The sequence below is a fragment of the Narcine bancroftii genome, chromosome 1 (genome assembly GCF_036971445.1).
Source record: "Narcine bancroftii isolate sNarBan1 chromosome 1, sNarBan1.hap1, whole genome shotgun sequence".
Lineage (NCBI taxonomy): Eukaryota > Metazoa > Chordata > Chondrichthyes > Torpediniformes > Narcinidae > Narcine > Narcine bancroftii.
The window spans coordinates 228,418,771-228,673,576 of NC_091469.1; the positions used below are offsets into that span (position 1 = coordinate 228,418,771).

Sequence of the window (254,806 nt, forward strand, 5' to 3'; positions counted from 1 at the left end):
CCATTGAGCTCCGTAAGAATTAGATCCCTCCTCATGTTATCAAAATACTGCCATTCCTGGAATGAATCAAGTGCATTTTCATTACATTCCTTTCAGATTAAAAACATCCTTTTATTTGTAAGGAAATTAAAAAGTACACAACAAACTGGGTGCAGTCTCACCAGCTGTATGTAATTGCAATAAGGCACCTTTACATATGGTCATTTGTCTTCCTAATCACTTGTTATAGCCACATATTGACATTTAGTATCTCTTTGAACATAGACAATCCCCAATTTATCTTAATTGAAAACATACACTGCATTTTTATTTTTTCATGTTATTTTCCATTTGCAAATTTTCATCCATTCATTTATCTTCTTTCTATCCCTTTAAGCCTCCATACATCTTCCTGACTATTCATAATCTCATTTATTGTTATTTCATCAACAAGCTTGGAAATATGTTATCCTCAGACAAATCATTGATATAGATTGTGAGGGGACAGTGCTCAAGCACTATGGTACTTCACTGCTCACAGCCTGCCAATCTGAAAGACATTGATTTATTCCAACACTTTGTTTACTCTCTATTACATTATAACCATTAATATGAGTGAATACATTAGTAATTTATTAGCAAGATACCATAGATACAATATTTTGGCCATGTGGAGAGACTAAGGAACATAGAACAAGGGAAGATTTAATGTTGAGATGTGAGGCTATAGCCCTTTTTATGGAGTGATGACACATTGCAGCCAGCTGAATGAGGAATAAAAAAGCAGACTTACCTTTTATGAAAAAGGCCTAATAAGGCTGATCCAGCATTACTTTTATGGAGAGCAGCATCAGGAGGCATCCTCCAGAGATGAGGGAGGCAGGGCGAGTGATGCAGTAGTGCTGCCCCTCGCCATGAGGTCGAACATACGTGCCAAGGAATGGCTATCTTTGTTACCCATAATCCCTCCTGCAACTGGAACCAGTCTGGGAAATGCAGAGTGGTTCCAGTTGCGTGGGGGATTATGGGTAATGAAGACAGCTATTGGTCCCGCATTAAAACAAAAAGAAGTTCACCCCACTGGGCTCTGCCTTGTCCTTAACTCTTCCTTCCAGCCTGGCTTGGTGAAGGAATGGGAAGAGGACATTTCCAGGTGGCAGGGAAGCCTTAACCCCAGCACCAGTCACCATGGGAGCCCTGGTGGTGGCTCCTGGGTCATGTGCTGAAGACTTCATCACGACATCATTAGCCCACCCCTAAGCAGCCGCCTTCAGCAGCAGAGCCTTTATGGAGCAAAGCAAAGGGACTCGCTCTACCTCTGGGACTACCCTCCTGCAAGGATTGGAGTCTACATCCAGCATCTGCCATCAGCATTTTTATAAAGGTAGTTGCAGCGATGTGGAGGCAGAGAATATCCACCTTTACATTCACTTTTTGTACCACTATAAAAAAGCCTTATGAGTGATTTTTCAGAGTATTTAGTATGGCAGGCAGCATTTATGGAAAGAGAGACAGAGTTAACATTTCACATCAATGATCTTTATTTGAAAGAGAATATTCGGTGACCAAATTAAAGGAACCAAGTATAAGTGGTTAGAGCAAGAAAGCGATGGTGAAATAAAAGATCAGTCATTATCTTATTAAAAGACGGAGCTGGAGCAAGGGACAAATGACCTCCTTCTGCTTCCACTTCTTTCAAATTTGACGAGAGAAATGGGCAAATTATAATTAAATGTGGCCACTCATAATTAAAAAGATAATGGGGACGGACTGTCTTAGAAACATAGAAACATAGAAACATAGAAACATAGAAGATAGGAGCAGGAGTAGGTCATTCGACCCTTCGAGCCTGCTCCGCCATTCAACGAGATCATGGCTGATCTTAAAGTTCAGTGCCCCGTCCCCGCCTTCTCTCCGTAACCTTTAATACCCTTATACTGAAGAAATAGATCTAATTCCCTCTTAAATAGATTTAATGAATCTGCCTCTACTGCCTTCTGTGGCAATGAATTCCACAGATTCACCCCTCTGGGTAAAGAAATTCCTCCTCATCTCAGTCCTAAATGGTTTGCCTATTATCCTCAAACCATGGCCCCGGGTTCTGGATTTTCCCATCATTGGAAACATCCCATCTGCATCCATTCTGTCCAGTCCTGCCAGAATTTTATATGTCTCTATGAGATCCCCTCTCAATCTTCTAAACTCCAGCGAGTACAATCCCAATTTGCGCAATCTTTCCTCATAAGTCATTCCTGCCATTCCAGGTGTCAGCCTGGTGAATCGCCTCTGCACTCCCTCCATTACAAGAACATCCTTCCTTAGATAAGGTGACCAAAACTGCACACAATACTCCAGGTGGCGTCTCACCAAGGCCCTGTACAGCTGCAGTAGGTATCCTTGTTCCTATACTCAAATCCTCTTGATATGAAGGCCAACATACCATTTGCCTTTTTAACCGCCTGCTGTACCTGCATGCTCGCCTTCAGAGACTGGTGTACAAGTACCCCTAGGTCTCTCTGCACTTCCCCATCTCTTAATCTATTGCCATTCAAATAGTAATCTGCCCTCCGGTTTGTATTACCAAAGTGGATAACCTCACATTTATCCACATTGTAGTGCATTTGCCATGTATCTGCCCAGTCCCTCAATTTATCCAAATCACACTGGAGCTTTCTGACCCCCTCTTCCGTGCACACAACCCCTCCTAGCTTAGTGTCATCTGCAAGTTTGGAGATATTACATCCAATCCCCTCATCCAGATCATTAATGTAAATTGTGATCAGCTGGGGTCCCAGTACAGATCCCTGTGGCACCCCATTGGTCACCGCCTGCCACTCAGAAAATTAGCCATTTATCCCAACTCTCTGTCTTCTACCTGCCAGCCAGTTCTCAATCCACATCAATACTTTGCCCCCAATCCCATGAGCCTTGATTTTGTAAGCCAGTCGTTTATGAGGGACCTTACGGAAGGCCTTTTGGAAGTCCAGGTACACCACATCCACTGGCTCTCCCCCATCTATTTTACCTGTCACCATCTCAAAGAATTCCAATAGATTTGGCAAGCACGATTTACCTTTTGTAAATCCATGTTGACTCCGTCCAATCCCTTCTCTGCTAGTCATATGCTCCGCTATTACATCCTTAATAATGGATTCCATCATTTTGCCCACAAGGCTCACTGGCCTATAATTTCCCGCTTTTTCTCTACCTCCCTTTTTAAATAGTGGGGTAACATTAGCTACCCTCCGATCCATGAGTACTGATCCTGAGTCTATCGAGTTCTGGAAAATAATTTTTAAAGTATCAGCTATCTGAATGGCCACTTAAGTACCCTAGGATGTAGATTATCAGGCCCTTGGGATTTATCTGCCTTCAATCCCATGGCTATGGTAAAATTGTTAAGCACTGATTATTTGAACATAGTAGGAATAATTTTCTGTGCTGTAAGATCCTACGAATATGGTAATAAAAATATTGTTACATAATAATGTTACATTCTCTGCAAGTTCTGCAATAAATGTTTATTTTACATATTAGATTTATAAAAGAGAGGAATTTCAGATAATAGACCATAGAACAGAAATCTACAATACTGTACAGGCCCTTCACCACACAGAGTTGTGCCAACCTAATAACCGACTCTAACAACTGCCTAGAGTTTCCAGACTGCATGATCTTCCATTTTCCTCAGTTCCATGCACCTATCTAATAGTCTCTTAATGGATCCTGTTGTACCTGTGGCCAGCACCATTACCGGCAGCACATTCCAGTCACTCTGAAAGAATGCTGCAGAAAAAGGATACCAAAATATATTTTGGTTATATTTATCAATTTATATTCAGTCTGATGCAAGGATCGACAATGAGATAGACAACAGACTCGCCAAGGCAAATAGCGCCTTTGGAAGACTACACAAAAGAGTCTGGAAAAACAACCAACTGAAAAACCTCACAAAGATAAGCGTATACAGAGCCGTTGTCATACCCACACTCCTGTTCGGCTCCGAATCATGGGTCCTCTACCGGCACCACCTACGGCTCCTAGAACGCTTCCACCAGCGTTGTCTCCGCTCCATCCTCAACATCCATTGGAGCGCTTACATCCCTAACGTCGAAGTACTCGAGATGGCAGAGGTCGACAGCATCGAGTCCACGCTGCTGAAGATCCAGCTGCGCTGGATGGGTCACGTCTCCAGAATGGAGGACCATCGCCTTCCCAAGATCGTGTTATATGGCGAGCTCTCCACTGGCCACCGTGACAGAGGTGCACCAAAGAAAAGGTACAAGGACTGCCTAAAGAAATCTCTTGGTGCCTGCCACATTGACCACCGCCAGTGGGCTGATATCGCCTCAAACCGTGCATCTTGGCGCCTCACAGTTTGGCGGGCAGCAACCTCCTTTGAAGAAGACCGCAGAGCCTACCTCACTGACAAAAGGCAAAGGAGGAAAAACCCAACACCCATCCCCAACCAACCAATTTTCCCCTGCAACCGCTGCAATCGTGTCTGCCTGTCCCGCATCGGACTTGTCAGCCACAAACGAGTCTGCAGCTGACGTGGACTTTTTACCCCCTCCATAAATCTTCGTCCGCGAAGCCAAAGATTCAGTCTATTTCAAGCTTGAAGATGTGCTGATATCAAAAATAAATCTATCCTGGAAAATGAATCATGTCAAGAAGAATAAAATGAAAATCTTTTTCTGTAGGATTTAAGATGTCTCCAAATCTCAACTAAATTCAGGTCTCTCATCAAAGACGCCATTTGCACAGCCGCCTACAATTTTTTTATACTTTTCAGAGATTTATCCAATAATGGATCTAAAACACAATTCAAGGCTCCCACAATCAAAATGTTTTCCTTGGCCTGATTTAACGACAAAAAAGCTTCAGATATAAATTGCTCATCATCGACATTAGGAACATACACATTCAACAATGTCCATGATTCTGGAAAAAGTTTACAGTTCACCATTAGAATTCGACCAGCTGTTTCAAGAAATGATTCCAATTCAAACGGTATTTTCTTATGGACCAAAATCACCACTCCTCATGCTTTAGAATTAAAAGAGGATGAAATTACATGTCCAACCCAATCTCTCTTCAGTTTTAAATGTTCTTCTTCAGTTGCCCTTGAGATAATGATTGTGAGCATCTTTTTGAATTGGTGCAGTCCTCCTGGGACCACTAGCAGTGGGCCAGGATCTAGACTGGGTGACAATCAGCCATATATTTCTACATCATGAAAGTGTATGACTTGGTGGCATGGCATGATGGCGCAGGGAGAAGATGTGGGAAGACACCTCCTGGCAGAACTATTCGAAACCTGTTTAAAAGTTTTAAAAAAAATTAAACTGTTGATTACATTCTTGAACTACTCTACAAAGAGCTATGAGGAAGACTAAAACTTAAACAGCAAAGAAAACAGCTAACAATGACTGAAGAAATTCTGCCTACCTCGCAAACAATGCCTCTGGAGTCGATTTTGTTGCAGCCCCAACCACAGAGTCAATTTACTGGTAAAGTTTATATAACACTGGCACCGACTTTGCATACTGCTTGTAAGATGGAGCCGGTGCCCGACGTTGATCTTCATATCAAGATCAACTGCACATGCGCGAAACTCTGCACATGCGCGCTATGTCCGAAACAGCCCAAGCTGCGGGGGTGGGGGGGTCCCGACATCCCTCAGTCCAATGACTCTGAACTGATGGGGGAGGGTCCGCGCCTATAATCAGGTCGAGGCCACCTCCGTATTGATAGAGGATGAGGACATCGCTGGATTGGAAGAAGAGGAACAACTTAAGGAAGAAGAAACAGTGATATTTAAGGGTAGATCTGTGATGAGACAGACTTTTAAGTGAGCCAAGGGTTTTCAGTTGTGAAGGAAAAATTGGCTGACATGAAGGGAGAAATGTCTTCTATTAAAATGGATGTGGCAAAGTGCCTGATAAGGTTCAAGATTGAAGAAGCATTTATTGATTATAATGGTGATGTGGACCAATTTAAGGAAAGGAGGAGACAGATGGAGGATTCTTTTACTGGTTGGGAGATTCAGAAAAGTAATTTGGTAAAGAAGATTGATAGTTTGGAAAATCAGAGTCGGAGGAATAATGTTAAAATTGTTGGTCTTCCAGAAGATTTTGAAGGTCCAGACCCAGTTCAGATTTTTTAGAAGTGAATTCTTGAGGTTTTGGGACAGCATATTTCCCAAATGGTCTGAAAATGGACAGAACCCACCGAGCAATAAGAAGGAAGCCGCTTCCTGGTCAACCTCCATGTTCTGTTTTGATTCGGTGTTTGCACTATCAGGATAGAGAACTGATTCTAAGACTTGCTGTACAGAATGCCAGAAGCAATCAGGGCCCTTTACTTATTAAGAATAATAGAGTATTTTTCTATGCTGATTTGAGTCAAGCTCTAATTACATGTCATGAAGAATTTAATTCAGCTAATGCTGTTCTATGGAAGAAAGGTTATAAGTTTGCTTTTCGTTATCCTGCTGTGCTTAAACTTTTCTATGGGGATTACCAAATGATGATGATGTTGAAGCTCTGACTTTTGATAATTCTTTACCTGATAATATACAGAGGTTAGGTCAAGAAAAGTTCCCTCAACAACTTGTTTTAGTTCCAAAAAGGAAGGATGGAAACTCAACAGTTGATTGATATTGGAATTGATGATGATCAGGTCAATCGAGATTTGGACAAAGTTTACCATACTTGAATTGATTATGTTTTATTTCTGATTGTTCAGTTCAAGGGGGGTTGTTCGACTACCAATCTTTCCGAAGTCATCGGCCACTTTGTGGCATTTATCACTCCCGTACAATTGAGGTGGGGGTAATACTGTTATACTATTGTAGTATTCTTTTAGGTTTTTTTTTCTTTTATGGGTTTTTTTGTTTGTTTCTTTTTTTTAGGAGATCCTTAAATTTGTTCGTAATAGAGCCATGCGGAGGCGCTTCTCCACTTATGTGGGATAAATATGTGATGCTTTATGGATAATTTAAACTTTGCTACTTTTAATGTTAACGGGCTTAATAACCTGATTAAGAGAAAGAGGGTATTAGCATATATTAAAAAGTTGAAAGTTGATATTGCTTTTTTACAAGAGACACATTTGACTGAAAAGGAGCACCAGAAATTAAAAAGAGATTGGCTTGGACAAGTTATAGCATCTTCTTTTTATTCTAAAGCAAGAGGTGTTGCTATTCTAATTCATAAGAAGTTATCTTTTAAATTGGATTCAGTTTTTGATTGTTAATTGTTTTTTTTCTGAATCTTAGACTTTAATGAATGTTTATGTTCCTAACACAGATGATGAGAAATTTATGGTAGATTCTTTTCTTAATTTAAGTCAACCATTGTAATGCACGTCGAAAGAACCAAAGACTTGTTGATCCAAACCAAGGCTTTGGTTCTTTCGACGTGCATTACAATTTTATTAACTAAAAGACTGGAGCATATCACAAGTAGGTCAATGTCGAGGCATCCCAGCCGTAGCATATGCTCCATCTCTTCAAAATTTATTTTGAAGAACAGTCTTTGGTTCTTTCAACGCGTGTTACAATTACATATGTATCTATACACATTGTTGATACAATCTGTACTATCACAACCATATGTTAAAATTTTGGAAGGGGGTGATTTTAATTGTTGTTTAGATCCACTGCTAGATAAATCTCCAAAATCAATAGAAAAAAATGGCTAAACAATTAATGATATTAACGAAAGTTATGAATTTAGTAGAGATTTGGAGGAAACTAAATCCTAAGGAGAAATATTTTTCATTTTATTCATCTTGACATGATTCCTATTCTAGAATAGATTTACTTTTAGTATCAGCATGATTACAAGGGCGAGTTTTTAAAGCTGAATATAAGAGTAGGATTTTGTCTGATCATTCTGTTGTTAATTAATTGTACTGGTTCGGAGAGATTGGAGAATGTTTATCAGTGGAGATTTAATCCTATGTTGTTGAGAAATCCTGCATTTATTAAATTTATGAGGGATCAGGTACAGTTGTTTTTGAAAATAAATGTAGACTCAGTTGATAGTAAATATGTTTTATGGGATGCTTTGAAAGCTTATTTGCGGGGACAGATTATTAGTTACACAGTAAACGGTTAAAATTTTTTTAAAAAACACATATGGATGAGACTAGTAAATTGGAGAAGGAGATAAGAGATTTTGGGAAAATATTTGTGGTGAGATTCTACAGAAGTTAAGAAAGCTCATTTAATTAAATTGAAATTGTAGTATAATTTATTACAAACCTATAAATTTAAGAAATTATTGCTGAGAACTAAACAGCGTTACTATAGTTGGGTGAGAGAGCCCATAAAGTGTTAGCATGGCAGTTAAAAACAGAGCAAGCTTCCAGAACAATAAATGCTATTAGACATGATCCAAAGATTACATATAAACCTCAGGAAATTAAGGATGAATTTCATACATTTTATGAGAAATTGTACACTTCGGAAGAATTGGAAGATAAAGCTAAAATTGATATTTTTTTTGTCCGACTTAGCTTTACCTTCTTTGAAGAATGCAGATATTAAGGATTTAGATGCCTTCTTTATGGTTACAGAAGTGAGGGAAGCATTTTGATCAATGTCTAGCAGGAAGTTTCCAGGAGAGGATGGTTTTACCTTAGAATTTTATAAAGATTTCAGGATTTATTAATTCCCTTATTGATGGATGTATTGAAACAGGCAACGGAGATTGACTCTTTTCTGGATTCTTTTTCTAAAGCAATTATTACAGTTATTCTTAAGAAGAATAGAGATCCATTAAAAGTGGGATCTTATAGACCTATTTCTTTATTAAATGTAGATTATAAAATTGTTGCCAAGGTTTTGGCTAATAGATTAGCTAAATACCTAACAGATTTGATTCATATAGATCAGGCAGGTTTTATTAAAAATTGATATTCAGCAGATAATATTGTGGAGTTGATTTCTTTAATTAGTTTTTCTCGTGAGCGATTCGATGCAGAAAAGGCCTTCGATAGAGTGGAGTGGAATTTTTTGTTTAAAGTTTTGGAGAAGTTTAATTTTGGGCTCTTTTTACTGGTTGGTATTGAAGCATATCAGCTCCTGTATGAGCGGTGACATGGATCTGTTCCAATTTTTCTATCGTACCAACAGATGGATGCCATCTCACTGGCTCTACACCTGGGCAGCAAAGATGCATACAGTAGGATGTTCCTTCTCGACTACAATTAGGCATTTAACACCATCATCCCCTCAAAGTTGATTAGCTAACTCTGAGCCTTGCGACTCAACATGCCATTGTGTAACTGGATCCTGGATTTCCTCGCCTACAGACCACAATCATTGAGTACTGGTAAGAATATCTTGTCGGGTGAATAAAAGCACTCATGACTAGAAGGGGAACATAGGCTTTTATTAGCTTATAACTGAGCATAGGGTCTTACAGTGGTCTACAGAAGGGCTCAGGGTTTAGGTGGGAAACCAGGATTATATATGAGTAGATGGGGGTGGAGCCAGCCATCAGTATAACACACCACCAGTGAATTTCAGTTCCCTGCATTCACCGCTTCCTGCAGAATTTAGAGTCTGTGGATGAAGGCAGAGAATATTGATTCAGAAAAAAAAAATCAAAAAATATACAGTTATTTGCAAATTTAGGCGATCTGGGGGGTCTGAAGATCCTGGTGGAGTACCTAAGTATGGCAGGGCCTTGGGGCTCTTTGGGTCTCCTGGTGCCCTTGTGAGGGAGGAGTGCCGGGCGGGGTCTCTGGCTCTAAGGTGGAGTGGGATGCACTTTCCTCCTGAACTGAATTCCTGAGGCCCTGACTGGGGGTGAAGAGAATGAGCTCTGTGGCTCATAGGGCACTTGAGGCCATGGACCCTCTGTTCTGGCAGGTGCCAGGTCCCTGATGGAGATGGTATCCTCCCTGCCATCTGGGTACTCCACATAGACGTATGCGGGATTGGCATGGAGCAATTTCACCCTTTCCACCAAGGGGTCAGTCTTGCTTCTCCTCATGTGATTCCTGAAAAGGACTGGACCAGGAGTGTAGTTCCCGATGCCGACCTTCTCTCGAAATTGAATAGGAGTAGCGTTGGTCGCGGTACATAGTAACGACAGGATGGAATGGAGCACCATAGGGAGGACCTCCTGCCAGGGTGAGTCTTGAAGGCCCTTTGACTTCAGGGCCAGTTTGACAGCCTTCCAGACTGTGGCATTTTCCTTTCCAACCAGCCCGTTCCCCCAGCGGTTGTAGCTCGTAGTCCTGCTGAATGCAGTGCCCCTTGCCAGTAGGTACTGACGTAGCTCTTCACTCATAAAAGATGAGCCATGGTCACTATTTATATAGCTGGGATACCAGAATAGGACGAAAATGGAATCTAGGGCCTTTATGACTGACGAAGTGGACGTGTCTGGACATGGGATGGTGAATGGGAAGCGGGAGTGCTCATCAATGATAGAGAAGAAGAAAGTGTTCCCGTTTGTGGAAGGGAGAGGTCCCTTAAAATGGACACTGAGCCGTTCGAAGGCCTGGATGACTTGATCAGGTGTGCCCCTTTGCGGGGCGGTAGAAATGCGGCTTACACTCCATGCAGACCTGGCAAGACCTGGTCATTTCTCTGACATTTTTCATGGAGAAGGGCAGATTGTGCATGTTGACAAAATGAGTCACATGGGTAACCCCAGGATGGCAGACCTCATTATACAGAGACCGCAGTTGGCTAGTGTGTACACAGGCACACACCTCTGGATAAGGCATTTGGAGGGTCATTAAGGGGTCCTGGCCGATAGGCAATGTCATAATTGTAGGTGGGGAGCTTGATGCTCCTCCTAGCAATTTTGTCATTTTTGATTTTTCCCCTCTTGACGTTACTAAACATAAATGCAACAGACTGCTGGTCAGTGAGGAATGTAAATTCCTCCAGTGCCACATGGCTTCTACAATGGCTTGAGCTTCCTTTTCCACAGAGGGATTTCGGAGCTCGTGGCCTTGCAATGTCCGAGGGGGAAGGAAATGCAAACAGCCTGTCTGCCTGGTCAAGGGTAGAGGCCAGAGCCATGTCCAAAGCATCGCATTCCATCTGGAAAGTTACATTATCATCCACTGCATGCATGACGGCTTTCGCAATGTGGTTTCAGAGGTAGTTAAAAGCCATTTGGGCTTCGACCAAGAGGGGAAAAGAAATGGCTTTTAAGAGGGGTCAAACCTTATCAGCGTATTGAGGGATCCACTGGGCGAAATATGAGAAAAACCCCAGGCATCTTCTCAAGCCTTCGTGGTTCTAGGAACGGGAAGCTTTAACAGGGGTGCATCCTATTGGGGCCGGGACCAGTGATGCCATTCTCCACCACGCAGCCAAGGATAGCCAGATGTCTAGTGCTGAACACACACTTGCTCGAGTTATAAGTGAGGTTCAGAGCTTTCACTGCGTGGAGAAAACTTTGAAGGTTGGCGTCATGGTCCTCCAGGGTATGTCAACAGATGGTGACCTTATCGAGGTAGGGAAAGGTAGTCTTCAACCCACATTCATCGACCATTCTGTCCATTTAACTTGGAAGATAGAAATCCTGTTAGTAATAGTGAAAGGGACCCTCCGGAATTGATAGAGACGACCGTTAGCGTCAAATGCTGCATATGGATGGTCCTCAGAACAGATCGGCAGCTGGTGATAAGCAGCTTTCAAGCCGATGGTCGAATTGACCCAATACTATGCAATATCATTCACCATGTTTGCAATTCGAGGGAGGGGGTAAGCGTCCTGTCGAGTGTACGGGTTAATAGTTTGGCTATATTCAATTACTAGTCTGGACTTATTTCCCCCTTTTACCACCACCACTTGTGCTCTCCATGGACTCGTGCTAGGTTCGATGATACCTTCAATGAGTAGTCATTGTGTCTCAGACTTTATGAAGTCTCGATCTACTGTGTTATACCTCCTGCTCTTGGTAGCAATAGATTTGCAGTCTGGGGACAAATTTGGGAAGAGAGGTGTGGGGGGTGGGGGGGGTGGTGTCAATATTCAGTGTGGTGAGGCTGCATGTGGGTTCTGATTTTAGGGGCCTTCTGTTCTGAACCGTGACAGGGGGGAGGGGATCAGAATACTCCAAGGTCATGCTTTTAAAGTGACACAGGAAGTCAAGACCCAACAGCACTGGAGCACACAATTCTTTAAGAACATACAAGCATTTTTCACAAAATTCGCCCCCCTACAAACGACAAATGTACTATACAATGCTCTTGCATACACGTAGAGTGCGAATGAGACTCAAGGAATATATGATCATTGGAAGGATGTACCCATAGTTTGTATTCTCGTACACTCCATGAGTCTTTGAAGCTTTCAGTAGAGCATTTAGTGAATGTCCATTTACCTTAACAGTCACTATGGAGTTGCTGAGCTGGTGAGGTCTGTCCTGATCTCGAACCATTGAGGCTAGGGCTCAGGAGACTCTGTACTCTTCACTCGAGTGGGTTGCCTGTGGGTAAGATAGCATCAACCTCGTGTGGTGGTAAAATGGCCGCCCTCCTTCCTCCTCTGACGATGATGGTGCCGAGCTTGAATTTGAGTTGTGTCCTTTTTCTCGCAGCCACCCTCCTTCGGCGTGTAGCGCAGCAATTGGGTCCACTATCATACGTAGTGCAGTCCCTGATGATTGCATACCCTTTTGTTCCTACTCTTGAAATGAGTGCAGACCTCCTGAGTTCATCGGTGTGGAAGACTTCTCTGGTCGCGTTCAGGTAGGCCTGGAAGTAGTCTACCCAGTACATGAACTCCTCAGCCACGATGGGGGACAGAGGCTCTGTCAGCAGCATCCCTGGCTTGAGCAGCACTTCCATCTTCTAGGGAATAAGCTAATAAAATAGTAGTGGGGATAAAAGCTCTCACAACTGGAAAGAGAACATATACTTTTATTAGCATGATTGAGGGTAGGGTCTCACAGTGATCTTCAGAAAGGCTCAGGGTTTAGGCAGGAAACCAGGGTTATATATGGGTAGATGGGGGCAGAACCAGCCATCGGTATAACACACCACCAGTGAATCTCAGTTCACTTCACATGTCCTCCACAATTTCCATCAATACCGGAGCACCTCAGGGCTGCGTTCTTACCCCACAGCTCGATACGACAACAACACCATTTACAAATTCGCTGGACGATATCATAGTAGTAGGTTGTATAAAAAGGAGCTATAAGTCAGCCTACAGGAAGGAGATTGAAAATTTGGATGAATGGTGCACCAGCAACAACTTCACATTCTATAGCCGATTTCAGGTGCTCAGAAGCATAAAATGCACGGGCAGATGCAGCTGGGACGTTCAGGTGGCCGTGGAAAAGACACCGTTCTGTCACCTGAGCGTCCCGGCTGAAGGAGAGCCGCATCCGAGCGATTGCCAGCTCCTGTGGACTGTGGCCGTAGTCCCACTCCTGCTTTCAGGTGCAACAGGGGATTCTCCGAGCCGGAGATTATACCCACAGGAGGAGGGTTAGGTAAGTGCCCCTCCTGGTCGGGTTCTCCCCATTCAGGTGGCCACCGAATGGCCGCATTGGAGTACAATAGATGGCTTTATATTGAGGGTATTTTGGCCACCTGAACGTGCCTTAAAAATCAAGGAGCTGACATTGACTCCAGGAAGGGATAATCAGAAGTGCGTGATCCGGTGATCATTGGAGGATTGGAGGTGGAGAGGGTGAGCAAATTTAATTTCTTGAGAGCCACTATCTCGGAGAATCTTTCCTGGACTCCAGCACCCCAATGGCGTCATGAAGAAAGCGCGTCAATGCCTCGACTTCCACAGGAGTTTGCGGAGCATTGGCATGACACCAGACACCCTGGCAAATTTCTACCCATGTGTGATGGAAAGTGTGCTGACCAGCTGCAGCCCAGGACATCACAGGCCAACCCCTCCCCACTACCTTTTGGAGGGCTTTAAGCTCAGGGCTATTGGTGTTCCCATATTGGACCATGCTGCAGCTGGTCAGCACACTTTCCACCACATCTTATCCCCTCTCCCTCTACACCCTACCTCCCATCTCCCCATGATCGAATCTCAGGGCTGTATGTTATGTCATGCATGTTCTCTGACAATAAATCTGAAATCGCTTTCCAGAATAGCGAAGTGACTTTCGCCTCTCAAAGTCAAACGATCTCCATCTCCATCTACCCAGTAGATGGCGCGCTCGCCGGTAACAAGGCACGGCCCCGCGAACGCTCGCTCGGGCTCCCCACCGTGGCACCAGCCGCCCGCGCCCTTGCGTCACAGGGACTTTGCTCCGCCCCTGTGTGTCGCGAGGTGAGTCCGAGCGACACCAGACTCCGCCCCCCCCCCCCCAATCGCGTGCCCAACGTCACAGGGATCCGTCTCCGCCCGTTTGTCGCTCGGGTTCCCTTGCGTCACTAGCCCCCGCCCCCGTATGTACGTCACAGTTTCCCAGCTCCGCCCCGCGCGTCGATCCGCCCCGCCTCTCCCCGCCCTTCGCAGCGCGTCATTGGGCTCACCCCTCGTCTACGAGAGGGGTTCGGTGGTTAGTCTCGATACTTGTTGGATCAGGTGTGAAGTGGCCGTGATTTCCAGACGACGGAGGTCGAGAATGGGTGAGCCTCGAGGAAGGAAAGTAAGACGACCAGGGCGAGGGCTGGGTGAGAGGGCCTGGGTGGTCTGGCCGTCCGGGGAGTTGCTTCGTTCAATGGACGGCCGTAACTCCGGGGGATCGGGTTGGCCCAACAGCATGGCAACTTGGAACATCCTGGGCCAAGTCCGTCACCAGGGCAAATTGAAAACTTCCATCAGGCGCTGCCGCTCAGGAGGAGGAGGAGGGGGATAAGATAGGGAGAGGAAGGGGGTAAGATCGGAGGTAGGGTGGAGAGGGAGAGATGGGGAAGAGGTAATAAGATAGGAAGTAGGGTGGAGGGAATAAGATAGGGAGAGGAAAGGGGGACAAGATAGGGAGAGGAGGGGGGACAAGATAGGGAGAGGAGGGGGACAAGATGGGGAGAGGAGGGGGACAAGATGGGGAGAGGAGGGGGACAAGATGGGGAGAGGAGGGGGACAAGATGGGGAGAGGAGGGGGACAAGATGGGGAGAGGAGGGGGACAAGATGGGGAGAGAGGAGGGGGACAAGATGGGGGGAGAGGAGGGGGGTAAGATCGGAGGTAGGGTGGAGAGGGAGAGATGGGGAAGAGGTAATAAGATAGGAAGTAGGGTGGAGGGAATAAGATAGGGAGAGGAAAGGGGGACAAGATAGGGAGAGGAGGGGGGACAAGATAGGGAGAGGAGGGGGACAAGATGGGGAGAGGAGGGGGACAAGATGGGGAGAGAAGGGGGACAAGATGGGGAGAGGAGGGGGACAAGATGGGGAGAGGAGGGGGACAAGATGGGGGGAGAGGAGGGGGACAAGATGGGGGGAGAGGAGGGGGACAAGATGGGGGAGAGGAGGGGGACAAGATGGGGGAGAGGAGGGGGACAAGATGGGGGGAGAGGAGGGGGACAAGATGGGGGGAGAGGAGGGGGACAAGATGGGGGGAGAGGAGGGGGACAAGATGGGGGGAGAGGAGGGGGACAAGATGGGGGGAGAGGAGGGGGACAAGATGGGGGGAGAGGAGGGGGACAAGATGGGGGGAGAGGAGGGGACAAGATGGGGGGAGAGGAGGGGGACAAGATGGGGGGAGAGGAGGGGGACAAGATGGGGGGAGAGGAGGGGGACAAGATGGGGGGAGAGGAGGGGGACAAGATGGGGGGAGAGGAGGGGGACAAGATGGGGGGAGAGGAGGGGGACAAGATGGGGGGAGAGGAGGGGGACAAGATGGGGGGAGAGGAGGGGGACAAGATGGGGGGAGAGGAGGGGGACAAGATGGGGGGAGAGGAGGGGGACAAGATGGGGGGAGAGGAGGGGGACAAGATGGGGGGAGAGGAGGGGGACAAGATGGGGGGAGAGGAGGGGGACAAGATGGGGGGAGAGGAGGGGGACAAGATGGGGGGAGAGGAGGGGGACAAGTTGGGGGGAGAGGAGGGGGACAAGATGGGGGGAGAGGAGGGGGACAAGATGGGGGGAGAGGAGGGGGACAAGATGGGGGGAGAGGAGGGGGACAAGATGGGGGGAGAGGAGGGGGACAAGATGGGGGGAGAGGAGGGGGACAAGATGGGGGGAGAGGAGGGGGACAAGATGGGGGGAGAGGAGGGGGACAAGATGGGGGGAGAGGAGGGGGACAAGATGGGGGAGAGGAGGGGGACAAGATGGGGGGAGAGGAGGGGGACAAGATGGGGGGAGAGGAGGGGGACAAGATGGGGGGAGAGGAGGGGGACAAGATGGGGGGAGAGGAGGGGGACAAGATGGGGGGAGAGGAGGGGGACAAGATGGGGGGAGAGGAGGGGGACAAGATGGGGGGAGAGGAGGGGGCAAGATGGGGGGAGAGGAGGGGGCAAGATGGGGGGAGAGGAGGGGACAAGATGGGGGGAGAGGAGGGGACAAGATGGGGGGAGAGGAGGGGACAAGATGGGGGGAGAGGAGGGGACAAGATGGGGGGAGAGGAGGGGACAAGATGGGGGGAGAGGAGGGGACAAGATGGGGGGAGAGGAGGGGACAAGATGGGGGGAGAGGAGGGGACAAGATGGGGGGAGAGGAGGGGACAAGATGGGGGGAGAGGAGGGGACAAGATGGGGGGAGAGGAGGGGACAAGATGGGGGGAGAGGAGGGGGACAAGATGGGGGGAGAGGAGGGGGACAAGATGGGGGGAGAGGAGGGGGACAAGATGGGGGGAGAGGAGGGGGACAAGATGGGGGGAGAGGAGGGGGACAAGATGGGGGGAGAGGAGGGGGACAAGATGGGGGGAGAGGAGGGGGACAAGATGGGGGGAGAGGAGGGGGACAAGATGGGGGGAGAGGAGGGGACAAGATGGGAGGTAGGGAGGGGACAAGATGGGAGGTAGGGAGGAGAGGGAGAGGGGGATAAGATGAGAGGTAGGGTGTAGAGGGAGAGGGGGATAAGATGGGAGGTAGGGTGTAGAGGGAGAGGGGGATAAGATGGGAGGTAGGGTGTAGAGGGAGTGGGGGATAAGATGGGAGGTAGGGTGTAGAGGGGAAGAGGGGGATAAGATAGGAGGTTGGAGAGGAAGAGGGTGTAAGGTAGGAGGGAGAGGGAATAAGATATATAGGGAGGAGGAAGAGGGGGATAAAATACGTAGGGAGAGGAATAGTGGATAAGATAGGAGGTAGGGTGGTGATAGGATAGGAGGTAGAGAGAAGATGGGGCGAGGAGGGGAGGAAGATGGGGCGAGGAGGGGAGGAAGATGGGGCGAGGAGGGGAGGAAGATGGGGCGAGGAGGGGAGGAAGATGGGGCGAGGAGGGGAGAGGAGGTGAATAAGGTAGGGTGGAGAGGGAGAGGAGGAGGGGTATAACATCGGTAGGGAGGAAAGGAAGAGGGATAAGAGGAGGTAGGGTGAAGAGGGAGAGGAGGGGAAGAGGTTGATAAGATAGGTGGGGAGGAGAGGAAGGGGATAAGATAGGTAGGAGGGAGATGGGGATAAGGGTGGAGGATAAAATAAGACGTAGGGAGGAGGAAGAGGGGGATAAAATAAGAGGTAGGGAGGAGAGGAAGAGGCAGATAAGGTGAGGTAGGGAAGAGAGGAATAGTGGATAAGATAGGAGGTAGGGTGGTGATAAGATAGGAGGTAGGGAGGAGAGGGAGAAGGATAAGATAGGGAGGGAGGGGAGAGGAGGTGAATAAGGTTGGGAGGAGAGAGAGGAGGAGGAGGGGGATAACATAGGTAGGGAGGTAGGGTGGAGAGGGAGAGGAAGATGGGGCGAGGAGGGGAGGAAGATGGGGCGAGGAGGGGAGGAAGATGGGGAGAGGAGGGGAGGAAGATGGGGCGAGGAGGGGAGGAAGATGGGGCGAGGAGGGGAGGAAGATGGGGCGAGGAGGGGAGGGAGATGGGGCGAGGAGGGGAGGGAGATGGGGCGAGGAGGGGAGGGAGATGGGGCGAGGAGGGGAGGGAGATGGGGCGAGGAGGGGAGGGAGATGGGGCGAGGAGGGGAGGGAGATGGGGCGAGGAGGGGAGGGAGATGGGGCGAGGAGGGGAGGGAGATGGGGCGAGGAGGGGAGGGAGATGGGGCGAGGAGGGGAGGGAGATGGGGCGAGGAGGGGAGGGAGATGGGGCGAGGAGGGGAGGGAGATGGGGCGAGGAGGGGAGGGAGATGGGGCGAGGAGGGGAGGGAGATGGGGCGAGGAGGGGAGGGAGATGGGGCGAGGAGGGGAGGGAGATGGGGCGAGGAGGGGAGGGAGATGGGGCGAGGAGGGGAGGGAGATGGGGCGAGGAGGGGAGGGAGATGGGGCGAGGAGGGGAGGGAGATGGGGCGAGGAGGGGAGGGGGATGGGGCGAGGAGGGGAGGGGGATGGGGCGAGGAGGGGAGGGGGATGGGGCGAGGAGGGGAGGGGGATGGGGCGAGGAGGGGAGGGGGATGGGGCGAGGAGGGGAGGGGGATGGGGCGAGGAGGGGAGGGGGATGGGGCGAGGAGGGGAGGGGGATGGGGCGAGGAGGGGAGGGGGATGGGGCGAGGAGGGGAGGGGGATGGGGCGAGGAGGGGAGGGGGATGGGGCGAGGAGGGGAGGGGGATGGGGCGAGGAGGGGAGGGGGATGGGGCGAGGAGGGGAGGGGGATGGGGCGAGGAGGGGAGGGGGATGGGGCGAGGAGGGGAGGGGGATGGGGCGAGGAGGGGAGGGGGATGGGGCGAGGAGGGGAGGGGGATGGGGCGAGGAGGGGAGGGGGATGGGGCGAGGAGGGGAGGGGGATGGGGCGAGGAGGGGAGGGGGATGGGGCGAGGAGGGGAGGGGGATGGGGCGAGGAGGGGAGGGGGATGGGGCGAGGAGGGGAGGGGGATGGGGCGAGGAGGGGAGGGGGATGGGGCGAGGAGGGGAGGGGGATGGGGCGAGGAGGGGAGGGGGATGGGGCGAGGAGGGGAGGGGGATGGGGCGAGGAGGGGAGGGGGATGGGGCGAGGAGGGGAGGGGGATGGGGCGAGGAGGGGAGGGGGATGGGGCGAGGAGGGGAGGGGGATGGGGCGAGGAGGGGAGGGGGATGGGGCGAGGAGGGGAGGGGGATGGGGCGAGGAGGGGAGGGGGATGGGGCGAGGAGGGGAGGGGGATGGGGCGAGGAGGGGAGGGGGATGGGGCGAGGAGGGGAGGGGGATGGGGCGAGGAGGGGAGGGGGATGGGGCGAGGAGGGGAGGGGGATGGGGCGAGGAGGGGAGGGGGATGGGGCGAGGAGGGGAGGGGGATGGGGCGAGGAGGGGAGGGGGATGGGGCGAGGAGGGGAGGGGGATGGGGCGAGGAGGGGAGGGGGATGGGGCGAGGAGGGGAGGGGGATGGGGCGAGGAGGGGAGGGGGATGGGGCGAGGAGGGGAGGGGGATGGGGCGAGGAGGGGAGGGGGATGGGGCGAGGAGGGGAGGGGGATGGGGCGAGGAGGGGGATGGGGCGAGGAGGGGGATGGGGCGAGGAGGGGGATGGGGCGAGGAGGGGGATGGGGCGAGGAGGGGGATGGGGCGAGGAGGGGGATGGGGCGAGGAGGGGGATGGGGCGAGGAGGGGGATGGGGCGAGGAGGGGGATGGGGCGAGGAGGGGGATGGGGCGAGGAGGGGGATGGGGCGAGGAGGGGGATGGGGCGAGGAGGGGGATGGGGCGAGGAGGGGGATGGGGCGAGGAGGGGGATGGGGCGAGGAGGGAGATGCTAGATAAGATAAGTAGGGAGGAGAGGGGATATGATAAGTAGGGAGAGGATGGCGATAAGATAGGTAGGGAGGAGAGGGAGAGGAGGTGGGGATAAGTGGTGAGGAGGGGGATAAGATGGAAGGTAGGGAGTAGAGGAATAAGATAGGTAGGGAGGAGGGGGTAAGATAGAAGGTAGGGAGAGGAGGGGGGATAAGAAGGGAGGGAGAGGAGGAGGGTGGAAGGGAGAGGTGAGGGGGAGGGAGGTTGGGGTGGGTATGTGTGGTGGAAGGGTAGGTAGTGGGTGGGGAAAGAAGGGGAGAATAGTTGATGAGAAGGGTGAGGCAGTGGATGAGGGAAAATGGGAGAAGGAGCAAGAGGTGAAGGAGGAGTGGGGAAGGAAATGAGGAGAATGTGAAGTGGCAGAAGAGGAGGAGGATGTGGGACATGGGATGAGGTGTGAGAAGGACAGCAAAGATGGAGGATAGTGAGAATGGGTGCAGAAAGGAGGGAGGCAGAAGCTCCTTTTTCACAGTGCTTGAAAGCTGGGTTTTATCCGCCTTTCAAGCGCTGCTTGAAACTATTGAAGGCAGACGTGGGGGGGGGGGCGGGGGGTCAAAACTTATCCGGCTTTGATCCGCCAAGGTCGGTAGTCTCAGCAATAGAGTTTATTGGACCCATGGAGCCAGCTCTTTTCTGTTCTGTGTGAAGAAGGAAACTCACTTCCAGAGACTGGTCGTCTATACAGCAGTAACACGGATTTCAGTGTAAAAATGGCTGGAGATTGATGAGTGGGAAGAAAGAGGAGGTAGTGAGGGCATGGGCTGAGGAGAGGAGAGCAAAGGGGAGGGTGACAGAGGGAAATGAGAAGGTGGAGAGGGGATAAGAGAGGGGGCATGATGAGAATATTGGGAGGGGTAGAGAGTGAAGGAAAGAGGGAGAGGAGGAAATGGCAGCACAGTGGGAACATAAGGAAAGGAGGTGCGCAGAGGGAGGAGGGAAGAGGCAGAGGATGAGTAAGTGGAGGAAGGGAAAAATTAAGAGTGGAAAGGAGGAGGGGCAAGAGAGTGGAAAGGAGGAGGGGCCAGGGAGTGGAAAGGAGGAGGGGCCAGGGAGTGGAAAGGAGGAGGGGCCAGGGAGTGGAAAGGAGGAGGGGCCAGGGAGTGGAAAGGAGGAGGGGCCAGGGAGTGGAAAGGAGGAGGGGCCAGGGAGTGGAAAGGAGGAGGGGCCAGGGAGTGGAAAGAGGGACCAGGAGGGAGAAGTGGTGAGGAAGAGTGAGCAAGAGAGGGAAGAGTCTGCGAAAGTGAGGAGAATGGTGATGTAAGGAAGATGAAAGGGAGGGGTGAGGAAGAGATGGTTTGAAGGGTAGAAGAGAAAGGAATAGGGAAAGGAGAAGGGGAGACAAGTGGCAGTGGGGGGAGGAGGATGGTGCTGATAGGATGAGGCCGAGGCATTGTTTGAGGAGGTGGGGAATGATTGAACATGCTGTAGTGAGAAGGGGAAAAATCTCAAAGGGTGGGGTACGCTCAGCTTTTACTCCATGCATCAGAATTTTTTCTCCCTCAGATCCACTGTTCTGTAGGAGAAGAAATAATTTTAAAAACAAATATTTGTGTTTTGCATTATTTTGAAGTTGAATGTAATTGATTCTAATGATTGGGTTGCCTGTGCTTTCAGATATAGTCTTACTCTTAGAATAAGAGGACAGACAGCTACATATTTGGAGGAAAAGTTGCTGTTGCATGCCAGCATGAGAATGATTGACTAGTGGATTGAGGATTTGTTTGAGAAAGCACCAGATATATATTTGCATTGGAACGCTCGAGTTTTCTTCCTTCTGACTGTATCTGATGTTGCATTTCTACAAATTTGCTTGGATAACATTGCTCAAAAGATTGATGTACATTGCAGATATATAGAAATTTGTGAATATTTCAATCTGGAATTTGTGTTAATGTTTGGGTTAGTGAAATTACTTACTTTTTGAGTTCTGTTTCCACTGGTATAAAATAAGAATTGCTTTTGGTTTGTGGGAGGCATTAGAATCAGCATCTCTTTTTGTTCTTTGCAGTGTCCCTGTTTAGTCAACCATGTGCACCCCTTAGATTCTCTCTAATGGTTGCCTGGAAACAGGGCATAGTGTTACTTCAGATCGAAGCCCATCTATCTAACCTAGTGGCTTGTTGCACTGTTGTCACTTGTAAACTTGCCATTTGTCATCTACCTAGTTAAATTTTCATTCAGTGCATCAGAAAATGCATCCATATTTTCATTTCTTTTAATCCTCAAATCTGGGAACTTCTGACATTCATTAGGTTTTGATCATTTATGCAGCTTTTCTTAATGAAGAATGCTATATTTTATTGAGGTGGCTAATAGAAGAAATATAAAGAAATTTTGTACAGAATGGAAAATGCATTTGACTATATGATCAGATACACTGTCAGCTATTTAATTTAGTGTACACATGTAGGGTAACAGGCCCTTCTGGGCCCAAGCTCCTGCCGCCCAATTGACCTACAACCCTGATATGTTTTGAAGGGTGGGAGGAAACCTATGCAGACATAGGGCAAACGTACAAACTCTTTACAGACAGTGCCAGATTTGAACCCAGGTCACTGGTGTTGTAATAGCGTTGCGCTAACAGAGTGTAAATTAATGTTAATTGCATAAAAGTCATAGTGTGGTATTGTAGCAGCCCGCAGACCGTACCTCAGACTGACACAGGAAATGGCCACCAATCGCGGCGACCGGCAAAACATCATGCAGGCTGAAACGTCCGTTTCTATAGGCTGCCGGCAGAGCAGTGAAACTGGCCAATCACGGCTGGTGGATCGCAGAGGGCCCAATGGGAGCCCGGACATCCAACGTAACCAATCGACAGCCAGCCTGCTCAAGCCACGCCCTGGTGGTGATGCAGTTGAGCTGACTATAAAAGGCAGAGCTGCCACTGAATAAACTCGGTGTCAAATACACTCTACTGGTGTGTGTGTCTTTCTTCTCCTGTGGATTTGAGCTACAGCCTTAGGGCAATAACCAAGAGCTATAACCTAGCTGTAGCCGTAGCAACCTCACTACGATATACATTTATCAGAGAATGAAGGAGATACCATGGACACATAAATACAAATATAATAAAATAGGAGGAGGTATTGGTTCTTTGAACTTGCTTTGTCTTTCACTATAGTCAATCACAGTACAGTGTTCTCGCACTCCTTAACGCCTTTAATGTTTAGAAATTTGTCAGCCTACTCAAATTTATTCAGTAGTTTGGCTGCCACAATCTTCTATCATGCAGAATGACAAACCTATCACCTGAATGGGAAAAAAAAATGTCCTCCCCTCACTTAATTATTTTTTCATGTAATCTAAATTAGTGACACCCTGGTTTGAGACCAGCCATTCTCAATGCGGGCCCTACAGCATCCCTGGTGGCCACAACACATTTGGCTAAAAGCCTGTTTTCAATTCGTGACATGAATATTTTTTGGGGCTTTTTTAAGCCAATACGAAAACCAGGAAGGGGTCCCAAAAACTTGAAGCAGTGTCCCAAGGGGACAATAGCCAAAAAAAAACATTGAGAATGACTGTTCTTTCAAGGCCTGTTGGAATTTTGCTTTGTGTGCAGTTCTGGTCTCCTTGCTTGTGAAATGGAGGTGGTGCAGAGGAGGCTCACCTGGTTGATCCAGAAATTAAGGGTTGGCCTGTGAGTAGCTCAGGTCTACACTCATTTCAGTTAAGGAGGAGGATGAGGGATCGAATAGAAACATTAAAAAATAATGAAATGAATAAGGTAGAAGCAAGGAAGTTGGTTCCTCTGGCAGATGAGACTAGAATTTGGGGAAATAGCCTCAAGATTTGGGGAGAATATTTATATAATCATATAACCGTTAGCACGGAAATGGGTCATGTCGGCCTTTCGAGTCCGCACCGGTTCACTTGAACAACTCCACCAGATCCCCCCTCCTGCTCTCCGCCCATAACCCTCCAACCCCCTCACCTACACGTACACATCCAACTGTCTCTTAAATGACAGAAGGGAACCTGCCGCAACTCTCTTTTGGAAGATCATTCCATTCTGCCACCACTCGCTGAGTGAAAAAGCATCCTCTAATATTTCTCCTAAAGTTTTGCCTGCCCCCTTATCCTTAACTCATACTCTCTTGTTCCAACCTCCCCTGCCCTCAGGGGAAAGAATCTGTTTATGTCTAGTCTATCTATTCCTTTCATAATTTTAAATACCTCTTTCAAGTCCCCTTTCAGCCGTCTACATTCCAATGAATAAAGTCCCAGCCTCCTTAATCTCTCCCTGTAATTCAGATGCTATAAGCCAGGCAACATCTTTGTAAATCTTCTCTGCACTCCAACATATCGATATCCTTTCTATAATTTGGAGACCAGAACTGAGCACAGTACTCCAAACCTGGCCTCACCAATGTGAGGCAGCATCACTTTCCAGCTCCTATTCTCTACATTATGATTTATGAAGGCCAGCATATCATATGCCTTCGTAATCACCCTGTCTACATGGGAATCCACCTTCAATGAACTCCGTGCCATAACCCCCATGTCCCTCTGCATACCTCAATGCCCTCCCCTTAACTGCATATGTCCTATTCTGGTTATTTTTTCTGAAATGCAGCACCTCACACTTGTCTACATTGAATTCCATCTGCCATCTTTCAGCCCACTCTTCCAAACAAACCAAATCCTTCTGCAATCCAAGAAAACCTTCCTCACAATCCATCGCTCCCCCTATTAAGAAGTGTGTAGTGAATTTGTGGAATTCTCTGCCCAGTTACCTCTTGAATAAATTTGATCTTGAATTTGGTTACATGGATTTAAGACATATTTTTGAACAATATTGAAATTAAGGGACTAGACAGTTATCTGAAGTTAAATCCGTGGCAGATCAACCATGATCTTATTGAGTGCTATTTTGTTGTGTTGGATTCTTATGTTCTTATTGTAAATTATTGTGGTTCTTACATGGAGAGCAGCAATCTATCACACGTCTGTGCATTTTAAAAGTGGTAATCAGTTCTTGATTTATCATAGATTACCAGGACTGTTGTATGGAAATTCTCTTTGAAGACCTCATCACAATACCATTAGCTCCAGGGAGTGATGAGGTTGAGGTGAAGATTCTATTCTGACTTCTGTGGTTTAGCCAAATTTATCATTGTCATATATGAAAATTTGATAACTGCTTCTCTCCATCTTAAGAATACTGGGGAAACTGTATATATTTGAAAAGGAAAAAGTATGTATCATGGTTAATGTGGTTTATGGTGTGAAAAATAAAAAATTAAAAAAAAAGAATACTGGGGAAAATGTGAAGAGGGTCTCAGAGTTGGAAGATTGAGGTGAAAGCTCAGTTATCTTCCCTTCATGTATTTATTTGGACTCGTTTTCCCACTTTGCACTTTAGAGCAAGAATTTCAAGGTCTCTACCAAAAGTGTTGAGAAGAAGACATAGTGCACTGTGCAACTGAAGTGTTTGAACAGGGACAACTATTTCCATGGTCTTTCAAATTGGTGCTGGGAACATGTGCAATGCCTTGCAATTTTTTTGGGCATTGCTCTATTTGGGAAGTCATGATGTTCTCTTAATAAAGAGCCATTAGGCAGTGTCTGCCCTTGTATTTGCTGGGAATGTGCACTTTCTGGTATTGTATGGAGGCGTTGACTGAACTCACATTGATCATCCGGAACAAAATGAGAATTCTGAAATAAATAGCAAGGGGATGAGTCAGCAGGACAGGATGGAGATTGAAAACTTGACTGAATGGTGCAGCAGTAACAACCTTGCTCTCAATGTCATCAAAACTAAGTTGATTGTTGACTTCAGGAAAGGAAACACAGAGGTTTACAATCCAGTGACCATTAGGGGATCAAATTTAAGTTCTTAGGAGTCTCGATCTCAGAGGATCTTTCCAGGACCCAACACCCCAATGGTATTGTGAAGTAGGCAGATCAGCGCCTCTACTTCCTCAGGAGGTTGCGGAGGTTTGGAATGACAGAAAATGCAAATTTCTACAGAGGTGTGGGAGCGCTGCTGTTGGAAAGCAGCAGCAATCATCAAAGACCCTCACCACCCAACACATGCTCTGTTCTCGCTGCTGCCATCAGGAAAGAGATCTAGGTGCCTCAAGACTCGCACCACCGGGTTCAGGAACAACTGCTACCCCTCCACCATCAGACTCCTCAACAACAAACTCAGAGACTGGCTTAAGGACTTCATTGATTTTCTTTTTGTTCTCTCTGTATTGCACAGTTGGGTTGTTTGCATGTTTTGTGCTATGTACAATTATTTTTTGCACTACCAATTAGTGGCAATTCTGCCATGTCCACAGGAAAAAGGAATCGCAGGGTTGTATGTGATGTCATGTATGTACTCTGACAATAAATCTGAAATCTGAATTCACAGCCACAAGATCAAAAGATCAACTGATCTACAATATATTGGCAGATCATCAAACCCAAAAGGCAGTCACGAGTTGATGCCCGTCTGCCGTATCACGCCCTTTGAGCAGTCCTGCCAGACTAGGCTTGCTCTAGTCACGCTGAAGCCTGTACACATTCTGCATTGTCATTAAGCAGACCAATGATATCCTTAAGGCATGTTAATAGGGTTAGATTATCATTTGATTACATTTTGACTACTTGTTTTTTTTTCCAGTTATAATGAACTCTAAAGAATGTTTTCCTGTGTTCCATATTTTAATGCATCCATAAATCCTTTAGTAAAATATTTTTTCCCCATTAAAAGTCAATTACCACCCACACAAAGCATTCTATTTTTTTTACTCTGCAGTGTTTTACCTGCTCTGATGCATGTAAATAGTCATGAGGGAATTGTTCATGCCTTGAAGAGTAATTCCCTGTTGGAATCTTTGAGCTGAACCTAATGTAATTTTTATAGCTTCTCATGTTGTTATTTCTCGTTATTTCTCCTAATATAAAATAGCCTGAATTTAAAGGGGTGAAACAGTAGCAACTGTCAACTTGTTTGCTGTGTACATTCTTTTTAATCACTGCATTGTCTAAGTGGGAAAGTTTGAATGCTGTCAATTTGTAAATTTTCCTCTGAACAATTGTGCATTTTTTAACTAAAACTAATCTTGAAAAATGTTTGGTTTACTTAATCCCTAATCAGCATACTCTAAGACAGGTGAGTGAAACTGAACATTGTAGCGATTTTATGAACTACAGATTTTTTTTGTTTTATTTATATTACAATTGTTTTTTTCCCCAAGGTTGATCAATACTTCATCTAACTTTGTCACTTTTGACTTGTCTTGCAATGCCAGAACTTGTAAAAACATATATACTTTGTTCAGTATTTGAAAAGAAATGGAATTTTGACAATGGGCTATTGTTTAAGTAAACTGCTGAAATTTGATCATTCTTATCAGTCTTCCAGAATTAATTCCAAGTCTGGGTAATATCTGAAATGTATTAAATTTCTGACCAAAGTGATTTTGTCATCGAACCATCGACCATTACAGCACAGAAACAGGCCATTTCGTCTGTGCCAAACCTTTTTTGGCCTAGTCGCACCCATTCCATAGCCCTCCATACCTCTCCCATCTACGTACCTGTCCAAATTCCTCTTAAATGTTAGAATTGAGGCCTTTCACCCTTAACCATGTCCTCTGGTTTGTATCTCACCTACCCTCAGTGGAAAAATTCTATCTACATTTACTCTGTGTCTCCCCCTCATAATTTGAAATACATCTGTCAAATCTCCCCTCCTCCTTCTATGCTCCAGGGAATAAATACCTATCCTGTTTAATCTTTCCCTGTCACTCCATTCCATGACATCATGACCTCTGCAGCAAAAGAATGGGGGTTGAAACCTTTTTTTGTGGATTAGCAGTATAGTATGCTGTCTTCTCTTGGACGTGAAAGCAAGACCTTGGAAAACTCCTAGAAACAGGATCTGGTCATCAATCCCTTGTTTTGCCATTCACCAAGTCCATTGGTTGATCTGTATTTCAAGTCAATTAATCTGAATTTGCTTTGCATCCCTTGACAATCCATTCATCTCAATTTATAACATTTCTGTTGAATTACTTTTAGAGGAGAGCTTCACATTACCTATATTTTGTGTAAATGAATGTTTTATGATTTGACTTTTGACTGTAATTTTAGAGTTCTGTCCGTTCAATTTCTCTCCTGGGGATTTTTTTTAACCTACTCCACTGCTAATCTATACACCTTGATATGGTCAATCAACCCTCAAATTCTATGCATTAAAATGATTTGCCATTGATTGAGCAATCTGTTTAGGAAGTTTTGCCTTTTAACTATTGAGTATCACTTTCATTAATTTTCACTGCTTGCCAAGATTAGTATGTCTTTTTTGAGATAATAGTTCAGAACAGAGATCAGTGCTCAAAATAATGTTGCCAAGTTCCATGTACAATCCAATGGACAATCTCTCTTTCAATTTGGAGTAACATAAGAGTGCTAGATTCTGAAGCAACAATCAAAAGGTAATTGTGGAAGAAATGAATAGTTGATTTTTTTTCAGTCAAGAAAGAGTGGAGGGTAGCTGACCAGAATGAAGGGATGAGAGAGAATGTAAATACTGGCAAATAATGGATTAGGGTAAGAGGGGTGAATTGGCAGATAGAAACAGGTGAAAAGAAGGAAGATGATAATGACAGATACTAGGAGAATAAAGGGGGCAGTTTATGGAATCTGATCAGAAAGGAAGATGAAGAATGGAACCTCATAAGAAAGAGATGGTGGGAAAATAATAACTGTGAGGTAGTAGTAGTCATCTTTATTTGGGGCTTTAAAAGAAGAGCGACAACGATTCCCCGAGACTGTGTGGTACATAAAAAGAACATACAACCACAAGCAGCGTAGGAACAGAAGCATCACGTCCAAAGAGGCTGCTGTGAGCAACTGCTGCGTCATCGTCTTGGGCCTTGGCTGCCACAATATCTCCGCAAGATGATAAAACATCACAAAAATAAGCTGTTTCTCTCACACTCAATTCTAAACAACTCTAATTACACACAAAAAAATTTAAAATATAGAAAAAAAAGTGCCACAATACCTTGGTTGTCAAAGGCTAGGGCATGGTTACAGTAAAGACCGGTTGGAGTATGACTTTGGCTGTTAAAATGCCCGCAAGCTGAAATGAAGAATCCGTTCACCCGATCCAGAAAGGCCGCTGCGAATTACTGCCGTGCCGTCATCTTAGGCCAGGTATATTGGTGTCTGCTGGACTCTGGATTTTCAATGTCCACCAGTTTTAAGGGGAAACCACCTCACAGTTCGCAGTCTCTCAAGGTCGAAGCCATGGCACCGTCCACCATGAGGTGAGGAGTATGTGGGTGATGAGCAAATGGAAGATGTGGAGGGAAAAGAGAAAAAAAGAAAGGGCAAAAGAAACTCAATCATAGGACTGTATTTGAGGATAAGATTGGAAAGAAAGGTGTGTTTGCAATGACCTGGGTAGAATAGGTCGAGAAAAGGATGGGGTGGGGGAAGAGAGAATTGCTTGAAATTGGAAAATTCATTATTTATACTGTTGAGTTTCATTCTGCTCAACCAATTCCTCCACACCCTTCAACCTTTAGTTTCCCAACCCCATTCTACCTGTTTCTATCTTTCACCCAAGATCCATAAACATATCTAAACATGTGTGTGTGTGTATATATATATATATATATATATATATATATATACACATGTTTAGCCTGTTTCTGTGCTGTAATATTCTATAGGTCTACGTAGGTGCAAAGTGACTGGACAAAGGGAAGTAAGATAGAGTTGAAGTATGAGATGAGATTAGTGGACTAAAACCATGGGTCTACCAGGATATATAAAAACATATCCTGGTAGACCCATGGTTTTAGTCCACTGATCTCATCTCATACTTCAACTCTCTCTTACTTCCCTTTGTCCAGTCACTTTGCACCTACGTAGACCTATAGAATATTACAGCACAGAAACAGACCTCTTCGGCCCTTCTAGTCTGTGCCAAAACATTTTTCTGTCCAGTTCTACTGACTTTCGCCCAGTCCATAGGCCTCAATACCTCTCCCATTTGTGTACTTATCCAACTTCTTAAATGTTTAAAAAATAACCTAAATGCACCACTTCAGCTGGCAGCTCATTCCACACTTCCACCACTCTCTGTGTGAAGAAGTTCCCCCTAAATTATTGCCTTTCACTCTTAACCCATGTCTTCTGGTTTGTATCTCACCTTCTTTCTTCTTTGGCTTAGCTTCGCGGACGAAGATTTATGGAGGGGTAATTTCCACATCAGCTTCAGGCTCGTTTGTGGCTGACAAGTCCAATGTGGGACAGGCAGACACGGTTGCAGCGGTTGCAAGGGAAAATTGGTGGGTTGGGTGTTGGGTTTTTCCTCCTTTGTCTTTTGTCAGTGAGGTGGGCTCTGTGGTCTTCTTCAAAGGAGGTTGCTGCCCGCCGAACTGTGAGGCGCCAAGAATCACGGTTTGAGGCGATATCAGCCCACTGGCGGTGGTCAATGTGGCAGGCACCAAGAGATTTCTTTAGGCAATCCTTGTACCTCTTTGGTGCACCTCTGTCTCGGTGGCCAGTGGAGAGCTCGCCATATAACACGATCTTGGAAAGGCGATGGTCCTCCATTCTGGAAACGTGACCTAACCAGCGCAATTGGATCTTCAGCAGCGTGGATTCGATGCTGTCGTCCTCTGTCATCTCGAGTACTTCGATGTTGGTGATGAAGTCACTCCAATGAATGTTGAGAATGGAGCGAAGACAACGCTGGTGGAAGCGTTCTAGGAGCCGTAGGTGATGCCGGTAGAGGACCCATGATTCAGAGCCGAACAGGAGTGTGGGTTTGACAACGGCTCTGTATACGCTAATCTTTGTGAGGTTTTTCAGTTGGTTGTTTTTCCAGACTCTTTTGTGTAGTCTTCCAAAGGTGCTATTTGCCTTGGCGAGTCTGTTGTCTATCTCGTTGTCAATCCTTGCATCCGATGAAATGGTGCAGCCGAGATAGGTAAACTGGTTGACTGTTTTGAGTTTTGTGTCCCCTATGGAGATGTTGGGGGGCTGGTAGTCATGGTGGGGAGCTGGCTGATGGAGGACCTCAGTTTTCTTCAGGCTGACTTCCAGCCCTTAAGGCTAGAGCTGGATGAGGTCCTCACCTGGGAAGAGACATATAAGGCAATTGAACAACTGAAAAGTGGCAAAGTAGCAGGTATGGATGGAATCCCCCAGAGGTCTGGAAGGCTGGCGGCAAAACTCTGCATGCCAAACTGCATGAGTTTTTCAAGCTCTGCTGGGACCAAGGAAACTGCCTCAGGACCTTTGTGATGCCATCATCATCACCCTGTACAAAAACAAAGGCGAGAAATCAGACTGCTCAAACTACAGGGGAATCACGCTCTTTTCCATTGCAGGCAAAATCTTCGCTAGGAAAAAAAAATCTCACCTACCCTCAATGGAAAAAGCCTATCTACATTTACTCTGTCTATCCCCCTCATAATTTTAAATACCTCTATCAATTTTTCCCTCATTCTTCTACACTCCAGGGACTAAATACCTAACCTGTTTAACCTTTCCCTATAACTCAGTTTGTGAACTCCGGGCAGCATCCTGGTAAATCTTCTCTGCACTCTTTCAGTCTTATTGATATCTTTCTTGTAATTAGGTGACCAAAACTGCATACAATACTCCAAATTTGGCCTCACTAAAGCCTTGTACTTGTAATACCCCCACTCCTCCACTCAAAACTTTGATTTATGAAGGCCAAAATGCCAAAAGCTCTTTTTGGATACCTATCTACCTGTGACACCTCTGTCAGGGAATTATGTATCCATATTCTCAGATCCCTCTGTTCAACTGCACTCCTCAGTGCCCTACCATTGACTGTGTGTGTCCTTTTTTGGTTTGTCTGTCCAAAATGCAACATCTCACATTTGTCTGCATGAAATTCCATCTGCCATTTTTTAGCCCATTTTTCTTGCTAGTCCAGATCCTTCTGCAAGCTTTTAAAGCCTTCCTCACTGTCCACAATGCATCCAAACATAGTGTCATTTGCAAACTTGCTAATCCAATTTATCGCATTATCATCCAGATCATTGAAAAAAATGGCAAACAATGGTCCCAGCACTGATCCCACAGGCACACCACTAGTCACAGGCATCCAGTCTGAGAAGCAGTCATCCACTACCACTCTATTACTTTACCAAGAATACTGAGCATCTGAACCTTCCTGACTAATCTCCCATGTGGGACCTTATCAAAAGCCTTACTAGAGTCCAGGTAGATCAGTAGTTCTCAACCTTTTTCCACTCACATACAACTATAAGTAATCCCTATGCTTCTGGTGCTCTGTGATTAGTAAGGTGGTATGTGAGTGGGAGTGGAAGTTTGAGAATCACTGCTCGAGACCCAATTGTTACTGAAATATTTTGCTTGAGAAAAATTGCCATTGGCCAATTTTCTTTGGAATTATGAAACTGCACATAACGAATCAATTAGGTTCGATTAAAACAGTGGTTTTCAAATCTTTTTCTTTCCACCCATGTTTAAGTGTAGCAAGATAATTCTCCTTAAAAAGATATTTATGATTTTTTGTTATCCTGAAAATTGACTAAATTGTGAAAATAATGACATTAGATGGGGGAGGGAGGCAACTGGATCTGAATTGAATATCATCTGCATAAAAGGAGACCTTGTGTTCAATCCCTTTCCTCCGTGTCCCAAAAATGTCCTTGCATTCATGAAATGCAATTGCTAATGGTTCAATTGCCAGATCAAATGATAAGAGACTTAAAGGACATCCTTGATGAGTTCCATGTTACAGATTGAAAGGCTGAGATTGTTGTAAATTAGTAAGAGTTGTGGTGGTTGGACGTGAATACAATAATTTAAACCATGTAATAAAATCAGAACCAAAATTAAATTTTCAAATAATTGTAAACAGATAAGACCATTCTATTCGATCAAAAGTTTTTTTCTGTATCCAATGATAGAATACACTCATGAATTTCCCTGGAGGCCAAATACATAATATTCATTAACTGACATATCGATTTTTAATAAACCCCATCTGATCTTCAGAAATAACTGATAGTAGAATGTTTTCCATCCTATTGCCTAAAATTTTAGTATCAGCATTCAGTAAAGAAATTGATCTATCGGAGGAATATTCAGTTTGTGCCTTTATCTTTTTTTCAATTAAAGATGTGCATGCTTCACTAAACGAATCTGGAAGTTTACCCTGTTTAAATGAATCTGCCAACACCACACTCAAGAGACATTAGTATCAAAAAAGAAAACTATCTTCTTCCATAAATTTAACAAAGTCCTTATCTGATAATAAAACTGAATTAAAGCGCCAATGTCTTTTAATTGAAGGACAATTAGGAAGGGTCCATGATAATGTGACAGGGGTGTGATCAGATATTATATCATGTGTTATTCACAAGAATAGGTTAATGGAATTAATTGATTATGAATTTTAAAAAAGTAGTCTAAATGTGAATAAGTGTGAGTAGGATTTAAAAAAAAAAAATGCCAGACATCTGAAATCCTGTAATCCGATAGAAATAATGTATTAATAAGGCAAGTTTGTTTAATTTGGCAGGGTTAAAAGATGAACAATCTAAGATGGGGTCCAACCAGTAGGCAAAGAACTAAAAAAAAATCCCGGATCATCAACATTAGGAGCATAAACATTTGCAAAAACCACCATTTTATCATGTGATTTCCCTGAAACAATAACAAAATGACCATTAGAATCTGAAACAGCATTATGCATACTAAAAGGAATATTTTGATTAATGAGAATCCAAACCACTCAAATTTAGCTCGAAACAAAGAATGATAGCGCTGCCTCTTCCACCACAAGATCAGACACAAATATGTGTCTCCTGTAAAAATATAATTGCAGCTTTAAGTTGTTTTAAATGTGAAGTCACTTTACTGGATGATTTATTCCTTTTACATTCCATCTAAGAAACATAATAGTTATAAAAAGTAAATACTAATAGTAATACTAATTTCAAAAAATTCCAATGCACGGGTGCAATCAGGCTTATGCAACGTACACAACAACCTCCGTAGAAAGTACAACTCCAAAGCTGGAGGAATCCAAAAACCATAACAATGGCACTCCATGGCAATGCAAAACAGAAACACCCATGAACCCATCTCCCGACCCCCCCCCCCCCCCCCAAGGCTGCCAAATAAGCCAGCAGCATGCTAATTAATAAATCTAGAAGCCCTTTTCAATGAACCACAACTAACCGATAGTGGAGATTAGGTGTTCCTGCTCAAAACCAAAATAATATTACCCCTGTAGCTGTTCATGTTTAGGCGAAATCACAATACATATAAAAAAAATTGAAGACTTCTCAAAGTTTAAAAAAAAATTTCAGAATTTGATAGAAAATTTTAACCGTAAATACAATCAGTGTGTCAAATTCTTTCCCTTCAACCACTCCAAATTAAATCAACTAGCAATAACAATGCTTTCCCTGTGAAAGCCTTAAAACAAATCAATGAACCTCTAGCATATTAAGTTCAATCAGCAGTTCAAAACAGCCATTCAACAAAAAAAGAGAAAATGTTATTCAAGACTTCGAGCGTGAAGTTGGCGAATGTATTCCAAAGCATTATACAAAACCATTTCTTATACTCGCTGGGAAGAGAAATGAAGACTTATACCCATGCTTGTATAGCTCCGACATAACCTCCCTATAGATGGCCTGCTGCTTCATAACTTTGGGAGAGTAATCTCCCCGATTCTAAATTGATTGCCCTTCCCTCTCCCATCTGACTATCTGCCAATTCACCCTGACATACATGAATGCACACATTGTTTCCCCTACCCTTCCCTCGTACCTCTTTTTACTGGCTGTCTTTTTATCCACCTGAAGGAAGATGGAAGGAATGCTGACTGTCCATAGATGCTACCTATACCACTGAAATCCTTTCACAGTTTGTTTTCTGCTCCCTTTTAATTTTACTCATCTTGTGATAAAAGTCAATACAATGTTACCTTTCGAACGTTCATACCTGTCCATTAGTTTTAACAATAGTGGTCCTGGATAATTATAGATCTCCTGAGTCTGCTCTGTCATTCAATGACATCCTTACTAATTTGTAAAGTAATTCAATTTTACCTGCCTTTCCCATGATTTCATAACACCTTTAGCTAATAGAAAGCCGTCAACCTCTGATTCAAAGCAAACATTTGATGTGGCATGAATTACCACTAGACAAGACTTCTAAATTCCAGGGAATTCCCCATAAATTCGTAATCTCTGCATCATTTAATTCATTGAATGCTTTTATCCCCTAGTTCCTGGTTTCTCTCCATTCAGAAGATAGCTTTATATGGATCTAGTGTGTATACTTACAAGTCATTGCGTTGAATAGCATTTACTGAAAACTCTGCTTATCTGATTGTTCAGAAGTCACATTTGGTTCAGTGAGTCCCTGTTTCTAATGCTCCCTTGAAATGAATCAGGCAAACTAGAAAACTGTGCTACTGTGTAATGTCCACTCTAGTGAATTAATAATATGTTGGGTTAGAATCAGAATTTATTGTTATGATCATGTCATGAAATTCATTGTAACAGGTGCAAATATTTCCATAAATTATATTAAAATACATAGATTAGTCCAAAAGGAGAGAGTTAGTTGTGGTTCATTGAGAAATCTGATGGTAGGTGGAAAGAAGCTGTTTTTGTGCTGTTGGGTGTTTGTCTTCAGGGCCCTGTACCTCCTTCCTGATGGTAGTAGTGGGAAAAGGGCATAGCCTACATAGTGAGAGTTTTCTGAAGACACTTGTAGATGTCCTTAATGGAGTGAAGACTAATGCCCATAATGGCGTTGGCTGAGTTTACAATCCTCTGTTGTCTTTCCCTGTCCTGTGCATTGGCACTTTAATACCAGACTGTAATGCAACCAGTCAGACTGCTCTGAATGGTACACCTGTAGAAATTTGCAAGAGTCTTTGGTGTCATACCAAATCTTCTCAAACTCCTCTTGAAGTATAGCCACTAGAGAGCCTTCTTCATGATTGCATCGACATGGAGGCCCCAGTATAGATCTTCAGAGATGGTGACACCCAGGACTTTGAAGTTCTTTACCCTTTCCACTTCTGACCCCTCGATGTGGACTGGTTCATGTTCTCCTGAGATCTACAATCAGTTCCTTAACTGAATGAGTGCAAGGTGGTCATTGTGACACCACTCAACTATCTCATCTATCTCACTCCTCTGCAGTTCTTCTTTGCCAATGACTGTGGTGTCATCGGCAAATTTGTAGATGGCATTTGAATTGTGCCTCGCCACCCAGTCATGGGTGTGGAGTGAATAGAGCAGTGGGCTATGCACACATCCTTGCGGTGCACCTGTGTTGATTGACAGTGAAGAGAAGATGTTGTTTTCGATTTGTACTGATTGTGGTCTTCCGACGAGGAAGTCACGGATCCAGTTGCAGACGGGGGTGGGGGGGGGGGTGCAGAAGCCCAGGTTTTGGGGTTTGTTGAACAGGACTGAGGGGATGACGGTGTAGAAAGCTGAACTGTAGATGATTTAAAGTAGCCTCATTATATGTGTTGCTGCTGTCTAGGTGATCCAAAGCTGAGTGGAGAGCCAGTGAGATTGCATCTGATGTGGAGTGATTGTGATGGTAGGCAAATTGCAGTGGGTTCAGATCTTTACTTGGGTGTGAGTTAATTCTGGCTACGAACAATTTCTCAAAACATTTCATCCAAAAAGATGCAAGTCCTACAGGACAATAGTCCTAGACAGTTCCCTCTGCTCTTCATGGGGCACTGGGATCATTGATGCCTTTTTAACCTGTGACTGAAGCAGTGAGAGATTGAAAGTGTTCAATGAGCTCTCCAGATAATTGATTGGCACAGATTTTAAGTTACCTGCTAGGTACACCATTAGGACCTGACACCTTGCGAGGGTTCACTCTCTTGAAGGATGTCCTGGCATCGGCCTCAGAGGCAGATATCATAGGGTCGTCAAATTCTGTAGCGATTCTCATCGGTGCTGTTGAATTCTCCTTTTCAAACAAGCATGAGGACTTCAGCTCATCATGGAGTGAGGCATCACAGCCATTTATGATATTCAGCTTGGCCTTGTAGGATGCACTCCCTGCCATATCTGGCAAATATTTGACTGTCTCTAGCTTCCCTTGGAATTGCGTCTTTGCTGCTGAGGTGGCCTTTTGTAGGTGGTAGCTGGACTTCCTGTCGAGATCTGGATCACCAGTTTTAAACACATCGACCTTGCCCTCTTTTGTTTTATCCATGGCTTCAGGTTTGGTTACTAACGGTATGTAGGCAGGGGCACACATTCATCCACACATATCTCTCCTCCCTTGACCATCTTGACCACTGGAGCTGTAGTCCTCGGTCTCTGTTTGCACGCTAGGTAATCAGTCTTGTTCAAGTACAGTCATGGAATGGCTTGGTAGCATTCTTCATGGTGGAGTTGCAGTGATCTGGTTTCATAAGTATTGTGTTGGCTATAGTTTGTTAAAGACTTCTTCAGGTTGGCCTGGTTGCATGAGGATGTGCTGTCTCCTGGCTGCTGATCACAGGGCTCAGGCCCTCCAGTGCCAGCCTGTGGCAGAATGTGTCCAGTGATCAAGATAGCGACGATTGGCAGATCAATCAACATCACGAGAGACGATGATTATTGAAATTTTACTGGCCTTTGTAACTTCCCTCTTTTATCTGCAGCATTCATTTCATATATCAATTTAATATCATATGTAAACTTGGGATATACAGTACAACTTTTCAACCAAAATATTGTTAAGTATGGTGAAAATTCATTACCCTGATCTTTGTGGAACAAACATCACTATCACATAAGACTTGCTGAATTTCATCACTGATATCTGCCTTCACTGCGAGGAGGATGATGGATGAAGTAGCTCAGGTTTATTGTCAGAGTACATGCATGACATCCGATACAACCGGGAGATTCTTTTTCCTGTGGGCCAAGCAGAATTACCATTTATTTGTAGTGCAAAAAAACCTCGACACAATGTGTACATGTAAATAAATAAAGAAATGTAAACAAACTGCAATACAGAGAGGAAAACAAATCAATAAAGTGCACAAGAAAGAATCTTTTAACAAATTGAGTTTGTTGTTGAGGAGTCTGATGGTGGAGGGGTAGCAGCTGTTCCTGAACCTGGTGGTGTGAGTCTTGTGCCATCTATACCTCTTTCCTCATGGTAGCTGCGAGAACAGAGCGTGTGCTAAACGGCGTGGATCCTCGATGCTTGGTGCTGCTTTCTGATGGCAGTGTTTCCTGTAGATCAGTGGTTCTCAACCTTTTTCTTTCCACTCACATACCACTTTAAGTAATCCCTCTATCATAAGTGCTCTTAAGGGATTGCTTAAGGTGGTAAGTGAGTGGAAAGAAAAAGGTTGAGAACCACTGCTGTAGATGTTCTATACAGTGGGGAGAGTTTTGCCTGTGATGTCCTGGGCTATGTCCACTACCTTTTGCAGGACTTTATGCTTTAGGTGCATTGGTGTCCCCATACTAGACTGTGATACAGCCGGTCAGCACACTTTCCACCATACATCTGAAGAAATTTTCCAGGGCTTCTGGTGTCATACCAAACCTCTACAGTAGAGGCACTGATGTGCTTTCTTCACAATGCCATTTATGTGTTGAGTCCAAGAAAGATCTTTTGAGATAGTGACTCCCAAAAACTTGTATTTGCTCACCCTCTCCACCTCTGATCCCCCAATGATCACTGGATTGTACACATCTGATTTTCCCTTCCTGAAGTCAACAATCAGCTCCTAGGTTTTGGTGACATTGAGTGCGAGTTTGTTGTTGGTGCACCATTTGGCCAAATTTTCAATCTCTCTCCTGTATGTTGTCTTATGCCCCATTTTAGACAACCCACCACCATGGTATCGTCTGCGAACATGTAGGTGGTGCTACTGTAAATCCGAGCCACAGAGTCTCCAGCCAAATGTCATCAACATTGATCTCTAATTTCCGTCGACCCCATTCCATGGTCTCTTTCTTTTCCATCATCCTTTGGTCATCCTTCCAGCTCATCATCCCCTTCCCTTCCTTCAATCAGAGCTATCATTCTTAGTTCTGCCTTCTCCCCATCACTTTTCAACTTTCCTCTCTCACCTGAATCCTATTGCTTGTCCGTATTTGTCCCCTTCCTCCTTTCCCCGCCCCCCACCCCCCACCCCCCCCCGCACCCCTTTATTCCAGTATCTGCCTGATTTTTGGCGCTCCTGAAAAAGTGCTACGGCCAGAAACATCAACTGCCTTTTTATTACCTTTGAATGCTGCGTAATCTCTGAGTATCTCGAGCATTTGTGTACTGCACTCTATCTTGTTGACCTAACGACATTGCAGTTTTATTTCCAAATAATTATTTTGATGGGTTCCTAGATCTTGTATCTTTATTTGCTGATTTGTAATTATTCTAACAAAGGTTTTCATGGTGTCCTTGTCACAACCTCAGTGGACAGGTAGATCAGTTTTTTTTTGTTCAGTCAAATACATGATGTGGTTGCCATAGCTGCTCCTGCAGCCTACTCAGAAGTGGTTGAGTCAGTGAGAATGTAGGTCTGATGCTGGTGTTCTCAGTACAATGACTCACTCATCTCAAAGGGGGTGACAGTCCCTCACAACCTCTTTCAAACTTAAATGCTCTTGCTTTGAAGATGATGCAACCTTTTCACTGTAAGCGCTTTGCTCACATTTTTAAAAATAAATTGCATATTATTTGCTCTCCTTTTTTATCATACAGCAGATGGATTGAACCCAAGTTTGGTGTTTTATAATCCAAAGACCTCGAATTTATTGAAAAAGTAAGTGAATGTTGTTTAAGATCCGTAGGCCTTCTTTCATTTGGACAGCAAATACATCATGAGTGTGACACATTTTATCTCATGAAAATCCAGCTATTAACCTTAACAGACAGATGAATTGAAGACATTTTAAGCTTTGGTAAAGTCAAGTGCTTTATATGTTCACATATTTTTGATCAAATGTCACATCATGGAGCAGATACTGAACTAAAAGGGGGCAAATATCTTCTATCAGGAAGAATCTGCAGATAGAGAAACAGCACACTTTTCAGGTTGATAATCTTCCATCAGAAGTAAAACATAATAAGTTGAAGAGAGGAAAGCAAACAGAGGTTAAATCCGACTTTTTGTTAGATTCTTTTCCCTCTTCATTCATCTACCTGCATGTCCAGACAAATCAGCTGTGATCAACAAGGCTTCAACCTCTTTCATCCAGCACCACCAAAACATATACCGTACTATTTAGTCTTTCCTGATCTCAGTCCTATCACATTTCATTAATTCTCTCCTTTCTCCCTTCTCTGCAACATGAAGTGCATTTGATTTCTCACTTTTCCTTGTTCTGGTGAAAAGTCATCTGCTGATGCAGTGTGACCTGCTGAGAGTTTCCATGTCTGTTTCTATGTTTCATTTTCATGTCTCCAGTCACTACAGACTTTTGTTAGACCATACCAAGATTCCACAGTAATGCTGGATAAAATTTGAAGCTTTAAAATGGCATTCTGATGCGTGCTGTATTCTATAATAGGACTTTTTTTCCTCTTCTGTGTTTCATCAAGATTTATCAGCCCTGCTTTCAGTAATTTATGAACTTGTAGTTTATGAATTATGAAGGTTTTCATCAGAAAATAGTTTTTCATTGGGGGTATATTATGAGTTAACATATTTGATTTCGGTTTGAGGAACATAGATTTGTGTTTATATAGAATCCTTAAGGCAGCAAACTTTCCCCAAAGTGTTTTGTGACCAGCAGGTACTTTCAAAGCCATTGTTGGGATATTGGAAATGTACTATCCATGCTTTATACCCTAAAGTACTAAAATAACAAAGATGATAAGATTTTTGTGGTGTTGATTGAGGGAATAAATGTTGGCCAGGATACCTGCTCCTGTTCAAAATAGTGCCATCATTTTTTTAGGGTCTAAATTTCATCTGAAAGAAGATATTTCTGCTAGTCTTGCACACACTCAGCATTGTTAAAGCAAATTTTTATCCTCCAGGGTCTTATGTTAGTCTTGAATCTACAACATTCTGAAAATTAGGCATGAACAGTGAAACCATAACTTACACTGTATTCAAGTATAATGTGGGTTGTATTCTCATGAAACTGTATTCTAGTTAAAAAAAAAACAGTAAAACCCCAGTTGTTCAGAATTCAAGCAACCAGCAGCTTCAAGTAACTGGCAAAAAAAAAATACAGACGATCAATAGGTAAAATATACAAAAGTTTAAATGGGTGCGCCTCGCCATTAGTTCACCAATCATGAAACACGCAATCTCAAGCAGCCGGAAAATTCACTTATCTATCAACTACCAATCCCCATTGGTGCTGGATACTAGGGTCTTTACTGTACTAGTAAAATAAACAATGAAATGGACTCATTTTAGAATTGAAGCAACATGGAGATTTGGGTTGTGTGCTTTGGTTGTGCTACCTTGAGGAGTTTGTAGAGTACACAGACCATGGATAGATGGTTTTTGGTTCACAAGGTCATTGGCACATGAAACACAGCAGGCATAGGAACTTAGTAGGTCTGTCTATTTGTGAATGCAGTTTTATTCTTCCTTTTTTCCTCCTGGTTAATTAACATTAGAATTAGTGGATGTTCTTTTTTTTTCAAATTGAGGCGGCTTGTAATTTTAAAGATTTGCCTCCGGTCATTGTTCGTATGATTTGCGAATGTATTCTAATCTCTGCAGGAGAACTCTATTATGCAGCCTTCAAATATTGTTGTGCATTTTTGTTCCACGTTGTGGAAAGCTTAGCTTGTTTCAGTGAGTGTTCTGGCAATCTTCATTTGCTTTTTTTTTTAAAAAGAAGTTTTTTTCTTGAATGATTTTATTCATGTTCCCTGCTTCTACGTAAGAAATTGATTAATACTTTAGAGGGAAGCAAAAAAAAAGAACCCTTGAGCTTTTGTTATTTTTGACTAGCCTGTCATGTGGGAGCTTGTCAGAAGCCTAACAGTAATGCATTTAGCTTGCGTTTATATAAAAAAAAGCACTGCCCTCAATGGTCTTCAAAGAATTCCATCAGGTTTGTCAGGCAGAACCTTCCTGTAACAAATCCATAATGGCTGATCCTGTTCACTTTGTGCCTTTATAAATTCAGGTACATTCTGTTCACTATAGTGGATTTCAGCAGTTATACCACCAATTAATTACTTGGTTTATTTCTTTCTCACTTAACAACAAAATAAAATTAGTCAACACACAATGCTGGAGACACTCAGCAGGTCACACGTCGTACTTTATATGACAAAGATAAAGGTACTTGAACATTTTGGACCTGAGCCCTTTATCAAGATGGGCAGGTGTCTTAATAAAGGTTAGGGGTGGGGGGGAGGACGGGCAAGAGGCAATAGGTGGATAAAAGAGGGAGGGTGGAAGAGAAAATGGGGAGGGGATAGCTCTAAGAATGGAGAGTGAAGGGGGTGGAGAGCTGGAGGAAAGGAGACCAAGGGATAGGGAAAAGAGGGAGAGTGGGGAGTGGTCTAGCTAAATCCTTGAGCTTTTTTTTATGAGCTGTGTTTAGCATTGGTGGCGGGGATCTATCAAAGGATCATTCTCCAAACAGCAAATCAATGGTTCATTTTCAACTTGCAATTTTTAAAAAACCCTGCTGTGATAGTAATTTAGCATTTTATGGAAAAAAATCTATCATTTTTTTTAATTAGAAATCAGAATTTTTTTATTTGATTCGTCACATTTGGTTTGTTCGGGCTATTGGGATTGGTTTAAAGCATGTAGTCCTCTTGACCCAAGACTATTCCCATTGGTAGGTCCTGAGGGCCTACTTCCATTATGAGGTGGGAGAAATAAGAGATTCACTTATTTAAATCCAGTGGGGACATGAGAAAAGTTATTACTGACGTATTCCTAGAGAACTTCACAAATTTTCCATCAGATAACAGTACGCCACTTTTTTTTTTAACCTATTTCTAATGATGGTGAAGGAGAATTGTATTGCATTCACAGCTCTCTTGGTGGAAGCAAATGTCCTGCTTGACTGGTGTTTTTTTAAAGCCATTTAGACATACATACAGCACAGTAACAGGCCATTTTGGCCCACGAGTCCGTACCACCCAATTTACAACCAATTAACCTACAGCCCCCGGTACATTTCAAACAGTGGGATGAAATTGGAGCCAACACAGACACAGAGAATGTACCAACTCCTTACAGACAGCATGGGATTTGAACTCCGGTTCCGATCGCTGGCGCTGTAACAGCGTTGCGCTAACCGCTATAGCAACCATGCTGCCCTTTTTTTTCTAATTTAAAAGAAAACTTGTGTTGCAGGACTTCCACCATTTTTATGTTGTTATCAACTACAACCTATTAAGTTACCTGACAGGCACACATTGAACATTTAAGTTGTCAGAATAACTTTTCAGGTTATTTCAAACACAGAGTTAAAATGTTTCTACTTATTTGAATTGATTTTGTTGTGACATTTTATTGTTGCATCATCCAGCAGATAATTTACAGTGGATGGTTTTAAATACATGAATCAAATTTCTAGTTTTAAGATGCTGTTTAGATTGTATTCAGTCTTGTTTTGAAAATAAGCCTATTTTTGTGGATACAAATTGTTAAGAAATACTTATGCATATTTCGATGATATGAGATTTGCAAATATCAAGTCTGCATCATTTGGACTACAATTGAGCAGAAAGGTTGATCAACCATCATCTGCATTTTCCACGGATGTGATCGAGCAATAGCTCTAAAGTATAAAATTCTTAAATGAATTCATGAAACGGCTTCTTTCAAATACAGCTTTTAAATGAAAGGATGGCATAATGAATGCAGTAAAGATTTGTGGTGATCTGAACCTAATTGTCAAACTTGATAACTTTTGTATCACAAGTTTTTCAAATTAAATTGTTATTACCTTAGAACTTTTCAAGTTGATATCCCTTGGAGTTCTTTGCTCAGAACTTAGTCAACAACAAAGGAATATTGTCATGCCAAATTATTTTGGTGCAGTGTCAAGTATACAAGTACTAGGTTTGGCTCAGGTCATTTGTTTCTTCGTTACTGATTGTATTTTTGTCTTCAGTACAACAATGTTGTCTTATATTATCTCAAGATGAACTTTCATTCATGTCTGCTTCATCACCCATTTTGGCATATCAAGAGTAATATTAGAATATAATTTCATGAAAATATTATATTTAGATAATAGCATTACGGAAGATTCAATGAATTATCTGTGTTCAGTTTGTTCTTAAGTTAGTGTATAATTGAAGCAAGAAGTTGAAATGTGGAGGTTTAAAAAGGATTTTGCATTCCACAAAGATTCTAAGGGATGGATATAAAATAGTGGCCTTGTTGGCGATCTCAAAACTACTTCCTCTGGCAGCCCATTCCACGCATTCATCACCCTCTGTGTAAAACAAAAAAAAAATCCCTTGGGTTCCTGTTGAATCTCTTCCCCTTCACCTTTAACCTTTGTCCTCTGGTTACTGATTCCCCTACTCTGAGCAAAAGGCTCTCTCTGCTCACTTGATCTTATCCTCTCACGATTTTGTGTATGTTATCTGTTTATTTATAATTGCAGTATTGCTGTGGACTACAAGCCCATGGGCCACCAGTGGTCAGAGGACTATGGGCTGAGAAATAATGCTCTTGACATCTTCATCAGTTCAAATATTGATAGTGTGCATACTTCTGTGCAAACCTAATGAAAAAAGAATAATGGCCCAGTATGTCCTGACAATGGTTGTCCATATGCTCACAGCTCACCTATCCACTTGTCATTGAAACTTGGCTCGAGGAAAGATCAGTCAGGCTCAGAACAACACAAGGCTTTCGGGAATCAAACACCATAAAAATCCTCAAAGAGCTGCTGAAGAAACTTAACAGCAAAGAGTGGTCAAAAACATCAATTTCCCAACTCTTAATCCAAACTAATCCATACCCACAATTTTGAAAATGCCAATGCACCTCACTTAAGATTGCATCTCATCTGTTCCACTTGACGCTTCCTCAAATAACTATGAAAAGGTTAAGTGATCTTCATGGATCACTGGAAACTCAATCCTTGATGCCTTTCTGAATGTGTGATATAATCAAACCATTGTTCAATTTTACCTCTCAATACTCATTTACCTTGGTTTTACCACGGTTTTCTTCATTTTTTTCTTCTCTCCTCTTTGACTGTGACCTGCGGAGTCTGACCGTTAGCCTGTAATCGTCCTCCTGCCTTTTCCTTGTTTCTTCCCCAACTGCCTGTTTGCTTTTTTTTTCCTATACTTTGACCAAGGGCTCAGGCCCAAAAGAGTGGATACCCTTTACTTCCTTTAGATGCTGCAAGACCTGCTGAATTTCTCTAGCACTATTTATGTATTGAATTGCAATCTCAGCGTCTGTAGACTTTCCTGCTTAACATCCTGAATTAGATGTGTTTTTAATGACGATCCATCAATTATGCAGTCATGGTGACTTTAAAAAAATTCCTAGCTATTTTTAAATCACAAGAACCAATAAATCTCACTGCACAGACACAGGCCCTTTTGGCCAGACTTGTATAAACTCCAAACATCCATTGACACAAAGCCCATTGTATTCTCTCCAGATTCTACTTGTTACAGCAGACATTTAACCTCTGAACCTCTGCATGTCTTTTGGACATTGGAGAAATCTGGAGCAAGCAGAGGAAATCCAACTGGCCACATAGAGAACTCACAACACTACAGACAACACAGTTGAAATTAAATTCTCCATTTACAACAAAACAATCCAAATTTATTGTTGGATTGCCATTCTGCCATTGTACAATTCTGGTTTACTTTGCATGGTGACAAAGATATTGATGTAGCCCTGCAGTTTTTTGGAACTTAAATAAAAGCTCTCTGTGTACAGGAGCAGAAGCATAAGAATGATCACTGACAACACTTTCTTGCTTCCTTCAAAGTAGCATCAATGTTCAATGTATTTTTTCCTCTCTATCGAAGTTGTGCTTATGAGCTGTTCAACTGAAACCTATAAATTTTTTTGCAACTTTATACAACAGCCATTCATTGATTATTGTGTCATGTTTAAAAATCGCAATTAAGATCTTGAGGAATTCCAATATAGCAGTGTCTTATAAATCAGCTTTAAGTGCAGCAACTAAAAGAGAAAAATAACATTTTATTTAAGGACTAAGTGAATAATCATCAAGGAATCCATGCACAGTCCAAGCCAAAAATATTAATATAGCTCCATGTGTCTTTATTTTCCAGGAATGTGTCTTTATTTTTAAATATTTTAAGTATTTTGATAAGCTTTGTTGTTTAAGGTTGTAGGAAAATTCATTCTAATATTACTGTTTATCAAAATGATTTGAATATTGAGAAAATACAAAAACTGCAGAAGCTGACAACTTTTTGAATATTTGTAGTTTTCAAAATTGAACTCAATTGTTTACACACACTCCATCAACAGTTTTTACAAATCTGTGTCAATTACAACTTACCCTTGTCCCATCTATGGGAATTTTCTGTCAAGTCCAAACCTAACATTCCCTCCCTCGACCTCCAACACTTAACAATTAGACAACCAAAGAAAAAATATTTAATACATTAAAACATGCAAAACACTGGAATAAATGATATCGGGAAGTTGTGGGTCTGGCCTGGACCATCAGTCAGAGATTGGGCCGATTTTCCTTTGTTTTCCTGATTTCTCCTGGCTGGACTGAGGTGGACCCTTTGTCCTTCTCTCCCCCCTCCCCCCCCAAGAGATTGAGGAGGAATCGGAGCAAACCAGGCCCCAACGCAAAGTTACCTCATTCATAACTGTGCTATATGGCTCAGGTATGGTTGCCAAATTTTTTGGAAGGTGCCGTACCTTCCCCTCAGGTTATAGGTAACTTTCTCCAGGGGAACACAGACTTGCATCTCCTTGCTCCATTGCGCAATACTGAGGCAAGAGTCAGATTTCCAGGTAACCGCTATGCATTTCCTGGCCACTGCCAATGCGATCGTTACAAATTGCATTTGGAATTTGGACACCTTCATTTTAAGTCATATGTCCAACATGTTACCCATCAGGAACAACTCAGAATTCCTTACCTATGATTTTCCCAAGGACTTCACCTAGCTCTGCCCAGAAGGGGCTCACCTTGGTACATGTCCAGGTTATGTGCACAAAGGTTCCTGTCTCAATGCCACATCTGAAACACTGATCCGACATTTCCGGCTTGGACCTGCTAATCTTTTGCGGTGTCGGATACAGTTGGTGCAAGAAATTATATTGCACCAGCCTGTACCTCGCAGTGATTACTGCCGTCATACTGATCTGACATAGGTTGGACCAGCACCGCTCATCAATTGTTGCTCCCAAATCCGACTCCTACCTCTGTCTTGATTTGTGAAGACCTCGTTTAAGTCCTTCCGCTTGGAGCAGGAAATACACTGCCAAAATAAATTTCCGTGTGATTCCCCCTTTGAATCATGGTCTCTATGTCACTGCACTTTGGTAGGGCCATAGATGCTGAAACTTAAGACTGACTTCTAATTTTAGCAAGTCATGTTAATTTTGAGTACGTTGTTAAAACTATAGTTTTAAATTAATTTAATAATTTGTCATATTTGTTTCTTTGCCCTCTTTTTAAATCCTGCAGTAATTTACTTGTGTCGATCCTCGTCTGTGCATCAAAATTACTGCGTCAACAATGCCACAACAATATTCTTTACAGTCAAAATATTTCCAATGAGCTTTTAAAAAGAATACTTTCTGATCTGATCAATTAACTGGCATAATTAACCAATTTAGTATTTTAAATTAGTAAAACTGAGTGGATTGGGAATCATCCATTCAAAGAAGCTTTGCCTCTGAGTCGGAAGACTGAGGGTTCAGCCGTCACTTCATATATCTAAATGTACATGTAGTATCAGGCAATGCAGCATTCCCAAAGCCCATGACTTCCAGATGGAGGTTTGAACACTAAAAGTATAAGATTCCATGACAATATTTTGAAAAAGTGTTTTTGTTCAACAGTATTCATTAAGTAGTTGCTTTGGATATGTTCTTCATTTCTGTTGTTTGTCATCAGCCATAAATTTGCCACTAGATTTTCTATGTTCAACATGTTACTGTCAGCTCGTTTGGAACATTTTTTGTTTCTTGAGAGTCAGAGTAATAGGGAGTACAAGTTTTACTCCAGTGAATTGAGCCCAAAAATGTAGTTCTTTTATTGAAACTAACATGTTGGATTGAGAAACAAAATCCCATGGGCCTTTTTGGGGAAAAAAATCAGGATTACAATCTGAAAAGTACATTTTTTGCTCATTGTTGCATGACAGTTGGTGAGATGTTGTTTATCATGTGACACACTTCCTGCATTAACCAGAGACTGAATTTGATAAAGGCTGTAAAGTGCTTTGTTATGATTGAAAGGAATCCAAAAAGGACTCTATGAAAAGAAGGCCTTTCTTTGAGTATAACAATTCTACAACCATTTTCATTTGATGCAACATGTTTCAGATTATTATGAGGTTGTGAAAACGAATTCAAGTCCTTTAAAATAAAATTGAAGGGATAGGATCATTTGGTTTCTGTTGCAATGGCAACATCTCACTCAGGCAGGACGTGGTACTCGCCTGTTTCAAACAGGCCTCAATCATACTGTTGCCCAAGAAGACTGGTAACCTGCCGAAATGGCTATCGACCAATGGCACTCACATCCATAGTGATGAAGTTTTTTGAAAGGCTAGTGTCAAAGCATTTCAGCTCTTTTTTTGTATATTTTATTTAATATTCCATACATAATTATTATAATACCATAGATATCAAAAAAGAACAAGTTAATTACTTACATGATGGTTTTCACCCCACCCCAAAAATCCCTCCCTCCCTCCTATCAACTCTCTTTAAAGAAACAAGATACAAATTGAAAAAAAAACACTTTATAGGTATAAAAAAAAGAAGAGAAAGAAAATAAATCTTTGGATTGCAGAGAGAGATTCATCCAATACAACTTATCTATCCTGACAAACATCCAGAGGAGAATCCTGCAGAGCTAGAGGGACAAGAAGGATATCGTGACGAATTCAATCACATAATTTGAGTGTACGGGCACCAAATTTATAAAAACATAAGAGTATTTTTTCCTAAATTATGTGATTTTATTTTCTTTCTAAAGAAATACAACTTTGAATTTCATCATGCCTCCTTGATATAGTTAAAGCTGTATCTGATTTTCAAGTAATTGCAATACATTTTCTTGCTACTGTAATGCTAATTTAACAAATTTCAATTGATAAGAGTTTCAATTTAGGACTTGTACCTTCAATATTTCCTAATAAAACTACATCAGGACTCAGCAGAAAAGCAATTTCTGTAACTTCTTCCAGAAAGTTTTGTAAAGCGGCCCAAAAGGTCACTCAGCATTTCAGCTTCTGTCTGAGTGGTGACATGGATCTGTTAGAATTTGTCTCCCACAGCTACAGGTCTACAGCGGATGCCATCTCACTGACTCTACATAAAACCCTGAAACACCTGGACAGCAAAGATGCATATATCAGGATGCTCTTTATCAACTACAGTTCAGCATTCAACACTATCATCTCCTCAAAATTGATCAGAAAACTCCAAGACCTGAGACTCAATACCCAACTGTGTAATTGGATCATGAATTTCCTCACTGCCAGACCACAATCAGTGAGGATCGGTAAGGACATCTTCTCCACAGTCTCCATCAGTAATGGAGGACCATCGCCTTCCCAAGATCTACTCACTATACATCGATGACGTGTGGCTTGGTATGACAACAGCACTATTTACAAATTTGCTGACGATACCATGGTAGTAGATTATATAAAAAGACATGATGTCAGCATGCAGGAGGGAGATTGAAAATCTGGCTGAATGGGGCACCAACAACAACCTTGCACTCAATGTCACCAAAGCCAAGGAGCTAATTACACCACATAATGAAAGATTTTTCTTCCTGAACATTTTTGGGTGTACTTCATGGATTTTGGGGTGCTGATCACAAAAATCACCGTAACATTTTGTTATCACGTACCTTTTTTGGATATAACCTGTTTTTGTGATGTCCTGTTATATTTTAAATCTTCAAGCGTGCAAAATCATGAAATGCAGCATGTCATGGAAAATTGATTTTCTGTGTTCACGCTGAGTCTTCTTCCCTAGTGATCTTGGTGCAGTCAGTGTCGAACATGGTGAAAGGTTTCATCAGGGCATTGCGACCATGGAAAAGTGGTATCAGGGCAATTGGTATCCATCAATGCTGGCCGAGTACTGTTAGTCATTTACATGAGAGGCATCAGATGCTGAGTACAAACAAAAATCAGTGGCAAAACATTTTTAGGTCAGTTGATCTAATGCAATGTGTCAGTATCATTATGCGAGTAAACAAGCTAAACTCAATAATAGTTAATTTAGTGTTTCCCCAAAATTTGAAATTATTTTTGTGTTCTGCTTGAAGTTGTCTATCATAATCCTCTTTTTTTCAGGAAACAAACCTTTTGGGGAAAAAAAAATTGTTGTCCAGTGATTGAATTTAGGAAAGTAAAGCCGGAGATATATAATCCAGTGATCCCTGAGGGAATCAGAGGTGGAGAGTTAAGTTCTTTGGAGTAACTATCTCTGAGGATCTTTTCTGAACCCAATGGACCAATGGCATCATGAAGAAAGCACGCCATCACCTCTATTTCCTGAGGAATTTGTGGAGATGTGGTATGACAATGGAAACTCTGGTAAATTTCTACAGAGGTGTGGTGGAAAGTGAGCCGTATGTGCTGATTTACGATGTGTTTCTATAACAGGCCACATTTAAAAAAAAATATGCATACATATTTGTGCATTCGTACTGCAGGGCTTGTGTTTGTGAATGCAGTGAAAGCAGCAATGAGGTAAGGCTACCAAAGTTCAAATTTATTGTCAGAGTACACAAATAATTATTTTTCCTGTGGGTGAGGCAGAATAACCATTTATGGGTTGTGCAAAAAAAAAACTGTAATCCGTAGTAATGTCAACAAATAAAGAAAGGTAAACAACTGTGTGCAATGCAGAGAGAAACAAAATAAAACCATTAAAATGTGATCGTAATAATCTTTAAACAAGTCCCCGATTGAATTTATTGTCGAGGAGTCTGATGGTGGAGGGGTAGCAACTGTTCCTGAGCCTGGTGTGCATTTCTATACCTCTTTCCTGATGGTAGCAGCGAGAACAGAGCTGTGTGGATGCTGATGGTCTTCGATGGAGGCGTTCCCTGGCTCCAGTGGGGACACCAATCCTCCTGAGCAGAAAACCCTGGAAAAGGTAGTGGACACAGCCCAGGACGTCGCAGGCAAAGCCCTCCCCACTACTGAAAACATTTACAGGGAACGCTTCCATCAAAGACCATCAGCATCCACACAGCTCTGTTCTCGCTGCTACCATCAGGAAAGAGGTATAGAAATGCACACCAGGCTCAGAAACAGTTGCTACTCCTCCACCATTAGACTCCTCGACAATAAACTCAATCAGGGACTTGTTTAAGGATTATTACAATCACATTTTAATGGTTTTATTTTATTTCTCTCTGCATTGCACACAGTTGTTTACCTTTCTTTATTTGTTGACATTACTACGGAGTACAGTTTTTTTGCACAACCCATAAATGGTTATACTGCCTCACCCACAGGAAAAATAATTATTTGTGTACTCTGACAATAAATTTGAACTTTGGTAGCCTTACCTCATCGCCGCTTTCACTGCATTCACAAACACAAGCCCTGCAGTACGAATGCACAAATATGTATGCATTCTTTTTAAAATGTGGCCTGTTATCGTATTTGACCGTAAAGGACTTGGGTTAAGCAATATCTCTAGTTTTAGATTCTCAACCTGTTTATCAGAGTCCTCAAAGGTGAAGCCAGTAAAAGAATGATAGGTCAATGGGATTAATGGATGAGAACAAATGATCAGCTCTGGAGAGTTACAGGTGGCTGGAGTAGGTGTGGGAAAAGGATTTCAGGAATTAAGAGTCAGGAGATGGAATAGAAATAATTATTTTTGGTATGGTTCACAGGGAAAATTAAAATGCAAGTTTTTTGGTTTTAAGTTGAATGTATGTGAAGGTGGGTTAAAATGGCAGAATTACAATCAGTCTTGAAGAATTGTTGTTTGTGTTCGAATCAGTGGTTAATGTTGTAGGGAATTCTGCAGGATTTATATGTGAGGAACCGTCAAGTACTTTTCAGGGATGAGTGCTCACCAGAGCATTGACATTCAAACAAGGTTTTAAGATATTGACGTCAGAGGCTGCTAATATTGAAAATAAAATGACAGACTTCAGTTGTTTGCTGTATCTTGTATCTTGTGATAGATGTACAATGTTTCAGCGGAGTGATTATTTTTAGTTGTAAAACCTCTTGTCATTATTAAAGAGATAATTGGAAAGAAACCAAGTGCAACATCAAAGGATGTCTAAATTTCACATGAAGCATTAAATCCAGTTGCCAGTCAAAAAATGTACTTTTTAAAAAAAAACATATTCACTGTAAACCAATTTGATTGTAGAAAAAATGCTGCAGAACTTGAATGTTTTTGTTAAAGTTTTTGAACATTTATGCGAAGCAGTAATGAGAGTGATGCAATTTTACCAGTGGATAATGGTTCCTTGATTAATAATGTATGAAATCAGATCTATTCAGCCAAATTTATTAGTAAAATGTCTTTTGACAGAGCAATAAATTGAACTAATTAATTTTTCTACATTTGCCACCTTTGTACCTCACAGCTGCAAAGTTATGATCAAAGCTACTGATTTCAAAACATTCTTAAGACATCAGTGTTCTCAATTCTCTCATCTCCTTAAATTACACTGATGAACATTCTGTGGATGTTGACAGCTCCAACCTCCTGTTCTAGATGGGGGAAAATTGTCTGGAAACTATTCAGATCCTGCATGTTAATAGGATAATCAAGGATCTCATGACATTCACATTAAAATAGAGGAATTTGCCAAACATACATTATTTATTTTCTTTGTCAAGCTTCCCATGATTTGGGAGACAAATGTTGAAGCAGATATTAGGTAGAATGCAAGTAGGAAATCTTGGTGGAGGAAAGGATTTGGGTCAAAAATGATAGGTTGAAGTTATGAATGACCTGATTCATTTTGAGATGCTGCTCCAGGAATAGATGGGTAAGGATTGGAATTTTTCTGTGGAGGTCAAATTTATCCTTCTTAGTTAGAAAAAGTTGGCTCATTTCGTGTTGAAAGTAAGACAGTCAGACAACACTGGGCTGGTGGTGAGACAAAACCAACATTACTGTTTATGAAACACTGTGTATTTTGAGACTTTTTACAGCAACTTCTTTGAGCTCAGAATATTCCAAAGCATTTATATTAATGAAGTACGATAAAGTTGGAAATGCAACAGCTAATATTTCCTCTGTCATATCCTATGTGGTAATGATCCAACAGTTTGCATTCAATTATATTGATCAAAGGATAATTATTGGCTGGAACAGTTGAAAAAAAAATCTCCCCTGTTTTTCTGTGAAATAGTTTTGAAGAAACTTCTACATCAGGTTTAGACCCTGTGATAGTACAGATCTATCACCAATGTATATAGTTAACAGTATCTAGACTGTGCTTACAGTGATTGGCTGAGAGCTTAGCCACGCCTACTGTCTGGGCCTTAAAAGGTTGTGTCCCTAGCCAGGTCGGATCATTCCGGACTGGTCGGCCACCTGTGAAGAGCTCCGGTCTTTTGCTAATAAAAGCCTTGGTTTGGATCAACAAGTTTTTGATTCTTTCGACGAGCTCTACAGACCCCCAATTTAACAACTTGCCCAAAAGACCATAACTCTGAACATGCCAGTGGGCTTTTTGCACACAAGTCTCCAAAGTGGAGCTCATATGCACTTTCTGACACAGGCACAAGAGTGCTACCAACTATATCACACCCACGGTGTGGTGGGGGGAGGGGTGTGGTGCAAGGATTTGTCCTTCGGAACATTGCATGTTAAATTGTGAGATGGTTTATAGGAAGTTTTATACATGACAAAAAGTTTGTAATATGAGCAGTTTAGCTGGTCGACGCATGCATACATTGTACAGCAGTAAGAACAGTACAGAGCGTAGAGTTACAGAGAAAGGCCCGTTGGAACAGAACAAAGGTACTATCATCTTACTAGCGTGAGGTTCATCCAGGAGTCTGATATCGGTGGGAAAGAAACTGACCTTGAATCTGTACACAATCTCATACTTGTTCATCTTCCCCACAGGAGGGCGAAGAAAGTGTGATGGGGATGAGATGAGTCTTTTAATATGTTAACTGCTTGTCTGAGGCCGTGGGAAGTGTAGGTGGAATTAATGGAGGGTAGGTGGGCTGTGATGGTCTGAGGTGCGTTCACCACTGCAATTTCTTGCATACTTGGGGGAGCAGTTCCCGTACCATGCAGTGATGCACCCTGGCACAATACCTTCAACAGTGCACCTGTAGAAGTTTTTGAGGGATGCAAATGACATGCCAATTTTTTTAAAGTTAGGATTGGATCAGATGAGTGAAATTAAGTTAGGTCTGAGCAGAATAACCGAAGAGAGGCAATGGTACCAACACTGGTATGCAGAATTTGTTTTTTTTTTACAAGATCATTTCAGTGCTGTAGACCTGATGAAAATCAGTTTTCATAAATTTAGACAGGAGGGGAATAACATGTTTGAGAAAAAAGGGAGAGAAGAAACATGGTGGGAGATAGGTGGTTGGTTTTTTTTAGAAAATGTGTGATGTATTGAAAGAGGATAATTTACAATATTGGGAAATTGGTCAAGAATAAAAGCTGGGTGGTTCTGCTATTCAATAAAAAAGTGTTTGCAAATGGGCATTGGAGTTAAAGAAAATGAAGGTTTGAAATTGGCTAAAGCTCAGTAAAGAGGAGTCTTGGACAAGCGAAGGGAAGGGATGCAGTTGATTGGGCAATTTCTCAGATAATCGAATATTCTTTAAGAATTGATAGGATGGATCTGAACTCAAGTTCAGGCTATTCAGCCACAAACGAGCCTGCAGCTGACGTGGACTTTACCCCTCCATAAATCTTTGTCCGCGAAGCAAAGCCAAAGAAAAAAGAAACAGGAACAAATAAGTTTAGTGTCGGGGTGGGGTGCTACTCATTTAGAACAGAGATGAAAATAATTTATTTCCTCAGAATGTTATAAATCTTAGAATTCTCAACTCTGAAACCAGTATATTTCATTTAGTCCAGACAGATTGAAGCTGAATGACTTACACATTGTGCACCAGAACCAATCATATCTGTGTTTAGTGGTCCTAAAGGAAGGTATTATCAGGACTAGACTAGAAAATTATTAGGATGGGAGAAAGTGATGACTTACTGGATATGAGGTAATGAAAAACAATGTGTGGGGTTGTAGGGCACTATCAGTAACCACCAAGACTAGGCTGAGGGAACGATAGGCTTTAATATACAGAAGAATCTTGCTGGCCCGGATCCAGGTATAGGAGTGGAGGGAAGGGAGAGGAGGCTCGACCTTTATGGCCCAAGACCACGGGGGAGGAGTCATAGGGTATGAGTCATCAGTGGACAGGCCAGCTCCATGTATACAGTAGCCAACAATAACTATACACCACATTCACCCCTCCTTTTAAAACAGAAACCCCTGCCCCCCTTCATCTTTGAATACAATAATCAAACAAAAAAACTTTCAAGGCAACCAATTCTGGCACACCGGAGACCTCTTGAGCAGGGATAGAGGTAGCCTGCTGTTCTGCCGGCTGGGTGTCTAGATGAGGGGCCACCAACTGACTACTTGGGGAGGATGTTGTCTATGTTGGGGTGATGTGAAACACAGGGTGATCAGGGGTGTATGGGATATTTCCGGGCTCTCCAGGATGAAAGAGGTGCACCTCAGTCCCGAACGGGCTTAGCCTGGTGTATACCATCCTCTGTGGTAATGGTGAAGGCCTTTGAAACTGAAACAATGACTGCAGCATTTGGTGTAGGCATTTGCTCGAAGGCCAGTCCCAGAGGGGTGATCTACCTGCCTGAAGTAATTGTAAAGACAGGTGCACTTACAACAGGTCATAGAGTGATGTTCTTCAGAGACCCCTTATTCTCTAGAATAGTACATGGTTCAATTTCTGTATTGCATCTTTTGTATGGAATAAAGAGCCTGACAGGTTCAGTCAGGCACATGCCTTCACAACAGGCAGTACAGGTGCAGGACGCTGCGTGCGGATTTAGGATGCCATCTTGTACCAGACCCTGCAAGGGGTGGCCAGCATAACGAATGCTTCTTTTCCAACTTTTTCTACTTGCACGACCCTTCCCCTCAGTGGAAGTGTACCAGCTCTCTCCCTGTTTTATACAACGCCCTCTGCTTTCAGAACCCAACTTGTATTTGAACAAAATACTGCTTGTATTTTGGCAAAGGTCTGGAGGCTCGTCCCCATATGCAGATGGATCCCAGTTGTATTTGGTTCCATCCTTGTCAGGGCCTGGTGTCAGAGGAGGTAATGCTACCCGTGGACCTTGAGTTATAGGTGCATTGGGTGTTTTCAATCCTATTGTTTCTACCATGCTATCATCTGTGTGAACCATAGTCAGTGTGGCTTTGTCTGTGGGGAGACCTCCTCCATTCTGCAGTGTGGTTTTTCTTGACTGTACTTGCTCTGATTTGGAAGCATTTGCAACAGCTGTCACCCAAACATTATCAGCAGCTCCAGTCATAACTCTCTCAGTCTCAGTTGTCACATCTGTGAAGCTGCTTTCTTCCGTGCTCGACAGCTGTTCGGCCATGTCAATCTGCTAGTCCCGTCCCCCATCTCGAACCCTCTCCACCAAGGCTCTGCTCCTGCCAGGGGCTGACGTCCGCTGCTGCCGTCGCGACCGGGGGAGGGGGGACTGAAGTCCGCTGTCACCATTGGGGGTAGTCCCGAAGTACTCTGCCTCTGCCGCCGGGTGGGTCGAGGTCTGCTGCCGAGGAGGCCCAATGGCTGTTGCTGCTGCCGGGTAGTGGGGGCCGGTGGCCGTTGCTGCCGCCACCACCGGGGGAACCAATGTCCACTGCTGCCGTCGCCGCTGGAGGGACCTGATGTCCATTGCTGCCACTGCCACCGTGGGACCAGGGGCCCGATGTCCGCTGCCGCCGTCGCTACCGAGGGATGGACCGAAGTCCACTGCTGTTGCCAGGGGTCCGGTTGGAGGAGTTGTGGAAGGAGCTGAAGATTGTCGAAGATTACAAGAGGATATAGACAGGATGCAGAGTATGGCAGAAAAGTGGCAGATGGATTTCAATCTGGATAAATGTCAAGTGATACATTTGGAAGGACAAACCTGAAGGCTGAGTACAGGATTAATGGTTGGTTACTTAAGTGTGTGGATGAACAGAGGGACCTTGGGGTTCAAATGCATACATCCTTCAAGGTCACCACACAGGTTGATAGGATAGTTAAGAAGACCTATGGGATGCTGGGATTCATTAATAGGGGGATTGAGTTCATGAGTAGAGGAAGGATGTGGAAGCTATGGAGAGAGAGCAGAGGAGATTTACCAGGATGTTGCCTGGTTTGGGGAAACAAGTCTTTTATGAGGCAAGGTTATCAGAGCTGGGACTTTTCTCTTTGGAGTGCAGAAGGATGAGGGGAGACTTGATTGAGGTTTACACGATTATGAGAGGCATAGATAGGGTGGACAGCCAGCACCTGTTTCCCAGGGCAGGATCAGCAAACACCAGAGGACAAATGTACAAAGTTAAAGGAGGTAAGTTTTTACATAGAGATTTATGGGTGCGTGGAATGCCCTCAAAAATATATGCTTTCTGTGTGGACTGGGTATGTAGATGAGGGGCCACTAACTGACTACTTGGAGAGGGCATTGTATGTCTCTGTTTGTGTATCCTTTAGCTGATCTGGCTGTTCACTTACCTGCCTTGTTTTCATAACCCATAATTGCCCTAATGTATTGAATAATCTATGCATCTTAAATATATTTAATGAGGCAGCCTTTACGACTTCATTCGGCAGCAAATGTCACAGATTTCACTGCTTTCTGGGGAAAGCTAGTCCTCCTTATCGCCACGTCCTGATCCTTGAGGCTTTGACCCCTCGTTATAGTATCACTTGCCAGTGGAAACCACTTCTCTGCTTCTAGTGTATCTAACCTATCACTTTCATAATTTGAAATGTTTCTGTAAGTTCCAGGCTACTTGATCTCTCCTTATAAACTTTTGCTGCTGGTTTACTGCCCATTTTTAGAGTCCATTTCCTCTGGAAGACCACACCTATTCTGCTTACTGTGTACCACTTTGAACTCGTCTGTCATATCCAAATTTAGTAAGCTCTCCCATGTCCACTTGTGTCTGAGAGTTAACATCTGATGTATCACAACACTTGGATTCTGTCCTTTAGCCATTTTCTTATCTATGTTGCTACTAACCCATTTATTCTGCATGCTTCAGTTTTGATGACTGGATTTACGAGTCTCAATCAAACACTTTCTGAAAATCCACATGAAAGGCATCTACAATGTTACCTTGCGCTAGCAGAATAATGGTGGTGCTGTAATGAACCCGAGGAGAGCGGGGAGGGGAGACACGGTGCGCGCCTGTGGGGTCCTCTCACCTCGACTGACTGCCAACATCTCTGTACAGGCTTTAAAGGAGCCGGCGGTGTTTTATCTAAAATCCTGTGACCTTGGGGTCTGGGCCCAAGTTGGCGTTGCCTGTGTATTACAGTGGCCATAAAAGGTTGCAGACTCCAGGGGAGCAGTAGACTGGCCCAGGGCACCAGTATTGGGGAGAACACTCCCTATTGAGGAGGAGAAGCACCCTAAGGACAGTGACCACAGTGGCAGACCAGCAAGGTGTTCTGCAACTGAAGGACACACGCAAGCAGTGAGCTGTTGGTGACTTGCGGCAAGGAACCTACACAGGCTGCAGTCTGCTGGTGACTTGAGATCAAAGGACTGACAACAGGCTGTGGGCTGCTGGAGACTGCTTCATGAGAACCAAGTATTGGAATCTGGATTCAAGAGGGTACTGAGGGCAAGAAGGGCTCCCGAAGGGCTCTGGTTGCTGAAGGCTTCTCATCATGTCACAGGTTTGGATCTGGGCTCAGCTTGCGGATGGTTTTTTTGTTTGAACTTGAGTTTTATGCAGCTGCAGAAGTGCTGGAGCCAAATCCACAGACACTCAGTGGCTCTGGAGGGAACTCTTTTTCTTCTCTTTGACTGTAAGGGGTGCTGGACGATACTAGAGGCGAATCTTTGCCCTTATGTTTTATTACATAGTAATAGTACTTGATCCGCTCTGAACCTGCTGTCATCAGGGAGTAACTTGCTCTTTTGCTGTTGAATGTATGTAATCCTTTGAATATTTCAGACTATTTTGCAGTAAATTACATTTGATTGAAGACGTGAGGGTAATAACTTTTAGGGCAAATCAATCTACATTTTCAAGTTTTAAAGAAAAGACCAGAAGAAATAATAGTTTAATTTCTTACAGCAGAAAATAAAACTGGAAATTGGAATAATGTAGATTGTAGGATCGTGGTTTTTAAGGATTTGAAGGGACTGATTTGTAAATGATAGAAATCAATTTTATTAATCATTAACTTGTCCTTTTAAGCCATGCTGGAAGCACAGATCATTCCTTGTGCTTTGAATAATTAATAGCACGGTTTGATTTTTTAAAATGATATTTATCCATGAAACCTATGTGCTTTTGTAAGGTTGTTGATGCACGGAGCTATTAACCCAGGAGCATACTGTCCATAGATTCTCACTCCAAAGGCCCTTGAAATCTTAAAACCATTATGTCAGAAGCTGCATTTCTACATTGTTAACTGAAATCCAGAATTCTGGAAATTAATGGACTTCTTTGTTCTGCAGATGAGGAATCCAGGGATTGAAGCTGAATGACTTCATTCAGGGTGTTTTTGGATAGAATCAAGGTTTGGGGACATGATGATCTTTAGTGGTAATATAAACAAACTCTAGTTTTCTTGACTTTATAGATGGAACTTGATGTTCCATTCATTTCTAACCATCAGTTTGCATTTTTATGAAGGGAGGAGGATATCACTTTTCCTGCCCCCTCACTTCATGAGAAATACTGAGCTTGACCATTTCAGTAGCCGTCAGAGGGTTTCCAATTTGATGCTGTCAGAGGAGGAGTACTTTCTGCTAGATCTGTTGGCAAACGGACTTGGTAATTTGATTAATTGTACAATCATTTCATCTTTACATAGGCCTTAACTTTTTAAAAATAAGGTGGCTTAATTAGCATAATAATAAGATTAGCTGATGTCAAAATAAATTTAGTACAAAGAGAAAAAAAAAGATCTTCAAGGCCAGCACTCAGGATTTGGCAATATTATTTTGGTGGATGAGAATGCCCAGTGCAAATTTTAAGAATTGTGAAGCTGCATTGGTCTTTCTGCTGCATTGTTAAGAGAAAATAAGATCAACAGTACATCAAATAAGTAGATGTAAACCAGCAATTGAGTGAACTCTGTTATTCCCTTGAATGCTCAAGCTTTCATGACATAGAATATTTGTTCTTTGTTGTTCACAGTAAGTTCAAATATACGAATGATGCATTTATAAACGTCTTTCCCCAGAGTGTGAATTTTATAATTCACATGTCATACATGCTGGAGTAACTCAGCATTGTCATGCAGCATCCATAGGAAGCGAAGGATAACCAAAGTTTCAAGCCTGGGCCCTTTGTTAGGTATATAGTGCATCACCTGTTGAGTATTGCATTCAACCCCAGCCTCTGCAGACTTTGTTGTTCAACACATAATACGTATTTGTGGAACTTCATCCGATCAAAAAAAAGCACAGATGCTGGAAATCTGAAATAAAACAAGTAAATACCAGAAGCATTCAGGATGTCAGCAGCACCTTTCAAATGAGGAACTGAGTTAACATTTCACGTCAAGTACAATATTCTTCTTCAGAACAGGAGGAGAGAGATAGATTCCAGAATAGCTCTGATAATCCGGTACCCTTAGGAATTTGATCATACTGACTTGCTTGGCTATTGGATGTTACTCCTTTAACATCCAATTTGTTTAATTTACTTTTAAAAGGTGTTACATAGCAATACCGGGTGTACTGAAAGATAGAGCTGAAAACAGTACCCCAGTGTGTTTGAATGGTGCATGAGAAAGGGAACTTGAATGAGGTGAATGTTGAGCCAGATGCGAGTTGTCAGGATTTCCATTCAATTGGTTATCAGATTATCAGGGTTTTTATTGTAATTTTAAATTGCAGAAAGAATGGGAGGGGAAGGATAGGACAAATATATTCAGAGGAAGTTGGTGAGGTACTAGATGAGTACTTACTAAGGAGAAGGACATGGACTGTGTTGGGGCATTTATAAGATCAAGAAAAGTGGAGTTGGGGCTTCTGAGCAGCATTATTATGCATAAGTCCCTGGACCTGATGGTATATATCCCCAGCTATTGAATGAGGTGAGTGAAGAGATTGCTGGGGCCTTAAAAGATCTTTGCATCTTCACAAGTAACAGGAGAGGTCTTAGAGGACTAGAGAGGAGCTAATGTTACACCTTTGTTCAAGAAAGGATAATCCAGGTGGTTATCAGACAGTAAGCCTCACATAGCGGTTGAGCAACTTTTGCAAAGGATACTTAGAAAGAGGATTTTTCACATTTGGAAAGTAAGTCAGATTCAGGACATTCAGGTTTTGTGAGGAATGAGTGGCATCTTAGCAATTTACAATTTTTGTGGACATGACAAAGATGGCTGATTGGACTAGGATAGTGTATTATTGTTGATGTGTGCTTCAGTAAGGCACTTGACAAGGACCCTCTGGGCAGATTGGGAAGGTGCAGATGCATGGGATACATAGTGAGTTTACATCTTGGATATGAAATTGATTGGTCCACAGAAGACATGGTAATGATAGAAGACCATTATTCAGGCTGGAGGCCTGTGACAGGGATCGATGTTGTTTGTGATGCACAGAAATTGGATGAAAAAGTGGATGGGTTATTATGATTGCAGATGATTCAAAGATTGGTAGAGATGTGGGAAGTGTTGTGAGCTCTCACAGAATACAACAGTTAAAGATGTGGACAAAAAGATGGCAGATGAAGTTTAATGTGAAGATTTTATATTTTATTTGCATCACTGGAGAAGCTGATTCCGGCCACTTAAGCCCCATACGATTTGAAGGGTGGGAGGAAACCTGAGCACCACAGAAAACCCATGCTGACGTGGGAAGAATGTACCAACTCCTTACAAACCCAGGTCGTTAGTGCTGTAGCAGTGTTGCGCTAACCATGTTGGTTTTGGAGGTAAAATGTATACAGTTAGTAATTGGGCTCTTGTAAACATTGATGTATAGAGGGATCTGGTTGTTCAAGTCCATAGCTCATTGAAAGTGGCCACACAAGGAGATAGGGTGGTATAAAGCAGATGGTTTTTCTGCTTGGCTAAGGTTAGGCCACACTTGGATTATTGTGTGCCTTCTGGAGGCTTTAGAAAGGGTGCAAAAGAGGTTTATCAGGATGTTGCCTGGTTTAGAGGGTACAAATTATGAGGAGAGATTGGACAAAATTGGGTTGTTTTCTCTGAAATTTAGGAGGCAGATGGGATAGAGGATTATAAAATCATGGGTGGCATTGACAGTTTGGGCAGACAGGATCTTATTCCCAGGTAGAAGTGTCGCACCGTGGAGGATCCCTGTTTAAAGTGATGAGGAGGAGGAGGAGGAAGTTTAAGTGTCTTGAGTGGGCAGATACTTTACACAGAGCCTGGAATGGACTGCCAGTAGTAGTGGTAGAAGCAGATTACAGAGGCTTCCAGATAGGCACACGAATATGAGGGTAATGGAGGGATAGATATCAAGGGCAACCAGCAGAGCTTTTGTTTGATTTGGGCCTGTTCCTGTGCTATGCTGTTCCTCTGGTGGGATGGCACCAAGTTTGCCTTTGGGATAAGCTGTTCATGGCCATCTGGTTGATATATTAATGAAGAATTTTGGAGAGAAAAAAATGGACCAAGGAATGTAAAAATTAAAGAGGGCACTTAGAGCATGAAGGAAATGCTTCCAACACAAGTCAAAAGACTTGATTGGAAGGAGATTTCATACTTGTTAATTCTCTGGTGTATGAAATGTATTCTTTGCAATCAATTGTTCTGTATGAGTATCAAATGTCAACAATTTAGCCGTGACATCTTACTGTTGGAATAAGTCTGTGTCAGACCCGACCTTCATTTCTGCTCACAAGGTGGAGAGATGTTTTTGTCGTATTCTGAGCTAGTAGCCTCAGTTGTGATTATGTTGTTTACCTGTACTTGAGGATAAACAGTATTTATTATTCAGCATTTCTGCTGGAAATATAGAACAAATCTCCACATTGTTAATCAGTTGCCTGTCTGCATTTCTCTGCTTCAAAATTGTTCTCCTTCAGTTGAACGAAAAATCTTGTTTTCTGGAAATGGGATAGATAAAAGGAGTCGTACTTGCATCACTGATGGCTTGAGGTATACACAATTACCTGGTTGTTAATGAGGGATGTCAGAGAGAGTGCATGGACAGAGGAATATTAAAAAAAAACTATTAAATGGTTTCTGATAGATTTAAGTGTGACAGTATATAGATTTGTTTTTAGGAGATAAATTGGGAAAGGTTTGTTAGAAACACTTTCAAACAGATCTTATTTAAAATACTGGAGCTCTGCCCCATGCTAGACATATTGGCTCCACAGCTTTTGCAAGAGCTTTGAAGAGTGCTCAAGAGACTTCACTAATGGGTTGTTGTTTACAAAAGGCAACAGATGAAAGATCTTGTTGGAGCCGCAGATTGTCTAGAAGAGAACTTGTTGTTCTAAGAGGGTCATGTGGTTTTGCAAGCAGAGAAAGTCAAACAGGCTTTCTCTCAGAGAGGAAGAGACAGTCAGACACAGAGATCACTTGTACAATCTTACAGCCAGCAGAAGCAGCTGGGATTGGAACAGGACAATTGGGAAGACGGTCTGGTCAAAGCCCTTGTGGTTCACGCAAGAGGAGAGGGCTGGCTATCTCATGTTTCACTTGGAATAAGGGAAACAAAAAGGAACTCTGTGGTGACCTGAAAGAAAGAGGTTATCGTCTGGAGAACCCTGAAGGGACAAGTTTCGTCAGCAAGACACTGAAGTGGCTTCCTTGAAAAGGAACAACAAATCTCTCTCTGAAAACTGACAAGAACCTTCCTGAGTAGTGACCATTTACCTTTCAAGCACCAAAGCCTGGTGAACTTTATAAATGTTAAATTCTGTGCAATTCTAAGAATTGCCTGCAACCAGTGAACTTAGAGGAGTGAGACATGAGATGGGACTGTGAACCAAAGAACTTTTCTGAACTTACACACACATTACATACACGTACGCTTTGAATTAGATGGGGGTTAAGTTAGGTTAAGTAAGTCAGTAGAGATAAGTTAAAGTTTGAATCTATTTTCATGTTTAAAGATAATTAAAAGCAACTTTTGTTTAAATAATCATTTGTCTTGGTGAAGGTCTATTGCGGCTGGGTTTTGGAGTCCTCTGGGCTCGCTACATAAGGAAGAAAAGAATACACTAATGATAAACATTTGGTAGTTAGATTATAAATAAGCATGAAATCAAAATATTATACTGTTTAAAAAGGCAAAGTTACCATTGGGTTGAATTGTCTGGTATTACTAGTGAAGTATGTTTTTTTTTAAAAAAAGGCAAGAATCCAATGAGGGGCAGCAGGAAGGGTCACACTCTCTTCTCCCTCCTTCTGTCGGGAAGAGATTAACGAGTGTGAAATCATGCAACTTCGGGTTCAAGAACCGTTTCTTTTCTGTTGTCATCAGATTCATGAATGAGCCTCAATATGTACTGACTGACCTCTCTCAGTAACGCTGCACTGTTTCATTTGCTATAATTATGGGTAAGTTGACTTACTGGATAGAATGCAAAGCAAACCTTTTTCACAAGACTGTAAACCAGGTGACATTGAACCTGAATATAAGTGGCATATTGCTGTGGTTCTTCCTTGGAAAGCTCTGATGACTTTTGTCATCTTGCTTCTGGTCAAAGCCTTTTTTCAATAATCTTTGTCTCTGATAGAGATATTTAAACTGGTCAAATAGATTTAATTAATTTAAAATATTACTTTAAAACTGTCAAATAAAATTTATTGGTCATTCCAGTGTGAATGGCCACTCCCAGCAGGTAGGGAGACACTTCAGAATGGAATAAGCATGTATGTTTTAAAAAAAACATGAGTTAGAGATTTCCTGTCAGATGTAATGATGAGCCCAACAATGGAGCAGTCCGATGGGTTGATCATTAGAATGTCTCAAGTTCCTGCCTTTCACCATGCACACTCAGAAGACTTAAAAAGTCCGACATGTTAACACTTGGTATGACTGCCCTTGATATCAAGCTAGCCTTTGCATGTATTGACTGAATTGAATGGACACAAGTAGCTGTGTTTGTTGGAGGCCTATCACCTCACCCCTTGGATAATGCTTGAGAAATGACCCAGGGTATTGTTCATACTGTAGCAGCTTCATTATTCAATGTGATGAAGGAATTTTTTTAATGATTGTACAATGTTCATTTCAATTTGTTTGTAAGCTTAAGTTTAATTGCCATAAAATAACTCATACAGCGAGAAGAGTTCTTCAGTGAACAGACTGAAAGATAAGCTCCAACATACATATAGCAACATGAGGCCCAGGTGACAAGCGATCAAAATGACAACAGACCGCAAGACAACCTACGAGTCAAAACAACGAAGCCTCCGTTCCGGACAAACTGAACAACTTCTACTTACGGTTCAATGAAAAGAACAGGCTGATGTCAAAGAAAGCTCCATCTTCCCCAATAAATGTTTCCCATCCATTTGCTGCGACTGAGGTGAAGGGAACCATACCAAAAAGAGAACCCACACAAGGCAGCGAGACCAGGCAGCGTACCTGGCCAGGTGCTGCAGGATTGTGCAGACCAACTACTGGAGGTCAGTTGCAGCACGTCATTGCAGTAGGACAGGTGAAGACATATGTAGGGGAACACTTTGGGTCCAGTGATCATAATGACATGAGTTCAAGTTAATGATGGATAAGGGTAGGTCTGGTCCTCAGGTTGAGACTTGAAATTAGAGAAAGACTAACTTTGAGAAAATGAGAAAGGATCTAAAAAAAAGCTTAACTTTTTTCTTCCCAGAGGCAGACAAAGAGTCGTCATTTGTATTGCCTACAATTCCAGAGAAAAAGAAGCCAAAGAGAAACATTTCAGAGACACTGAATGTCCGTAGATTCACCTCCTGTGCTCCCGTAGCTTCTACAGCTGCAGACTCTTGATCGATTCATCAGCATCCTGAGCTCCAGGTCCAAACCTCTGATACGATCAGGAAGCCCTCAGCGCCCGAGGCCCTTCTTGCCCTCAGTACCATCTTGAATCTTGCTTGATACCTGGTCCCCTTGAGACGCTGTCCAGCAGCTCGCAGCCTGTGCATGACTCCTAACCGTAAGTCATATGCATCCTGTCTGGACCCGACAGTCCTGGTCTGGTGCGTGATCACCTTCCCTTTTGAGTCCTTCAGCTGCTGAGCCCCTTGCTGGTCTGCTGCTGTGGACACCATCCTGTCAGGTCATCTCCCCTTCAACACTGAGTGCCCTGTGCTGGGGTTTGCAGAAGACACAAAGATTGGAGGTACGACAGTCAGTGAGGAAAGCTTTCAAAGCTTGCAGAGGGATCTGGACCAGCTAGAAAAGTGGACTGCTAAGTGGCAGCTGGAATTTAATGCAGGTGTTGAGGTTTGGAAGGACAAACCAAGGTCGGACATGCACAGTAAAGAGTAGGGGCACTGAAGAGTGCGATCAAACAAAGGGACTTGGATATACAGATAGGTAATTCCCTGAAAGTGGCGTCTCAGGTAGAGAGCTTTACAAATCAAAATATTATAGGAGTTGGTGGTAAATTCGTATAAGAGATTGGTGAGGCTAAGTTTGGAGTAATGTGGATAGTTTTGATCATCTGACTACAGTAAAGATATCAAAATTGAAAGAATGCTGAGAATATTTACTAAGATGTTGCTGGAACTGAGATGCAGGGTAAGGTTAAACAGGTTAGGACTCTATTCCCTGGAGCGTTGAAGAATGAGGGGAGATTTGATAGAGGTATACAAAATTATGATGTATATAGATAGAGTGAATGTAAGCAGGCTTTTTCCAGAGGTCAGATGAGATACAAACCAGAGGATGTGGGTTATGAGTGAAAGGGGAGAAGTTTAAGGAGAACGTGAGGGGGATTTTTTTTTCACAGAGCATGGTGGAGTATGGAACGCACTGCCAGGTAAAGTGGTGAATTGGGCATAATTTTAACAATTAATGAAAATTTGGTCAGATACATGGTTGGGTAAGATGGAGGAAAATGGAATGGGTGCAGCTCAGTGGATCTAGGCAGAATAATAGTTTGGCCGAGACTAGAAGGACCAAATGGCCTGTTTTCAGTTTTGGACTGTTCTATGGTTCTATGATTGTCTCATTATACTGGCTGCAGGAGCGGTCTTCTGAAAGATGGATTTCAAGGAATGTGTAGGTAGTAACCCTCTCTAACTCTGCCCCTTTAATGCTGACAGGTGTGTGGTTCTTCAGCCTCTCCTTTCCAAATTCACAATAAACTCCTTAGTCTTGGTGATGTTGAGAGCAAGATTGTTGTTCTGGCACCACCCAACCAGATTCTTAATCTCCTTCCTGTACCGTACTCAGATTCATCATTTCCTGTTATTAGGCCAGCGACAGTGGTGTCATCAGATTGTGTTGGGAGTTGTTATGAATGTATTATATGGCGAGCTCTCCACTGGCCACCGTGACAGAGGTGCACCAAAGAAAAGGTACAAGGACTGCCTAAAGAAATCTCTTGGTGCCTGCCACATTGACCACCGCCAGTGGGCTGATAACGCCTCAAACCGTGCATCTTGGCGCCTCACAGTTTGGCGGGCAGCAGCCTCCTTTGAAGAAGACCGCAGAGCCCACCTCACTGACAAAAGGCAAAGGAGGAAAAACCCAACACCCAACCCCAACCAACCAATTTTCCCTTGCAACCGCTGCAATCGTGTCTGCCTGTCCCGCATCGGACTGGTCAGCCACAAACGAGCCTGCAGCTGACGTGGACTTTTTACCCCCTCCATAAATCTTCGTCCGCGAAGCCAAGCCAAAGACAAGATAGGAAATAGAGCACGCAGCCTTCAGATATCCCTGTGTTGATGTACAGCAAGGAGCAGGTGATATTACAGATTGGAGTCTGCTGGTGAGGAAGTTGAGGATGCAGTTTTAGAGGGACAAATAGAGCCTCAGATCCCTGAGTTTGGTCACGTGTTTTGTTGGTGAGGGGGTATTAAATGCTGAACTGTACAGTAGGTGTCCTCGTGGTCCAGGTGATCTGATGTCAAGGACCAGCAAGATGGCATATGCCGTTGACTTGTTATAATGATCCAGGCTCTCGTCCTTCCAGAGATGAGAATTGATTTTCTTCATAACCAAGCTCTTAAAGTACTTCAACACTGTAAATGTGAATGCCACGGCTGATAGTTGTTGAGTCAGGTAACCCTGTTCTTCTTGGGATGCCCTTTTGAAGCAGGTGGGGAACGCTGTGAGGAGAGTTTGCAAAAATTCCTGCCGTTTAGTTGACGCAGTTTTTAAGGACATGGCCAAGCACATCATCTAGACTAGACTTTTTTCGAGGATTGCCCCTCCTGAATATTCTGTAGATGTCAACCTCAGAAAGTGGGAGTATTGAATTGCCAGTGGCTGTGGAGATGCACAATTAAGATAGTAGTATTTCAGGAGTGCCTTCACCAGATGATCTACAGATGGGGAATTTTGTCTATTTTCGAAACAAGATTCAATGAGTTAGCTTCTAAAGAGAACAGAAGGAATGTCAAATCAGCCATGATCTGTCTGGCAAAATGAACATGAGTACCTGAAGTGACATGACAGCATTTGCTCCTGGTGCTTATTTATTAACGGCAATTCTCATCTTTGAGTGTTCTTTGTGTTTAGGAAACAATAAGCCAGTTAATCTATTTCCCATCAGTGAGAGATGATTGAAGTTAGCAACTTGAGGTATTGTAATGAATTGGAAAACTATGATAAATGGCCCATTTATTTTGCCAGGCTGCTTTCAGTAAAAATTATGCCAGTAAGAGCCATTTATCTTTGTCATTAGTACTTTGTCCTTCAACAGATTCCACCTTACGAATTTCAATGGTTTGCAGCACTAATAAACCAGGCAACAATTTGAGAAATTTGGTGGTCGAGGGGGGGTTGTCATGAATCCATCTTTTTCACTGACCTTCTTCAGGAAAGGGAAGTGAGCATAATTCATTTGGCCTTTCCTGTTGTGACACCAAGTCCTTAGCCATCCAGTTTACTGCTAGTAGCCTTCAAATTTGGTTTAGCAGCCCACTCCGTCCCAGAGCAATTAGAGCTGGACAATAAATGCTTGCCCATCAGCAACATCCATGTCCCACAAATGAGTAAATAAAAATAATACATAGTGTGGCGTTTTTCTGCTTGGTTTTGGCAGTTGCATGGAATATCAATGTGCTCCAGAGAATCAATGGCAGGCAATGTAGCATGGACTACTGAACTATAAAAAACTTTGTTTTCAAGTTTTCTTTTTGTTTTTTGCATGGTTTGCCTGAAATGAACTAAATAATTTTTTATGTGTCATTTACAAAGGTAACTTAAAGTCTGACTGATTAATGAGATGTTGCACACGGGCACTGCATAATGGCATAAAATCCTGTTAAAATTTTTGCACAATTCAAGTTATCAATTGTGGGTTTGAGACACTCATACAATTGATTAGGAATCATGAATGCTTTGCATTATGTCTGGCACAGCCAGATATGAATTGCTCACTGTGCCCTTTTGAAAGCAGGTGTAAATATGATAGGTTTTTAATATTGCTACTGGCATAGTGATATTTTAGAGGCTTCCAGTGAGACACATGAATATGTACGGGTTGGAGGGATATAGCTTGTGTCACTGAAGAGATTTAGTTTAATTTGGTGTTGTTCGTGTGCAACGTTGTAGGCTCATGGGCTGTTCCTGTGCTGTGTTTTTCTATAGTCTTCTATTCTGTGTAACCAGTTCCTGAATAATTCTCTGAAAGGGATGCCAATAATGAATTTGGTATTTGTGTCAGTGAGCCATTGTTATTAAACCTACTCCCTTACTATGTTATGGAAAGAGACCATTTACTGTAGCTGTCATAACCTAACATTGTTTCTGAATGCCATCCCATCAGTGCCATCTCTTTGTAACCTATTCTTTCATATTCTCCCAAAATATAATAGGGGTATGGTAATTTACAATTCTCGCGGTGGTGGTTAGGATTGAAGTGGGATGCTGTAGCTGCAGGCAGTATCACTGCCTGATGAGGTGCTGCATTCTGTTCTTCAGCTTTAAAACCTCAAATGTTTAACTTGGGAGAACGTGGATGTGAGATTTCAGATTTATTGTCAGAGTACATACACAACATCACATGCAACCCTGAGATTCTTTTTTTTCTTCATGTGAAGTAAGTTTAAATTAGATGTATTGAGAAAACAGACCCAGAAACAACCCTCTGTGTCTATAACAATAGCCCCTTTTAAATTGCAGCACCCTAGGTAGCCCTCCTGGGACTTGGGTGCGATTACTGGGGATGCCATCCCTCCAATGGCACATCATGCACTCACTGGAAGTACTGTTGGATGTTCAGATTCCGGCTGCCCCACCAGAATAAGTGGGTCGGCCATTTTTCTGTTCATATCGCCCATGGATGTGACCTAAGTAAGTTTAACTGGATTCCCTGACTACCTCTGAGGTAGGTCAGGAGCCCAGTTGGATTCCGACCGGGTTGACTAGGTCAGATCTTTGGCAAATTGCCCGGTTGACTCCATTTTACACGGCAGTTTACACTCTGTCTCCACGTTTCTATCCCAGGGTTTTTTCTCCACTTCATCCTCACAAAAAAACCCTTTCTGTTTTTGGAATTGTCCAAATAAATTCCTTGAAGTATTTTGATCTTGCCTTCTCATTTGCCTCTTTCTCCATCTCGTCTATACTCTCCAACTACCTTGTTTAAAATCTCCTCAGGCTTGTGAATTGTATGGTTACCACATTACTTCCCTTTAATAAACCTGGTACAGTTTACGTGGATTAATGTTGCATATTCAGAACTTGAGATTCCCAAATTAGCTGCCAGAGGCAGCCTGTTACTTGAGGACTTTGCAGTGAATCATGTTGCCTTCTAATTTGCAAACCTGCTTTTATGTATATGGCAGGTTATTTCTTCGTAGACATTTGGGATCCATTTTTAAGCACAATATTTTGCAGTAAGTGGACCCTAGCACTGACATGAAAATAAGTAACATGCATGGTTATTAAAAATTGATTGTTTTTGGTGTAATAGATGACCAAGTTAAAATTGCCTCTGGTTAGATTGCCTACAAGTAGCAGATAACAACATTGACAAATTTTATATTTTTATATATATATATATATATATATATATAGTACTTTGGTATCGCACTGTCAAAATCAAAAAAAGAAATAGGACATGGTTCACTTTATATTTTAGAAACATCTGGAGGGAATGATTTTGCTTTTCCTCCTCCACTATTTGGTAAGGCATGACAGTAGCAAAACTGCATTAATTCTCTGTTGCATATGTGCTAGCCTTGAGCTCTCTTTTACATTTTTATCAGAAAGTGCACTTGGAAAATAGTTTGAGACAATGGAACGCTTTAGAGGCTGATTAATAGCCTAGCTGGATGCAGGCAAACTTTGACGTTAGCTGTCGCCAAACTCCTGCTAATTGAGAGGCTTTTTCTTAAAACCATGTGGGTTCTCAGGAATGCCATGACTCATTCATGGCTACTGGATCCAAATACCATGCTGGATATTGAACATCTGTAGACTCTGGAACTGAAATCTCAACTTGCTTTGGGGTGGGGGGGGAAGAGGTTGGCATACTGAATTGTTTGTTGTCATGTGTTCCAATATTCAGGGAAAAGCTCTGTTTAGCATAATATCCATGCAAATCAACTCGTACTTAAGTACAACAAGTGACGCAAAAGTGTAATAGAATGCCAAGAAGTACAGGGTATAGTGATGCAAAGGGCAGGATATGGAGAAAAGTACCGTTAAACAGTGCATTTTTTTTCCATTAAGAGATCCATTCAAGAGTCTGATAACAGTAAGAAGGAAACTGTCCTTGAATCTGGATGTTCATGTTTTGAAGTTTGTGCTTCGCCCCCCCCCCCCCCCACAACCCAGTGGAAGGTGAGGGGAATAAGTGTGTGTCCAGTGTGAGATAGGTCCGTTAATATATTGGCTGCACTCCTTAGATAGTGCAAGATGTAAATTGAATTGATTGGGCGATAGTTTGCATGATGTCCTGAGTTGCATGCACAATTATTGGTCGTTTCGTGCAGATCAGTTCCCGAACCAATATGTACTGCAATAAGGACAGGATACTTTCTATAGTGCATCTCTAAAAATCGGTAAGAGAATTAGAGACATGCCAAGTTTCCTTTGGCTTCTGAAAAGTAAAGTCGTTGAGGTAATTCCTTGGCCGTGGTATCAATAGGGTTGGGACCCTGAAGGTGTTTACCATTCCCATGTCTACCCTGTTAATGCAGATAGGTGTGTGCCCCTTTCCCCCGCCTCCCTGATTTCCTAATGTTATTGACTAGCTCCTTTGGCTTGTTGACATTGAAAGGGAGGTTTTTGTCATGACACCAGGCTCTTGATCTCCTTCCTGTACTTGGTCTCTTCGTTGCTCGATATCTGATGTATGACAGATGTCATCTGCAAACGTAAATGAAGTTAGAGCAATATTTGGCCACACATTAGCCTGTACAGAGGGTATCGTAGGAGGCAGAGTACATAATCGTGCATGTTAAGGATTATTGCGGAGGAAGTATTGCTGCTAAGCCTTACTGATTGTGGCCTGCAGATTAGGAAATTGAGGATCCAATTCAAAGGTTCATTTTATTGTCACATAATAGTAGATTTAAAATGTAATATTGATTTTAGCTTTTGTCTGCAGAAAGGCAAACAGGAGTTGCCATCAGCATTGCCTGGTACCCCTAACAATTGGAGAAAGAGAAGTAAGAGAGTCCCTTTAGAGACACTAGGCTCTTTCACAATGCCCATGAAAGACGATAATTCTCATATCTTTACTGTTTCACTTACTTGTATGAACACAACCAAAATTGTTTTTTTTTGGGGTCATTTTCCTCCCATGTATTACCCACTAAGGTTGGTAGTATCAGAGCTGATGTGTTTTGCAACAGCTCCAGTGTAAACGGCCTTCCCGCCTTCTCAGGTTCAAGATGGTGATGCATTGATGTGTTCAATGTGTGTGACTTTCCTGCGGTAGTTTCAATCTAGAATCTGCAGCAAGGATATAGCGACAGTTTGTAAACGTCTCAAAGTTGAATAGATCTTGAAATTTAATATGTCAAATTGGGGTGATGAGGAGATGTGGGAGCTCCTTTCCCTCAAAAGGGAAGAGGAGATACAAAAGCATCTGACAAGAACTGTGAAGGGTGGACCATTGTATATGAGGATGGCACAGGTATTGAAGGAGTGTGGCTTTTCAAGGAATAAGGCCCAGATAATTAACAATTACCTTATTAACAATAAGTCAATTATGTATTAACAATAAAATCAATTACATTATTAACAATAAGTCAATTAAGTTATTAACAATAAGTCTCGAAGCAAAAATTTCATGCAGTCAATGACCACAGTTCAAGGATTGACAGAGGACAGTTGGATTGGCTCTATTTTGACCAGTGCTGTGCAATCTGGGCCCATGGCCACTCTGCAGACCCCGTTGCCCTTGTGAGTACAATAGAGGATGCAACCCCTCCTGAGACAGTTCCAGGTGCATCTCCTACCTCCTGCAGCCATTCCAGCTGACCAGGACGTGACCAGCAATGCAGCAGACATGACCAATGCAAATGTTGAATCTGCGCCTCTCGTTCAGCCAGGTAAGATTAGCTTTGCTTGTGAATGCCATTTTCCTTGTATCTTTCTGTAAATGTTTGCCCATTAAGAACCAGCTTGGTAATTTCCCTTGTGTTTCATTTGGTCTCAGAATGCAGAAGAAGAGACAGAAAAGGTGGAAAATGTATGCAGTCGCGACTGAGATAAAGGAGGTGCTGCAGGAGGACCAAGAGAAGGCTCTCCTTGGACAGGAGAGGCAGGCAGACTGTGATGCTCAGATGAGGTGTGACCAGTTGGAGCCAGAGAGGTTGGCGTGCGAAAAGAACAATAGGTGCATGGATGCCTTTGCCAGAATGGTAGACAGCATGCAGCAGGAAATGCATGCACAGACTGCTCTAATGCGGGAACTGGTTGGACACATGGCACCTCCTGCATCCCATAACCCTGCTCCCACTCCGCTGCACAGCAGTCCCACAGGACATCACCAAGCTCCTGCAACCCACGTCAGTATCATTCAATGCCACAAAGTCACACTGACAGCCTCCACTGCACAGACGAGGGATGCACAATTATTGGTCGTTTCATGCAGATCAGTTCCCGAACCAATATGTACTGCACTAAGGACAGGATCCTTTCTATAGTGCATCACTAAAAATCGGTAAGAGAATTAGAGACATGCCAAATTTCCTTTGGCTTCAGAAAAGTAAAGTCGTTGAGGTAATTCCTTGGCCGTGGTATCAATAGGGTTGGGACCCTGAAGATCCTCTTCCTCCTCCTACCTCCAGATGTTCCAAGGATTTAACAGTTGCATTAAGACTTTATTGGTTGGTTCAGGTTTACAGTTGTATATAGTTATTTGCAGTTGGATTCACTGTTTTGATTGTCAAATGTTATTTAAAATTTTTTATTGGCCCTACTTTTTCCTTACTTGTGCAATAAATTTTTATAAAAAATGTTATTTGTTGGCATAATTTGTTTACAGAATTGACATAATTGCTTCACAGATAGCCTGGTGACTCGGTGCTTGTGAATCTTAATAAGCATCTCGATCAGGCTCAGGGATATTGGGTAGCTCAGAGATCCACTCGGGCATGAGGTGCTCCTTATTAATTTCACATATTGTGGGACACAACAGGCAACAACAACTTCTGACATTAAAGTGGAACAAAGATAAAGTTGTTTGGCCATGCACCTCCAGCGACCTTTGAGATGCCCAAAAACATTCTCAACCACCAGGCTTGTTGAGCTCAAACGGTAGTTGATCGAGAGCTTGGTGGTTGGTGAACCCTATCATTAGCCAATTCCTGAGGGGGTAAGCGGGTTCTCCAATTAGATGCACAGGGATTTCCACTCCATTAACAGTTTTGGATTTCTGTGGGCAGAGAAATGTAGATGTTTAAGAACCTTATGCGACCTCTGACAGCGCAGTCATTCAGTTCACCAATGCCTTCTGGTGTCTGTCGCACAACACAAGGATGTAACCTGACCCTCAGTCACCCATTCCTTCAGTTTATAACAATATTAATTTCAATTCGATTGAGCCCTATATGATTGCATGTGCCAAGTAAAATGATTGTTTGCTTGAGCTACACATACGTCACTGTACAATGGGGCATTACACTTACTTCACGTGGGAAGAGATCCCCAGCCTGATCCTCGGCCTTTCTGTAGATGGGCGAATTGGCTAAAACTTGAGCATCAAGCGTGTAACCAGGCCGACCCACATACACATCTGTGAAGTTGGAACAAATGCACAGCATGAAGCACGTTGATTGTTGAAGACAAATAATTGTAGCTCACGCCATGATCCTTACCAGCAGTTGTGGTCAAGAACAGCTTGAAGAACGATGAGTGCCACCCTTTCCGAATGTTGTAGGTTGCTGAGTCGCCATGGGGGTGGGGGGGGGGGCAATGATTAGAATATGTGTATGATTGATGGCACCAGCACACTTTGGGTACCCTCATTCCATAAATCCATCCATTGTTTCCTGAATACATGCACTCCTTGGCAGGTCAACAAAACATCCGAAAAGGGTCCTATTCAACTCTTCTCTAACTTGGCGCACCAACACATACACAGTTGTGACATATACACCAAAAGTACAACTATGTTCATATGGGGTGGTTTACCACCACGGAGCAACAGTGAGTCTGAGCCGAGGTAACAGAGGCCGTCGCAATTTTGTTGACATGCACTTCAATTCTGGCTCGAGGATTTCCAATACAGAGTCAAAAGTGTTCCGAGACATTCGAAAGTGACTCCACCACTCATCTTCATCAAAGTTGTCAAGGACATTAGACCAGAACTCGGGCCTATGTGGTCTCTCTCTCTCCTCCACAAATTTGCGTGCGTTCGAAGAGTGCCATAAATGTACATGGCTAGCATACGCACCTTAAGATCGCCCACCATATTGTGTATTGAAAGCTGTCACTGCCTGGTGCAAATGTTACACATCTCACAGGTCGCTAACACTGTTACTGCAGGTCCCACCTCCTTTTGACCCTGGATGCCAGGTTGCTTTGTAAAAGGTTGCCCTGAACTAGTTTTTCTCGGTTCAGTGTGAAAGTTCCATTCCGACACGACCCGGCTTTAAACACGGGTCATTGACATGCCAATTTACTGAGACCTCAGTGTAAAAGGGGTAATTGAGTGTCCGCGGATTCCTCTCCAGTGCGTTCACATCTGCTGCAGCCACACAGACTCCAATTCGAACCATTGGCAATTCAAGCTCCGTGTTCAAACCTCTGAATTGATCAGGAAGTCTTCATTGCCCAAGGCCCTTTGGGAGCTGCTCTTGCTCTCAGCACCCTCTCAAATCCCAGTTCTGGTTCCACACAGGCTTTGAATGGCCCGTTGACGAAACTGACAGTGATTTTAGTTGAAATCCTGTGACTGTGGGTCTGCCCCCAAGATGGCGGTGCCTATTAATTGGCAGTAGCCACAAGGGGCTGCAGACTGTGGGGAAGCAGAGGACTGGAATAGGGCACCAGAGGATGGGGAGATCACGCACCATCTAAGAAGGAGGAGACAACCCATGGGGATGGTGACCACAGAAGCGGCAATGAGGGGGTTGGTGACTGAGGGACCAGTGCATGTGGCGGGCTACTGGCGACTCGACGTGTTGAACGCGTGGAAGCTGGAGACTGCTGTCAGGAGACTCGTGCCGGGCTGTGGACTGCTGGAGACTGGCTCGAACTAGCTGGAGGGGTACCAGGTATCAGAACCGAGGTGGTGAGGATGCTGAAAGGTTCCTGACCACGTCGGAAGTTTGAATCTGGAACTTGGGTCGCCAACTGTTTGGACTGGACTCTGTGTGGCTGCAGGCGCTATGCATGCGCTGGAGGTGATTCTACGCACACTCGGTGGGGTGTGGTGGGACTCTCTTTTGCTTCTTTCTCTCTGACTGTATGTAAGACTGTTAGGGGTGCTTAGGCAATTCCTGCCGGTGACAAATCTGTCTGCCTTGCAACAGGCAAAAAGAAATTTCATGTAGTATGACACCTTTATAACTATGATAATAAATGAATCTTGAATCTCTCTTAGTTCTCATGGACCGTCGTCCTGTAGCCTATGTAGGCATCAGCATCCACAGCCTGTGTGGGCCCTGCAACTGCTGAGGCCCTCGCAGGTCTGTTGCCGGGGCCACTGACCTGTCGGTTCGTCTCCTGTGTGTCTTTTCAACAGGGGATGTTCTCCCCATTTCTGGTACCCTGAGCCAGTCCACTGCTCCAATGAAGTCTGCAACTGCTTGAGGTACGCCGCCCAGAACAGGTACCATCGTCTTGGGCAGAGACCCCATGGTTGCGGGATTTATATTTTAAAAAAACCATCTGCTCCTTAAACAGGCCATTTAAAGCCTGAACAGAGCTGTTGGCTTAAGGATAAGAAAGTAGGGCCCTGCGGTGCCTCTGCTCCCCACTCTCCTGGGTCCATTATTAGTGGCAGTGCCGCCATTTTTTTTCCAGTTACAGAACAGGCACTGAATCACCATTCTCAAAATTTGAAGATGAGTTTGTTTGGGAGTATGGTTTGAAACCCCTACTTTAGTCAACGAATACAAATATTTTTTGGTCTATGTTATGATTTAAAAGTGGAATGCTGCTATTAAGGCTCATTTAAGAAATATGACCAAAAATTATTAAATAATGTGCTGCAGTTTCCGTGATCTAAATTTTGGTACACTCCCAACGTGTTAAAAAAGAATCCCACAGTAATTACTTTAAATTAATTGGTTGTCGCTCTGTAGGTTACTTGCATTCTATGACAGTATTTATTTAATGCTTATTTCTCAGCAGAAGGAAGATTTAATATTAGAGAAAGGATATAGGTGTCCATGTTGGGGAAAAAAAAACAAAATATATTTTAAAGTCTGCAGTTTATGCATCTGTGTGGTTTTGTACCTGCCAGTACTCAAAAAGTGCTTATAATTTCTGAGAATCAAACTATTTTTAGATTTCTCCAGCACTTTGTCGTCAACATCTGGAACAAACATTTCAGAATACTGCATTAACCTCTTGATTCACTTAATATCTAAAACAAAATGAACTTTACATGGAACAGCACAACTCAGGAGCAGGCCATTTGACCCATGTGACTGTGCTCAGCATGGCCCAAATCAAACTAAAGGCTCTTTCAGGTGGCCAGAATACCCCAATGTAAAGCCGCATATTCTACCCCTATGCGGCTGATGAGTTACCCACCTGAATGCGCAGAATGCGCCTCTGAGGCGTCAACACTGACCTTCCTTCGGGCGGGGGATAATCGGCAGATTGCCGGGCTCTGCCGAGGGACCTGAATGTGCAGCCGTTGTAAGTGGCTGTGTGGGGGCGGGCTGATGACTCTTATCAGCTGATGACCCAACTCCCCGCTGCCTGACAGGCCCCCCTCCCCGCTGCCTGACAGCCTCCCTCCTCGCTGCCCGACGTCCCCTGCCAGGCACCCCACCCTGCTGCCTGACAGGCACCCTGCCCTGCTGCCTGACAGCCTCCCTCCTTGCTGCCCGACGTCTCCTGCCAGCCACCCCTGCCCTGACCTTCCGCCAACCTCCCCTCCCCAGTAGGGCCAGGTCTGTCAGGCAACAGGGAGGGGAGCTGTCGGACAGCGGGGAGGGGGGCTGTTAGGCAGCGGGGTGGGAGTGGCTGGTGGGGGATGTCGGGGCAGGGGCGGCCGGTGCGGGCTGTCACAGCTTGGATGGATGCTTCTGCACCAGGGCTACTCTCTGCTGCTCAAAATGGCGGTCTTCCCTACCCATAAACCCCCCACGCAGCTGGAACTGTGTGGGAAACAAAATGGTTCCACCTGCGTGGGGGGTTTATGGGTAGGGAAGACTGCCATTGCTATGCTGCATATTTATGACGGGTGTCGCTGCAGCACCAGTCTCCCCCCCCCCCCACTCCCCTATCAGATGCGGAGGTGCTATCAATAGGCCCTTTCAGGTGGACCAGGCAACGGTGTAGTAGCCTTTTAGGGCTGCCACCTGAAAGGTGAGTCTTCAAGTTGGGATCCACTCCTGCAGCCGTCCTCAAGGCGGAGGATGCACGTGAAAAGCGGCTTAAGACTCTGCTTGCACATGATAAATCTACTTGCATCTCCTCCATATTCGTGTATTGGATCTCTCCAGAAGCGTCATCAATGCTACAATTGTTTCAACTTCCTGACAGCTTCTTACAGGCATCTACCACTCTCTACATTTAAAAAAAACCCCACATATCTCACTTATTCACCTTCCTACCTCCTTCATCTTAAGTGCATGACCTCCAGTATGTGATGCTTTTATCGTGGGTAAAAAACATTCTATCAGTGATTCCCAAGATTTTATAAACTACTATCAAGTTTCCCCTCAGTGTCCTATACTTGAGAGAAAATAATCCAGGTTAGCCCAACCTCTTTCCATAACTCATACTCTGTAAACCAAGGAATGGGCTGGTAAACCTCTTTGTATCCTTTCTACAGCCTCCACATGGTTCCTGTCATGGGGCAATCAAAATTCAACGTGTATTCCAAATGCAATATACACATTTCGGAGAAACTTAGCCAGTCATGAAGCATCCACAGGAAGTACCAATGAAAAGTTTTGGGCCTGGGTCCTTTGTCAGGAATAAGCCTGAATTAAAAGAGAGGAAGGGTATTTTGGTGAATACCAATGCAAAGTGGGTTAATTGGGTGGCATGAGCTTGTGGGCAGAAATGGCTTGTTACCATGCTATATGCTAATTTTTAAAAAAATTAATCATTTAGTATATTATCCACTTGCTCTGACTCCAAACGTGCTTTCTCCTTTTCTGCTTGAGTGGTTCTATCTTCCCTGAGACATTGTCTTTCTTTTTAATGCAAGAATAAAATTCTTTGGGATTCTCTTTAAAACTGCTCACCAAGGACATTTTATGACCCATTTTGTCCTTTCTCGTGCTCTGCACGAGATGTATTCTTCAATCTTTATATTCCTCCAGGGCCTTGTCTAATTGTAGCTTTGTAAATCTTACATATGCCTTTTTTTTTTGACTAAATTCTCAACCTTTTATCATCCAAAGTTCATTTACAATCCCATCATACTGGACCATGTTGGTCGTGAACTTTAGTTAGCTGATCCTCAAACACCTCCTGCATGTCAGTTGTGGGCCTGCTCAATAAGAGCTGGTTCAAATTCACTCTTCCTAGCTCCTGTCTAATGATGTCATAATTTACCCTCCCCCAATTTAGTATTTTCCCTTGTCCTTATACATAACTATTTTAAAGTTGAAAGAATAGTGATCACTATTCCCAAAATGCTCTCCCTGGCCAGGCAAATTTTGTTTTTCCAACCCAAGATCCAGTATGGTCCACTTGCTGGTTGGACTTCCTACATATTACTTCAAGACACCTTCCTCAATGCACATAACAAATTCTGCCCCATCTTTGCCTCAACACATTCTAAGAAGTCTGAGGAGATTTGGCATGTCCTCTCAATCAAACTTCTACAGGTTCACAGCCTAGCTTGGTAATTCAAGTGCCATGGACTTCTGCACAAGGTGGCAAATATACCTTCAATGGATGACCATCACAAAGTCACCCACTGAAGACATCTACTGTACGTGAGGCATTGTCTCAAGAAGGCAGCCAATGTCATAAAGGACGCCCATCATCCTGGTCTTAAGCTTTTCTTGCTATTATTAACCCAGTCACTATCGGGGAAAGCCACAATATTGTTGCTTTTGATCATTTGTCTACATATCTGTTCCTACCTCCTGGGGGCATTTGAGAGACCCAAATGATAACCCTACCAGACTGATTGCACCTTTGTTATTTCTGATCTCTGCCCACACTGCCTCAATAGATGAGCTCGCCATTATGTCCTCTCTGAGTGCAACTGTGACACTGCCTGATTAGCATGCAGTGCCTCCACCTCTTTAACCCGTCTTCAACACAAAACCCAAGAACATTGAGCTGTCAGTCCTTACAGTTAAGTCAAAATGATGGCCACAACATAATTGCAAGTACTATTCCAGTAAGTTCACTTCCCATAACTCTCCTTGCATTCAAATAAACATACTGCCTCACATGACCATTCACCTGTCTCCCTTTCAAAATTAGCTTGCCATAGTATCTGCCATCTCAGCTCATCCCCTTGTTTCCCTTACCTCTTGAATATGCTTACTCAGCAACTGAGCCTTGGTGACTGTGTGTAGAAAATTTTGAGATTTGATGCTCTTTGAGTGAAGAAGTCAGTTAACAACAATATTTTTCTGAAGAACCTCATTACCTGCTTTTGTTTTTAATATTTATTCACATTTATGTGCTTTACTTTATTCTGTCTTGAGTTGCATGGGTGGGGGGGGGGGTTATGGGTAACGAGGATGACCATTGAGCCGCCATTGTGACGCCCCAAAGCGGCCCCATAACGGCCCGCTGTTGTTAGGTGGCATGATTCTTTATTTTAATTGCCTATGTGACACAGAATGCATGTGTCTTCGCCGACTTGGCCATTTGCCTTTTCACACTGCAGAGAGAGAGAGGATGGTATGGGAAAATTACCCGGAATCCCCATTTTACACAACAGTGTGAAAAGGCCTCCTGATTCAGTTTGTTCTTGAGGGTTTTGATGGTGGAAGGGTAGCAGCTGTTCCTGAATCTGGTGGTGGGAGTCTTTTTCTTGGTGGCAGCAGTGAGAACCGAGCACGTGCTATGTGGTGCAAATCCTTGCTGATTACTGCTGCTCTCCAACGGCAGCGTTCCTGTAGATGTAGGGACTCAATAGTGGGGAGTCACTGATATTACTTCCCTGTATTTTGGATACAATTAATTAGTTTGTATAGCAGCGTGTATTGGTCATTAAAGGCCAAAAATGTATTTCCATCTCCTTGTGTGTATGGCTATGGCTTTTTTTTAAACTGACAACAATAAAATTGCTGGAAAATAATAATTATTTTAATTGGAACCTAACCCTTCAAAGCCTTCGGTCTTGAACGAATTAGTAATTCTTAGATATGACAGCAAACTGCAAGATTTCTTCTCTATTGTGTTTATGGTTTTTTGTTTTCAGACGTACAGCACAGTTACAGGCTCTTTCGGCCCATCAGCCTGTGTCGCTCAATTACACCCAATTGACCTACAATCCAGTATTTTGTTTTGAACGGTAGGAGGAAACCAGAGCACTCAGGCACGGGGAGAACGTTCAGACAGTGCAAAATTCGAATCCCAGTCACTAACTGTGTAATTTTGTGGCATATTGATCTATTTATGTTTCTCGTTATGCACATTGAGTCTCCTTTGCCAGCTCTGCATTGAACAAGGAACTTTCTTAATGTGTTCATATGCTCCAGCACTGGCTTGATGTGCCAAACAGCCTCTGGGTTCTGCTTTCAGCCCAATGGTGTGCACCCACTTGCAGCTGGATGCACCCACGGTCTCTTTGTCGTAATCATCCTAACTGGAGAAGGAGGGGTGATTACTTTTCAGTGTTGTCTTTCTTTTTGCATGATAGGTTCTGAGTGCCAAATATTGTACATTGGAGCTGTATCTAATTGCGCAAGACATTGGCCTGATTAAATTCAGTGTAAAATTGAAACATACGGGAGCAAATCTGTCACGGGAAGAATCTCGCTGATATACATCAGTAAAATTATCTGATGAAATAGTTTTTTAAAAAACAATACATCTTAGCCAAACAGATAACTGCTCCTTGAATATTGATTTACTCTGGAGGGAAAAATCATGTTCATGATGTATCAGAATCTGAAGGACAGTTGTAGGTTGGAAGAATAAGCCAAAAAGAATCAAGTGCTTAACTTCTGATAGGTTCACTGAATGGGAATTTTGATGAGAAGTTGAGGTTGAGACTGTGGCACACCAGCCAGGAAGTGGTTTTCTTGGAGAATGTTAAGAAGCACCAAAGTACTTCTGAGCATTTTTGAGAAGACTTAAATCTTGAATGTTGTGATTTAAATTAGAGAATGAAATAATTGTGAAGAAATAAATGAAGGATTGTAAAATAGGACATTCACGTCATCGAAAGCCTATAACAAGAAATGGATTTCATTTCTGTATTTTTAATTGCATCAATTATCCCATCCTGGTGGTTCTGATGAGGGCCTCACCTTTGTTCCTTGAAGTCTAATAGAGTATAGCCCTTTTCACGCTTGCAAGTGATCCCAGGAATTAACCGCCATTCGGTCTTTAAAGTGCCAAGTGTGAAAGCAAAATCAGCTCAACGCCGACGTCAGATGATGTCATCTCACGCCGGGGATTGACAGCCTAGTCCAATCCCCGGTGTCTGCAGACGCCGATGTTGAAATCAGACAAGTGTGAAATGGGTAATGCATTGTGGGATTGAAATGACCCAGTTTTTGCACGAGTGCAGGAATGTGAAGGAAGAAAAGATTAAAATGAAGGTACAGACTTTGCTGTGGGAAAGTTGCAGCCAGAGAGAGAGAGAGAGAGGAAATAAATAGCAATAGTGGACAATTTTTAAACTGCATGGGAAAATTGGTAGCACTAATGAGCACAATATATAAAGACCATGGGAAAAAGCAATGGTGGACCTCACTTCCCAGAATGCTGTGCAGCATAGAAACCCCTCCATAAATGTCCCATTGCTGCAGCCTGTCATACAGCCCTTTCTCTGCCGCATTGAATACTGGGAGGGCAGGTCCGCCATCGCTTTTTCCCCATGGTATTTATAAATTGTATGTGATAGTGCTACCAACATTCCCGTGCTGTTTAAAAATTGTCCGCTATTGCTATTTATTGCTAGCACTTTCCAACAGTTCCTTATGAAGGTTTATATAATTTGGCATAACAGCAACAGGGTCTGAAGAGCTCATACTGTGCTATGCATAAAGCTTAATTATGTTATAATTATGCCTGATTAATTTTGTTCAAATATAATTTGTACAGGATTTAGGGCAGATCCACCATCACTCAATGCGTCATGACATCGCCAGTAGAAGGTAGAACAGTCCTAACCCTGGGGATGCCTCCTTGTAAGTGTGAAAGTGTTCAGTATCCCAGCTAGGAGGGGTGAAGTGTGAAAAGCCAAACCTCCATTCTCTCCCGGGACACTGAACGGCTAATTTAGTGGGATGCAAGTATGAAAGAGCCTTATGATAGGTTTTGCCATCCATCACCAGATCTGACTTTGTAAAGCACCCTCGAGCCCCTTTCTCTCATCCCTGCCAAAATCAGGTTGAAGTGTAAAAATAATCCCTCGTTTCTATTCACCTTTCTTGATGTTTTCTTTTAAAGTCCAAGCTCTTCTTGATTTATCCTTACCACAGTAAAGTGGCATGTTGATTCCTTTTGTCACTGGACCATTTGAGCAAACTCTCTTGTTGTTTTCCTATCCCAGCTTCTTCCCACAAAAAAATATTTCCACACTAAATAAATCTCCTCATCTTTCACTTCCTCTGCCCAGCTTTGCTCTGTTTGTGTTGTAATATGTGGCTTTCTCTTGTTTCACTCTGTCTTCCATTTGTGTCCTTTTCCAAAAACATCATCTCCTCTATGTTGGCCCTGTTCCAGCTAACATGATAAATGACTCCACAGCCTTGAGCAGTTACCATTTCCTTTCAAAATTGTGCTTTTAACAAAAAGTCCCAAATGAATCAGAATTTAATGTCAAGAAATTTGTTGCTTTGCGGCAGCGTTACTAGTGCAAATTTGCTATAAATTACTTTTTAAATAAATCAATAAAAATTAGTGCAAAAGAAGAGTAAGTGAGGTCATGTCTGTGGTTCATTGTCCGTCCAGAAATCTAATGGCAGAGGGGAAGAAGTTGTGTTTTTGTGCCAGTGGGTGTTGGACCTCAGGCTCCTGTCCCTCTTTCCTGATGGCAGCAATGGGAAGCGGGCATGGCCTGGGTGGAGAGGGTCATTGAAAATAGAGGCTGCTCTCTTGAGACACTGCCTCTTGCAGAGTTCTTTGATGGAGTGAAGCCTAATGCCAAAATGGCGCTGGCTGTTTACAACCCTTTTCCTGTCCTGTGCATTGGCACCTCCATAAACAGACAGTGATGAAACCAGTCAGATCGCTCTCCGTGGTACACTTGTAGAAATTTGTAAGAGTCTTTGGTGACATAATGAACCTCCTCAAACTCCTTGCAAATTAAAGTCCTGTCTCCACTTGCCTCCAAAATCTCTAGCTACTTTGCCTGACATTCCATTTTTTTTTCCTCCCAATGAATCAGGTTCCATTTTTGCCATAACCATGAGAAGTACACAAGCAAAGTCACAAAAAAAACTTTTTGATGACGGTGCATGGTGCTGCAACTTTGTCCTTATCCTCTCTGCAACTGTTGCTGCTGTCATCCACTGCATATGGCCTCCTGGACTGGAAAGGTTTTGGATTAATTCCAGCCTTGCCTATCTAATTGTAGACAGGAATTATCCAGGAATGAATGATCTGCATGGCGAATGGTGATTTTTGTAGTCGCGCTATTAAAAAGTTTGTTTTAGATTTTGGGAAGATGTTATCTAATAAATTGGCAGTTTTATTTGGTATCTAACAGGAATAAAAATGAGAGAAATTTAGAGGTATGAATATCAGACAATAAATAAGGAAAATGTAAATAGAAAAACCTCACAAAGATAAGCGTATACAGAGCCGTTGTCATACCCACACTCCTGTTCGGCTCCGAATCATGGGTCATCTACCGGCACCACCTACGGCTCCTAGAACGCTTCCACCAGCGTTGTCTCCGCTCCATCCTCAACATCCATTGGAGCGCTTACACCCCTAACGTTGAAGTACTCGAGATGGCAGAGGTCGACAGCATCGAGTCCACGCTGCTGAAGATCCAGCTGCGCTGGATGGGTCATGTCTCCAGAATGGAGGACCATCGCCTTCCCAAGATCCTGTTATATGGCGAGCTCTCCACTGGCCACCGTGACAGAGGTGCACCAAAGAAAAGGTACAAGGACTGCCTAAAGAAATCTCTTGGTGCCTGCCACATTGACCACCGCCAGTGGGCTGATAACGCCTCAAACCGTGCATCTTGGCGCCTCACAGTTTGGCGGGCAGCAACCTCCCTTTGAAGAAGACCGCAGAGCCCACCTCACTGACAAAGGCAAAGGAGGAAAAACCCAACCCCAACCAACCAATTTTCCCTTGCAACCGCTGCAATCGTGTCTGCCTGTCCCGCATCGGACTTGTCAGCCACAAACGAGCCTGCAGCTGACGTGGACTTTTTACCCCCTCCATAAATCTTCGTCCGCGAAGCCAAGCCAAAGAAAGAAATAGAAAAAATATGTTTTATGGTCATTGATTGAGAAGGATTACAGTCTGAGAACAAGGAAAAAAAGCAAATGAAAAAACACTTAGTAATATTTGAATTCTTACTTTAAAAGATCACCCAATATCTATGAGATATTGCATTTTTATTTTGTAACCTCTTTTTAGACTAAATGCATTTTTTGGACTGATTTCTTTGATATCTTTTTGGTTTCATTTGGAAAGACTTTCCATATATTTTGGAATGAAATGGCAGTTGTCAGAATGGTATTCCTCTAATCCATTCAAGTTAAAAACAAACAATGATGGTGCTGCAGCTTCTGAAGATACGATAATAAGGAATCTCTGCAGGGATTTGCTGAGGTCTAATGCTGCAATGCTTTAGTCATACGCTGTCTGTTTTTTCTTTTAACAGATTTCATCTGAATGAAGGCTGAACCCAGCTGGCAATTGTAGACCGTGAGCGATGGTCTGAAGTGTGGTGCTTAAGCGAGGCCTGTTCCTCAGGGGAAATCAATTTTGTTTTGTTACCTATTCTTCTGAATGAGGCATCTGGATGAGGATGGTTAAGAATTTTTTTGTTCACTAATAAATGAGACAAAGAAGCTTCATATGCCTGCCTGATTTATAGTGCGTCACCTTCCAGACCAATGGACTGACAGCCGTGATGTCGGGAGTGCTGCTGATGCCCAAGCTCTGAATTCATGCCACTGAAGCATTCACACATTTATTGCACTGCTTTTCGTCCAAGATCTGAACAGAAGCAATAGAGTGGACATGGCTTCTTTCATTAATAAATTACTGTTGGTATTTCTAATCCTTCCAAACAGATGTATGTGTCATGAAAGCACGCTCTCTCTCTTAAAGAGGTAGGTGTGACTGTAAAGCTTTGCTTTGCGATTTAATTTGTATATTCACATTTGTTCAATGTTAGCAAAATAAATACTGCAGCTGTACCAAATAAAGTAACCATTTGAACAACTATTTTAAAATTTACCATGTGAACTATCTTTTGGTGAGAAGGGTGATGTTCATCTTTCAAGTCCAATTTTTCTTGGAAGTTCTCTTATCAGAGATTGGAAAGTGTTTTCTAATTTTAAACCAATTGTTTGACTTTTATATGCTTATTAAGATCTACGCAGACTCAATTTTACATTTTTTTCTGTAAATTATAATTGAATTTAGGAAACTTTTGTTTAAAAGTTATCTTCTTTTTCTCTAGACATCAACATTCAGACTGTCCCAAAAGCAGACTTCTAGATGTATCACCAAATTCTCCGAACTTTAAGCTTGAAGTTAGAATCCCTGGAGTAACACCTGTAATGGTTAGTTTCATATAAATTAATAGGCTGTGTCATTTCACATTATGCCAAATGCTTTACTGTGCTATCATCAGACTGACTTTACATCCATGTTTACAGAATTAAATCCTGTTTCACCAAATTGCAATCATTTATTAACATTTCAATAAGAATAAATGCTAGATTTTAATTAAATTACTAACTGTTTTGATATTATATCTGTTGGTCTATCCTTGGTCTTCAGTTATCAAAAACGTACCGGGGGTGTAGGCTAATGGGGTGTAAATTGGGCGGCACAGACTCATGGGCTGAAATGGCTTGTCACTGTGCTGTATGTCTAAATATATATATTTTTTTGAATCTGCCTTTATTCTACATGTAAGCCAAAGATGCATGTCAGTATAACCTCTTTTGACTCTTCCATGGTCTCTAAATTATCAGCCATTAACTGGCTGTTATTAAAATCATGATCTGGTCACAGACAATCCCTATGCTTGGTTACAATCTGACTGTTCACAATCTTAATGCTGCGATGCAACATATCCACATCTTCATGTAGGAGGAAATGCAGGCTGTCTGGCCCTGTAGTAGTGGAAACAGCAGTCCTAAACTGTAAGTGCATTATACTGTGACTGTCTTAAATCATCTTCTGGTGAAATCCCAATCCATGCTCTTAATGTTTTTGGACTTGATTTCTACAGTCCATTCCTGGTTAATCCCAAACAGTAAACTTGAGGTCATTGTCAGCTCTGCGGCCATGTCGTAGCCATAACAATGCCCTGTTTGCCTATTATTTGTGTAATCTCAAAACCAACCTCTGCGTATTTTTTCAGCATTTTACTATGATATTTTCATTCCACGGTACTAGCCTCCGTAGCATCCTGAACTGTCATTTCTCATCAGTGGCAACTGCTTTGCTGCAATCTCTGATATTATCTCTCTAAATCTCTCCACCCTGTACTAGTCTTTAACTTTGCCCAAGGTTTTGATCATTTGACTTGATTCTCATTAGCCCTTTTTATGGAGCGATGCCACATTGAAGCTGGCTCAATGAGGGGGGGAAAAAATCGTGGACTTACCTTTTATGGAGAAGGCCTATAAGGCTGCTCCATCGTTGCTTTTATGGAGAGCGGCATTGGGAGCCATCCTCCGGAGGTGGGGCAAGTGGTGCAAAGCACCGCCCATCACTGTGAAGTCAAACATGCGTGCCGAGCAGTGGCAGTCTTCATTAACCATTATCCCTCATGCAGTTGGAATCGCTCTGGGAAATGCATGGGGGATTATAGGTTACAAAGACAGCCATTGATCCCTCATTAAAACAAAAGAGGCCTCCCTGCCGCCTCCGCCGCGCCCTTGTCTGCCTCCTTCTGATCCGGTTTGGTGAAGGAGCGAGCGGCGGAAAAGGATGGCAGGAGGGAGCCCTAACCCTAGCACCAATCACTGAGGGAGCCCTGGTGGTGACACCTGGGTCACGGGCTGACGGCATCATTGCAACGTCATAAGCCGCTTGCAATGCCTTTATGGATGAGATGGAGTGGAGTTCTTGTGCTGTATCTGCCCTCGGAGGTTTTATTGAGGTAGGTTTGGCGATGTAAGGACAGAGAAAATCCACTTTTATACGTGCTTATTTCTTCACTATAAAAAGGCCTAGTGTGTACTAGTTTGATAACAATCCAAGCATCTTTGAATGTTTGTGGAGATCTTACTCTAAAATTATTTAGTACTTTTGTTTTAATTTGTATCCCTCTTTGGTTCAATCCATACTTTAAGATCATTTATATATGATATATGGTTAAAAACAGTGAAATATTTATATCAGAAATTGTTATTGAGCTTCTACCATGTGTGTGTGTGTGTGTATATATATATATATATATATATATATATAAAATATATTGTGTGCATATATGTTTGCAGGTTGTACCTCTTTATTCCAGTGACATTGGGACCCGGCCATTGCTGATCACAGAAAATGCCGGAAAATAGAACAAAGCTTAAAACAGGAAATAATATTGTAGGGTGGCATGGTTAATGTAGCGGTTAGCACAACGCATTTACAGTGCCAGCGATCAGGACCAGGGTTCGAATCCCGCACTGTCTGTAAGGAGTTTGTACTGACGGCAGCAGATTCAACCTTTACAGCGCCAGCGATCGGGACTGGGGTTTGAGTCCCATGCTGTCTGTATGCGCTGCTTAACGTCTATGATATGTTCTGTGAAATTGGGCATTATGAGATGTGGATGTTGTGCGAACACCATATTATATACTTAGCAAAGTTATATGGGATAACTATAGTGTACCTGTAAACTTTTTATTTATAAATAGGGATCAGTGTGGGGACTGACATGGGACTGTGGGGAGAGAGCGAGGCAGTGGGATCAGTGTAGGGACTGACATGGCACTGTGGGGAGAGAGTGAGGCAGTGGGATCAGTGTGTGGATAACATGGGGCTGTGGGGAGAACTGGGCAGTCAGATCAATTTGGAGTACACAATACAATTTCTTATAAACCAGAGAAATAAAATTCAATATTTTTAGAATTTAGAGATGTATGTCCCTGTACCATCTAAATACACTCATGTGACCTATTAACCTCATACAGTACATCTATGGAATGTGAGCGGAGTCCATAGCAGCCAGAGGGAAGGACATGGGGAGAACGTGCAAATTCCTTGCAGACAATGCTGATTCTAACCCAGGTCGCTGCCACTGCAATTGCATTGTGTTAGCTACTACATAAACCATGCAGCCCTATACTGAGCTGGCACATGTAAATATAATTTTGTGAAAGCCAAAATTTTGAGTTTGAGGCTCCATCTATCAGCAAGCAATCAGGACCAACATGTTAATGTAGAGATTGGATTGCAAAGTGCTTCAATGTTGCTTTGTTCTTCCTGGCCTCCAATTTTATTTTCTCGACATGAAATGCCCTCTGTTCACTCTTGCATAAACCATAATTGGAAATAACTCGGCTGGTTCTCCATTTCCTAATTGGTGTAATGTTGCATTTATTATGACAATTTGGCAATTAATTTCACATTCTTCTCAATGCCTTCATATCCTTTTCATAATGCTCCACCCAGATGTATACCCAATTGTCCTTTAAATAAAGTTTTTTTTTGTTTTGTCTTTTAAATTTTTCCCTCTGAAAATAAGAAACTGATGTGTTATTTATTTTTGTATTAGCCACATCACCACAAAGATTACTCAGTTTGTCTACTTGGATTCGCATGACTAATTTTTCAAAGTAATCTTATTTGTCTTCGTTGCTTTCATCTGCCATACACAAATTTGGCAGGTTTGTTAATGTCATCTTATAAATTGATGCAGTCCATCTTGGTCATCTCCTCCTCACACAACAGAAAATTTGATGCCATCAACTGATTTAGGATGTAAATAAGGGGTGGGGAACCTTTTTTAAAAATTCACTTTCCATCTTAAGTATTCCCAGTGCCATCAGTGGTCTCTGATTGGTAAGGGATTGCTTAAGGTGGTCTGTGAGTGAGAAGGGAAGGTTGAGAATCTCTGCTCTAGATCAAATTGCTACTGAACTATTTTTCTTGAGAAAAATTGTAATTGGCCCAATTCCTTTGGAGTTATGAAACCGTACACATAACGAGTCAATTAGATAGATTAAAATAGTGGTTTTCAAACTTTTTCTTTCCACTCACATACTAGCTTAAGCAATCCCTAATCACAGAGCACTGTTGGAATAGGGAATACTTATAGTGGAATGTGAGTTTTTTTAAATGTTCCCCACCCCTGTTATAAATTGTGGGCAGCCCATTGCAGGTTGTAGGACTCCAGTTCATGGTTTCTGAACAACTACTGTTCACCCATGTTTCCTGCTTTTACTTTGGAAGCCAGATATTTTGTCCCTTGATTTTGAAAGTCATTTTTCTGTTATTGCTTCTTCATGCTCTTACATCTACTATATTATGCTTATTTTTTATCTGCTACCATTTTAAATAATGCATTGAGGTTTCAACAGCAATCTTTTCCTTTTGAACACCATAGAGGTGCTATGAGTCCAGAGGACCCCAAAACCCAGCAGCAACAAACATGCACCAATACAAAGGGTTTCTTAAACAAAAGTTGCTTTTAATTATCTTTGAACATGAAAAAAGAATCATACTTTAACTTATCTCTAGTGACTCACTTAACACCCCCCCCCCCTCTAATTCTAAGCGCAGGTGTGTATAATGTGTGTGTAAGTTTAGAAAAGTTCTTTGGTTCACAGTCCAATCTCATTGGTTGCAGGCAATTCTTGTGCTGTGCACAGAAGTTAGCATTAATAAAGTTCACCAGGTTTTGGTGCTTAACAGATAAATGGTTACCACTCAGAAGGGTTCTTGTTGGTTTTCAGAGAGGGAGTTTTCTCATTCCAGGACAGCCACTCCAGTGTCTTGCTGACAAGACTTGCCCCTTTCAGAGTTTTCCAGATGATAACCTCTTTCTTTCAGGTCACCACAGAATTCTTTTCTGTTTCCTCCTATTCCAAGGGAAACACCAGACAGCCAGTCCTCTCCTTTGGCCAGGCAGTCTTCCAAAGCTTGCCCCCCCTGTCTATGTCTCTCCTCTCTCTCACTCCCTCCCAGTCTGAGAACAAAGCTATTCTGCCTCTGCCTGCAAAGATCACATGCTCTTCCAGACAGCCAACTGTTTTTCAGACAAACCTGCTGCTGCGTGTTATTACATTGTTGCCTTTTGCAAACAGCAGTCCATCATGAGTCTGTGAGCACTCTGCAAAACTCCTGCAAAAATTCTGTTTTAAAGTGTTTGTGTGTGACCTGCACAAATCATTCCCAATTTTTCTCCCAAACACTATATACTCTGTCACAGAGGGCATTCATTACATTCAGGTCATTAGATACATTCTCCATTGGGGCTTCGTTAATTATATCAGCAATGTGATCAGTCTGTAATTCTGTGTATATGTTGAGTGTTCCTTGTTAAATGCACCCATTGCGTTAGCTGCTGGTAAATTATTTTGCACGATCCCCTTTGTAACAAATGATTTGACTTGCAGAGAGGTAGTTGTCTTATTCCTATATTTTTTTTAAAATGTGTGAGAGTAATTGATGTGATCCTCTTTGCTTAACTATTTTTAGGAACATTTTTCAAGACGTAAAAGGAAGCTAATTGGCAGGTGATGGCAATTTAGTTGGATTTATAGCAGGTCATTAATAAAGTTATTTTAATGCGCATTTAATTATAACAGTTGAGTGGCAAAGCTCCTGGAATTAATAGGTTAGTTAATTGGATGGGAGCTGACTGATGTATATAAGATTTTTAATAAAAGATAATGGGACAAAATGGATAATGAATGATCCATTTTCATTGGAATGTTTATTCTCTTTTAAAATGATAGGTATGGACATTGTCCCATGAATGTACAGAAAATTTGATGTATGATTGGGTATGATTATCATAGAAATTGGTAAGTTTGAGGTCCCTGAATCATTTAAGTTGATAAAGTACATAGTCATTGCTGCATTTAAATAAAGTGAGTCAAATAGGATCAGAAAAAAATTAATGGCGGCACTGCCAGAGCTGCTGTGACGGCAGGTCTGCCACTGGTGCAGACCCACGGAGAGCGGGGAGCAGAGAAACAGCACTCCCACAGTGTCCAACTGCCCGGTCCGAGTGCAGTCGGCTCCGCACAGACTTTGACCGGCCTGCTGAAGGAGCTGACGGTGGTTTTATTTAAAATCCTGCTACCATGAGGTCTGTGCCTACAATTGACAGCAGCCACGAGGGATTGCAGGCTCCAGGGGAAGCAGAGGACTGCTGCAGGGCCCAAAGAACTGGTGAGCCCACCCCCGTCTAATAAGGAGAAGCAAAGGAGACGACCCACAGAATGGTTACCACGATGGAGGACTAGGTGAGAGACTCTGTGGCTGAAGAACTCACAGGCGGCGGGCTGTTGGCAACTCGAGGTGAGGAACCCACGCAGGCTATGGGCTGTTAAGGTTAAATAGTTGCTGTTTCCTCAAAACAATGTCTGATTTCTTGGTGGAAGACTGACTTGTTAGTTGTAGCAGAACGGTGCTTTGTTATCTAATTATGCATCGTTTTTCTGGCTTTGTGCTGTTAATGCAATGACCGCATGTAATCTGTGGTGTTTGGAAGCTCAATTTTGTGGATATTATGACCTGGAATACTCATTTTTAAATGAATCATCGTTATTGTTGGGCTGTCAATTTCAAGCATGTTGTTCTGATATCAGCAATGGTTAGTTGTGATAGGACTTTACACGATGTTGTAATCTTTGGTGCATAATGATAAAGATCATCAGTAATTCTTTTCAATCACAGTTCAGAATAATTCTGAGTCAGTTCTCCAGTAGTTTATCAGCTCGTGTTCTGTAATCAGTTGGACACATAAATCCTAGGTTATCTCTACAAGTCAACTATAACAAGATACCTTGCTCCTCTTCTGAACTCTTCTTGCAGTGAGGCCAACATTCCATATTCTTTCCTGTTTGTTGTCCCTGAACACCTGATCTCACCAATTGCTATACAGGGATGTGAGAAGTGCCTTCGCGTTCACAAAATATGCTCGAGACAAAAGTTGAGAACAAAGAACATTTATTTATATTTACAACATTGCAAGGTTGGGTACTCTCCCCCTACCTCGGGGAAAGTACCCTGAGGGTGGGAAGCCTCTTTGTTTTTATACAATTTTCACTTCACCTCCCCTTACATTTGTCTTACGTTTGTCCTTCTTGGATTAGTTTGGCACTTTTCCCTATTCGTCTGACTCTTGACTGACTCCAACTTTCTCTTATCCCGTGCTCACACCTCCTTTCCCCACCCCCTATTAAACAAGCTCTTTGTGTGTACATGCATATTTCTATGTCTGCTTAAATTCCTCTGTTATCTTGTTTACTTTGTTCTGCTTTTTCATGCGCCATTTTACACAAAGAACATTTTAGCTTTTTCTTTCTACCTTCTATAACTGTTTCAGAACTCCTACCATTAAAATAATAACTGTTTCTAAACTCCTACAATTAAAATAATAACCATTAAAATAATAACTGTTTCTAAACTCCTACAGGGACATCTGGGTCTCATTGCTCCCTTTCCCAATCTATCACCATTCAGGTGATAATTCTGTTGTTAGAACCAAATGAGATAACCTCGTATTTATTCAAGTTAGGTTGCATTTGGCCACTCACCCAACTTGTTGAAATCATTTTGAAGTCTCTTTGCCTCCTCCTTGTATTCGCATTTCTTCCTAGATATGTCATCTGCAAACATGCAGGTCATGTTTAATTCCCTTATCCAAATCATTGGTTGTGAGATTTTAGACCGAAGGTCCCTGTGGCACCTCACGGGAAACCCAGAAAAAGAGCTGCTGATTCTTATTTCCTGTATATCGACCAATTATCAGTCCATGCTACTTTACTACCATTCATTTTGTATTTCAACCTCTCAAGTGGTAACCTTAAAAGCTTATGAAATGCCAACTACCGCCCCATCCACTTGATCTTCATTCCAATCATCACATCCTCAAAAAAAAATCCAGTAGGTTTGTTAAACATTATTTCATATTTGTAAACTCATTCTGACTTTGACCAATCCCATTAATATGTTCTGAGTGTTCGACTATTATGTCTTTTAATCAATTCCCCATGACTGATATTACGCTTACTGGTTTGTAATTCTCTTTTGTTAAGTACCAGTTCTGTGCTGCATCATAAAGGAGTGTAACTTTAAAATGTTTGCAATATTTTGAAGAAATCTGTTACTAACCAGATGTGTCTTTTCTGCAGTTAATAATTGACTTAATTTAAAACTAAGTCTATATTTAAATGTTGCATCTTTTTGAAAAAAAACCTAAATAAATATTTTTCCTTCTTTTACAGTCAGATAGCTACTTTTGCACATATGTTCCAGTGCCATCAGGTCAGAAATCCTACATCGGTGAGTGTTCACTCCAACAAAAGTTATGCTTTGTAGCTCTGTTTTGTGATTGCTGTCATTTCTCAAAGAGAACATGGTGCATTCGAACAAATGGAATTCAGTTTTTGTGCTTAATTGTAAATCTATGCTAAAATGCAGATTATCATGGAGAAATTGGCCTGAAGGTTGACCCATTGCAGAATATGTAAATACAACATTTCCACCAGTAGCCATCCTGTTAAGGTTTTTGCACTGCATTTGGAGTTCTGCATTGCAGGATATAGATTCTAAGTGTTTTTTTTGTCCCAAAAAGCAATAATTCACCAGTTTTGGTGAATTTATCTATGTTCAGTGAAACAACTCGAATGGCTCTTCAACTGTGTGCGGACTCCAAAATGTTTTTTATTTGACAAGTAAATTTGAACATCTCACGAAAGGCTGTTTAAACAATATAATAGATTTCTATATCTTAAAACAGTTTGAACTGTTTTACTAATGTTTTTGGTAGAGCCAGATAAGTATACCTGCATGCTGTGCTGCCTCCCTGGTGCAAGGGTACGGGATATCACAAATCGGGTCCAAAGTATTCTGAGAGGAGAGGGAGAGCAGCCTGATGTCTTGGTACATGTGGGTACAAACGACATTGACAAGAAAATGGAGGAGGTAATGAAAAGGAATTACAGTGAGCTGGGACAAAAGCTGAGACAGGAACTACCTGTTCTAAATGCAAGTGATGAAAAGTATGTAAGGATAAGGAAAATGAACATGTGGCTGAGGGGCTGGTGTACAGGGCAAGGATTTGGCTTCTTGGATCATTGGCATCTCTTTTGGGGAAGGAATGATCTTTACAAGAGGGAGGGGTTGCACCTAAATCCAAAAGGTGTCAACATTCTGGCAAGTAGGTTTGGTACAGCAGTGGGGCCAGGTTTAAACTAATTTGGCAGGGGCATAGGAACCTGAATGATAGGGAAAAGGGTAGGGAAGATAAAGAAATGGCCAGGAAAAGTAAAATAGGAAAAGTAATGTTGGGAGGAGAAAGTTAAAAAAAAAATCAGATGGTGCAGTGAGTTTTTGGGACAATGATAGTGTTAAGAAAATTACAAAGAAAAATAGTGGGCAGAAAAATCAAAAGGAAAGGTTACAGAAGTCACTAGATATTAAAAGGACAAAGAGCATGAGGGCACTTTATCTGAATGCCTGCAGTATTAGAAATAAGGTTCGTGAACTTGAGGCGCAAATCGGTACCCATGCCTATGATTTGGTAGCCATCACGGAAACATGGCTACAAGGTGACCCTAAATGGGAATTAAACTTTCAAGGGTATCAGGTGGTGCAAAGAGATAGACAGGATGGTAAGGGAGGTGGAGTTGCACTCTTAATCAAAGATGAGCTCCAGGCAATAGTGAGGGATGATATAAGATCTAAAGAGCATAATGTGAGTCCATTTGGGTAGAGATAAAGAATAACAAAGGGAAAAAATTATTGGTGGGTGTTATTTATTGCCCACCAAATAACAATAGTTTAGTGGCACAGGAAATAAATAGAGATAAGTGAGGCATGTAATAATGATACGGCAATAATCATGGGGGACTTTAACTTCCACATAGATTGGTAAAATCAAGTTGGTCGTGGGAGTCTGGAAGAGGACTTCATAGAATGCATCCGCGATAGCTTTCTTGAGCAGCATGTTAAGGAACCAACAAGAGAAAATGCTCCTCTGGATCTAGTGTTGTGCAATGAGATAGGTAGAGTAAATGATGTAATAGTCAGAGACCATCTGGGAAATAGCGATCATAGTATGATTGAATTTCTCATTCAGATGGAAGGGGAAATAGTTAGGTCTAAAACTAATATATTATGCTTAAACAGGGGTAATTACCATAGGATGAGGGAGGAATTGGGCAGAGTGGACTGGGAGCACAGGCTAATTGATGAAACAGTTGAGGAACAGTGGAAGATTTTCAAAGAAATATTTTGTAATGCTCAACAAAAATATATTCCGGTCAGGAAAAAGGGCAGCAAGGGAGGGAAAAATCAACCGTGGTTAACAAAGGAAATAAAGGAGAGTATAAAATTGAAGGCGCAGGTGGACAAAGCTGCAAAGAGCAGTGGGAAACTGGAAGATTGGGATAACTTTAAGAGACAACAAGGGGTTACAAAGCGGGTAATAAGCAATGGGAAAAAGGATTATGAAAGTAAATTGGCACAAAATATAAAAACAGAAAGCAAAAAATTTTATAAATATATAAAACGGAAGAGGGTGGCCAGAGTTAACATAGGACCCTTGGAGGATGAGAAAAGAAAACTGGTAGCAAAAAATGAGGAAATGGCCAAGGCGTTGAACAAATATTTTGTGTCAGTCTTCACGGTGGAAGACACGTCCAGCATGCCCAAGTGCGGAGTTAAGGATGCGAATGTTGGGGAGGGCCTTGATAAAATAGTTGTTACAAAGGAAGTAGTGATGGAGAAACTAATGGGACTAAAGCCAGACAAATCACCTGGTCCTGATGATATGCATCCAAGGGTTCTGAAGGAAATGGCAGAAGTTATAGTTGATGCATTGGTGGTCATATACCAAAATTCCTTAGATTCTGGGCAGGCCCCAGCAGACTGGAAGACAGCAAATGTCACGCCACTTTTTAAGAAGGGATGTAGGCAGAAGGCTGGAAATTATCGGCCAATTAGCTTGACGTCTGTAGTTGGAAAAATGCTTGAAGCCGTCATTAAAGATGAAATAGTGAAACTTTTAGAACGTAAGGGTTCAATCAGGCAGACGCAGCATGGTTTTAGAAAGGTAAGATCTTGTTTGACAAACTTGTTAGGATTCTTTGAGGATATAATGGTTGCGGTGGATAGAGGGGAACAGGTTGATGTTGTATATTTGGATTTCCAGAAAGCGTTTGATAAGGTGCCGCACAAGAGACTTATCAGTAAGTTACAGGAAAGTGGAGTCCGGGGAAGTATATTGGCATGGATCGAAAATTGGTTGTCTGACAGGAGGCAGAGAGTCGGGATAAATGGGAGTTTTTCAGGTTGGCAGAGAGTGGTAAGTGGGGTGCCGCAGGGGTCGGTGCTAGGCCCACAACTGGAGGGGACAAAATGTGGTGTAGCCAAGTTTGCAGATGACACCAAATTGAGTGGAAGAGCAAATTGTAATGAGGATGTGGAGAGTCTGCAGAGGGATATAGTTAAGCTGGATGAGTGGGCAAAGGTCTGGCAGATGGAGTACAATGTTAGTAAGTGTGAGGTTATCCACTTTGGCAAGAAAAATAAAAGAGCTGAATATTATTTAAAAAACTACAGCATGCTGTTGTGCAGAGGGACTTGGGAGTGCTTGTGCATGAATCGCAAAAAGTTAGGTTGCAGGCGCAGCAGGTTATTAAGAAGGCAAATGGAATGTTGGCCTTCATCGCTAGAGGAATTGAATTCAGGAGTAGGGAGGTAATGTTGCAACTGTATAAGGTACTGGTGAGACCGCACCTGGAGTACTGTGTCCAGTTCTGGTCTCCATATTTGAGGAAGGATATACTGGCTTTGGAGACAGTCCAGAGGAGGTTTACTAGGATGATCCCTGGGATGAAGGGGTTGACTTATGATGAAAGATTAAATCGTCTAGGATTGTATTCGCTCGAGTTCAGAAGAATGAGAGGAGAACTTATAGAAACATATAGGATTATGAAGGGTATGGATAGGATAGATGTAAGAAGGTTTTTTGAGCTGGCCGGGGAAACTAAAACCAGAGGACACATTCTCAAGATTCGGGGGAGTAGATTTAGGACAGAGATGAGGAAAAATAGTTTTTCCCAGAGAGTAGTGAATGTTTGGAATTCTCTATCCAGGGAAGTGGTTGAGGCTGCTTCATTAAACATATTTAAAATTTGGTTAGATAAATTTTTACATGATAGAGGAATTAGGGGATATGGGGAGAAGGCAGGTAGGTGGAGTTAGGTCATAAATTAGATCAGCCATGATTTTATTGAATGGCGGAGCAGACTTTTTGGCCTACTCCTGTTCCTATTTCCTATGTTCCTATAATATTTTATCTATTTTGTTCATTTCTTGTCTTCCTTTGAAGGTGCTATGACTGTGCTTACAAGGTTTTTGTGAGCTATAACTGGAGTTATTTTTCAAAGTTGCTTTGTACATTCATGAATCCCATACACCGACATGGATGTAAAAATATTGCCATCACAAGTTTAAGGGCCAAATCTTCCTGAAGCAGGAAATTTTGGTACTCTCCTTCTCACTTAATTCAAGAATTTGCTGAAAGTATCAGCTGAAAGTGATACAGGAAATCTGAAATGAAATGGTTAAAATTGGTGAGGAATTGGAGAGTGTTTGTGGATACTTCACGTTTCAGGTCCACGAAGTCCTCAGAATTAGAAACAAAAGAACAATAAACAGATTACTTTGATGCAAAGAACAAATGGCAAGGTCTGTGATTGAATGGAAGGCAGGAGAAATTAAATGACAAAAGTAGTAGAAGTTCAGTAGCAAAAGGGGACAAGGTCTGAAAAGTGCTTGTCTTCTCATTGATCACCTCGATTGGGGTCCTTCTCGCCAAACTGCTTTCTCTGACGCTTGCAGCTGTACATTGCAATGCTGAAGTCTGAGGCAAGCTCCTCCCTCCTTATCCGCAGTCTCTGGGGATCCAGGATGTCCTTCCTCGTCACCTCTCTGGTGGATTCTGAGATGACCTGGGAGGAGGAGGAGAAGGAGGATGAGATCACTGGAGACTGCCACATGCCAGGTTTGAGGTGCCTGACAAATAGTACCTTGTGAAGTAATGTATTCCTTCCACTGTTTGTGCAGAGCAGTCACAGAGTGAGAGACACTAAGGATGTCTATCACTTGACTGGTGCTAATAATTGGACGGTGCCCGAATGGTGCCTTCTTTTTCAGCAACCTGATCCCTTAACAGCAATGGCAATATAAACATGATGACAAGGAAATCAATGGCAAAGGCCTCAATGACCCCCACACAGAAACAGTGCCACAAAGGACAGCTGATGACTTCTAACCAATGCAGTGTGCAGTATGCCTCGGTCCTTGTCCATAGACTCGAGGCTTCTCTTTCTGAAAACAGCAGATTGGTTTGATGAGATTTACCAGGAACATAATCACACAAGATGTTCTTGGGTTGTAAACTTCAAGGCTTAAGTAAAAAGTCTCCACCTAAAGACTGACATCAAACAAAAAAAACATAATCTGGAGAACAGATGGTGAGGGGGAAAGGGTGTTGGTCAAGACGCCATGTGGCTTCATGACTATCAAAACCCAATAGCCAAAGGCCGACTTTGCTGGGCACCAAACTAACTTATTAATGATAAGGGAGGGCCAGTGTCCACTGGAAGGAGCATTTCAAAGAAATCAACCAAGAAGCTGGCCTTGCTTCCATCCTACAACACACTATTCAGTTAGATTTCAGTGCAACCTGAACTGAACAAAATGAACAAAATGGGAAAAGCATTACGCATCTGAAGCAGATGGTATCCCGACTGAAACATTGCAGAGAAGAACTTTTGCCACATGTTCGCGGAATGCTTTCCTTCATATAGGCGGAGGATACCATGCCAGTAGACTCCAGGCACCGTAATTGTGATTATTTTAAAAAGCAACAAAATCTTTTTGCAATAATTGCATGCGTTTTTATTGGTTGTTTACTGGTTGCGAATGTCATTGCATCCTTCCTCCTTCATTGCTCCAAGTTGCCAAATTCTACTCCCTAAGTCTCAGGACAGATTCTGTCCATCAAAAGCAAATTGAACATGATCTTCTGTGCACTACATTTCAAGAGAATTACAAAGAGAAACATCAATAAAAGGGTGGAGTTAAAGAAGAAAGTCTGCAGTTGCTGTTTGTAGTTTACACAAAAATGCTGGGGATACTTATCAAGTCACATGGCATTCTTTATGTAGCAAATATAAAGATACGTTATCAATGTTTTGGTACTGAGCCCTTTATCAATGAAAAGATACAGCCTTTCTTGACCTCCTAAATGCCTTCAACACTTTTTTTTACACCGAGATCCCACTTAATTGGCATGTGAACAACCTGTATTTAAAACCAACTCGGGTCATTCACACTGAACCAAGAAAAGCTGGGTCAGGAGCCGATGCGCTTCGCATCGGCTTTGATACCACCTATCTTGGAGGGTAAGTACTGGGATGAAAATGATCCCCACATCCCAAGTTCATTGCGTTCACACAGGTAAATGAAGCAGTTAAAAGGTGGTGAATTCCCGTCTTTCAACAGAAGTATAAAAGGGGTAACTGTCATGCAGATTAGAATGTGAGAAATCTTTTCAAATTACCTGTTTGCCTCAAAAATGTCTGTTACCTGATGGCATGCCAGTCATTAATTTAATCAGTGTCAATCATAAATACAATTCCATCGTAAAATGCGGTCAAGCGAAATATCTAATTTTTCCAACCATCTGCACAGAGTTCCTTGCTAAAATATTGCAGCTCACATCCAACAAACTCTGTTAGACAAGTGAGAAATTATACAATTCACATCATCTCCCCTCCAGAATCATGGTCATTCCCAGACTTGTCATCAATCTTCTAATATGCAGATAAGCATTGAAGTTGAACTCCAGTTCATTATTGGCATGTCCTCTGAGTAATCCAAGAGAATGGCCTTTATAGTAACGTTCATGGAGCAGTGTAGCGGTGTTGCCTATAACGCTGCACCCTCGTAGCTCCTGTAACTTGCATTTGATTCTGATTTTTGAAGTTGTCAGAGTGGAGTTTCACATTCTTGCTCTGACCGTGTGGGTTTTGTTTCACCTTCCAAAGATATGCTGGTTAGTAAAATTAATTAGCTACTGCAAATTACCTATTGTAATGCGCGTGTGTGATAGGAGAATCAGAGTGAAGTTGATTGAGAATAAGTTGTAGGAAAATAAGTGGGGGAATGGGATTGATGGCATTGCTCTGAGAGTGGGCATGGACTTCATGAGTCAAATGGAAAAGCCTGAGCAAGTCAAACTCTGCCAGCATTCTTCCAATCTATGCATTACTTTAAAAATGTTATGACCTATTTCTCCGGAAAAACAAACACCGATAACTACATTCACCGCCTTCATACATTGGCAGAATGAGTGAATCGATGTAATCCACATTACAACGTCGATTGCATTCAACGACCTCACTGGCCAGAACGAAAGGTTCTCGTACTCCGAGAACCAGCACTCTGAGCTCCGTCACACACGAAATTTCCAGGAAGATGCTGTCAAAGTCTCCTGAGAAAGGTATAATGGAGAAGACACTGAAAACCACAATGATTTGAGAGCTAAATAAAACAGCAGAAGAAATGCAGGATCAACAAAAAAAACCCAGCATCCAATCAAATGTCTTCAGCTCTCTTGTGGCCACAGAAACTTACTAGAATCAAAGCAATTAATTCTCAATCCTGAGTGGCTGCCTAGGAAGAAGGAAAGGCTAAAGTAATATGACTGTTCAGTATCTTCCTTAAAGCAATCAGCTGATGAGTTACTGAAAACCAGTCGTTACATTCATATTTTAGGCTCTGAGTTATTCTTCCCACTCACTAATGCAGTACCAGCATCCAAATTCAAATCCGGTGCTGTGTGCAACGAGTTTGTATCTTCTCCCGTCTCTGCGTGGGTTTCCTGCAGGTGCTCCTTCAAAATATGGGTTGGGGGTGGGGGGTGGTGATGTCGGTTAATTTGGTTTTTCGGTGGCACGGGGCTCATGAACCAGAAGGGGTTTGTTACTGTGCTGTATTTAAGAAGAGTAAAAAAAAAAATAATAATTTAATGTACAACACATTTTTTGTGTAACTTTGCAAAGTGAAACTTTGAAGTCACTTCCATTTGGACTGTTATTTTGTGATTGAGAATTAATGAATAATGGTCTGTTATGATAGCGCCTTGGTTCCTGCAGACTTCCCACTGCTTTTAAAATAATTAGATTTATTCCTGAGCTTTGAATCTTGGGGTTATGTTTGAAGATTTTAAGTAGTTAAATTGAGCACGAACTGTAAGTGAAGACAGTGGCATGCAACTGGCGTGCCACTGAATGCAAATTCTAAAAGCGAAGCACAAGCATCCAATTTGTATCGTATTGATTTTCTGTCTGAGTCCAGATGCTTTTTCCTGCTTCATTGAACAGACCATTTATTTGCCCGGCAGTAAAGACAGTAAATCTTTCACCATCTACAATCGGAAAAGACGACAATGTAATATTTGCTAACCTTAGATTAATTTGTTGATTTAAGCTGCTGAAAGGTTGCAAAATAGAAATAGTGTCCATAACTCCAGTGAACAAATAACGCTCCCTCTGAATTATTATGATCAAAAAAATGATCAATATTTTCTTCTTCAGTTATGCACTTTTTAGTCATAATTTAAATATGCAAACTCTTAATGTAAAAGCCCATTTATATTTGAGTTAGCATTACTTTTATATACATATTCTGCTGCCAGTGAAAGTTGTTTTCAAGCATAACATTAAATCGTTGATATTTTTGAAGTCTTCTGAAATATCCATGTTCCTTCCTCTCTGCTACGCCTGCACGCAAGCTTATCCTTCCAGGACATGCCAGACTCACTCCTCCTTCAGTAGATGTGGCTTCCCTCGACTGCCGTCAATGTAGCCTTTACTGGCATCTTCTCCATTTCCCACACATCTGCCTTCAGCCCCTGCATGACAGGGAAAGAGTTCTCCTCATCCTCAGCCTCCGCATGCAATGTATTCTCTGTAGTTTCCGTTACCTACAACAGGATTCCACCATCAGACACATCTGCCCCTCTCATTTCCAATTTCCATAGGGTTCGCTCTCTCTGGGCCTCTTTTATCTACTCATCTCTTCCTACTAATTCCTCCCCCCACCCCACCCCAGCACATATTTCTGTAACTCCAAAATTGCTATATTTCAAGTTTATTATTTCTCCAAACCACAGTGCACACACATACATTCACCTACAATACAGAGTCCATACTAATCACATATATACATTAAGATATCATTTAAAATATATATTTAAATATTTTGGGATGATTTACTCGATAATAGGATACTGTTCATCAATCTCACAACAGCTATTTTCCAGCCTGGCAGTCAGTGTTCCTGTACCTTCTTCTTCATGGTAGTGGATCAAAGATATTGTGTGCTGGATGGAAGTTCCTTGACCCAAATTTAGGCAACACTGTTTCGATAAAATGTAATCGAAAGAGGAAAGGGAGACCTCAGACATCTTGCCGGCCGTTCTGATGAGCCTCTGTATTAACAGTAAAAATGCATTTGTCAGGATGCTCTTTATCAGCTACAGCTCGACATTTAACACCATCATCCCCTCAAAACTAACCAGCAAACTCCAAGACCTGGGACTCAACACCCCATTGTGTCATTGGATCGTGGATCGTGGACAACAATCATCAGTGCCGGAGTGCCACAGGAATGCATTCTTAGCCCCCTGCTGTACTCACTTTATACCTACGACTGCTCGATATGACAATAACACCATCTACAAATTCGCCAATGATACCACGGTGGTGGGTTGTATAAAGAAAGGGGATGAGTCAGCACACAGGATGGAGATTGAAAACTTGCCTGAATGGTGCAACAACAACAGTGTTTCACTCAATGTCACCAAAACTAAGGAGATAATTGTTGACTTCAGGAAGGAAAGCCAGAGGTGTATGGCCCAGTGATCACTGGGGGATCAGAGGTGAAGTGGGTGAGCAAATTTAAGTTCTTGCTAGTCACTATCTTGGAAGATCTTTCCTGGACACAACACACTAATTGCATGGTGTAGAAAGCTCATCAACGCCTCTACTTCCACAGGAGTTTGCAGAAGTTTGGTACGACACCAGAAACCCTGCCAAATTTCTACAGAGGTTTGGTGGAAAGAGTGCTGACTAGTTGCATCACAGTTTGGAGACACTGACATCCCTGACCGTAAAGCCTTCCAAAAGGTAGTGGACATAGCCCAGAACAAGACAGGCAAAACCCTCTCCTCTATCGAGAACATCTACAGGGAATGCTGCCATCGGAGAGCAGCAAGAATCATCAAGGATCCATGCCACCCAACACATTAAGATATCATTTAAAATATATAATTAAAATTTGGGGATGATTTACTCGATAATAGGATACTGTTCAGGATAATAGGAACTAGTTGTTCCTGCTAATACTATCTGGAAAGAGGTCTAGGTGCCACAAGATCGCACCACCAGGTTCAGGAACAACTGCTACCCCTCCACCATCAGATTCCTCAATGACAAACTCAATCACGGACTCAATTAGACTTTTGTGCACCTCAGTGATTTTTTTCATTTTCTCTGTATTGCACAGGTTGTGTACATTCGTTATCTGATTACACTTTTGTGTTTACATGTATATGCCGTGTACAGATTTTGGAACTACCAATAAGTTCTGCCTCACCCGCAGAAAGAAAATCTGTGTTGTAATGATATCGTGTATGTTCTCTAGCAATAAATTAGAAATCTGTCTTTTGGTCCAATGCTTTCCAGCTACCATACTACACTATGAAGAAGCCAGCCAGGACATTATCATTTGAGTTCCTGGAAACGTTCTCAAAATGGGGGTCGGTAGCCTTGCCCTCCTCAGCCTCCTTCGGAAGTGTAAGTGCTGCAGCACCTTCTTGACTAATGAAGTGTGGTAGGTCCAAGATAGGTCATTCCTTGTCCACCAAGGAACTTTGTGCCCTCCACTCACTCCACAATGGAACCATTGATGTGCAGCAGAGAATGGATGTCCTTCAACTTCCTGGCCCATAATTATCTCCTTAATCTTTTCCACACTCAGGTTTTTGTTCTCGTATTATTTTATGAGCTTCACACCCTCCCATCTGCCGGCCAACTCAGCATTGTTGCCAATGAAGCCAACAACAGTTGTATCATCTGCCAACTCGATGATACTGTTTGAACTGAATCTGGCAGTGCAATCGTGAGCCAGCAGCATGAACATTAGTGGGGGGGGGGGGGGGGGCATACAGCCCCCTGAGGTATGCCAATGCTCAGCATGATGGGACCTGAAATGTTGTCAGGAAATCCAGAACCCAGTTGTAGAGAGGAGTGTGGAGTTCCAGTGAAGATAGTTCATCCACTAGACCCTGCAATATGATCATGTTAATCATTGAGCTGAGGTCAATGAATAACAGCTGGGCAAATAAGTCCACAAGATGTAGGAACAAAAGTAGGCCATCCCCTCTCATTCTTCTGGACTCCAAGGAGTACAGTTGAAGAGCTGTCAAACATTCCTCATATGCTAATCCCTTCATTCCATGAATCATACTTGTGAATCTTATCTGAACCGTCTCCAATGCCAGCTCAACCTTTGTGAAATAAGGAGTCAAGCTACCCTGTACTCCAAGTGAAGCTTTACCAGGGCCTTAAAGTCTTAATATCACATCCCTGCTCTTATATCCTATTTCTCTTGATATCAATGCCAACATTGCACTCACCTTCTTTACCACTGACTCAACCTGGAGGTTAACCTTTAGTGGATCCTGCTCAAAGACACTCAAGTCCCTTTGCGCCTCCAAACTTTGAAATGTCTTCCACTGAAATAATCATCTGCTCTTTTATTCTTTCTACCAAAGTGTATGACCCGACACTTTTGAACAATGTATTTTGTTTCCCCATTCTCATAATATTCATTTTTCTAAAAGTAAAATTAGGCATACAGCATGATAACAGGCCTTTTTGACCCATGAGTCTATCGCCCAATGTATACTCCATTAACCTATACCCCCGGTACGTTTTGAACGGTATGAAGAAACCAGAGACCTCAGGGAGAACCTACACAGACACTGGGAGAGCATACAAACTCCTTACAAACAGTGCAGGAATCAAACCCCGGTCCAGTCCTGATCGCTGGTGCAGGAGCAGCGTTGCACTAACCACTACACCAACCATGCCATCTGTAATCTAAGTCTCTCTGCAGCCTGTTTCCTCATCACTGCCTGCCCTTTCATCTTTCTTTGCCCTTCTGCAAACTGAGCCACAAAGTCATTTATTCCACAATCTAAATTAACATACAATGTAAAAAGTGGCCCAACACTTGACATCTGCGGTACACCTCTGGTAGGCAACCAGAACAGAATGATAGAACAATTACAGCATGGAAACAGGCCACCTCAGCCCCTCTAGTTTGTGCCAAGCCATTTTTTGTTGCCTAGTCCCACTGACTTGCACCCAGCCCATTTGCCCTCCATACCTCTCCCATCCATGTATCTGTCCAAATTCTCATAAATGTTAAAATTGAGCTCGCATTTATCACTTCAGCTGGAAGCTCATCCCAAACTCCCACCACTCTCTGTGTGAAGAAGTTCCCCCTCATCTAAACTTTTCCCCTTTCACTCTTAACCTAAGTGGTCTGGTTTGTATCTCACCTACCCTCAGTGGGAAAAGTCCATCTTCAATTACTCTGTCAATCCGCCTTATAATTTTAAATACCTCTTATCAAATCTCCCCTCATTCTTCTACGCTCTAGGGAACAAAGTCCTAACCTGTTTAACCTTTCTCTTACTCAATTCCTGAAGTCTGAGCAACATTGTTGTAAATCTCTGCACTCTTTCCATCTTATTGATATCTTTCTTATAGTTTGGTGACCAAAACTGCAGACAATACTCGAAATTTGGCCTCACCAATGTCTTATACAACTTAAACATTTGATTTTTGAAGGCCAAGAATCCAAAAGCTCTCTTTACAACCTTATCCACCTGTGATGCCACTTTCAGGGAATTATGTATCTATTCCCAGATCCTTCTGTTCTATTGCACTCCTCAGTGCCCTACCATTTACTGTGTGTGTCCTTTCTTGTTTTTGACCCATGAGTCTGTATCGCCCAATGCAACACATCATACTTGTCTGCATTAAACTCCATCTGCCATTTTCAGCCCATTATCTAGTTGTTCCAGATACTTCTGCAAGCTTTGAAAATCTTATTCGCTGTTCACAATACCTCCAATCTTACTCTCATCTGCAAACTTGCTGATCCAATTTATCCAGATTATTGATATAGATGACAAACAACAATGGTTCCAGCACTGTTCCATGAGGCACACCACTAGTCACAGGCTCCAGTCTGAGAAGCAATCTTCCATCATTACTCTCTGACTTCTCCCATTCACCCATTGTCGAATCCAGTTCACTATTTCACCATGAATACCGAGCATCTGAATCTTCCTGACTAACCTTCCATGTGGGATCTTGTCAAAGGCCTTACTAAAGTCCATGTATTTAACATCCACTACCTTTTTATCATCAGCTTTCCTGGTAACCTCTTGGAAAATTATAAGATTGGTTAAACATGACCTACCATGCACAAGACCATGTTGATTATCCCTAATCCTGGCTCCCTTCATTTCCACTCTTTTTCCTACTGATCAGCCAATGCTCTCCCCCAACTAGGCTCCTGTACCTCCTTCCTGATGTTAGTGTGAAGAAGGAATGATCTGGGTGGTGAGGGTCCTTGAGGATGGAGGCTCCTTTCTTAAGAATGCCTCTTGTAGATACCCTTGATGGAGTGAAGACAGATGCCCATGTTGGCACTGGTCAAGTTTTCAACCCTTTGGTGATGAGGAAGGTGAATGCTATGTTGGCATTCATAGCAAGAGGATTTAGAACAGGAGTACAGAGATCCTGCTACAGCTGTACAGGGCCTTGGTGAGACCACATCTGGAGTACTGCTTGATGTTTTGGTCTCCTTATCTGAGGAAGGACATCCTTGCCATGGAGGGGGTGCAGAAAAGATTCACTAGAATGATACCAGGGGTGAAAAGACTTGGATATGAAGGGGCCACAGTTTAAAGAGAAGGGGGAAGTTTTTTAGGACTGATATGAGGAAAAATTTCTTCTCTGAGGGTGGTGGATCTGTGGAAATTTTTGCCACAGGAAGTAGTTGAGGCCGGTTCCTTGTCAATATTTAAGAGTAGGTTAGGGGATTAAGGGATACGGGGAGAAGGCAGGAACTGGGTACTGATCAGCCATGATCATATTGAATGGTGGTATAGGCTTGAAGGGCCAAATGGCCTACTTTTGCACCTATTTTTCTATGTTTTTTCCTGTCCTGTGCATTGACGCCTCCATACCAAGTGACGCAACCAGTCAGAATGCTCTCCAAGGTACACCAAATATGCAATTGTTTGTGGTGACGTACTAAATCGCCACAACTTACAAAGTGTAGCCGTTGGTGAGCCTTCTTCATGAATGCATTAACATGGACGCCGTAGGACACATCTTCGGAGATGTTGACGCCCAGGAATTTGAAATTCTTAACCCTTTCTGCTGCTGATGACCCCCTTGATGAGGACTGGTTTGTTGTCTTCTGATTTTTTTTCCTTCTCCTGAAGCCCGAAGTCCACAATCAATTCCTTCGTTTTTTTCCATCTTACTTCCTCATTGCCATCTTACCAACTGCATCCGCATTCCTATCTGTTCAAAAGGCCTAGCTGGATGGCCGAATCCAGAGTGGAGTCCTGGGCAATGTTTCCATGATTACCACAGTGCAGCAGTCCTGCATTGTCCTCTGGTTCAGATGCAGCTGTGGTAATCCAGTTTATTTTCCAGAGATTATACCTTTGCAATTAAAACCATTGAGAGCGTGGGTCTAGATGAATTCACTTTAAGTCTTACACAAGTAAGCACACTTAGCGTTCTTCTGCTTCCATGCACACTATTTTCAATGATATCTTCCCTGAGTGTCTGCGGTAGGCTTCAGCTTAGTGTTGGGGCTTGCTGCCTTCATTAAGTCATCTGCAGATTTTAGCGTTCCTTATATTTAGCAGTGTTTTCCCATCATCGATGAACAAAATGAGAGATTGCACCTTTGTTTGGTGCCGGAGTGATTGCTACAACCCTGCACACCTCCATTGCCACCATTCGGTGCCCCAAACTGTCAGGCAGGTGAGGTCATTTACAGCAGCTGGTGCCCCTGATGTGTCCTCCTCTACATCAGGGAGATTGAACACAGTCTGGGAGATTGCTTCGTTGATCATCTCTGCTCTGTGCACTGCAAAAGCAATGATCTCCTAGTGTGTAATCACTTCCATTCCTCCTCCCATTCTCAGTCAGGCTGAGGCCTCTGGTAAAATACAACAGCATCTTGTGTTCTGTCAGCAGTTTCCAACCATCAATATTGACCTCCAATTTCTGATAGCTACTCCCCACTGCTTTCCCTCATCTCTCTGGCCCTATTCCTCCTTTTACTTCTCTCCCACCCTCCCACCTTCCTTCCTTTGATCAGAGTGGCATTGCCCCTTACCCATTCACCTCATGGATCTGTTTCATCTTCTCCCTCCCACCTGTACTCACCTAATACATATCCACTTGTGCTCCTCCTCCTCTCCCCCCCAACCCATCCTTTTATTTGGGTGTCACCCATTCCTGATGAGTAGCTTTTGGCCCGAAACGTCATCTATGGTTTTCCATGAACGCTGCCTGGCCCATTGAGTTTTCCAAGCACACGTGTGTTGCTCCAAAGAGCTCATGGTTTCTGTACATTTATAATGATGGCTGTTCTTCATCGCTATATAGAGAGGAATTACGCCTGGCAAAATAAGTAAATGAATCATTTGAACTGTCTAAATCCTACTCTTGTTTTGCTCACTCAACTGCCGGGTGAATAAATATTGCTTTTCATAGATTCATTTGTTACTGAGGACACTTTTTTTTCCTGAATGCATCTCTCCAAGGTAAATGGTGTACAAGATTTCAAATTTATATTTGGTAAGCCTTTCATACATTGTGATAATTATATAAATGTACATTGATGGTACTCACAAAATCATAAAACATGACAGCATACAGCAGGCCGCTCAGCCCATCTAGTCCATGCTGGACCATTCTGCAATTGGGCCATAGCCCACCATGCACCTCCCATCCATCTACCTATCCATATTTCAGGTTCTGGCAATGGAATTTGAAAGTTCTCCTTTAAGTGCTCTCCTTAGTGGAACATAAAACATTACACCACAGTACAGGCTCTTCATCCCATGATGTTGTGTCAAATAATAGGAACCTACTAAACATTCCCTACCTTACACACAACCTTCTATTTTTCTTGTATTCATGTGCCTATCAAGTCTTTTAGAGGTTCCTATTGTACCTGCCTCCACCACCAACCCTGGCAATGCATTCCAATCTACTCTGTTTAAAAGAAAACCTACTGTACCCCTGACATGGCCCCTAAACTTTCCTCCCCTCACCTTGTATAGATGTCCTCTGGCGTTTGCTACTCTCACCCCTTCTCCCCGAGAAAACATCCTGACTGTCCACTTTATCTGTGCCTCCCATAATTTCTATTAAGTCACTCTCATCCTTCTATCCAAAGAGAAAAGACTTCACTCTCTTAACCTTGCCTCATAAGACACTCATAAGAATAAACTCAAGAGGGTTGTCAACTCGGCCTGCGACATCACAGACACCAGACTTCACTCCATCAAGGACATGTACATGAGTCTTAAAAAAGCAACCTCTTTCCCTCAGACTCCCACCACCCAGGCCATGCCCTTTTCACTCTGCTATCATCGGGGAAAAGGAATAGGAACCTAAAAACGAGCACACGGTGGCACAAGGACAACTTCTTCCCTGCTACTATCAGATTCCTGAATAATGAATGAACCAAAGACACTGCCTTACTTTTCATGCACCATTATTCTTGTTTTGTTTTATTTATAGTAATGTTGTAAGAGGGTTACAATATGAATATTTGCTCTATGATGGTGCCACAAAACAGCAAATTTCATGACTTGTTCATGACAATAAATTCGGATTCTGATTCTCCAATCCAGGCAGCATCCTGGTAAATTACCTCTTCACCCTCTGCATAGCTTCCACATCCTTCCTATAATGAGGTGACCAGAACTGAACACAAAGACCTGACTGAAAAGTTAATTTGCTTTTGTAAATCACATCTAGTTTTCATTGGTGATGAGAGAGTTGAAAGGGAATGGGGTCTGGGAAATAAGTGAGAATGGAATTGCTCTGAGAGTGATCACAGACTTGATGAGCCAAATTTTATGACCAAGAAAATGTGAGAATATGAATTAGGCAGCAATGCCCAGATCCTTACAAATGATTTAAAAAGTTAGGTGGAATTAAAAAAAATGCTTGGTATAATCCCACAAATGGGATTGCACTGCCATTTTGAAAACTTTTCAGAACACAATGATCCCATTCCTCCATGAAAAGCTGCCTGCAAAGCAATGAAGGGACACATCAGGTCAGGTAGCGTCCATGGAGAGAAATGTTCAGTCATCATTTCAGATCAGTACTTTTTATCTTAGCCCTCCAGCTTCTCATGGTTTGCTCAAGCTTCAAGCATCTGTAGTTGTTTCTCTGACTGCAACACTCTTCAGAGAATTACTGTAGATACTAAATGAAGGTTGTCAGTCTTTCTCCATGTTTTAGGGTATTCAGATCGGGAGTTTTTGAATGGTGAAGTTTGTGTGCATTGAGTCATGGAGGGTATATATGGCAGTAGGAATAAAGGAAAAGATTCTACTGCAAAAATTGTTCCTATTGCTAAGAACATTTGGAGTTGGGATGCTTTGAACTGGAGATTAAAGATTTGAACAATTAAAAATGGGTCTCTTTTGCTATTCAAGATGCAACTACTAGAAAAAGTAATGAATCTGAGCATACAAAAAGAGGATTAATATTTGAATTCAATGAACAGCCTTGCATTCTGAGTTTTCCAGCGAATGAATTCTGTTTTGGGGTATAATTATTGTTGTAATGCAGAAAACGCAATGGCCCAATGGCGCACAGTCAATGGCCCAATGGCGCACAGTCAATGGCCCAATGGCGCACAGTCAATGGCCCAATGGCGCACAGTCAATGGCCCAATGGCGCACAGTCAATGGCCCAATGGCGCACAGTCAATGGCCCAATGGCGCACAGTCAATGGCCCAATGGCGCACAGTCAATGGCCCAATGGCGCACAGTCAACTTCAATGAAAGCTTTGTTATAATCAGGGGACAGTGATGCACAAAACAGAATTCATTCATTTTTTAATGAGTCTGTTGGCATCATTGATGTTTTGTTGGCCACTATTTTCATGTCTCTGTAAGTGATGTATTGATGTGTCCGCCAGAATTACATGCTGAGTTTTCTGAAAGATTTGAACCACGATCTTCTAACTCGGATGTAATGGAGCCACTACAAATGTCATACTTCAATAAGTAGATCAGTGATTCACACAAATGTATTTCTGTGTGGTTGGTGAACCTTAATGGTAATAAGTATTAAAATATCATTTGCATGCCCAAAATACTATTGTGGATGATGTGAAGACCCCAGGGTTTTAATGAGTATCAGCCGAAGTAACTTGTATGAGGCAGCACGTTGGTGTAGCGGTTAGTGCACCAGCGATCGGGACTGGAGTTTGAATTCCATGCTGTCTTTAAGGAGTTTGTACATTCTCCTCATGTCTGCGTGGATTTTCCCCAGGGGCTCCAGTTTCCTCCCTCCCTTCAAAACGTATGCAGGTTGTAGGTTAATGGGGTATATTTGGGCGGCACGGGCTTGTGGGCCGGCAGCGCCTGTCACCTTTCTGTATGTCGAAATTTAAAATTGGTCACATGGCATCTATAGTAGGGGTGGGCAACAGAATTCACATTTCACCTGAAGTAATCCCTATGCCATAAGGGCTCTGTGATTAGTAAGGGATTGCTTCAGGTGGGATGTGAGTGTGAAGGGAAGTTTGAGAATCACTGCTCTAGACTCATTTGAAATATTTTGCTTAAGAAAAACTGTCATTGACCTATTTTCTTTGGAGTTATGAAACTGTGCACATAAAGAGTCAATAAAGTATAATTAAAACAGTGGTTTTCAAACTTTTTCTTTCCACCCACATATCACCTGAAGCAATCCCTTACTAATCACAGGGCACTTATGGCATAGGGATTACTTAAGGTGGAATGGGATTTTTAAAAAAAGTTGCCCTCTGAAAAGGTACCAATGTTTCAGGCTTGAGCAAAAGGTAGACAGGTGCCTGAATAAAAAAAAGTGGCTAAAGGAGAGGTGGGAAGAAGGCGCAGGGATAAGTGTGCAAACGAATAGGTTATGGATGGATTTTGGTGAGAGGGTAGAGTGAAAAGTGATTGGGTGAAAGGAGGTGGGGAGTGGCGGAAATGAGACAGAAACAGGGAAAGAGAGAGACTTGGGGGAGGGGTAGTTTAACGGAAATGCCAAGACGGAATATTGTGTGGTTTGTCCGATTTGTGGGTAGCCTCTAGTTTGGAAATGCACGAAGCCATGGATAGTCACATCAGAGGAACAACACCTAATAATCTATCTGAGCTCTCTCCAACTAAATGTCGACCTTCAGTTTCTGTTTAAACTGCTCCGCTGAGTCTCTGTCCTTCACTTTCCCTTGATGAAGGGCTTGGGCCCGAAATGTTGGTTACCCTGTACTTCCTATAGATGCTGCGTGACCTGCTTAGTTTCTCAAGCACTTTTATGTATTGCACAGTACCCTATGTGGATGATCAGAAATCTCTATTGCCTTGGTTAAGTCACTTTTGTGCAGATTAAATTGCCAGCATTAGAAAGATAATCCTATTAAAGATTAACCTATTGAAGAAGACTGGCAGAGGTTAGAATGGGATTGGTTGAATGATCTTCTGCAGATCAACGTCAACATTTAACCAGCAAAGAAGAAAAAGGTTTTAATTGAAGATAAGGTCTTTATTAACAGTTTAAAAAAAGTACCTGGAAAGACTTGACTTTATTGCCTGAATTAATGTCAAATGAATTTACTTCAGTATCACTCTTTGTGAGCAGAATAAGCAGTTGGTTGCAACTGAAATAATTTAAATTTAATACACTTCAGTAAGAAATTTTTAGGCGTATTTTAACAGGTACAATAATAACCAGGCAAACTTTTTCTACAATATTCAGAATTTTGGTCAGGGAAATAGTTTTGCTCATTGAGCTACAAACAATGAAGATTTGATTCTTCAACTTATCCCTGATATTTCTCATGAGGTTGGGTTGACTCTGGTCGTCATCAATGCAGCTCTCGTCAATGACTCAAATGATAACTTGAGTCTCAGTTGCAGTTTCAATCACATTCTACAAACTAATCATAGGCATGTTCACTTATCAAATAAAGAAAAAAATCTGTATCTTGTAGGAATTATTAAAAATTAACAAACAGTAAAGAGGGCTATCCTCTGCTCATTGGTAAGCACAGTGAATATGGAGAAAGGACTCACTTATGGGCAGGAAACCTACTTTGATGAACGGTGATTGACCTGAACAGTTATGAAGGATGAAGGAACCAAAACATTAATTCTATTTCTACCTCCTCAGAAACAATGCAACTTGGTGAAAATTCCCAGATTTTTTGTATTACAGATTTTCACCATCGGTTTTCATTTTGCTTTTAAACATAGGCTGACATTGCATTACTGTAATGCGGGAGTGCAGTACTTCTGCGAGTGCCATTTTTAGGAAGAGATATCTTCCTTGAATATCTTGATGCCTCAGCCAACTCCACCTGATTACTGGAGATCAGTGGCTCTCAACCTTTTTCTTTCCATTCACATACCACTTTAAGTATTCCCTATGCCATCGGTGCTCTATGATTAATTAGTAAGGGATTGCTTAAGGTGATATGTGGGTGGAGAGAAAAAGTTTGAAAACCGCTGCATTAATCATACCTAATTGACTCATTATGTGCATGTTTTTATTACTCTAAAAGAAATGGGCCACTGACAATTTTTCTCAAGCCAAATATTTCAGTAACAATTGGGCCGAGAACAGTGGTTCTCAACCTTCCCCTCCAACTCACACACCACCTTAAGCAATCCCTTACTAATCACAGAGCACTGATGGCATAGGGATTACTTAAAGTGGGATGGGAGTGAAAAAAAGGTCAAGAACAACTCACGTAGATCATGTGTTACTGTGGAATGTCGCCCCTTATTTCCTTCATTATTGAACCTTTTCAAATAAGATGAGATTGAGAACGATGCAATGCAAACATGTAAATAATCCAGATAATTTTTTTTGTGTATTGAAATGTTATTCAATAGTTTTGAATGTGAAACAATTTTAAGAAGTTGGAAAATAATCGTTATGCAGAGTTCCGCATAATAAAGTCAGCAAATGAATCAGAACGCTACTGGTTGTTATTCTGAAGAATTGAATTAAATTCAAGAAAAAAGGAATAACACAGACTTTGCTCAAGAAATTGTGCTTTTTTTTTGTTTGCTTCCTCAACAGCACAGACCAGATGGAAAATAACTGGTATCTCTGGCGGAGGGCATGATGTAACAAAGATGATTACAGCAACAATAAATTTATTTTGATTTAATTTTACAGTTGACTTTCAACCTCATGCGAACATGAACACTGCCCATCACATGTTACTGTTTGGATGCAGCATGCCAGCCACTCATGAGGATTACTGGTAATGATTTTAATTTGCATATTCCAAATATTTTAAAAGAACTGTTTCGTGACTTATTGCTTGCTAATTGATGAATCATTGCCCAACACAACAGTATGTAGTCATGAACACACACACACACACACACGCACACACTATAGTTATCAACCTTGAATTGTTTTAATCCAATTGAATTAATTATTTATTCTTTGATATTGTGCATATATTTTGTTATTATCATTAAGCAAACATAGCCAAATAAAACAGGATCTGCTTTATTATTATAATCTGAATTAACAATATTGCATGTTAAATCAGATTATAATTAAATACTGAAATGAAATGCATATAGTTTTTAAAATTTCAACTGAAATTTTCTGGTTTAATTTAAAGGCTGAATATTTTGTATCTGAAAATAGTAGCATTAAAGATCCAGCCACGTGTTTAATTTGCAGTCTATTTTTGATAGAGTTTTTAAAATTCAATAAAATGCAGAATTATTCCATTCCCCCCCACCCCCTCCCTCCCTACCAACACTTCATTTGTTGGAACTCATTTTTTTAAGAACTTTTCTTTCAACTTGTCACATTTTCTGTTGATCCAGGATGTTACTGTGGGCACATGTATGGGCCTCAGCTGTACATGCCTTTTCTCTCAGGTAGGTGGAACGGTCCCTGTTCCAATCCTACTCCGGAACCACTCCCCAACTTTCTCTACTACATCAATGATTCCATCAGTGATGCCTATTTGGGCCCATGTGGAGTTTGACAATTTCATTAATTTCACTCCTGACTTGGACCCTGCCTTCAACCTGCTTGGAACACTCATGGTACCTTTCACCTTCACCATCTCAGGAGTAAATTAGCCACAGACAACTATTACAAACCTTGGACTACACCTCTTTCAACTTGTCTCTTGTAAGGCACTACTATTTTCTCTTCTGTCTCATCTGTTCCACTCCAGGGCATCTGAAATGTCCTCTCTCTTCAATGAATACAGCTTATCCCCAGGCTGCAATTGATAAAACTCTCACCCGCATCTCCTCCATATCCAATCTCACTCCACCTGCTCCCAGACAGAACAAGGATAGTGTTTTGAGAAGTGAATGACAAGTAACTGTTTACCCCATGGTTGAAGAAAAAACACAAAATGCAAGAGAAGCTCAGCAGGGTCAGACAATGCCCTTTATGTAGCAAAGGCAAAGATACAAAATTGATGTTTTGGGCTTGAGCCCTTCATCGAGGCCAAGGATAGTGTTTCCTTTGCTCCTCACTTTCCACCCCACCAGCCTTAACATCTGACACATCATTCTCCAAAACTTGTGCCAACTTCAACAAAATCTTATCACCAGCCAGATCTTCATCTCCCTTCTTTCTGCAGTGATCAATCTCTAAGGCTCCTTAATCTACTCTTCTCTCCCCACTCCCCATAAGCACTTCCTGCTGTATGCCCATTGTTGGATCTAAAGAAGGCGTACGATAAGGTGCCACATAAAAGGAATAAACACAATAAGGATGAATGGAGTTGGGGGTGATGTATAGCATCGATAGAGGATTGGTTAACCAATAGAAAGCAAAAGGTTTGGGATACAAGGGTGTTAAAGAGGCAATTAGGAAGCGTACGGGGGGAGATGGATCAGCTCATTCAGAGGTGTCACACCAACAACCTTGCACTCAGCGCTAGCAAAAGCAAAGAGATGATTGTGGACTTCAGAAGGAAATCAGGAGAACCTGATCGAGGGGTCAGCAGTGGAAAGGGTGAAGAACTTCAAATATCTGGGTGTCAACATCTCCGAGGATCTGTCCTGGAACCTCCATGTTGATGCAATCATGAAGGCTCGCCAGCAGCTGTACTTTGTGAGGTGTTTTGGGGATTTGGTATGTCATCAAAGACTCAAACTTCTTTAGGTGTACCGTGCAGAGCATTCTGGCTGGCTGCTTCACTGTCTGATATGGAGGTGCTAAAGCTCAGGTCAAGAAAAACTCCAGGGGGTTGTTAACTCGTCCTGTGTCATCACAGCCCTAGACTTTACACCTTCGAGGACGTCTACAAGAGATGGAGTCTTAAGAAAACACCCTCTATCCTCAAGGACCCCCAACACCCAGGCCATGTCCTCTTCACTCTGCTATGATCAGGATAAAAGATACAGGAGTCTGTAGACGAGCACTCAGCAGCACAAGGACAGCTTCTTCCCCGCTGCCATCAGATTCCTGAAAGAACAATGAATCACAGATACTGCCTCACTTTGACATTTTCTTGCACTTCTTTTATTTTTTTTTGGTAAGGTGGTTTATATAAATGTTTGCACTGTGATTGCTGCCGCAAAACAACAAATTTCATGCCGTATTCATGACGATAATCTTCATTCATCTTTTCTGTTTGATAATCAGTGGTGAGCAACGTGCCTTAGCAGTCGGTGCTGGGCCCGCAACTGTTTACTATATACATTAATGATGTAGAAAAGGGACAGGGTGGAGTGTATCTAAGCTTGCTGATGACACTAAATTGAGTGGAAAAGCAAATTGTGCTGAGGATACAGAAAGTTTGTAGAGAGATATAGATAGGTTAAGTGAGTGGGCAAGGGTCTGAAAAATGAGTACAACGTTGGTAAATGTGAAGTTATCTGCTTTGGAAGGAAAAACGGAAGATCAGATTAATATTTAAATGAAAAGCAATTGCAGCATGCTGCCATACAGAAGGGCTTGGGAGTGCTTGTACATGAATGGTAAAATGTTGGTTTGCAGGTGTACCAAGCTGCAAATAGAATGTTGGCCTTCATTGCTGGAGGGATTGAATTTAGGAGCACTGGGGTTGTGCTGCAGCATTACACGGTACTAGTGAGGCTGCATCTTGAGTACTATGTGCAGTTCTGGCCTCCTTAAGGAAGGATGTACTGGCTTTGGAAGCAGTCCATGGGAAGTTCAACATATTGATTCCAGAGATGAGGGGGTCACCCTTCGAGGAGAGATTGAGTCATCTGGGATTGTACTCATGGGAATTTAGAAAAATGAGAGGGGGTCTTACAGATAAAAATAAAATTATGAAAGGCACAGAAAAAATAGAGGTGGGAAAGTTGTTCCCATTGGTGGGGGAAACTAGAACTAGGGACATAGCCTCAAGATTCAGGGTGGTAGATTTAGGATAGTTGCCTCCTATTCCAAGGCTAGACCTCGGGGTATAACAAAGCACTTCCTTTTGTGTGGTCTAGGAATCTTGGAGAGACTTATCCCAGCAAAAAATTGATAGGCGCAAATAGGGGAAGATGTGGCTGGTAGTGGGATGGTGTTGAAGTTGGCTGAGGTTTTGAAGGATAATAATTCATATTCAGATTTATTGCCAGTGTGCACACATAATTCTTTTTCCTGCGGGCAAGGCAGAATTACCACTTATTGGCAGTGCTAAAAAAAAACTGACTCAACATACATATGTAAGCAAAGAAAGAAATGTAAGCAAACTGACTGCAATGCAGAGAAAAAATAATCAAAATGCATAAGTAAGAGTCCTTAAATTAGTCCCTGATTGAGTTTGTTGTTGAAGAATCTGATGATAGAGGGGTAGCAGCTGTTTCTGAACCTGGTGGTGTGAGCCTTGGTGCACCTGTACCTCTTTGCTGATGGTAGCGGCAAGAACAGTGTGCGTGTTGGGTTGTATGCAATCCATGATGATTGCTGCTTCTCTCTGATGCCAGCGTTCCTTGTAGATTTGCTCGTTGGTGAACATGGCTCTTTGTTTGGGGCCTTGGTGTCCCCATACCGATCATGATCACACTTTCCACCACACATCTGTGGAAATTTGCCAGGGTTTCTGATGTCATGCCAAACCTTTGCAAATCCTGAGGAAGTAGAGGTGTTGACGCGCTTTCTTCACTATGCCATGTGTGTGTAGGGTCCAGGAAAGAATCTTAGAGATAGTGACTTACAATTTGCTTACCCGCTCCACTGATTCCCCCAAATGATCACTGGATCATCTGATTTTTCCCTTCCTGGCCAACATTGGTGATATTGAGTGCAAGATTGTTGTTGGTGCACCATTCAGCCAAATTAACAATCTCCCTCCTGCAGGCTGACTTGTAACCACTACTGTGATATCATCAGTGAACTTGTAGATGGTGTTGCTGTCATACCCAGCCACTGTGGTGCTCTGGTACTGATGGAGATTGTGGAGATGATCTTAACAATCCTCACTGATTGTGGTCTGGAGGTGAGCAAATCCAGGATCCAATTACTTAGTGGGGTGGTGAGTCCCAGGTTTTGGAGTTTGCTGATCACTTTTGAGGGGACGATGGTGCTAATTGATGATAAGAGCATTCTGAGGTGTGCATCTTTGCGGTCCAGGTGTTTCAGGCATTCACTGTAGACCTATTGCTATGATAGACAAATTGAAATGGATGCATGTCACCGCTCAGACAGGAGCTGATATGCTTCAACACCAGCCTTTTCAAAACACTTCATCATTGTTGACGTGAGTGCCACTGGTCGATAGTCATTTAGACAGGTTACCACCTACTTCTTGGGTATCGGTGCGATAGATTCCTGTTTGAAACAGGTGAGAACCATGCCCTGTCAGAGTGAGATGTTGAAGATATCCATGGATACATTGGTAAGTTAGCACCTATTTTTAATACTCAGCCGGTACTCCATCTGGATTGGATGCTTTCCTCAGATACATTTTACTGAAGGCAGCCTGCACGCCATCGTGGGTTATGGAGGGAAGAGATCATCAGGGGACATGGGAGTGTATAGTGGTGGTTCTTCCTTGTTCTCATGGTCGAATCGGGTGTGGAAGGCATTGAGTTCATCTGGGAGAAAAGCTTAACTGTCTCCTACTGCACTGGATTTGGGTTTTTAGCAGATTATGGACTAGAAGGGCCAAGTTGATCTGTTCCTATGCTGTAATTGTGATATGGTTATTCATTTTGACCCCGCCACAGCAGTTGGGTATCCTTCGTTGTTTCCATTTTCATCCAGAAACTCTACTTTGCCCGGGAAGATGGCTTTCCGAAGGTCATGACTGCTCCTGTATTGATCTGGATCTCCAGACTGAAATGCCTGTGATCTGGCTCTCAGCAAGTTCTGGATTTCCAGGGCTTCTAGTAGGGGAATTCCCTGAATGATTTGGTAGGGATACACTCATCCACAGCTGTTTTAATAGTCTGTGTCAGACGTTCAATAATTCAAATCCTTAGCTGAGTCCTTGAACACCGTTCAATCTGCTGACTCAAGAAAGTGCTGTAACTGTTATTTAGCCTCCTGGAACCACTTTTCAGCTGTCCTGATCTTTGGAGCCTCTTTTTCTAGGCTGTTTCTGTATGAAGGCAGAAGGAGTACAGTCAGGTGATCCAACTTGCCAAAATATGATCTTGGAATAGAACGGTAGGCCTTCCTTATCCTGGTGTAGCAGTGATCGGGTGTGCTTAGACCTTTGGTGCAGCAGATTTCATGCTGGTGGCAGTTGGGCAGGGATTTCTTAAGACAGGCCTGGATAAATTCACGAACTAAGATTTATAGTGTGTCGGGCTGGGCCATCTTTTGTTTACTGACCACATCCTGCAGCTCCACAAGTGCTTCTTTGCAATTGGCATCAAGAGGGATATAAACTCCGAAGAGAATCACTGATGAGAACTCTCAGGCCCTGTTCCCTCTAAGGATGTGTGCTTTCAACCAGTGCACAAGGGAAATTAATATGCGCGCAAAAAGTTAGTTACCTAAAATAGTGGAGTAATTGATAGTTATACTTATTGAAAATAATCTCTTAGTTGACTTTCGTTAATTAGTTAGTCAGCTTTTCAAATACCACATTTGCACATCGCTAATTTACGTCACCTCACCTTTCCTGTTCCGGTTTGTACAGCTACAGCATGGCTGCAGCCATGTTTGGCTGTGTTCCTATCGTAAAGTTTACGAAGATCTGTTTTGAATTCTGTTCATAGCTTATGTGGTTTTTATTGAAAAAAATATTGATTCACTCTGTCGAATTCAAAAGAAGCTAAGGGCGTGAAATGTAAAAGAACTGCAAGTTTGTTTAAAGTTGAATGGCGTAACAAAATAGTAGAAACTGCTACACCAACAGCTCATGAGGTTGTGAAGGGTCAGCTGTGAGAAATATTTATGCATGATTCAGAAAATTGAGTTTTCTGTTTGTATTGTCGCAATGGGAAAGTTGATGGAGAATTTGCAAGTGGAAAGAAATGGGATGATATTTGGAAACTTGACTTTTTGAAGCGTCGTTTGGCAACAAAACCCATCATTACCTATTACAGGAGTATTACACGTTGCGTGAGAATTCAGATCTTAACTAAATACATTTCTTCGTAGAATGCAGTCATACTTGTATTATGTTAAAACATGCCAATACAGTTTTATTAGCTATGAGAGATAGGCAGTGCCAAAATGATCTTGAAACAATTTCAAGTTTACATTTGCACAAGCATTCAGTGCGCACATACTGTTGTCACAGAAAAAAAATTTGCTCAATATAAGATTTCTGTGCACATTGACTACTAAAAATTAGAGGGAACATTGCTCTTGGGTAAATAGAAGGTCTGTATTTAATCACGATTGGCTCTAAGGCAGTAGAGCAGGAGGTCGACACAACTCCAACATCCGTGCACCACCCAGTATTAATGATAAAGCACACACCGCCCCCTCTTTCCCTTCCAAAATCCAAGTTCCAATCCAGTCTATGGATAGTAAAACCATCTGGTCAGATAGAGGTGTCCGGTGTGTTCTCTATTTGCCAAGTCATGGTGAAGCAAACAACAGATTTGTCTTATCTGTCTGATAAAGTAGTTTTGCCCTCAGGTTGTCACATTTATTCTCTCGTGTCTGGACATTCACCAGTAATATGGACAGAAGGGGAGGTCTCAGTCCCTTAAACTTTAGTCTAGTTTAGATCCCAGCCCTCACTCCACATTACCGACTGCATTCTTGGTGGTGACCTGGCCCTTCAAGGCCCTCTGCCTTCCAGCTAGCCTGGCTCAAGGTGGAAAGTGGAGACCAGAGGTCCTTGTTCTGGTTGGTTCTGTTCTTGCAAACTCACTGATTTGCAACAGTTCCTTGTGACGGTGCCAACCTTTTCTCTTAATTCCTCTGCCTCCCCTGTGTCTGTTCCCAGAACGAGGCCTTCCACTTTTGGACATCTGAAGTGCTCTCATTTTTTTAAATAAACTTGGATTCCCCCTTGCTGTCATTGATAAATCCTATATCTGTATCTCCTCCATTTCTCATACTTCTGTCCTTACCCCACCTCCCGAAAGACAGAACAAATACAAAGTCTACTGTGTCTCCCATGTCCCACACTTTCTGTGCTGTTCTGTATCGCCTCTGGGCCCGTCGCACAGCTTCTTTCCCCATTAAAACGTGTAATTTTACTGATTCAATCTTCATCTTGACAAAGGGTTCATAGACAAAATATTGCATAACCCATGGATACTGTCTGACTTGCTGAGTGCCCACAGCAATTCTTTGCCTGCAGCTGATATGAAGCTGTTTGGTTTGCTTTACTGCCCAAAACTGTAGTCTCGTCATCATCCACGAGATATTTGATGAAGTGACATAAAAGCCCAGCAGTTGAATGTGATCTTGAAAGAATTAAATGTAAATCTTGCCAGTGGTTAAGAATTGGTCTGAAAGGCAGAAAACCACTTTGGTTGAAGTGTCGAGACAGTGGAGGAACAGGGTTGGTTGTCAAGGAAATTATGATTAGGACATTGATTTAGAAATTAAAAGCAAATTCAGTGGATTTTGAGATGGGATGAAATTTCAGGAACAATAATTCAAATGTGGCAGTTCAGAATGAATTGGATATAATAGACAAGTGTTATAATAATGATAAAATATGCTTTACACCTACGACTGTGTGGCTTAGTACGACAGCAACAAATACAAATTTAGTGGTTTGTAAAGGTGACAATGAGTCAGCATACAGGTGGAAGAATGAAAACTTGGCTGAATAACAACAACCAAAACCAAGGAGCTCACTCTGGACATGAGGAAGGGAAAACCCGAGGTGTACGATCCAGTATTCATTGGGGCATCAGAGGTGGAGAGGGTGAGCAAATTTAAATTCCTGGGAGTCACTATTTTGGATGTTCTTTCCTGCACTCAACAGACTAATGGCTTCATGAAGAAAGCAGGTCAGCACCTCTACTTCCACAGGAGTTTGAGGAAGTTTGATTTGACGTTGAAAACCATGGCAAACTGGTACAAAGGTGAAGGGAAAAGTGTGCTGACTGGCTGCATCATGGCTTGGTGTGTGTGGAGTCACCAAAACCTCTGACCAGAAAGCCCTGCAAAAAAAGTAGTGGACACAGCCCAGTACATCACAGGTAGAACTCTCCACAACATCAAAGAATTTATATAGAACGTTGTTATCAGAGAGCAGCAGCAATCATCAAGCATCCACACCACCCAAGACGTGATCTGTTCTCGCTGCTTCAATCAGGAAAAGATGTTTAGGTGCCACAAGGTTTGTACCACCAGGTTCATGATCTGTAAAATGGCGGTGCTGGCTCGACGGGCCAAAGGGCCTACTCCAGCTCCTATTGTCTATTGTCTATTGTCAGCTGCTACTCTGCCACCATCAGATGCCGAAACACAAACTCAATCAAATACTCATTTAAGGACTCTTTACTTTGCATGTTATTTGTTATTGAATATTTATTTTCTGCATGGCACACACTGTCCACTTGCATTACATTTTTTGTTTATACTTCTCTCTTTTGTATCTTTTCTTCAGCAGAGTTTTTTTGCACTACCATTAAGTAGAAATACTGCCTGGTCTGCAGGAAAACAAATCTCAGGGGTGTATGTGACGTTGCAATGAAGAGCTCTATACTGAGCTACTATAGACGTTGGTGTACATGTTGTGGCATCGCTGAACACATTGTCGAGTTGATGTATACACGGGGAAGCTGATGGACATGCTGTGGGGTCGAGTGCAAGACTGACACCTCCAGGCTTGCATGCTGGGCTTGTATACATCACTTCTTAGGTCACATGGCCAGGAAGTGGCATCATCAGTGATGTCATCAGCCCAGATAAAAACTTGTGTTGGATGCAGGTCAATTTCCTGCATTTTTCACAGTACATCCTCAATTTTGGGGGCCGGTTCGCTTGCTGGTCAGTGGGTTTCCACAATGTCATGTATGTACTTAGACAGTAGGTCTGAATTTTGAGTTTGTAGAACTAATATAAATATAATTCAGTACAGATTAACATAATAATATACATAACTAAGCACATTGAGCATTTGAAATAGGTTTAAGACATTGAATGAGCTCATCAAGGAAGAAAAGACAAAATACATTACAAGTACAGAGGAATCCCCATTATCCAGAATTCAATCAACTGGAAAGTCAAATAACCGGCAAAAAAAATCTGAGGAAATAAATAAATAGGACTTCAAATAAATAAGACTGGGTGGAGGGACCCCACGGGGGAGCACTGAGACTTTGTTGGACCTCGCAGGTTTACCTCGCTGTACCAGCAATGCCCCTTCATGCACGCAGATTCTTTTCGCTGTTGCCACTTGCGTAGAGGTAAGTCGGGTTATCAACGTGAGGAAGATGCATCGAGGACCTGACTGGGACACTTGTGTGGAGGTGAAAAGTGGACACAGCCCAGGATATCACAGGCAAAACCCTCCCCACCATCTGCAGTGAATGCTGCAATCAGAGAGCAGCAGTAATCATCAAGGATCCACACCACCCAGCACACTGTGTTCTACTGGCTGCCATCAGGATAGAGGTACAGGTGTCATAAGACTCGCACCACCAGGTTCAGGAACAGCTGCTCCCCCTCCACCATTAGACTTCTCAACGACAAACTCAATCAGGGTCTCATTTAAGGACTCTTACTTGTGCACTTTATTGATTTTTTTATTCTCTCTGCTTTGCATGTTTATTTACATTCATTATCTGTTTACTTTTTTATTTGTTTACATGTTTACACTGTGTACAGTTTTGTTTTGCACTGCCAATAAGTGGTAATTCTGCCTTGCCTGCAGAAGAAGGAATCTCAGGGTTTTATGTGATGTCATATATGCACTCTGACAAGAAATCTGAATCTGTCAATGCGGGAAAGGTGTGCCAAGGGCCTGACTGGGACACTTGCGTGGAGGTGAGTCAGGTTGGCAATGCGGGAAAGGTGTGCCAAGGGCCTGACTGGGACACTTGCGTGGAGGTGAGTCAGGTTGGCAATGCGGGAAAGGTGTGCCAAGAGCCTGACTGGGACACTTGCGTGGAGGTGAGTCAGGTTGGCAATGCGGGAAAGGTGTGCCAAGGGCCTGACTGGGACACTTGCGTGGAGGTGAGTCAGGTTGGCAATGCGGGAAAGGTGTGCCAAGGGCCTGACTGGGACACTTGCGTGGAGGTGAGTCAGGTTGGCAATGCGGGAAAGGTGTGCCAAGGGCCTGACTAGGACACTTGCGTGGAGGTGAGTCAGGTTGGCAATGCGGGAAAGGTGTGCCAAGGGCCTGACTGGGACACTTGCGTGGAGTTGAGTCAGGTTGGCAATGCGGGAAAGGTGTGCCAAGGGCCTGACTGGGACACTTGCGTGGAGGTGAGTCAGGTTGGCAATGCGGGAAAGGTGTGCCAAGGGCCTGACTGGGACACTTGCGTGGAGGTGAGTCAGGTTGGCAATGCGGGAAAGGTGTGCCAAGGGCCAGACTGGGACACTTGCGTGGAGGTGACTCAGGTTTGCAATGCGGGAAAGGTGTGCCAAGGGCCTGACTGGGACACTTGCGTGGAGGTGAGTCAGGTTGGCAATGCGGGAAAGGTGTGCCAAGGGCCTGACTGGGACACTTGCGTGGAGGTGAGTCAGGTTGGCAATGCGGGAAAGGTGTGCCAAGGGCCTGACTGGGACACTTGCGTGGAGGTGAGTCAGGTTGGCAATGCGGGAAAGGTGTGCCAAGGGCCTGACTGGGACACTTGCGTGGAGGTGAGTCAGGTTGGCAATGTGGGAAAGGTGTGCCAAGGGCCTGACTGGGACACTTGCGTGGAGGTGTCAGGTTGGCAATGCGGGAAAGGTGTGCCAAGGGCCTGACTGGGACACTTGCGTGGAGGTGAGTCAGGTTGGCAATGCGGGAAAGGTGTGCCAAGGGCCTGACTGGGACACTTGCGTGGAGGTGAGTCAGGTTGGCAATGCGGGAAAGGTGTGCCAAGGGCCTGACTGGGACACTTGCGTGGAGGTGAGTCAGGTTGGCAATGCGGGAAAGGTGTGCCAAGGGCCTGACTGGGACACTTGCGTGGAGGTGAGTCAGGTTGGCAATGCGGGAAAGGTGTGCCAAGGGCCTGACTGGGACACTTGCGTGGAGGTGAGTCAGGTTGGCAATGCGGGAAAGGTGTGCCAAGGGCCTGACTGGGACACTTGCGTGGAGGTGAGTCAGGTTGGCAATGCGGGAAAGGTGTGCCGAGGGCCTGACTGGGACACTTGCGTGGAGTTGAGTCAGGTTGGCAATGCGGGAAAGGTGTGCCAAGGGCCTGACTGATACACTTGCGTGGAGGTGAGTCAGGTTGGCAATGCGGGAAAGGTGTGCCAAGGGCCTGACTGGGACACTTGCGTGGAGGTGAGTCAGGTTGGCAATGCGGGAAAGGTGTGCCAAGGGCCTGACTGGGACACTTGCGTTGAGGTGAGTCAGGTTGGCAATGCGGGAAAGGTGTGCCAAGGGCCTGACTGGGACACTTGTGTGGAGGTGAGTCAGGTTGGCAATGCGGGAAAGGTGTGCCAAGGGCCTGACTGGGACACTTGCGTGGAGGTGAGTCAGGTTGGCAATGCGGGAAAGGTGTGCCAAGGACCTGATGGGACACTTGCGTGGAGGTGAGTCAGGTTGGCAATGCGGGATTGGTGTGCCAAGGGCCTGACTGGGACACTTGCGTGGAGGTGAGTCAGGTTGGTAATGCGGGAAAGGTGTGCCAAGGGCCTGACTGGGACACTTGCGTGGAAGTGAGTCAGGTTGGCAATGCGGGAAAGGTGTGCCAAGGGCCTGACTGGGACACTTGCGTGAAGGTGAGTCAGGTTGGCAATGCGGGAAAGGTGTGCCAAGGGCCTGACTTGGACACTTGCGTGGAGGTGAGTTGGGTTGTTAGCGCGAGGAAGGTGATAGAGTGCACCTAGGGCCTGACTGGGACACAAGTCAGAGATGGCTAGATGGGGATAGAATATGGAGATAGAGGGGGGAGATGACAGCGGTGTTGAGACTTCAGGGTCAAGGTTGCATTTCAGACCCGGCGTTTCAAGCACCCCCCTAACTTTGAGGCTACATTTGTAAGTATTAAGGATTGTCCAATATGCTGGCGTATACAGCAGTAGTGTAGCGGCAGCTAGACTGCTACTGAAAGAACACACAACCAGATGGGTTGAGCTCAGTGAGCAGAACTGATTTATTGCAGGCTGCTGGGCTGGACTTATACTCCGGACCTGGCTGAGAACCGTGCTGGGGGGAGGGGGGGGGTGCTGACGTCGCCTGGACGTCACGTGATCACCCAGCGCAGGCTTCTGAGCCCTGTGCTGAGAAGAAGGGGAAACAAGCGGGGCCGATTCGCCTGCCTTGTGGTTGTGCCGCCACAGTAGGTAAAAAATACACAGGTTTAAAGTTGGAGGGGGGTTAATTATGATGGTGGCACCGTTAGCGTAGTGGCTAGTCCAACACTGTTACACTGCCAGCGACCAGTTTTCGAATTTAAATTTTGTAAGTTATGGGAACTACTTTATTAAAATGAACTTTTGATAATTAAAGACTACGGTAATGATTGTTTTTCAAATTACTTTACACTTTGCACTGTCTTTTGGCTTCTAAATGATGTATTCTTAATCCAGGTACATTAGTTAGGCATTGGAAGAGTTTGGCTCAGTCAATGGGGAAAATGAGCATATCCAACATCTTCAATCCCCATTGGTGCCAGTTAGTGGGGTTCTACTGTCCCTTTGTTCTCAGGAAGCTTGAGACAACTTCACATTTATTCAGCTGTTTTGAAGTGTGGTTTCGACTTAAGGGTTTTGAGATAAATGACCTGATAATCTGTTTCAGTAAAAGTGATTGAAGTATAATTATTGACAAGAACACCAGATGAAATCCTCTCTCTTGAGGATGCTCCTGTGTCCCTGCAAACAAACTCATGACGTTTTTTTTGGTTCATTGTCTTGGTTGAATGACAAAATGTTCGACAATTACCTATTATTCAGTATTACATAGAAGAATTAATTTAAATGAAGTCCTGCACTAATAAATTAAACTCCTGATCATCTGATTCAAGTGGAATACTGCTGCTTGGAAAATTATATATTTGAGATGCCTGTCCAAAAATTATATATTTGAGATGCCTGTCCAAAAATGGTTGAATTGTGATTGACAGAGCTAATGGAATGCTGAAAAGTATTTACAAAGTCATCCGGAATCTGTAGGGGCTCTGCTTAGACTATGTCTTACATAGTGTTCAATTATTGTCAGGATATGGAGAGCTTCTGAACCCTGGATAGAGAAAATAGCCAAGAAATTAAATCAATAGCCTCTACGATTCAGCAAATGTAAGAAAGGTCAACAATGAAATTGAAAATGAACCTTTTTTCAAATCGCTTAAATTTTGAGAAGAAAATGCATCTTTTAAAGAGTGATTCCCATCTGAACAATTGCTTTGCAAGACTTTGAATATAATGGGAGTTATTACTTTCAATATTTCATTTTTTTTAGGGACTGTGGCATCAGATATGGAACTTGTTTACGTGAAGCTGAAATCATGTATGCATGGGCTAGAAATGCTCCACCCACAAAATTACCGCCAGGTATGTCTCTTTAAATTTATTGATTTTAAATGCAGATTGTAATGCTTTCTGGCACTGTTTTTCCTCAGTCTAAGTTTTCATTCAGGCTCCGATAGCTCAGTGATTAGAGCACTGGTCTTGTAAACCAGGGGTCATGAGTTCGTTCCTTGCTGGGGCCTCATTTCTGTGAGGGGTGCTGGACAAAGTGATGACTCACTGTCTTCCTTACAGTAGTCAAAGTTAAAAAATCTCATATCTGTTACATTTTAAAAGAAATATTACATGACAATAATGGAATCTTTACCTTTTCTATGTCCTTAGTTGCTGTAATGTTTAAAAGTTGAGCTATCTTTAACAAATACATAGGGACCATTTTCATAGAGTTCTACAGCACAGAAAGACACCCTTTAGCCCAACCAAACTAGGCCCATTAACCTGCAATCTCACCTATCCAGGTACCTGTCTAAATGTCTTTTGAACATTTCAATTGTTCTTGTATCTACCACTTCCTGAGGCAACTCATTCCATATGCCCACCACCCTCTGCTTCATTGAGGAGTCCCTTTTAAATCTTTCCCATGTTAGCATAAATCACTGCCGTTGAGTTTCGGTTCACCCCACTCAAGCAAAAATACTATGACTATAATTTTATAAACCTTAATAAGATTGCCCTTAACACCCAGCTGTAGTCTCCAAATTTCTCGTTACCCCTTTGGGTCATACTCCAGATCTAATCTTGGATCAGTGCAACAAAGCAAGAACGTGAAAGAAATAATATTACATATTATAGAATCTTTTCATGTGCTCAGATTTCTTCAAAGCATTTAATAACCAAATAAAATATTTTTAAATATATTCACGATGAAGAAATCAAAGAGTAAAATCACTCGCTGCTCGAGTTTGTGCCCTGAAAATGTTCTCATGTTACGAGAAGAATAAAAATTGGCTCGAAAGCCTGGTGAATCTCCTTGCTCTTTGGATGTTGAAGCAGTATTTCATGACCACTTGAAAAAGCAGATACTGATTCACTAATTTATACAAAGGACAGCAATAACTCATTGCTTTATTGAAATATCAAGGTGCTCAGTCTGTGGAGTACTGCCTGAGACAAATGATCCTTTGAAGGGTGACAGAGATATAAAGGATTCAAGGCTAATATTGCAGTTAGACTCTTTAATCAAAGAAATCCTTGTTTAATGCTCTCACTAGATGAATCCATACTCTAGCAACTGGCCAAAGAGTATCGAGACCTCACAATTTTCAGTGAGAAAATGCTGCCAGGAACTTGTAAAAGGTGCTGGCTGCATTGCAGATCGGCATAGCCTTGATGACAAAATCGAGATAGTGTATAAGATTCAAAATGAATAAAGGCTACTGAAAAAAGAAAATCAAATAATATCACATCCACTCATCAATACAGTGGACAGCCGTATGGGTGACGAAGCTGATGTTTGCTCTTTGAAAAGCATCCATTTATTTTTGAAAGAGTAACCATTCATCTCCACTTTCCTATTTTCTCAATCCATTTCGATTTTTACTTTTGAAGTGTACGTATAATTCCTTATTGAATTAAATTTGTCTCCACTACCCTTTCATGTGTTCCAGTTCATAATTGTGGGTGGAGGGGTGGGGAATAGAGAAACTTATTTAGCTTCTGTCCATCATCAGTGTGCATCCTTTGGCTATGACCCCTCCTGTCAGTAGAAACAGTTTCTCCACACTGTAAAAAAAAATCCCTTTATAATAATTTTGAACACCTCTGTTAGAGCTTGAAACTTTTCTGTTGTTCGAATTCTGGTCTCAATACATACATCGATTCCCTCATTCTCATGTCATCCAATGAAATACCCATCTGCAAATTCTCCAAAGGCAGACTGAATGGGATACTTTAGATTTTCTTTTAATTTCCAGGATTATCATCCTCTTTCAGTTGAATATTCTAAATTGTTGAAGCAGTTACTCTATTTTTAATTCGATGTTGCAATAAGGATTGAATTTGCAAATGTTAATTTTCTGCATGGGCGTGAATGTCAATTTCTCCCTTGCTCCCAAGCTTTTCATAAACAAGTTCAGTCATTATTCAAGGAAATGAAGTGCACGGTCAAAGATCCATACATTTCAGCTCGTGTTTTTCAAGTGAGGATGTAAAAAAAATTAAGAAGAGAAACGAAATGCTGTGAATGCTGTGAATAGGAACCCTAAGTGCTGCACGTACTATCAACGAATCAGAATTTATTGCCATGAACATGTCATGAAATTTGTTGTTTTGTGGCACCATTACAGGTGCAAATATTGCTATAAATTTCATTTAAAAATAAATTAGTACAAAAGAAGAGAAAGTGAGGCCATGTCTGTGGTTCATTGTCCAGTTAGAAATCTGTTGGCAGATGGGAAGATGCTGCTTTTGTGCCACTGGATTTTCATCTTCTGGCTTCTGCGCCTCCTTCCTGATGGTGGCCGTGTGAAGAGGGCATGGCCCGGGTGGTGAGGGTTCTTGAGACATCACCTCTTATAGATGTCCTCGATGAACTGAAGACTGATGCCCATGACGACGCTGGCCACATTCACCACTGTAGACTTTTCCGGTCCTGAGCATTGGCACCTCCATACCAGACAGTGGTCAGAATAATCGCCAAGTTACACCTGTAAAAATTGGTGAGAGCCTTTGGTGACATACCAGATTTCCTTAAACTTCTCACGAAATATAAGCGCTGGCGAGCCTTCTTCATGATTGCATCGACGTGGAGGCCCCAGGACAGATCTTCAGAGATGTTGGAACCCAGGAATTTGAAGTTCTTTTTACCCTTTCCACTCCTCGATGAGGACTGGGTTTGTGTTCTTCTGAAGTCCTTCTACTGGTCCACAATCAATTCCTCTGTTTTGTCAATGTCAAGTGCGATGTTGTGGTTGTGACACCACTCAGCTAGCTGATCTCTCTCACAGAAACAGAATCAATGATTCAGATTGATAACTTTTTATTCAGAATAGTGTTGTAGATGCAGAAAGCTGCATTGTATAAATCTTCTAAATTTCTGGTCAATGATTAGATATCTGAATTAATGATTTCCTGAAGAAACTACTCACTGATACTTGTAGCCATTTGAGAAATTTCTTCTCTTGGTTTCATTGGCACTATTGCTGATATAGACTTATAAGCACGATGTGAGGTTAGCTAAGAGAAATGTAAGAACAGCAGATGCTGGAATCTTAAGTAAAATAAAACTGGAGGGACTCTATGGGTCGATCAGCATCTGTGGGAAGAAAGGGTCAGTCAATGTTTCAGGTCAGGACCATTTGTCAAGATAGTTTTTCTCTAAATATTTTTTTAAATTGATAATTATTGATACATATTTCTTGATGAACAGCTAAATGTGACATGATTTTCTCTATTCTAGATGTTGCATTTAGAGTTGGTGGAAATACTGGTATAAACTACTTAGTTCTTCAGGTTCATTATGGAGATGTGTCTTCATTTAGAGGTAAGAAATTCTAATGAATACAGCAATACTTGTGTTATTTGCAATTGTGAATCATTCTGACATTTCTTTTGTATAAAAGAAGTGTATACACATTCTCTGCCAATGTACCCATGTTTCAAAGCTTCCTTTCATCTGTTAGCAGATAAATTTGTAAGGATGATGTCAAGAATATTTTAGAAAGAGATCGGATTATAGATAATCACTTTACCCTTGTGAACATGCCATAATCTCTTGGTCGTATATACAGCACTCCAGTTAGCACAAAATACTATTGATGATTCAATTGAAAATAAGAATATTAGCTTTACTCACCATATCATTGCAAACATTTCAGATTAATAGCATTTCATTAGAACCAAAATTCCAATCATCTGTTATCTTACTATTCAGAAATCCTGTTGATTTCTGAATCTGGTTGCATAACGGCTTGGTTTGGAAACTTGAGTGCACAGGCAGGCAGGCCACAGAATGTGGCAAACTTAGCTAAGTCTATTCTATCACTGACTACTCATCTACTGTGTGCAGGGCTGTCTCAAAAAGACAGTTAACATCATCAGAAGGTACAGAAGCCTGGAAACCAGCACTTCTTGGTTTAACATTTATTTTTAATAACAGCCATCAGTTATTTGAACCTATTTAAACTATTCTAACCATAAACTAGTCCAGGACCACTAACAGATCTGTCTGTATATCCTTTTTTCACTTACTGCAATTGTGAATATTTATATATCTTTCCTTTAATATTTCTTATCTCTTTTTCTGTTTCACGATGCACTATGGTAATTGTTGTCTTTTGCATACCAATGTGGTTGCAGAAACTAGGAATTTCAATGCAGCTGTACCTTGTACTCATATATATGGCAATAAACTCTCCTATCCCATCATCACCAACACATTGTCATTCTGGAATGTTGTAAATGTTTGGTTGAATGCATGACAGGAGTATTATTTCAATGCCAGAGCACAAAAATTGCGTATCTGGTGGTATTATGCAAAGGCTGGTTTATCTGATTATCTTATTTTTATCTTTATTGAATGTCACTGACTTTGAAAGTGTTGATATTCAGTAGCTGATGATGTCAATGGATAAAAATGTTTAAAATACTTTGGTAAAAATGTATTCCATATAACAATATAACTATGTAACAATTACAGTATGGAAACAGGCCATCTCGGCCCTTCTAGTCCGCACCGATTTAAGTGAAACACCACTAGTTCCACCTACCTGCTCTCTGTCCATAACCCTCCAACCCCCTCACGTCCATGTACTCATCTAACCTCCTCTTCAATGACAAAATTGACCCTGCTGCAGCCACCTCTTTCAGAAGGTCATTCCACTCAGCCACCACTCTGTCAGTGAAGAAGCTTCCTCTTTTGTTACTTCTAAAGTTTTGCCCCCTAACCTTTAACTTATGACCCCTCGTTCCAATCTCTCCTACCCTCAAGGGGAAGACCTTATTCACATCTATTTATTCTCCTCATAATTTTATCTACCTCTATCAAATCCCCTCTCAACCTTGAATAAAGACCCAATCTACTCAATCTTTCCCCATATTCGAGATACTGCAATCCAGGCAACATTATAGTAAATCTTCTCTTCACCCTCCCTACCTTATTGATATCCTTCCTATAATTTGGAAACCAGAACTGCACACAATATTCCAAACTTGGCCTCACCAATGCCTTGAACAATCTCAACATCACCTCCCAGCTCCTATATTCTATGCTATGATTTATAAAGGCCAGCCTACCAAAACTCTCCTTCACCACCTTTTCTACATGAGAATTCACCTTCAAAGAACACTGAACCGTTATTCCAAGATCTCTCTGCATTCCTCAACGCCCTCCCCTTCACTGCATACATCCTGTTTTGGTTATTCTTCCCAAAATGAAGAACTTTACACTTATCTACATTAAACTCCATCCGCCACCTTTCAGCCCACTCTTTTAAGCAGTCCGAATCGTTCTGCAGTCCACAAAAACCCTCTTCACTCTCCACAACTCCCCCTATTTTTGTATCGTCCGCCTATTTACTCACCCAATTTACCACTCCATCATCCAAATCATCAATGTAAATGATGAACAACAAAGGACCAAACACTGATCCCTGAGGCTCACTGCTCGTCACTGGCCTCCATTCTGACACCATGACTCTCTGGTGCCTATCTTCTAGCCATTGTTTTTTTTTTTTTTTTTTTAATTTTTTATTTTTCACACCATAAATCACAATAGCCATGATATACACTTTTTCTTTTCCACACATTTACAGTGACTTTTTCTCCCTCCCTCCTCCCAAGCCACCCCCCCATCCCCCCCCTCTCATCCATTTTAGTTATACAATCTAGGTTGCATTAATTCAGTTAGTCAATGTTGTCATTCAACAAAAATACACCAGAAATTCTACTGAGTCCATTCTTTTCTTTTCTTCTCCTTCCATCAACTTAGGTAATGTTTGTTCCCGGTAGGTTTTCGCTATTGTATTTAATGTAAGGCTCCCATACTTGTTCGAATATTTCAATATTATTTCTTAAACTATATGTTATTTTTTCTAATGGAATACATTTATTCATTTCTATATACCATTGTTGTATTTTCAAATTATCTTCCAATTTCCAGGTTGACATAATACATTTTTTTGCTACGGCTAGGGCTATCTTAACAAATCTTTTTTGTGCATCCTCCAAGTCAATTCCAAATTCTTTATTTTTTATGTTACTTAGGAGAAAGATCTCTGGATTCTTTGGTATATTGTTTTCTGTTATTTTATTTAATATCTGATTGAGATCATCCCAAAATTTTTCTACTCTCTCACATGTCCAGATTGCATGAATTGTTGTTCCCCTTTCTTTTTTACATCGAAAACATCTATCAGATACTGTTGGGTCCCATTTATTTAACTTTTGCGGTGTAATGTATAGTCTGTGTAACCAATTATATTGTATCATACGCAGCCTCGTATTTATTGTATTTCTCATCGTTCCAGAGCATAACTTCTCCCATGTTTCCTTTTTTATCTTTATATTTAAATCTTGTTCCCATTTTTGTTTAGTTTTACCATTTGTTTCCTCATTTTCCTTTTCTTGCAGTTTAATATACATATTTTTTATAAATCTTTTGATTAACATTGTATCTGTAATCACATATTCAAGGTTACTTCCCTCTGGTAAACTCAAGTTGCTTCCTAATTTATCTTTCAAGTAGGATCTCAGTTGGTAATATGCCAGCGCTGTATCTCCCGTTATATTGTACTTATCTCTCATTTGTTCAAAGGATAAGAATCTACTTCCTGAAAAACAATTTTCTATTCTTTTAATCCCTTTTTTTTCCCATTTTCTAAAGGCAAGGTTGTCTATTGTAAAAGGGAGTAGCTTATTTTGCGTCAATATTAGTTTTGGTATTTGGTAATTTATTTTATTTCTTTCTACATGAATCTTCTTCCATATATTGAGGAGATGGTGTAATACTGGAGAAGTTCTATGTTGTACCAATTTTTCGTCCCATTTATATAATATGTGTTCAGGTATCTTTTCCCCTATTTTATCTAATTCTAGTCTCGTCCAGTCTGGTTTTTCCCTTGTTTGATAAAAATCTGATAGGTACCTTAATTGTGCGGCTCTATAATAATTTTTGAAGTTTGGCAATTGTAAGCCTCCTTGTTTATACCATTCTGTTAATTTGTCTAGTGCTATCCTCAGTTTCCCCCCTCTCCATAAAAATCTCCTTATTATTTTCTTTAACTCTTTGAAGAATTTTTCTGTCAGTTGTATTGGCAATGCCTGAAATAAGTATAGTATCCTTGGAAAAATGTTCATTTTAATACAGTTTATCCTTCCTATCAGTGTTAGTGGTAGCTCTTTCCAATGCTCTAAATCGTCCTGTAATTTTTTCATTAGTGGATTGTAATTGAGTTTATATAATTGGCCTAGATTTTTGTTTATTTGCACACCTAGGTATCTTATTGCCTGCGTTTGCCATCTGAATGGGGATTCCTCCTTAAATTTTGAGAAATCCGCGTTATTCATAGGCATTGCTTCACTTTTATTTACGTTTATCTTGTATCCCGACACTTCTCCATATTCCTTCAATTTCTTATATAGTTCTTTTATTGATAGTTCTGGTTCTGTTAAGTACACTATCACATCATCCGCAAACAGACTGATTTTATATTCCCTGTCTTTTATTTTTATTCCTTTTATATTATTATCTCTTCTTATCGATTCTGCTAGTGCTAATGGTGATAGTGGGCATCCCTGCCGCGTTGACCTGCTTAAGTTAAATTGCTTTGATACATGTCCATTTACTGTCACTTTCGCTAACGGTCCCTTATATAATGCTTTAATCCAATTAATATACTTCTCCGGTAAACTGAATTTTTGCAATACTTTGAACAAGTAATTCCATTCTACTCTGTCGAAGGCCTTCTCTGCGTCTAAAGCAACTGCTACTGCCGGTGCTTTATTTCCTTCTACTGCATGAATTAAGTTAATAAATTTACAAATATTGTCTGTTGTGCGTCTTTTTTTGATAAATCCAGTTTGGTCTAAATTTACCATTTTCGGTACCTGTTCTGCTAATCTGTTCGCTAATAGTTTAGCTATTATCTTATAATCTGTGTTTAGCAGCGATATTGGTCTATATGACGCTGGTGAGAGTGGATCTTTCCCTTGTTTTAGTATCACTGTAATTATTGCTGTTTTACATGAATCTGGTAAGTTTTGTGTCTCATCAATCTGGTTGATTACATCCAGGAGGGGCGGTATTATTAGGTCTTTAAATGTTTTGTAGAATTCTATTGGGAGTCCATCCTCTCCTGGTGTCTTATTATTTGGTAAATTTTTTATTATCTCTTGTATTTCTACTGTTCCAAATGGTTCTGTTAATTTATTTTGTTCCTCTATTTGTAGTTTTGGTAGTTCAATTTTAGTCAAAAATTCATCTATTTTCCCTTCTTTCCCTTCGTTTTCGGTTCGGTATAATTGTTCATAGAATTCTCTGAAGTTTTCCTTAATTTCTTTTGGATTATATGTAATTTGTTTGTCTTTTTTCCTTGTTGCCAATACCATTTTCTTAGTTTGCTCTGTCTTAAGCTGCCATGCTAGGATTTTGTGTGTTTTTTCCCCTAGTTCATAATATTTCTGTTTTGTCTTCATTATATTCTTCTCCACCTTATATGTTTGTAATGTTTCATATTTTATTTTTTTATCCGCCAATTCTCTTCTTTTGGTTGTATCTTCCTTTATTGCTAATTTTTTTTCTATGTTTATTATTTCCCTTTCCAACTGCTCTGTTTCCTGATTATAGTCCTTCTTCATCTTGGTTGCATAACTTATTATTTGCCCTCTAATGAATGCTTTCATTGCGTCCCATAGTATAAACTTATCTTCCACTGATTCCGTATTTACTTCAAAGTACATTTTTAATTGTTTTTCAATAAATTCTCTAAAATCCTGTCTTTTAAGTAGCATGGGGTTTAATCTCCATCTATACATTCTTGGAGGGATGTCTTCTAGCTCTATTGCCAATAACAGGGGTGAGTGGTCCGATAATAGTCTAGCTTTAAATTCCGTTTTCCTAACTCTCCCTTGTATGTGGGCTGATAACAGGAATAGGTCTATCCTTGAGTATGTTTTATGTCTAGTCGAGTAGTATGAGTATTCCTTTTCTTTTGGGTTTTGTTTCCTCCATATGTCCACCAGTTTCATTTCTTGCATTGATTTAATTATAAATTTGGTTACTTTGTTCTTCCTATTAATTTTTTTCCCCGTTTTATCCATATTTGGATCCAAATTCAGATTGAAATCCCCTCCTATTAGTATGTTCCCTTGCGTATTAGCTACCTTCAAAAAGATATCTTGCATAAACTTTTGATCTTCTTCGTTAGGTGAATATATATTAAGTAGATTCCAAAGCTCTGAATATATCTGACATTTTATCATAACATATCTCCCTGCTGGATCTATTATTTCCTCTTCTATTTTAAATGGCACATTTTTGCTAATTAATATAGCCACTCCTCTTGCTTTTGAATTATACGATGCTGCTGTTACATGTCCTACCCAATCTCTCTTTAATTTCTTGTGCTCCAATTCAGTTAAGTGTGTTTCTTGGACAAATGCTATATCTATTTTTTCCTTTTTCAGTAAATTTAGTAGTTTCTTCCTTTTAATTTGGTTATGTATTCCATTAATATTTAGAGTCATATAGTTCAGCGTAGCCATTTTATATTTTGTTTATCTTCTCTTTCCGTTTTTCCATCATTACCTTTCCTCCTTTTCCATTTCTGTTTTCTTATTTTCAACTCTTTACCAGACAACATTCCTACAACATCCAACATTTTCCTTATTCTCCTATTTCTATCTTCTTTATCCCCAATCTCCCCTTCCCCTCCTGAGTTGCCCTTTATCCCTTGTCGGACAACCACATCTCCCCTCTCCATTTGGATTTGCGAATCCACTCGCAAGCGTCAACTGATTTTGCAGTGACCGCTCTTTTCCCCCACCCAGCCCCCCCCAGAAAAGATTTCGTTTTTTATATGTCACAAAGGTCACTCTTTTAGTTCCCTCCTTATTCTCTCTATTCCATTACCTTCCCTTATTAATTCTTGTCTATACTCTCTATGTTTTCCTCTAATTACAGATACTTTCACATATGCCCATTGTCTCTATTCACTCTTATACCTCTTTACCCGCATACATATCAATCGTGGTCATTTTTACCCTCCTTACCCGTCTTCATCCCTCAGTCTATTTTTGTCTTTACCCACATACATATCAATCGTGATAATTTTTGCTCTCATTACCCGTCTTCATCCCTCAGTCTATTTTTGTAATTGTTCTGCAAATTTTCGTGCTTCTTCTGGATCCGAGAATAGTCTGTTTTGTTGTCCTGGAATAAATATTTTCAATACCGCAGGATGCTTCAGTGTAAATTTATATCCTTTCTTCCATAAAATCGCTTTTGCTGCATTGAACTCTTTTCTCTTCTTTAGGAGTTCAAAGCTTATATCTGGATAAATGAAGATTTTTTGCCCTTTATACTCCAGTGGTTTGTTGCCCTCTCTTACTTTTTCCATTGTCTTCTCCAGTACCTTTTCTCTTGTAGTATATCTTAGGAATTTTACTACAATAGATCTTGGTTTTTGTTGTGGTTGTGGTTTAGGGGCCAATGCTCTATGTGCCCTTTCTATTTCCATTTCTTGCTGTAGTTCTGGACATCCTAGGGCCTTAGGGATCCATTCTTTTATAAACTCCCTCATATTCTTGCCTTCTACATCTTCCTTAAGGCCCACTATCTTTATGTTATTTCTTCTGTTATAATTTTCCATTATATCTATTTTTTGGGCTAGTAATTCTTGTGTCTCTTTAGTTTTTTTATTAGATTCCTCCAATTTCTTTTTTAAGTCTTCTACCTCCATTTCTGCTGCTATTGCCCGTTCTTCCATCTTGTCCATTTTTTTCCCCATTTCTGTTAAGGTCATATCCATTTTATTTATTTTCTTTTCTGTGTTGTTTATTCTTCTTCTTAAATCATTGAATTCCTGTGTTTGCCATTCTTTAAATGACTCCATGTATCCTCTAACAAGAGCAAGTACCTCCTTTACCTTGCCTTTCTTTTCTTCTTCTATTTCCCTGTACTCTTCCTCTTCCTCTTCTTCTTCCTCTAGGTTGACCATCTGTTGTTTCTTTGCTGCCCTTTCCTCCTCTTCTTTCTTGTTTCCATTGTCTTCTGTGGTCTCTTCTTGCTGCAGGTGTTCTGCAGCTGTCGTTGCCGGCTGTGGAGATCGACTCCCCAGCTGGTCCCCCCTCCCGTCGGTGTGTTTTTTTTCATGCGCATCGCGCATGCGCGACTCCTCGCGCATGCGCGGTTGCGCACTTTTACTCGGCTCTGTGAGCCATTGTTGTAGTTCTCTTTCTACCGACCTGAGGTAGTGGGGTCTTCTCTCCACAGCGGGCCTCTTCGGACAGGTAAGGCCTTCACCTTTTTCCTCCGTTGTCTTCTCTTCCTCTCTTCTTTCCGTTGATTTTGATTTTTCTCCTTTTGTCTCCATCTTCTTTCCACCTTTATACTCACTTTTCTTTAACTTGTATTTCTGTGCCTTTGTATTTTCTCTTGTTTTTCCCGACTTTTCTGGAGAGGGCTGGAGTTCACCGTCCGGCCACTACTCCATCACGTGACTCCTCCCCTCTTCTAGCCATTGTTGAAGCCATCTGAACACTTCAACATCTATCCCTAGTGACTGAACCTTCCTCACCAACCTTCAATGTGGAACCTTATTGAAAGCCTTACTGAAATCCAAACAGACCACATCTGCTGCTCTACCTTCATCAACCTTTCTAGTCACTTTCTCAAAAAATTCAACAAGGTTTGTCAAACATGACCTTCCCCTCACAAACCCATGTTGGATGTCCCTGATTAATCCCTGCCCTTCTAGAAACTTATACATATCATCCCTAAGAATACTTTCCATTAGTTTACCCACCACCAATGTCAAACTTACTGGCCAATAATTGCTAGGCCTGCACCTGGAGCCCTTTTTAAACAGTGGAACCACGTTTGCAACCCGCCAATCCTGCGGCACCACACCTTCCTCCAGTGGCTTGAAAAATCACTTGTCAGAGCCTCTGCTATTTCCTCCCTGACTTCCCTTAAGGTCCTGGGGAAAATCCTGTCAGGACCTGGAGACTTATTCACCTTTATATGCCTCAGAAGTTCTAACACCCCTTCTTTCCTAATCCCTATCTTTTCTATAACTACCCCTTTTGCTTCAATTATCCTACACAATTCCATATCCCTTTCCCTAATGAATACTGACAAGAAGAATTCATTCAATATCTCCCCCATCTCATTTGGCTCCTCGCACATTCGTCCACTTCGATTATCCAGTGGACCAATTCAATCCTTCTCTCTCCTTTTGCTATTCACATATTTGTAATGATGTTCATAAAAAGCAGGTGTAAAATCAAAAACATTGCTTGAAAATTAAAGTAGAGATATATTCACAGCCCAGGAAATCAATTTTTGGCAAACTAAGTTTATCTTATTTTTTTAAAAAAAGCAATTTATCCTTTATTTGTTTTTATGTTATTTTTCAATTAGCTTCAGGTTGTAACTTTTCATCAAATTATATCTTTAACCAAAATCATTGTTCATTTTCTTGACTGACTGTATTTAACAACTATCTCATCAGTTTGTATTTGGTGCTGATTGCATTGTATGAATTTCTCTCAAAGTATAGATCACATTGATGAACCAACAATTTTTTAAACCATTTTTAAAATTATAATATTGTTGAGCTTTGTGTATTTTGTTGGGAATCTATCCAACCTTCTGAAGTCGGTATCACTTTTTATATTCTGCTTGTGGCAACGTCAAAAATGTCAAGTCAAAAATATGCATTCTACAATTCAGTGTGATGTAGCAATTTAGCATCAAGTACAATTTACTCTAATTTGAACATGCTGAATTGGAATGGAAATGTCTCACTTGGTGATGATCTTAATATTGATTTATTGGGTTGAGACTGTATGTTGACCAACTTAGTGAACTCTCATCTAACAGACTGGACATCTTATGCTTGTTAAAGTCAAAGACGGAGATGAGGAAAAACTGTTTTTCCCAGAGAGTAGCGAATCTGTGGAATTCTCTGCCCAGGGAAACAGTTGAGGCTACTTCATTAAACATTTTTAAGGGTCGGTTAGATATATTTTTGCATAAAAAAATGAATTACGGGACGTGGGGAAAAGGCAGGTAGGTGGAGTTGAGTCAATGATCAAATCAGCCATGATCTTACTGAATGGTGGAGCAGGCTCGACGGGCCGGATGCCAACTCCTGCTCCTATTTCTTATGTCAAGTTCTTGGAAAACTACATTTCTTATCTTTTCTGGTAACGTCATTCAGTTACAGAGTTTGTCTGTTATGGTTTACCATGACAACTACGACTAAATATAATTCTCATTTGTTCATGTGTTAAATGTTTCCATTTTTTTTTCAGACCACCACAAAGATTGTTCAGGTGTAACACTACAGATGACGTTTCTTAAGTAAGTATCCAGACTTGGGCTTTGATGCTTAAGTTTGTATTGTAAAATCAGTAATGCAATATTATCTTCCACCTCATCAAAAAAAATCAAATCCGCGTTCCAAGCCCAATTTTTATAAAAAATTTGACTCACTTCCCTTTTGTTTTGCTCATACCTTTCCCAGAAGAGATTCCAATGATCCACAAATCTGGACCCCCTACCTCCTGCAACTTTTGAGCTGCACATTCATCTGGCCATATCTTCCTGCTATTACCCTCCCTGGCATGTGGCACAACCCATTACAACCCACAGAGATTACTAGCCTTGAGGTTCTGCTTTTGAGTTTTCCTTTCTTCCCACTTTTCAGGACCTCATCCCTTTTCCTATCGACGTTGTTGGTACCAGTTTGTACCACGACTGCTGGCTGCTCACCCTTCCTCTCAATGGTGGTGTGAACTCAATCCGAGGTACCTCTGACTCTGGCACTTGGGAGGGAACATACCATCTGAGGGTCTCGATTTCTTCCACAGAATCTTCTGCCAGTTCCCCTAACCAATGAATCCCCATCACTATCATTCTCCTCTTCCCCCCCCACCCCCACCCTTCTGAGCCCCAGTGCCAGACAGGGCGAGAGGTTGCTGTGGCTTTCCGTGGTAGGTTGTTTCCCCCACCTGCCCCCATCAGTTCCCATAGTGGTACACACTAGTTATTGAGAGGAAAGACCACAGGGGTGTCCTGCACTGATTGCCTGTTCCCTATCCCTCTCCTGATGGCAGCTCATCGACCTGGCTCTTGCATCCTCGTTGTGACTGCCTCCTTGTAATCTATCACCCCCCTCAGCCTCACGAAGGATGCAGAATTCACGCAGCTTCAGCTCCCGTTCCCTCATGAAGTTCTCGGAAGGGAAGTCATCAGGGAGACTAGAGGTCTCCCTCATTTCCCACACCCTGCCAGTGGAGCATACTACTCCCCTGGCTGCCAATCGCACAGCTCGAACCTTTGCAGTAAGAAAGAAAAAGACTGTAACTGAATGGAAATAAGTAAAATCTGAGGATGTGAGAAATATGAAATAAATATAAAATGTTAAAAATACAGCAAGTCATGGGTGGAAGAAGTAGAGTTGACATTTGGCTCCAAAGAACAATCAGAACTGAGAAAATAATTTTGTCTGAAGTTGCAGAGAGGATGGGGAGGGATGGGCAGAATCAAAGGAATATCTCTCACACGGGAGGAAGTGTTGTCGGTGGTGATGAGATGTTAATTAACTCATCTCATTGATAGATTACCCGAAGAGCAAACAAACGAAGGTGGAGAGATATAAATTGTGAGGTGTGGGTCAGAGCTTATGAGAGAAATGCCCAGCTGATCATGCACTGTCCATCGAGAGAAAACAAACCGACTTGATATGACAACTGTTATCTCGGAAATTGAATTAATTCTGTGCGAGATAAATGAATTCATGTTGTAATGAAAATAAATGCAGTGATTCCCCCCATACATCAGTGTTCTTACAAGTGAATGCTATATATTATGAGCCAGATATATTTTGAAAGTAGAATTAGGAAAGCATAAGGCAGGTATAGCCTGTCTTTATATTTAATCATGTAATCTTGCTAATAGTCCATTCTTAATGGTGACAGAAAGATATATAATGATGTTTCAACCAAAGATGTCAGTTAATTGCAAGACAATCATTTCAGAGGTTGGGTTGACTGCAAAAGCTTATGTTTCTATTGATTTCATTGTAAAAACTGCCAAGTTCAGAGAGCTCTGCTAGCATTTAAAATGTAATGTCCAGAAAAAGATTTCATGATTCAATGCTGGTTTGTGAATTGTTGCAGCAATGTTGCCTGATGCTTTAACCTATCAATTACAGCAGAAACTCCTGCTCATTCACCTTAATACTGTTCAGTTACATTTGAAAGGTTACAAAATTATCTGTTCTAATTATTTTTATGGCTATCAGTGATCTTATTGCGTAAAAATATATAGTCAGGGGTGAAACTGTTAAATTTGGTTTGTTTGTTTTCACTTTGAAGGATGAGTTGCTGTAAAAATCTGAGTCCAAGATCATATGTTTAAGTTGTAGATGGAATAAGATTGATGTCTGCGAGCACTTCCCAATTTCTTTTTCTCTCCAGACAGCCTTTGATTGCTGGCATATATCTCCTCATGTCGAACAGTGCTGTGATACCACCAAATGAGGAAGGTGAGCTTTTGCTGTATAATGATGCTGTTTTTTTTGCATAGATTCGAAATATTATCTTGTAAAAGTTTAAATAACATGGAAGATAAAAGAAAGTTTTTTTTGTTGTACCAACCACTAATATTTAATTTAACAGTAGGAGGCCCTTCCTTCCCAATGAACCTGTGGTGCCCAAATAACCTAACAACCCTGTACGTTTTGGAGGGTGGGAGGAAACCAGAGAATACCAATCAGCATCAAATTCGAACCCAGGTTGCTGACGCTGTTACCACTACACCAGTGATTCTCAGTCTCTTTTTTTTTTTCCCCACTCACATACCACCTGAAGTAATCTCTTACTAGCCATGGGATGCCCTAATGGAAAGACCACAGTCTGTCTGGGTTGGAAATAGAACATCGAGCACTGGCGCACCTCAGGGCTGTGTGCTCAGCCCATTCCTGGTCACGCTGCTGACCCACGACTGCGGCGACACCAGATCCAACTTCAACAGTCATCAAGTTTGCAGTTAACAAGATAGTCGTCGGCCTCATAAGCAACAACAATGACGCGGACTACAGAGAAGAGGTGGAAAATCTCGTGAAATGATGTGAGAATAACAACCCGAGTCTCAACGTGGACAAAACGAATGAGATGATAATGGACATCAGGAGGACCAGGAACAAGTGCCCTCCGCTGCACATGAAATGCTCGATAGTAGAGAGAGTGGAGAGTACCAAGTTCCTTGGAGTCCACTTCAGAAGTGACCTATCCTGAACACACATCTCCTCACTTGTCAGAAAGGCGCAACAGTGACTGTACTTCCTGAGAAAACTGAGGCAGGCAAGGCAACTGGTCACCTTCATGTCAACCATCTACAGGAGCTCTATTGAGATCATCCTGGCCGGCTGCATCACAGTGTGGTACAGCTGCTGGAGAGCATCAGACCGGAGATCAATTGACAGGACCATAAAGTGCGGCAGAGAGGATCATTGAGGTTTCCCTTCCCCCATCGATGTGATTTACCAGGATCTTTGTCTAAAGAGGGTATATAAAATCATTGAGGACCCCTACCACCTTACACACAGCTTCTTCCAGCTACTCCAATTGGGAAATAGATACAGGAGTGTCAGAGCCAGAACCACCAGACTGAGAAACCGCTTCTTCCCTTGGGCCATGAGACTGCTGGACGACTGACGAATTTGTTCACGCAAGCCCTCTGTGACGCGACTATTTATTTAACAATAATATTTATTTATTTTAATATTGGGGAAAAAAAGCACTGGGCATATGTATTGTCTGTATGTACGCATGTTGGGTGGAGGAAAAACCCAACACCCAACCCCAACCAACCAATTTTCCCTTGCAACCGCTGCAATCGTGTCTGCCTGTCCCGCATCGGACTGGTCAGCCACAAACGAGCCTGCAGCTGACGTGGACTTTTTTACCCCCTCCATAAATCTTCGTCCGCGAAGCCAAGCCAAAGAATGTACGCATGTTAATAGTATTTTGCACCAAGGACCAGAGGACTCTGTTTCATCAAGTAAAATCAGATGATAAATAAACTTGAATTTTCTCAAGTAAAGAAACCAGAACTGCACACACTGCTCTAGATGTGGCCTTTCCAATAACCTGCACAGTTGTAGCAGAGCCTCCCTGCTCTTATATTCAGTTCCTCTAGTGATGAAGGTCAACATTTCATTTGCCTTCTTGACTACTTGTTGCAAACCAACCTTTTGTGTCTCATCTACAAACACTCCCAGGTGTCTGTACAACAGAATGCTGCAATCTTTCACCTTTTAAATAATAATGCAATGAAATTGGATTCTCCCCAGATGTTCCATTTTCCTCCCACATCCAAAAAGTGTGAGGATTGGCTGATTAAATAGCCAATAAATAAGTGGGTGGCGGGAACACAAGGGCAATGGATGGGCATGTGAGAGAGCAAAAGAGACTGATGAGAATGGTCCAAAAGCAGACATCGACTCGATGGGCTGAATGGCCTTGTATTTCTTAAATATATGTGAAGAAATGAAAGACATCATCTAAACGACCTCTCCTGCTAGCGGTGGAACTTTCCATCAACCCGATTTATTTACAGCTCCTCGAGCAGAAGATTCCAAACATGTATGATTCTCGAGTGAAGCTATTTTAGTTATTAGGGTCCTATTTAAAGATGTACAAATAAAGATTTAACCATGATGACCTATAAAGTCACAATAAAATTAAATTTCTGATCTGACTTATCAGGCTATTTGATAATTTGATGCATTTGATCAGTTGTAATGTTTAATGATCTCATGAAATTGAATTGGCCTAATTTATATATATATTTATATATTTATTCAGAGTTAATACTTGATCTAAATTTAATATGCTTTCATATTTAAAGGTGGGGGATACAGTTTCATGCTTTCCATGATTTTGTCACAATAACACTCTGATCCTCATTTTTCCTCAAGCGTATTAATTTTCAAAGAAGTTGGTTTTTTATTCCATTTATAAAAAATGTTGAAACATGATTAAATTAACCGTGTTCTTAATTGAATTGTGACTAATTGCAAAACATTTGAAAATAAAATGCCCTATGATGTTCTGATTTCCTGTGGCATTTGTAGGTCAAAGCATCTAAAATACAATTGGAAAATTCAGAGTTGTAGTTGGTACAGATAAAATCGGTTAACTTTGAATTTAATGGATTATAATTAAGCATTTCGATGAAAGATTACCAAAATACTTATTTGGTGCCTGATTCTACAAATAGTGCCTGAACTGCTGAGCTTTTGAAGCATTTCTGCTACTATTACAAAATGCTGGATCTTGCGTGTGTGCTCTTTGAAATGAAAGGGAAATGAATTGACAGAGAGAGTTAGTGAAACACGTAAGTCTGCAGTCGCTGTGATTGTAGATGGGCCTCACCTTTCCTCTCACCTTTGGTTTGTTGGCCTGAGCTCCTCCTCTTCCCAGCCCTTTTATTCAGGCACCTGCCTGCTTTTTTTTACTCATATCTTGAAGGAAGGCATATGTTGATTTTATATATAGTTTTTATTGGCATAGCGGTTAGCACAATGCCTTTACAGCACCAGCTATTGGGACTGGGGTTCGAATCCCACACTGTCTAAGGAGTTTGTATTTTCCCCACATGTCTGCGTAGGTTTTCCCTGGGGGCTCTGGTTTCCTCTGACCGTTCGAAACGTACCGGGGGTTGTAGGTTAATTGGGTGGCACGGACTCATGGGCCAAAATGGCTTGTTACCGTGCCATATGTCTAAATTTATAATATGTTTGCCTCCTATGGATGCTGTTAAGCCTGCTGAATTCCTCCAGGATTACTTAAAGTAAGAGTGAGAAAAATGATTTACATAAATCATTTTTGTTCCTGTTCAGTTTTCTCTATGTAGTTCCTCATATTTTACTGCTACATTTATCTGCATGCAGTGTTTTAAAATAATACAATAGATGTGGAGAGCAGGGAGAAAGGGAGAATGCTTAAAGAGTTGAATGAAGCCTTTCAAAAATAGTCTGATGGTTTAGGTGGCAGTTGAGTTGATTTTTTGTTGTCCTGTAATGCTTGTTTCCTGTTTTTATTTTGCAGTTGTAAATGCAGATGTTGCCTGTTTATACACACAGGCCACCATACACCCATTTGCCTTTAGGACACACACTCATCAATTAGGTAAGAAGGTGTAATCTCTGATATTTGAGTTCTTAAATAACTGCAAAAGCTTCTAAAAATAAGAATGCTTGAAATCTGAAGTCTTGTCTTTTTAAATTATCAATTAATCCTCCTTCATGGCAAGGAGAAGATAAAGTGCCTTTTCTCGCTATCGGCTGCTTGATCTCGGGGGGGTGAGGGGGTGAATAGGAAGAACATAAAATGATCTTGTCTTAAAGCAAAATCTTCCATTTGAAAACTTGATTAGTTTTTAAAAATCCAATTGAGCTTGCTGTTTGACTCCATCCTGTTGATCATGATGTATGAATTGAGTTTTCACAGAAAATTTATTTCTATTTTGATATTTTAGAACATTTAACTTTTTTTTCTTCCTGCTCCTTATAATCAATTCTGTCTTGGATATGGTTTTGTGCTCATTTGAAGCACAAATTTGAATAGTCTGACCAAATCCTGTTCTCAACAAATGCATCTGGGGTTTATATGTGGCACTTTTATATTCTAGCCAGATTGATCATGGCAGTAATTAATGCAAACATCCCACAAAAAAATAGTCCTTTTTGGATTAAATTGTGCAAAGTTTAGCATCTGTCACAGCTTTTCTAAAATCTGCTATTTGTTGTTGAAGAGTTTATTTTTGATTTTAAAATAGCTGCTAGTATCTTTGTCCAATGTTTTTGTCTGAAAGCTAAGTATAATAGATGGATAGGCTGATCATAAGAACAGTGTTGAAAAACAAAATGATAACTTGCGTAAACATATTTCCCAAAGGGCTTGCTATGTGATTATGTGAAGTAGATTATTCAAATCAGCTGGAATGTAAATTGCTGTGAGGATCAGAGATTTAAAGACCGAGGCATTATTTCACGATCTTTGAACAGCATATGCTCTTAGACAATTAAGGTTTGCAGGTAGTTTCCTTGAGAAAAGTAGGGGAGCTGAAAATTTACTGTGGACAGAATTGACACCATGGAGCAGAGAGCTGGAGAATGCATTTGGAAATGATGGCTCTTAGGATCCATAATGCTGCCAGAACATGCTTGTCAGGAATCTCAATCGTTGACTCTGCCAGGACAAGAACTCATCAGGCCGTTGCTGATGGATGTTCATTCTCCTGGGGTGCTGGACAGAGAGGTATTCCACCACCAAACACTAAATTTTCTACCTCTGTTTCAGGTGCTCAGTGGGAACAATATCTTCAGCCATCTTCCCCAATATCCCTCTGCAATAGTGTTAATTTTGTCAGCCATGCTGTGAAAGCTTTACAAATGGAAATTATTATTGTTTAAAGAAGTGAATATGTGGAAGAAATCCAAGTGCAGAATTATTATTTGCAGAGGCTGAAACAAATATATGATTGCTGAATTCACATCTCATTAGGCTCTGCAGATAACCATAATAGAATGGAATTTAGAAAAGGTGAAAGACATATATTTAGAGATAAATTATTTGTGAATAAAAATGCTATAGCTCTATGGAAAGGGAGCGTTAATAGTCAATAGAAAATAATAATGAATAATCATTAATATCCCTCCCTTTATGCAGCAATTTAAACATTTTAGCATTGTCCCATGATTACTTTGCCATTAACAATGTCATTTTCTGACAGATTCACATATTGGCCAATTCAACAGCAATTTAAAAATTGCTGATAAAGATGCTACAGTTTCAAAATTACTTGATTGTCTTTAACACCCCAACACATCCCAATATTCGCTTAACCTTTTTTTCAGTTTTCACTAGGTATATGAAAAGAATACATCCCTGTTCAAGTCTATTGTTGTTTTGAAATTTATTTCAATTAAAAAGTAGAAAAATAGTATATTGGTGTGACAACACGTTTGATTGCACATCAAGAAATGCCGTTTGTAATTTCCTGAACTTTGTTGATTTCCAGTAATAACTTTTTAAGTGCAATCATATTTCAGTTCATTTTCAATAAATTACAAATATAAAGCATTCGCTATTGATTTCTATAACCTTAGGTCAGGTGGTTAGTGGCTACAGAGTAAGAGATGGGAAATGGACATTAATTGGTCGACAGAGTCCACAGTTGCCTCAGGTATGTTTGCTTTTAAATTGGTCATCATCTCAAAGTAAGGAATTGTCTTTCTGGGCTGAAATGTGAAGATGTGGTGGAATTTGGAATTCTCTCACAAAGAATACTGAGGAGGCCTGGTCATGATTCAAGATTTTCAAGAAAGAGATGTTAGATATTAAGGGAATCAAGAGATATGGGTTTGGTACTTGAAAGTGTCTCTGAGCTAAAACATTTCCCTTGATCTTGGAGAGAGGTAGGCAGGCATGAGGGGCTAAATAACCTATTTATTGCGTTCATGTTACCTTTGGATATTGACTGAAATCTTGTTTGAGTGTGACCTATTGGAGAGTGCCCACTTGGCATGCCTTTCTCTTCACTTTTAACCAAATATTTTCACCTTTTAATGGCTGAAATTAAGACGATGAAGACATTGAATGAACTGGTTTTCTTTCCCTTTTTAAAAAATTTTAGAATTAAATTTAGACATATAATACAATATCAGGCCATTTCAGCTCACAAAATTGAGGAGATTTAAGGATTGAGTTTGGAGGTCTACAGAATGGTGGTAAAATAATTTCAGAATAAATGGTGAGGGAACAAAAGACTGGATTTAGAAAATGAGAAATTAGAAGGACAAAATGCACAGGTATATACATCTCTAATAGCTTTCAATCACAAGGAATGGTACTGCACAGTTGTGTCCAAGCTAGAGGTTAATTACTCTTGGAAAACATAGATCATAAGAAATTTGCTTCTGCTCCTAATATTTTGCAACAAGTTTGAGTTTTTTTGAAATGATCTTGCTATCTTAGGGTTGTTGCAAGACAGTGGTGTGATTAAAAGGTATTTTTGTCCTTTAAAAAACGGCATTGAAAATTCTGAATGAAATTGTTTTGGAGTTTCCTGTTTGTGTTCTTCTCAGGCTTTTTATCATATGGAAAAGCCAATGGATATCAAATACGGTGACACAATCACAGCCAGATGTGTTTTCACAGGCAAAGGAAGGACAACTGTTACACGGATTGGGTATGTCATCTCAAATTGAATAATTTAATATGGGGATTAAGATTTTTAAAAGCAAGTAGAGAACTTTCTTTGGGCAGGGAGGAGAACGATGGAAAAAAAAAGCAAAAAGTTAAACATGTTCTGTGATATGACACGCAGAGGTGATTAAATGGGGGAAAAAAATGGATGTATTTGAGTACATTTAACTCGCCTTCAGATACATCCTTCCTCCAATTGCACGTCAGGAAGAACGAACTGCATTTTCAACAACTGTGTTGAACCATTGTATAGAGATAGATAGAGTCATCCTTGCACTGGTGCCATTCACCTTGTCTAGTAATCAATGTTGAACAATGTGCAGCAAATTATCATGATTTTTTATGGCATCCATCTTAAAAATATTCAATAATTTTAATTCCACTTCTTTGAGCAAGAAGGGTTCAAAGATTCCCATGGAAAAAACCCATCTCATCTCTGCCTAAAATGGATGATTTTCTACTTTTTAAACAAGCATCCCTATTTCTAGATTCTCTCCCAAAGGCAAGCATTTTCACCAACTGTCAAAATACTGAAGAATCTTTTAGTTTTCAATTAAAACCTCTTCCATTGTGCTCAAAGGAAGCACAGCCCAAAGTCATGCTGGTTGGTAGATTTATTGGCTGTTGCAAAGTATCCTTTGAGTAGGAAAATAAAGATCGAGTTTATTGTTATATGTAGTGAGGAGTAGTGAGAAAGTCTGTATTGCGGGAAGTCCAGCTAGTCAAACCATATTTAATACAGCAAGTAAAACTCAGTATAGAGTGCAGATCACAGAGAGAAGGAGAGAGAGAGATCTGTCAGTATGAACCAAAGGCAACACTTTATTCCTGGTGCAAGCTGTTGTGATAGAGTGCTAGTGGGAGTCAGAGACTAGTTTGTTGCAGCTTAGGTGGATTCAAGATGGATGCCTCCATGTGGTCATGAGCATTATAGCTAATAGAGTATAGTTGCTTTAAAAGAATTCAAGTTTATTTATTACAATAAAAGAAGCATCACATAGTGCCAGGAGTGTAAGAAGCACCCAAAGTGTACAGAGAGTGTATCAGTTGTTATCAGCAGAGAGATGGAGAGTGTAAAGATGCCTGATGCTCTAAATTGGACCGGAAATCAAATATCACACGAGTAGAAGCTGTTCAAAGATTCATGCTGTACCTGCAAGCCATTGGACCTGAATGCAAACCTGATACACTGAAGATTGCATTGCCACTTAACTGTGGCATGACCTCAAGCACTCGAGGTTTCAATACAATTGTTTTTGCCAAGACAGAAGACCAAGGCAAGTTCAACTTGGTTATCGAAATGTTTGATGAACATTTTTCACCAAACAAAATTGAAACTTTCGAGAGGTTTTGCTTGAGCACGCAGCTGCAGGGAGATAACTTTTGTACTTTTTTAACAGACTTGAAATTAAAAACAAGAACGTGCAATTATGGATCGCTGCAAGATTCAATGATCTGTGATCAAATTGTGTTCAGGATTCAAGAAAGTGAGAGAGAGGTTGCTGTGAGAGACAGAACTTGCCTCAGCTGGAGCTGTGAAGATATGCCATACCAGTGAATTAGTTCTGTAGCATGCAAAAAGGTTTGGTGAGAGTGCAAAATCCAGTGAAAGTGAAAGCATAATCATAGCTACAGTGTTGGGACACAATCAAAAACAAAATTCGAGATATAGGAAACAACAAAAAAATGGGGAGACATTCAAGTGCAAACAATGTGCCACTCAGCATGGACCAAAATAATGCCCAGCGTATGGAAAAGTCTGTAATAAGTGCAAAGGGCAGAATCACTATTCAAAGCAATGTTTTTCCAAGGGGAAACAAAACAAAAGTGAAAGCATGCACACAGTACATACTATAGAAGAAACTGCTCTCAGTGACACACTTTTTGTTAGCAATCTATTACAAAAGGATTCTAAACCAATTCACTGAACAGCCAAGCTTTAACAGAGTTGAGCAGGTTAAGTGGACTATATCATTGCATACAAATGGAATAGATATTCCTTTCAAGCTGGACACAGAGGTAAAGGTCAATTTGATCTGTGAGTGTGACATCTATGTACTGCTCAAGGCCTACAATGGAAAGAACAGTGACACGACAGACGTGAATCTCCACATGAATATGATCATGAATCTCTTCCCATATCTGACATGAAGTCCAAGCAGATCACAGCAGAAACAGAAAAGGACACAGTTCTACAGAAGACCAACAAGAATCTGAATGAAGGGTGGTCGAGAGGTGAATGTCAGCCATACCACAACATCAGAGTTGAGCTGAGTGTTGTCAATGTGCTTCTACTCAGACAGTGCAGAATTATCATTCCTCAATCACAGCAACATGCTGAAAAGATTGCATGAGGGGAAACTTGAAATGGAAAAATGTAAGAGTAGGGCTCGAACTGCTGTTTATTGGCCAGAGATAACTACTGACATAGTGTCCAGCTGTGAGACCTGTTTGAAACATTGCACAAAGCAGGCAAAGGAACCCATAATAATAACTGACAAACCAGCAGAACCATGGCAGAAAGTTTGGACTGATCTGTTCCACATGGATGGAAATAATTACTTGCTGGTTATTGATTATCTATCGAACTATCCTGACATTGCGCTGCTTTCTAATATGCCTGCTGCTTGTGTGATCAAATATATGAAATTGATCTTAACAAGACATGGAATTCCTCAAAATGTCTACAGTGACAATGGACTATGCTACCATTGTAGAGAATTCCAGAACTTTGCAGAAGAGAATGATTTTCAACATGTGACTTCAAGTCATCTGCATCCACAGTCAAATGGCAAAGCAGAGAAAGGAGTTCACATAGTTAAGCAGTTGCTCAAGAAAGCACAAGACAGCGGGTTAGATCCGTATCTAGCTCTATCGAGTTACAGAGCATTGCCTCTTGAATATGGCATGTCACCCACTGAGCTTCTGATGAAACATAGACTACGCACCACACTTCCCGACTCTGCAGACCCAAACAAGAACAGAGATGTCAAAGATGTTGAATGGATATAAAAATGTCTGCAAAGGAGACAAAAACCAAACTATGACAAGTCAGCAAGAAGCTTAGGACCACTGTCACCACATGACACAGTGAGACTCAGAGATTCCAACACCTGGGATAAGAAGGTAATTGTTCTGGAGGAAGTAAATTCAAGATCCTACATGGTCAGAACAGAGGAGGGTCAAATACTGAGGACGAATCGAAAGAGCCTGCTGAAAACACCAAATCTAGAAAATCCAGCTTGCACAACAACAGAGGTAACACCATCAGTGGACCAGCAAAGCCGAAACAAGCACCTGTGTTAAGAAGATCCACACTTGTTATCAACGCATCTGACAGGCTGAATCTCTAAAAGAAAAAGAACTGCATATTTGAAAAGTTTGTGCTGCCAATGCTTGTGTTTACATTTATGTTGAACTTTAAATTGAAATCAATACTGTATTAGTGTATCATGTTGTAATATTAAACATCTCAAAGAAAGGAGATGTAGTGATAGAGTGCTAGTGATTCTCCGACCAAACAAGGAAATCGGAGACTAGTTTGTTACAGATCGGGTGGGATTCAAGATGGATGCCTCCACACAGACATAAGTTCAATAGCTAATCAAGTATAGTTCATTGAAAAGAACCCAAATTTCTTTATCACAATAAAAGAGCCATCACACAGGGTTCATTCAGGAGTCTGGTAAAGGCGGAAAAGAACTGTCCCTAAATTTAGTGGTGCTTGATCTCACATTCATGGCTCTTCTTCCTGACTGGAGGAGAGGAGGGGGTGAAAAAGTGTGGCCAGAATGAAAAGTCTTTTCCAAAGCAGCAGGAAATGACAGTAGATAGTCATGTGAGAGAGAACAAGTTGCAGGGAATGAAGTGGAGGAATGGGATTACTGTGACGTTGACCTAGTGAATGGGCCAAGTTTTCTCATGCTGCATAAGGAAATATGAAGAATCATTTGTATCCGTAAGGCAAGCAAGTCTTCATGTTGTTGTAGAACAGTGTAATTGGATGGAAATACAAGAAACTGCAGATGTTGGAATCTAGAGAAAACAAACAAACAGACCTGAAGCAGGGTTTAGACCCGAAACATCGACTGATAATTTCCTTCCGTGGATGTGTTCTGGCCTGCTGTATTCCTCCCGCAGTTTGTTTTACACGTGGATGGAAGCTTTCTGGTCAATATGTGCTGATAAGTCCCTCTATAGTCATGGGTACGCGTTTACATTGCAAGAAAACAGTGTAGATGTGGCATTACATAAGGTCCCAGTGTCGAAACTGTTAAGTATTAGTCAGTGGCTCCACTTTATACATGCACACAATGAAAATGGTTATGAATTTCTTCCCATACAAATATGTACAATGTACATCTGTAGCAAAATTATTACTAGGTGCAGGCAAACAGATACATTTTGTGTAACATACTACAGTACATTAAATTACCCCAGGATGGAAAAAAAAATAAAGACATATTCACTCTTACAGTTAATGCAAGAAAAAAAGTGACATTTCAATAGTGGAGAAAAGTCTTTTTGTGGTCCCAAAGTGGTCATAGTAGGTTTATTTTTTTAAATCTAAAAACTACCTTCAAATATGGACAAATTAAAAATAATTACTGCACAGCTTTAATCAAAAACTGTAATTTCTGTTAAATATTGATGATTTAAAAATTTATGAACATTTTGAATGGGGGAAAAAAAAGATTCTGAAATTGATTGGCAATGGTTAATCTAAAAATGCCCCAGCAGTATTCTTGCCAGCTTGAAAGTGAATTTAATTGCTGTTTGAAAGATTTCAGTAACATCGTTTATCAGACGGGCTCGATACATTTTTGTTCCTTTCACATTATTCATACGCTGTTGTTCATTGAAGGGCTCCTGCCATTAGCAAATAATATTTAATTTATGGCTCTTTGTTGTGTGCCAGGAATAATTAGTAATAGCAGCACTGTAGGTTCCTGTTAAAGCTGCGGAGGTGGATTGTTTGTTTCTTGGAAAAGTACGTCATTGATGACTTTCATTTTGCTACATACTGCATTCACTTATTCACCATGGCAACAATGATGACATGCTATCTGCTTTGAGCAAAGAGAAGAGATAAGTAAGATAACAGCTGAAAGGAGCAAGTCACTTAGTCACCTCAGCTGTTCGATGTTCTCCACGTTCTGTCAGGATCTGAATTCTGGCCAAATGCGAGAATTGTTTGTTGAACTAAATTGTGTGGTACCTACTTGAGCAAAATGCACTGGTAACAGGAGCACCAATAAACACCAGGCAATGATGTTTAAGCACATGTACACACTGCTAAACACTTCCAGACGGGCAACCAACCAACAAGCTGAATCAAGGTTGGAAATCAGAAATAAACTCAAAAAATGCTATGGAGACCATTGTTGGTTATGAAGAGAATAGTTATGGAGCAACCCGCCTTATAAAACATTCACAATCGCATTGCACATTTTCATCTTGCCTTTTTTGACATGAAAAGAAACTGGGTTCAAAATGAATGGAAGTGAACTCGTTTTACTTAAAAGCAGTTTTTATTTCCCTGGTAGTCTTTCGTGGAAAAGATGATGTAATGCCCAAGTAGGTATCCATTAGCATCAGCCACGAAATAGATTTTACTTTGGCAGTTCAGATTTATATATAAGTTGTAGAAAATGTAATGAGGTAAAATTGCAGTGAGGGAAGAAGGCACCTAGAACTTGTAAGCTGAAGTGACAGTGTTTCCATTAAATAGATCGAAGACTTCAGAAATGAACAGGACAAAGAGAGTAACAATGACAAAATAGAGTGAGTGAAATCAATGGAGGTGGTACCCCTCTAATCCGGCAACTCCCCTGGTCTGGCATGTTTTGAATCTGCTGCCATTAGTTTGTGGATCTGCCATCAAGGACGGTGCTGTTAGCAGCACTAAGGTGCCATGTGCTTTGGTGATAGAGTCCTTTTAATTTTTTATATTCAGCTGTATTTTATGCCTTCACTGCCGTTCAAAAGGCCAAACGGCGCTGAAGCTGGTGCAAGTGCTAATAAGCGTAAGCATAAATCATTATCTATGCTTGAACAGGTGGAGTTACTGAAAAAATTAGATAAGGGAACTTCTGTAAAGGCTTCGTGTGAGTACTTTTGGATCGGATCGTCAACTGTGTATGACTTAAAGAAACAAAAGGAGCAGATTTTTATGGTTTTTTTTGCTGAAAATGAAAGCCAGAAAAGTTTAAAGATTTGGAAAAGTTTGAAAGGTGTCCAGAGTATAGAATTAGACAGTGCCGTTTAAAGTGGTTTAAGCTGTGACATAATGAAGGTTGAAGCATTTCTGGGGAGATGCTTATGGAGCAGGACAGATTTTTTTTATATAGAGAACTAAAGCTAGGCTATGACTGTGAATATTCACAAGGATGTCTATGCAAGATGAAGTGGAGACATGGAACTTCAGTACATAGTCTGTACAGTGAAAAGCATAGTGATGATACGGAAGTGGTGACAAAGTACCAGAAGCAAGCTACATTGCAATAGTGGTTGAAAAAGATCATTAATAACACTGCCAAGGCTCCTTCCAGCATAGAAAATTCACTTCCCTGCACCTCCTGTCCCCCTGATGTGCAAGTACCTACTGATCATGGAGACCCTGGTGACCTTACATCCCCTGGAGACACTGCTGACCATGAGGACCTTGATGTACTTCTGATGTAATCTGAGCTACAGGTAGATTAGTTTTGGTTTTAGGCTTCATATTACATTAGGGCAGCATGGTTGGCATAACAGTTAGTGCAATGCTTTTACAGCGCCAGCGATCAGGACCTGGATTCACATCCCGCGCTGTCTGTTTGGTCAATTACTGTTTTCCGGCATTATCTGTGGTCTGGCAATAGCCAGGTCCTAACAGTTGCCAAATTAAAGAAGCACAACCTGTATTATGTATAGAATTATTGGATTCCATTTGAAAGAATAAAGTACAGAGAGGTTCAGAATTAAAATGAATGAAAATATGGAATTATTGAAATTTCCAATATAATTAACGAGAGAATTCTAGAAAATTTACAATGTGAAAGGAAGACATTTGGTCCATCTTGTCCGTGCAGGTATAAAATCAGCTGACACATGAAACAATTCACTTTGTCACTCAGGAACTGGCCTGGCTGCTGAATCTCCTTGTCGAAAGATAGTAGGTTTAAGCATCATGAAACTCTGTTATTTGTTGGAAAAAGCTGCTGGTCCATTACAGTAGTGCTCTTTATTTTAGCAAAAACAGGCTTATGCTTGCTTCAGTCATACTATGGGACATCAGTCAATAAAAGTGTTTAAAGATTTAGTTTTGTGCACTGGGAGATTGACACAACTGAAATATTGTTAGTGAGAGTTTCTTCTATTTTTTTTTAAATCCAGTTCAGTATGAACTATATTTTCCATTCGGAACTATTACACCCACTCTGGTAATAGGATGCACAGTAAACCTCCAAATAATCTGGTAACATCAGGATTGTGGTGACTGTCATATTTTCAGCTTTTATTCCAACACTTTGAGCTCAGTTTTTACACAGTATTGCAACAGCTTGTTCAGAGAATCCAGCAAATATAAAGTGATTCCAGAAATGGGGCCCTTGTGAGTGTAAAGGAAGAGTGGTAGCCAGGTCCCCTTGGGTTAGATACTGAACCATCGGGATTTCCAAACAGTAGAAGGAAGGATCATCTGTTTTCCTGCAGTGCCATGGATTCCATCAGTGGAATTGCTCTGTGCGGAAAAAGGTTGCTGAAGTAAATTGCCATTTTCAATACAAAACTAATTTTGCTTTAGTCAGATTGAATGGAAAATGTTGGCTCAACATTTCTTTGCATAGTGAGCCATTGCCTGCTGCCTTATTTACCAAGTTCACTTTTACTTTGAGCAATTCATCAAATAGCTGAATAAAATTGACTGCCTTCAGGAGCCACATCCGAAATGATCCTACCCACAGAGCTGTTTGGTAACTAACCAAGGAACAGCCTCATGCTTAACTGGTTGTCAAAACTGTGGAACAATACAAGTGTTTACAAATACCACGAACATTCATGAATTAAGTGCATCTGACACTCTATTCTGAACTATATTGATCGATGTGAATTTGAATCAGCTTGAAGATCTGTTACCCTCTGAACTTCCTTTGCAGTAGTTAGTTCAGAGACCATTTGGCCTTTGACGTCTGTCTCATTTTAAAGGCTTGAATGAGATAAGGAATTGGTTTTGCTGAATCCTCTCCTTGATACGAAACATTGGGATATCAGAAGTAATTGTACTGAGTTTTAAAAGATTACAAGCAAAACTTGATTCTTAAATTATCAGGTATTTGGGAAACATTTTTGCTTTGAATGGAATACTTCATTTTTTTTGCAGGAGAACTTCCAAAGATGAGATGTGCAATTTGTATATTATGTATTACATGGATGCAAAGCACGCCAAGCCATACATGTATTGTTTGCAAGATGGTAGTCCTGAATTATTTAAGCATATTCCTCCAGAAGCAAATATTCCAATTCCATACAGCTCAAATATGTTGATGCAAGGACATCATGCAGGTGAGTGGATTGTATTACATATTACCTCAGTTTAGATCCCAGCCATCCCACAGACATTTAATGATCAAGAAACAGTCATATTATTCATGAACATTCCTCTTGTAATATTTTGCAGATTAGAGGGAATGAATAATTTACATGAAAGAATGGTCAATTTCAAAAGTTAATGATTCAAGTAGAAGTAGTTTATGAATTCTATGCCCCTTAAGTAATCAAAGATGCTGCTTATGAGCTTGAAAGATTTTGCTTTTTGGAAATCATTTGCATGTTGTAAATATGTGGATGAGCTTCTGTGTGACATTTAAGCTTGCCAGTTGTGAGGATTAAAGATTTTCTGGACTAAAATAATGGGACACAGAGAACAGTGCAGGTTTGAGGTGGGAAGGTTAGAGAGACAGATTGTCCTCAAATAACATCTCCTTAGTAGACCCTGTCTACTGGATCCTTTCCTGAATTGGACTGTTTGGATATATGGGAGATGTTCCATTTCAGGGAAAGTCCACAATAGCTTTTCCAGGCCAGTAGGTGCAACCAAGTACAGTTTGGTATTTGGAGCATGATGTGTGTAATGATCAATTTAATTGTTTTGAAATCTGTGTTCTATATCTATAATGCTTTAATTCAGATGTTCTCCTCTCCACTTCCACTTCAGAAATGTTATGGGTTTAACATTTTGTTTTCCCCAATGAAGACCCTTGCTTTTTTCCTTGCAATTACTGATTGGAACTAGAATTTAAATTGAAAATCCAATATACATTTAGCTAACATTTCTCGAATAGTAGGTTGCAGGTGAGATCTGCCCATGCCCTTCCCGTATATTTTTAAAGATGCTTGTTTCCATAGTTGTATAACTATATGATCATTCAATTTTTTTTAAAAATTTAGACATGTAGCACAGTAACAGGCCCATGAACCCATGCTGCCCAATTAGCCTGCAACTCCTGTACATTTTGAAAGGTGGGCGGAAGCCAGAGCCCCTGGGGAAAACCCACAGAGACACGGGGAGAACATAAAAACTCCTTACAGGCAACGTGGGATTGGAACCCTGTCCCGATTGCTGGTGCTGTTACAGGGTTGCACTAACCGCGATGCCAGCCCTGGGATTTTTCATGAGTCATGTCAAACCTGTGGCCATGTTTAATTTTCAGCTATTGAGGAGTCACATAGTGGAAACAAACCTTGAAAGTTAAAAAGTCTATTGTGACCTTCACCTGCCACATGTCAAAAATACCATATACATGCTTGTGTAATAGTTGAGTGTTTTGGACCAATTCTTTTGGTCAAATTTGGGTGGGGGAAGGGGGTCAACTTTTATATGGTTCGTACTTTGACCACGGTAATTGCCTGCGTCGTTCAAGGCGTTGGGAGCTTGCATGCCCAAGACTGGGTGGTAATTCCACACTCATGGAATCAGGAGCTCGGATGGACAGGGGGTCTGGAGTTCTGGAGGGCTGATGGCGAGGATCCGTAGTCTGAGCGTCGGGAGCTTGGATGGCCGGGTGGTTGGGCTGTCGGTAGCTGAGATAGCCAGGCAGTTGAGGTGAGGATACTTAGTCGGGGTGTCGGGAGCTCAGATGGGTGGGCAGATGGGACCAAAAATAAGGGGGGGGGGATAAGGGTTTGACTTTTACATGGGGCATATGGAAAACGCGTGATTTTGAGGCCAAAAAGAGGGAGTCAGTTATTACATTATTAATTATTACATGAGTAATTAGTTGCCCATTCAGAGCCAGCTCTTCAGCGCTTGACGTCCTGTTTTGCGGAAACTGCCAAAATGTTTGGCCTGAAAGTCAGCCTGAAGAAAACTGAGGTCCTCCATCAGCCAGCTCCCCACCATGACTACCAGCCCCCCACATCTCCATCGGGCACACTGAACTCAAAATGGTCAACCAGTTTACCTATCTCGGCTGCACCATTTCATCGGATGCAAGGATCAACAACGAGATAGACAACAGACTCGCCAAGGCAAATAGCACCTTTGGAAGACTACACAAAAGGGTCTGGAAAAACAACCAACTGAAAAACCTCATAAAGATTAGCGTATACAGAGCCGTTGTCATACCCATACTCCTGTTCGGCTCCGAATCATGGGTCCTCTACCGGCATCACCTACGGCTCCTAGAACGCTTCCACCAGCGTTGTTGTCTCCGCTCCATCCTCAATATTCATTGGAGCAACTTCATCTCCAACATCGAAGTACTCGAGATGGCAGAGGCCGACTGCATCGAATCCACGCTGCTGAAGATCCAACTGCACTGGGTAGGTCACGTCTCCAGAATGGAGGACCATCGCCTTCCCAAGATCGTGTTATATGGCAAGCTCTCCACTGGCCACCGAGACAGAGGTGCACCAAAGAAGAGGTACAAGGACTGCCTAAAGAAATCTCTTGGTGCCTGCCACATTGACCACCGCCAGTGGGCTGATATCGCCTCAAACCGTCCATCTTGGCGCCTCACAGTTCGGCGGGCAGCAACCTCCTTTGAAGAAGACCGCAGAGCCCACCTCACTGACAAAAGACAAAGGAGGAAAAACCCAACCCCAACCAACCAATTTTCCCTTGCAACCACTGCAACCGTGTCTGCCTGTCCCATATCGGACTTGTCAGCCACAAACGAGCCTGCAGCCTGCGTGGACATTACCCCTCCATAAATCTTGGTCCGCGAAGCCAAGCCAAAGAGAGAAGAAGAAGAAGAATATACAGTACTGTATCAATTCTCAGAAATTAATAATCTCTATTGATTTGAATATATCAACCATAAATTTGAATGGATATAATACACTGCAGTTTAATGTTCTTCAATTTGGTTCAAGCCCTCTCTGCTCATTGCTTTTATCAGCTTTTTTCATGGTTTTAAATATTTATAAAGCATATCTGTAGTAGTAAAGCAGACATGTCTGTGAGTTGTACAGGGTTGGGTTTCTGCACTTGGGTGGAAATGAAAACAAATTGCAATCATTTTGAAACATGTTTCTCATTGCTGTGGCCATTAGATGACGAGAAGCCAAATGATAATGAAATAGTCCAGCAACCTAAAAGAGAGGAGGAAGTGGTCCTTGATCAGGGTATGTACAGCCATGTACTTTTGTCACAAATATTAACATTGCTTTTTTTCCATTAGCTCGAAAGTCAGCAGATCAGCCATCAGTATTGTTTATATATGGATTGAAAATAGAGTATAGAAATGTATGATGTTAAAAATCATCATGTTGGATTTTTCCTCAGTGGTGTGCGGTTGATACCAGTTTGTATGCTTGCACTTGTCACAGACTTTCTTGGGAATCTTGTTACATCCCTGTAACAGAGCTAAAACACAATGCCACCCTCTAAATAGTATTCACACCTATTTGAATAGAGACACTGTCTAGTTCATTAATTAGATTAAATAATTGTTGGTATTTGAACCAGGAAGTAATGGTTAGATCTTAAATATTAAATTTGGCACGAGAAGCCAAATAACAGGGTTGAAGTGTTAGATTGAGAGACATCAGAAACAAAAAGAAAGTTTAAAAATATATATTTTTTAAAATAGTGCACAAAAGTTGATCCTTCAGAATCAAAAATGTGTTTCTGCTCTAGTATTGTGGTTCTAAGGCAGCTAATGAGACTTGTATGGAAACAGCAGACTTCCACAGAAGGGGCAGGGGATTGCTGGTCTGGTTAATTTGCGAAGTGGTACCCCTCACCCTGTTCCCACCACTATATGTGGCTTCTGTGTGCATCAGGTACACAAACTCAAGGTTATCACTGCTATTCGACATGTTCCTTCTCTGCCACGTCATTGTCCAGGGATTCCCAGGGGTCGGTTGGATTGCAGCAATTTGGAAAGGGAAGGTTTGAATACATCTTTTTCATCTGTCTGACAGCTGATGTAGTGACTACTTTCCTTTAAGGTCGCTTGGAGGACATCAAAATGTTGTTGTCGATGACTCGTTCAAACAAATTCGTACTAAAGTTGAGTTTTCCAAAGTTTATTAAGCAGTAATAAACACTGTTAGATCTTATTATCAGTTGCTATACCTTGTTACAAGCCGTTAAAACATTGTTAAATGGTCAATAGAAATTGTTGGAACTTTATCGATCCCTCCATTTTGCATCTTTCTAACATGGCCAAAATCTCATCTGTAGCCTTGGCTCAAAGATGTTGCTAGGACACAGCACAAAAATATATTGAATAACAGCCAGAAAGCCACAAAAAGAATTTCTTGCAAGTTTGAAATCCATTTTGATCTTTACAGCTGGTAACCTCTTGTCATATAAGAACTTGGATAAACATGTCCAAGGAATTTGGTTTTGGGGATGATATCAATGTCATCAAACAAATGTAGCTAAGGACTTAATACAAGGAATGTTGGCTATAAAGAGATCATTGATGCTGGTTTGCTTATCAATTTCAGTGAATTTGGAGTAGTTTGCAAAAGCAGCATTGATGGTATTCTCCAATGCCTTGAGATGTCTGCTGTAAGTTGTTTAGGCCTTAGAAACATAGTCCCCACTTGTTGGTAGACAAATTGAAGGGGGTCAAGGCTAGCCGATAGCTGCAGTTGATGTGAGCAATGACCAGCCTCAAAAGAACTTCATGATGGTGCATGTCAGAACCACTAGTAGGCATTTAGGCCCATTTTTTTTTCAGTTCTGATAAGATGGTGGCCTTCTTGAAGCAAGTAGGTACTGCCCTGTTGCAGGGAGATATCAAAGATGTTTCTAGATACATTCACCAGTTTTTCTCTGTAAGCTCTCTGGCCGTGTCCCAGGACTTGATCCAGGCCAGTTGCTTTCTGCTGGTTAATCCTCTAGAAAACCACCCTTAACTGAGCAACAGTGATCATGGGTGTGACATCACTTGTAATTATAGATGTGGATGTCACCTCCCTGCTGCCTCCTTATTTGAAGAGAGCAGAGAACACGTTTAACTCATCGAGTAGTTTTTCTCCTTTCCATTTTGTGCTGCTGTGCTTTGCTTTGTATTCTGTAATATCAAGCACTCCCTGCTATAGGTGCCACATGTCTCTGATGTTCTCAGGACTTTAATTTGGTGCATTGTCATCTCTTGGCTTCACTGAGGACCTTTCAAAGCTCTTGATGGCCACCTTGTTTGTGGCTGTACATAAACCGAAGTATGCAACACCAAGTGTTGGGAAGGATGGGCCTGGTCTTGTCTTATGCAATATCTTACTCTGTTGGACATTGCCACCCTACCTGTTCTTCATGGAAAAATTCTTTCAGAGAAATATCTTTGAGCAAAGTCCATCAGGTGGTGATCAACACTGGGAGGACGATGCGATAGACCTGTTGCATAGTTCCCCGAGCAGACTGTCAAAACCATTTGGCAGAATGCCTCATTGCTGTTTTTCTTTTCTTTGGCTTGGCTTCGCGGACGAAGATTTATGGAGGGGGTAAAAGGTCCACGTCAGCTGCAGGCTCGTTTGTGGCTGACAAGTCCGATGCGGGACAGGCAGACACGATTGCAGCGGTTGCAAGGGAAAATTGGTTGGTTGGGGTTGGGTGTTGGGTTTTTCCTCCTTTGCCTTTTGTCAGTGAGGTGGGCTCTGCGGTCTTCTTCAAAGGAGGTTGCTGCCCGCCAAACTGTGAGGCGCCAAGATGCACGGTTTGAGGCGTTATCAGCCCACTGGCGGTGGTCAATGTGGCAGGCACCAAGAGATTTCTTTAGGCAGTCCTTGTACCTTTTCTTTGGTGCACCTCTGTCACGGTGGCCAGTGGAGAGCTCGCCATATAACACGATCTTGGGAAGGCGATGGTCCTCCATTCTGGAGACGTGACCCATCCAGCGCAGCTGGATCTTCAGCAGCGTGGACTCGATGCTGTCGACCTCTGCCTTCTCGAGTACTTCGACGTTAGGGGTGTAAGCGCTCCAATGGATGTTGAGGATGGAGCGGAGACAACGCTGGTGGAAGCGTTCTAGGAGCCGTAGGTGATGCCGGTAGAGGACCCATGATTCGGAGCCGAACAGGAGTGTGGGTATGACAACAGCTCTGTATACGCTTATCTTTGTGAGGTTTTTCAGTTGGTTGTTTTTCCAGACTCTTTTGTGTAGTCTTCCAAAGGCGCTATTTGCCTTGGCGAGTCTGTTGTCTATCTCATTGTCGATCCTTGCATCTGATGAAATGGTGCAGCCGAGATAGGTAAACTGGTTGACCGTTTTGAGTTTTGTGTGCCCGATGGAGATGTGGGGGGGCTGGTAGTCATGGTGGGGAGCTGGCTGATGGAGGACCTCAGTTTTCTTCAGGCTGACTTCCAGGCCAAACATTTTGGCAGTTTCCGCAAAGCAGGACGTCAAGCGCTGAAGAGCTGGCTCTGAATGGGCAACTAAAGCGGCATCATCTGCAAAGAGTAGTTCACGGACAAGTTTCTCTTGTGTCTTGGTGTGAGCTTGCAGGCGCCTCAGATTGAAGAGACTGCCATCCGTGCGGTACCGAATGTAAACAGCGTCTTCATTGTTGGGGTCTTTCATGGCTTGATTCAGCATCATGCTGAAGAAGATTGAAAAGAGGGTTGGTGCGAGAACACAGCCTTGCTTCACGCCATTGTTAATGGAGAAGGGTTCAGAGAGCTCATTGCTGTATCTGACCCGACCTTGTTGGTTTTCGTGCAGTTGGATAATCATGTTGAGGAACTTTGGGGGACATCCGATGCGCTCTAGTATTTGCCAAAGCCCTTTCCTGCTCACAGTGTCGAAGGCTTTGGTGAGGTCAACAAAGGTGATGTAGAGTCCTTTGTTTTGTTCTCTGCACTTTTCTTGGAGCTGTCTGAGGGCAAAGACCATGTCAGTGGTTCCTCTGTTTGCGCGAAAGCCGCACTGTGATTCTGGGAGAATATTCTCGGCGACACTAGGTATTATTCTATTTAGTAGAATCCTTGCGAAGATTTTGCCTGCAATGGAGAGCAACGTGATTCCCCTGTAGTTTGAGCAGTCTGATTTCTCGCCTTTGTTTTTGTATTGCTGTAACATGCAAACAAACAGCCAGACCCTGTTTGTCTGTCAATGAGAGGAGCCCTCCCTGTCAGATTCTTTCTACCTGGTCACAGACTCATTCCCAACCCATATGACTCTCAGTACAGCTGCGGTGAGGGTGAGACTATTACCCACTTCTTTGTTGGCTGTGCATTTGCAAAGAAGGCCTGGAAGAGGATGCAAGGGTCCTTGGCAAGATTCACCCCGAGCAACTGAGGGCTGATCCTAGGAACTCGGTGAAGAGTCCACTTTGGTCTGCCTGAAACCTATTGGTCTTCCAGTGCAATCAGATGTCCCCAGGGTATGCTGCCAACTAGAATATTTCAGTCTGCAGGCATGCATGCCAAGGAATGCACTGAAGATTTGTGCAGCCTTTGCAAAGGCTTTGTGGGATGGACTACAGACTAAGGTATTTCTGGACCTGTGTAGAAGCATGGAACCACACAATTCTACAACATAGATACAGGCCATTTGGCCCATCTAGACTGTGCCAAACTTTTTCTACCGAGTCCCATCGACCAGACCATAGACCTCCATCCCTCTCCCATCCATGGATCTATCCAAATTTCTCCTGTGTGAAATTGAACCCGCATCTATTACCCTCTGTGAAGAAGTTCCCCCAAAAATTCCCCTTGAACATTTCACCTTTCACCCAAAATCCATGTCCTCTACTTATCTCACCGAACAGCGATGCTCTGAAGGTCCTACTACGCAGAACTTCTGCCAAAGGCTCTGTACAGGCTTTAAACCACCTGTTCAAGGAGCTGATGGTATTTTATTTAATCGCGGGGTTTGGGTCCAAGATGGCGGCACCTGGATTCGGCAGCGGCCACGAGGGGTTGCAGACTCTGGGGTGGCAGCGGACCAGTGCAGGGCACCAGTAATGGGGAGAACACTTCCTAGTTGAGAAAGAGAAGCAGAGGAGATGACCCTAAGGGCAGCACCTGCGGTGGCGGACCAGCGAGGGGTCTGCGGCTGAGGGATACGAGCCAGTAGCGAGTTGCTGGCAAATTGCAGGTGATGAACCCCCACAGGCTATGGGCTGCTGGAGACTGGCTCATGACAACCAAATATCGGAATGAGAATTCGAGAGGGCGCTGAGGGCTCCCCAGGGACCCTGGGCGCTAAAGGCTTCCTCATCATCTCGGAGGTTTGAATCTGGGCTCGGGTTGCCAAGCATTTGAATTGATCTGAAGCCTTGTGCAGCCACAGAGGCTGTGGGAGCACTGGAGGCGAATCCTCGGTCACTTGGTGATTCTGAGGGAATGTTCTTTTGCTTCTCTTACTCTGACAGTAAGAGGTGCCAAGCTATTGGTGAATCTCTGGCAGACTGAAGGTAATTTTGTGCATTATTACATTTCTGTTTTAATACATGACAAGAAATAGTATTGGATCTATTTGGTATCTGGTCTATTCCTCAGTTCTTTCCATATACCTCAGGAGATGAGCCATCTCATCTGTTCTGACTGAGCACTGCTGTGACATTTTCCATGACTTAGCAACACCATCCTACCCTCTCTTTCACAACGATATCCTGGAACTTTGAGCTGCCATTCCTGCCCCTCCTAAATTTCACATGTTGATCCTTGCTCTAAACTCATCCGCCTTTCCTTCACTCCTTCTCGCTTTGAAATAGATGGAACTCAGAGCATTATTCCTGCCATGCTCAACCTTTCCATTTCTGTCTTTGACTGGAGGCATACTATCTTTTTCCACAATCACTCCGCTATCTCCTGGAGGTTTGCTCTCGAACATTAACGTCTTGTATCTCCCAAAAGGGGGCAATATTGCTGGTAATGCTGCTCTATGTACAGAAAGTGCTTAGACTGCAGATGTATAGGAGACTGTGAATGAAAAGATTGAATGACGCTGTGAATGCAAAGAAAACCGTACATAGGGGTGGCATGGTTGGCGTAGCAGTTAGTGCAACACCATTACATCGCCTGCGATCGGGACCGGGGTTCGAGTCGCACGCTGTCTGTAAGGAGTTTGTACGTTCTCCCCGTGTCTGAGTGGATTTTCCGCCGGGTTTTCCTCCCACCCTTCAAAACGTACCGGGGGTGCAGGTTAAATGGGTGTAAATTGAGCTGCACTGGCTTGTGGGCCGAAATGGCCTGTTACCGTTCTGTATGTTTAAATTCTTTTTTAATTAAAAAGCACTTTTTTTTAATTTTCATATATATGAATAAAGCTGATCTCAAAATAACAAAAAAGGTGCTTTGTTGAGGACCATTTGTTTGCAGATGTCAAGTGTAAAATACATCCTTTCATGCTCAGTAAGTGAATCAACAATGACTGGGAGCTCCACTGAATATATTCAAACATGAGAATTGTCTGCAAATTGCAGCTCATCTGCTAAGGTTCGGGTAGCAGGGTGGATGCTGTAGGTTAATGGTTTCACAGTCATCTAATGGTAATGAATTATAAACTCCCTATTTCTAAATACTTCACAATTGTTTTACCTGGGACAATAATTGCTTTGAAAAGTGAGGTTCAATTGGAAATATGCAAAAACCTTGATTATTTTTTTTGTTCAGGTTCAATTCAAACCTATCATGTGAGTCAGTATTTGATTAGTCAGCCATTGTGCTATTTTCTAGGAGAAACGCAACATGGTTTAATTTTTTTCCCTTTTAACTACATGTTTGATCTCCGAAAGTCGCCGTCTGTGTTTGTGGGCTAATTTCACTATCGCACCCACAGCAAAATCTAGCCCATTGTGACGAACAGCTGTGATTCTGGCACACGACATGGCACCCCTCCAAATATCTGCTCTACTCACTGCAGCATTAAGTGATGCCTGTTCACCTACTGCTCATGTGCTTCATTGCTCTAAAGAACTGTGCTGTGGCACTGCTGTTTTTTCAATAACTAATCCATGAGGCATCAATCAAATGATGCGGTTCTTTCAAACAAAATCTGTTACCAGGTAGTGTGACCTTAAAATACTATTTATGCCCTATAAAATTAAATAATCACTGAGCAAACCTTTGTCACGAATAATAGAATGTTGCAAGTTGTTCCCTCGTAACAACACAGCTATTATTATTGTTCAAATGCACTTTTGGTGTGTTGCGGAAAGAGAAAATAATCGAGTAACTGCATTTCAATGTCAACACAAGAGGAAGAGAAATGTACAAGCGGCTTGTGTGAAACTAATTTTGCATTGTGATGAAAACCCAACGCTGGTCAAAGCATACTTTATAGAACGACAGAGCCAACATTTCAGGATATGAGTAAAATATAGGCAGGTGCCTGAATAAAATGGTGGGGCGACGAGAACAGGCAAAAGATGGATAAGTGATACAATGAACAACAGAAAACGGTGGGGGGGGGTGGTGGTGATGGGTGATAACTGTGAATGGAGTGGGAAGGGTCTGGAGAGCTGAAGGAAAGGAGATGGAGGGATAGGGAAAAGAAAGAGAATGGGAGTGGTCTCGTAGAAACCAGATAAGTTGATGTTCATACCACCTGGATGGGGAGTGCCCAGACAGAATAATGGGTTTTGCTCCTCCACTTTACGGGTAGCCTTGGTTTGACAGTGCACAGGCATGTCGGCATGGGGAGTGGGGTGCAGAATTGAAATGGTTGTCCATTGGGAGATCCCTGTCACCAATGTGGACCAAGCAATGGTTACCTTTTGCTAGCATATCATTAAAAATCATTGAAGTAAATTGGCAGCTCTTAAATGAATTGAGGATGCATTTCACAAGTTTCATTTAAAAAAAGAGTATTATTTCTGTTCTCTTAAACAGTGGTGGGTTGCATAAATCTAGGCTTGATGAAGAATGTGAGTGGAAACAGCTCATTTTCTGGTCAGTGATCAATATCCCCAGTGATACTCTGAATCCACTCATTCTATTTATAGACAAAATATAACCATAATAAACAAAGCATATATTTCAGTAGATTTTTCAGGACCATTTACCAAATACAAGTACTCATGTTTCGTGGAAGAACATTGTGCTGTTGTAGATTTGTCCCACATAGGTATTAATAACTTGTTGGTTTTCTTTTAATTGGCCAAATGTTTTGTATTGACTGATGGACTATGCAGCTAAATTAGTTTGCTCACATTGGTAAGTGTATGCAGAAAAATGATTTAGATGAGGGAATTGGATGTAATATTTTTAAATGTGCCAACATCATGAAATTGGGTGAGGTTGTGAGGAAGATGCCAATTTGGATAGGTTGAGTGAGCAGACGCAAGTTGGGTTGACATAGCAAATGCATTATAATCTTGATGCATATGAATTTATCCATGGTATCCTGTGTCTCCAATACATTTGGGGCAGAACCTCCAGCAGTTGGGTGTGTACATGTTCTCCCTGTGACTGTGTGGGTTTTCTTCAGGTGCTCCGGATTCCTTCTCTATACCAAAACAGTGCAGGTTGATAGATTGCTTGACTTGTAAGCTAACCTCGGCGTTCTACAGGGCAATGAGGTTAATGAGCAGTAGATGGTATTGGGAGAAGATCAGTCACGATCATATTGAATGATGGAACAGGCTCAAATTGTCCACTCCCATATCACTTCTCATTGCTTTTATACCTATCATCTAGAGAAGGAATTAGCAAAATGTAGCCAAAAAAAATTGTTTTAATAGCTGTGGGAAGGAAAGTGCTCTTTGAAGCATATTTTAAAGGTATAATGAGTTACATTGTTAACATGTAAAATTGGACCACATGCCCAACTTCCGGTTGTCAGCTCTCCCTTTTAAGAATGCTGTGGACGGAATTTGAACATCCCTGACCTGGGCTCCTGGGAGGCAGGGTTATATCCAAATGCTTGATGACTTCTATTGACAGCAAGCCAATTTTAAATATCTTATTTTCGTTTTCAAATGTTTACATGGACTCTCCCCTTCTGTTTGCGACTGTCAGCTCTTTGAGCCATACAGCCTCATCATGTCAATGCCCTTCCAATTCTGGCCTGTTAGACTTCAGTTTTTAAAATTTAATTTAATTTAGACAAGCAATTCATAAGTTCAAATTATTAACAGGCCATTTTGACCCACGAGTCCGTGCCACCCAATTTACACCCCATTAACTTACACCCCCGGTACATTTTGAAAAGTGGGAGGTAACCAGAGCCCCCGGGGAAAACCCATGCAGGTACAGACTCCTTACAGACAGCCCAGGATTCAAAGGCCAGTCCAGTCCCGATTACTGGCGCCATAAAGGCATTGTGATAACTGCTGCGTCAACCGTGCCACTTTCATATTGTTGGCCACACCGGCACTGTCCTTGGCTTTGGAATTCTCTCCCTGTACCATTCTACCTTTCTTTCCTCTCTTATGCTCCTGCTTACAACATGCCATTTTGACCAAGTACTTCCACATGTGCCTTAATGCCCCATGGCTGTCAGATTTTTCTTGCAGCATATTTTTATGTACTGTTTTTTTTGTTTAGTAGCACTCCTGTGAATCACTTGGATACTAAAAAAAATAAGGTTTCTGTTTAAGGCATTCTGAGTATTTTATTTTTTCTGTTCTTAGAGCTAAAATCTTGAAATTTTAGAACTCCGCGCAATGTCCCACATGGGACCAGTTTCATTGGGAAACCTCTAAACTGCAGTTATTCTGCAAACAATGGTGGTAAAATATTCATGTCTGTTATTAAAATGAACTATTGTTTCAAATTTTATTTCTCTACCAACATTTTAAGAGTTTAGGCTTGGGAATAGTTATTTAATTAAATGACTAAAATCCTTGCTAAACGAACATTTTTACTGCTCTGTGGATATTTTTCCCCCTCTTACACTAGATTTTGGAGAAATGGCAGAATGAGAATTTAATGTAGGAAAGGGAAATGAACAAATATTTGGAAAAATATTACAAGGGTGAAAGCAGAGGTATAGGATCCAATGTTGAATTCCAGAGAGGTGGGACCAGCATATCTGGAAAACTTGCTTCCAGGTTTGATGTTGTAGCGGCAGCTACACTGCTACTAAAAGAACACACAACCAGTCTGGTTGAGCTCAGTGAGCAGAACTGATTTATTGCAGGCTGCTGGGCTGGACTTATACTCACAGAACCACGCTGGGGGGCGCTGACGTCACCCGGGCGTCACGTGGTCCTGCGGGCTTCTGAGCCTTGCGCTGAGAAGAAGGGGAAACCCCCGAAGGCGCCATTTTGGCCGGCTGCCCTGCCGCGTGGATTACAAGAGGGGCCAGTTCCCCTGCCTAGTTGTGTGCCGCCACAATGTGATCTTAAAACCTGCCCTTTCCCGTTATAGTGTAAAAATAGCAAATTGAGTAGAACTGCTCGTCAGCAACACTCTGGGAACTGGTATCCATGAAATCTCTTCCTACTTATTTCACTATTTGATTATTTCTGATCAAAGCTACTTGAATGTACAAACATTAATATTTTGTGAGTAATGAATCAAAGCTGGAGTAATGTAGGGAAAAGATGTGAGAAAAATGTGACTTCATGCGGTTCATAAATTCAAATTATTAAATTAAATTAGGCATACAGCACTGTAACAGGCCAATTCGGCCCTCCGAGTCTGTGCCACCCAGATTACACCCCATTAACCTAAACCTCGGTACATTTTATAAGGATGGGAAGAAACTGGAGCCCCTGGAAAAAACCCATGGAGAAACAAGCTCTTTACAGACAGTGCAGGATTCGAACCCAGGTCAGGTCCCGATTGCTGGTGCTGTGAAGAAGTTGCACTAGCCACCACACCAATTGTGCCACCCAATTGTTATTGAAGCTATTTTTAACAACACTACACAAATATACTTTCCTGTGTAATGTAAGATTTGCAGGGTTAAAGAAATGACTGAATAATGAACAATTGCATCATCTCTGGTATTTAAAAGTAAGAAAATTATTTTGGAAAATGAAAGAGTGGACGATCAGAGGCTCAGTGAGAGAAGATTGGAAATTGCGCTTGCCTTTTCAATGCTAATTCTGTGGTATTTGGAGATTCCTGAGAAGGCAAGGGATTATTGAAGAGTCATGGAGTTCTACAGTATGAGAACAAGTCCTTTGGCCCAACTTGTCCATGTTATCCAAGCTAGTCCCACCTTCCTGTGTTCAGCCTTGTTCCCTCTGAACCTTTCCTAACCATGTACCTGTCTGAATGTCTTTTGATTGTCCATGTTTCTACCACTTACTGTATCGCTATCAATTAGACCCAGTAGACTAGAAGTCGAGATTAATAGGTTTTAATTGCTATAAACTTACAGGCATCTCTTACATGCTGTTGGCCCGATTCCAAGGCAGTACTGAGGGAGGGGATTGGGCAGTACTGCCTTTATTAGGATTCCCGGAGAGGGAGGAGTTACAGTATTAGGGGTGGGCCAATCAATACTATGCCTGTAATACAGTGTTCCACCACACTTACTCTGGCAGTTTTTTCCATTTACCTGCCACCCCCTGTGACAAAGTTGCCCCTTAAATCCCTTTTAAATCTTTTCTCTTTCACCTTAAAATTATGCCCTCTCGTTTTAGATTCACAAATTATGGTGCGGTGGGCAGGGTGTGGGAGGTGGAGAGAAGGCAATGACTATTGACCTTGTATATGGCTCACATAATTTTATAAATGACTACAAGATTCCCCTTTTGCCTTCTATGCACCAGAGAGAAAGGGTTGGGTGGTCAAAACTGTGCACAGTGCCCCACAAGCAGTTTAATCAACTCCTTGTACATTTGAAACATTGTCCCTGCTTCTGACTCAATGAGGTAAAAGCTATTTGCAATAAACAGTTACTACTGTATATATGCAAGTAATAATCGATACCGTGTAAAAGTTGATTTCCCCCCCCCCCCCCCCTATTTTTGGCCCTGGCCACCTGCCCATTCAAGCTTCTGATGCCCCGACCGCAAACTCTTTCGCAGGCCCCGGCCACCCACCCATCCGAACTCCTGGCCATGGACTCTCAACAGGGCCCCAGCCGCCTGCTCAGTTATCCAAAATAACTCTAAATTCCTGCTTCATCCCATGGTAATTAGCCCTTTCCCAGTTAAACACTTTCCCATTTTGTCCACTTTTATCCTTGTGCATGGCTATGCTAAAGGTCAGGGAGGTGTGGTCACTCTCACCAAAATGCTCATCCGCTGAGAGGCCCGCCACCTGACCAGGTCCATTACCCAGAATTAGATCCAGTGTGGCCTCTCCTCTCGTCGACTGGTCCATGTTCTGTGTCAGGAATCCTTCTTGGACACATCTGACAAATTGAGCCCCTCCTATCCCTCGCAGTCAGGAGGTGCCAGTCAATATTAGGGAAGTCGAAATCTCCCATAACTACAACCCTGTACTTCCTGAACCGTTCCAAAATCTGCTCCTCTGTGTCCTGAGGACTATTTGGGGGTCTGTAGACTATTCCTAGCACAGTGATAGCTCCCTTCCTATTTCTGATTTTCACCCACACCTACTCAGTGGATACTCCCTCTGTAGTGTCCTCCCTTTCTATAGCTTTTGATATTATCCCTGACCAGCAATTCTACTCTTTCCCTCTCCCCCACTTACCTTGAATCCTATTCCTTTTAAAACATCTAATCCCAGTACTTGTATCAGCCAATCTTGCCCTTGCTCCCAGAAATTTCAGTAATGGCCACAACATCGTAGTTTCACGTACTGATCTATGTTTTGCTCATCCTTTTTATTCGTAATACTCCTAGTGTATAAATAGACACATTTCAAACCATCAAACTGATTATTTTATGTTTCATCCCCTGCCTGTCCTTCCTCACAAACTCAGAACACAGCATCATGCTTTGACCTTCTGCATTCCCATTCCAGTTCCATTCCCCATGCCAAACTAGTTTAAACCCTCCCCAACAGCTCTAGCAAACCTGCCCACCAAGATATTGGTCCCTTTCCAGCTCGGGTGCAGCCATCCTTGTTGTGCAGGTCAGACTTTTCCCAGAAGAGATCCCAATGATCTACAAATCTGAACCTCTGCCCCCTTTACCAACTGTTCAGCCATGCATTCATCTACCATATCTTCCTATTCCTACCCTCTAGCACGTGGCACAGGCAGCAATCCCAAGATGACTACCCTTTTAAAGTCCTGCTTTTGAACTTTTTTCCTAACACCCTATATTCCCTCCTCAGAACCTCATCCCTACTCCTATCTATGTCATTGGTCACCAAATGGACCCATAACATCTGGCTGCTTGCCTTCTCCCTGTGAACTCGATCAGAGACGTCCCAGACCCAGGTACCTGGGAGGCAGCATACCATCCGGGTGCCTCAACTTCACTCACAGAATCTCCTATCAGTTCGCCTAACCCACCAAGACCCCAATCACCATAGCTCCCTTTCTCACCCCCTTCCCTTCTGAACCAAAGGGCTAGACTCTGGAACAGAGTCCATGACCACCATGATGTCCCTGGTAGATCATCTGCCCAACAGTATCCAAAATAGTATACATATTATTGAGGGGAACAACCACAGGGGTTCTCTGCACAATCTGCCTATTCCCCTTCCATCTCCTAACAGTCATCCAGCTACCTGCCTCCTGACTTTTGGGGTTGACTGTCTCCCGAAGCTCCTCTCCATCACTGTCTCTGCCTCCTGAAAAATACAGAGTTCATCCAGCTTCAGTTCCCTAACTTGGAGCTGCAGCTGGATGCACCTATTTGCCAGTGTAGCCATCAGGGACAATAGTACTGTCCCAGATTTCCCTCATGCTGCATTCAAAGCATTCCACTTCCCTAGCTGCTGTCTTCATTAACTATTCCTAGTTTAAATACAAAGATCTTACCTGGCCTGACCTTACTGGAAACCAGCTCATCCTCAGCCTCTGTGGTGCACTGAGGTAGCAGCAAGCAAACACAAAACTCAAAAGACTGTACAGCATGGTATATTCCAGTAAAAGTCTGAACACCAGTTCATGCCTTGGTGGCTCCCGTGTAACTGGCTCAGGAAGGACCAGCTCAGGTTTATATTCAGGTCAGCTGATTGACATCCGGCCAGGTGGGGTCAGCCTCTTAGGTGATTTTCTTGCAGGTGCAGAGATCACCCCCTGCAGTACGCTGGTGGTCATATCACCACATTCACTCCCTTCTTAAAATTGTCTTGGGTGGGGGTGTAAAACAGTGCCAGGTGGTATTTACAGATTCGGGCGGTACGGCGGCCATCAGAATCTCTGGGACTGTCGCAGGCCCGACTCTTGGTCAAAGGTCGGTGAGGGCGTGGTTGTTGCCTCAGGGTTGGCTGGGTCCAGCGTAGCCGTGGCAGGCGTCAGTGAGGGCAGAGTGGGTCTATCTGTATGTCTGTCCACGGGGGGTGGTGGCTGGGTGTGTCTGGTCCGCCAGGAGTGGGGCTCTCTGGAGGGAGAAGGTAGCACCCTGATCCTGGGTGAGCCAAGGGTACCCATGGTGGGGAGGTTGGGCCGGGTAGTCGTGATGCTGGGGAGGGGGAGTGAGGCCCCTGCGAGTGCCAGATCCCGAGTCGAGACAGTGTTCTCACGGCCACTGCGGTACCTGATGTAGGCGTAGGTCTGGTTGGTGTGGAAGAGGAGCACCTGCTCGGCCAGTGGGTCGGACTTTTGGGCCCATACATGTTTGCGGAGGAGCACCGGTCCCAGAGGTGTGAGCCAAGCTGGGAAGAAGACTCCAGGCGCTGATTTCCTGGGGAATGAGAAAAGGCACTCATGAGGGGTCTGATTAGTAGCTGTGCACAAGTGCGACCTAATGGGATGGGTGACTGTTACCTGATGGAAGGGGAGGGCCCTTTGCCAGTAGTCAACGGACTAGCCTTTGGACCTCAGGGCCAGGAGGACTGCCTTTCAGATCACCCCATTTTCACGCTTCACCTGCTCATTGCCTCTCAGGTTGTAGCTAGTCGTGCGACTAGTCGAAATGCCTCGTGCTACCAGGTACTGGCACAGCTCCTCATTCATGAAACCGGACCCCTAGTCACTGTGGATCTGTGTCAGTGTCAGTGCCCTGACAATAGTGGCTGTGGAGGTGTAGATGTTCTTGTTCATGGAAGGCTGGGGGCCCTTGAAGTCGATGCTAAGCTGTTTGAAGGGCCAAGTGGCCTTTGATGACGTGGACCTGTGGCAGGCGGGAGAAGCACAATTTGCCCTCTGCACAGACCCTGCATGACTCAAGTCATGGTCCTGACTTCTTGGACGGTGAAGTGGAGGTTCCAGGACTTGATGAACTGGTACAGGCGTGAGACACCCAGGTGATAAAGGGTGTCGTGCACAGTGGTGCAGGTCAGGGACAGGGCGTCGGGGGAGTCGTTGAACTTCCTCGGTCTGTACTGCATGTCGTAGCTGAACGTGGCCAGCTCGACTCTCCAGCCCAAGATCTTATTGTTCTTGATCTTGCCCTTATGGGTGGTGCTGAACATGAAAGCCACTGCACATTGGTCGGTGAGGAGGGTGATTCTCCTGCCTGCCAGGAAGTGGCACCAGTAGCGGACCGCTTCCACGATTGCCTCCGCCTCCTTTTCAATGGCCTGAGCTCGGAACTGTGGAGGGTCCTGGAAAAGAAGGCCATAGGTTGCCCCCCCCCCTGGTTGAAGGTGACCGTGAGGGCAACATCAGAGGCATCGCAGTCCACCTGGAATGGGGTGTCCTCGTCCACGGCACGCATCGTGGCATCAGCGATGTCCTCCCTAATGTAAGCAAAAGCTGCTTGCTCCTCGGTGGGGGGGGAGGGAAAGATGGTGAAGCGGGGGACCCACCGGGAGTAAAAGGAGAAAAGCCCAAGGCATCTGGGGAGGGGCAGTTCCATTATTGGGCGCATGCATTCTGGGTTAGGACCAATGACACCACGTTCCACGATGTACCCCAGGATGGTGAGGTGGGTGCTGCTGAACACGCACTTCTCCTTGTTGTAAATGAGGTTCTCTCCAGGTTGTCATCGTGGTCCTGCTGGTCGTGGCCATAGATGGTTACATTGTCCAAGTACGGGAAGGTCGCTTTTAGGTTGTGCTGATCTACCATGTGGCCCATCTCCCACTGAAAAACGGAGACCCCATTAGTGACCCCAAACAGGACCCGATGGAACTGGTAGAGGTGCCTGTCTGCCTCGACGGCGGTATATGGTTTATCCTGGAGAGGGAGCTGGTGGTAGGCCGACTTTAGGTCAATTGTCAAGAAGACCTTATAGCAGGCAATCCCATTGACCATGTCGGCTATTCGGGATGGGGGTAGGCATCCAGTTGGATGTACTGGTTTATGGTCTGGCTATAGTCAATGACCATCCTCTGTTTGGTACCACCTTTTACCACTAGGACTTGGGCTCTCCAGGGACTGGTACTGGGCTCTATTATACCACCTGCTCTTGCCAGCTATGGGCATGCAATTTGATGTAAGGTAGTTGAAGAGTGCAGGAGGTGTTACCCGTAGCTTGGAGAGGCCATAGGTGGATTGGGGGCAGTCGCTGGGCTGTGTGCTGTGGAGTGCGAGTAGGGAAGGGGCTGCCAAATGTGAGGGTGAGGCTTTGGAGGTCGCACTGGAAGTCCAGTCCTGAGGACTGAAATACAGAGCTGGCGCATCACCAGGAGCCTGAACCTGTGGTATGTTCTCCTTCCCCACCCCCCCATCAATTCCACTGAGCAGCGCCGTGATGGAGCAGTCATGAGCAGCAAAAGCGATGGAAAAGTTTGTCAGATAGATTTTGAGCTTTAGTGTCAGGGCCACTTTCAGGTGCATGAATCTTCAGTACTACTGCTATCGAACAGGCATTTTGTTACCTCCACATTGACAGCAATGTCCATCATTGAGTGTCTGAGTCTGTGGGGAATGTCCCTTTATAAGGTGGTGGACACTAGGACCTTCTCAGGGTCTGAGTCGCTGGTCCCCAATGGATGAGTCAAGTAGCAGCCAGTGGCTTCCTTCCGGGACGTGGGATGTGTCAGGTGGGCGATCGGGTATGCGCCCATGTTGACCACGTTGTCCCATCGATGTGTGTGAGTTGCGGCAGTCGGAGACCAGCTGGCCCAAGATGGCAGTTCCTGGTGGATGCATGTGGCATCGGTGCATTTGGGTGACCCAATCAGCAGTGAAGCTGGAGGTGATGTCATCCGAGCGAGCGGAAGTGACGTCTTCGGTATGGGCGGAAGTCGTCCAGAGGAAGATGGCGGCGCCCGGGTGAGTACACTGCAGTGGTGTGGGTCAGTGGCTGGGCAAGAAGTGATGTCAGCAGTGAGGGCAGAAGTGGTGTGGTGAATAATGGCTTTGCCCGCTCCTCGCACGTGGTGACGTTCAGCGTGGCTCCCAGCTGGTCGCGGAGGGCCTGGAAAGTCACGCCATAGCAATGTGGCCTTTTTTCCCACATCGGGAGCAATGCGAGTACCTCGCTGGGCAGCCTTTGCGGGATCGCCTGTCTGACCCACACCGGGACCCGTGAGCTGCGCCGGCAGCTGCAATAGTCTCCTCCACGTAGGGCCCTTCAGCAACTGGTTGTTTTCATCTGCCAGGCAGGTCGGGGGAGTCAGGCATCGAAGACCCCTGCATGATGAGCTGCACAGCCTCCAGAGATCAGACTACCTCCATTCTCCTGGTAAGTGAGGCAATGTTTTCCTCCAGCAGTTTCTGTCAGGCGCTCCTCGACTGCAGCCCTCGCACGTAGGCATCCCAGATCAGTCGCTCCACTTCCCCTTCAGTTACCCAGTCTTGGCCAGGCACGGGCGGGCTAGCTCACGCAGGGCCACCACAAAGGCACCTGATGCTGAGCAGGTACCAGGCGTAGACCACGCTTGTTGGAGGCTTGTACCTGCTCTCCAGGATGGCCTTCGCAGATTTATAGTCCATGCAGCCCTTGATGACCTGGAAAGCTCCGGGCCCAGGTTGGTGCAGAGCACCATGAACCCTTCTAGCTAGTGTTGATCACCTCAGCCTGCATTAGGACGATCGCCTCAATCGCGTGCTTCTAGATCTTGAAGCATGCCTGGGCTTCCGGGTGTTGAGGGTTGATCTCCAGGCTCCCGATCATCAGAAACTTCTCCATGGTCTCTCTTTAAAATTTTTACTGGAATAAATTGTTGCGCGCTGAAGTAGCAGCAAGCAGGCCCCAACTCAAAAGACTGTACATCAGCTTTTTTTCCCAGTAAAAGTCTAAACACCAGTTCATGCCTGGTGGCTCCCCGTGTGTCTGGCTCAGGAGGGGCCAGCTCAGGTTTATATTCAGGTTGGCTGATTGGGGTCAGCCCCTAAGGGGGTCTATTCAGGTTAACTGATTGACAGCCAGCCAAGTGGAGTCAGCCCCTTTGGTGGTCTTTCTGCAGATATAGATTGTAGCAAAAATCACACCAAAATGATGGAAGAACCTCAACCAGTCTTTTCACTGTCCATAAAAAGCAAAGATATATCACTGACGTTTCTGGCCTGAGCCCTTCTTCGGGGAATAAGCAGAAAGAGTCAGAAACAGGAAGTCTCAGAATTCAGACAGTGCTGATTGGGGGAGGAATCCAGACCAACAAAAGGAGTTAATTGGCTATGATAAGGGATGAGCTGAGAGTTTATCATGTTTTTGCGAAAGGAAACAGGGAAGGGAGAGACAGACCTGGGGGAAGGTGACAGGAGAAGAAGTGAGGGGGCTGGGTGGGGGGGGTGTTTAACAAAACCCAGAGAAGTTGATATTAATGCTATTCAGTTGGACAGTGCCCAGTTGGGAGATGTGTTGTACCTCCAATTTGCAGGTGTTCTCAGTCTGGCAGCGCGTGAGACCATGAACAAATATGTCAGCAGGGGAATGGGATGGGGAATTGAAGTGAGTGGCCATTGGGAGATCCACGCTATTGCAGGAGACGGAGCAGAGGGTGCTCAACAAACTATCTCCCAGCCTGTGTCCAAGTCTCTCCGATGACCGTTTTAAGTAGCCAGCTTCTCTCAGGAGGGTCTTTCCTGATAAGGGGTTGAATAGAACTGATTTAGCTCACTGCCCATGGTCTATGATCTTATCTCCCAGCATTGGGTCAGTTAACTGACCTTTCACACCCAAGAAGTGGCATGTGAAGGGATGGAGATGAGCAGACCTCAGGCCAAAGAGCATGGATAGATTTTGACCAGGGTCAAGACTGGGCGTAAAGTGTGTCTTCAAAAGTTGGCGATTGGGTTTGCAAGGAGGGGGCTCCTTTCCCACATTTTCCTCTAATTATGGATGTGCATTTATAATATTTCTTTCTTTTAAATTTATTTTTATTGAGGTTTATCAGAAAAAGAATTAAAAAAAAGCAATATATCAATTGCAATGGAACCTTTGCAGATTTACAAATACCTGTAATAACATATGGTCCAGAGGCAAATACTACTTAATTCTAAATTCAATAAATGGTAATACATAAAGTATTGTAAGAGACAAGTAAGAAAAAAATGAAAAGAAAAATAATTCAACCCCACAGCGAATCAAGGTTAAAATCCTATTGCGGGTAGTGTTAAATCTGAACAAGCGGCCTAAGGGGATCCAAACAAGCCACCTAGTAACATTCACCATCACACATAATTAGTCAAATGAGGGAAGTGAGCTATAAATGGGCCCCAGGTCTTATCAAAAGAAATCTTGATTTTCATGATATTTTACCTAATTTTCTCCAGATTTAAAAAGGACATAATATCTAATAACCATTGATGATGTGTAGGCGGGAACTCGTCTTTCCATTTTAACAGAATTGCTCTTCTTCCTAACAAAGTGAAGAATGCTATAACCGGTCTTTGATTAAAAGATAAAATAATAGTTATATCTTTATAAAAACCAAATAGTGCAATTATGGACATGGATCTGAAGTAAGAAGGAATTTTTTAGGTATTAATAATTTTAAAGATCTTTTTGTACACAGCACTTCAACAATTGGGGAGGATATTTAACCTATCTAATCGACATTATTTCAGATACCATCAAATTCGACATTTTGTTCGCTCTAAGCTTTTCACATTTCCTACTCTTCCTGACCCAAATTATATTGATTAACTGTTTGAGTTACAATTTACTCATAAAGGCTTGATATCTGCTTTATATTATGAACTATTGAATATAAAAGCAATTTCTTTAAGTGGAATTAAAACTGAATGGGAGAATTATTTGAATATCTATTTCTCAGAGGAAGAATGGACTTCAATTTTTGGTCTGATTTACGATTCATCATTATGTGCTAATGTTACGGGTTATATGCCTTCAAAAGAGATAGATTATGGGGGGGGGGTGGTTAGTGTAGGTCTCTTCACAGAGTAACACTTCACAAAAGACATTTCATTTAAAATGCAAGAGCTTTGCCAAAGCCAGACATTCAGGCTCCAGTTGACTTTGCAAAAGACAATGAAACTGCTTTGGAAAGAATTTCCAAAGCAGGTGCAAATGGAAAAGGCTGGGCTCAAGTGCAGATAAGATCTTTCAAAGATTGGGTTTGGAGCCTTAGGAGAGGTTTCGGTTTTTACAAGCAGAGAAATGAAAAAAAACAAACAGGATTATTCTCTAAGAGAGAGAGAGAAGTCAGTTCTACAGTAGCAGTTAAGGTGGCAAAATGGCAAGCTGGCAGGCTTGTTGAAAGACCCCATTTTGAAGATAGGTTGTGAGTTCTGAGTTCAGCCTGTTCAAAACCTTTGTAGTCCTTACAAGAGGAAATGGCTGGCAAGGGTGTTTCTCCTGAAATCAGGGAAACAAGAGGAACTCTGTGGTGACCTGGAAGAAGAGGTTATCATTTGAAAAATCCACAATGGGGCAAATTTCTTCAGCAAGACACTGAAATGACTGATTGGAGGAAATCAGTTTGTGTATGTCCGATTCTCTGAAACCAATAAGAACCTTTCTGAGCAGTAACCATTTAATTTTAAACACCAAAGCCTGATGAAGATTCATAAATGTTAAATTCTGTACACAGTATAAGATTTGCCTGATACCAGTGAACTTGGAGAAGTGAGAAGTGAATGATTGGACTGTGAAACAAAGAACATTTCTGAACATGTACACATTACATAATGAGTGCGCTTAGAACTAGAAGGGGGTTAATTTAAGTTAATACAGACACACAATCCTTTATCCGGACATCTAAAATCCGAAAAGTTCCAAAATCCGGCAAATGGGGAGAGAGATGGCAGCGTGAGTTGGGTGGGTGAGGGGGGGTGTGACTGGCAGCGCGAGTCGGGCAGGCGAGGGGGGAGACCTCAGTGCGAGTCAGGTGGGCAAGGTAGGGGGAAAAGACAGCGCTAGTCGGGCGGGCGAGGCGGGGGGCAGACGGCAGCGTGAGTCGGGCGGGTGGGAGACCCGCAGCGCGAGTTGAGCGGGCGAGGAGGGAGACAGCAGCGCGAGTTGGGCGGACGGTGGGGGGGAGATGTCAGCACGAGTCGGGTGGGTGAGGCGGGGGAGACGTCAGCACGTCGGGTGGGGGAAAAGGCAGCGCGATTTGGGCAGGTGAGGTGGGGGAGACGTCAGCACGTCGGGTGGGGGAAAAGGCAGCGCGAGTCGGGCAGGTGAGGTGGGGGGGGTGGCAGCATGAGTCAGGCGGGTGGGAGACTGGCAGTGCGAGTCGGGTGGGCGAGGGGGGGAGACTGGCAACGTGAGTGGGTGGGCGGGGGTGGGGGGAGACGGCAGCACGACTGAAAGGGGGTGCGGGTGGATACGGCAGCAAAATTCGGGTGGGTTTAAATCTGGCATTCCGAAATCCAGAAAAATCCAAAATTCGGGACACACTGTCCCCCAAGGGTTCCGGATAAAGGATTGTGTACCTGCAGTGATAAATTAAAGTTTGATCGTGTTCTTATGTATAAAGAAAATTAAAAGCAACTTTTGTTTAAGTAACCATTTATCTTGGTGAATTTCTGTTGCTGCTGGGTTTCGGGGTCCTCTGGGCTCGTAACAATAGGCATAGTCTTATTCAGTTCAAATTGGTTCATCGTCTACATTTCTCCAAAGTCATACTTGTTCGTATTTATACTGATATTAGTTCACTTTGTGACAAATGTAAAATATTCAATACCTCCTTGTAACATCTGTTTTGGACTTGCTCTCGTTTGCAAAAATATTGGACCGGTAATTTTAGAATTTTTTCAGCTTTTATAATGTTTCTATGAATCCAGATGCATTTAGGAGGACCGTGCAGGAAGATAAAGGCAGGCAACATGGACAGAATTTTTTTTGTCACAAACCATATATAGGCTTTGTAAAGATATGAAGAATGCTCAATTGTGATGCCATTTCATTAATATTGCAATGTAAATCTCAATTTTGATTAATATTTTGTTTATTAAAATGGCACGTGCTTTATTTACAAGGATTCCTATATCCATTTGCAATAATTGGAGCACACTGCATTTATAGCTTAGAGACAAAAAATATAAAGGTAACAAATATTTCCATGTAATATATCTATGTGACAGCTGTGTGCAAAGGATTTTGTTGCAGCTGGTGACACCTCTTTCCAACCTCAGTTCTGGTGTTAGATGCATATTACAATAAGTCAAACTTAGTTTTGGAACTATTACATCATTTATGAACTCACACAAGCAGTGCTCTCACCCAGAAGAAGAAAACAAAAGGAAAATAAATCTTATTCTGTGTACCTGTTTTACCAGATGTTACTGAAATAACAATTTGTTTATTTTGTTATTGAGTGATTATTATTCCCTTGGTAGGTTGGGATTACAGTCGTTTTCTGGAGGTTATTATGCATTCACTGCATTCAGTAAACTAATCAAAATGGCCCATCTGTTGATTTTTAATCCCTGTTCAGATAGAATTAACTGGGAATTTACTGGGACAAGGTCCAGTGGAAAAAGAACATTGTCTGAACGCTGGCATCAAATGATGTCATTTCACACCAGGGATTAACCGCCTCTACCTCTACTCATATCCCCAGTGTTTGCTGACGCTGACGTGCTGATAAAGCCAGTGGAAAAGGGACAGCAGAAAGTTGAAGGGCGAATACTCTGATCCTCATGGATGAGTTGTGTTCAGTGGTAAAGCAATTTGTGTCCCATTTAAGGGTGGCCCAATGGAAAAGGCACAAAGAGCTTCCTATCCTGGGACACTGCATAGCCAGTTAACTGGGATGCCAATGGAAAAGAGCTAAAGATTACTTGTTGAATTTTGCCAACTAAAATTTGTAACTGATGTATTTTATAATCAAATATTCTTTTCACGATAACATTTTGCCACTAAAACTAATTGCAACAATCTTTGTGTTCTATTGCTATTGCCTTTAGAAGCTTATTAATCTCATCAAATCTTCTGATCTGCTTTTCTTACTCTCTCTGTCTTCATTTCTCTGTTTTATAATCTCTAACAGGTAACTTTTATGCACTAATTTCCAAGCTCTTAGGGGAAAGAGAAGATGTTGTTCATGTGCATAAGTACAATCCTACACACAAAGCAGAATCAGACCTGGTTGCTGAGATTGTAAATGTGGTACAAAAGAAGGACCTTGCCTCTGGTCCAAGTGGGTTCTTGGAACTCGATGAAAGGGCTGACTCTCCCTTGGTAAGAGACAGAGTCCACAAATTCCACAGGCTTGAGTCTACACCAAGGCCTTCTGGCAATGCCTTGTCATCAGCTATACAGCCCAGACCTCGGGTGGACAGCAGGGAAGCTGAACACAGAGGTGGGTGAGATCCTCAGTTAAACTTGTCATGCCTAATTCTAAACTTATTGTGCATTTATTAAAATCTAAAGGGATCATGTGTCCATTTAGAGAAATAGAAAAAAAATGCCAGTTTTGGTTTAAAACTGCATAGGTTTTTCTATCATTCCAAGCTTGTGTAATTTTAAAATATTTAATAATTGCTCCAGATACATTGTCAGCTATGTACAGAACAGCATGTATGAAAATTTGCCCTTTAGCAAAATCAAAATATGTAATTAAAATGCTAATTTATACCTATATGGAGGCCTGCATCCATCTGTATACTGACCGATTCCCTTCCAATTTCTATGGAGGATGGAGCTTGTAAGGTGTGACAGCATTTGCTTTGCTGATGGCATTTGGTAGTACCCGTGTTAACCAGCTGGCTGTGTTACAGTGCAGAAGTATTTAAAATTGGTGAATATGTTTGTTTGACCATCAAACCCTTCTTTGGAATGCTAATTTCTTGCATGTTATTGCTTTGTTGTGCCCTGAAGATTAATTGACATTTGCTGAATTGACTAAATATTTTTTCAAATATTTCCAAGCTTTTAACTGGTTCTGAATATTATATGATCAAGAGGATTTTAAAAGATCTGTTCTTGCAACCTTAAAACAATTGTTAATTAACCTGAAAGTCTAGTTCAAGAGCAATAATTAAAGAGAAAGAAAATGAGGTATATTCTGACTTAACTGATATCTGTCAGCAGGAATCCACTATCAGGGATAAGTAAAAGGATACTTAGATCACATAAGGAAGCAAATCAATTCAAGTCAGACAGAGCTTTACTGAGAATGTGACTCAAAGGATAGACTGAGGTTGGGGGTTGGACCTGTGGATTTTGTATTTACCATAACCATTCATGGAGCAGAAACAGGCCATGTCGGCCTTTCGAGTCTGCACCGGTTCACTAGAACAACTCCACTAGTTGTGACGGTTGTGCAATTTCTGGATTGAAAGTATTTGGTAAGGTATGATACAAAAGCGCACTTCATAAAATAGGTCCTATTAGGATTGTCATGGAATAGTAATGCATTCTAAAAGATTGGTTAAACCAAAGGTGTATATGGGAATAAGCAGATTGCTTGGGCATTGGCAGATCATCAAGATACCATACCGATCAGTTCAGGGCCTATTGTTATTCATCATCTGTATTAATTATTCATATTTTGGATGAAAAGGCAGAGCTTAACATATCCACGTTTGATAATACGAAGCCTTGCGGGAAAGTGAGCAATGAGGAGGTAGCAGTTTGTTGAGAACTGTTTAATTGAGTGAACAAGAAGATGGGATCTAGAGTTCCTTTAAGCAGAGAATTGCACGTCTTTGGAATTCTGTACCATTGGATAATCATTCATTAAGTAAATTTAATGTTGAGACAGGTGTTTTGACTCCGAGTTAGAGGATATGACATGAGAAAGTGCATTGAGGTACATGAAGACCACATTTGGTGGAACTGCTGATGTAATCTCACCAATTTCAAAATTTCTAAACTACAACTGTCTTTCAATTATGGCCAATACGTCATTTGCCTCCAGAACTACTTGCTGCATCTCTATGCTAACTTTTGTAATTTCACTGACAAGAGCACTGTACTTCACACATGTGAAAACTTCCCAAATGAATAATAAAATGTTATTTCATTCCAAATACTGGGGTGCATGACCTCTCACACTTTCCGAAATTATCTCCATTTGATAAATTTTTATCCATTCACTCAAACTGTTGCAGAGTCCAAGTATCATTAACACAACATCAAGTGCAAATCCAGTTCAAGTTTCTTATCAGCTGACTGTACATATACAACACAATGAAATAGCATCTCTCTGGAATCACAGTGCACACACATGCACAATACACAGTATATAACAATCACATATATAAATATATAATTTAAAACAAATATTAATTATTTGGAATTATTTACTCATTTGGACAATACTGTAATTTCATAGCCTGCAGGAAGAAGCTATTTCCCAGCCTGGCAGTCTCATTTTGTTTTTTTTTTGGAAAATTTTATTTTTCATTTGCATCAATACGTACATATAAACATGTCATCATATAACAATACGATATATAATTTTTTTCCTTCTATTACCCTCCCTCCCCCAAAGAAAAAGAAAAGAGAGAAAAAAGAGAAAAGAGTTGAATTTATTTATTATTCACTTGGAGCAGCGGCTCCACTGCTAACTGAAGGATCGCACAGCCAGACAGGTTGAGTTCAGTGAGCAAAACTGATTTATTGCAGGCTGCCTGGCTGGTCTTATACTCCCAGCCCGGACCTTGCAGTGAACCGCGCTGGGGGGCTCCGACGTCACCGAGGCATCACGTGAGTCGCCAAGCACGGGCTTCTGAGCCCAGTGCCGAAGTCGGGAGGAAACCCCCGACGGCGCCATTTTGGCCGGCTGTCCCGCCACGTGCATGACAAGCGGGGCCGGTTTGTCTGCCTATCACTATTTATATATTCCTAACATCATTTTTCTATCCTGTATATATTAATTGGGAGGAGCGGGTGTTATGGACGATGTGGATGAACTCTTACTGATGAAATCCAGATATGGTTTCTAAATCATATAAAAATTCTCCGGTTGATTCCTTAAATTTAAGTAATCTTTTCCAATGGTATACAATTTTGAATTTTCATATGCCATCTATCCAACCATTTAAAATTATCTGACTTCCATGTTACTGCCATACATTTCCACAATCCTCATTTTGAATCTCCTGCACCACCTTCTTGTGGGACAAAGATACTTTGTGCTGGATGGAAAGGGTTTTCTATAATTCCATGAGCAAATTTAAGCAATACTCCCATTAGATGTTGTTAGTTGAGGAGAGGGAGACCCCACTGATCTTCACAGGTTTTGATCATTCTCTGTATTGACTTCCACTCTGATGCTTTTCAGCTACCAGACCACGCAACGATGCAGCCAGGCGGAACACTGTTCATTGTGCTCCTGTAAAAAGTTGTCAAGGTGGAGGCCAGTGGCCTTGCCCTCCTCAGCCTCCCTAGGAAGTGTACACGCTTCTGCACCCTGACGAATAAGTTGTTGTGCATCAAGGAGAGGTGGTTCTTTATATGGAATCTTGTGCACTCCTCTCTCTCCGCCATGGAACCATTGATGTGTAGTAGAGAATGGCCAACCTTAGTCCTCCTGAAGTCCACAATCATTTCCTTTGTCTTGTCCATGTTGAGACTCGGGTTGTTGTTCTCACACCATTTTGTGCACTGCCCAACCTCCTCTCTGTGAAATGACTCAGCATTGTTGCCAATGAGGCAAGCTACTGTTGTATCATCTACAAACGATTATTCTGTTTGAACTGAATCTGGCAGCGCAGTCAAGAGGCAGCAGTGTGAACTGTAGCAGGCCGAGAACACAGCCCTGAGGTGCACCAGTGCTCAGCGTGATGGGACAACTTGAGATTTTGCTTCCAATCCCAACTAACTGTGGTTTTTCAGTCAAGAAGAGAGTCCCAAGGACAATTTATCCATCATCCTTTGAGTTATGATCATGTTGAACTCTGAGCTGGTCAATGAAGAGCAGTTTTGCATTTGAGGCATCTTTCACCAGGTGAATCAGGACAGAGTGCAAGGCCAAGGCTGTAGCATTATCGTTCACCAGGTGAATCAGGACAGAGTGCATGGCCAAGGCTGTAGCATTATCGTTCACTAGGTGAATCAGGACAGAGTGCAAGGCCAAGGCTGTAGCATTATCGTTCACCAGGTGAATCAGGACAGAGTGCATGGCCAAGGCTGTAGCATTATCGTTCACCAGGTGAATCAGGACAGAGTGCAAGGCAAAGGCTGTAGCATTATCGTTCACCAGGTGAATCAGGACAGAGTGCAAGGCCAAGGCTATAGCTTCATCCAAGGACCGGTTTGGACAGTAGGCAAACTGGAATGGATCCAATGTCATTGGAAGATGTGATTTGATGCATTCCATTACCAGCTGTTCAAAGCCCTTCACTATCGTAGAGGTCAGTGTCGCTGGGCAGTAGTCATCATTGAGACCAGTTACCAACGCTTTCTTGGGCACTAGGTGGTTGCCTTAAATCCTGTGGGGGTAGCGGAGTGAACATGTCCACTCAGACCTACATCTGCTGGGCCACCTGGTCCTTCAGCACCTGACCAAGTAAGTTGTCTGGTCCTGCTGCTTTGTGTGGGATCACCTAACGCGGCCTTTCAGCATCAAACCTGGATATTTTACACTCTGTCCCTTCCACCAAATCATTAAATCAGTAGTAAATAATTGTCGAACTCAGGTGCATTCCACTACTTCCATACTTACAGTCTGAAAAGGGCCCATTTATTCTGATTATTATTGCCTCTCTATGTATTTACTAGTCTTCAATCCATGTTAACAAACTGCATGCAATACACTGAGTTTCTGTTTGTTCACCAGTTTTATAGGTACCTTGTGGAAATCTAAATAAATAAATTACATCTGCACACTCCTCTATCAACTCTGCTTGAAACATCTCCAAAGAGTTCCAGCAAGTTTGTCAAACATGATTTTCCTTTCATGAAACCATGATCAATAGGATTATGCTTCTTTCAATGACCTGCTGTTACTTCCTTGATTCTTTTCGGTTAGCTATCTAATCACCGCAACAAAATTGAAGAGAAGCTATAATGTGAGTGCGTTTGGGGAAAACAAAAACATTTATATTAATCTTGCAACTGAAGTATTTTGTAATATATTCTGAGATCGAACTTGCAGCAGTATCGAAATTCAAAGTGTTTTGCCTGCCTCCCTTTCGTCCACCTGAAACCAATTGGCCTTCTGAATTTACCTCAGGCGGATGCAGCGGACAGATTTCCTAGTCAAAATTTCACTCTGGAGACCCAAACTTCCATCCCTAAAATCAGGTAGATACGAGTGGAACTGCCAGATTTTAAGCAGAAGGTCTTGTCTCTATTTGGATGCTGGATGGGCACAAGTCAATGGGACAAAATTCTGCTCATTGTCCTTGACTACTTGATGTGCTTGCTTCAAAAACTAATAATGTAAGTTATTTGTCTACTACTTTCTGGAACAAAATATAATTTAGATGCCGAGTTCAAAAAGTATATATATAAATTCACAGTATAGTATATTCATCTCACATCCATACAAATTGTTGTTTCCACTGCCCTATTCATGTTAATGACTTTTGTTATTTTCATGTGAAGTTTGTCTGCACTTTAGCTATTTGGTAAATGTCGTGTCTGGGATAAGGAGATTAAAGCCACAGTGAGGTTTCATGTACAAAGTAGCAAAGTAACAGGAAGACCAATTATATCATGTGCTGGAGACACAAGTGACTTCAGGGTGCTGGAACAAAAACAAAAAAGAGGGGATTGGAGCAGTTCAGCAAGTTGAGCTACATCTTGGGGGAGAAAAGGAATTGTCCAAGATTCAGGTTGAAACTCTTTGTTCAACCTTGCTAAAGGGTTCCGAGCCGAAACATCAAGCGTTCATCCCTCCCCCACAACCCCGCCCTCAGAAAGACAAATAGGGTTCGTCGGTTAATTGGGGACCTGAGTGTAACTGGGTGCATGTTGTCTTTTACAGTGCCCTCCACAATATTTGAGACAAATACACTTTTTTCTTTATTTGCCCCTGTGCTCCATGGTTTTAAAGTTGTCATTAAATAATTCACATATATTTAAAATGCACATTCCAACTTTTATTCAAGGTTACTTCTTTTGGTTTGACCATGTAGAAATTACAGCACTCTTTCAACATCGTCCCCTCCTTTCAGGGCACCATACTGTTTGGGACATTTGGCCTCACAGGTGTTTGTGAGTACTCAGATTTGTTTAATTGCTTCATTGGTGCAGGTATAAGAGCTAGACTTGCTTCTCCACTTTTGATCACCTTCGGAGTCTGTAGTTGCCATTTTTCAACATGAGGACCAGAGTTGTGGCAATGAAAGTCAAAGAAGGCTTTATGAGGCTGAAAAACAAGAATAAAACAGTAAGAGACATCACTCAAGCCTTTGGATGACCAAAATCAACAGTTTGGAACATCAGTAAGAAGAAAGAGCGTACTGGTGAGCTTAGTAATCACAAAGGGGCTGATAATCCAAGGAAGAGCTCCACTGCTGATGAGAGAAGAATTCTTATCATAATGATCCATAAACAGCTGCCCAAATAGATCAGAAACAATTCTTTAGGAGGCAGGTGTGGATATGTCAGTGACTACTGTCTGCAGAATATTTCATGAACAGAAATATAGAGGCTATGCTGCAAAGTGCAAACCATTTGCCACAGAAAGGATGGCCAGATTACAGTTTTTGAAGAAGCATTTAAAAGAACCTGCATAATTATGGGGAAAAAAATTCTTGTGGACAGACGAGACCAAGATTAACCTGTATCAGAGTGAAGGCAAGAGGTGTGGAGTGTGGAGGTAAGAGTGTGGAGGCAAGAGGTGTGGAGGCAAGAGGTGTGGAGTGTGGAGGTGTAAAGGAACTGCCCAAGATCCCAAGGTGTAAAAGAACTGCCCGAGTGTGGAGTGTGGAGGTAAGAGGTGGAGGTAAGAGTGTGGAGGCAAGAGGTGTGGAGTGTGGAGGTGTAAAGGAACTGCCCAAGATCCCAAGGTGTAAAAGAACTGCCCAAGTGTGGAGTGTGGAGGTAAGAGGTGGAGGTAAGAGTATGGAGGCAAGAGGTGTGGAATGTGGAGGTGTAAAGGAACTGCCCAAGATCCCAAGGTGTAAAAGAACTGCCCAAGTGTGGAGTGTGGAGGTAAGAGGTAGAGGTAAGAGTGTGGAGGCAAGAGGTGTGGAGTGTGGAGGTGTAAAGGAACTGCCCAAGATCCCAAGGTGTAAAAGAACTGCCCAAGTGTGGAGTGTGGAGGTAAGAGGTGGAGGTAAGAGTGTGGAGGCAAGAGGTGTGGAGTGTTGAGGTGTAAAGGAACTGCCCAAGATCCCAAGGTGTAAAAGAACTGTCCAAGTGTGGAGTGTGGAGGTAAGAGTGTGGAGTGTGGAGGTGTAAAGGAACTGCCCAAGATCCCAAGGTGTAAAAGAACTGCCCAAGTGTGGAGTGTGGAGGTAAGAGTGTGGAGGCAAAAGGTGTGGAGTGTGGAGGTGTAAAGGAACTGCCGAAGATCCAAAGTATACCACCTTTGTCATGGTTTGCATCTTCCAGTTTAGCCTCTCAATTTCTGTTCATGTAGGCTTCTGCAGACTGTAGTCATTGACATATCCACAACTGCCTTATGAAGAGTGTTTCTGATGTCCGACATACTTTTGGGGATTTTTCTTCATTATAATGAAAATTGTTCTGTCAACAGCAGTGGAGGTCTTCCTTGGAATACCAGTTCCTTTGCGATTACTGTGCTCACCAGTACCTTTCGAATACTTAGCTCTGATTGAATTCCAAATAAATGAGTCAATTATGTTGATATAAAGTGTGTCAAGCCACTTCAGAAACTTCATTTATACACTGCATTCCACAATTAACCTAATTAATTTCAAACCTTTAGGAAAGCCCTATGATAGCCATGATTACCCTAAATGGTATATTTGGCATTAATTTATTCAGATTTATGATTGTAGATGCTCCTCAAGTAAAACATTTTATAAAAATTCTACAAACAAAAGTGTGCCTGAACTGAAATATGAATTGGTGTCTGAAACCATTACAGAGCAATTGCAACGCAAACCAGGGCATCCAACTCGAACAATTTTGTTTGATTTTTATTTTCATCTGAGCAATGGTTTTAATCCTGTGTGTGTGAATGATACCTTCATCTGCCTTCTATCTAACCATTCTAAATTAGACAAACACTTAAATAGGCAAGGCACAGAGGGATATTGCTCCAATATAGGCATACAGAATGAGTGAAGAGGGGGAGGAGGTATCAAGGAAGTGATGGCCAGAAAGGCCCATGTCTGGTTTGTCCAATACTCTGACGTTAATGGTGTTTCTAATTCAACCATCAAAATTTATAATAAAGTTCACGACCATTTCATATAAACTTTTAGCAGTTCTTTGCAGAACCCTCCAGCTGAGATTGTCAACATCAGCACAGATCAGACTGAACCTCAGATTTCTGATGAACCTCAGAATATTATTTAGGATTTAATTATTTTCAGAAATTGAACTTCAAACGATCAGACTGCCAAGTTAAAATGAAAGATATACATTTAAATAGCTTGTGCAAGCCAGTGTCATTTTTTATCATTGTCTCATTTTCTTCTTGGCATCTGTTTGATAGCACATTTAGAAACTTGTTTACCTTGATGATCACGTTGAAGAAAAAAACAAGGCAGCTTTAAAGAGTGCCAATAACATGGCTGACTACCTTTGTAAAAAAAATTCCTACATTGGCATTTATAAAATTGATGGTATTGAACTTTGGTAAGGCACATTTTATGAATTGATTGATTAGTTGGTCCTCCCTGAATGGGCTGCCTCATATTGCATTGCAGATGAATAAATGAAGGTGGGTGAAGAAGTTGAAGTCACCCATTATATTTTTGATAAGAATGAACTATAAAGTGCGGCAAAACATTGTTTCTGTTGTTGAGCAATTAACTTGATGTCTCCAAATACTAAACCCAAAACTAACATGTTCAATCTCTGTTCTGAACAAAAACTTTCCGAAATGGAAAATCTTCAAAAAAAAGTCTTTATTCATGAACAGGATCGTATGACAACACAAAATGAAACCATTTAGTGCAATACCAGCTTCCATTCCATTCTCCATTCCAAGGAAAGGAAAGTCCGAGGTTTACAATTCAGTGATCATTGGGGGATCAGAAGTGGAGAGGGTGAGCACATTTAAATTCTTGGGATCACTATTCAGAGGATCTTTCCTGGACCCAACACACCGATGGCATCATGAAGAAAGCGTCAGTGCCTCTACTTTCTCTGGAGGAGATTTGGTATGCCATCAGAAACCCTGGCAAATTTCTACAGAGGTGTGGTGGAAAGTGTGTTGGCTGGCTGCATTACGGTCTGGTATGGGGACACCAATACCCCTGAGTGTAAAGCTCAGCCAAAGGTAGTGGACACAACCCAGGACATGATGGGCAAACCCCCCCACTATTGAGTACATCTAAGGGAACGCTGCCATCGAAGAGCAGCAGCAATCATCAAGGATCCACACCACCCAGCAGGTGGTGCTGCCATCAGGTACAGGTGCCACAAGACTCGATCCACCTGGTTCAGGAACAGCTGCTACCCCTTTACCATCAGACTCCTCAATGACAAACTCAATCAGAGACTCATTTAAGGATTCTTACTTGCTTTTCTTTTCTATTCTCTGTATTGCACAGTCAGTTTGGTTATATTCGTTATCTCTTTACAGTTCTTTATTTGTTTACATCTATACACTGTGTCAAGTTCTTTTTGCACTACCAATTAATGGTAATTCTGTCACATCCAGAAGAAAAAAATCTAAGGATTGTATGTGATGTCATGTATGTACTCTGACAATAAATCTGAAATCTCCTTATTTCACTGTAGCCCTATGACATATTCTCTCTCACGTGCCAAGCAACCCCTTTGATTCCTTTTGCTATTGATTGATCAATGTGGGAGGAAAATGACACACCTAAAGGAAATGCATGTGGTCACTAAGAGAACATGCAGTCTCTACCCAGACAGCAATTACAATCAGGATTGAGCCAAATCCCTGGAAACAAGAAGCAAGAGCACTGATTGTGCCATGTTGGAGCAGTTAGGACACACACAGTAGCCATACACCGGATACTAATGTCATTGACTTGTCAGCTTAAATTTAAAATCACTGCTTGCCATTGGGATTGAAATTCATGTTCCTGGATCAATAATCCAGAACTCTTATTTATAATTCATTAATTTAACCACTACTCTTCCATGTCACATAGGATCTTGGAAGCTAGCAATGAACAGAAGATGGGGAAGGATGTAATGCAAGTTCAGTTTTGAGAATATAACTTAAATTTCAAAGATATTATTCACTGGTCAAATACTCTTTCACAATCTCTCCACAGTGTAAGGAAATGTATCATTCATTACACTCAATGCAGATCGAGTACCCCTTATCTGAAGTTCCGAAATGCTCCAAATTCCGAAATTATTTGAGCGCCGACATGACGCCACAAGTGGGCACCAGTTTGTGACCAACCATCGTCACCGCCTGACCTACGCGCATTACTCACGGTGTTTTTTTTTGCCATCCAGCGGGATTTCTAGCATTTGATGCTGCATTTATTTGGAAGCAGAGATCAAGTTTTTTTTTTGGTAAGTACAAAACATTATTAAACACGTTATTCCAAAATCCGAAGAAAAAACAATCCAAAATCTGAAACACTTCCGTTCACATGCATTTCAGATAAGGGGTACTCGACGTATTAGGACCTGAGTACCTTTGAAGCTAAGGTCATTATGTTCACGCATCCACTTCATACCAGCTGGTGACTGCAGAGTGCAGAATTTGAGATGCCATTATCTGTGAATGACTGGCACCCACTCACCCTACCTTGCTGGCATCCAAAGTTCCTGAATAAACTAGAGCCTTTGCCAGGTGAGCAAGTTCCTGGCATCTAGCTGTCTCTAGCGGAGGTAGTGCACACAATTATAAAATTTGAATGAGGTCACTGATTCTGCATTCTCTGGAGATTCCTGTTGGCACATCTTTATACTGAATCAGGATATTACCAGATTTCTGTGTCTAATGCTGGTGTGATTATGAGGACTGTGAAATATTGTAATTGACTTATTTTCATCATGGGTAAATTGTCAACTTCTCAACAATTGCTGGGAAGCTGCCAACAAGTCTCAAAACTAACCACATGGTAATGGAATCAATTATTGATTCAATTAAAAATGCAATGCTAAAGAAACTCAGCAGGTCAAACGGCGTACTTTATAAAGCAAAAATAAAGACGCATTGCCAGTGTTTTGGGCTTGAGCCCCTTCATCAAGGAATTGTTTGGACCTGCTGAGTTATTGGTTTAATGTCAGATGTTCAGATGCTAAAAGGTTTCACATGCTTTTATTAATGCATTACTGAAAAATTCACAATATTCTTGATATTTTTAAAAATGCTTGCCAGTTTTAACCAGTTTTTCCATATCTGGTAATGAAACTTACAATTGCATTGTTTTGCTAAATGTAATACTGACACAACCTCAATGTTACTGTATTATGTTATGTATTGCTACTGATCTTTTTGTTTCCTACCTGTAGTCCCACACTTGGAGGAAGTTGTTAACTGGCCTGGAGAGAAACTGAAACTGGGCCAAGTTTCTGGAGTTGCTCTGGATTCCAAAAATAATCTCGTAATTTTTCATCGAGGAAACCACGTGTGGGATGAGAAGTAAGTGAGTTTGACTGGCAGAAGTTATTCCACAATTTGGTATTTTTTGTGCATTTCGAATCCTCTTAAGTATTACAAAATATTGTAACAACTGCCCAAAGCAGGAGACATAACAGACTGCAGATAGTGAAATCTAGAGTAAAATAAAACAAGCCGCTGGAGGCCCAGGGATGGGTCAGGCAGCATCTGTGGAGGCAGAGGTACGGTCCGAGACCCTGCATCAGGATTGAGTGAAATGGGGAGGTAGCCAGGATATAAAAAAGATGGTTCATGTAAGGAGGTAAGGTGGTGGGGGCGAGGTAGAAGTTGACAAGCTATAGATGGATCCAGGTGAGGAGGGGCAGAGAGAGCTGAGTGCTCGAGGGAAGAATGGGGGTGGCTACAGTGGCTCGGAGATGGCATAGGGCTGCAAATTATATAATGGGAAAGAAAGGTGATGAGTGGAACCAGAGAAGGGAGAGGTGGGCAGACGAGGACAGGAGGTGGATGGGATAGGCAACCCAGTGGGTTCAGCAGATGGGCAATAGGCATTTGTGACCAGGCAGGGGAGGGGAAGGCAACTGGGTTACAGGGTTGGCTGGGGGCTGTGAAAGAATCTAGGTGGACTCTCAATATTTGTGGGTTGTGGCCATAATTCAATTGTCCACTTTTATAAAATGTCTGAATCGCATTGTCAATTTCCTCATAGCTTTTAAAATGGTTTGAGCCGAATATCACTGATTTATGAATTGTTTTAATAGTTTCAGTCACATTATGAAATAGTTGGCATTGGAATTTTATGTGGGCAAGCGAAAAATATCACATCGTACAATTAAAGCAGGGGAAAGAGACCTTTTAATCAGAGATGCATGCCACTTGAGAGTCTGTTATTTAGTTAATTCTATAATATTGATGGTTGGATATTACAGTAAACATGTCAAATTGAGAAGCTCGAGTGACAAGACTTATAATTTAATTTTGTCTTCTTTCACTAGTTCTTTTGATCAAAAGCATGTCTATCAGCCGCAGGGAATTGGTCCAATTTTGTACAACACTATCCTCACTTTGGATCCTGTCAGTGCAGTTGCGCTGAATGCTGTGGGAGCAAATATGTAAGTGAGATTCCTGTTCATGAGTGATATAGTACTTCGTTTGCAGATTTTACATCTCATGAAGCACATTTGCTTGCCTTTTAAAAGCTACAATTTTGAAAATTCTTCTCAAATATGAGTTTAAAATCAAACCCTATTGCTCCTTGACATCCGTAAATAGTTTTGGTTTGAAATTTTAGAATACATTTGCTTTGGGGGTAAAAAAGAAAATTAATGATGGTTAGCTGGAGGTTCGGTGGAGGGCTGCCTGCTGGCTGGAGGTTCTGTTGAGGGATGGTTAGCTGGAGGTTCGGTGGAGGGCTACCTGCTGGCTGGAGGTTCTGTTGAGGGCTCGCTGGAGGTTCTGTGGAGGGCTGCCTGCTCTCTGGAGGTTCTGTGGAGGGCTGCCTGCTGGCTGGAGTTCTGTCAAGGGCTGCCTGCTCGCTGCAGTGCAGCCATCTGGATGTTGAGACATCTGTGTCTGCACCCTGCAGAGGAAGTACAAAATCATTCTCACTCAGTCCCAAGACTCCCACTGAGGCTGGATATTCAGAATTTATTAATTATTTTAATTAATTGACATTAAACAGAGAACATGACAGAGAACATTTGGCCCATGAAGTACTGACCTACATAAACCTACTCCACAAGAATCTCATCCTTCCCTACCTCACAGCCGATCATCTTCTATTTTTCTTATATCAAGGTGCTGATCTGAGGTTATTTAAAACGTCCACCACCACCCCTGACATTGCATTCCAAGAATCACCATTCTCTGTATATATTTAAAAAAAACACATACCTCTGTCATCTCCCCTAAATTTTCCTCCACTCACCTTAAACAAATGTCCTCTTATAAAAGATATGAATGAAAAGACAAGATCTCTGATATTTGGAGGAACTTTTCCCTAACTCTGGGCAAATTTCTCAGCAATTTGAATTTAGGTGTAATTTCTGTTACCCTCTACCCACACAAGTGTACAACCAAACATTTTAACACTAAACTGCACTTGGCATTCTGACTCAAATGTTTTCTTCAGCTAATCACATAGAAGTTCTTTTTTTCTCATTTTTAATATTGTATTTAAATTATTCAGAATTTAAGTTTGCCATGTCAGCAACAGGAATCAAACCACTCTTTGGTCTTTCCAATCTGCCCTGTGATTTTCAAAATGAAAACCTCATTCTCACAATTACTTCTCAAAGGCAATAATGCCAGATAAATCTTTGGGTAGTCTCAGAAACAAGGGACTCTAGAATATTTCCATCAAACATCAAATTGATAAGCAAATATTAGGAAATCACTAATAAAAAGAGAAAACAAAATGCTGGAAATAGCCCGCAGGTCAGGCAGTGTCTGTGGAGAGAGAAATTCAGCCTTTCATCAGAACAAAAAAAGTAAAAGCAAACTGGTTTAAAGTTGGGGGCGGGTGGAGAGGACAAAAGGAGTGTTTGTGATATGGTGAAGATGAAGAGTAAGTGGATAACACACGTGACACGCTGGTTGAGAGTGACAAAGGCTTGTTATTTGCTGCAGTTCATTCTTGAGGTAATGTGCATAGACTGAAATAAATGCTCGAAGTGTGAGCAATTGTCAGAAATCTAAAATGAAATTGGATGCTGAAAATACTTAACAGAGTCAGGCGTCGTATCTGGAGGGAGAGGTAACAATCCACGATGACTTTTAGCTGAACTTTCCAATTTTAATACAACTGCAAGTCTAATTTGGTGACTTCATGGTTGGGTCCTGAGGGCTGTATCCTCCTCGGTCGGATGACAAGCTGCTGTTCCTTGAACTGAAATTATTTCAGTGAACCTCAATGTAAGGGATTGGGGACAGAGAGTTCCAAGTGAGAACAGGATGGCAGACTAAACTGGAAGCTCAGTATTATTTGTGCGGACTGGACAGGGGATTCTGCAAAATAGACATCCGAAGAAACTCTATTTTGAACACTGTATGAAGAACAATAAACCAGGGAATTGGTTCTTCATCTGGAAGGAGTATTTGCATCCCTGGATAGTAGTACAGAAAGAGTTAATAGGTAGATGTTACAGGTCTGAGGAACCTTGATCTGATCCGTTGAATCATCCTGCATGCTGAAAGGTGTGTTTTTCAGTTAACCATGTACATCATCCAGAATTACATCTTCTCCAAGTTGTGCATTAACTTGTTTTCAAGTAAGCTTGGTGTCATTTTTACCATGCTTCTGAACTTGCCATTGAACCAGGTTCAATCCTTGGCTTAAAAGTAATAGTAAATTGAGGATATGTGGAGCCCAAAGGCTATAGATTTTGGTGATGCAATATCTGCTGATTATGCACAGCTCCACAAGGATTGCCTATCATTATATGGCCAAACTTGCCCTGAATAAATCCCATTTAATGCATTTATAGTGCCAAATGAAAATGTTAGTGTGAAGATGGGACTTTGTCTGAATGAGCACTGTATACAGGTATGCACCTCTTAACGTCCGTGTGGTCAATGTCCAGCTGCATGTATGTCCGTTCTCCCATAATTAGTCGGCAGCAATTTAGAAAAAGTGATTGCTAGCTTTAGGAAATTGTATACTGTATATCCAAACTGATCCAACTGCCCAGGTCTCTCCTCACAGCCTTTATCAGTCCCAACTAATCCCACTGCTCTGCTCTCTCACTACAACCCCGTGTCGGTCCCCAAACTTAGCTCTCTCCCCACAGTCCTGTGTCAGTCCCCACACTGATCCCTACTTAAAAATAAAAAAATTCACAGGTACACTACAGTATCCCATATTGCTTTGCTAAGTATATAACATGGTGTTTGTAAAACATCCAAATTGCATGACTTCCTCTTTCACAGACCGCATTGTGGACCTGTAGTCATGACTTCTATTAATGCCAATGTAGACAGCTGCATTTGCAACAATTAGAATGGTGGTGTTGAAGTTACTTAGGTGCCTGCCTTGGGTTGGTTCACTCTGTAATTTGACAACCACCCCCTCAGTCTGCTACCGTGACACTGAGGAGAAATTTCTTCAGCACAGGGTGGAGAATCTGTGGAATTTGTGGCCACAGATGGCTGTGGAGGCCAAGTCACTGGATATATTCAAAGCAGAGGTTGATTGGTTCTTGATTAGTCAGGATGTCAAAGGTTATAGGGTTGAGAGGAAAAATACATCAACAGTATTTCAATTTGCAGAGCAGATTTAAATGGCCTAATTCTGCTCCTATGTCCTTTTTCTTTTCTTTTTAAAATATTTTTAATGGTATTTAATATATAAACAATTGAACAATACAATTATACAATGTGCAACATCTAAAACTGTAGGAAAAAGGTATGAAATATGAACATAATTCAAAGGATCTACACACATTGGTAATAGTGTAGTAAAATATAACATCAAACAAAAAGAAAAAAATGCAACCTGAAATAAAGGAAAGGAAGGAAAAATAAAATTAAAAATTCTTTTAAAACAAAAATAAAGGAAAAGTGTACAATTATCTCATTCTGTAAGAATTTTTTAATCAAAATTTGTATTAATCACTGTTGAGCCGAGCCATTATCTGTGATATTGTGGCAGCGCACATCCTCATGGCGAACCGGCCCCACTTGTATCGCCACGTGGCGGGGCAGCTATGGGGAAATGGCGTCGTCAGGGGGTTTCTCTCTGACTCCAGCATCCCTTCCAGCGCCCACCCTGGGCAGCGATTATGACGTCACAATGCACCAGGTGACTGAGCTCATGTTGCCCTTATCGGGGCGCGCTGAATTTGAATAAAAACTGTCGTTAACGACCCTCAACGTGGTGGCTGTGTTTCTTCCACTGCTCACACCACCACAGTAGTGACCCTGACGAGCCCAGACATTTTTCTGGACTCAAAACACCATGGATTCAGCAGAGGTTAACACTGTCTCCATCAAGCTTCCCCCCTTTTGGACCCACCGACCGAGAATGTGGTTCTGGCAGGTGGAAGCACAATTTCAACTCCGCAACATCTCCTCAGACGCCACAATGTTCTATCATGTCATGAGCACTCTGGACCAAGATATGGCAGCAAGGGTGGATGACATCATCCACCACCACCCCCAGCCCCCCTCCCCCCGGCTACGGGCAAGTACGCCACTCTCAAAGACCTGCTGTTTGGAACTTTCGGGCTAACTCCCCAGCAATGGGCTTCCAGGCTCCTTCACCTAGATGGGCTTGGGGACCGTAGTCCGTCGGCGGTGATGGACGAAATGCTGGCCCTGGTGGAAGACCACAAGCCTTGTTTTCTCTTCCGCCAGATATTCCTGGAACAGATGCCAGAGTACGTCAGCTGCTCGTCACAGATGAAGTCTTCTCGAACCCGAGGAGAGCAGCAGCCCATGTGGATGCCCTCTGGCGAACGAAGAGGGAGAACGAGGCAGCCCTCAACCAGGTGGCATGACCAGGAGCCAGCCGACTGCAAGATGCTCCCAAGACCAAGTCAGTGCAGGGCCAGTCGACCTGGTGTTTATACCACCAGCGCTGGGGAACGCAAGCCCGTAAAGGCCGCCAGCCCTGCAGGTTTCAGGGAAATGACCAGGCCAGCCTCCGTTGATGGCTGCGACTGCTGGTCACACAAACAGCTTCCTTCATGTGACGGACAGATCCACTGGCTGCTGATTCCTGGTGGAATCAGGGGCTGAGCTCAGAGTCTTTCCTCCCCACAGCATTAGAGACTCGCACCCGATCTCGAGGTCCAACCCTGTGGGCAGCCAACGGCTCCACCGTCAGGACCTACAGCTCCCGCAGGGCACAGATCCAGATCAGGAAGGAAAAGTTCCACTGGAGGTTGGTGCTAGCCTCCGTGGGCACCGCGCTGTTAGGGACCGACTTCCTCAGAGCTCACGGCCTACTGGTTGACATGAAGGGCAAAAGGGTGGTCAATGCCCAAACGTTCCACTCCACCCGACTGGATACAGCAGAAGCCTGCAGGCCTGAAATCGCTGCTGTAGCTGCTGCCAGGAATGAGTTTGACGAGATCCTCCACAAATTCCCCGCCATCTTAGAGCCACGGTTCAACGCCGCCCTGCCCCAGCATGAGGTCTTCCACCACATCGCTAGACCCAGACAGCTGCCCGAGAAACTCCAGCAGACAAAGCAGGAGTTATCCAGGCTCCAGGAACTGGAAATCTCTGGGCATCCCCGCTCCATATGGTCCCGAAATCGTCCAGGGGCTGTAGACCATGCGGGGACTACTGTCGGTTGAACAACGCAACCACCCCTGACAGGTACCCGGTGCCCCACATACAGGACTTCTCCGCTAACCTCCACGGCGCATGAGTCTTCTCCAAAGTGGACCTCGTGTGGGGATACCATCAGATCCCGCTGCATCCAGACGAAGTGGGTAAGACGTCCATCATCATCCCTTTTGGCCTCTTCGAGTTCCTGCGTATGCCCTTCAGTCTAAAGAACGCGGCCCAAACGTGGTTGGAAAAGACTAGAACTTTGTGTTCATTTACCTGGACGATATTCTCATTGCCAGTCGCAACCGTGACGAACACAAAGCCCACATCTGCGCACTCTTTGCCCAGCTGGCGGACTTCGGCCTCACGGTCAACGTGGCCAAATGGCAGTTCAGCAAGGAGTCCCTCCAGTTCCTGGGACATACCATTTTGGCGGCTGGGTCTGCACTGGCGCCGGAGAAGGTAGCGGCTGCTCAACGATTTCCCAAACCCTCCACCTTGAAAGGCCTCCAAGAATTCGCGGGGATGGTGAACTTTTACCATCATTTCATCCCCGGAGCTGCATGCACCATGCGCCCATTGTTCACGCTTCAATTAAGGAGGCCTCCATGGAGACGTGTGCCTGGACTCTGGTCACTGTCACTCTGTCACTCGTGACAGAGGGGCGCAGTTCACGTCTGCCCTGTGGACTCAGATAGCGAAGCTCCTGGGGGTCAATCTCCACCACACCACAGCATACCACCCACAGTCCAACGGGTTGGTGGAGAGGTTCCACAGGTACCTGAAGGCATCGCTTATGGCCAGGGTCTCTGGACCAAACTGGGCAGACGTACTACCCTGGATCCTCCTTGGGATTAGGACAGCACCCAAGGAGGATCTGCAGGTCTTATCAGTGGAGATGGTCTGTGGCACACTGCTTTCCCTGCTGGGTGAGTTTTCGGCCCAGATCCTGACATCACAGCCACCGACAAAAACCTGCTAGCGGACCTACACAGGCGACTGTTCTCCCTAGATACCCCACCCCCAACATGCCACGGCACCCAGCCATTTCATCTCCCCAAAGAGCTCGACTCGGCCCAGTTCATTTTCGTGTGGAGGGGACCACAAGGTGCACTGCTACAGCGACCGTATGAGGGTCCATACAAAGTCTTACACCGGTCCGGCGGAACCTTCACCCTGGATGTTGGGGGGTGAGAGGAACTTTTTGTGGTGCACTGCCTGAAGGCGACCAATCTGGACATCACAGCCGGTGCAGCCGGCCGCGTCTAAGCGCTGGGGCCAGCCGCCAAAGCGACAGGATGCGTAGCCGGTTCTGGGGTGGTTGTGTGGTGGCGCATACATATCCTCATGGCGAACTGGCCCCGCTTGTATCGCCACGTTGCGGGGCAGCCATGGGAAAATGGCGTCGTCAGGGGGATTCTCTCTGACTCCAGCTTCCCTTCCAGCGCGCACCCTGGGGCAGCGATTATGACATCACAATGCACCAGGTGACTGAGCTCATGTTGCCCTTAAAGGGGTGCGCTGAATTTGAATAAAAACAGTCGTTTACGACCCTCAACATGGTGGCTGTGTTTCTTCCACTGCTCACACCGCCACAGTGTTATCCAATTTAAAAAAGGAAACAAACTAACTTAAAAAAAAGACCCCGTATAGCTCAAAACCCCCTGACCACTAAGCAAGGTTAGGAAATGATACGTGGAAATCAAGTGGCATCCACCTGGAGCTCGACAGCGCAGCATCAAAGCACTTTGACTACCCTAACTCTTGAGATTGTGATAATAGTCCAAATGGGCCCCATGTCTTTTGAAAGTGTATTTTTGAATCTTTAATAGCAAATCTAATTTTTTTTATAAACTTAGATAAGACATTATATCATTTAACCATTGTGTGTGTGTGTGTGTGTTGGTGTAGTGCTGTCTTTATTTAATCATAATTGCACATCTGGCTATCAATGAATTAAAGGATAAAGTTTGGTTTTGAGCTGGAGTCAGTAAAACGTCATAATCTTGAAATGATCCAAATAGAGCAATTAAAGGGCAAAGTTCTAATTTGAACTTGAAAATCACCGATAATTTCTGAAAAATATCTTTCCAATTATTTTCTAAACTAGGGCAAGTCCAGAATACGTGGATCAAAGAAGCATCAGCAATTTTGTATTTATCACATAGAGGATTTTTATCTCAATAAAAACGAGATAGTTTAACTTTGGACCACTTTAAATTGCAACAAACAGTGTCGTTCACAAAAGGAGGCAGTATTAATCAAATTACATATAGAGCCCCAAACAACATCCAAACATTCAAATCCTGCTCCCATTTCTTCTTGATCTTAATGAGTGAGGGCTCTTCTTAAATCCAGCAAGTTATTACAAATAATAGATATTAAAACCTTATGGGGAAAGTGTTAAATCAAAAAGTAAATCAAGGATGTTTGCTTCAGGGATTTGTGGAAAATCAGGGATCTTTAATTGAACAAAATGTCTGATTTGTAAGTATCTTAAAAAAAAAGTGTTTGGTAAGTTAAATTTTACCACCAATCATTCAAAGGAAGCAAAATTGTTTTGAATAAAAAAGGTCTTTAAAGCATTGAATATGCAATTTGTGCCAGTCCTTAAAAGTAGTATCTAACCAAGAAAATTGAAAAAGATGATTAGGTGTAATAGGGCTGGCAAGAGTAAAACACTGAAATCCAAAGCACCTTCTAAACTGTGCCCATGTTCTCAAACTATGTCTAATTATCAGATTATCGGTCAGTTTGTTTCAGGAAGAGGATAACGAAGACCCAAGAATTGCCAGCATGGAGGTACTTTCAGTAAAGTTTAGTTCCATTTCTACCCATGAAGGATGGTGCTCAGATTTCTCAAAATGTCACAAAAGAAGCAACTTATGTTTGGTGACTGCCCAATAATAAAATCTAAAATTAGGATACACCAGCCCACCGCTCCTTTTAGCTTTTTGGAGGTGAGCTTTATTTAAACGAGGGTGTTTTCCTTGCCATATGTAGGAAAATATAATTGAATCAAGTGAGTCAAAAAAGGATTGGGAACTGAAAATTGGTATTGATTGGAAGAGATTCAAAAACTTTTGGTGAAATATTTATTTTGATGGGATTGATATGGAGATAGATAAAGGTGACCATCTCGAAAACAATAATTTAACCTGATTCAATAAAACAGAAAGATTTTCTTTAAAAAGATATTTATGTCTCCTAGTAATTGTAATACCAAGATAAGTAAATTGATCCTTCACAATCTTAAAAGGGAAATGGAAATATTTGAAATAGAACCATTTAATGGTAATGGTTCACTTTTATGCAGATTCAATTTTTATCCAGAACACCAACCAATATGATAAAGTAAAAGCTGATATGTTTGGTAATGATACATCTGGATTGGATACAAAAAGCAAAAAATCATAGCCTATATATGCTCTTATGTTTGGCTTGTGTTCTTTTGCTTCTCTTGGTGATTGATATTAAAGTCCACACCCAGAGTACACTCTGTGCCCTGGAGACACTCAGTAGACTGCAGATGCTGGAATTTGGAGCAAAACACAACCTGCTCAAGGAACTAAGCAAGTCAAGCAGCATGAGTGGAAGAGAAAGACGTCAACATTTTGGGCTGGAACTCCTCATCAAGCCTCTGTTGTCATTCCTTTCACTGTTGTTCAATCTCAAAGAACACTAACTCATCAGCTGAGGAAGAACAATAGATGGTCTTCAAGATGAAGTTTCTTTTCTCACCTTTGACCTGAAGCCCTGAGACTTCATGGTTTTTGGAGATGATATTGAGAATTTTTGTGGTAATACCTTCTGACTTTGTATCCCACTATGGTTCCATTTTTTGTGAGTCTTTTCTGCTGATATGGATTGTGATGGAAGTATCATGGCATGGTGAGTTTATGTTGTGATTTAGTGAGGCTGGCTGTTGTTTGAGAGTCCCTGGGTCAGGTCCCCCAATTTTTGTGAGGAAAAATCCTCTTCAACCTTGACTAGTCTGGGAGTGGGGCTGGCCAAATTTGGTTGCCTTTATTGACGTCTGGAGAACCATCTGATTTTTTTTGTCTCAGTGGTACAACTGAGTTACTTACTGACCCATTTCAAGCAGACATTTACAAATCCATCATGCTGTTGGTCCAGAGAAGCACATGGACCAGATGAGGCAAGTAGAAGATTTCCTCAAGTATGAAGTCTTGATTTCTTGACTTGATTGTATTAGTAGACTGAAAGATGTGTAAATCCAAAAGATGGCACGTGGGATTTGAATTTAAATTTTTGATTTGTTAATCCAAGATTTTGGATTCTTAATTTGTTCTACGACCATTCTTAAATACTGTTCTATAACCATGTTCTACTGTGCCACATGTCCTTTAAACACAGGGGAATTAGTCACAATGGCAAACACATTTTGATCCCTTTTGAGACGTTTGCAGTATATTTACTGCACACATGGAACTGTAACTCTGAAACAAAGCGGTTGCTGATCCAACCCAAGCAGGTACTTTTGTACCTAAATCCACCCAAACCTGCTTGACCCAGATGGAAGCTTTAAATAGTATGAATCAAATCCTTTCAAACAATTCTAATCATTAAACAAACTTTAATAAATTTTCTACTCTACATTTATTCAGGCACAATTTAAAATCTGATCCAGGTCATAGCAAAGAATGCTTTCCATTCTTGGCTCTCCCATAATATAATTCTGCGAAATATTATTTACAAATTTACTGAACAAGTAATATGCATGTATGTGAGTTACAAGATAGGCTGGCGCCAATCGAAATGTTTCATTATGCAATGATTTTGCTTTGGGTGGCAAAAATGTGTTGGGCAGGTAGCATCTGTGACCTGAAAGCGTGTTTGGAGGCCAAAATGGAAAAATGTCCCATTGGGCTTGCAGAATGTTAAGGTAAACAAGTGCCACATCTCTTGGGCCCTGTATCTGGGTTCAGTGTTGTGATATTTATCCCAATGAAGCTGATGAAACATTTCTACCTTGAGTCATTAATTGTTGAAAACGCATTGTAGTAAAAGCTCCGATATCCAGCATCTTTCAGACTTTGGAGGTGCCAGATATAGTACATGAGACGTTACCCATAATATTACCAAACATACTTTTATTTCACTTACTATTTATGAATGTGGACAAGATCACACTAATCTAGATAGGCCTATTATTAAATAGCACATCAGTACCTGTCCAAGTTCTCAAGGTGAAGGTTTGATGTCTCTCCATACCTCTGTTGTCTTTTTAAGATTTGGGCAAGGGAAAATAATTCTTGTCTTCTGACATTTTTCAGTGTCCAAACTTTGCAGAATTTACTTCAGATTCAAATTTAAAAGTTGTTGTGTTTAATAAATGTGATGGCTATGGATGAACATTCTCCTTATTAAACTTCCTTGATTAATACAAATATTTATCAATATTTGAATCAGCACAAATCAAATCACAAAAATATTAACACTTAACAACTAGATTTACTAGGTTCTCTACTTACTCCTGTATTTAACCATGTGACAGCAGAGAGCTTTGCGGTTAGAGAAAAAGAAAACTGCGGTCTGTTGATCATCCACTAGTTGTGGATCGAGTCCACGCTGCTGAAGATCCAGCTGCGCTGGATGGGTCACGTCTCCAGAATGGAGGACCATCGCCTTCCCAAGATCGTATTATATGGCGAGCTCTCCACTGGCCACCGTGACAGAGGTGCACCAAAGAAAAGGTACAAGGACTGCCTAAAGAAATCTCTTGGTGCCTGCCACATTGACCACCGCCAGTGGGCTGATAACGCCTCAAACCGTGCATCTTGGCGCCTCACAGTTTGGCGGGCAGCAACCTCCTTTGAAGAAGACCGCAGAGCCCACCTCACTGACAAAAGGCAAAGGAGGAAAAACCCAACACCCAACCCCAACCAACCAATTTTCCCTTGCAACCGCTGCAATCGTGTCTGCCTGTCCCGCATCGGACTGGTCAGCCACAAACGAGCCTGCAGCTGACGTGGACTTTTTACCCCCTCCATAAATCTTCGTCCGCGAAGCCAAGCCAAAGAAAGAAAAAGTTGTGTTTCATGAAAATTGTTGAAGTTTGATCCAGTTGTCACTCCACTAACCTGTCTTCTGGTTGCAGTTGAGGTAACAATGATGCTGGATTGCTTCCAAATGTGTTTGTTACATTTGTTATTGAAATTGGTCAAGCTGACAATCTGCACTTTGCATTACAGTTTCTATCTCCCACATGGTATAACCACAGACAAAGATGACAACTTCTGGGTAACTGATGTAGCACTTCATCAGGTTGGTGCAAAGGCTTGTTAAAATTACAATTTAGATTTCATGATCTTTTTGAAGAAATGCAGTTAAAATAATTACACATATACCAGACATTTTATGTCACTTTTGAGGCATACAAGAAAGAGGCAAGTAATATTTGAACCAGATCTAGAAACAGCTATCTCAGGTGATTTTCTTTTTTAAAAACTAACTCATTTTCAACTGTAGAATTAGAATCTTCAGAATATCAGAATTTATTGTCACGAACAAGTCATGAAATTTGTTGTTTTGCGGCAAAATCGCAGGGAAAATATTCATATAAACCACCTTACAAAAATAAATAAATAGTTAAAGTAAGCAGTGTCTTTGGTTCATTGATTATTCAGGAATCTGATGACAGAGGGGAAGAACCTGTCCTTGTGCAACTAAGTGCTTGTCTTTAGGCTCCTGTACCTTTTTCCTGATGGTAGCAGAGTGAAGGAGGCATAGCCTGGGTGGTAGGGATCCTTGAGGATAGAGGCTGCTTTCTTAAGACACCGCCTCTTGTAGATGTCCTCAATGGAGTGAAGTCCAGTGCCTGTGATGTCACAGGCTGGGTTAACAAACCTCTGGAGTTTTTTCTTTTCCTGAGTGTTGGCATCTCTGTACCAGACAGTGATGTCACCAGCCAGCATGCTCTCCACAGTACACCTGTAGAAGTGTTTGAGAGTCTTTGGTAACATTCTAAATCTCTTCAAACACCTCACAAAGTATAGCTGCTGGCAAGCCTTTTTCATGATTGCATTGGCATGGAAGCTCCAGGACAGATCGTTGGAGATGTTTTCACCCAGGAATTTGAAGTTCTTAACCTTCTCCACTTGAGCCCTCGATGAGGACTGGTTCATGTTTTCCTGACTTCCTCTTGCTAACATTCAGTGTATAATAGCTGAGTCACGTCGAGTTGGATTAATGTCAGGCACTAAGTAAATTACACGGTTGTCCATGCAGAGCTTCATTTAGTTTTTTTGGGGGGAGGGGAATTAAGAATTAAACCAAGTTATCTTAGAGGAACTAACCCTTGTAGGACAACATTCAGTTGGAATTGCAGAAATTAAATGCTTCAGGAAGGCATCCAACATCATAAAGGACCCCATCACCCTGGTCACAACCTCTTCTTGTTGCTACCTTTAGGCAGAAGGTGCAGAAACCTGAAAAGCAGCACCTCTATGTTCAAGGTTTCTTTCGAGCAGCTATCAGGGTCTTGAATGTCCCCTTGTTACATTAATTATGGACTGTTTTGACACCACAAAAGGACAGTTCCTTTTTTTTGCACTCAGGTTACTTTGAATGCTTGTCTGATGTATTTATTGTCTCTTTATTTAATTGCATTAGTTTACTATTGTAGTTTTCCTTTATGAAAATCTGTTCAGCTGCAGTAAGTTTGGGTGTTATTTACATTGTAAATGACAATGAAGTCATTATCATTACTGTCCTTGCCCTTTTTCTCAAGCCCATGAGCTCAAGGTGGTATTTAGTCTATGTCAGTAGGCCCACAACACCTTTTGCTCCAGTGATTGTCTGCCCTTCAATTTCGAAGCCTAGACTTCTTTTAAGTTGATAATTGAAATCAAGTGCTGTACTTTTGCTTTGCAAAATGGTTACGGTCACGATTGTGTTATTATTATTTCTGTCTCCGACTTAGGTTTACAAGTTGGGAAGCAACGGCGACAGCTTGTTGGTTCTTGGGCAAGCCTTTCAGCCAGGAAGTGACAGCAGTCATTTCTGCAAACCCACTGATGTGGCAGTTGATCCAGTTAATGGACATTTTTATGTGTCTGATGGCTACTGCAACAGCAGGATTATTCAGTTTTCTCCAGAAGGGAAGTTCATTATGCAATGGGGAGAAGGTACTGTGTTTCTCAAGAACTTTGTCACTCTTTTTAAATGCCAAAATGTGGGTTTGGTAAAGCATTTAAAATACATTGAAGGGGCAGCTTTTTTCTGTTGATGGGGTGAATGAGAATGAAGAGGTTAGCTGAAATGTCCCGTGTGGGACTGGAGGAGGTCATATCATGGTCTTGATATTTGTCATGTATAACTCAACTTTCCATATTTGGTTTCACGATTTACCAGGATGGAAAGTGAATATTCGGTTTTGATTTTAGTAACTAATAGTTACCAACATTTTGGAATTACTGCTTTTTAGATCACACCTTGGGCTGTACCTGACAATAATATTTAGTATTGAGAGACTCGAACCCTTATGACTCTGGTCAAAATGATAGGTGAGATTTACTAGAATATAGTGCAAGTTTGCCAATATCTTCTACACAATTAAACTCCTCGTTTTCAAACATGGTAAGACTAATCACTGCTGTTCCAATATTTACTTGAGAGAAGGAAGAAAATGGAGATGAATTGGAGCGAAGGGACTGGAGGAGTATTTCCAGACAATTACCACTGAAATCAACAGCTGGAAGGCTTCCTAATATATTTTTTAGCAATTTTCCTGTCACTGCTGGCCTGATTGACTTGGAGATTGAGAGCACAGCATCTTGGGCCAGAAGAGAAGACTGCTGCTCTTTCTGTTCACAAGCAGTACATTGAAACACCATTGCCTCATGGTCATGCCTGTTTAGTCTTCCCTACTGGACTTCTCAGCTTGCAGAAATTAATACTAAAAATCCTGTTCAATTGGAGCCAACCATCTTCCATAAAGCACAGACGAATACAGATTCAGTAGAGTAGGAGACTGGCAGATGAGATTTAGATTTTTTTAAATCTCTCACCAATCCCCATTTCGTGCAACCTCTGATTAAAATTTCTCTGGTGAATTTTCATCTCCCAATACATGTCAAAATGGAACAGAAACCAGAAAAGTTAGGTGAAGGCAGACACCATCTCCTCACTCTTCTACACAGAAAGAAGATAATCCGAGTCGAGATGTTTGCCATCAGTTTTTTGTTTCTGGACTACGAATCCTGGTTGTTCTCAGCCTCACACAGCTGATTGGTCATAGACATATTACATACAAGAAAGCGTTCCGTTTGGAATTGATTAAATTGGCTGGTTGTTTCAGAAACCTTGAAAGATTTTTGGCTTATTCCTCTGACAGCTTTTTGACATTTTAAAATAAACTCATCTCTCTAGCTATCAGATAGAATAACCCATGATCGTCAAATGTTGTGACCTTATCCCGTGATTCTGTGGGTAAATAACTTGATCCCATCATTGAGTTGAAATTGCAGCAATGGCAAAATGCAGATCTGATTATTGTGTCATAGGGATGACCTGCAACCTGCTAAGACTTGAGATGACTTTATTACCTGGTTTTGGTTATTTATTTCTCAAACACTAAATCACAATGAATTCCAGCAGTATGTATTGTGACCAAATCATTGTTTGGACTATCCAATAGTTAGTATGTAATGATGGATGATAAACTATTTTGTTTGTGAATTTTGGAGATGTTCCTTTTCTCAATGATCGACAGCGAGTTGTAGGTCAGGAGTTTGAGTGAATGCAGCTGTTGTAATTTGAGACATTCTCATTGTTGTGGAACTGCAATACAATATTACAGGTTTAAATCTGTCAACTTTATTCAGACATTTTTTAATGTTACATTCATTTTGAAAGCGTGGAACATGATTCTTTTTATCTTGCAGAAAGCTCACCATCAGAGGTACCTAAACCAAGTCAATTCTTCATTCCACATAGTTTGGCTTTTGTGCCTGTATTGGGCCAACTCTGTGTCGCTGATAGAGAGAATGGGCGAATCCAGTGTTTTGTAGCGCATTCTGGGGAATTTCTTCGGGAGATTCAGCATCCTGAATTTGGAGAGCGACTGTTTGCAGTATCCTACACATCCGACAATGGTAATACTGGAGTTTGTTTCTATGTAAGCATGCTTTTATCTTCTGCAAGATTCTTCAATGGATGCAAATCCGTGAAAGCATTTAACATTCAGTTAATCAATAAACCTGCTCCCTTTAGCACAATAAAGGCAATATATAGTAGGTAAATACAATCTCAAAAACCTACAAGACAATAGCTTTTGGAATATAACAGTTCATTGGATCAAAGGTCATGACTTGAAAGCATTCTGATTAAAAATAGTATTAAACAGGAAAGTCTGCAGACACTGTGATTGTAGTTTACACGAAAAATGCTGGAATAACTGCAAGTTGTGCAACATTCTTTATGCAGCAAAGGTAAAGGTACATAATCAACATTTCAGGCCTTCATCGAGATGTGAGCAAAAAGCAGTCAAACATCTGAAGAAAACCGGAGGGGGAGAGGAGCACAGGCCCACGGGGAAGAGGTCATTGGAGGATATAGGTGGGAGAGAAAAGCTGAGAAGTGTTAGAGGAAGGGGATAGGTCTCTGAATGGAGAGCGAAGGGTGAAAAGCTAGAGGAAACAGAAGGATGAGGAAGAGAGGGAGACAGGGGAGTAGCCTAATAGAAGCAGTTGCCAAGGGCCCAGACAGAATATTAGGTATTGCTCCTCCAATTTCGGGTGGGCTTAGTTTGGTAGTGCATGAAGCCGTGGACAGACGTGTTGGCACAGGAGTGGAGTGTAGAATTGAAATGATGGGCCACGGGGAGATCCCTTCATTGCTGTGGACAAAGGGAAGGTAATCAGCGAACTGATTTCATGGTCTGCACCCAATCTCTTTGATATAGAAAAGGCCACAATGGGATGCAGTAGATGCTTCATTTCGAAGGACTGTATGGGCTCTGAATGGTGGTGAGGGAGGAGGTGTGGGCACGTGTAACTCTTCCTGCAGTCATAGGAGTACGTACCAAGAAGGAGACTGTGGGAAGGGAGGAGTGGACAGGGGAGACACGGAGGGAGCAGTCTCTGTCGAATACAGGGAGAGGAGGAGGTCAGAAAATGTGTCTGGTGGATGAATCATGTTGTAGATGACAGAATCTGGATGCAGAGGCTGGAGGGGTGGGAGGTGAGGGCAAGGGGAATCCTGCCCTTGTTATATCCAGGGGCCAAAGGGCCAGAGCAATGTGTGAGAAATGGAGGAGATATGAGTAAGGGCTGAGTTGTTGGTGATAGAGGGGAAACCATGTTTCTTTGAAGAAGGAGGACATGTGGGATGATCGGGAATGGAAGACTTCATCTTGGGACCATATGCGATGGTGACAGAAGAAATGAGAGAGGGAAACAGGGTACGAAGAGTTGTAGTTGTGGGAGTTGGTGCATTTGTAGAAAATGTCTGTAGAAAGTTTGTCTCCTGAGATGGCGACAGAGAAATCAACAAAGCCTTTAAATCAATGGTTTTCAACCTTTGTCTTCCCATTCACATCCCACTTTAAGTGATCCCTGTGCCACCAGTGCTCTGTGATTAGTAAGGGATTGCTTAAGGTGGTATGTGAATGGGAAGGGAAGGTTGAGAATCACTGCTCTAGACCCAATCGTTACTGAAAAATTGTCATTGGGCCATTTCCTTTGGAGTTATGAAACTGTGCACATAACGAGTCAAATAGGTACGATTAAAACAGTGGTTTTCAAACTTTTCCTTTTCACCCACATACTACCTTTAGTAATCCCCTACTAATCACGGAGCACCTATGGCATAGGGATTACTTAAAGTGATATGTGAGTGGAAAGAAAAAGTTTGAAAACCACTGCTTTAAATTATGCCAGGTCCCTGTCTTTCCTTTTTATGAATATCTGCTACCACTGATTGTTTCTAAGCATTCTACTTCATAGCCCTGTCATCCTTTGGTTCTAATTTTGCCAAATACCTTTTCCAGCCTCTCAACTTTTAACAACTCTTCTCACTGCTGCCTTCAGGTGGAAGGTATATAATCCTGAAGACCAGTGCCTCTAGGATCTAGAACAGTTTGTTTTCAACAGCTATCAGACTCTTCAACCTGCCATCGATTCACTAATCATAGACTGCTCAACCACACAAAAGGACTGACTGCACAATAGCAAGTCAGATTTTTGCACTAGGATGACTGTGACTATTTATTATCTCTTTTAATTTAATTCAACTCGATTACTGTTGCAGTTTTTCTTTACAAGTACAGTAAATATCCTAAAGTCTATATTGCTCTAGTTTTTCCATATTCTCGGGCAGTACTATTAAAATTCAAATTTAAGGAGAATAAGCAGGTAATTTTTGATGGTTTATTAATGAAACACTTTTCACGTAAATTACAAAGTACAAAGAAAACAAATAAATATTTTTATTTACATTTCTGTTTATTGCTGCTGTGCATCTGTAGCACTTATGCACACACCTACGCATGCAGACAAAAACTGAGAGTTTTTGAGAATTCTGGCATCCAGATTTTTGGACTTTACCTGTTCAGCTGCAGCATGTAAGAATTTCGGGCATTGTTTGATAATGTGTATGACAATAAACTCATTATCATTAATACTAGCACATCCACTTAAACCCTAACTGAACTTAAAGGGAACCAATTATCCCAAACATCGTCAGTGCAAATTCCATCTCTCTTACCAACCACAACTTGCACCTCAGTCCAAGGACCCTGCCAACATTTTTCATCTGCGGAAAGAAATAAAGCGGAGTCGTGAATGCTTGACCATATTTGCCTTAAAAGGAAATCGGGCTATTTAGTTGAAAACTTACCGTTCTGTTTCTGAATCAGATTTCAAGATTTAATGCTTTTAAACTTTGTTAAAGTTGAGAGGCTGGAAAAGATTTTTGGCAAAATTAGAACCAAATTTAAGGAATATGAATTTCTGTCAGAAACATTCATTCTTTAATAGGTTATTGATTTATTTAAATCCATTACTTTTTATTTTAGGTGGCCAGTTATATGTGGTAAATGGAGAAGCTTTTGTTGGCAAAGGTGTGCCAGTGCAAGGATTTGTTCTGAATTTTACAACTGGAGAATTACTCCATACCTTCAAACCAACGAAACAGGTAGAAGTAAAGGAAACTGGAAATGTGTTGTAGATTGGAAAAAAAGATGCTGTATATTTTTAAAGTATATTTTGGCTTTAACACTCAACTTATGATTTATTTTCTTCAGAAATTCCTGATGCCACATGATATAGTTGCAGGAGATGATAAGACCATTTATGCTGGGGATATCGAAGCGCGCACAGTATGGAAGTTTTTGCCTGCAGAAAGTAAGCTTTCAATCGAGCCGTTGTGTTCAGTGTGTGTAAATACTCCTGCAGTGTGGCAGTATATGTGTAATTGTCATTATTTTTGAAAAGTGATGCATATATTGTAAATTACTCTTTTGTTTGGTAACTTACCAACAGAGAACCATCATGTGGTTCATGATGCCTTTCAGCTGTGAGTTATGGAAAGTTATGCCTTAAACTTTGTCTGGGTTGGAGTGCCAGAATAACTATATCCATGTGACTTTTGTCCCATTGAATAGTTTTCTCTATGACATTGCACTTGCTCCAGCGGCAATACACAGAGCAGGACACTTGAGCCGAAAAGCCTGTGACACTTCAAAACTCGATTTCTGTTGTGATGTGAAATTTGATGATATGAGAATATAGCTTCCAACTACATATGATTAAAACTATGAGCGAAAAATTAGGATGAAGTGAGACATGGTCAGTGGTGCATATTCATTGTTATAAGCAAGAACCAATCTCAAAACTGCTTCCATTGAACATCTGATAGTTGCAAGCATTGATCATTTTTTTAAAAAAAATCACAAGATGCAACTGTGTAATCAAAGACCGGCTCTACGGCAGAATTGTCGAGAGTCACTAAACACAAGTGGTCTGGAAAATGATCTTGGTATTTATGCGAGGAATAATTGATTGTTTCACAAGTGTACGTCTGGATGAGCATATATATCTATATGATAGAGGAAGAGTGACATAACAAGAATACATTCTTGTTTGATGGAAATTTTCAAATCACTTTCACTGGGTATATGTGTTTTTGGTAGGTTGGTGTCCAGGATATGTACTCACCATCTGGTTCTTTTGGTTTGTAGTGATTGTGAATATGGTGCCAGAGACCTGTAACTGTGAACACCATTGCTCTCTGTTATCACCAACTCCAAGTTCATGCACAAAATTGTTCGCAAAACATCTTTTTCCCAAATACATTATTTAATAAATTTTGTATTCTTCTGCTCTGTCCTCCCCCACCCCCAGTTCCATCAGGTTTGTCTTTATCTCTGCTTCCAGCCTCATCACCCACTCCTCCACTGAATGACTCATCTTTCTCCCTCTGAACCATTTGTTTTTCTGCCTTTTTTTCAACCTGCTGCTCTTTTCCCTCTGTCTGTCATATTCCACCTCTGCCCAGTTGGTTGATTCTGTGTGGGGGTCCAGCTTCACCCCTCCCACCCTAACCCAATTTTAGTTTCTGTTTTACCCTTTTCCTTTACTAATTTTTCTTTTAAAACTTTATTTATAAGATATAAAATACAGATAGAAAATAAAACTAAAACTCTACAAAATACATAATATTCCCCCACTACTCCCATCCTTCCCCCTACATCCCACCCCTAACTGCCTCTACGAAAAGAGCCAAAAACATTTATTGGTTAATTATCCATTGCTGCCGAGTGCCAAACCCTTAACATTAAAAAAAAGGCTCTTAAGATTTATCCAAACTCATACATTTCAAATATGGAGTCCTCATTTTAATAAAAAAAGGAATAATTATTATGTAAATTATATGTTATCTTTTCTAAATAAATACAAGATCTCACCCATTTTGCTATCCATGTATATTCAGTTCAATATCATTCTTCCATGTGATTGCAATACATTTCCTGGCTACAGCCAAAACCAGGCAAATAAATGCAATTTGAAATTTGTCCAATCTTAAACTCATTGTTAAGGTTGTAGTATAACCCATTAAAAAAAGTAATGGATCAAGTGTTAATTTGAATTTGAATAAATCTTCCAAAAACTCTATAATTCTTTCCCAAAAAGGTTTAACTTTTTCACAGGTCCAAACTGAATGTAGAAAAGTACACAACGAAAGCACAAATCTGAAAAACTAAAGCCATATCTTTTTAACTTCTCAGGGTTAAATACAAATGATGCAAGAAATTATAATTGACTAAACTATATTTCACCTTAATCACTTTAGTTACACTATATATATATATATATATATATATATATATATCTCTTGGTGCCTGCCACATTGACCACCGCCAGTGGGCTGATATCGCCTCAAACTGTGCATCTTGGCGCCTCACAGTTTGGCGGGCAGCAACCTCCTTTGAAGAAGACCTCAGAGCCCACCTCACTGACAAAAGGCAAAGGAGGAAAAACCCAACACCCAACCCCAACCAACCAATTTTCCCCTGCAGCCGCTGCAACCGTGCCTGCCTGTCCCGCATCGGACTTGTCAGCCACAAACGAGCCTGCAGCTGACGTGGACTTTTACCCCCTCCATAAATCTTCGTCCGCAAAGCCAAGCCAAAGATATATATATATATATATATATATATATATATATGTTCATATAAATAAATATATATATATATTAAAATAGATAAATCCTTCTCTCATTTACTCTTCGTTTTATATAAATCTGGCTTAATCATCTTCTCTTGTAACAAAGCATACATTTCAGAAATAAACCCATATTTTACACCATAAACAATTAAAATTTCAAATTTACTTTGTTTAGGTAATGTCAAATCACATCCAAAATTATCCATTAATAAAGCATGCACTCGATAACATGCAAATAAAGAATTTGGCAATATCCCAAATTTTTGCTTTAGTCTAGTAAAAGAAAGAAACCTACCCGCCTCAAAACAATCTTTCACAAGTTTAATACCCTTCAGGTCCCAAGTTTTCAAATAGTAATTATTCACTGAAAAAGGAATTATTTTATTCTGATATAATGGAGTCTTAGCTGAAATTTTACCTTTAGTTCCTATAATTTGATCTCTTTTATACCAAATCTCCAACAAATGTCTCAATACTGGTAACTTATAATTTTGTAGAAGATGGGGACTCCATTTATATATAAATTGATGTACATTAGACTCTTCAGCAAATCCCTTTTCTGAATTTTCCAACCAGTAAAAGTATCTTCAATATGGTCCACTCTTTCTCTGTACTGATCCACCTGATCTTTACAGTCAATAAAAGCTTCAATTTTTTAAAATTTATCCTGTACAATGTCAACTGCTTTCAGACATTTATTAAGATACGTTTTTACAGTTGAAATTTCTTCACATATATTATTCATTTTCCCTTTCATGTCATCAAATTGATCATTGATACCTGCAAAACCTTGATTCATTTGAAAAGCCATATTTTCCATTTGTTTAGCATTGTCTTCTAATATAGGATTGACAGCTTCAATTTCAGCAGAAGTAGTTTTTAAAGCTTGAGGAGAAGTAGTCTTTAAAACTTGAGGCCTACCTTCCATAATTCTGACTGCTTCCATAATTATTGCTTCTTCTTCTTCATCCAGTAAGGCAGCACTTTCCTCTTCTTCTTCACCTGCCGCTGTTACTGATTGGGCTGCCTGGCTGCGGATCTGGACCCCACCCCATGCAGGGCTGACCTCAGAGGTCGAGCCACCCCCCCCCACCGCCCGGACCCGATTGAGCAGGGTGCACATGCTCAGTACGCCTGCTGTGCGCAATCGAGTGTCTTCAGACACATCACTGCACGCAGCCGAACCACCGACCACACACAAGCGATCATGCTCTTCTCCGGGCACATCACCATGCCCCTCGGTCACCTCAGACGTGTGCCGAACCTTGCGACCGCGCAACCCCTTCTCCGTGGAAGGACTTGAGATGTCGGCGCCATCTTGCGTTTCAGGATGCAAGATAGGCGCAGGCGTTATATTCAACTTTCCGAGTACAGTCCTTTGTTGCTTGTGGACTGCTGAAGTCGACTCCTGAAGCTCCTTCTGGAAGGTAGGCCAAAGTTCTTCAGCACTTTCTGCGTGTTTATAAGTCAGTTTTCTCACTAGTTCTCCTTTTGTTTTCTTCATTGTTACTACAATCAGAGTTTAATCCACTTCCTACAACTTTTAAAAACTTCTTCAGGACTTTATAAATCGGGCATTAATTAATTCAGTTGTGAAGAAGTGTCTCCACACGTCTTTTTCATACACCATCTTGCCGCACCCCCCTTCCTTTTCTAAATTGACACATACGCTTAATACTGCTTCAGTACTACCTTTTCTTAACTGAGGTCCTCCATCAGCCAGCTCCCCACCATGACTACCAGCCCCCCCACATCTCCATCGGGCACACAAAACTCAAAACGGTCAACCAGTTTACCTATCTCGGCTGCACCATTTCATCAGATGCAAGGATCGACAATGAGATAGACAACAGACTCGCCAAGGCAAATAGCGCCTTTGGAAGACTACACAAAAAAGTCTGGAAAAACAACCAACTGAAAAACCTCACAAAGATAAGCGTATACAGAGCCGTTGTCATACCCACACTCCTGTTCGGCTCCGAATCATGGGTCCTCTACCAGCACCACCTACGGCTCCTAGAACGCTTCCACCAGCGTTGTCTCCGCTCCATCCTCAACATCCATTGGAGCGCTTTCATCCCTAACGTCGAAGTACTCGAGATAGCAGAGGTCGACAGCATCGAGTCCACGCTGCTGAAGATCCATCTGCGCTGGATGGGTCACGTCTCCAGAATGGAGGACCATCGCCTTCCCAAGATCGTGTTATATGGCGAGCTCTCCACTGGCCACCGTGACAGAGGTGCACCAAAGAAAAGGTACAAGGACTGCCTAAAGAAATCTCTTGGTGCCTGCCACATTGACCACCGCCAGTGGGCTGATAACGCCTCAAACCGTGCATCTTGGCGCCTCACAGTTTGGCGGGCAGCAACCTCCTTTGAAGAAGACCACAGAGCCCACCTCACTGACAAAAGACAAAGGAGGAAAAACCCAACACCCAACCCCAACCAACCAATTTTCCCCTGCATCCGCTGCAACCGTATCTGCCTGTCCCGCATCGGACTTGTCAGCCACAAACGAGTCTGCAGCTGACGTGGACTTTTTACCCCCTCCATAAATCTTCGTCCGCGAAGCCAAGCCAAAGAAAGAAAGAAGACTACCTTTTCTTAACTACTGTTTCAGCTCAAAATACTGACCATTCTTTTTCTTCCACTGATGCTGTCTGATCTGCTGAGTTCTTCCAGCAGATTGTGTTTGGTTTTGCTGCTTTACATTTGTTTAACTCATTTCTCAAGGTAGCAGGGATACAGTGGAATATGTGAGATTTTATCATGATTGACATGGTGTACTTACAACACTATTGTTGAAAACAAATAGTCATAATTTGTTTAATTCATCTGTATTTAGATATGCAAAACATTGACTGATGTCAGCAGTACTTGTATATCTAATTTTATCCAAGTTTAAATAGGATATTACATCATGTAACCACTGTGCATGAGTAGGTGAAGATTCATCTTTCCATTTCATTAAACTTGCTTGTCTGGCTATCAACATGCTAAAACTTTCTCCTAAGATGCAGACACAAGTGCATCTGGTTCATGAGAAAAAACAAGCAAGGTGATTAAGGGCATGGTTCTATTTTGATCTTAAAAATCATTGATAAAGATTGAAAAATGTTTTCCCAAAATCTTCCTAAATTGGGACACTTCCAAAACATATGGATCAATGAAGTTTCAATAATTTTACGTTTCTCACATAATGGATCAATATCTGCATAAAAATTAGATTGTTTGAGTTTGGACATGTATGTACCTCCTTATATTATAATAAACAATGCCTTGCACAAATGAAGAATCATTAATCAAACTAAGAGCAGAATACTGATCTTAAACTCAAAATATTATATTGAGATCACATTCCCAATCATTCTTAATCCCAGCCATTGAGTCTGATCTTAAATCCAATCATTCATTATAAATACATGACATAAATCCACCATGAACAAACTGTAAATTGAAAAATACATCAAGAATATTTGAATTTGCGATTTGAGGAAAATCATGAAATGCTAACTGAACAAAATGCCTAACTTGTAAATATCTAAAGAAATGTCTCTTAGAAAGATTAAATTTAGCTGACAATTGTTCAAAAGAGGCAAAGTTATCTAGAATAAAAAGATTGTTATAACTTTTGATCCCTAATCTGTACCATTCCTTAAAGCCTGCATCTAATACAGATGGCAGAAAAAGATGGTTATCTATAATAGGACTAGCAAGAGAAAAACTGTTATAACCAAAACATTTCTTAAATTGAGCCCATATTCTCAACCTATTTCTCATTATCAGATAATGTGTTAATTTAGAAAAAGAAAAGGTAAAACACAACCTAAAATTAGATACAACATTATAGACAGAAAGTTTCAATTTGAAAAGATGTGGGGCCCATTCATAGATTGCTATCGTGATTGGCAGAGTTAAGTAATTTGGATTCTCCAGCGATTCTCTGTCTGGTTTCTGAAGGTCACTATTCGATCCATATCTTTACTTTTTTCTCTCTACAAAGAAACCTTGATTAGAGGGAGGGGGTAGATTAGATTGTTTTTAAGTTTTCTCGATTGATTATATATGGGTTTAATTATGGTTGCCTTAGATCATTAGACAGATATTACTCTGTGTTTTGACCAAGGGTTGGTATAATGTAACTCCATTGGTTTCTATCCAGAATTATTTTTAAGAAATAATGTTAAATCACCAATTATGGATGGATTTTTTTGAATTACATTTATATTCATTTGTGATATATAAAAAACATGCTTTTTGTTATATTTGTAGACTCTGTATGCAGGATTATATTGTTAAACATGATAAAAATATTTTTAAAAGGAAAACCAGTTCTTGTGTAGGGATTTTACTTTTCAACTGATAATTTTAGGAATAATTATTTACCATTACTTCCAGAAGTTTCACTCCAAGCAAAAGATCTAAGATTTTATTTGTTTTTGTAGAAGCTGAGCACCGCTCAGTGAAGAAAGCCGGACCTGGCATTGAGATGCATGAAATAGATGGTAAGCGTTTCCTGACTTTTTTTTAACATCTCTCCTTGTGTAAAACTTGCATTGCAGCAAAAATTTAAATGATTCAGTATGAAAAAATTAAGATCAAATATATCCATTATGGAAATAGATTTTGAACTGTACATTAATAAATGTATTTATTCTAGTAAAATTTAAAGTGTTTGCAAATATCAATAAATCCACATTAATATTTCTTATTTTCAGCAACTGAAACACTCATCAAAGCAGAAATAGAAGGGAAGATTAGATCACCTGATATGCCGAAGGAACATAAAAGCAAAAGTGTTCTCAAACAATCCAGTACTGCAGTTTCTCCTGTCATTATTACACTACTGCTCATTATTCCTGTAGTGATGTTAGTGGGAATTGGAGTCTTCATCCACTGGCGAAAGGGCAAGATGTATGGAGGTACAAAATGAATGTTCAGATACAAGTAGTTTTGAACTAAAAAAAATAGCTCATAGCTAATAAATTATGGCACATTGCATTTATAATAGTGCATTGATATATTTGGAGGCAATAATAAAATAGATGTTGTATAGATTGAGTGTTGCAGTAATGCCAACACCGTTGGCATTTATTAAGTCCAGTCAGAAGAAATGAAAATCTGGGATAATTCAATTATCAAGGGTTGACCTTTTCAATTTACTTCCAAAAGTCAATTCAATCAGGAATCTCTCTCAAAAGAGCTAACATTAAAAGCTGTTTTTGAGGATTGAGACCTGAGGTTGAAGCACATTTTCTCACTGTAAATGAACATAATATCTGACCAAAATTAATCAGACAGGAGTTGCGTTTTCACTTGGAAAACCTTTAGTCTAACTTGCCCATCCATGCACCATACTTCCTTGGTACATTGCTAATAACTTGGAATTCCATTTGTTGACAAGAACACTGTGAAATCTATTATGATTTCTTATCATTTCCATTCCCAGTCAACTAGCTTCTAGTTTAGCAAATAAATCAGTGATTTTTTTTTGAAAATTTTATTTAATAAGATATTTTCTGTCTCTTTTTGTGAACTCTCCAACTGTTTTACTTGTATTCAGAGCCTGCAGCCTGTCACGCTTGCTTTTCCTTTATAGATGATGCTGACAGCAAATTGGAGTCAAAACAGTCATCAGGAGGAATCCTGGGGAGACTCGGGGGTAAGATAACTGTAAATGAATGGCAAAAATCACAGGCAAAATTCCAATCTTTGTTATTTACAATTCTCTCAATTTTGGCTGTACTAATAACATGCACCCTCGGGAAAAAAGAAAAGGATTGTTTCATTACACCACAGCAATGCAAATTCTGCTGCTTTATTAGAAAAAGAGGTTATACACACCTTTTTTTTTAACTTGAAATAATTTTCTGTACATCACAAGGCAATGATCTAAGCAAAGAAAAGTGGATTCAATTATTTTTCATGTTCTAAGGAATTTGAAGATGCACTTTTTTGGCAGGAAAAAACAGCAGAGGATTGAACCTGGGGAATTTCTTTGCAAGCCACAGGGGATACAGTCGGAAAGGTTTTGACAGATTGAGCACTGAAGGAAGCGATCAAGAAAAAGATGATGAAGAAGGCACTGATTCAGAAATAGAAGAGTGTTCTGCACCACCACTCCCTCCCACCTCATCGTCTTCCTGAAATTTACTGATTCCCGTTTGATCTAACAATGATAATACATCAAATTTAATTTTGTTGCCCGAAAAGCAGAAGTATTTAGGATTTGTGTTTGATAGTCGTTGTATTAATCTGTTTTTGCGACCCGTAACTTTTTATTTATTGGTGGAGAGTTTCCTATCTTGCTGTTGCTCTCAGATTTAAACAATCAAGTCAGTTTTATTCTGGGGACCAGGAGTTAATGCTGAAGCAAAATTTACTGCTTTGAGCCACAATGAATATTCTTTCAATGTTACTGCCTTATTTTGCTGGAGCTATAAACCTGTGTTGATGAGTTGGCTACTTTTTTCTGCTTGAGGTGTAGCATTTGGATACCTTCCTGTCTGGCACTTGAGTTTGATATTTCCAGTGTGTAATATTGTGCCTTCTCTATCAAGCATTCTCAATTTACTGTAATCCAGTTGTACAACAAAAGGGAAGCAATGCTGCTACTTTTTGTCTAGTTTATATCTTTAACTGTCTTGTTTACTAAAAAAAACTGTTTATACAGAGGATTAATCTGTATATGCAGAAATAGATCATTTTTGATGTATTTGTGATAAATGTTAAATACTTCAGTTTTAGGGGAAATTGTTATTTTGTCAGAGCACTATTTTCAGGCGCTGAATGTAATTTGTGTAATAAAGTCTTCACAAGCATTACTCATTTTATACCAGAGTCATTTACCTCCATCTTGCACAATTTAAAGGTTGAACTTTCTTTCATATACTATACTGTCACTTTTCTTAAGACCTTGAGTGGTCTGGTGCAGTATTACATCTGAAGTCTTCAGTCTGAAATATTTGGAGTCGTCTTCACCCTAAAGTACGGATTTGATTCGTCTCAGCTTCCACCAGAGGTCTCACTGTCAGAGATCAATAATCTTCAGCCGATACCCTTCACTCCATCTCACTTTAAGAAATGGTTGACAACATTTGGAGATAGAATGGGATGGCAATGGGATGAAACAAATCCTGGCTGTAATGCTGAGATGTTTTCCAGACATAGTTGCACCTCGGGACAAGCTGTTTCAAAGTATAAAATTGCTTCTCTGCGCCCCATTCACAAAATAGGACAAATCTGATGTGGCTAAATATCAGCCCATTACTTTATTTGCAGTAAATGGGAAAAGTGATGGAAAGGGTCATTGATGGTGTGATTGCTTACTGATTCATATCTGTCCATCAATGATGGTGTGGGGTTCAGCTCCAGATGTCAGTGTAGCCCAGATTCACACAAAGAAGCAAGCGCTGAATTTCAGTTAAAGCAACTCTTCTTGATATCAATGTGCAATGGTCAAAGTAATAGGAATCAAGAGATCTGGTCTTCATCAGTTTGCAAGTGCTTAGTTCAGCCATGACTTCTAATTTGGATGCATCCTAATAGTTTTTGTAGAAACGGACGTCCATTCCTTTTCCTTTGTCGAGGCTATCCACTGACATATTCAGATCTGCTGCCAAATCTGTGAATGTTGCCCAGTTCACCAACTCCTGACAATTATGAATCCACTCTTCTGCATCTCCAGACTCTCTCTCTCTACTCCTTATTCCATTCTCTTCAACTAGTGTCTATGTGCAAGTGGTCTGACTTTCCAAAGTGCAAGCATGGAATGGAGGAGTAGGCATGTTTGTTTGTAGCATATCAATGGTCAAGAATGTTTGAACCTCTAATGTTGCAGGTGGTAATTTGGGAGTACCACCTTTAAGCTGGCCAGGTTGAAATAGGCCATATGATGTTTGTTGATTTAGACCAGCAATCCAGAAACTAGAATTATACCAAGGCAACTGTGAAATTTAAATTCAAATAATTCATAATTTAAGAATACTGTCATTAGTAATGATGCCACAAACAGCAGATTATTGAACACATTATTCCAATTATCTCTTCAGTTGCTCATCGAACTGAGGCCGAATTTCTCTCCTTTGATGCCCTGCCAACAAACAAAAATCTTCTGTTGGATTTCCTGTTTTGTGTTGTGCCTGAATACAAGCTTTTTGCAAATCATGCACTTGGACACCCTTAACTCTCTGCAATATCTCATTATTTGAATAATAAGCTTCATTTTTATTTTTACTACCAAGATTACTATTTTACACATTCACACATTTTATTCAATTTTCCAGATTTTTACCCATCCACTACCTTTACTGCTTTGAGGTCTCTTTATGTGCTCTTCACAATTTCGTTTCCTACCTATCTGGGTGTCAACAGCAAAATTATCAATAGTGTAGTGGCCTATCTGACGTCACTACCTTACGCAAGTGGCAATAAATTACACTGGAGTCAGTAGAGTCAGGAATCAGTACCTTTATTGTGCTTAACTACAGCTTTTATAGTTCCCTCTGCACATTTCACACTGAGCCTTCTGGGATGCGGTAGTGATGTCGCTTTCCAGCCTCGGGTGTCGGGTGCCATAAAAAGCGCGGGCTCTTATTTGCGTGCTTTTCCTAATTGCTGGTGGCTGACCTGCAGCTGGAGGACTGGGACGTCATTGGAGGCTATGGGCTTACTTAACTGTTGTGGCTGTGCATGATTCTGTTGTACACGTGGGCTTCCGCTACACGACACCCCCAGAATCGTGCCTGCCAGACGCAGGTCCATGCTGGTAGTTCAGCCTGGAGTGTCCTCTGGGACGTTTCAGTGGTGACGAGATCGGTCTTGAAAGGTCAGTATGAACCCTTTTCAGTCGTTCAATTGTGAACATACACTCTTGGCCCCCTATGTCCAATATAACTACTAAACCTTCTCACCTGATTACCCTAAAGGGCCTCTCATTTGGGCATTGAAATGCTGAGCATTTCTGACCTTTCCTAACCATCACAAATTCCACAGTTTAGAACTCCCATGAAAAATAATGGGATAGGGTTGTTTTGCCTTATTGCTATCTCTCACAAGACGTAAAATATCCAAGTCAGCTGTCCGATTGATGTCACTATCGGAAAATATGTCACCTGGAATGGTTAGTGGAGTTCCATAGATCATTTCAGCAGACGAAACTGGCAATCCTTTCTTTGGTGCTGTACATATTCCAATAGCACCCATGGTAATTCGTCCATCCAGTTCGGCCCCTGCAGCCTTGTCTTAAGAGCCGACTTTAAATGCCTTTGGAACCTTTCCACAAGTCCATTTGACTGAGGATGATAGGCGGTTGTGTGGTGTAATTTACTTCCACAGAAGTTTGAAATCTGTGTCTACAGGTGGGAAATAAACTGCGTACCTCTATCTGAAGTGATGTGACTAGGTACACTGAATCGTGCAACCCAATTAAAAATAAAGGTCCGTGCACATGTCTTCGAGTCTGCTGCCGCATAGGGATTACCTCCCGGCCAACGACTAAATCGGTCAATAATAGTAAATAAATATCTCATCCCTTGACAGAACGGCAAAGGTCCAACTACATTCATTGGATGTGGACATGCTGAAATTTTGCATCCACCATGGAGGATCTTGCAGGCAGTACATGCACGTGTCTGTGAATTTTAGCATTTTGGCACTGAAGGCAAGTTTTGGCCCACAGGGTGACATCTCTCCTTAGACCGTGCCACACATAACGATTTGACACTAGTTTAATGGAAGATCTAATGGGAAGATGCAAAAGATTATGTATATCATCGAAGATCTTCCTGCGCCAGCTAACCAGTAGAATAGGTCTAGGGTGTCCTGTGGAAATGTCGCAAAGGAGTGTGGGACCGCTTGCCTCAGTAGAGATTTCCTCAACCTGGAGACTTGTAATGGCGGTTTTGTAGGCTTGTACCTCCTCATCCCGCTGCTGGTCTTCCGCTAACTGTGCCATGTCAATTCCACCTTGGACTGCAGAAACAGTTGGTCTCGATTTCAGCATGTCCACCTCCAATGAATGTAGTTGGACTCTGCCACCAGATTGGAAAAACCAGCCATGTACCGAATGACAGTCATGAACTCAGAGATGAATGACAATTGGCATTGTTGCCTCGCAGACCATGGGTCAGATATCATACTCATGGACTGCAGGAAAGGTTTATGATCAGTAAAGGCTGTAAACACACGACCCTCCAGCATGTATCTGAAATGGCGCACCACAAAATACAATGACAGCAATTCTTGGTCGAATGTGCTATATTTCATCTCTAGGTCGAAGATGTTTGCTATAAAATGCAAGTGGCATCCATTGTCCTTTTTTTGTGTTGTTGCAACACTGCACCAATTGCATGGTCGGATGTGTCTGTAGTTAGCGAGAGGGGCGCTTCATGATCTGGGTGGGCAAGACGCCACAGATGCCAAAGAATCCTTGTTTTTTTCGAAAGCCATGTCTGCCTCCTCATCCCAATGCAATATATTTGATCTTTTTCTATTTAATAGGTCAAACAGTGGGCACATCACGGCTGTCGCTCCTTTAATAAAATGATGGTAAAAGGTAACCATTCCTATAAATCGTTGCAAATTCTTCCGAGTAAGAGGCCGGGGAAACTTGCGTATGGCAATCACTTTGTCCCGCAATGGTATAGTTCCAGTACGAGAAATCCTGTGGCCGAGAAAATCAATTGCAGCTGTACTGAATTGGCATTTTGCGGGGTTGACTGAAATGCCAAAATCCTGTAATCTAGCGAACAGGAGACGGTGGTGGCGTTTATGTGATTCCTCATCCGGGGTCGCTATGAGGATGTCATCGAAGGTTCCTCAGTCCCTAGTGACAACGTCCATCAATCTTTGAAACATCTGGGCTGCGTTCTTCAGACCAAATGGCATTCTGATAAATTCAAAGAGACCAAAGGGGGTTATAATAGCTGTCTTTGGAACATCCACAGGGGGAACTGGAATCTGATAGTACCCCTTCACTAAATCTACTTTGGAAAATATAGTAGCATTAGCCAACCATGCTGAGAAATCTTGAATATGAAGGATTGGATAGCGGTTGGGGACGGTGAGATTATTCAACCTCCTGTAGTCCTCACATGGCTGCCAACTACTGCAGTTTTTAGGCACCATGTGAAGGGGTGAAGCCCATGGACTTCTGGACCTGCATACCACCCCTAATTCCTCCATTATTGCGAACTCTGCTCTTGCAATTGAAAGCTTGTCTTTTGGAAGCCTACGACCCCTACCATAAACAGGTGGACCAGTTGTATCAATGTAATGATGTACACCATGTTGCGGCTTATTATCCTGAAAATTAGTCGTCAACAGTCCTGGGAACTCTTTATGTATCGAGGCGTATGCATTCTGCTAAATCACCTGAATTCTTGTCGGTTGGAAAGAAGGACGCATTCTCTTAAGGGGCAAACATTGGAAGTTAGCCGTGTTTATCAGACGGCATTTATATATATCCACCAGGAGACCATGCTCTCTCAAAAAATCCACGCCTAACAAGTGAAAACCTACTCAGGACACCATGCATTTCCAGTAGAATACCGCTGAACCCGTATGTATTGTGACCTTCCTCATTCCGAAAGTAGGAATCGTGGTACCATTAACTGCTGAGAGCGGTGGAGTATGTGCACCTTGTGCCAACTCAAACTGTGTCAGAGGAACAATACTGAACTCAGCTCCCGTATCTATCAAGTAATCCACCCCCGAAATCACATCATATAAATAAAGTAGACCTTGTTCTGTGCCAACCGCTGAAGCCACTAATGGCAGTTGGCAGGTCCGTTTCCCGGACGTGGTGGTGGATCTGGGTACGTACAAGGACTCTTACATCTATAGGCAGAGTGACCCCATCGGCGATGATAAAAACAGAATCCAAAACTCTTGTTTCCTTGATCAGGACGTGGTTGCTGTACTGCCGCACATGCGGGTGGCCTTGCTGTTTCGGGGGGCTTGGACGACTCAGCTGCACAGATGGGCTGCATCTGCAATCTGTTAGCTTGTGGAAGGCCATAAAGTCAGTCAGCCTCTCTTGCTACCAAATGCAGTTCTGCAAAATTCATATGCACCACGCCCGATTCCACATGCACTTGTAATTTCGATAAAAAACAGTGCCTCGAAAAGAAAGAAATCTGTATGGCCTGCAGCTAGTGATACCAGCTCTTGCATTAACTGGGATGGACTATGGTCCCCCAGTTCTTGTGTATTCAAAATTCTTATAGCCCGTTTGTGATAGTACAGATCTATCACCAATGTACATAGTGTATATAGTTACTGTATCTAGACTGTGCTTACAGCGATTGGCTGAGAGCTAAGCCACACCTATTGTCTGGGCCTTAAAGGGTTGTGTCCCTAGCCAGGTCGGATCATTCCGGACTGGTCGGCCACCTGTGAAGAGCTCCGGTCTTTTGCTAATAAAAGCCTTGGTTTGGATCAACAAGTCTTTGGTTCTTTCGACGAGCTCTACACCGTTCATGATAAGAGAGCTCAAATGTTTTCAACAGAAAGTCCCGGAATCTAGTGTTCTTCTGGTCCACTGGCGGGCTATTAATGAACTCACCCTTGCTGCGGTCGTAATATCTAATACACTCACAACGTGCCAATATCTTGTGTCCTGAGATGTAACTTTCCGAAGCACAAATTGCTTATTAAAATAAGGATTTGTATGAGCACTTCATCAGTCTTTCTGCAGTTTATCTGTCCATGGGAAAAGGCTGTTTCTTAGCCTGGTGGTCCTGGTTCTGACACTCCTCTATCTCTCCTAACTCATCCAACTGATACTTATTTATTGCCTCATCTCTGTTTCATATTAACCAGTCCATCCCTGCTGACGAAACTATGTTAACACACACACCGTGAGATTTTGTTTTCCGCTATGCAGCATTTTATCAAATGCTTCCTTGAAATCTAAGTGTATTACATAATTGGTTCCCCTTTACCGAGAGATTTTTCAAAGAACAATAAATTGATCTACCCTGATTTTACTCCTTTGAAATCAAGTTGATGTCCTTGATTTTTTTCTCTCTAAATATCCTCCAAAAGCATTTTATTATAGCTTATAATGTGTTCTGTGCCAAATTTTAAACTAATTGGTCTCTGTTGATGTTTATTCTCATCTACATGGAGGGAATGTGCAGATGCACTGAAATTCCTGCTGCGGCTACACAGGTACGAAAAATATACTAATAAACGTATAAATTAAAGAAAAGTATAAATATTGTAAGGTAGATAAAAATTCACATTTGAAGTTGGGCAAAAATGTGATGTTACAATAATGCAGACAAATGTTTCGGGTCTTGGAGCAGTGTTAAGTCAGATGGGCGTTCAGGAACAAAAATTATTGTAAAAAAAAAGTGTTTCTTGAACTTATAGTAGGCAGACTACATTCTTCCGTACATGCTGCTGAAGGTAGCAACAAGAAGAGAGGAAAACCAGAATGATGGGTATCCTTTGCAATGCCTCCGGCTTTCTTAAGGCACCCTAACAAGACAGGGACTTTCACACACTCCTGGTTCTCTGGACCAATGTGGGGGGGGGGGGGGGGGGGGCTCTCTCCAAGTACTGATCTATCGCAGTACTATGGCTCAGCTTCAGTGTAGTGCACACCTGACTCAGGACACTTCCAGCGATGACCAAAGTGGCGGCCTGGCATGGAGCGATGTCTGGGGCTTGGACAATGAGGCAGAGAGAAAGAAATGCACTATGCACCGATGTTTTATACAGTGCTGATGTGGGTGCCTAGCTAATAATGACCCTAGGTAATTTAAACGAGTCAACAGCAAGGTGTGCACTAATGAGTGGCTGGGGTCCAACTTTGATTGACAGGTGATGTGACTTCTGAATAAGTTTCAGACAGTGAGGACACATGACCATCCACAATATTAGAGAAGGCAGGGAGGCCACGTGTTTCTTTACAATCCGCATATAACAGCCATAGACCCAGGTTCCGTGTTGTAGTGTTCAATGGTTCTAATGCAATGTTTGAAATTTAAAACCAACACCTAATCTAATTCATGAACCATATCTTTAAAGGCAAGTCTGCTTGGCTAACTTGATGGAACTTTTTGATGAAATAACATAGGGTGTCTATTAGGAAAGAGTAGTGGGTAAGGGACAGCATGGTTGGTGGAGCGGTTAGCACAATACATTTACAGCACCAGCAATTGGGACCAGGGTTCGAATCCTCTATAAGGAGTTTGTATGTTCTCCCTGTGTCTGTATGGGATTTCCCCAGAAGCTCTGGTTTCCTTCCACTGTTCAAAATGTACCGGGGGTGTAAACTGGGAGGCACGGACTCATGGGCTGAAATGGCCTGTTACCGTGCTGTATGTCTAAATTTAAAATTTAAAAATAAATTGGATGTGGTCTTTCCATGGATTTTTAAATTAAATTTAAATGTTTAATAAAATGCCTCATAATATATTGCCAATTTGATTAAAGCTCGTGAAATTAATAGATACTGTGACAGGAAAAAGTGTGAAAAGTAAAAATGCATTGCCGGAGATGCTCAGCAGGTCAAACAGTGTACATTACATAGCGAAGATAGATACATAACCAACGTTTCATCAAGGCTTGAGCAAAATGTGGGCAGGTGCTTGAACAGGATGGTTTGGGGAGGGGCAGGGGAAGAGCACATTTGAGAGCAGCAGGGAGTGCAGATGGGGAGAAGATAGAACTCCCTTCAGAGGGCAAAGCTTGAGAGCAGCAGGGAGTGCAAATGTGAATGGTTGAAAGGTTGTTTATCAAGCTTGATGCAAATGTAGAATGGTGTTCCTTGGGATTAGAACAAAGGGTTTTTCTGAATGTCCAGGATACAATTTCCAAATATGCAGATAACACAAAAACTAATAAGTGTACTGAGTTTTATGACTTCAGATAATGTTGACAGATTGGTGGAATGTGGCAATAAAATTTAATGGAGAAAAATGTGAACTTTTACATTTTGGTGGAACAAATAAGGAGATGCAATATGAGTTCTAAAAGTAATCCACATATATGGATGCTTAGGTATATGGATGGTTGAAGAGGTGGTGGGGTGTATTGGGAAGGGTTGTGGCTGTTGTCACATTTGTGGCCCGAAATGTGAAATTAATAACACCATCACCACATGCTTTACCAGTTGACCATCTCAGTGTCTTTATTTTCCTGCTTCCCTTATTTCATCATCCTGCACCTTCCACCTCCAGTGCATACCATCTGACTTCCAGTCAGGTTAATACATATCATGCATATTCATTATCATGGCATCCCTCCTTTCACCAGAAATAAACTTTATATCTTTATGTTTAAATGTAAACACTTTAACACTATCAATAGCATTTTTCTGCCTTCTGAACCAACAAAACAAATTCAAATTAAAAAAAAACAACTTCAAATTCCCTCTTCACAAAATGGAACATAAACATGTTATAACCAAATGTAATATGTTCTTCTGTAATTATACTAATACAATGCTCACCTCATATGCAAAATGTAAACATTTAAATTTATACACCTCACATGTTTAAATTCCAATACTTTTGGTTTTTTTTTCATTTAATACCAAATAGTCGACTAAACAAAAATACAATTCATACAGCACTCATACATGTACTTTATGATGTATTGGTCAAATCACTGTCCAAATGTTCCCATTATCATTTCTCTTCCTTGGTGAGTAACATTACTGCGCTTCATTCAAACTCATTCCAACTATCACAAACTTTCACTTTCTTGATAATGCGGCACGATTAGAAATATGGCACAAAATCTTCATATCGCTTAGGTGGTTTCCTGTCCCGTCTCGGCCTTCCTGCAATGCTACTGTCTCAATTTGGTTGTTCACCCTCAGCACCGGAAACACTGCTCGCTGTGGCCTCTGGTGTTTCTGGTACTCTGGCCACTTCATCGGGAATGCTGGTAACCACCTCTGGAACATCATCTGGTCCCTCAGGTTGAGCATCTCGTATTGGACTTCCAACCACTTCACTCGGTGTCGCTCTGGATTGGTACTTTTTGACAACAGACACATTTCTTTTGTACGGGACTCCAGCTGGAGACTTGACTGTCACCATACTGCCACTTCTGGATACAACAGTGTAGGGTTGATGGTAATAAGGTGTGTCTAGCTTACCACGACTCTTTTGCCTCACAAGAACATTATCTCCAGGCATGATGTCTGAGTACCTGGGCCTACGCCTTGAGTCTGCATACAGCTTTGCTGCTCCCTTCTTTTCAGCATCGTGGTCCCTCATCTCCTGGTCGTCCCTGATTTCCTTTATTTCGGGCGTTTTTGTGCGGATTTTCCTCCCAAAAAGTACTTCTGCTGGACTTTTTCCTGTGGTTGCATGAGGCGTTGCCCGATAGACAGCTACATAGGATAGCAATGCTTCTCTCCAGTTCTGTCCTTCTGCATGAGCAATCCGTAATCGTTTTTCGATGGACTGATTTTGTCTCTCAACTTCCCCATTGGCTTGCGGCCATTTAGGAGTTACTTTATGATGGTGGATACCTGTGGTCCTCATGTATTCAGCAAATGTCTCTGAAATGAACTGTGGACCATTGTCAGAGTATAGCTTAACAGGCAATCCATATCTCGCGAAGATCTCTGCCAATGCTTGTATTGTTTTTTCAGTGGTCGTTGACCTCATCACAGAGTACTCATAGTATCTGCTGTAGTAATCTACCACTACCATGATTGTCTCACCAGTTGGTAAAGGTCCGAGAAAATCAACAGCTACATCGATCCACGGTCCTGTCGGGAGTTGCGTACTCCGGATCAGCTCTGGAGGATTACTCCTACTTGTGAGTTGACACCCATGGCAGGTTTTGACGAATTTCTCTGCGTCTTTATCACAACCTGGCCACCATACTTTACTCCTGAGGTTTTGTTTGGTACCAATAATACTTAGGTGTCCTTCATGAGCTAATGATACGATCTTCGGTCTCAACCCTTGTGGTATCACCAATCTACACCCCCTCAATACACACTGCCTGATGCAACAAAGTTCGTCTCTAATGGGAATATATGCCTTGTGAATGCACTTGTCCCATTGTCCACTTTGGATACATTCTCTAGCTTCCATGAGTTCTGGGTCATGTTCAGACTCTTTCTCGACTTCCCCCGTTGTCACAGCTTCCGGTGTCGACTGAATAGCTACGAAGCATACAAAGCTCTCTGCTTCTGTCCAATTCTGACTTGGCTTGTGGGCATCCATCTTTCAACAATCTGGACAGCGGATCAGCCATGTTTGCTTTCCCGGCAATGTGAACTACTCTGTACTTGTACGGTTGGAGTCTGAGCACCCATCGTTCTATCCTGGCACACGGTTTGGACCTGGCGGCATAGATCACCTCCAAAGGTTTATGGTCCGTGATGAGTTCAAATTCAATGCCATACAAATATGCATGGAATCTCTTGCAGGCCCATACAAGTCCGAGTGCTTCTTTCTCTGTCTGAGAATATCTCCTTTCCACATCTGTCAAAGATCTGCTGGCATAGGCAATGATTCTTGGTCCCACTTCACACATCTGGACCAACATGGCTCCTAAACCAACAGGACTAGCATCCGCTATGACTTTGGTTGGTGCAGCCGGATCATAATACCCAAGAGTATCAGCATTCGTCAGACTTTGTTTCAGAGCTGTGAATGCTTCCTTCTGCTCAGGGTCAAAATGGAATGGTACACCTTTCCTGGTTAGTTTCCTCAGTGGTTCTGCCAGTGTAGCAAAGTTAGGGATGAACTTTGAGCAATAATTAACCAATCCCAAGAAGCTCCTCATCTCCGTTGCATTTTGGGGTTCACGTGCATCTGCAACAGCTTTCACCTTGGCATCAGCTGGGTTCAGTCCTTCCCATGTAAGTCTATGTCCCATGAAGTCCATCTCTGAGACACCAAACTGGCACTTGTCTCCATTCACGGTAAGGCCTGCCCCCTGTAGTCTGGATAGCACACGCCTCAACCGTCTGTCATGCTCTTCCTTTGTAGCCGCATGGACTATGATGTCATCAGAAATGTTGGCAACTCCAGGAATGCCTTGAATCACTCGATGGATTTCGTACTGGTAGATCTCAGGAGCTGCATTGATGCCGAACGATAGTCTCTTGTACCGGTACAATCCACAGTGAGTCACAAATGTTGTCACATCCCTGGATTCTGGGTCCAGCTCTAATTGATGATAGCCCCATTTTAAATAAATTTTTGAGGATACCTGACTGGTAGTTAACTCCTGAAGTACTTCCTCCACTGTTGGTATGGGGTGTCGTTCTCGAATTATAGCTTCATTGGCCATCCTCATATCAACACACAGTCTTATGTCACCATTTGGTTTGGGCACGATCACTATTGGGCTGACCCATTGTGTTGAATGTTCTACAGGTTCAATAATGTCTTGCTCGATCAACTCTTTGATTTTGGCCTTGACTTTCCCACGAAGTCCAAATGGAGTTCTGCACACTGGTTGCGCCTTGGGTTTGACCGTTTTGTCTACTGCTAGCTTTAGTTGTTGACCTTTCAGCTTTCCTACTCCCTGGAAAACTGCGGGGAATTCTTGCTTCATATCCTCGTATGACTGAACTGAATTGACACGAGCTCCAATATGAAGTATTGCCAGGTATTGCGCCGTATGTCTACTCAGCAATGGTTCTCCCCTCTTGTCTATGACAACAAACTCTGCTTCGGTGTATTTGTCACCAGCTTCAACAGTCGCAGTGAAACATCCAATGGTCTGCAATGGCTTGGTTGCTGTGTATGGATACAGTTTCTTTGAACACTTCTTTGATGTACAAATGATCTTTTTTCCTTTCAATTTCTCCCATAAATGTTGGTCAATTACATTACTGTCACTGCCTGAGTCTACAATGACCGGAACTGTCACACCACCAATTATCACTGGGACCTTCTCATGATGTACATCATTCAATGTAAACTGATAGTATTTCTGCCCATCCTGGTTGTCATCATCATCGTCACTTTCTGGGTCACCTTCTATATGGCGAATAGTGCCTTTCTTTCCAGGATACTTTCCTTTCCCCCAAGCTTTGCCCTTAGAAGCTGTACTCTTCCCATTCTGGTTTGCATTTGACTTGCTTTTGCACTTCTTTGCAAAGTGGTCCTTTCCTCCACACTTTCTACAAACTTTGCCTTTCACTGGGCAGCATGGGTCTTTTCCAAAATGACTTCTGTTTCCACATCTGTAACACTCCAAGTCTCCAAGTCATGTGTCGGCATATTTCTTGGCTGGCTATGGCTATGCGAGAGCCTATTTACTTGTTGACCAACTTTGTCTTTACTGGGCTGGCTTGAGTTGTCTTTCAGTTTCATGGTATGAAATTTCCCCCCAACAGCCTCTAATGCAGCAGCCATTGTTAAAGCATTGATAAGTTTCAACTCACCCCCTTTTTCCAGCAGTCGCCTTCTGAGTTTGTCTGATCTGCAGTGCTGCACAACTTGATCCAATAACTGGTTGTCCAAATCAGCTACCACGTAATTGCATCCCACAGCCAGTTGTCGCAATCTCGTCACGTACTGGGCAACCGTTTTTCCATCTTCTTGTTTTGTTTTGCAAAACAAATGGCATTGAAATGTACCATTCGGTGTCACCACATAGTGTGTGCATTCAATGTATCTATGGCTTTCTGGTGTTCCTCCTTCCTTCCAGTATTCGAAAGCGTCTTAAAAGTTTCCCGAACTGCGGGTCCTGCGGTGAAGAGAAGTAACGCCCTCCGCTGCGCTTTCTGTTCCACCGTTCGGCTATCACTGTCGGAGTAGGCTTCAAATTCTTCCAGCCATGCCTTCCACTTCACACTCACAGTGCTTGCATCACCCGTTGGGTCAAAATGAGGAACACCTCGAAGTGCTAGAAATTCAGCTCCTGTGACTGCCATGAAGAAAACCTTCCAGCTCAAAGCCACCGATTCAAAATCCAAAATGTTTATCACATTTAAAATCCAAAATGTTTATCCTCGTCGCCAATGTCACATTTGTGGCCTGAAATGTGAAATTAATAACACCATCACCACATGCTTTACCAGTTGAACATCTCAGTGTCTTTATTTTCCTGCTTCCCTTATTTCATCATCCTGCACCTTCCACCTCCAGTGCATACCATCTGATTTCCGGTCAGGTTAATACATATCATGCATATTCATTATCATGACAGCTGTCATGTGACAGCACTGCCCCCCTACCTCGTCGGAGGACACACTAGCTGCCAATCAAGGTTTGGTTCCGCCCCACCCATTAGTGCACATCTTGCTGTTGGATCCATGTAAATTACCTGGACTGCACTCTCCAGCCTGCCTGTACTTGGTCTAGGGCCATTGACTGTTGTAATTAGATTAACCCTCCTGCCCCTGAGCCATTGGCCCCCAGTAAATGATGTGTCATTTATAGTCCCTCCAGCACTATAAAGGTGCCATGTGCTCTTTGTTCTCTCTTTTGCCAGCTTGGGACTACCCTGCTTCACTCCAGGCCTAGAAATGTGGAAGGGTGGGGGAGAAACTGTTGGTAAGATGTGCACTGTTAAAAGGGTTGGGAGCATTTAATTAGCGTCCCTTGCAGCATGAGAGCCAGGCCTGCCGAGTCAAGGGGTGGTGGGGCTTTGAAGTGATTTTTCCCTGATCATTGTATGTACCAGTTCATTGTGTGTGTATCCTCTGCATCAGTTATTTTCCCACACTTGCCTTCTGTAATTAAAATCCTTCACTACATCAAAGCTGTGTTCAGGGCCCTTGCCTTTGAGACCTACCAAACCTGTTTCCTCACTCACAACATGGTGGGGGCTGGGGGGTTATTGCTAGAGAGTGGTTGGTGAGATAAGTTACAATCTAAAGAGCGCCTGTGAATTGTATTAATAAAGTATTATTTAACAGCAATCCAGGCAGTGTCCTACCATTTGATTATAGTTGGCAATGCTTTAAAGTAACAAGGGAGGATTTTGAAGTGTTGAAATGCCTAACAGGAAGGATGAAAGCAGACAGCATGCAGCAGCCCCAGAGGCCAACCCCACAGTCTGAAATTTCACCCTCACCTGATACGGTCTCCCCAGGGAGCTCATTGTTAGACTAGGAAGAACAGGTAACTGACTTTAAGCAACTAAAGCTAGCAGTTCTAACTATGCTTCATAAAGATTCTGTGGAGATATGAATATGTATTGGAGAAGAACTGGCTGCCCTAAAGTCAGTGCTACAGACTGTAAAAATGCAATTTGTGGCCAAAAAAAGGCATCCGCAGACACCAGACTGAGAGAAATTAAAGATACTGTTGGAGAGTTAGAACATTCAATGTTGGGGTGTGTGAGAAACAGAAGTACCTTCACGGAAATTACTCGAGACAAAAATTGAGAACAAAGAACATTTAATATACAACAATGCAAAGTTGGGTGCTTTCCCCTTACCCTGGGAATACACACACACACACACTGGGGCTCACCCAACTTTTATACAGTTTATTTCAGTATAGAAGTACCCTTCCCCCTTACATTCTTCTGCCTCCTGGATGAGTTTGGCATTAGGCAATCCTGTCTGCCTACATGCTGTTTCTGTGAACTTGGAGGACCAGGGGGTATCCTGTCGGTGTCCCATCATGTCATTGTCCTTATTGTCCTTATTGAGAAACCTGCCTTTGTCCTTATTCACACCTTCCCGACCCTCAGGGCTTACTAACTTCTTATATGCAGAACTTGCTAATTCTGTCTCTTTTCTTTGGCTTGGCTTCGCGGACGAAGATTTATGGAGGGGTAAATGTCCACGTCAGCTGCAGGCTCGTTTGTGGCTGACAAGTCCGATGCGGGACAGGCAGACATGGTTGCAGCGGTTGCAATGGAAAATTGGTTGGTTGGGGTTGGGTGTTGGGTTTTTCCTCCTTTGTCTTTTGACAGCGAGGTGGGCTCTGCGGTCTTCTTCAAAGGAGGTTGTTGCCCGCCGAACTGTGAGGTGCCAAGATGCACAGTTTGAGGCGATATCAGCCCACTGGCGGTGGTCAATGTGGCAGGCACCAAGAGATTTCTTTAGGCAGTCCTTGTACCTCTTCTTTGGTGCACCTCTGTCACGGTGGCCAGTGGAGAGCTCGCCATATAACACGATCTTGGGAAGGCGATGGTCCTCCATTCTGGAGACGTGACCTACCCAGCGCAGATGGATCTTCAGCAGCGTGGATTCGATGCTGTCGGCCTCTGCCATCTCGAGTACTTCGATGTTGGAGATGAAGTTGCTCCAATGAATGTTGAGCGTTCTAGGAGCCGTAGGTGATGCCGGTAGAGGACCCATGATTCGGAACCGAACAGGAGTGTGGGTATGACAACGGCTCTGATTACGCTAATCTTTGTGAGGTTTTTCAGTTGGTTGTTTTTCCAGACTCTTGTGTAGTCTTCCAAAGGCGCTATTTGCCTTGGCGAGTCTGTTGTCTATCTCGTTGTCGATCCTTGCATCCGATGAAATGGTGCAGCCGAGATAGGTAAACTGGTTGACCGTTTTGAGTTTTGTGTGCCCGATGGAGATGTGGGGGGGCTGGTAGTCATGGTGGGGAGCTGGCTGTGTACGGCCCCTCACCCCAAGTCCAAAGCCCGCTGCGCAGCTCAGACGGCAAAGTCCTCCTCAGTGACAAGATCTCCATCCTCATCCAATGGTCAGAACACTTCCAATCTCTTTTCAGTGCCAACCGCTCAGTCCAAGAATCCGCCCTGCTCCAGCTCCCTCAACAGCCCTTAAGGCTAGAGCTGGATGAGGTCCTCACCCGGGAAGAGACATATAAGGCATTTGAAAAGCGGCAAAGCAGTAGGTATGGATGGAATCCCCCCCAGAGGTCTGGAAGGCTGGCGGCAAAACTCTGCATGCCAAACTGCATGAGTTTTTCAAGCTCTGCTGGGACCAAAGAAAGCTGCCTCAGGACCTTCGTGATGCCATCATCATCACCCTGTACAAAAACAAAGGCGAGAAATCAGACTGCTCAAACTACAGGGGAATCACGCTGCTCTCCATTGCAGGCAAAATCTTCGCTAGGATTCTCCTAAATAGAATAATACCTAGTGTCACTGAAAATGTTCTCCCAGAATCACAGTGCAGCTTTCGCGCAAACAGAGGAACTACTGACATGGTCTTTGCCCTCAGACAGCTCCAAGAAAAGTGCAGAGAACAAAACAAAGGACTCTACATCACCTTTGTTGACCTCACCAAAGCCTTCGACACCGTGAGCAGGAAAGGGCTTTGGCAAATACTAGAGTGCCTCGGATGCCCCCCAAAGTTCCTCAACATGGTTATCCAACTGCACAAAAACCAACAAGGTCGGGTCAGATACAGCAATGACCTCTTTGAACCCTTCTCCATTAACAATGGCGTGAAGCAAGGCTGCGTTCTCGCACCAACCCTCTTTTCAATCTTCTTCAGCATGATGCTGAAACAAGCCATGAAAGGCCTCAACAATGAAGATGCTGTTTACATCCGGTATCGCACGGATGGCAGTCTCTTCAATCTGAGGCACCTGCAAGCTCACATCAAGACACAAGAGCAACTTTTCCGTGAACTACTCTTTGCAGACGATGCCACTTTAGTTGCCCATTCAGAGCCAGCTCTTCAGCGCTTGACGTCCTGTTTTGCGGAAACTGCCAAAATGTTTGGCCTGGAAGTCAGCCTGAAGAAAACTGAGTAATTCTGTCTAAGGCTTACTAATTACATATGCGGAACTTGCTGATTCTGTCTAAAAGGCTAGAAGACCCTTATCTTATTCAGACTAACTTTAACATAACATATTTTTAACATAACAATTACAGCACGGAAACAGGCCATTAGGCCCTTCTAGTCCGCACCGAACCAAACACCCCTTTCTAGTCCCACCTCCCTGCACAATGCCCATAACCCTCCATCTTCTTCTCATCCATATACCTGTCCAACCTTTTCTTAAATAATACAATTGACTCCGCCGCCACTATTTCTCCCGGAAGATGATTCCACACAGCTACCACTCTCTGAGTAAAGAAGTTCTCCCTCATGTTACCTCTAAACCTCTGCCCCTTAATTCTTAACTCATGTCCTCTTGTTTTAATCTTTCCTCCTCTTACTTCCTACATTCTATTATCTATCCTTTCATACTGGCTTTATTCATCTCTCATATTTTCATATTAGTTTTACTCATCTCTCACAGGTGTACCAATGATTAAAAATCTCACCACAAGTATGATAAAGCTGGAAGGCAGATGTGAGGATTGGAAAGTGAGGTCCTGGAGAAATAACATCAGGATAGTGGGGGTTCCTGAAGGAACCTACAGCACGAGAGAAAGCACAGTATTAGCTTTATTAAAAGTGGTATTCGGACTGGAGAAAGCCGCTGGTAGACCAGGTACCGCACCCCACAGCTATTACCAGAGCTGGGGGAGTGCCCAAGGGCCATCGCCGCGAGACTTCATTATTACAATGATTGCATGGATGTCTTACGCCATGCCAGAAAATACCACAAGGTAAAAATTTTGTTTTGAATATTTTATTTAAGAATTTTAAAACAACATTCATGTAAATTACATTCAATAAAGCTACAAAATTAAAAAAAAATTGGGAGAATGTCAGAAATATAAAGTCTCAATACTAATAATAATGGAACTGAGAGGTTACCAACAGGATGGGCTTTCAGAGAGCCCTTTAAATTTTCAAACCAACATGTTGTAAGTATGGGCTCCAAATTTTTGAAAAAAATTATACTTGTGTAAATTATGTTATTTTCTTAAGTGGAATACAAATACGCAATTCTGCATGCCATCTCTCCATCCCTAAATCTGTATCTGATTTCCAAGTATGTCTAAGCACTTCCAAGAAATAGCTAAAGCTAGTTGTAAAAAATCAATTTGATATATAGTTAACTTTAATTTAGATCTAACCACTTTAATATTACCCAATGAAAATAACATCAGGTCCTGTGGGATTTTAACCCCTAATATTTTCTCCAAAAAATGTCTTATCTGTAACCAAAAAGATTTTACTCTAGGACACTCCCAAGTAGAATGTAAAACAAACCAACTTCCTGACCACATCTAAAACATAGATTTGATAATATTGGGTTCAATTTATTTTAAATTTTTGAGGAGTTAAGTATAATTGATGCAAAAAATTATATTGAACCAATCTACACCTAACATTAATTTTTGTCATATTTCTTTACATAATTGCATCAAATTATTTTCATCGATTCGTCTATTTAAATCAACCTCCCATCTTAATCTTGATTTATGAATTCCTAACTCAGCAGCTTATTTTTGAAGTAATTTATACATTACTGAAATGAACTTATTCAAGCCACCCTTACATATCAATAATTTTAATTCATTCTGTCTAGGTAATGTTAAATGATGACGTAACCTATCAACCAAGAAAGCCTTAATCTGATAATAACAAAAAAAAGTATTATTTGGGACATTAAATTGTTCCTTCATTCGCTGAGAAGTAAAACATTTACCAGCTTAAAAAGAGTCTTCTATTTTCTTAATCCCCATTCGATTCCAAATCTTCAAAAGTTAATTATCCGTAGAAAAAGGAAGTAGTGGGCCGAGCGACCGCGTGGTTAGATGGGCTGAATCACTGCTCCAGTCATTCGACACAAGATGGCGCGGACTTCCTTTCCGAGAAACCCACTGTTGCCTGGGGGACAGCGCCATTTCTGTTTTGCGCACCGCTGGACAGGTAGTGATGTGGGCGGTCCCTTCAAGCAGGTGAGGAATTCAAAATAAAGTTCAGTTACTGGTTCACCCTCGTGCTGTGTGAACACCTCTCATTTCTGTAGTGGTGGCCCTGATGGTTCCAAAGTCTTTGGAATACACGTCAAATGAGGCAAAATGCAGGATGATGCCTCCAGGCTACAGTCGTGCTGGTTGTGACCAATGCAGTGGTGTGCATTTGCCGCCCTTCTGGGTAAATCAGTCCAGGAAATGGCCGAGTTCCAGATCAGAGGCATTGTCTCGGAGAACACCAAGTTCTGGCACATCGTCAGCTTCTGCATCAAAAGTAAGCTCCTTCGTGGAGAACCCTCCCATGCAGCGTAAGTACGAGCAAGTCCAGTGTTTCCTTCTCAATTCCCTGCAACTCACCCAGCACTAGAGCACGCCGTCTGCATCCTGAATATGCGATAGAAACCCCTCAGAACTCATGCATGAAATGGTGGCCTTAACGAACAGACACACAAACTGTTCCTTGTTCGAGGCCCTGTTCCTCTCCAAGCTACTGGGTATGTTTCCTTGGCAATATCCGACATGGATTTCAGTGCCCCAGTAACCAAGGAAGCAGACAGATATTTCCACACCCTGCAACAGAGCTCCGGTTCAGCTGCCCTGCCAGGCCCTCCAGCTGTAGCCACAGCCCAACTGCAACATAATGAGCGCTCAGATACAGCGAACTTACTGTTTCTACCACCGCAGATGGGGCTGTAACACCCGGCAGTTCATCCCTCCATGCTCATACCCCATTGCCAAGTCAAGCTCCATAGTGGGAAATGGACAGGCCGGCCGCCGATAGTGGCCTCAGCAGTTGGCACACATAAAGGTCTACTCTACCTCCAGCAAACAAAGAGGGATTTCCAAGTCGACTTGGGTGCACAGATAAGCCTCATTACGCCAACGTGTTTCAAACTTGAGCACAATTCCCAACAGGCAGCCAGCAGCTCTTCCATTCTGAGTTTCGGCACCTGTCTGGTCATGATCCATGCCGTGGACAGTTTTCCACTGGAAGTGTTCAATTATGTGCGTGGGACAAGCCCTCAGAGCAGATTTCCTCTGGACACAAGAGCTCCTGGTGAACATGAACAATGGCATTGGGTCAACGTTACCTCGTTCCAGTCATACCCCCCTTACTCTGTCAACATTTCTTTCTACCATTAGGAGTCGAAGCTCTAGCCAAGTATCTGTCACTGTTACGCTAAATTAGCACGTGGCATAAAGCATCACATCGAGACCACCGGGCCCTCAGTGTACGCTTCCGCTTGGCACCTCCTGCAGCATGAACTCCTCCAAACCAAGACCAAGTTCGCTGCCATGGAAGAGTTGGTTTCGTCTACCATTCAAATAGCCCCTGGGAGTCCCCGCTGCACATGGTCCAGAAGAACTCTGGCAGTTGGCGTCCGTGTGGTGACTCAACAATGCCACTGTCCCAGATAGATACACCATCCTAGAAGTCCAGGATTTTGCAACGCGGCTCCAGGTCTGCTGGATCTTTTCCAAGGTGAACTTCGTCAAAGGGAACCATCAGATTCTGGTGCATCCCAACAACGACGCAAAATTGACCATTATTACACTTTTTGGCCTTTTCAAGTTCCTTCGGATGCCTTTTGGACTAAGGAACGCAGCCCAAACATTTCAGCATCTCATGGACGTGGTTGGCAGGGACTTCAATTTTATCTTTGCCTATCTGGATGACATTCTCATTGCCAGCCCCGATGCCAGCACACACCCAACTCGCCTTTTTAACAGGTTGCAGGATTTTTCACTCATGGTGAATCCGGCTAAGTGTCAGTTTGGCCTGGAAATGATCAATTTCCTGGGACACTGTATCACCACTACCAGATAAGGAGGAAGCTATCCAACGTTTTCCCAGGCCTAGCAGAATCAAAGGCCTACAGGAATTCCTCGGGATGGTGAACTTTTGTCATTGTTTCCTCCCGGGAGCAACTACCCTCATGTGACCCCTATTTGACCTAATTCAAACTCAGCAACCAGGCACTCCAGTGGACATGTGAAACTGTTGGATCATTCCAGGCAACCAAAACGGCACTGACAGAGGCCACATCTTTGGCCCATCCAGATTCTTCCTCCCCCATGGCCCTTAAAACAGATGCATCAGACAAAGCAGTCAGTGCGGTGCTGGAGCAGTGGGTCAATGACCAGTGTCGCCCCTGGCTTTCTTCAGCAAACACCACCAGAACTCAAGTACAGCACGTTCAACCATGAACTGTTGGTCCTGTTCCTGGCAATACGACATTTCAGGTACATGTTAGAAGAAAGAATTTTCGTTGATACCAGACCACAAACCACTCAGCCAAACACTCAGCAAGGTCTCGGACCCATGGTCAGCGAGGCAACAACCACACCTCTCCTACATTTCAGAGTATACAATGGACATTTGCCATGTCGCAGGCAAATCCAATGTGGTGGCCAACGCGCTGTCCTGACCGGCCATCACTACTACCTCAGGAGGGCTCGATATTGCTCAAGTGGCCAAAGACCAAGCAGATGATGCAGACATCCAGGCCCACTGGATGACCATCACCAGCCTGAAGGTTAGTGATTTCTGTCCTTCACCAGGGAGCCCAACTTTACTGTGCGACATGTCCATGGGCTTCCCCAGACCCATCCTACCCGCAACCTGGTGACGGCAGGTGTTCGATCAAGTACATGGTCTGTCACATCCTTCTATAAGGTCCATGGACTGCCTGCTGTCTGACAAGTTTGTGTGGTATGGCCTCCACCATGATGTAACCCTGTGGGCTAAGACCTGTTTGGACTGCCAATGCACCAAAGTGCACAGACGCACCAAGGCCCTGCTCCAGAGTTTCAACCTGGCGCAGCGCTGTTTTGACTATGTGCCCGTGGACATTGTCAGCCCGCTTCCTGTGAGCCAAGGTATGTGGTTTTTATTCACAGTAATCGAACGTCTTTCCTATTGGCTGGAAGCAATACCCCTGCCCACAGAGACTTGTGCCAGAGCTTTTTTGTCCATTTGAGTCACACACTTTGGAGTCCCAACCCTTATCACCTCAGACGGAGGGGCCCAGTTCACACCCTTGATCTGGGCCGACCTAGCCAAGTTCTGCGGCAGCCAGTTACACCACATCAAGGCCTACCATTCTTAGGCAAACAACCTCTTTGAATGTTTCCACCGCCACCTGAAAGCAGCCCTGAAAGCTTGACTACAAGGCCCAAACTAAATGGATGAACTCTCATGGGTGCTGCCAAGAATTCGCAAAGCACCAAAAGAAGACCTACCAGTGTTGACAGCCGGGATAGTGTATGGCTTCTTTCTTACCATCCCAGGGGACATTCACTTCAACCCTCCCGGCCCACAACCCAATGCTCGAGACGTCCTCCAGCGATTGAGGGAACAAACGGGTAGACAGAAAACTCTGCCATATTCCCGACACAGCTCTCCACTCTGCCACATCCTGGTGAACCTGCAGTCCACAATTCATTTTTATGCGGAGAGGACAACAAGGCACACCCCTACAATGCTCCTACGAAAGCCCATTCAAGGTGTTGCAACGTGATGGTGTAATTTTCACCTTGGACATTGGTGGGCAGCAGGACAGGTTTACCACTGACCACCCCAAGGCAGTGCATCTGGACTCAAACCAACCGGCCCCGGATCCCCAGGTCAGACACAGAGACCACCCACCCAAAGACAGTACGGTAACTTGCTCAAAAGGTGGCAGCAATTCTGGGAGGGGGGTGTACCATGCCGAGCAACCACACAGTTAGATGGGCCAAATTGCTGCCCCAATTGTCCAACACAAGATGGTGCGCCTTCCCTTCAGAGGAGAAGCCTACAGTTAATGACATGTTGCCCAGGGGATGGTACTACTTCCCTGTTGCATGCCACTGGACAGGGAGTGATGCTGCGACATGTTGACATCACTTCCTAAGGTCAGCACACCCCTCACAGGAAGTGGCCGGTCTCCTTGAGCTGCGTGAGGTATTCAAAATAAAGTTCAGTTATTGATTCACCTCTGTGTTGTGTGGATGTGTCTCATTCCACCTAGTTCATATTCGATAATTCAATCAAATGTTTCAAAACAGGTGTATCTCTACTTCCTATTAACAATTTTGAATTCCATTTGTAAATAAAGTCCTGCATACTGTTTTCTCCTATTTTACTCAATTCTATTTTAACCCAGGGTGGAGATTTATCTTCATCAATTGAGCTGCTTTATAATAATTCTTAAAATGGTGAAGTTGCAAACTTTCCGATTCAAATTTCCAGGTCAATTTTTCCAAACACACTCCAGCCATTTTCCCTTTTCATAAAAACTTCCTAATACTCAAATGTAAATCCTTAATAAAATTTTGAGGAATCCATCATGGCATTGACAACAAGAGATAATTGAACCCTTGGAAAAATATTAATCTTTATACAATTCACTCTACCTACTCGGGTTGCAGGCAAGTTATTCCACCTATTCAAATCTTCCTTAACTTTATTAAATTTTATTCAATTAACATAAATTATTTAATTCATTATCAACCTTAATCCCCAAATACTTAATCCTCTGACCACTTAAATTGAGCAGATTCTCTACATTGAGATAATCACCTTTATCAAGGGCATAATTTCACTTTTGTCCTGATATTTCACCATATTCTTCCAGTCTTATATACAATTGATGCAAATAATTTTTGGGATGTCATATAAATCAAGACATCATCAGCAAATAAATTAATTTTCTATTCCTCTTGACAAACCTTTATACCCTTAATCTTAGAATCTTATCTTCTTAATTCTGCCAAAGGTTCTATTACTAAAACAAAACTGGAGATAAAGGACATCCTTGTCTACTTGACCTAGACAATGGAAAAGCAGAATTTTGTCCATTGGTTACAACTTTAGCTGAGGGATTTTTATGTAAAGTTTTAACCCAATTAATAAATGTAAATCCACAACCAAATTTTTCTAAAACATAAATAATTCCATTCTAATCTATCAAAGGCATGCAGAATATAAAGCTAGGATTTTATCTGATCATTCACCACTTTTGATGTCATGTTTAGTTTCTGGAAAGAAAAAAAATGTTTTATAGAAGATTTAATCCCTCATTATTGAAAAGGACAGATTTTTGCAATTTCATAAGAAAACAAATTCAAGAATTTTTAGAAATTAACCTTAATTCAGTGGATAATAAATTTATATGTGATGCTTTGAAATCTTATTTAAGAAGTCAGATTATGTTATTCAGCAAAAATCAAAGATTATACTAAAGAATTGGATTATTTGGAAAGAGTTTGGAAAAGATTTGCAGAGAAATGCTTCTTACGATAAAAGTAAAAGAAGAAATTTTATTCTAATACGATCTAGACATAGAATTGAAAAAATAATTGAGAGAATTAAACAAAAGTATGAATTGGGAGAAAGAGCACATAATGTTTTAGCTTGGCAACTGAAGGCAGAACAAGCCACTAGATAAAACTGAAGGGGGGGGGGGGTGACAATTTCAGTTTTCCTCGATCTAATGTGAAAGTGGTCAAAGCCTGGGCAATGTTCAATGATGTCAGATGGGAACTGTGTACCCTACAGGGAGTCTGATACAGGTTAATCTACCTACCTTAACTATGGATCACTTCCGGCAACAAGGTGAAGGATTTCCTCTCGGCTGAAGAAATGATAATACATGTCAAGATGTTGAAAAACAATTGATTAAAGTGTGAGTGCAATGGGCAACTGCCATCTGTTAGACATTCTTATTTTAATCTGCAGTTACCAAACTTGTTAAAGGTGGAAATCCAAGACTTTAATAATATGGTATTGCTACTGCTAAAAATATAACACAGATTTATTGGGCTGAATGACGTAAAACTGACTGAAGTCCTTTGTAATGCGCCTGTAAATCTAAATCAAAATTTATGGGAGGAATTGGTTACGTTTCTTTTACACTTAAGCCCTCTCTCCAAGTTCTAGGGTCAAGGACATTTGGACACGCGTTGATGTAAAGTGCTATCCCCATAGCTTAGTCTAAATTCAATGGCGAGTGTGTTAAGTATATGAGTATTCATACAGATTTGTTTGTGTATGTTGTGAGGGGGGGGGGGAGGTTAAGAGGGTCCACCATCTTGGCACATACTCAATTAGGGTGGTACAGCCCACAAAATCTAAATGTATAATCCAATGAATCCGCGCACACCTGGTGAGGAACACCTGTCAGATTTCTCAGTTGGAATATCAGAGGAATGAGAAGCCCAATCAAAAGATCAAAAATGTTCTCCCATTTGATCCGGTCAAATGGAAATTGAGGAAAAACTATGGGAAGAATCCATTGAAATAATTTGTTTTATTTACACTCACTTGGAACTCGTTCAGTTCAAAATGCTGCACAGTGTTCACTTTTCAAAATCCAGACTGTCAGCCATTTATACTGAAAAATAGAGGACAAATGCAAATAGGTGTAATGGCTCCCCTTGCCACCTAAATCACAAGTTTTATCAGTGCCCCAAAATACAAGGGTTAGGGTCAGGGTTGGAGCGGAGTCTTCAGCTCACTATCCAAAATACTTAAACCTTGCAACCCTGCCCGTTGACTGCAATGTTTGGAATCTCCGACAACTCACCAACTTCCTTCAGAAAGACGCGATAGCACTTACGTCCCTATTAGTCAAGCATCTAATTTTGTTACACTGGAGGTCTGACAGGGGTCCTGCTATTACACTATGGATTAAAGATATCAGCTTCTTTATTAAACAGTAGAAAATCATACACATTAAGAGGATCCACTGCAAAGTTTTTTCACAAATGGCAATCCTTTATGTGTTTTTTCTCTGAATTCTGAGTGCTTACGGAGTAAAAGACTAACTGTGAGATGGTTGTACCAGTACAATTGGGACTGTACTGATGATATTGTCAGCAAAGGTGCCAAGGTGGTCAGGGAGTGGGGGTCAGAGTTCCTCCTGCGCTTTGAGATTTTACGACGTTTGTGTGTTTCACATCATTAAACCCCAAAACTAAATCACAAAGGAACTGGGAGGGAATTTCAAGAAAGCACTTTAAAGGCAAGAGAGCTGAAGATTCCAGACTTGAAGGCCTGAGCAGCTTAAGATATAGCTGCTTCTGGACAACAAACAGGATCCATGAGAAGCAAAATTTGAAACAATTCCACTTTTCTGAAAGTTGAAGAATCATAGAGATTGCAAAGTGAATGTGGGAGGAGCCTATGGAGAGAATTCAAAACATCAGAAGAGAATTTGAAAACTGGAGAGCTATTTAATCAAGAGTTAAAAATATGCCTGTGAATGCTGATGTGTGAATGATTCTGACGCAAAGTCGACTTTAATTAGCTGAAACTTGAACACCAGACTCAGTATTTTTGCTGGCTTCATGTGTCTGACTCTCCGAAGGGGCCGGCTTAAGTTTTTATATGGGCTGGTGATTGACAGCTGGTGGGTGGGGTCAGCCTCCCAGGTTGTCCAGTGGTTGCCCCTGCAGTGGGCTGGAAGGAGTGTGGATAGTGTAGTGGTTGTGTAACCACAGGGACAGCAAGCTCAAGAGGCCATAGGTAAACAGAACTTGCTCTAAATTAGAGTGCAGGTAGAAAAGATGTGGAATGAATTGTTGAAGGATAGTGAAAGGTGGCAAACCAACCACAAGGTTTTTGGTAGCTGATAAATTTAGGTAGAGTGGA

At 42.3% G+C, this 254,806-nt stretch overlaps 1 protein-coding gene across 4 annotated transcripts; it reads left to right on the forward strand.

Annotated features, from left to right (window-relative positions):
- Positions 1-14,404: 14,404 nt before the first annotated feature.
- On the forward strand, positions 14,405-228,308 carry pam (peptidylglycine alpha-amidating monooxygenase). Of its 4 annotated transcripts, none has more exons than XM_069892414.1 (26): positions 14,405-14,585; positions 86,820-87,273; positions 87,627-87,729; positions 95,575-95,632; positions 116,939-117,026; positions 130,692-130,783; positions 134,157-134,240; positions 144,233-144,281; positions 146,402-146,469; positions 150,038-150,118; positions 152,101-152,177; positions 153,079-153,182; positions 161,562-161,743; positions 164,735-164,806; positions 187,908-188,219; positions 199,403-199,532; positions 200,507-200,623; positions 212,003-212,075; positions 213,733-213,937; positions 215,696-215,905; positions 218,827-218,945; positions 219,055-219,154; positions 225,921-225,980; positions 226,194-226,397; positions 227,075-227,137; positions 227,438-228,308. In XM_069892414.1, the coding sequence occupies exons 2-26, from the start codon at positions 87,182-87,184 to the stop codon at positions 227,620-227,622; spliced, it is 2,928 nt and encodes a 975-aa protein (XP_069748515.1). In that variant the 5' UTR covers positions 14,405-14,585; positions 86,820-87,181; the 3' UTR covers positions 227,623-228,308. The 4 variants fall into 4 exon arrangements, with proteins under 4 accessions (XP_069748515.1, XP_069748516.1, XP_069748518.1 ...); XM_069892415.1 differs by having other exon boundaries at positions 14,405-14,565; XM_069892417.1 differs by lacking the exon at positions 187,908-188,219 and having other exon boundaries at positions 14,407-14,585.
- The last annotated feature ends 26,498 nt before the right edge of the window (positions 228,309-254,806 follow it).

Bases quoted from the DNA above. Each gene is read 5' to 3' on its own strand.
- pam (XM_069892414.1), top strand. From the start codon at position 87,182: ATGGCTTCTTTCATTAATAAATTACTGTTGGTATTTCTAATCCTTCCA. The intron at 150,119-152,100 runs GTAAGAAGGTGT...CTATAACCTTAG, and splicing joins GACACACACTCATCAATTAG to GTCAGGTGGTTAGTGGCTAC. The intron at 188,220-199,402 runs GTGGGTGAGATC...TCCTACCTGTAG, and splicing joins CAGGGAAGCTGAACACAGAG to TCCCACACTTGGAGGAAGTT.